General features: G+C 46.9%; 1 protein-coding gene and 1 long non-coding RNA gene across 5 annotated transcripts; both read right to left on the bottom strand.

The window, feature by feature from the left end:
• Nucleotides 1-23,033: 23,033 nt before the first annotated feature.
• SH3RF1 (SH3 domain containing ring finger 1) lies at nucleotides 23,034-177,397 on the bottom strand. 4 transcript variants are annotated; one of them, XM_043486424.1, is made up of 12 exons: nucleotides 177,269-177,397; nucleotides 175,328-175,815; nucleotides 69,600-69,875; nucleotides 68,766-68,861; nucleotides 53,901-54,203; nucleotides 52,775-52,885; nucleotides 43,199-43,347; nucleotides 42,270-42,440; nucleotides 39,627-39,886; nucleotides 38,445-38,749; nucleotides 33,223-33,515; nucleotides 23,034-24,944 (listed from the first exon to the last, which is right to left on the bottom strand). In XM_043486424.1, exons 2-12 carry the CDS (start codon nucleotides 175,718-175,720, stop codon nucleotides 24,776-24,778), a joined length of 2,526 nt encoding a protein of 841 aa, XP_043342359.1. In that variant the 5' UTR covers nucleotides 175,721-175,815; nucleotides 177,269-177,397; the 3' UTR covers nucleotides 23,034-24,775. The 4 variants fall into 4 exon arrangements, with proteins under 4 accessions (XP_043342359.1, XP_043342360.1, XP_043342361.1 ...); XM_043486425.1 differs by having other exon boundaries at nucleotides 175,328-175,810; XM_043486426.1 differs by having other exon boundaries at nucleotides 39,627-39,883; nucleotides 177,269-177,369.
• LOC122452796 lies at nucleotides 151,740-153,632 on the bottom strand. The gene is made up of 2 exons (XR_006272852.1): nucleotides 152,774-153,632; nucleotides 151,740-152,616 (listed from the first exon to the last, which is right to left on the bottom strand). It is a non-coding gene; the product is annotated as an uncharacterized LOC122452796 (long non-coding RNA).
• Nucleotides 177,398-246,904: the final 69,507 nt, after the last annotated feature.

The following is a 246,904-nucleotide window of genomic DNA, read 5'->3' as shown; positions in this document are numbered from 1 at the left end:
AGGACAGGATGCACCCACTTTGCCTCCAGTCTCAGTGTGTTGCGTCCATGGCCTCCTGCTGCCCAAGCCTCCTGGGCGGCCTGATCATGAGGACAAACCCGATTCTGGCCTGTCCCCCCATCCTCCCAGCGCTCAGCCTCCAGAGAGGCTGGCAGCAACACCTCCTGACCCCGGGGCCCCTCGTCCTGGCTCCCAGCCAGCTTCTTCTCTGCCCCAGCTCCCGCTCTGCACCATGAACAGGGGAGTCTCTCATGGGAGCAATCAAACCCTAAATCACTATTTTTATTTCTTAGAGTAAAAAGGCTGAGAAAAGTTTCTGGAATGACTGCCCTGGGGAACTGAAGTCCGTCTGGAAACATGAATCATGAGAAATTTATCCCCCCACGGAGCCCCACAAGAACAATTACAGTATCATCCTTTCCGAGGGCTCCTGCCAATTCTTTGTGGGGTCAGCAGAAAGCAATATCTTCCATGAAAAGTGCGCAGAGTTCTATAGAGAGGAGTGGACCATCGGGATAGGGGTGTGCGGACGACATGGAGGGAACAAGTGAGACCCCCACAGATGGTCTGGGTGCACACCAGGCTCCTCATCTCAGGAGGCAGGGAGAGCGCGTCATAGCCTCGTCCGGGCTTGCCAGGTGACAGCTGTATGCCAGGCGCTGTGGGCACTGAGGGGGATCCACTACCCCTTGGGAGTGGACCCTGTCCGGTGTTGGAAGGCAAGCCAAGCAGGGCTCTCTAGACGGCGGAGTCAAGGTCAACACGCGACTCTGGGTCCCTGCCGTGGCTCAGAGGTGAGAAGGGAGCATGCCTTTTGTTTCCTCACAGTTCAGAGTGAGACACACTCATGGCTGTCGTTTGAAAACCCCCGGGATAATGAGACTTGGCACTGGCGCGTACTCACATACCTTTCTCCTCTCGCTGCAGAGTTCGGCTGCGAGGCATTTGGCAGGAGGACTCGCCTGCCGAAGCGGTCGGACGGCACATGGTGCTCGGGGCCAGCCGGCTTCCCGCTCAGCCAGGCGGCTTGATGAGGTGCTGAGCGTGTGTTACATGAGTCTGCAGAGCAGCTGTAACTCACCCCATCGCGGCTAGAGACAGTCTGCCTCCGAGGGACAGCGTGAACAGCGGTCATCTTCTGCAGTGTCAGCACTTCTTAAATGTTAGTTTCTGAAGAGTCTCTTGACGAGCCTGTGACTGAGAGGTCCCAGCTTCTCCCCTCAGAATTTGGCTTGAGGAGGTCTGGGGAAGGGTCCGGGGTGCGGGTTTTACCACCGTCCCAGCGGATCCTGCGGCAGGGGGCTCTACTAACCCTGAAAAGGAGGGTTCAGACCCCCAGGTCCCTGCCCACAGATGCAGAGGGTCTTGGCAAGCATCTCCTCCTTGGAAGGGAAGACGGTTGGAACAACCTCCTTTACCGATTAAGTGCATTCCTTCCTCTCATCTCTTCAGCAAACACCCATGAGTAACCACGGTGCTACCGGTGCGCTCTCTGCACCGAGGGAGGTTGTCAGGATGAGTGTGCTCCAGCCGCTGCCCCTGGAGGTGGAGGGTCTTTTACGGACAACAGTGGACCAGACTAGGCTGAGCTTGCCTGACTCTGGCTCTCCAAACACCCATGTTTTCTTCCCTCATCGCCTTCAAGTCTTTACTGAATGGTCTTCCTGAACTGAAACCTTGCCAGGTCACTTTGCACTAAGCTCAGCCCGTCAAAGGCTGAGCCCCTCTGTCCCCCAGAGTCCTGGGGGCTTGAAAGAGCCTGGGAGCTCTGTTCTTCTAGGTACTCCAGGCAAGAAGGGTGTGCATTCACCTCTCCTGCTCCCAGTATCCGATCCATTGCAAGTCTCTCTGGTCCTGCTGAGATGTGCCCAGAACCCATGGCTTCTCCCAGCTCTCCTCCAAGCCAGTGCTGCCATCTCCCTGGCTCACTTTCCTCCCTTTCCCTCCCCATTAACCTAAGGAACAAACCACAACCTGTGTGCCTATTCCCTGGAAGCCTGCTGTGACCCCCAGGCCTGGGTCTGGGGTACCACTGCCACAGCCTGGCTGCCGACTGTCCGTTTACTCTTCTGTTTCCCCCACGAGGTTGTAAGTCTCTGCAGGCAGGTGGCATTTCACACGGCTTCCCTGGTGGCTCAGATGGTGAAGAATCCACCTGCAATGCAGGAGACCCGGGTTCGATCCCTGGGCTGGGAAGATCCCCTGGAGAAGGAAATGGCAACCCACTCCAGTGCTCTGGCCTGGGGAATTTCATGGACAGGGAAGCCTGGTGGGCTACAGTCCACGGGGTCACAAAGAGTCAGACACGACTGAGCGGCTAACACACACACACATACATTTCACATAACCCGACTGCCAGTGGGCGCCCAGCGAGGGTCGGTCAGTTTAACGGAAGAGGGAAAAGGAGACTCAGGCAGAGAAAATAATTGAAGAGGAGTCAGAGGATCAGAGAGGGCAAGCAGTGCCGTGTGTCTGGGGCCCACGAAGAGACATACGTGCAGACAGAAAAGATTAGAAGGGGGCCTTTCCCAGTGGTCCAGTGGTGAAGAATCCGCCTGCCAATGCAGGGGACACAGGTTCCATCCTTGATCTGGGAAGATCCCGCCAACTGTGGAGCAGGTCAGCCCATGCACCACAACTACTGCGCCCTCACCCTAGAGCCGGCGCGCTGCAGCCGGAGAAGCCACTGCAGTGAGAAGCCTGCGCACCGCAGCTAGAGGCATCTCTGCGCTCCACAGCGGGAGAGGACGTGAGGCAAGGAGGAGCCTGTGCGCCACATCACAGACCCGGGGCAGCCAAGAGTACACACGTTCATTAATTAGTAAAAAACGACTAGGGAAAATATAGGCGGTTCTGGGTACAAAACGGGTCCCTGGTCAGCCGTGGGAACTGCTGGATTATTTTGAGCGGGCACAAAATGCTCCTTTTAAAAATAATTTTGTGCTGAGACTGGACTAAAAGGACAATGGGCACAGGCAGACTCAACTGCAAGAGCCACCCCATGGTCAAAACGCCCCAGTCTGAGTGGCGGCAGGAGGCGTGGGGAGGAGCAGACAGGTGAGAAATGTTTTCAAGGAAGATGCTGGTGGGTGAGGATCAAGGCGCTTGAGGCCAGATCATGCGGCTGGAAGAACAGAGGTGCCTTTTGTGGAAAAATGGAGAAACTGCATAAAGGGCATCATTTGGTGGGAAAATGTAACTCTGCCGCCAAGCCTTCTGAGTGGGAGACAGCCTGAGGACGGTCTGGTGGAAATGAGTGGGTCTGGGGATTCAGGACTAGATTCTAGGAGAGCCATCTCTCCCTCTAAAGCCTGAAAACTCCAGCCTGTATCGCCAGAGAACAAACATTTATCTTTCGGACATGGACATCTAAACGGTCCTGCACATCGTTTCAAGGGCTGGTAACTTTCTGCACAAGTTTACTATCATTTCTAATTAGATGGGGGCCAGACCCTGAGCAGTTCACTTGTACTTTTTTGCACCTGGAACTTTCAGAGCCGGAGGGGTCCTGCTTTTGGTGGGGATGGGTATTAGCTCTGTGGACATTTGGCAGGCTGATGGAGAAAATCTGGAGAGTGTAAATCTGAGAAAACATGCTCAGGCACTGAGCCCATCTTTACCGGCAACCCCTCTGTTTAAGGCACATATCTGGGGCTTCCCTTCTCTGCACAGATCCACGAGGTTTCCGTTATCTGGAGGCTCAAAGAGGCTACTGTGTGTACCCAGCGACCTACTAGAACTGAACGTTTGTGCTTTTCCACTGAACAAAAATAGATATGCAGAAGATTTAATTCTAAATGCAGTTGTACAAATGTCTGATACAAATGGGACAAAATGTTAGTGCTTGCTAAAGCAGGCTGATGGACTCTTGGAACCCTATTATGTTATTTTCTGCACTCTCCTACATATTCGACACACAGTAGTTCATCATTTTAAAAAAATTTCAAAAAACACATGTAAAACTGAGCCAAAGACTGAGCTCCTGAAGGTCAGGCAAGTCTGGGAAGATGACCTACAGAAGCTAGAGAGACTCCACTTTGCAGAGTTCCTGCCCCCTCCAAGGACAAAAGGCTATGCTGGTGACCAGACTGCATGAGGTCATGGGATAGAGAGGGGTGGACTGACCCTCCCTGACAGCTGCGTGTCCACGTGTCTGTCACTGTGTGCCTGAGGTCACTGCTAGCCTGGGAAGTCACAGACCCCTAGGACACGCCCCCCCTGTGGACGGTCACATGGGACACAGCCCAGTGACGGGAACTTCCGCTTCATCCAGGCTGCCCTGTGTTCCTGACCTCGGCAGGGCCATGGCATCACCGGCTGTCATGGTGCAAACACACCCAAGCTGTGAGTCTTGGGGACAGTCATCTCCTGGATGCGTGACCAAGGAAGGGGGTGAGATGCTGCAGGGACAGTCCCTCCAAGCCCCCCCAAGCTCTCCAGCTCCCTGCTCCCTGCCTTTGGACGAACAGCTGAGAGCCCCCTCAGTGGGCTCAGGATGGCCTGTCTGATTTAGGCCTTGGGAAATTCAGCATTTCCCAAAGTCGACAGAGGGGTCCTCTGCCCCTGACTTCACGCGCTCACTGGGCAGAAAACCATCATTACCACTGGCCCTGCGGTGGGCGCAGTGTGGCCCTGGCAAGTCTCGCTGCACCGGCCTTTGAGACCGAAGGCGCCGGCGGCCCCTCTGGAAGAGCGGGGTCCTGGGGTCCACCTGTGGGCTTCAGACTTCAGCAGGGTGCGGGGGGAGAGTGGACAGTTCCTCCAGCCAGACCCCAAGAGGAAATTCTGTCAATAAAGCAGCTTTTAACAAACTGAAGCTAAGCTGAGTCTGGCTCCAAGCCCTTGAATGCAGTCGGCATGCAAACCACGGCTCATTCCCTCAGGAGCAGCTCTCCGAGAGACCCTGGGCCCACCACCGGCTCCCCTAGGGCTGCGCTGTCCGAGGGGCTCCAACCGCTCCTCCTCCACCAACGGCCGGGTGTGTGATCTCGTGGTGTCCTGCGCCAAGCAGCCAGGGTTTCCAGAACAGGCGAGACTGAACATTCAGCCCTGGGAGCACCCCAAAACCAGACCCCCTGAAATCTGCTTGTTTCTGCCAGAGCCCTGGGTCCCCAGACCCCCCCACGGGACAAGAGGGGAGCAGAGACTTTGAGTCATGCTCACGTCCCCCTCCCTCCCAGCATCTGGGGACCCCAGGCCGCAATGCCGCCCTGGGGGCTGGGCTCCATCTCCAGACCTGGCACCTGTGAACCCCACATCACCGCATTCTCCTTCAAGGACAACCTGTAACGACCCCCGGAGCCCCTTCTCTGCAGCCAGGCTGTGTCCAGCACGGCAGGCATAATGGCTATGCCCTTGGCCAGCCACCTGGGTGAGCTCCCTGGGTACAGAGCAGGTCCACACGCCCTCATGAGGGTCAAGACACAGAAGTCATCCTCTCGGCAGGGTCACCACCTCTGCTTTGCAGGCGGGTGTAGGGAGACAGCCCAGACAGAGGGGAACAGGGCCCCTCTCCTCCACGGGCTCAGGGCTCTGGAAAAAGGGAGCCAGAGGCTGCCCCCAGCAGCCCAGCTGGTCGAGAACCAAGGAAGTGCATGAGGTGTGTCCTAGCTGTCAACAGAAGCATCTGGAATGGTGGTTTTCAGGCTGAAAACACTGAATACCCTCATGAGCGTCCATTTCTTGCGCCAGACACGGTTTATACAGGCAAGGAAGGTAGGGGGAAAATGTTTTACAAAAGTACAGAGGGCTGTTAGTTAATTCAAACAATCGTTATTATGTTTCTGGATTTTGTGATTTTATTTGTTAGTTTTTTAAAATATGTAATCTGCTATGATTTCTTTATGTCATAACTAATTCTGTGCACATAATTTTGTATTCTATTTTTTTTTTTTGCCAGGAGAAGTAAGGATTTATTACTTGCAGCAAGTAAGGAGAACACCGGGGCTCTCTCCCCAGGCGGGGTCTCTGTGTTCTTTCTTAAAGAGCCCCCCACCTCCCGCGATCCTGTCAACCTCAGGCGCCACCTCTGCCCCCACATGGAGAAGCTCAGGGGAAATGCTGAAATAGCCTCAATGTCCCTCTTCCTCATTGGAATCCCGTCCTCTGCTTTTTCTCCCCTCTGCCTGCCTCCCGAGAAGCGAGCCCCAGCTGTGTCCACGCAGCTGCATCTCCCAGGCCACTGTCCATCAGGGTCCCCACCAAACGCCCGTCAACACTGATGAGATGCCACTGGCGTGGACAAGATGCAGGCCACTGGTGACAGTGGGCTAGGTGGAGTGGGAGACAGTGACCCCCAGAGGTCAGGGACCATGGGGAACGGCTGCACACAGACGGCCTGGGGCCAGAATACCCCTCAGAAATCGCTGCTGTTGAGCCTGCACCATGGTCCCCACATGGACACCTGCAGAAAGTACCGTGGAGACGACAGAAAACCGGCCCCGGCAGACTCCGAGCACAGAAGCCCAGCTTCCTCTGAAACATAAAGTCTTTACAATAAGAAGCCACAGCACAAATCATGACTACGGTGCTAACTTCAAAATGGACCCAGACTTTATGGATTAAAGCAGGAGCTCAGGTGGTCTAAGCCTCTGCTGAGTTCGAGGGAAGGCAGGGGACCCTGTGATTTTCTCTGGGAACAGGTGTGGAAACAAAGAAACCCTGACCGATGTGGTGAGTTCCTCTGACATATTTCGAGGGACCCCGGCTTCTCCTTGTTCAAGTCACACCAGGACAGAGGCAAATCAGACCCATATTGTCTCGGCTTTTACTCACGCCTCCATTTATTTGGAGACGAGGCATATGGGTTATACAAGGTTTAAAATTTGAAGCTAAGGTTCTTTTCCTTCCAGGAGCTGTTGGTTCTCTACCCATGGGTCTGATGCCGTGATGAACTCAGGAGAAGGTGCAGACAGCCTGAACACAGCAGTCAGCGAGGCGCTGAGTGGAGCCGTAATTCCCAACATCTGTAGCTGAAGACACTGGCAAGAGCTAGTGGTGTGCGTGTGTGGGGATGGGTGGGAAGAGAGAGAAGTGGCATTTGGTCCTGAATTCCCAAAGGGCTTGGCTTTAAGAAGATGGTGAAACCTTGGAGGAGGAGTGCATAGGATAGGTGTTAACCTCTAACACACAGGTCATGGTAGAAGCTCATTTCCCCATCAAGAAAAAAGCAATGAAAATATTTCCTGGACAGGACAGGCAGGGGCAGAGCCTAGACAGGAATGTGGAGAGGCCCTTCAGAAGGTGTGGGCAGTGGGGGGCTGCAACCCCGGGGCTGAGACGCCTGGGGGCTGGGGGCAGAACAGGGGGCGAGGGCAGAGGGCTGTGTCCTGCCCTGCGGCAACGTGGGGAGGGCAGGCCTGCCCTGATGGGGGTCTCAGACAGCCACCCGCCTGCGCCCCCCTGAGCTCTCTGCGAGGGACCACAGCTGCTTGGGAGCCGGGTGAAGGCGGCAGCCGCAGCCCGGCTGGTGTGGGAGGGTCAGCAGGGGGCAGGCGCCACAGTCCTCCCGAGAGAGCAGACAAGGAGGTCAGTGCTGAAGACACAGGGCCAGGGCAACACCTGAAGCAAGGTGACAAGACGCCTCCCAGGGAAGGGGACAGGCCACAGAAAGCACAACCTCACCCCCAGGGTCACAGGAGAAGGGGACGGGGGAGACCAGCCCTGAACAAGTTGAAATCCCGAACTGACCGAGGAGTTGCCCAGAAGAGGCATCGAGGCTGGAAGGGGTTCTCGTGCCCTCAAGGGCCAAGCCGAGGTTTCCACCACCTCACTAGCAAATGCAGCGCAGCTCCAGAGAAAAAAGTCCAGCTTGCACATCAGAGGTGTCACCAGTGTCAGCATGAGGGTCCCTGAAGCCCTCTGGACTCACTAGAAACCCCTGCCCCCACCACGCCCCCAAAGATCCCAGTCACAGAGCCCATCTCCTGTGCAGAGAGTGCGCCTGCATTCTGGGATGTGATCAGCAGGGCCGGGACCAGTCGGACTTTGAACTCCCAGGAATCTGCTGCTATCACGCTCCTTGGCACTCAGTTCAGTCCGGTTGCTCCATCGCGTCCGATTCTTTTTGATCCCATGGACTGCAGCATGCCAGGCCTCCCTGTCCATCACCAACTCCCAGAGTTTACTCAAACTTATGTCCATTGAGTCGTGATTCCATTCAGTCATCTCATCCTCTGCCGTCCCCTTCTCCTCCTACCTTCAATCTTTCCCAGCATCAGGGTTTTTTCAAACGAGTTCTTCGCATCAGATGGCCAAAATATTGGAGTTACAGCTTCAGCATCAGTCCTTCCGATGAATATTCAGGACAGATTTCCTTTAGGATGGACTGGTTTGATCTCCTTTCTGTCCAAGGGACTCTTCAAGAGTCTTCTGCAGCACTACAGTTTGAAGCATCAATCTTCGGGGCTCAGCCTTCTTTATGGTCCACCTCTCACATCCATATATGAGTACTGGAAAAACCATAGCTTTGATAGACGGACCTTTGTTGGAAAAGTAATGTCTCTGCTTTTTAATACACTGTCTAGGTTTGTCATAGTTTTCCTTTCAAGGAGCAAGCATCTTTTAATTTCATGGCTGCAGTCACCATCCACAGTGATTTTGGAGCCCAAGAAAATAAAATCTGTCACCATTTCCACATTTTCCCAATCTATTTTCCATGAAATGATGGGACCAGATGCCATGATCTTAGTTTTTTGAACGTTGAGATTTAAGCCAGCTTTTTCACTCTCCTCTTTCACTTTCATCATCGCTTTCTGCCATAAGGGTGGGGTCACCCCCAGGTCTGAGGTGGCGGTGTGGGGTCTGCTCTCTCTTCCCTTCTCCCCCTTTTGCCCACACCTGACCTGGCGCCCACCGTGCTGAGGGCCCCGCCCAGCTGGAGCAGCCCTCCTGAGCATCGCGACTGTCTGCTCGTCCCCTGCCTGGTTTCGCTCCTGGAATGTGGGTGAGAGGCCCGCACTGTCTCCTCCAGGAGAAGCTGACCGTGCTCATCTGCTTTCTCTGGGCTCCCTGCACTTGCTGCCCGCCCTGCATTCGGCTGCAGGCTGGCGTGACTGTCTGACTCAGCAGGAGGTGAGAGGAAAGCAGAGCTAGTCCTGCGGGCGGGCGCGGCCATCTCCCACCTCCACTCCAGTATCCAGCAGAGACCAAGTCACATCTAAAACGCTCATGGGTACATTAGAGCTGCACATGGTACCTTCCTAATGCCTCACATTTTCATAAAAAATAGAATTTTAAAATGCAAAGTTCAAAGGAAAAGGTATCAAGTGGGACTGCCTCAAACTAAATGCTTCTGCATGGCAAAACAAACAAACAAAAAACCCATCAACAAATGAAAAGGAAATTTACTAAACGGGAGGAAGTATTTGCAAACCATATGTCTGACAAGTGGCCACTCTCTAAAATATTTAAGAACTCATACAACTCAGAAGCAACAGCAAGTAATCCAATTAGAACACGGGCACGTTTTTCCAAAGAAGACACAGAGCTGACAGGCCCGTGACAAGATGCTCAGTATCGCTGATCATCGGGGAAATGCAGATTAAAGCTGCAATGCGGTATCAGCCTCACGCCTGTCAGGACGGCCATCATCAAAGAGACAACAAATGACAAATGCTGGAGAGCATGTGGAGGAAAGCAAACCCTCCTCACTGCTGGTGGGAATGTAGATTGGTGCAGCCGTGACGGAGAACAGTATAGATGCTCCTCAAAAAACTAAAAATAGAACTACCATCTGACAAAGAAATTCTACTCTTATTGGTCTGAAAAAATGAAAATATTTATTTGAAAAGATACATGTACCCAATATTCATAGCAGCACTATTTATGAAAACCAAGACACAAGCAACCTAAGTGTCCATCAGTAAATAAATTGATAATGAAGATGTGGTATATGTACATACACACACACACACACACACACACACGTATACATACAATGGAATATTACTCAGCCCTGAAAAAGAAGGAAATCCTGTCATTTGCAACAAAATGGGTGGACTTGGAGGGCATTACGCTAAGTGAAAGGAGTCAGAGAAAGACAAATACTGCTCACCAACAGTGGGGGATCAGGGGAGTCAAAGGGTATAAACTTACGGTTACAAAATAACTAAGTCCTGGGGTATAATGCATTGTAAGGTGACTACAGTTAACAATACAGCACATAACATTAAGTACAGTTCCCTGTGCTAGACCATAAGTCCTTGCTGGTTATCTGTTTTGAGTATGCACATGACCTTCCCAAACTCCCTAACTATCCCTTCCCCCCACCCTACCTCCCTGCCCTGGCAACCGTAAGTTCATTTTCTAAGTCTGTGAATCTCTTTCTGTTTTGTAAATTCATTCGTATCATTTCTTTTTAGATTCCACACGTGCCAGCCTGGATGGAAGTGGGGGTTTGGGGGAGAATAGATACATGTGTATGTATGGCTGAGTCCCTTCCTTGTTCATCTGAAACTATCACAGCATTGTTAGTTGGCTATAGTGAAAGTGAAAGTCACTCAGTTGTGTCCGACTCTTTGTGACCCCATGGACTATACAGTCCATGGAATTCTCCAGGCCAGAATACTGGAGTGGGTAGCCTTTCCCTTCTCCAGGGAATCTTCCCAACCCAGGGATCGAAGCTAGGTCTCCTGAATTGCAGGCGGATTGTGTACCAGCTGAGCCACAACCACAGCATTGTTAATTGGCTATGCTGCTGCTGCTGCCGCTAAGTCGCTTCAGTGGTGTCCGACTCTGTAGATGGCAGCCCACCAGGCTCCTCTGTCCCTGGGATTCTCCAGGCAAGAATTGTGGGGTGGGTTGTCATTTCCTTCTCCAATGCATGCATGCTTGCTAAGTTGCTTCAGTCATGTCCAACTCTGTGCGACCCTATGGACAGCAGCCCACCAGGCTCCCCTGTCCACGGGATTCTCTAGACAAGAGTGGGTTGCCATTTCCTTCTCCGGTTAATTGACTATATCCCAATACAAAATAAAAAGTTTAAAGTCTGAAAAAAAAAGACAATACTGTACTGCATATGTGAAAGCTGCTAAGAGAGTTGATCTTACAGGTTCTCATCACGAGAAAAAAAATTCTGTAACCTAGACAATGTGACGATCGTTTCACAGCACATACATATACCATATCATTATGCTGTGCCTAATATGCATGGCATATCATTAACCTGACATTGACTTGGTGTTGTGAGGCTGTCACGGCTAACGCCATGGCAGGCAGCCTAGATTAGGAGTAGGCCTGGTTTCCCAGGGTAACATAATAATCAGGCCTCCTAGAGCCAGCCAATCAACATATGCCTAGCCAGAGAAAAGGGAACCTATCAGGGGAAAGCTGAAAGCCCCACGTTGGGCCAACAAAAACTACCTTGCAACTGTGTAACCTATCAGCTTGCGCCAACTACCCACTGTGTAACCAATCCGATTGCGCCAACTACCTGCTGCTTATTTTGACCTAATAAATACCCGAGAGAACTGGGGCTCGGGGCCTTTTGTCCTCACACACCTGGTGAGGGCGGGAGGCCCTGGCTCGAGTCAGTAATAAATTCCCCTATTGCAAGTTGCATTGTTTCGAGGAGTCTTCTTTCCCGACCGGGGACTCGGACTACGGGCAGAACAGTGTTACATGTCAATGATATCTCAATATTTTTAAATAAAAATATTAAAACTAAAAAAGCTTAAAAATGAAGCTCATTTAGTCCAAGCTTAGCTGAGTGTCCCCCAACAGCACCTTGACTGCTGGCCATGGTCCCCAACCTGAACACTTTCAGGGACAGGTAGGTGTGACCCCCACTCCCGCCCCACCCCAGGCTCTTTCAGTTCAGCTGGGACAGCTTCTTCCTGTTGTTGAGGATGCCCTGTGGTTGGCTGGACTGGCCTCAGTTTCAGCCCTTGACCCCCTGTGGGCTGGATCTCACCCTTCTCCCACGCTCAGATTCTGGTGACTGGCGACCCCTCCAGTGGTCATGTATGGATGTGAGAGTTGGACTATAAAGAAAGCTGAGTGCTGAAGAATTGATGCTTTTGAACTGTGGTGTTGGAGAAGACTCTTGAGAGTCCCTTGGACTGCAAGGAGATCCAACCAGTCCAATCTAAAGGAAATCAGTCCTGGGTGTTCATTGGAAGGACTGATGCTGAAGCTGAAGCTCCAATACTTTGGCCCCTGATGTAAAGAACTGACTCATTGGAAAAGACCCCTAATGCTGGGAAAGACTGAAGGCAGGAGGAGAAGGGGACAACAGAGGGTGAGATGGTGGGATGGCATCACTGACTTGAAGGACATGGGTTTGAGTAAACTCCGGGAGTTGGTGATGGACAGGGAGGCCTGGCGTGCTGCAGTCCAGAGTTGGACACAGCTGAGCGACTGAACTAAACCCCTCTTGCTCTGCTCCCCCCAAGGCCCCTCTTCCTGTCTGGGTGCTGAGCCCACTTCCCTTCCTGAATTCCCTCTGGGCATCTGTGGCTGGCCTGCCTTCATGGCCCGCGGTGCCTGGGCCTTGGCACAGGGCTCGGCTGTGGCCCGTGAATGTGGAGCCAGACGGCTTTGTTCTGAGCACTGTGTGCCCATTTATGCAGCCTAGGGTTTAATTAGCTTTCCTGGCAACCACATTAAATGACAGCTTGTTTCTTAGCAGCGGCGACACATTTGAGTGGTTGGGTTTTGAAAACCTGAAAACAGAGCCTGCCATTTACTTACTGATAGACTGTGTCCTGTCACACGAGCTGGCTGATTCAGACTCCCAGAGATCCTTTGTGATTCTGATTTTGCCCTTGGATGTATTAGCATTCCATGCTAGTTCTATGTCACCTGCAGATAGAATAAGCCACTGATTTAAAAAAAAATTCTTGTATAGCACAAAAACACAGAGTCTTGCGGCTCTGTGTTATGCCAGTAACAGCCTTCTTTTAGATGAAAAAGGATGACTAATTAGCAACTCTGTGATCCTTCAACCATTGATAAACCTGCCCAATTACCCTCTCCCTCAACCTCTGTGAGCAGTAGCAGGACATTAGCCAATCTCTGTGGCCACCATGATCTGAGCCCCTTTTCTATTTGGGGCAATTATCTACCTTAAGAGTCTTTCTGGAGTGGAGACCAGCTCCCGGGATGAAAGGAGGAAAATGCCAGTGGCTGGCTTTCCCAGCACCCCTTGCAGCTGGGGTACGGCCGTGTGATCTGGGCTCCAATGGTGGAGGGCATCATGCTGAACTCTGACCCAGGAGCTCAAGAGAGTGGGGACAGTCCCATGCCCTTAGGGGCACCAGGGTCATGGTGTTGGTGGTGGGAACGGTGGTGTCCAGGCTACTGTTGACAAGCTTCTGTGTCCTCACAGGACCAACCCCGTGATTTTGGATGTGGTTCTGCGTGTGATGCCCAAACTCGACTCTCTAGCCCTTTCCCAGAGTCTGTAAGCAGCTCTACATCCTTGAATAAGATGCCTTCTCAGCTTTAACTAGCTAGAATCTGTCTCTGTTGATTTGATCTAAAAACAGTCAGTGAGGCCAGTCTCCTTTCTCATGCCCTCCTTCCCGGACCGTGGGCCATCAGCAACCTCACTTACACGTTTGCCATCAGATGTTTCTGCTGGGAAAGGAGGTGAGTGCACTGACACCACGTGTTCTGAGGCCGGGGCTGGCTCTTCAGAGTGGCTGATGCCTCTGTGAGAGCTTGAAAACCACCTTCTCAGACATCGTTCAAGATTCTGGCCAAGAGTCAACATCAAGCTAAGTCGTCTATACCTCAAGGACCTGCCTTCTTTCTCTTTTTGAAAATTACACTTGCCATTTCCTTATCTCTCAGGGCTCTGTAACTTCTCATGATTCCTCCGCGATTATCCCAAGGATTTCTCGACTGCATCTGACTATTGTTGGGCATCTGGGATCTCCTTTTCCCTGTTCGGGGCAGCTCTGTGCCATCCTCTCAGCTGTTCTATTTGCACTTCTTAGTTTGCAGAAGACTCTTCTTTGAGAAGACAGAGCCACAAAAGGGCTGAGGGGCAGCACGCGATTATGATCTCTGAACATCCCCACCCAGCTTCCCGAGGACTGCCCTGCCCAGCCTTGCCCCACGCTGCCCCTTCCTGCAAGGAGGGTACTGTGAGATTGGTGGCCCCTCTATTTCTAGTCAGGACAGTGGAGGAAGTGCAGGACCAAGGACTCGGTCTGTATCAGCCCAGGACAACCTTCCGCCACATCCAGGGACACCTGCCCTAGGTCCATCTGCGCATTTTGGAACATAAGAATCCATGGTCTGGACTTGCCATCTTTGCGGATCAGTGGGGTTGTCTGGCTCCCGGAATGTTTCTTTCCTTTGAGGGAGAAACAAACAATTCTGGGTTCTTCTCTCTTTCTGTCCTGTCAGGAAGGAAACACATTTTCAAGTCACCCAGTGTTCCTGATCTTGAGAAAGCACCAGCAGAGTTAGTAGACAGAACCACCAACAACATGTGTTTCTTCTCTCTCCGTGGCCACATGCCCAGAGAGGAGGGTGTAATAAAAGAAGCAGAGAAAAAGATTCGAGATGGAAAGAAATCGCGTGAAGGGAGCATCCGGCCAAGATGCGGGTCCAGACAGCAAGGGGGATGGGTGCCAGTGTTCCCGGCGGGGCACCTGCTGAAATCTGTGCCGGGCCGCGGGTTCTCTGCACACGGCTCCATGCCCAGCACAGCGGCCGGTGGGGCGGCTGACTCACAAGTGTTCTATCCTTACTGTGCACAGAACACTCGGTATAAGAAACACCCTCATGTTTAGCATCAGCTCTCAGGCTGTGCTCAGTGGGATGTCTGTGTGATTCTAAAGACATCCTCCCCGCCTGCTAACCCCCATCAGCTCTGCCGGCACAATCTCCATGTCATCACGCACATTACAGCAAGCACACAGGGGTTTTGTTTCGGCTCTGACTGGGTCTACTAGGTCTTTGCATTCTTTCCTCAAAGAGGAATAGTTTTAAATTTAAAAAAAAAAAAATTTTTTTTTTTTTTACAGAGGAGAGAAAAGGATGAGGACGGCTGCCAGGAACTTCTTGGTTTGATTCCAAAGCTTTGCGAGCAGAACCTCTCCAAGGTCAAAAGGAAGCCCCCATTTAGGGGCTCCAGGTAGACGAGATGGAAACACAACTTCTTCCTCAGCGTCTCCGTCTGCTGTCCTGGGTCCTGCTGGCATTTCCTGCTGGAAGCTGCTCTCCAGGTGGCTGGGACCTGTGACCTACGCTGACCCTCTCCTCGCCCATCACTAGAACACAGTTCCCATCCCAGGAGCCTTTCTAAACTGCAGATGGTGGTCCTGGTTCGTGCACCCCACACACCCCTCATCTTGAAGGAGCTCAAAGTCACCTGCTTGGCAATTTCTCACCGCTGCCCCACTTGAGCTTAAATGTCATGCTTTCAGCAGGAAATTTACAGTTGAAACTCCCGCCATTGTTTTGAGCTCCACGTTCCCAAAGTGGAACTTCCCATCTTGACCTGAAGTCACTCCTCCTGCCCACATGACCATTGCTCTTGAAGGCTCCGCTGTTGCCATGGCAACGGTGAGGCAGCTCTTAGATGCTCTTGCCCCCTCTCCTCCATCTCCTCTACTCTTCAGTCATGTATTCCCCTGGCTCTCTGCTCTAAGCATCTTCTCCGCTCTCTGTGTCCCCTCTGCCTCCGGAAGCTGGGGGGCAGCTCCCACCTCCTGGACCCCCAAGCTCCCAGCCCCCCATCTGATCTCACACACAGGGCCCAGGCTGGCCTCCTGTCCCCATCGCTTCTGTGTGGGGGAGCCCTCAGCAGCCCCAGGTGGGCCTCCCACTGGCCTTTCCTGGGGCGGCAGCATCTGGTCCTCCGCTCACTCCAAAGCACACGCCTTCCGTGTGAGCCCCAGGGTCTCTCTCCCCACAGACGAGCTGCCTCGTGTCCACTGCTGAGCCTCTGCGCTTGGCCCTTCCTGTGTCTCCTCCACCCTCACAGTCTGCAGAAGATGCCTCTCCATCCTCATCACCCAGGTCTTGGCACCTTTTTATCTACAATGTTCTCTCCCTTCTTCCAGCAGCTTCTGCTCTGAGCTCATGTTGGGTTTGTCGTCTCCACCTCAGAGTCACTACAGTGATGCTTTGTCTTCTAACATTTCTTACCATTTTCAATTTGCATTTTTCTCCCCATCCATGCTGTACACTCCTTGAGGGCAGGGACAGTATCCCTTCCAGTTATTGCTTCCTCTTGATATCCTACTTGTTTTCTACGATCCTACCTAATTTTTAATTTTATCATTTTTTATTGTACATGTTTTCATAAGCAATCTGCAAATTTGCAGGATAAAAAAATAATTCCTTCTGTGTCTTTCACAATGCGTATCATTGAAGTAGCCAAACACGCACTGGCTTGTAAGAATTTGCTCAATAAATATGGAGTTGGTTTTGAAATAGAGCAGGGCATGTGTGTTATTAATCTCAGGCAACTAAAAATGTATTCCAGGGGTGGGAGGGTAGGAGGGAGGTTCAAGAAGGTGGGGACATACGTATACCAATGGCTGATTAATGTTGATATGTAGCAGAAATCAACACAATATTGTGAAGCCATTATCCTCCAATTAAAATAATTTTTTAAAAAAGAAAATATATTTCAGCCCCTTAAGAATCTGAATTTAAGTAAACCATTTAATAAGCTTTCCCCCTACTCTGATTCAACTCTGCTAAGCAATTTTTCATTGTATACCAGAGCTTTGATAATGACTTGATACAACTAAAACTAAAGAGAGAAAAGGTAAAAACAAACAAACAACAATTAAAAAAACCCTAAAAGGCTCTTCAGATGGAAATTTCTGGAGGACGGTTGGTAAATCATTTCTACCGCACACCAAGCTCCAGCAGTCAACACCCATACCAAGGGGGTTCACAACACCCCCACCACCCTGAGGACTGGGTCCCAACACCCACACGAAGTGGGCAAGGGCAGGGAGAGATGCAGGCACACAGACAGGACAGAAATGATACGAAACAGGACTTTTTTAGGGAAAGAAAAAGTGCTTCTCTGGCACGAGTCGGCTCAGGATCAAAGGATAAGATTCTGACTTTTAAAGCTCTGTGTCTGATCTGTTTTGCCTACGCCGCTGGGCGCGTTCAGCTGGTGGCAGGATCATTACAGCTTTGCTGTGTGGAGCCCTGATCCGACAGCCTCATCGCGCCAGGGTGATGATAGGGGCCAGAGGATGACAGGCCAGGCCCACGCCCCTGTCCTGGCGGGCAGGCAAACCACAGGCAGGACCGTTCCAGCAGAGAGGGGAGAGATTCGAGCCCAGCTTTGATGTCCGACATGGCCACCACATCACAGCAACCCCACAATTGCCAACCCGGCGGGGCCAGCTGCCTGTGGACACGCACTGACAGGGGCCCAGGGCCGCGGGGCCAGGGCTGGAGGGCACAGCAGCCTGCCCCACCCGGGCGGAGGGAGGCTGTGTCCGTGCCCCGGGGACTCCCGGGCGCAGTGCTGCGTGGGCCCCGCTGCTCTGGCACGGATGTGCGAGCTCAGCCACTCAGTCGCGTCTGACTCTGCGACCCCGTGGACTATACAGTCCATGGGATTCTCCAGGCCAGAACACTGGAGTGGGTAGCCTTTCCCTTCTCCAGGGATCTTCCCAACCCAGGGATTGAACCCAGGTCTCCTGCATTGCAGGCGGATTCTTTACTGTCTGACCCACCAGGGAAGCCCCAGACCCTCCCTCATGAAACCAGCATCCTCCATGAGCATCAGGTCCCAGCAGAGCGCTCACCAGAACTTTCCATAGGAGGGGAAGGAGGGGGGCTCGCAGTGACCCCGGGTGTCGAAGGGGAGCTGGCAGCCAGGCCGCTGTCTTCACTTTGCAGCTGCCTTTACAAAATCTGTCGAATGTGCTCCAGTGACCTCACTGATAAGGATAGTGGTCTAACCCAAAAGGACGTGTTTGCTTTAAGTCTTGCAACATCCTTGAATGCTCAAAAACAGTGAAAAGATAATTCCACCAAGTTTTCAGTTTCCACTGGCAGAAGGAATGGCCTAGCTCTGATGGTCAAGATAGAGCTCCAGCCTGCAGGGAACTGACCTTTTGGGGGTGGGGGGGGGAGTGAGAAGCATGGCCTTGTTCCCAGGGGAGGGGACTGTTTCATGTGTAATTACAGGGCTCAAATTCTGTTTTCTCTATAAACCTCAACCCCAGTCTGCTGACAACTTTCATTAGCTCACAGAAGGCAGATCCCCTGACCATTGCCCTGACAGCCCCAGAGAGTCACGTGTTCATCCTTGTGGCCCTTTGTGAACTCAGCATCATGTGAAGACACACTTGGAAGATGCGGGGCAACCACGGAGGACTCACTGGCCTCTGTCCGCAGAGAAGCAGCATCTACTCCATACACCACAGGCTTAGGGGACCTCAATTCTCTTCCTGACTCAAATCTGTCACTCTGCCCAATTCTTAGCGATGTGTGACTATTTACATTGAAACTTAGGATGCTAAGGCTGCAGGTCCAATACTTTGGCAAAAAAGGTGACTCATTGGAAAAGACCCTGATTCTGGGAAAGATTGAGGGCAGGAGGAGAAGGGGGTGACAGAGGATGAGATGGTTGGATGGCATCACCAACTCAATGGATATGAGTTTGAGCAAACTCTGGGACATAGTGAAGGACAGGGAAGCCTGGCGTGCTGCAGTCCATGGCATCGCAAAGTCGGACATGACCGAGCTACTGAACAAGAAAATGCAATCCGATCAGAGGGATTCGGTTCCTTGGTCACGGCAGCCACAGGAGACGGGCGGTGCTCGGACTAGAAGGTGCAGGTATGAGACACCCCGTCACTCGCCAGAGCAGATAGACGGCACTGCTCTGGAGAACAAACACTGATGTGTTTATTTCTCCCCTACGCCCACCTATATTCAGAATCCCCAGCCTGAACACAGCAACTCAAATGTTCAACTGCCTTTAGATTCTTCTAGCTGTCAACTAGGTATCGAGATTTAAGGGCCGGCAGGCTGTGGCATACTGATTTCCTTTGATATTAGGTCTTTCAGGGACTCCACTTACAAAAATAATGGAACTCCTTAAAGTGTGAGCTAGAGAAGCTATGGAAAGAGCTGGAGGAAGGCCGGGGCCAGCAAAGACACTCTGAATTTTATATCCGACCTGCTCACTTTCTGCTCCATGAGGAGGGCTTGGTTTTCTATTTCTTTTTAACTGCTCCTTATCTTCTGGCCCCAGCGTCTGTGCTGAGAGGGTGTGACATGCAGGTCAAGGGACCCTTGATACTTCAAGGGCCAAAGGGAGCACGTGAGGTCCGGGAGATGGAGTCTGGCCAGCAGAGAATTCTTGCTCATCCACCTGGATGACAAGCTCGTGCGGCACACCTGCGTCTGTTTGCTGGGTGATGCAGGGCATTGCGGGGGGTTGCCAACAACTCAGCTGGAAGTGTCCACATGAACACCTGGACCGACAGCACCAGCAGAAGCCTGCTTGTCTCACACCCGTCCTCGATGAGCCCCAAGTCTGGAAGCCTGCACCGTAAGACTCTTACGGTGGTCTTTCCCCTGGCTCCAGACCAGGGCAGGGGTTTCTCAGGGTTCTGCACTTGGGAACACACACAGGGGCCCCAGAAGAACCTCACTGCTGATCTGGGTATGAGTATATTTTATCTTGGAAGGTCTTCATGGAATCCATTGTACCATGAAACAAGTCAGCTGGCTCTCAAGTTCTCAAAGTAACGGAGGAGTCAAAGCCGACCCTTTGTGGACAATCACGTCAGGCACACCCTGGGCTCTTACGGACAGTGAGCTTTCACTCACAGCAGCGGTGGACACCTGGGGCGGTGCTTCTCTTCCTCAGTGATGTCGTTTTTCTGTCTGCTCTTGACCAGTAGTGAGATGATCAATATTTCTCTCTGAAGTGGGTATCCCTTGATTTCTCAGATCTCAACTCTCTAACGCATTTCCAATGTCTGCTTATCCCTCTGACTCTGTGATCCCCACAGGCTGGGAGCCGAGGTTCTCTGTCTGTCCGAGGGGAGACCCAGGGAGGAAGCTGGCACGGGTCCCATCTTGAGTGCTGGAGACCACCGCCCCGGCAATTCCCCTTGTCTCCTGCCAGAGACAGTGCATCAAGCATGAGCTAACAGCTAACGCACGCCTTCTTCCCCACCTCCTGACTTCTCACTAAGCAGTGGAGCATTCTGCCTCATCTTTGTCCCCTACCCGCGTAGCTCGTGACGGCTGTGCAGCTTTCTCTGCAGAAACATCACCAGCGTCCTATTGCTAGACACGGGTTGTTGCCAATAGTTTGCTGTGATCGACAAGATACTGGCATTTAACACTTGACAAATAAGGGCCTCTGGAAAACAGATTCTCAGAACGGGTGAATGCATTTGCAATTTTGATATTTTCCAGACTGCTCTCCCTAGATGTTTTTTTTTTTTTTTTTTTAATCAAATCACATTTTCATCAGCAAAATACTTGCTCCTAATTTCTAATTTTTTCAGTTTCTGATTTCATAGGTGAAAGATATTTCATAATTGTTCATGCACATCTTCATGAGGTAGATCATCATTCAGTATATTTGCATTCATTTTTCGAGGAACCGCTAGGTAATACTGGCATCAGGTTGACTGTGGGTGAGAGATCAGACCACAGTCATGGGGTTTATTCTCACACAGACCATATCTGAAGATGAGTAGTTAAGGTTGGCCTGAAGGCTGGAAGGTTATAAGGATCTCAAGTGTCTTCTTTCTTTCTCTTTCTCCCCCATCATGCTAAAATGTGGCTTCCATCTTAAAGGTCACTTATGACTCAAGATAGCTGCTGGAGCACCAGCCATCACGTCTACATTGCAGGCTGCAAGAAGGAAAAACAAAACAGCCAGAGGGCGTGTGCCTCCTCCCTTTTAGAAGCCTCACAGAAGTTCCCTTTGACACTTCCGTGGCTGTATCTGAAGGAAATTGGAACCTGGGGCCTTTCAGCTGAGGGCATCACCCAGGAATCAGTCAATAAGGGGGAAGAGGACAACAGATATTGAGAGGCAATCGGCAGTTTCTGTCACACATTCTTTGTCAATTTTACTTTTGGATTTTCACTTTTATTGAGTCCCACGAGCTCTTTATATATAAAGAAATCCTTGTCTACCGTAAGACTTACAAATTTTTCCCTACTGTTTTCTGTTGACTTTAAGGTCTTTATCATGTATGTATGTTTTCTGTAGTTGAAGTTATCCCTGTTTTCTTTTTTTATGGCTTCTGGCTTTTAAGTCACACTTAGAAAGGTGTCACTTGGAAGTCTCCCCTGGTTTCTTCTAGTGCTTTTACAAAGGTCTCAGACCCAGAAAGATTCAACTCAAGGTCAAAGCCTTCTGGAACTGAATTTCTGCTCTAAGCTGTGGGCAGCTGCAGCGGCTGCTGGCTCACTGCTCACTCTGCCAGCTCTGGGCTTTAGAACATCACTCAGGTCGTCTGACCCGTAACCATGGTACAGGGTGGTGGCTCAAAGACCCCTGCCACCTGCAGGTCTCGCCATCAGGGCTCCTGGGGTCAAGACGGCTGCAGAACAAGACTTGGCATCAAGTGAGATCAAGCTGCTGTTTTAAAGATAGAAACCTAAATAGCCAAGTCAGAAAGTTAATAAAAGTTACTAGCAGGAAAGACAAGAGAAGTAAAATAAATATTCCCTTGTAAACCAGAAAGAGGGCATTTTCAGACATCCACAGTTCACACCAGCCACCTAGTAGCTCCTTCCAGTCTCTGGTGCAATTCACCACCAGGGGCAGAGCCAGGTGTTCACAGGAGTCAAGGAAAGGCAAGCCCACGCTCAGCCTGGACATGGCAACCCTTATGGGGCATCCCCTCCATTCTGGTGGGTTGGCACATTCTTCTTGGAAAGGAACAATGTGAATAGGTTGCTACCTTAATAAAAGCATCATTTTACTGGCTTGAAACCATTTTTAAAAATTTCACACAGATACACACAATGAGCTTACAACTTACTCTAATAGCTATTAAAAGCATTTCCTAAACTTGAACCCTAATATTGTAAAGAGCTCTGATTGAAATAATTAACTGAGTTTTGGAGGATGAAAACACTGCCCTGTTCTCACTAGGAACAGAAATGTACATGCACCACAGTGGGAAATATCACCTTCACTTGCTCCTTCTAAACGCAGTCAGACTCAGCCAAGGCTACAAGTGTACACTCTGGGAGAATAAAGTGAAATATTTGAAAGCGGAGGTGAAAACAATGCACATGTTAAAGTAGCACTTTTCAATACAGGGCTGTGGTTTCCTCCTCCTCACTGTAACCCAGGGAGGAGACAGGGCAGAAACAGGAGGAAACTAAGTCATCACTGTCTTGCTCGCCTGGTTACAGAGGTCACTTTTGGCAAAACTAAAGTGGCACTAGTGGTAAAGAACCCATTTGCCAATGCAGGAGATGTTAGATATATCGGTTTGATCCCTGGGTCGGGAAGATCCCCTGGAGAAGGAAACGGCAACCCACTCCAGTATTCTTGCCTGGAGAATCCCATGGACAGAGGAGCCTGGCAGACTACAGTCCACAGGGTCACAAAGAATTGGACATGACTTAGCAACTCAACAACAAAAATTAAATTAGGAAAATACATATATTTTTAACCTGGTAGACACAGTCTTTTTAAACTTAGGACTTTTTGGTTTCCAGGGGAGATTAAAGTCACAGTGAGCCTGCAGACGATGCTCCCGAGCCTTGCTGAGACCCACAGGCTGTGCCACAGACGGTTTAGGTCTGGCACTCCCGTAGCTAAGAAAGACTTGCGGAGTCACCAGATGATTCAGCCACCATGAACGGGGAAAGGGCAGCAGGCGTGTCACCCACTCCCTGGTGAGATGCCACACACTCTTTTAGGAGGACTTTATAACCAGCAAGGTTTGCGGACTGGAGGGCTAAAGTCTATCACAGCCAGCAAGCTGACTATTGTAGATGCCGTTTGTCTGAGACACAGGCAAAGAATTTTTATGAAGTAGAAATGATGTCAAACGTGTCCCTGTTTAAAAAAAAAAAAAGAAGAGAAAAAAGTAAAGGAGTCATAAAGTTTGAACATCAAATTTTAATCTTGAACCTTTTCTCCAGTCTTCAAATTATTAACATGAAAAGGAATGATAAACTGCAATTTTATCATTACCCTATCACCAAGTAACAAGCCCTTGTTACAAAGTCTCCATCTACTGTGCCCGAAAACCAACAGAAAACCCATACATTATATTATCTAAGTGATCTATTAACAGATGAAATTTAAACCAACTTCATACCAGGAATCTATTAACAGAGGTACTTCAATCACATAGCTTAAAATATGGAGAAAAGACAGGTAAAAAAGTGATCTTATCTGGTAGTAGTCTTTTTACTTCTTAAAATTTTTATAAAATACACTAATTTCCCAAAATAAAGAATATTATGACACATTGGTGTCAACTTACACAGATGAAAGCTGATGGCAGCTTTTTTTTTCTAGCTGAAGTTCATTTCACCAAAACTTTATATATTACATGAATATCCCAGTATTTTTTTTAAAAAATTCAATACACAGGAACATAATGTACAGTGTCTTATAAAAAATGGTTAATTTAGGAATGATTTCATTTCAACCACATAATATATCTCTTTAAGACCATAAAACTGCTTGCAAGAAGACTCTCAGCTCATGTTTTGACTCCCTAGTTGTAATTCTTAAAGGTAAAAAATGAGAAGGGTTTTGTTTCTGCTTTCTCACAAGAAAACTGTGGTTGCGGCCTCTGCCACTGCCAGGCCCCCTCCTTGGCTCTGCTTCGAGGGGCCCTGAGCCAGGCTGTGTGGCTGGCTGGGGTGGGGGCGGCGGGGGTCGTGGGCTCAGCCCACCCGTGTCCTGCAAGGGGCACAGCCCTGGCCTCGGCCGCCTGGGGACAGGAGCTCGGGGTGACCTGGGCAGACGAGGCGCTGCCCAGGCCAGCCGCATGGCCGAGGTGTCCCCTGCGGCCTCTGTGTGGAGTCCAGCCCCACCCGGGGGTGGGGGGCATGGGAAGCACCCCATGAACGCCTGTGGCCCTCAGGGGGCCCTTCTGCACCACACACGGAGGCCGCCTGCGGTGACAGCGCGGGGACATGCAGGGCCGTCCGCAGACAGGGCGCAACCGCGGTTCTTCGACGTCCAGCCACGGAGCCGAGCCGCTTCTGGGATGCAACTAAACCTATCTCTGAACACGAGCTCCCAAGGGTTGTGCTTTATCCCTCCTCCTAGGAAATCGGAGACCCTCACGATTAAAGTGAGGACTGGGTTCTGGGGTGACTCCAGGCCCAACCAGAAAGACAGGTTCCCACCTCGCCACCCGGGGACTCCCTCAGTGCCCTGGGTTCACTTGCGGGCCCTGACTTCCCAGAGAGACGGCCAAGCGCGACGGCCGGCATCTGTGACCCAAAGCAGGGGAGTGAGCCCGGGAGGGTGGGGCCGCCTTTACCGCAGAGCCAGCAGGGAAGCCCTGGGGCATCTTCTGCACCGAGGGGACTCTGTTGCTCCCAAGAGGGGGTCACCCAGACTCTCATCGGCTACTGTTCCATAAATTAATAACTTCTCAAAATCATAATCCGAAGAATTCATCTATTACAGGAAAAATTCAAGTTTAAAAAAGCAAATAAATTAGTTAAGCCTTGTAAACAGTTGTCCGTCTCAGCTAGGTGCCTCTGTGGAGTGAATGAGACAGCACAAGGCAGGTGGCCGGTGGCCATGGCAAGGGGCAAAGTGCCCGCGGGCCGTCAGAGGGAGGTGGAGACAGACTTGGTCCCACCCCGGCGCTCCTCAGATGTTCTCCACGAAGCTCCCAGGGAAGAGCCCGGTCTTCCCGTTCCGCTGCAGCGTGCCCTTGAACCAGCCGTCCTCCCGCTTCCTGTGCACGAACACGATGTCGCCCTCCTTGAGCTCCAGCTCTGCCTCGCTCTGCGGCGGGTAGGAGACCACCACCCGGTGTCTGCGGGGCGGAGAGGACAGAGATGAGAGACGACAGACAGTCAGGCTTCAGAGCAGAGAGAGATGGTCCATGCGGGGAGAGAGAGGACATGATAGACCGACGAGGGGATAGATGATAGATGGGGCAGAGAACAGATAGATGGTAGATAGACGGGGGAATAGATAGATGATAGATAGTTGGGTGACAGAACAGATAGAGAGATGACACATGCAGGTAGACAGAATAAATGAAAGATAGCTGGGGGAATAGATGATAGATGGCAGATAGACGGGGGAATAGATAGATGGTAGATAGCTGGGGGAACAGACAGATGGCAGATAGATGGGGGAACAGAGATGGTAGATAGATGGGAGAATAGACAGAAGATACATAGTTGGGTGACAAAGAACAGATAGAGAGATGGTACATGTGGGGACACAGAACAAATGAAAGATAGATGGGGAAATAGATGATAGATGGGTCAGAGAATAGATAGATGGTAGATAGACGGGGGAATAGATAGATGATAGATAGTTGGGTGACACAGAACAGATAGATGATACATGCGGGTAGACAGAATAAATGAAATATAGATGGGGGAATAGATAGATGGTAGATAGATGGGTGACAGAGAACAGATAGAGAGATGATACATGGTGGGGAGAGAATAAATAAAAGATAGATGGGGGAATAGATAGATGGGGGAATAGACAGATGGTAGATAGATGGGAGAGTAGATAGATGGTAGATAGATGGGTGACAGAACAGAGAGAGAGATGATACATGACAGGCAGACAGATTAAGTGAAAGACAGATGGAGGAATAGATAGATGGGGGAATAGACGGATGGTAGATAGGTGGGGGAATAGACAGATGATGAGGGGCGGGAGGAGGCAGGGAGAGGATGATAGATGATGGAGGGAGGGGAGGAGGGAGGCAGAGGCAGATGATAGAATGATGACAGGAGAAGTGGGGGAGGGAGAGGGAAGGTGGGGGCTCAGTTACAGCTGCTCAGAGTCGGGCAAAGCCAGTGTGCATGCCTCAGATGTTGACAGAGCACAAATCTGCCTACGATGTTGGTAAAACGACTCACACCGCTACCTTCCCCTGTGGAGTGGAGACCTGCTGTGACCAGCGCTTAAACGTGCATAAAGGTCCACGAGCAACCAAGGACTGAGCTGGATGAGGCTGGACTCCAGGGAAACTCTTCCTTACACACCCAGCTCTTCTCAGGGCAGCTTGTCCCAAGGTTCACACAAGGAGCGGGGACTGGGGCCACCTGCTCAATCTACCGCCAGCCAGGAGGCTGGGGCTCTGATCGCCACGGGTCAGACATATTGTCTGCTCCTCTGAGCGTTCTCAACTCAAGGGTCACTGGGAAAAGGCGTAATTATCATTTCAAGATTCCCAAAGCCTGGCTGGTGTAAGGTCATCTACCCCCTGCTTCCAGGCTTGTTTCCTTCTGCAAAATTATGCTGAAGATTCACGGAAGCCAGAGCTGTGTTTCACCCTGTGTGGTCTCTGCCTACCTGTGTGACCAACAGAAGCCTGCACAAATGATGATCTGGGGTACTGAGGCAGGGTCCTAATGGGTGTGCGGTGGCCCCCACTCTGCTGTCTCCAGGAAACCACCCACGCTGCCAGGCGACTCACCCCCCCGCCCCCCCCCCGCCCCGTGCACAGACGTGCAGGCCAGGTAACAGAGGTCTCTTTCCAAAAGTCGGCGGCAATGTGAGCAGCCACCTGGAAGGGGTCTTCTCTTCCCACTCAAGCTGTTGCAAGACTGCAGCTCAGGTGGACGTCCGGACACTAACCTCAAAAAATGCCCTAAGCTGGGACCATCCCTGTAAGTCATCTCCAAAGTCCTAACCTCCAGAACTGTGAAATGATACATGTTCACAGTTAATTTAAACCTCTGAGTTCTGGAGTAATGTGTGACACAGCAAAGGATAACTTATAAACGTGGACACACCTCTGTCACTGGCTGATGCTAATCAATGAGTATTAAGCTATACAAGTGATTGAGTTTCTATTCTCATTTGGTTCTCAAAGTCAGAAAATGAACTTTGAGCCTAAACGGTGACCCACTCCACTATTCTTGCCTGGGAACCCCGTGGACAGAGGAGCCTGGGGGTACAGTCTACAGGGCTGCCAAGAGCTGGATGCAACTTAGCAACTCAACAACCACAACAGAGCTATAAAAGCAGCTGAGTTTCTACTCTCGTTTGGTTCTCAAAGTCAGAAAACGAACTTCTAACCTCCTAGGACTCACTCTTAACAGCACATAGAGAATGTCATGGCTGAAAAAATGGTCGTCAGAACTGGTCTACAGAACTGCCCCAACCTCATGAAACCCATCGGAGCACAGTCCTTCTGGAGGGTCACTGGTTTTACCAGCCTCCAACACACAAGGACCAGAATCCATTCATGCGAGGACCTGAGCAAGAGCCTCAGGCTATGACTCGATTAATAAAGGCATCTCTACACAGGCCCAGCGGCCGCCTGGACCATTCCCGGGTGACTCTGGGCTTGGGAACCAAGTTACCGCTCAGGATGTGGAGCAGAAGCGCAGCACAGAGGCTGCCTGGCTGTTCGTGAGAGGTCCTGGGAGGCCAGACACAGGACAGGCTGCGAGCAAGCCTGCGGGTGGGTGGGGAGGCCTGGCCTCTTGTGAGAAGCGGACCTGCGGCTCATGCTCAGAGCAGCTTTTGCTTGAGGCTCAGTTTCCTCATCTTTGCACTAGGACGGCCGTGACCCACACAGGTGTTACCAGTGGGGACAACATGGGTATGATACACTCAACACGTGTCTGTCACAGAGTTCACACCCTGAGCGCCAGGTCCCACCACGACCGTGCGTCTCAGGTAAGAGCGGGCGGGCGCCTGCTGCTTCCAGGAGGTATGGCCTGGAGGACAGCAGTCTGACCATACCCCTGACCAACTTTAGAATGACAGAGTCAGGGTTGTGGAAGCCCTTCTCTGAAAGCTTGCGAAGCAGGATGAATGAGTCCATCGTGGGCTACTCTGGAGGAAGCGATCCAGATGAGAGGATGTCTCAAGTCCGACGCCAACAGGCTGAAGAGCCTGTGAAAAGCCATGTTGCCATCTGGGGCAGGTTAACATTTGAGCAAAGCTTCATAATTACAGAAAGACGCACACAAGTAACTCATCATAATCAGAGCCAATCTCTGATGAAACGTATCGCCCCTGGTCCTCCGCGAGCTGCCTTAAAGGTGAAATGGAACAAAAACTGTTCTTGAAGAAAGTGACTAGATTAACATTTGCATTTTAGAAAATGCACTAAACCAACTCTGTCAAACATTTTCTGAACTAGAACTGCTGCCAAGCTAAGACCACAATCTTCCTACTTGGTCCCCAGGGGAGAGGGTTTTCATGGCTGAGTGACAAGCCTCCTGCGCTGAGAGGAGCGAAAGCCATGACCTTGGACCATAGGGAGACCACCGGCTGCAGCAGAGACTCTGCTCAGATCCTGGCCCTGGCCTGAAGAGTGGTGTGCACACAGATTCCCAACAGGCATGCTCACGACCAATGCTGGGCACAGCGGGCCACCATCCCAGGCATGGAGCAGCTTTGCCCAGTCCACGCTCACTGACCCCAGCAACGTGAGTGCAGCCACAGAGCCCAACACCTCTTGCCCAGCCACGACCCCTCGGGTGTCCTGAGCAGGGATTCTGGGGCGTCCTGAGCCTCAGGCACCATACTTCTCTCCCACAGCGGCCACGGACCTAGGGTCCACCTTCCACGTCTGCACCCCAGGCTCACCGCTCTGCCCCCTCCCACCTGAGCAAAGAACCTGCCTGTCCTCCCAGCCTCCAATCTCCTCCCGTCCCCACTCCATTCTGCACATGATCAAAATGCTAACTTTCTTAACTACCAGCTCGATTTGCAGCTATTTCTCGCTCAACTTTCCTTACAGCTTCCCAACTCCTCGGGCAAGGTTGCTCCCCAGTCTGGCGTGTGAGGTGCTCGAGGGCCTCAGTCTCTCTGCGGCCACAGCTGATGGCTATCCCCATGCACGTGCACTCACAGCCGTGCACCTGCACGCTGCCCCGGGTGCGGCCGCTGCCCCCAGCCCCAGGCCTGGGCTCACACGGTCCCCCGGGGGCTCCCTCGGACAAACCCGAGCCCACCCACGCCCAGCAGGCTCTCAAAGCCGTGCTCCGTCTGACCCGCGACTGAAGGAGACCTCATCCCTGACCAGAGTCCAGAAGCCCTGGGCATGGTCCTTAGCACAGTACACACGGCCATCCTCCATGAGAACATCCAATGACGAAAGGAAAGGTTTAATTGTATAGCAAAGTGATTCTTCCAAATGTACAACGTTCCTCAAAAAGGAATGACATTCTGACAGAGGTTACCACATGGATGAACCTTCAAAATATTATGCTAAGTGAAATCAGTCACACACAATTCCACCTATGAGGTGTGGAGACTAGTCAGACCCAGAGAGACAGAAACTAGAAGGGGGTTTGTCAGGGGCTGGGGAGGGCAGGAATGGGAAGCTAGTGTTTAACGGGGTGATGAAAAGCTCTAGAAATGGATGGCAGTGATGGTTATACTACAATGTGAATGTACTTAATGCCACTGAACTGTATACCTGGAAAAAAAAAAAGGCAAATTTTATGGACATTTTAGCCCAACTTAAAAAAAGATAAATGAATTTAAAAATTAATGAAGGGACTTCCCTGGTGGTCCAGGGGCTAAGACTCCCCACTCCCAGTGCAGGAGCCCGGCCAGGGTTCAACCTCCGGTTAGGGAACCTCAGGCCGCAACCGAGGCCTGGTACAGCCAGACAGACAAATACTTCAAAAAATTAATGGGAGGCGGAAAGGAAGGAGAAGGGAAAGAAGGAAAGACAGGGAAGCAGGGAGGAAAGAAGGAGAAACCATCGAAAGCTACGTGGCTCCTGGCTGTTGGGAGGCACCTCCTGCTCCTTTCGGACAAAGCCGGGGGTGACGAGAGGCAGCTCACAGACCCGGCCCTGAGTGGTGGAATGCAAAAGAGAGATGCCTGCTGCGTAAAGAGGCTCCACGGACACCCCAGGGCAGTCCTTCGGCCCAGGCTCAGCTATTCTGGCTTCTGCTTAGAGGGGCGCTCCTAGTCTTTCATTAGCACAAATTTTCCACTTCCTTAATTTTTTTGGTCTTTCTCATGTCTTCTGTAGTTCACGCCTTTCTGTTTCTAATCTCTCCTGATTTAGCCCAAGTCGCGTGCCCAGGCTCTGGGGGGCAGGGTGCCCACTGTCCTGGTCTGGGTGGGTGACCTCTGCTACTAGTATGTCACCAGCAAAATGAAACTTGCTGCTTTGTAGTTTGCTTGAAGTCTGAGTGACTGACGCTCATTGCTTCCTCCAGAGGGTTCATGTCACAGCCTCAAATTAATCATTTTGTTTAAGCCCAGCTGCCTTTCTATAAATCTATCTCTGTCCAATTTGTATGTTTTTGGTATGGTTCCTGATCAAAGATCAGAGGTCCTTTTCCAATTTAGCAGATGGGCTTATCAGTTTAAATCCTAAACTTAAAAAAATATACGGAGATGACTTGCTGTGTCTCCTTTATCTGTAATTTCTTTTTGTAGGGAAAAAAACTGTCACACATACTTTATTTGCCATCCCTTCTGAAATATTTTATTTCTATGTTCTCTTTGCAATTTCCTAATTATTTTTCCTCAGTCCTTCCAAAATAGAGCCTGCAATATCTGCTTTATTATCTCTGCTGTCATCAATTTTATTCCGCCCCCAGAATACAGTATTTCTTGCTTGTTTTCCTCAGTCTCTCTCACAAACACAAAAGATTCCTTCTGGTCCTCAGAGAACAGGCTCAGCTGACCCCAGATCTGTCCACACACCTCCAGGCGCCTCCCTCCCTCCTCATAATGTAAGACGAGAGCAGAGGTGCTTTCTCCCACTTGGGATTTACGGGGCAGGGTCCCACTTCGAGAGGAAATTTTATGCCTGTTGTCACTGTCATCTGCAGGTGAATCCTATCTCATACTACACTGATATTAGACATTAAAAATATTTCTGTGGAACTCTAGAAGGAAAAATTCTACCAGAAGAGCCCCATGCTCTCGCACTTTGTGGGGGCAGGAGTCGTGACATTTAGACTGTGAATTGAGGACGCTAAGATCCTGAAATGCTTCCTAAATTAGACTGATGTGAAAGCTAACCTTCCCTGCATTTTTAGCATGAAATACTTTTTCTTACGCTGAAATTTTTAAAATCCCAAAAGAGGTAATCCCTAAAATACATCCTTGGTAGTTTTTGAATAACCAAAAAATTTCCTTCCCAGTGGATAAGATAACAGGATAATAGACTGTTTTCCTGTGCTACTTGCTTCCACGCATTTTTCCTGTTGTGTCTATAGTCAGGCAGACCTAAGAAGCTGAGTTAGACACACACCATCACCATCACCGTAGGATGGCAAAAGGCTGTGAGAAGCTGCTAAGGCTGGATATTATATTCAATATCCCACTGAGCACGTGGATTATAAAAGTATAAATGCGGGGCAGAAATTCTCTCCAAAGACCACTTTCCCACTTGTAAAAATGGAAATGCTTCCATAACATACCCAGCAGAGGATCCCTGTGTGCCCTGCCCACGTGATCAGCAGGAAACCTGCCTGCTCCTTGTCTGGCGGGGGAGCCGCCCGCGGCCCCTCCTGTTGAGATGCTCTGGACTGTGGGAGCCTTCTGCAAGCAAGACGACCCGCTGTGAGCAAGGCGCCCCTCTGTGAGCCGGGCTGGGGTGCAGAAGCTTGGAGACTAGCCTCTGGAAAGAGCCAGTGCTGGGGGCGGGGGGCGGGAGAGCCTGGTTGGGGGGTCTGGTACAGTGAAGCGGCCCCCCAGGCAGACACAGGGACACCACCAATGACAGGGGAGCGGGGAGGCTCAGCTTGCAGAGGGACTTGCACTTCAGGGTCGGGGCGCGAGGAACCGCCTCTGTGGCCCAGAGAGAGTAAACGAGTCTCTGGACTGGGTCTGGGGCACAGGCGCCCTCCCTGGAGAGCCAAGAAACACCGCAGGAAAAAGCAGGACTCTTGGGATGAAGGGTGACGTGAACTTGGGGCAAAATCTCAAAGCTTGGCTGAGAGCCCAGTGGATGAGGGGACAGACAGAATGTTTTACAGGTGAGGCAGAACACTTTTCAGGGTAATGTCTCTTTTCAAAACTGGTTTTAGAAGGGTCAGAACTACACAGAATTATTTTGTGTCCCCATAAAAGTGCACAGTGAATGGTGTACTTTGTATTTAAGGCACATAGATTGTTTGATTAATTCTTTCCTGAGTTACTTCTGGGTAATAAAGCAAGCCCCCCAAACTGTCTGAATGCAGGCCTCAGGTCTCGGTGGGTACGAGTGTTCATCTGAAATACAGCGTTCAGGTGGGTTTAAGTCATCGTAAAGTGTAACACTTGACAGTAAGATCTTGAATCACTAACAGAAAATGCTGCCCCAAAGGCGACACCTCCACAGATGAGAAACGTGCTCTGTGTGAGACGCAGGGATAGAAGGACCCGAGATGCAGAGACAGACGGCACCTCCTCCAGCAACGCTTACATACTTGTGCTTAACGTTATGGGAAAACAGTCCTCTAGTTTCAGGGTGCTTCATGCCATCTTCTCAGGCAGCACACCATGCTGCATTTTTAATTCATATCATCCGAGCAGGTTTTTGGTTTTGGTTTTTTGCTCTCGGATCGGCTTTATTTTTTTCCTAACAGGTTTCTGTCTTATTAAGTAGATATTCTCTGCTAACACGCTCCGAGAGCCCCAGTGGTGAAACAGACAGGACAGCTCCTGTCTGTAAAGGCGACTTGAGGCCACAGTCACTGCACAGGGCTCACTGTTCTGAGGGTAAGGGAACCCCGTCATTGGGTCGGCAGGGGTCGGGCCAGGAGAACTCTGCCACATTCTGGCTCAGGAAGAGCCCGAAGAGAACCCTGGGGCACGGAGCACTCCAGCAGCTTTACAACGAGCATTAGTGGTATTCATAAACCTTCGATAAAAAGGGCCAAAGACGAAACGAGGGTGGCTGGCTGGCCGCGAACGAGGAGCCAGGAGAAGGCAGGGACCAGGGCTGCCGTGACCACTGCCCCGCAGAGGAGAGCTCTGGAGACATGATGGAAAGGGGTGAGGATGCAGAGGGGACCGCAGAGATGGAGCAGGCCACCCGAGGGAGACAGGAGCCAGCGCCGGCTGTGGCCGCAGACCCCAGGAAGGAGCCTGGGACGCTGCGGGTGCCGCAGACCTGCCGGCTCCCAGCGCCCATGACGAGAACCCACCTCTCACACACGGCGGGCCGCGCCTCACTGGCCGCGGGGCCCAGAGATGAGCAGGGCTGCCGGGGGGGCGGCGCCACGGGGGCTGAGTCCAGGGAGCAGGCCCTGCGCTGGGGGCCAGGGGCCACGGCGTCCGCATCGCAGGGCCCGGGGCAGGCGCAGGGGGCGCCCGGGGGCCCGCAGGACAGCTCGGCCCCCAGCTCGGCATCCAGCGTCGGTGAGGCCGGTGGTGATCCCCGCGGCTTGCGCTTGGTGGAGGCCCCGGATAGCAGCTTCAGCAGCCCCTTTTTCTCTTTCTAAGAAAATAAAAAAAAGTGCATGGGTTGGAGACACGGTTCTGTTGGTAGAGTTTCAAGTTCAGATTTGAGCTTTCCAAGGGACCCCTGAGGCTGTCTGGGACTCTTGGTCCGGCTCCTGGGGCTGTGTGCTCAACGTCCTTCACCTCTCTGCACAACCCCCACCCACCTGCACATCTTCCCTGGTTCTGGACATTCAAGTGCTTGTCACCAACCTCCATGGAGGTGGGATGAGCAGATGAAAAGGAAGGGAAACCAAAATCCCACCAATTCACTTCCCAGGCTTGGTGAAGGCAAAGTAGACACTTTAGGACAAAATGGAAATTTCGGACGATAGCTTTAATTTCCTGAAATTCTGCCTGTTCTATCTCCAATTCTTGTGTGCTAGACTCAATTAACATAAACCCACTTCCTTTTTAGCATTTTACTCCACAGCCATAGACCTGAGGCTTATCCCTCAAAGGGGATGATGTCTTGATCAGGGTGAAGGGCTAAGTTATATTCACTCATCACCACATTGATGAAATTTAACAAACTGATAATAACAGAAGTCAAACCACATCTGTTGTGCAAATACTATTTAATTAAAAAAACAACTCTGAAGGTGTGAAGTGTTAGTTCCACAGTCGTGTCCAACTCTTTATGACCTCATGGACTATAGCCAGGCTCCTCTGTCCATGGGATTCTCCAAGCAACAATACTGGAGTGGGTTGCCATTTCCTTCTCCAGGGGATCTTCCCCACCCAGGGATCAAACCTGCATCTTCTGTATTCAGGCGGATTCTTTAACAAAAACAACTACAAAATTCAAAAAAAGCCCATCAGTATAATAGAAACATTTTATGTCTCTTTTTGCAAGCAAGTGTATAAATGAGAATTATTCCCATCAACCTCACGCCATAGAAGCCACCTCGTGGATCTTGGTGTCCTGTGGTCTTTTCCTTTTGGTCTTTGCTCTGCTAGGAAACCAGATCTAGGGCTGGCTCTCCTCTGTGCCCAGACCCCAAGTGTCAATATTCTTCTGATGCCCAAGCGCAAGTAGTAACAATCATCATTTTAAATTGCTTTACTAATGTGTCAACTGTGTCATCAAGTCCTCTGACTGAAAACATGGTCTGAAAATGCAACAGTTGAGAGAAATAACCCTTTAGAATGCTCTCTAGGCAAACTGGGACTATTAAGGTCCACTAACAGAGAAGGAGATTTGTGAGCAGCCCTCGAGGAGAGGAATTCTTCCTGAATACTGACTTAGTTCAAACTCAGTAAAATATCCCTTGGGGCGGGGGGGAAATCCATAATAACAGAGTTCAATTAGAGATAGTCTGGCAGGAGGAAATAAAGGTAGCCATTTATCAGATGATCAGTCATCCCTGGCGGTCTGCACCACTGGCCCTATTTACATAACGCGGCCCACAGCACCTGCTGAGCCACAGGGCGGGGGCTCCTCCCCACAGACGTCACGAGGGGACGGCGAGCGGGGTGCCCCGAGCCGCACACCAGACGTCACGAGGGGACGGCGAGCGGGGTGCCCCGAGCCGCACACCAGACGTCACGAGAGGGCGGCGAGCGGGGTGCCCCGAGCCGCACACCAGACGTCACGAGAGGGCGGCGAGCGGGGTGCCCCGAGCCGCACACCAGACGTCACGAGGGGACGGGGAGCGGGGTGCCCCGAGCCGCACACCAGACGTCACGAGGGGACGGGGAGCGGGGTGCCCCGAGCCGCACACCAGACGTCACGAGGGGACGGGGAGCGGGGTGCCCCGAGCCGCACACCAGACGTCACGAGAGGGAGCGGGGAGCGGGGTGCCCCGAGCCGCACACCAGGTCCGACCCGCCGTCCACCTCTGCAGTCGTGGGCACAGGCGAATCCCAGCCTGCCTCTCCCTCCCTTACCTCCTGTTCCCCATGTTTGTTTTCCACATCTGTGACTCTACTCTGCTTTGGAGATAAGTTTGTTTGTGCCCTTTTTCTTTTTATATCCCACACATACGCAATATTACATGACATTCGTCTTTGTGTGTCTGCCGTGCTTCACTCAGTATGAGTCTCCAGATCCATCCGCGTGGCTGCAAACGGCGTCATTTTGTTCTTCCGTGTGGCTGAGTGGCGGCCCACTGTATACACGTACCACACCTCCGTGACCCACTCCTGTGCTGGTCGACACTCAGGCTGTTTCCACGTCTTGGCTGCTGTAAACAGTGCTGCTGTGAACAATGGGGTGCACGTATCCTTCTGAATTATGGCTTCCTCTTGGTATATGCCCAGAAATGGGATTACTGGGTCACACAGTCACTATTTTTAGACTTTTAGGAATCCTCCACACTGCTCTCTGCACTAGTCATCACTAGGGAGCAGTGTACAAGGGTTCCCTTTTCTTCACACCCACTCCAGCCTTCTCATTTGTAGACTTTTTGATGATGGCCATTCTGACCAATGTGAGGTGATATTAATACCTCATTGTAGTTTTGATTTGTATTTCTCTAGTAATTAGTGAGAATTGATTTTAAAAGTTACAAGAAAATATATGCATGGCCTGAAATTCAGAAGGAAATCCTGAAGCTTCAAGAGCAGTGGGTGGGCTCTCCAGGAAGAGGCTCCCAGCACACACTGTAAATCACCCCAGCAGGTGAAGGTGCAGAAGTGCCCGATGATGAAGGCACTTATGTGATGCCCCAGGAAGTGACAGAAAGGCCTCCACGAAAAGATCAGGAGAAGGGCCCCCAAGAAGAACATACCACAGCCATGGCAATTCAAGATGCTGAAGGCCAGAATGAACTTAAACTTACAAAAATGCAAATGACCAAAAAAGCTGGGGGTAGGGTGTGTGCTGCTTTAAAGTTTTGTTGGGAACAGGAGAGACATGGATCTGGTGTCTGGGGTGGATGGTGGTCCTTAGACGCATGAAGAGTCACGTTCAGCCAGACAGGAAGAACAAACCTTGGTAGGAGGGAAACGGGGGAGGAACTGGGATTTGGAGATGAAACCACTTCTCCCAACAGGCTGATCTACCCCAGCGTACTGAGGAAATTAATAGCTGGAACACAGCCGATCTCTGATAGATCCTGGTGAACCTGGGACTAAGGTCAACTCAACAGGCCAAAGAAAGGCATGTGTGGTCCTCATTTTCAGAGATGACCACAAGAGCGCTTGCAGACCACCTGGGAAATGGGGTTTTAGGGGGCCACCCCTAAAACGGGGTATCTGATGAAAGGCTGACTCAGGAAAGGAAGTGAGACCGAGGAAGTCTCCTTCACGAGATGCGGGCTAACAGGTTACAGCAGAAATGGTGAGGCAACTGGGGGACTGTTTGGATGGGAGAACGAGAGACAGCTGGATCTCATCAGGCATCCGCCATGCTCTCTCTGAGTGTTCTGGCAAGACGATGGAGTGATGGGGGTGAAGTGATGTTCCTTGCAGTAATCATGGGTCATTGAGTTTATAGCCATTGGGACAATCTCTTGAATGAACTGGGAACATTCAATGAGGTGGCAGACTTAGAAAGGGAAATTAGAAATCTGTGACATGAAGAATATGGGGGAAAACCCCTCAAGAGTGAAGACTTTAGGAAAAGACGATAACCCTGAACTCCCTGCAGGGATCACGTAGAAAGGAGACCATCGTTTTCTATGCAGTCCCTCAAAACACAGTGTGAAGGTCTGAAGTCACAGGGAGACAGGTGCGTGCTGACGGAACTTTCCAGGAGTTCGAGCTGCCTGAAGACAGCGCTGATGCTCCACAGCAGGACACAGGGCCACAGGGCATCCTCGCAGAGGCCGGTGGCCCCCTGTCAGCAGGGGGGCTGAGCGGGGTAAACAGGTCACTGCTCTACGCTTCTGGTCTCTCCCTCTGGCCCTGATCTTCCTTCCTCACTTAGAAGATCCTTTTGCTTATACTGGGCTCACTCAGCTAATCCACTCGTCTTTAAACCTTTAATTGAACCACATCTGTAAGACCCCTTCTGTAACGTAAGGAAATGTATTCTCAAATTTCAGGGATCAGGACACGGACCTCCTTGGGGGCCGTTATTCTCCCTAGCACAGGCATCCTGCAGATTCTGTGAATTCTTCCTTTGGAGGCCTGGGGCTCCAGAGCCCGATTCCCTGAGACAATGGCCCTGATGCCTTGTCCTGGAACCTTCAAATCAAAACTGTAAAGTAAGTTTACTTTCTGAAGATCCTGGCAGGGTTGACCACATGAGCCGGAGTACAAGTTTAATGTAGTTAATCATAAACATTGAACAGATACCGATCTTTTGCAAAAACACTCATGTCAACTCAACAATTAAATATTAACTTTTTAGTAGGCTGTTAGGTTTATTTCCTTATAAAGCCCTGCTCACAGGCTCCCTGGTCATTTAAACAGAGCGACGTACATGACCATGGAAGCAGGTGTGATCCCACAGCTTCCCAGAGCTGGCGAGCAGTCTGGGGGGAGCACATGGGCACGGAGTGAAGTCACGCCTGCAGCATGATTACCGGAGTCTGCTGCACGCTGCTCTTTCTGTGCGTGTTCAACCACCACACACTCCTCTGTCTCCAGCCCAGCCTCAGGTCAGTCTTTCAAACATAGCTCCCCACTTACAATGTCTTTGAAATTCGGGCCCAAAGGATTTTTATAAGAAAGATCAAGTTAGAAATTAATTTCCCCCTATATCTCAAGTCAAGAGAAAAACTATTCACATCCACACATTATAATCAAATACAGTGCAAGGACAATGAATCAACAAGCAACACTTTGGATCAACAGTTTCAACTCCTTCGTATCCTAAGTGCATTTCTACAAAACAGTTAACCAGAAGCAAAGCTCACTCACCAGGAGGAGTTCAGGGCAGCGAGGGGGTAGGGCAGTGAGCGGCTAGGGGACAAGCCCCAGAGATGAATGGAACCCCACCTCCCGCACCGTGAGCGGGTCAGCAGCCGCCGGGGCTCACCTTGCCGTCTTTGTCTGGCCTGGCTGCCGAGCCGCTGTCAGGAGAGGTGGGTGTCCCTGGGAGCAGGGTTGCGGGGCGGCTGCTGGGTTCAGACTCCAGGGAGGTGGCGGGGATGCTCACTGGGGCTGTGGCACAGGCCAGGGGGCCTCCGACCCGGCCCAGGCTGCTGGCAGCCGCGTGGGCAGGGGGGCCCAGCGGGGCAGAGGGCTGCGGCGACGCCAGGGGGTGGTGGGACTGCCCCGGGGTGCTCTGAACCTGGATAGGTGTCACGGCCGCCGTGGGGCGCTCCTGGCTGTGCGCAGAGACTGGACAGGAAAGAGAGAAGGAAAGTGTGAGCTGGAGCCTCGTTGCTCACAGAGCCCTGCGCGTGTCACAGTGATGAGAAACCACGGTGGTTTAGATGCTCTGACCCTCGGGGGGCCCTGGACATCATCCCCTCCCTGATCCCAGGTCAGCGCCCCACTGTGTCCCATGACACTGTCTGCTGCCATGTCTGCCAGGTGCCCGCAGGGCGACAACACCCAGGGGTGCAGCAGGCCCCAGGCTCTGGCCGAGGCGACACCCCCACACACTTGCAGGGCAGAGCAGGCTGGCCCCAGCGTTGCTTCCTATTCTCCCTTTTCTCGGTACCTCCCTTCCTTCCTGTGGATTTTCGGACAGAACTGAACACGTTTTCTCTATCACTGTTAACCAAGACCCCTGGGACATTCCAAACACTTCAGGAAGAACAAAGCTACTTAAGGTCTGACTGTATCTGAAACAGAGCCGATGTACAGTGATGGTGCTGACGCTGTGCTGGCCCCTGCTTCAGTTATTCATTGTCTTGTTCCATCTCCCTCTGTCAGACTGTCTTTTAAAGTTTCACCTCGCTCTGTCAGACTGTCTTAAAGTTCCACCTTCCTCTCTCAGACTGTCTTAAAGTTCCACGTTCCTCTCTCAGACTGTCTTAAAGTTCCACCTTGCTCTCAGACTGTCTTAAAGTTCCACCTTCCTCTCTCAAACTTTCTTAAAGTTCCACCTTCCTTCCCCTGCCAGACTGTCTTAAAGTTCCACCTTTCTCTGCTAGACTGTCTCAAAGTTCCACCTTGCTCTCTCAGACCATCTTCACATCCTCGCAGCCTCTGGTGCACCAGGTTTGTGGCTGCTCGGGCCCCTCTCCCAGGGCCGCGGCCCAGTGCCCACCTGTCCTTGCAGCGCTCCGGGCCTGGTTGACAGTCATCTGTCCGGACACGTGCAGCAGGACCTTAGCCTGGGGGCTTGTCTGGATGTGAGCTGCCGACACCACGGCCGTGGGGACCCCGGGACCGCCAGCCACGCCGTTCCCCGGGGACTTCTGGGCAGGTCCGCCTGCGGGGGGAGGGTTGGCCGGGACCCCCCCGCGACTCGCTGGGCCAGTCGTCAACATGGGGACTTTGCCTTGGGAAGCACTGGTCACGGCCCTGCTGAGACAGAAACCCAGTCCGTCAGCAAGAGGGAGACAGGACGACTAATGCCAAAGAAAATGATGCAGAGCTTAAAGATGTAACACTTTAGGAATGCGATTATCTGACCAAAGGTGAGAAAACACATTCAAGGAACAGCGGCCCTGAGGCGGAGAAAGCTCTGGAAACATCTGAGTGGGAGAAAGATCGCACAGCACTCCGCTGGTGACGCAGCTTCTCGGCTCGGCTCCGTCTGGAGGTAACCCTCCCCACGGGCTCCAGGGCCTGCACGCTTCCTCTCTGGCCAGTCAGAGCACAGCGTCCAGGCTGGCACAGCTGGGCTCACGTACGGCTTCTCTGTACTTGCCCCGTTTACCGGCACGTGTGCGCACACACTCCTGTGATGTCCCTCTGGCTCCCTTCACCCTACCTCCCCCTCACCTGCGCTTCAGTCCTGTCCTCCCGAGAAGCCTGGCCTCAGGCCCAGGACCTCGGGACTGTCCTCTGTTTCAGGTGGATTTCCTCTGTGACCCTTGATCACAAAACATGATGTGGAGTTTTTTCAGTCAATTTCCAGTGAAATCCTCCCGACTCAGTACAAGTTCCCTGACAGCAGGGCAGCGTGCAATGGTTGTTTCCCACCCTTCCTGTATGTGGTTACAGCAGCACAGCCGGCCCTCAACAAATATTTACTGGCTGAATTTCATTAAATTAGGTTCAGTGTAGCTTTATGTAACATACTTTTTAATATTCTAAATTGATTTAAACAACAGTTCTATAGATAGTAACTTTCTACCAAGCAGAAGGCTTCATTAACTCGAACCTCGTTATTTACCATGAGGAATAACAGAGAATTTTCCATCAGGAAGCGTCTCTCCAGAGACTTTTGATAGTTTGCATTTGAGTCTTAGGAAAATGCTTTCTTCAGAAAGTCGACATGTGGTTGTTGCTTGGTTTATCTCCCTTAGTTGTTGTGGTTTTTGTTTGTTTGTTTTATCCCAGCAGGGAAGACGGAGCTACCATCTTCTGGGCTGTGAATGTAGATTTTAGCATATACCGACAAGAAGGTTTACACTGATGAAAAATCTGCAAGTCTAATTGGAGCTAATGTTCTCTTGCCATCTGCAATGACAGTGATCCTCATTGGATTAGGCTGCCAGGCAGCCTGAGGACTGAGACCGACATCTGACAGCATGTCAGTTCATTCAGCCACTTATTCAAAATCAAGGGCTTTGAGAAATGATTTAACACAATTAAGCTGGACCATTATTAAGAGACCAGTGGCCAAAACCCGGGGTTTCCTCAGCACTGACCCCATTATAGGTCATCACGGTCCTCCCAGAGCAAGCTTCCTCAGTGCCCAGAACGGGTACTAAACTTAAACAAAGTGAAGAGTATATATCAACACATCCAAAGTGCTTGCCTCCTGCTATCCTAGAACAGGTTTCTCAGCCTTGGTGACATGTGGGGCCAGACAGCTCCCTTCTGTGAAGCCTGTGCTTCACATGTGCATGTGCAGGGTGTCATATGCATCCCTGGTTTGTATACATGGGCGGCGAGTAGTACTTGCTCCCCCATCACGACGATCAGAAGCATGTCCAGACACTGCCAAAATCCCCTGGGGAGCAAAACTGCCCTCCCCTGAGAAGGGTGAGGGGCTCATGTCATGTTAAAGGAGTTTCATTTCTGATTGCATTATTAAAAGTAATTGTGAGAATTCAGATGTAATCATCAAGCTATTGGAATACACACCTGGCTTTCAGCACCTCTTCATCGGGTGACCTCAAATTGTTTAACCTCTCCACCTCAACCTGCTCACTGTTGAGTGGGGATAACAGCACATACACCAGGGAGCTGTTTGAGGCCCTGGCGTTAATGTGTGGAACACAGAAGTCTGTGCGCCAGGTGTCACGTAAGCATCACGTAAACCAGAGGATTAATAACATCACTTGTGTTTATGTCAAACAGCACTAATTTCCTAGCAGAAAAATATTGAAAACAGTGTAGCAGAGTCTTCTCACAAGTGACTTAAAGCAAATAATTTAAAACTGACACCTGTATTGGGAAAAATCTACAATTTCACATGTGAAGTGAAGTGAAGTCACTCAGTCATGTCCAACTCTTAGCGACCCCATGGACTGCAGCCTACCAGGCTCCTCCGTCCATGGGATTTTCCAGGCAAGAGTACTGGAGTGGGGTGCCATTGCCTTCTCCACATGTGAAGAGTAAGCTAAAATCTTGAGAATTAGAAGGGACTTTGCAAATACAGGCAGGGACCTCTAAAATGCTGTCTGTGTAACACGTAATTGTAACATGAGAAGGAACTGTGGATAGGCTGGAAATCATGGGAAAGGACAAAGCTTCTGCGTTCAGGGCTCAGCAAGCCGCTTGCTCAGAGCTGTACCTCGTGACGGGGGCCACGTAATTGCCAGGAAAAACCCCAATCTTGCTGGTGTGCATGGACGTCCCCTTGAACCAGCCGTCCTGGCAGCGCTCGAACACGAGAAACATCTCCCCCTTCCGCAGCTCCAGCTCGTCCTCTTTCCGGGGAGTGTAAGGATAAATGGCAACATACCTAGAAGCAGAAAAAGCATCTGACTTCAAGGTGAGTAACAGACATACCACACGATGCGCAGAACTCTTCTCTGGCACGAAGCCTTGAATGTTCTGTACAAAAGTAAATAGAAAGTAGAATCCTTTCATCCGTGGGCAGCCTCGATCACTCTCCACTGAATGGCGGCCATCCACGCTGAAAAGGCAGAAGCTGCCTGACTCCGAACCTCCCCCTGGCCCTCTCAGTGAAAGGTGCTGATCCTGCCAAACGGTACTCATGGGCGATGCCACGCCCCCGTGTGCACACCTGCAGCAGGCCATCACATGCCCACTGGGAAACTGGCCCTGCAGATGGCCCTGGTGAGACCTGGGAAGCAGCCTCGTCGAGGGCACGTGGTCCCAAGTCCCTCCGGGAAGCTCGGCACACAGCCTCCCCGCACACACTGAACCAGCAATGGGCGGCACCTGCGTCCGTGGGCTCAGTCAGGGCAGACGCTGAACTTGCGAGTCAGAGGCAAAGCAAGTCCAACCACGGACAGAGCCCAACAGCCCGGGGCCCTCCCTGTCCCCTCGTATCCTTACCTGGGGGTGAAGGCGGGGACAAAACCTGGGTAGCACTTGCAGAGGAAGGCCAAGAAGGCCCATCCTTAGGCCACTAGTTTCCTAATCACAAACACACTTGGGTAGAAGACACCAGTCTGGCACCAGCTCCCCCCAGAAAGTTGTTCTCTGCCTCTCTATTTGGGTTCGGTCCGGGGGCAGAAAGGACCCCACACTTACACGCTGGGGCGGGGCTGTGGCCGCGGGTGTGTGGTCTGGTCAGTGGGTCCAGCTGCGGGCCTGGAGCCCATCCCGGTGGCAGCAGCAACAGCACTGCCTGTGGGGGTGGCCGCCTGGAGAGGGGGCGGGGGGAGAGGAGGATTCAGAGTCTGGAGAGAGAAAGAAAAAGAAGGAACAGATGACTTATTTACATCTCTTCCAGTAAGTGGGAGGGAAAAGGAATCAGAAACCCATAAAAAAAAAGACGTCGGTGGAAGCTACACAGAGTAGCACCTGCACACGATACCCAAGCCTCCTTTTAAAAGACTCCTCTCTATTCTCCTTTAAGGCCTTAGAGCCACAGCAACCCTTCTGGCAAACAGGTAAGTAATGACAATTGGGAGGAGGGAAAGAAAAAAATGACAAGATTGCATGCAACTTCAAGATTAATGGCACTTCTAAGCACGAACTAGGATCAGGATCCAAATGCCTTCCAAGGGGCAGCTCTGACAGCACACGGCTTGCTGGGGATGAATTTGTGACTGTTTCTGCAACCCGAAACTTCAGCACAGTAGCAGACAATCCAGTGGCACCGTACACCATGCCCACAGAAGAAAGTTTCCCCGGATGTCTGGGCTTCCCAAACCACAAACAACAGTGACCCCAGTCGCGGGACCATGCTTGCTGCTGTTGTTTACTCCTTTCTTGCTAGCTCTGCCGGCTTCTTAAGCTCAGGACTATCAAGGCTGATAATCTTTAACAAGGACGCCGCAAGCAGCTGCCGGTCCCTCTACGGGCTCTGCCCATAAGAAAGACTCCACGCCTTTCCAGAATCAATGGAGCGCCTGCTACTTTCTAATTGACACAGCCCAGATCATTCTTTAGGGTCTGGATACTGAGCAAACAGGCACACACAGACTCGCCTGAACCCCTACCTCGCCCACCTGCCCCAAATCTCTGAACCACTCGGTGTAAAACTGCATCAAAGGAGAAATAAGGAGGCTGAAGAGTGCAACTTGGGCAGGGCACGTGGTGTCTCCATGTCAGAATAGCGGAAGAAAAACCCCATGGTTTCTGGACACAAAGAACACCAACTGGTCCCTGTTGTCTGGAAAAAAAATCTGACACCATCAGCAGTTACTTCATCTGCCTGTTGAGTCACACGGTTCAGAAGCACGGCAGGAGAGAAGGACCTCGAGTTTCTAGATGCACGCTGCAACTGTTGCGCACGTCATGTTCCATTTTCCTACAATGGAGAAGACTCTCCCCACGCCGCGGCCGAGGCAGGGCAAACGCACTGACAGCGCTCCCAGGGCAGGCGAGGCCAGGCAGACAGTCACACAACAGGCCGTGCTGTGACTCCAGGAGGGCACTCATGGGGCCTGGAGCCCTCACGACCCTTAACCAGGAAAAGGCCGCGCACCTGAGCTGCTGGTCTCAGGACAGGGTGAGACAAACACCCTGGCAGGAGACTTGGCGCACGTGAGCCAGGCGGGCCCGCGGGCCACCGCACACAGCAGCTCGGCAGCGCCCGAGGTCGCCACTGAGCCGCCTCCTCTGGGTCTCTCCAGGCCCCACCTCACAGCTGTGTGGCCGCGGAGGCGACGAGTGGACAAAAGGAATTCAGGCCACCCGCCCCTGGAAGGACTCAGAGTCAAGGGCGCACTTGGCTCTGAGGAGAATTCCACTGGCAAAGGGGAGAGGGAAACTGCACCTTCATGTCGGTAGAGCCTGTACTCACTGGCCCTAGAAGAAGGCAGAAAAAGAGAAGGAAATCTATAGGCCTGAAAAAAACACAGGCCACATTACGTTAACAAAATGTAAGAAAAGGTCACGAGAGTCAGACCACAAAGAAAGCTGAGTGCAGAAGAACTGATGTTTTCCAACTGTGGTGCTGAAGAAGACTCTTGAGAGTCCCTTTGACTGCAAGGAGGTCAAACCAGACAATCCTAAAGGAAATCAATCCTGAATATTCATTGGAAGGACTGATGCTGAAGCTCCAATACTTTGGCCACCAGATGTGAGGAGCTGACTCACTGGAAAAGACCCTGAGAGTGGGAAAGACTGAAGGCAGAAGAAGGTGACAGACCATGAGATGGTTGGATGGCATCATCGACTCAATGGACATGAGTTTGAGCAAGCTTCAGGAGATGGTGAAGGACAGGGAAGCCTGGTGTGCTGCAGTCCCTGGGGGTCACAAAGAGTTGGACACTACATAGTGACTGAACTGAACTGAAGAAAAGATCATCTCCTATAGTTAGTAAGTATAGAAAGGAAATGTTTGCTGTGTATGACTTTTACAAAGCCTGAGTTAGGACTCACTTGACATCTGGCATACCCCAGCACTGGGCTGCGTATCTTCGGGAAAACGTGCATGTGTGTGTGCGTGTGTTGGAGGATAAGCACACAGAGCAGACATCACAACCGGATTCCCCGACGTGGCTGTCCTGTGAGGCTGGTCAGATGCCAGGGCCCTGGCACGTCCAGGGCTGGGCCGGCCAGGAGGCCCCACGGGTGCTGGTGAACAGCCCACACTGAAAGACTCCGGGGACAAAGATGCCCGGGAGAGACCTGCTGTGAGCCGTCCCGCGGGAACCTCAGCCTCCCCCTCGCCGGGGCCTTCTGCAGCTGGCCTGCTTCCACTGAGTGGTGAGGAATGGCTGAGGCTCGGGAGGCTGTGGCCGGGCCTTCGGGATCCAACGCAGGGGACTAGCCGTGGTCTCGTGGTCGCTGAGATGAGGTTCTGCTTGTGCTTCTGCAGGTCCAGACCCTCCGCTACCGGCACTGATGTCTGGAGGCCACGAGAATGCTCCCTAAAATCAGGGCTCGGGGGTCAGCTGATGGGAAACGGTCAGGTCCGCCATATCCATCCAGACTGTGTTTCCCACCCACTGATCTTGGGACAAGGAGGCAGCACAGGGCTAGTGTCAGAAACGCCGTGTAGACTCCAGTCCCCACTCAGCCCCTGCGGGCCGCCCTCAGTTTCCCTCCAAGAACAAAGCGCCCTGTCCAGGTGGCTGGGTCCAGGCTACCGTCGGGCCATGAGACAGTGAGCAAGAGTTCAAGGCCGGGCTGTGGGCCCCTCCTCACTGGCGCCCCCCTGCCCTCTCCCCTTCCAGCAACCAGCATGGAGGTGCCCAGGCGCCGAGCTCCACGAGGTCTTAACCATGGGTGAGGGCTACAGGCCGCTGACCAGGAAAGCGCTCTGCTTGGAGCTTGGGGTTCTGACTATAAACGATCCGCCCTCTCTTTAATTAACTTTTTTATTGGAGGACAGCTGATTTACAATGTTGTATCAGTCTCTTCTTCACAGCAGTGATTCAGCCTTACACAGACACACATCCACTCTCTTCCAGGCTACATTAAGGGCCCATTTTCTTCCCGACTGTCCTTTATGTGTGCATCCCCCTCTCCTTCTGGGGTAGAAGGTGACTGCCAGCTTAAGACTGGGCATTTCTGGGTCCTCTGAGCAAATACCACTAAACATCCCCCAATTTCATCCTTCCTAAACATCTGATTCCAATGAATCCACTTTCAACCTCTGTAAAAGCTCTGCTTGTGCGGTGAACTCAGCTGCTCGGCCAATAGAGGGATGGTGGCCGGTCATCCCCTCGGGGCAGTGGTGTCACTAATTCCTGCAGCATCAACCCCTTGCACACAGCAGTGTGTGTGCAACTGAATATCTTGCCTTTTTTGAACGATGAGTAGGAAGTAGAAAAATGGAAACACTGATATCAGTGATTAAAAAAACACAGGCATCAGGATTCAGTAAAGTTAAGAAGATGGGAAGTGAGCTTTTGTCTCATCTGGATCCCTAGCAGAATCAAGCCAGTCAGTGGTAGGCACAGCTACAGAAAAAAGGAAAAAAATGAAAGTACTTAAAATGCTAGAAACAGATGCTTGGAAGATGGTGTCTGAAGGGGAGGTGTAATTAAGGATCTGGTAATTAGGAAGATTAATTAATTCTCTCTGGGAATGGACCTCCTCTCACAGCTGTGGACACATGGTTCCAGCTCTGACACACGAGGAGAGGGGTGCACGTGTGCTCCCTGACTTGCAGAAATGATGCATGTGGCCACGTGCTGTCCACGGAGCTCTCAGCAACACAGCTCTGGCACCCAGGAGTGGAGGCTCAGGGGCAGGCTCTGGTGGTCAGGATTCACGCGGCCGTGGAGCCACACCCTGCCTCACCGTCCGCGTGCTGCCAGCACCCAGCTCTGTCCACGGGAGGCGCAGGTGCTCAACGTGGTCTTCGGGAATGAGAAAACCTCCTGTCTCCCACTGCCTTCAGGACAGTCCGATCCAGATCAGCAGACCTCGGTCCCCGAGATGCTGAGCCCTTCTCTGCGGTCTCTGTGAAGTTGGTCCACATCCTGCCAATTCCAAAGGTGCCACTTCTGCCTCTCCGACTGCCAAGCGTGACGGTCCTGCCCCTACATCCAGGGCCCTGCCCTGACCCTCTGGACCCTCCACCGTGGGCGACAATGGCCAAGTACATCTTGGCTCTTCTGGGAAGCTGACATCATTTACTTTTAGGTACACACACGCCCACACACGGTTTAGTAGTACTTAACACACGGTTGGAATGCAATCTGATTTCAAGTTCGCCACTAGTTGCATGTGGCCTTCGCTGCCCTGGCTGCCCTGTGCCATCTTGTGACTAACCCTCCTGGCTGGCTCCGGGGGTCACCCCTCCCTTGTTTCACAAGTTCCCCTGCTGGGGTGCAGGGGACACAGGAGCGAGATCTGCACCCTCCTCCCCAGGGAACCGGGCGGAGGAAAACCCGCCCTGCTGTGAACAGTGCATGTCTGAATTACATGGAATACCAGTGTTGTTTCCAATGTTAGATATTTAACATTTAAACCGTTACATGTGAGACATTTAGGACAATATGCTCACAAGTTCATTCTGCGTAAGAGATTAAAAAGTTACAACTTGTGAAGAAGTGTTAGAAACGATGATCACTCCCTGGTCCAGCCGTGGCCCTCAGCACCCAAAATCCACACCAGGAAAAGGGCGGCGTCCTTCCCATTACACCACCTGCTCTTGCTGTGACTGCACTCTAGGTGTTGGGAAGATCTCACGTTTTACACAGGACACTCGCCAGGTTGATGGAAGATTCAGAGGGCACCTGTTACAGAGATTTTCCCACTTAAACCTAACACATTAAATCCAGCACTCCTGCTTGCCAACTCTGGGCTCTGAGAGCCAGGTGTCTCCTGGGACAACAGGCTGTGGGTCTGCTTATAATTAGCTTTCCATTAAGCGGAACTGGCAGAGACACACTGCTAATAAATCCTCTTGCTGAACATTCAGGCCCTCTGATATGACCCTGGGATGAAGTGACTGAGTGTAAATTAATTTTGTGGGTTCGTGCTCTCTTGGGACTGGTGCCCAGAATGCCCTAGTATGCACCCAGCTAAGAGCAACTGGCCACTCCCTTATCGTAAAATAATCAGCCCACAAGGGCTGAAGCACAGCCAACTCTACATCTTTCCACTAATTAATTCTACGATCAGAAAAATCGGCCATTTTTCCCTTAAGAAATCAAGTTAGAATTTTGCCCCACGAAGTAGCCATTTGGAAATGGAAATTCCAACAGCGTGTGAAGGTACTGGGGTGGGTAGGAAGGAAGGAAGGATGGACAGACAGGGTCTTCTCGGGCTGAGAGGGCAGGAAGACTGGGAAACCTGATTCTGGGTGAAGCACCCAGGGCCAATGGAACCTCAGGGAAACCACCTTTCCGTAAAAGTTACCTGACTCCCCCTTCTCCCCAAAGGAATCAACGCAACTTCTCCCACCCTACACAGTTGTTGTATCAAGGAAGCTGTAATTGTTGTAGAAACCTTAACAAAAAGCGGCTTGAGTGCTAACTGGAGCGTACTGACCCCTATTTAAACACAGGAGCGTGCTTACTTAACCACAGGGGGCTCTGAAAGGTCCACACTGGTCTCTAGTGTACTAGTGTCTACCAGCTGGACACCAATCCTGCATTTATTTATAGCCCGCCTCACTTCAAAGTCAGCTTCCAACTACTCATAAAATACATCAAGACATGATAAATAAGAGAAAAACGAGGCAAAAGGAAATGAGGAAGACACGGCTAGATGGAGCCAACAGCATGCAGTGAGGTCCCGGCCTGGGGTGGATGCAGGCCTGGCCTCGGTCTTCCATCTTCACAACATACAAAGTCCACAGCCTGAACACAAATCAGCCCCTGGGAAGCCTTGCCACCCCTGTGCGGAGAACAGAGAGGACCCTAACGATGAGCCAGACCCCAGGATCTGAGCAAAGCGGCAGGCACGTCACAATTGCCACGGCGCTGACAGAGGGCGATGGGCAGCTGTCACAGTCCCCCCACCAGGCCCAGGAGGTGCCACCTCCCTGGGGCAGACGGGATGCCTTTCATTTTACAGGAGGGGACACAGAGGCCCAAGGAGGCTGTGTGACCTCTCAGCCGCATCACTCATGCGCAATGGGGCTGGTTCCCTGCCCCAGGCCTGACCCCACTGCTGGTCACAGCGTCCCCGGGCAGCACAGCCAGCAGAGACTCTGTGAGGCGGGCGGAGGGCGGGGTCCCCCTGGGAGAGGGGAGTCAGGACCCCACCGCTGCTGGCCACAGCATCCCTGGGCAGCACAGCCAGCAGAGACTCTGTGAGGCGGGCGGAGGGCGGGGTCCCCCTGGGAGAGGGGCGTCAGGACCCCACCACTGGCCACAGCGTCCCTGGGCAGCACAGCCAGCGGAGACTTTCTGAGGCGGGCGGAGGGCGGGGTCCTCCTGGGAGAGGGGCGTCAGGACCCCACCACTGGCCACAGCGTCCCTGGGCAGCACAGCCAGCAGAGACTCTGTGAGGCGGGCGGAGGGCGGGGTCCCCCTGGGAGAGGGGCGTCAGGACCCCACCACTGGCCACAGCGTCCCCGGGCAGCACAGCCAGCGGAGACTTTCTGAGGCGGGCGGAGGGCGGGGTCCTCCTGGGAGAGGGGCGTCAGGACCCCACCACTGGCCACAGCGTCCCTGGGCAGCACAGCCAGCAGAGACTCTGTGAGGCGGGCGGAGGGCGGGGTCCCCCTGGGAGAGGGGAGTCAGGACCCCACCACTGGCCACAGTGTCCCCAGGCAGCACAGCCAGCAGAGACTTTCTGAGGCGGGCGGAGGGCGGGGTCCCCCTGGGAGAGGGGAGTCAGGACCCCACCACTGGCCACAGCGTCCCCGGGCAGCACAGCCAGCAGAGACTTTCTGAGGCGGGCGGAGGGCGGGGTCCCCCTGGGAGAGGGGCGTCAGGACCCACCACTGGTCACAGCGTCCCCGGGACAGCACAGCCAGCAGAGACTTTTTGAGGCGGGCGGAGGGCGGGGTCCCCCTCGGAGAGGGGCGTCAGGACCCCACCACTGGCCACAGCATCCCCGGGCAGCACAGCCAGCAGAGACTCTGTGAGGCGGGCGGAGGGCGGGGTCCCCCTGGGAGAGGGGCGTCAGGACCCCACCACTGGTCACAGCGTCCCCGGGCAGCACAGCCAGCAGAGACTTTCTGAGGCGGGCGGAGGGCGGGGTCCCCCTCGGAGAGGGGCGTCAGGACCCCACCACTGGCCACAGCGTCCCCGGGCAGCACAGCCAGCAGAGACTTTCTGAGGCGGGTGGAGGGCGGGGTCCCCCTGGGAGAGGGGAGTCAGGACCCCACCACTGGTCACAGCGTCCCCGGGCAGCACAGCCAGCAGAGACTTTCTGAGGCGGGCGGAGGGCAGGGTCCCCCTGGGAGAGGGGCGTCAGGACCCCACCACTGGCCACAGCGTCCCCGGGCAGCACAGCCAGCAGAGACTCTGTGAGGCGGGCGGAGGGCGGGGTCCCCCTGGGAGAGGGGCGTCAGGACCCCACCACTGGTCACAGCGTCCCCGGGCAGCACAGCCAGCAGAGACTCTGTGAGGCGGGCAGAGGGCGGGGTCCCCTGGAGAGGGGAGTCAGAGACCCCACTACTGAGCCACAGCGTCCCCGGGGCAGCACAGCCAGACAGAGGGCTCTGGAGGCGGGCGGAGGCGGGTCCCCCGTGGGAGAGGGGCGTTCGGAACCCCACCAACTGGCCACAGCATCCCCGGGCACAGCACATGCCAGCAGAGGACTTTCTGAGGCGGGCGGAGGGCGGGTCCCCTCGGAGAGGGGCGTCAGGACCCCACCACTGCCACAGCTCCCCGGGCAGCACAAAGCCAGCAGAGACTTTTCTGAGGCCGGGGCGGAGGGGCGGGCGGGTCCCCCTGGAGAGGGGATTCAGGACCCCACCACTGGAGTCACAGCGTCCCCCGGGCAGGCACAAGGCCAGCAGAGACCTTTCTGAGGCGGCGCGGAGGGGGGGTCCCCCTCGGAGAGGGCGTCGGACCCCCCACCACTGAGCCACAGGCATCCCGGGCAGCACAGCCAGCAGAGACTTTCTGGGGCGGGCGGAGGGCGGGGTCCCCCTGGGAGAGGGGCGTCAGGACCCCACCACTGGTCACAGCATCCCCGGGCAGCACAGCCAGCAGAGACTTTCTGAGGCGGGCGGAGGGCGGGGTCCCCCTGGGAGAGGGGCGTCAGGACCCCACCACTGGCCACAGCGTCCCCGGGCAGCACAGCCAGCAGAGACTCTGTGAGGCGGGTGGAGGGCGGGGTCCCCCTGGGAGAGGGGCGTCAGGACCCCACCACTGGTCACAGCGTCCCCGGGCAGCACAGCCAGCAGAGACTCTGTGAGGCGGGCAGAGGGCGGGGTCCCCCTGGGAGAGGGGAGTCAGGACCCCACCACTGGCCACAGCATCCCCGGGCAGCACAGCCAGCAGAGACTCTGTGAGGCGGGCGGAGGGCGGGGTCCCCCTGGGAGAGGGGCGTCAGGGACCTCGCCTCTCCTCACTCCCCTCGCACTGGAAGAAAGAGTCTGAACACGTAACAAGGTCATGGCCTGGACGCGAGACGCTCGTTCCCCACAGTTCACCTGCAAGCTCAGGAAGCACAATCCCTGGATCCTTGCTTTCTGCTTCCCAGGGTCGTGTTCCTTGTCTCTGCTCTTTCAGCTTTCTCCCCCCGGGGTTCCTCTTTGCATCAGCCTCCCACGACTGCCCTGACCCTCCTATTTGTTTTCCCCGCTAGGGTGTCCCCCCGAGTCAGATTGCATCTGCAGGCTGCGGGCTTGTGGGGAGAATCACTCATCTGAGAGCCCCCTGGCACCCTGACCACACAGACCAACAGGAGACCAGGGACCCAGAGTGGAAATGAGATCAGAGCCAAGAATCCATGCTCTGGGGACCCAGGCACCACCCAGCCCGGGGAGTCCAGCCTCCTCAGTCCCTGGATAAATCAGCCCGACCAGAAACCTGACAGAGCAAAGGGTAATACGCCTGCAGAAAACCAGGCTGAACTTTAGTGAACTTTAAAGGGCTTCTGTCGCCTCAGGCCACCCACCTCCACTGCTAAACTAGAGTGCCGGCCGCAGGCCTGAGCCTGTATAAGTTTTTGCTAAAATTAAGAGAGACAGAGGTGAAGGACAGAGACCTCCTTCACCCTCAGTAAGTGTCAGCAGGGTGGAGGGGCCAGGCCAGCAGGCAGGGGTGGGCGAGTGGACGCGGGGGTTATACTCACTGCCAGGGTGGCTGGGTAAGGGGCCTCCGCCGGGAACGTGAATGAGGGGCCGGTGGTCACGGGGCTGCTGGGGGGTGGGGTCACAATCAGGCCGGTGGTACTTATGTGAACCTGCCAAGGAAACAGGAGTCAATACAAGGAAGACACACCTAACAAAACAGACGAGACCAGCTAAACCTGGGGAAGCCAAGTCACAATGAAACATACAAACCCTGCAGTGTCTGTTACTGGGGCAAGGCAGAGTCCCGTTCAGGTTACTGAGCCCAAACGTGCGGAGGGCATCACGTGTGTCAGACGCCAAGGAGTCACTTGATAAACACGGGTCTCGACATCTCGCGTGTAGGATCCCACGGCCACTGCCTCACATGGGTGTGGCTGGGACCTGCCTAGCGCGCGATGAGCCAGCCCATCAGCACCTCCCCAAGGATCCTGTTCAGGGGGGCTCTCTGGATGCTCACCTGTCCGCCAGCACACTGAACCTACGTCACGCACATGGTTCCATCTTCAGGATCACGTCTCAGGACCTGACCTTCCCGTGGGGACCCGTAATTAAAACCTAGCTACCCAGATGTGCTGGCGGACTGCAGGCAATTGTTTACAAAACCCTTCAGGGAACAATGCCTAACCAAACGACCTGTGTCCAAAGGTGTCTTATCCACAGCACTACCTGAGACGAATTCACTAGGAAGAAGCTGAGTTATTCAGGTCCCTTCGTGCCTGTGTTCAGTTACGGGATGAATTTCACTGCTGGTGCACCCCAGTGTGACTGCAGACAGCTGGAGGAGGGTGCTTCCTGCCCAGATGGGCCGTCCTTCTTCCACGATTAAAGGTGGAAGGAGGGTGACAGCCTGTGACCTTGCTCTCCAGGAAACAGTGACACACCAAAACTGCTGCTTTGTGTAACAAGAACTTAATCCTAAACCTAGGTGCCTCAGTCCCAACAGTTAGGAAGAAGATGCTCAAGACAAAGACAGGCTCCGAATGAGTTCCCAGGGGGCCTGAAGGAACTTTCAGTTCCCCGGGACAAGGCGCTGCCAAGGTGGGTTGACCAGCACATGGCCGGTCTTCACAGCTAAGTCTGTGCTGCTAGGATTCACACCCCTCAGAGCTCCACGGCGGCCCGTACCTGAGAGGGCGCGCTGCAGGAGAGCCCGGCCAGCTCGCCGATGCGTGCCGCGGCCGCGGGGTTGCTGGAGCTGATGAGGACCGGGGGGCTGATCTCCATGGAGTGGCGCTGCTGGGCGGCCTGCGACGCCTTGCTGGCCATGCTCAGCGAGGTGAATGAGTGCCGCTTCTTGGTGTTCTTCTTGCCGTCCGGCTGCTTGGGGGCCGTGCTGCTCGGGGTGGTGGCCGGGGTGCCCTCGCCAGCCACGACCCCTGGCCCGGGGGGCTGGTCCCACTCGATCAGCTGCTTGGCTGCGGAGTTAAACTGCAAACCGACAAGAGAGACAAGGTCACACGACAGGGACTCTCGACACACTTGTGTCTAAAGCTGAGTGTCAGTCCTTCAAAGTCTCCGTGTGCAAGTACACGCTTTTCCCACGGGCGGTGTCTTGTCTCAATATGGGGACTGCACTGTTCCTACATCACAGACACATGCTAAGCCAAGAACAACCAATTCCAACCTAACACCAAGGTTGAGAACACTTTCCCCCCAAGAATCTTCAGAATATCTAATTGCTTTTTTCACTTAATGATGGTCTACTGTATCTATTTCAGGGTTCTACACATAAACATGCCTTCTATGATTGGCCTGTCTTTTTTTTTAATTTATTTTTTATTGAAGGATAATTGTTATACAGAATTTCGTTATTTTCTGTCAAAGCTCAACATGAATCAGCCACAGATATGGTAACAAAGACTTATTTCAGCCTCCAGAGGAAACACAGAGAACAGTGAGCAGCAGGGAGTGTGGTCGGCCTGGTGACAACCGGTTTCGGCTCAGCCGGGCCGCTTCCGGGCAGTGACCGTGGCCGTGAACACGTGCCACTTCCAAGTGAATTCACTTCCCGCCTCCCTGCCCTGTGCAGGGGCCTCCCAGAAACGTCACTAGAAGCTCCTAATTACCATTGTTCTGCCACATGCCCATTACTTTCCTGAGCTTACATTTTGAATTATAACAGGCTAAGACCTGAAACCCAAGTCCTGTTGGCCGGTGAACTGGCCTGTTTGAAAAGCTGTCTGAGTGCAAAGCCAGGGCAAAGCCGCCCCACGGGGCTGGGAACGCTGGCAAGAGAGGAAAAACACAGGTAGCTTTCGCTCTCTGAGGGCAGAAACAGTACTTCCAGAAAGCTCCCATGACAGCCAGCTGCACCCAGACAGTGCAGTAATGGGAAACGCTGAGTGCAATGGTATACACAAGAGTGTATAACCTCTGAGCCAACGTGCAGATGACGAGTAAACTCCTCAGATGTGAAAGTCGCTCAGTCATGTCTGACTCTTTGCGATCCCGTGGACTGTAGTCCGCCAGGCTCCTCTGTCCATGGGATTTCCCAGGCAAGAATACTGGAGTGGGTTGCCGTTCCCTTCTCCAGGGGATCTTCCCAACCCAGGGACTAAACCCTGGTCTCCTGCACTGCAGGCAGATTCTTTACCATCTGAGCCACCAGGGAAGCCCGACTACTCAGAGGGAACCCGGAAATCCCGAGGACAGTGGACACTGTCCCATTCCCGCACTCTGCAGGCACCTCCTTCCATACTTCCAGGACGGAAAGTGTCCTTCCAAATGCACTGTCACATCTTAACAGGCTAGGGCTGTCTCCCACCTGCGGTTGAGGATGTCCTCCTGGAAGGACGGGAATCCTGTCGGTGATGTTCAAAGACTCACTCTTGCTCTGGGAGCAGCAGCTTGGGAGGCGTGGTGTCTGAGCCTGAAGCCCTTGCTCCCTGGGGACCCAGTCAGAACCTGGTCTGACAGTTTTCCTAGCACGAGCTCACCCCTCCTTCAAGGCAAGGGTTCTTTCCACGTGGTAACTTTCAAGACTTGTGGGGAGTAGTGCCCGGTAATGCCCAAGTACTGGGGGGCGGGATGGATCGCAACGCCACTGTGCTGGGGATGGGGGCTGGGCTGCTAGGAAGGGGCAGCCGTATTCCAGCACCATCACGGCATGTGGCCAAGAGACCCAGGATTCACGATGGTGCCCTCTACGGCCATACCACCCGAAAACACCCGATCTCATCAAAATTCATGCTGCTGCCTCGGTCTAGCCACCCCATCTTTGGAGTGGTTCCAAAAGAATCAAGTGCCCAAGGAAGCAAGGTCTCTGTTTCCACCACAGGCGTGGCCCAGGCCTGGGCACGGAGCGGTGGGCTTTGTCAGGCAGGGCTTCTTATTCCTGCCCAGGCTGGGGACGAGGGTCTGAGATCCCATCAGACAGACCAACTCCTCCATCCTTACCCCAAACCCATCACGCAGTGAGACAGAAGACCCACTCTGCAATGCTAGAGCTCAGGGGGCCGGGCACACCTCCTTCCACGGTGAGCGAATCAGACAGGAGAGCAAGGACCCGATGCCTTTCCATGGAACGCCACGGAGTTCTGTTTCTTCAAGTACACACACACACACACACACACACACACACACACACACAGAGTGTTCAGTCGTGCTTACACACTGTTGGAATGCAATCTGATTTCAAGTTGGCCACGGGCTGTATGTGGTCTTTGCTGACCTGGCTGCCCTGTGACATCTTAGGAGCTAAAACCTCTCAGCCAGCCCCAGGGGTCAGTGATCTCCTGGAGGAAGTCTGTCTGAATTCCTGTGCAGCTTTCTCTGCACAGCCTTCTCTGGCCACAACCCATGTTCATGCACGCACTGCCCACCCTCAGAACGCCTGATCTGTGCCCTAGGACACCCTCCTCCAGCCCTGGGTGTGGACCAGCTGCCGAGGGTGGACACAGCAGCACCCTGGAGTGGACAGCACGGACGCACGGGATTTCTTGATCTGAAAACCGATAATATCCCCTTTGGGAAAACTCTGAAACAGACAAAGAATTAGTCTTACCGAGAGGAGTAAATAAACACGGGCAAAAATACTGACATAATAACAGCAGTAATAACAAGGCAATTTCAGAAATATGAAGATACTTTGTGTGTGTGTGGTTGGCCTCTTTGTCAAAGAGAATACCGTCTTTTTAAAAGACAGGACTTAACTTTTTCTAAACGAGAACAAAAAAATCTAATGACAACAAAGCTGAATAGTCACTGTTTTCCATAAAGCCCTACAGGGGACTTGGTCTCTGGATTCTGAGCCTCAGAGCATGGACACAGTAGGTCTGCATAGAGGAACCTCTTCTAATTCATAACAGAGTGTTTGCTCCTCAATGGGATGGGTTTTCAATAAAAGGCAAATAAGGACTTTAAATATAGATTATATAAGGAACATATGCTCATTATTTTAAACAGGAAATAGTGTAGATTATACCAGTGAAAGGTGCCAGGGCCCGGCCAGTTTCATCTCCTCCCCCGACCACCCCAGACCTGTTTCCCAGACCTTTCCTGTTTGACAGTTCGGAACACTCCCTTGCATGTAAATTCCATGGAGATGTTGTTAATTAAGCACCTGCCTGGTTTATTATTTTAATTTTATTATTATTATTTTTCATTTATCTATATTAGTTGGAGGCTAATTACTTTACAATATTGTAGTGGTTTTTGCCATACACTGATATGAATCAGCCATGGATTTACATGTGTTCCCCATCCTGAACCCCCCTCCCACCTCCCTCCCCATCCCATCCCTCTGGGTCTTCCTAGTGCAACGGCCCTGAGCATTTGCCTCATCCATCAAACCTGGACTGGCGATCTGGTTAATTTTAACATGAAAGAAGCTATACTCTCTCCACTCACAGCATCTCATGAGAAGCCTTTCCTGTGAACAGAGGCAGGCTGGCTGTGCGGTACCCGCCCATCTCCTTTCGTGCATCCTGCCTGTACAGCCACATCCACAAGGCAAACTCCCAAAAGTGAAGCTGTTAGGTTAAATGCAGCCTAAAGCATTTTCGAATGATACTGCCAAGTTGCACTTCCAAAAAAGTGTCCGTTCCCATCACCTATGACGAAAAAGGGAATAAAAAGTCCCTGTTTCTCATACCATTAGCAGTATCAGGCGTTACTGATGTTTTGTTAAAATTTCTAGAAGTTACAGTATTAGGCATTACCATTTTTTAAAATCTCTATCAGATGAAGAGGCAATTTGTGTTTTCTTATAATTTGTTCTTCTCTATTAATGAGATTAAGCATGTTTTTTTCTTTCCCTAGGAATTACTTATTCCCACACTATACACTTTTCGATTGAGCTGATATTTTTCTTATACATTTATGAGTTCTCTTTATATAGCATATAAATCTTTCTTTAATATATTGGAATACTATGTATGCATGTATATATATATATATACACATACAAGAGTAGATATATCCTCCTTGGAAGAAAAGCTAGGGCAAACCTAGATATTGTATTAAAAAGCAAAGACATCATTTTGCTGACAAAGGTCCGTACAGTCAAAGTTATGGTTTTTCCAAGTAGGTATGTATGGACGTGAGGGTTGGATCATAAAGAAGGCTGAGCGTAAAAGAACTGATGCCTTCAAACTGTGGTGCTAGAGAAGACTGTTGAGAGTCCCTTGGACTGCAAGGAGATCAAACCAGTCGATCCTAAAGGAAATCAACCCTGAATATTCACTGAAAGGATTGATGCTAAAACTGAAGCTCCAATCCTTTGGCCACCTGATGCAAAGAACTGACTCATTGGAAAAGACCCTGATGCTGGGAAAGATTGAAGGCAGGAGGAGAAGGGGACAACAGAGGATGAGACGGTTGGATGACATCACCAACTCAATGGACATGCACCTGAGCAAACTCTGGGAGACAGTGACAGACAGGGAAGCCTGGTGTGCTGCAGTCCATGGGGTCACAAGAATCAGACACGCGTTAGCAACTGAACAACAACATATATCCATTGAGTTAGAAATGTTGTTCCAATTTAGCTTTTAACTTGATACATATTTGTCATACATAAATATTTCCTGGATGTGCAAATTTATTCATCTTTTCCACTATGGTATCTTCAGCTAACATCATACTTTAAAAATCTTCTTTATCCACAATTATTTTTTAAAAATAAAATCACTTTTCTCCCAGTGTATTTATAGTTCCTCCCTTTGTCCGTCTGGGTATTTCAACAACGTGGACATTTTGTTCTGTATAAAGACAGAGACAGGGATGGAGCGTTCGTCCTTCCATTGCTAGTAGCCCAGCAATTTACATAACCCCATCCTTTCCTGCCAGCTCTGAAAACCCACCTTCACAAGTGAGGGTCTCGATAGAGACCTGTCTGCTGCACTGCCAGGCCAGTGCCCGTCCCCAGGGACGATGCTGTGTGGGGGAATTCACGCCTCAGCCCCTTGAAGCAGAAGTGAAAGCGTCTGCCTCACATTACAGCCCTCTGCAAAGCGCTTTCACACAGTGGCCACGGGGAGTTTGTATGTTCATCAGTCTCTCATTGTTCTCTGCAATTTGCGTAACAAGGCTTTTGTTTCTGGATGATCTAAATACAAAAGCAAGCTTAGTCTTTATTCATAAAACAAGACTCCCCCAGAGTAGAGGAATAACCAGCAGACTGAAAGACCCTTTCTCAGGAGGGTCTTTAAACGGGTCGGAAAAAGCCTTCCCCAGGTAGCAGCTCCATTTCGGCGTCTGTACAGAATAAAAACCCTGGTGTCTCAGGACCATCGGAGGGCGGGGGTGGGGAGGGCGGCCTCTAGACCAGCGCTACCCAGCGAAGCGGAACAGTAGCCGCAGGTGTGGCGTGAAATTTTCCAGTAGCCCCATTTTAAAGAATAAAAAGCAGCAGGTAAAATTAATAATGCATTTTATTTAATATACCCCAGACATCACCACAATGGCATGTAATCAATATGGAAGTTTCTGAGATAGGCACATTCTTTCTTTGTACGAGTTTGCCACCCAGTGTGCGCCGGACACCTGCCCCACATCCCAACCGAGATGGCCACAGTGTGAGTGGGCCCCCAAGATGCATGGGGGGCCCAGGGGGCACCTCCTAAGGCTCACTGAACACAAGGAGCGTGTGGGACAGGAAGGACCTCAACGGTCCCCGCCCCACGCGGCAGCTCTGGCGTCCTGAGCTGGCACAGCTGGTGGGGCGTGCGGCACCCCAGCCCCCGTGCCACAGGACCGGGAAGGGCTCTCTGGGACTCGCCCCACGTCCAGTCGGGAGGGAGCCCCAGCCCCAAGCTCTGAGTGCATGTTAGCTGTCCTCCCCTCTGGTGGGCCTGGCTGTCAGAAAATAAATACTGGAAGGTTCTGGAATGCTCTTTTTCAGGTTTCTGATTTTGAGATGTAAGGGATGAAGGGGGGGAGCACGCCATCAGAAGCCTGAAAGAATTTTCGTTCAGGAAGCTGAGGAAAGTACTCTCCAGAAAGCCACGCTCCAAGCCTGGAGGTGAAAGGCCCAGGGGGACTCGGGTCTCTGCCTCCCAAGCTGAGTAGTCCTGGGGGACGCTCAAATGTCCCGGTTTCTGTTTCCTCATGAAGCAGGATGGGGACCTCCGTCCTGCGTGCCCAGGGGCAGGGGAACACGCATCGCCACCGTGACGCGACACAGACACACCCTGCTCTCACCGTGAAGACCCGGTCTGCCTGTCATTTGTCGTCACCACATGTGTCTCCTGTTTTTCAGATATCATACACGGCTACACTTGACGAGCTAGGAAGTTTCAAGTACATACGATGTACAAATGCCTTTTCTCAACCCGGAACACAAAGACCCCTTCAGGACACACAGAGGCCGGGACCTCAGGCCTACAACGACTGCAATCAGACCTGGAGGGGACATGCCCCTGCCCCTACGTTCTCTGAGCGACTGTCACAAGCTTAGCAAGCTACACACGTAAGCTTCTGTAAAATACCCTGATTTTTCCATCTGAACAACAATCAAAACAAAAGCAGTCTGCAGCAGTCTTAGGAGACTCAAGTTCGATTCCTAGGTCGGGAAGATCCCCTGGAGGAGGAAATGGAAACCCACTCCAGTATTCTGGCCTGGAGAATTCCACGGACAGAGGAGCCTGGTGGGCAACAGTTCATAGGGTTAGAAAGAATCAGACATGACCGAAGTGCCTTAGCACACACGCAACGCACTCTGCAAGCCAAGCGTGGAAGCCCTGCAGGTGTTGCTAGCTGGGGTCTCTGCAGGGCCAGGAACTCGGAGAACACACAGGGCCAGGAGGGTACCCAGAACCACAGGTGAGAAGACCCCCAGCCTCTGCCCTGCAGCCCACAGAGGCAGCAGCTGGGGGCAGTGGTCGTGATGGTAACCCTTACAAGGAAAGGAAGGGGGAGCAGCATGGCAGGAGTCGCCAGCACTGGGGGAGCAGAGGGGACACAGCTAGCCGGCAGTCGGGAGGGTGATGACCACAGGGACTGCGGAGCCAGCCCTGGGAATCCCGGCAGGAAAGGAAGGACGGAGTGGCGTGCAGACAGGGGAACAGCCTGCAGGAGGCGAGAGGCTGCCCCCTCCCAGGACGGGAGCCCAGCAGTCAACACCTGAGGCGGAAAGCAGGCACACAGGTGTGGCCCCGCCCAGGTGAGCAGGGGCTCGGGGAGAGCCTCCACCAGGACGCCGCACCAGGAGGGCCAGCGCGGGCCCAGCGCTGCGCGGGGTGGGACTCCCCTTCCTCCCGCCTGCAGAGAAACGTCTGTTCAACAGCCGTGAGGCAGGGAACCCGCCATGTCGCTGCCATCAGGGCGGCTGCGCCACACCTCCTGACCCTCACCACTGGGGCCTGCCCCCGGGGGCTTCACAATTAAGATGAAACAGGCCACACACACGTGCAGAACAGGGCACACTCTCATTCTGCCTCTCCCAGGACACAGGACAGGCCTCAACCCTTGCTTAATGAAAAGCCTCAGTCACTACCAAATTTAGTATGTACATAACAGTGTAATAAGAATTTCAAATGACAAAATTTAAGGCCTTAAAATATGGTGGTTTTGATTAAGGTATGATTTCTCTCTTAAAAAAGGCAACCTCAGTAATCTGACATTGTTGAATATTTCATCACTTCTGAAAATCAACCTTCTGGGTGTTCAAACTTGAAAAGCTGTCATTATTCTTGATAAAATATCAAAATGTCCTCAACACTTCTCAAGTGAAGCTTGACGATCACAGTGACTCTGCCAGGCTTAGGAAGACTAGCTCTCAGCACATGAGTTCGGAGGCAACAGCAAGGCAGGGGTCTCGGGCAGGCCCAGCTGCTGAAGGAAGACCACAAATCACCTCTCAGTTACTGGGTGGGTGTCCCCAAACAAGACGCTTATTTTAAAAATGGAAAAATAACTACAGTGTAGCTCCCAGAATTCTTATCTCACAGTCACAAAAACTGATGGAGAGCGGCACTACAATTGTGTAGGAAAGGCAGGATCAGACACGTGCTGCCGTTAAAGCACACAGGAGGAGGAAAGGATATTTACCAAAATGACATGCGATGCGCCTAAGAGTTACTTCTCCCCAACTCCTCTGCAACACGATTATATCAGAGAAGTAAAATGAGTAACAGTATTCTTCACGTACGACGAGGCTCCCAGGAAAACACGGAATCCTGCACACACATCACTACCCTCTAGGCACAAGTCAGGCTGTGAGAACGGACAAGCTGCAACCGGGGAAGTCTGACGCAAGGACTTCGTGTTTTGTTTCCACAGAGGAGAATCAGGAAAGAACAGCTTCCTGAGAAAGGACCGTTTCCATCAGGACCCCGAAGAGAGGTGAGTTTCCACAGACACATGGACAAAAAAACATCCCTGATGAGCTGTAAAGACAGGAATTCCAAGGGACCAGCTTAGCGAGGGCCAAGGGGGATGCGGCCAGGCTAAAGAGCTGGTGGACTCTGGTGGAAAGCACTGCATACGTTAGACACCAGTTGGTCATTCACTTGGCCTCTGCTCCAGGCTCGACAGGACGCGAGCGTGTTTGTGTTCTATGGAACTGCCCGCTCATGCAGTGAGAAATAAAGAAACATTAACCCATCTTTAGAATCTCAGCTCTCGGGGGTTTTCCTCATGGAAAACAAAAGGAAACTCTTAAATGGGAAAGAGGCTGCTGCGTAATAGATGGAGTGTAAACTGCCGAGTAAAGCCTGGCCTAATTTCCTTTTTTTCTGAGTAGGTCTGGGCAGGTTGCCTCCAGCTGTCCAGAGTAAGCAGGGCTTTTCCTGGCGTCAGAGCCGACCTGCCCTGAGAACTTCAGAGTCCTGGCTCTCACTTCCGTCACTGTGGTAAAACGAAATGCCACTATCAGTTACACCAAGCTGGGAACACTCAGAAGACCTAAAAAGCCTCAGCTCAGGGCAGAGCCCACAGGGCTGAAGACACTACTCAACACAGGGCTGGGGACTCGGCCCGCTCGACCTGCAGGTGAATGAACGTACGACGCTGGGCATGCAGTAAGTCTCCCTCGCTGAATCCTAAACAGTATCTCTGAATTGCATTTATAAAAATTAATTTACCTCAAAACTGAAGGAGAAAGTATGACAACCGACTGTCTTCCTGACTTTCCAACAACTTTACAAAAATTACCTCAGAATTGAAGGGGTATTGGGGAAGCCAAGCAATATAGTAATTCTCTTTACAACTTCTCCCCAATTTTCCTACACTTTTTGTTTTAAAAAAAAAAAGATTTCAATGAATTGAACATTTCACTTTTGCATCTGAAAGTAAAAGAATACACCCTTCAATATGAATGACAGAATATCCTTTTACATTGTTCAGTCTGCTTTCTCTGACTGAGAGATCAAAGCCAGTGGCTCTGATCCTTGGCTCTCATTCTCTAGGGCAAAGACTCGAGGTGAAGGAGTAAAGTGAACCATGCCCTTAGCTCCTCTGAGGGGCACCCTGGCAAATTCAAACTCTGCACCTAAACCTCCACATGTAACTCCCTGGAACACGGACGACATTTCCCAAGCCCCTACGTCCACGGCTCTCACTCCCCTGAAAGCTGCACCTATGCTCCTGGAGATACACGTGTGGTTTTCCATAAACGGGGCTGATGACACACTTCTGTTCTCTGGCCACAGGAATATCTCCCAAGATTTGTCTACAAGCTGATTCTGAAAGTTCAGAACAACAAACACCACTTAATCATTACACCGTCAACATGCACGGTTTGCTGTGTGTCACTGATAACTCCAAAAAGTTACTTTAGAAAAATGAGGATTCTTAACAATTAGGCCACCTGACTTCTGCTCAAAGTGGGCCAAAGGAACAGTACCAAGCAGGTGAGAATTCATCTCACAAACAATGAGGGAGACCACCTGGAGAGGCTCCAGGGTCTAATCCATAGATGTCAACACTGCTACCCTCGTCTGGAAAAGTCTAAACCAGGCCTAACCAAGCACTCATCCAGCTTCATTAAAACACAAACAAAAAAACCAGAGAACTTCCAGAATCACTGGAGAGACTCTGTGCTTTGAGGATGGTGGTGTCCGCATGTAACACCAAGGTAAGCTGGTGACAGAACGTCAGTTCTCGCTGAAAGAGGTGAACGTCAGCAACGTCCAAGTCCAGTTCGTTGCGGGTGTCGGCTCACCAGGTCCTCAGGCTGCCCGCTCAACCAGCGTTCAGTGAGGTGACCAGGAGGAGCGCCGTGCGCGGGAGCCCAGGTGAGCCAGAGGGAAAGACGCTGGGCCCAGGAGCTCAAGTCCCACCAAGGGGGGCCCGGGGCAGAGGGCAACGCCCTCAGAGGAGACACAGACAGGGGACGCCGCGCGGCGCAGAAACTACAAGCGCAGCGCTGACGGCTGCCGTCGCCCCGCAGCACCGCACCGCTCACAGGGGCGGGCACCGCCCAGCGCTGCCAGCCCAGCTCACCCCGCGGCTCCGTGCTACAGATGAGGACACGGTCACTCCACAACCGCTGGTCCAGCCAGGACTGGGATCCCGGCCTCTGGGCTCAGAGTCCAGTTCTTCCAGGACCACAGTGTCCTGTGTGTGAGCCGGGGCAGCTGCAGAGGAAGAATCACTGCACGAGGCGCTGAGGGCAGGTGTGCCCGCAGAGGGGTCACCGGGCAGAGATCTGAGGGATCCGGCCCCCCCACCCCCCGACGCCACCCCGCCCCCGCCAGCACCAACCACAGAACAAGACTGCAGTCCACAGGCCACGCCCAATTCAGGCCACCTCCACTTTTATATTCCAGCTGCAGCAGAGCTGCTAAATTTTTTTTGTTGGAAAAACTGGATGATAGTTTACATGAATGACTAGATTTAATAAAAATGTGGGCTCATAAGCCCACAATACACAACAATGTTTGAGTATCATCCAAAATGCCATATTTAGCACTTACTTCATCCCAACTTTTGGCATGCCAAGAGTCATGTCATCTTTGTCCAAATGACCCTGAAATGTGAGTGAGTCAGCTCTGAATTAATGAGGGTGTTAAAATCTTCCATGCGGTTTTGGAGGAGCCTAGTATTTCTGAACAAAGAAAGTAGCAAGCTACTGGTTTCTTCTGAAACCACATTCAGTCCTTGACAAACACAGCCTTTTACACATATCCTGATGTGGTTTCTCCAAGAGTCCCCTGGGTTTCCCCAGGGAACGTCTATCGTCCTTCCTTCCTAGTTTCCCACGTCCAGGAAGATCCATCCAACAACAGAATCCACAGCTTCGAGGCTCCAATGGGCAAGTCTCCAGGGGGGTATGATGTGATCAAGGCAAAGACCCCTCCTCTTCACAGAGAGCTGAGGGGCAGAATTCAAGGACATTCACATGGCCATTCTCTTCCTGCTCACCTCTCACCAGCCTCTCCTCTGTTCAAACCCTGAAGATTCTGGTACTTTAATCAGAGGTCTTTTCTCACCCCCTGTGATACAGGTCAGGAGCAGGATACCCAGTCCTGGTGCTGGAGCGGGGTGGGATTGAGACAGGAGACGGAGGAAGGGGTGGGGGGATAACAGGAGGGGAAGCACCCCGGCAGCGCCTCTAACGCCCTGGGTTTCCCACGCAGCTCTCTCCTCACCCACTGCTGATGCTGAGCTTCCGACTCGGGCCCAAGATCCTGCTGCAGGCCCGCCCCCCACCCCGGCCATCCTGGTCAGAGCTGCTGCCACGGGCAAGCCCCACCCATGGGCATCTCTGCAGACCAGCCGCCCAACAGGACTTGGGCTTTCAGCCCTGCTGGTGAGGCTGTGACAGCCCGGCTGCTGCTCTGGGGACTTGGCCCTGAGCTGACTTCCTCAGGGGATGGGACACTGGGGCCCTTAAGGACTGTGCGGCTGTCCTCTGGGTCATGTCTGGCCTGAGCTCTGGACCGCGGTGCACAGGTCACAGCGGGGTCAGGCCCCTGAGACACATCATCACACGTACCTGCTCGATCCTCAGGGGTAAGTCTGGGGCAGCACCGTGCAAAAATCAGAGGCACCTAACATGGTGGAGAGCTAAATGTGTGTCTACAAGATATAAGAAAATAATTTACAACTGGGTTTCTGTAACACCGTCTGCTTTTATAGCGGCGACAGTCTGAGCCCTGAAGGGGTTTATGGAGCAAGAGAAAGACATTACTCAGGAGAGAGCCTAGTCTGTGATTCCCAACACTAGCTGGCTTCACTCCATGCGAAGCTGCCCTGTTCAGCCACCTGTGCTTTACTTGAACAGTTGAATTTTGTAGGTTGCTACTGAAATCTACCCACCTCCTCCCCTAAAGGCTGAACCCCATGCCAATCTCCAGGTGCCAGCAATGTCCATCCAACGGCCAGACATCAACGACAAGCTCCCAGTCCCCACCCTCCCCACAAGAGAGACGATCTGTTCGCTCGTCTCAACTGGCAAAACTGTGGTTCAAATGAGGAAACTACTCTTGTGAAATCAAGAGGCAGGAGAATGCAAGTACTTTCCACCTGGGCAGACGTTTATCTTCCCAACTGAAGTCAGAGTAAATAATCCCCATGTCTCAAATGACTCTCTGACTCTGGGTTTGCTGTGGGTGGATCATTCATGCCCATCACGCAATTCTACACCCACCTGGTAACAAAAGCACGGCAGTCCTCTTGCACACCTGCCTGGAATGGAGGCCAGCACATGCACGCCAAGTGCTGGCTTGTAGCTCAGCTCATACAGGTGAAGACAGGCTCATTACTAAGCTCGTGTGCCCACGCTCCCGAGAGTAACCATCCACACACCCGGAAATGCATGTAACTTTCCCCAACCACAGTTAGAATACGTAAACAATGTACTGGAAGGGTTACCTGGGAGCTGAGGGTTTCCTCTGTTCTTTACTTCCAAAGAAGGAAAAAAAATAAACAGGAACATTTGAAGGACACGGATAAAACTCAAGGCGTGTACACAATCTGAATTACCTTTCCATGGGTATATGGTAGTCACAGTAATTTTTTATGGAAACGAGGGCCATCTCACTGTCTATGGGGGAGACTGAACGCTGGCTCTAATGACACAATTTGTCATTTTTGTTCTCAGGATCGTGTCAAAACAAATGCCTCAGGTGAAAAGGCAGGAACAAAAGTGACGTGGTTTTACTTTGTTACATGCTTAAGATACATGCGTTGACATCTCAAAAACAGAATTACCTTCAGTTTCCCAAACAGCCTATGCGCCTCTTACTTTCTGGCCTGTGCACTCGCTGGTCATCCCGTGTGAGTGTCCTTTCTGCTGTAAAAAGGCATCTTTTCCATTTTCTTGGTGAAGCGCTATCTACCCACCACAGAGACGTCGCTGAGAACTCGCTTCTTCCCAGAAGCCTTCTGGGATCTCAGCTAACCTTGCAGGGTTGTCTGGGCCAGTGTTTTAGTCTCTGAAACGTCTTCAACTTTGTTTTTGGCACTAAATTATTTTTTTTTTAATTTTGTTTATTTTTTAATTGATGGAAAATTGCTTACAATTTTGTGTTGGTTTCTGCCATACAACAATGCAAATCAGTCATAACTATATATAAATACCCCTTTGTTTTTTGTATAAAATTCTTATGACTAAAGGACATGAAACTTTATTATATATGATGTTATAAAGTGAAAGTGAAGTCATTCAGTCGTGTCTGACTCTTTGCGACCCCATGGACTGTAGCATGCCAGGTTCCTCTCTGTTCATGGGATTCACCAGGCAAGAATACTGGAGTGGGTTGCCGTTTCCTTCTCCAGGGGATTGTCCCAGCCCAGGGACTGAACCTGGGTCTCCCGCACTGCAGGCAGACTCTTTACCATCTGAGCCAGCAGGGAAGACCATGATGTTATAAGGCCTACTGTAAATTATAACTTCCTAGTTCATTTTTAATTTAGTTCGTTTATTCCTTAATACAACATATTGCTTTATACATACTCCTAAAGAGACTTTGCTGAGGATTGGCTGTATGTTTCTGAATAAAGCTGATTAAAGTGGGGAGGGTGGCTAACTGGCTGCTGGGATTAAGTGTGGGCAGTTTATCGCTTCTTTAATGCTGACTGGAGGCTACACTGCAAATCAGTGTTTGAGTTCTGAGGGGTGGCACATAAACACACAGATAGACGCATCTCCCACCTTAATCAGGACCTCACCAGCCTCTGACCCCAAAACTGCAAATGGAACACAGAGGCTGCAGGCAGCTCAGGATCCCACTGACAGACACGCCAATGCTCTCAGCAGGGGACAAAGTACAGAGCTCAAACATCTCACAGTCCCCTGGTCCTCAGGAACTGTGGGGCAGGATGGAGGAATTCCATCCCACAATCCAGAACAAGGGCATTCCTGGGGCTTTCTGCTATGAGGGCTTTTTTTCCCTTAAGTGGACTAGGTTTTTGTCTTTCTTTGTTCCCTAGTTTTATCCAAGAAAGGGACATGCAACACTGCATCACTTAAGGTGTGCGACAGGGAGGCAATGTGTGTGTACACTGAGACATGGTCATGAGGACTTCTGGATGCTCACCCTGCACACTTAAGACTGGTCTGCTAAGCAGAATACTAACGCGAGATGCTTCCACACACCGACTCACCTCAACATATGAAATTGGGAATATTCCTATTTTGTCTGCCAGCATGCCTTCAGCCCAGTTTTCATCCACTCTGCGGATCACAGTTAGAACGTCGTCCTAAAGAGACATCAACGGACATTACTCCACCTGACCCTAGGAAGCACGCCACCTGATTTTCTCTTTAACAGGAGACTCAAGTTGTAAGAGCGCATGAAGTAAGATGCCATGTCTTTAGGATGTGACCACAGGAGGTGATGAACCGAACGGCACCAGGCCAGGTAAATGAGCAGCCTGCTGGCACCTGCCATCCCACCCAGGCCCTGAACTCCTGTTCGAGGTGGCCTCTCAGGTTCTGTTCACCTTCTCTCCGATAAACACCAAAAGCCCATTTAAATGTACATCCTACAGTTTTTCTTTACCGAAAAAACACAACATTCTGGTCAAAATCCCAAAGCATTTTATCAATTCAATAGATACAGTCTGGTATGCTTTTCAGCAAAGAAATTTACATATAAAATAAGGAAGTAAAGATGCTTCCTTTTGTTATTCATAATTCAGGGAATTAAAATCCCCAAGTGGCATGCACCCACCCAAAAACATAGCTTAGAATTACATTTAGGCCCAAAATATGAAAATGATACCATACAGAGCATCAACCAAAATTATCTTTCATAGAGAACACTCTGTGCACAAAATTACTGTCTTTCTGATCTGAGAAGTCTGCTTCCAGATATTTTTAGAAGCACAGAGAGAGAGTTCACATAAAACTATTGTATGTTTTTGCACAGGCCAGAGTTCAGACATGCAGGTACACAGAAGAGCTGGCAAAAAGAAGGCAATGTGTTCTAACTTTACCTTTGCAAATGGAAGGCAATCTTTGTCAGCTTCCTTGTCTTTAACTTCAAAGTCATAAAGTGCTTTGCACTGGGGCGGGGGCTGAGGTAACGGTTTGATGATCTGCACGAAGTTGGTGGGGAAGAAGCCGTGGACCCCGCCAACCTCTCCGTGGTACCAGTTCTCATCCACCTGTCGCCGCAGGACAATGATGTCGCCTTTGCTGAACTTAAGGTCCCCGGGCTCTTTGCCTTCGTAGTTGTATAATGCTTTGGCACATGGTAACTGAGGTATTCCCTGAAGGAAAGAGGGGAGTTTTAATGAAAGAACTGTCCCAAAATGTCTGAAAATTCAACTGTTTCACTGTGGTTGTTAGTAAGTCCAGATCAAATACACACTTTGTCTTAGGAAGACAATCCCACATAAAAAACTGCGTGTGTGTGTGTGTCACCAAGAGCAAACAAAATCATGTCACACGAGGAAAGAACAGCAGACCACTCCCGGCCCCGAGACGGCGTTCTGTTCCTAAGGCTAGTTTAGTCAGACTTTCACCCTATTCACGGTTTTTAAGGACGTGGAAGTACCGCTAAGTCTGGCTTGCTGGCGTAAAATTTAAAAACTCATTAAAAACTTAAATTCTGATATTAACTGCACCAAAGAGAAGGCTGAGTGCCAAAGGCTGCAAGGAGGTCAATCCTAAAGGAAATCAACCCTGAATATTTGTTGGAAGGACTGATGCTGAAGTTTAAGCTCCAAACCTTCGGCCAACTGATGTGAAGAGCCGACTCAAGAGAAAAGACCCCGATGCTGGGAAAGACTGAGGGCGGGAGAAGGGGATGACAGAGGACGAGATGGTTGGACGGCATCACTGATTCAACGGACATGCGTTTGAGCAAGCTCCAGGAGATGGTGAAGGACACAGAAGCCTGGCGTGCTGCAGTCCATGGGGTTGAAAAGAGTCGGACACGACTGAGCGACTGAACAACAAAGATCACCCAATACTCTCAATACAGTGAGTGGCAGGAGTAAACTTCAGGCAACAGCCTGGTTATAGCCTGGTGCCTGCAACCGGAAACACACTGCCTTGCATGTTGGGTTCTCTCAGAGACCAGGAACCCCGGAGGAGGCAGCCAGGGGTCGACGACACTCTAACCCACCAGCAGACGTTGGGTCCCGGCCCTGTCCTGCTCCGCTAGGCTGATTCAATTAAATTCCAAGAGACTGAAAAGTCAGTTTGGGTCAGACTTCCCCAAAGAAAACTTCCTGTACTAAATAAAATGATTCTCACCCTGACTTCAAACCCAGCAAAGTTCACTGATCTTTAAGAGGCTGATCCTCACAGAGACTGCAGACAATGAAGTATAAAGAGTAAAGCGATTGAAAAGCAAGCAAGACTGCATTTTCCTTGTGCAAAAACCATCCCGAGAGCTGGGAGCCACAGGGGCCTCTCAGGCACCTCCTGGAAAGGCTGGGGGTCGCAGCCTTGCCTGGCCCCCAGACCTTCGGCTGCCTTCCCAAACTGCTTCCTGGGCAAGGCCTCCGGCATCCACAGAGTTTACATTTCACTTGGCTACATATGAAAGGGAGGCTCAGGAGCAGAGGGAGCCAGAGGCGGCCAAGCGCGCTCTGCAGCTGCCCTCAGGCCTCGGCAAAGAGCTGGGCAGTGCAGGCAACATGAGCTTTGACAACAGTTCTTAACCCAAAAATACACTTCAGTAAACAGTGACTGCTTTGCTCCTATAAAAAAAGAGTAACTATGACGAGGGCCTGTTTTACTTTTCTAATGTTTTTGCTTCTCCATTCCATACACAGGTATTTTATAGGACATTAAAATCCTCAGGTGAGTGGCACACAAACACTTCTGACTCACTGCTTTCTGGCCCATTTCTGCCCCATGGGTGTACTCCAGTATATCTAGCAAAGGGCTGCATGGTGATCTAGCTGAGGTCCTCACATGCAAATAAAACCTTCACTGCCAATTGATTTTATAGACTCTAAATGCCAGTGCCCAAATACACATGCACAACAACCCCTCTAAATTCAAATTCCTTCATGCATTTCTTACTGCTCCATAAAGTAAGAAAGATTCAATGGCCTACTAAAAAGAACATTTAGAAGATACTCCTGTCATAGGAACAGCAATAAAATGTGTAAAGTTTAATGACTGAGTTGTATCTCAATTGGTATAAACTGTGGCTGATTGCAACTTGACTTCCAAAAACTTCCAGAAAGAACTGAGCCCCGCTATGTGGACACCGTCCTGCCACGTTCACCTGTTCAGCAGGTGAACCAGTCTGCTCTCACACTCCAGTCTCCGAGGTGCCTCGCCTCCACGCTGCTGTCTGAATGTCTGTGTGCCCCTGTGGTCCGGATGTTGAAACCCACCCCTCAAAGGCGATGCTGAGCAGGCGGGTGCTCATGGCAGGAGGTGGGGCCCTCCACAGTGGAGCTGGTACCCACAGAAACCCCACGTCCCTTCTGCCCAGGGAGGGCGCAGCGAGGGGCACGAGCAGTGGACAGGGGGACTCCTCCAGATAGCTGATCTGGACTTGCCGGATGCTACGGTGCTGAGAAATCGGGCTTGTCATTTACAAGCTGCCCCATCTGGGGTGTTTCATGAGGCAGCCTGGACGGACTGACAGTCTTCCACTGGAGCTCACCAAAGGCACCCGGCCCCCACCATGTTCCTACCTGGAGGGTCCCCAGTATGTCCCCAGAGGGACACGTCCTGAGGTGACAAGGAGGCCAGCTTTTCCCCGCTTACAGTTTCCTGTCTGTCTGGGACGAATGCTTCTGTTGTTTGGAATCACCCATAAATAAGACCAACTTTGGGGTGGGTGAAGGTCCCCAGGATGGTCCGTTTGCACATGTACTGGCCACGCCTGCTTCAGGACCAGACTGGATGCTGCCGCCAGGGGGAGGGGCTGCTCGTCCTGAGCCCGCTGCACACGGCCCTCACCTCACCCAGCCTGGTCCCCACGAGACCAGGGTACCTGGGCACCGCGGCTGCGGGCCCCACCTCTCCTCACGAGCACCCACCTGGGTGGCCCGTGATCACAGTCCTGCTGGATGAACCTCATCGCTGGTGGGCTGAGCACTGAACTGTGATGGCTCTATGGCAAACACCACATCTACAGGGTCAGCTGCTTCAGAGACGGTTCTACGGTGGGTCAGGCTCACCAGCTACGGACACACTGACCGCACACCCCCACACCTGGGAGCCGTGCTCCGTGGGGATGCATGGCTGCACACCGTGTGGCCTGTCCCCAGCACCTCCTCCGGGCACAGCGCGTGGCGGACACGCACGGTGGACAGAGGAAGGGCAGGGGGAGGAGGGAGGCATGTCACCCCCCAGCCCTGGGGCTGCCGGGGAGCTGGCACCCGTGCGCAAGGAACACCTGCAGAAGCAAGAGCCGCTGCGGCTGACTGGCGTCCACCTCGGCGTGTGCTGGAGACAGCGCCGAGAACAGGACACGCTCTGGAAGAGGGCAGCTGAGGGCTCTGCGCTGACTGCACTGTTGGCGTCCGAAACACACGAAGCCAAGCCTGCCGCAAACCACAGCAAACAAACATCTTACAGACTCCTCTGGCGGTTAGGAGGAAGCAGTCACACAACTGATACATTCTATTTTTTCTTGAATGACCTTAAAAATGGAGTACCCAACTGACAAACCATTGCACAAAACAAATCTTACAGATGTTTCTAAGGGGAGAGAGCTCCTGAGAACGCAGCCACTGAAATAAAACGAAGGAACGCATGCCACTCGTCACCCTGTTAGCTTTCTGTTTCATCACTTTTAATAGTTATAATAGCAGTTCACAGAGAGCAGCACATTTATTGGGAAAATTAGCGACAGTAACTTGATCTGCTGTCTTGAGGATTCATGACAGAATGAGGGCTATTTCCTGGTAAAGCATCAACTTTCTATCTATTTGGGAAACACCTGGGTCCCCGGCAAGGGCCCTGCCCCAAGCCTGCCTTTCCTCCCCTCTGCCCCGGGGCCCTGCCAGGCCCCCATCCAACCCTCACAGAAAGCCGGGAGCAGGGGTGAGCCAGGGGCACCGGGGAGGGGCGTGTGGGGGCAGGCTTTAACACTGAACAGGACGGTCAGGCAAGGTCTCCAGTTCAACTGCCTGGGTTATATTTTCCTTTTTTTTTGTCCAGTGTTTTCATTAATGTAGTGGACAGAGATGCTCATATAATTTAAACATGACATTAACTGTGAAAGACAGCTCACATTTTCAGAATTAAAACAGCACTGGAGGAGACTGCACACGTATGAACAACCAAGTAAACGTGTCAAGGCAATTCAACTGGGGAAAAGAAAGTCTTTTCAGCAATGGATGTGGAACTCTTAGAAGTCCATGGGAGAGACCCCTACCTCACACCACATATAAAAATAACCTGAGATGGATCTCAGAATCGAATGTAAAATATAAACCTGTAAGATTTCCAGGAAAACACACAGAATAATATCTTAATGATGAGGGAAGTCTGCTTTGCCTCCCCCCCGGCATTCTTAACTAAACATTAAAATTTACGAGTTGAACTTTATCAAAACTGAAAAATTCTGTTCATTGAAAGAGACAATAAAAAAATAAAAATTCATGCTACATATAGGGGAAAACATTTGCAATACCTGTATCTGACAATGGACTTAAATTCAGAAATATAAAGAACTGCAAATAAATAACAACCCACCAACCCGGCTGAAAACCAGGCAAAAGATCTGAACACACACTTCAAAAAGGAACTGTAGACGTGCTCAACATCCCTAGTCATCAGGGAAATATAAACTAAAACCACAATGAGTTATTACTTCATACCCATTAGGATGATTAAAATTTTAACGGCTGACAACAGAAAATGTTAATGATACAGAGCCAACAACTCACGCATGCTGTGAGTGGGCATTTTAAGTGGTGTAACCACTCTGGAAAACTACTCAACAGTTTCTTATAAAGTTACAAACACAGCTACTCATGGCCCCACAGTTCCAGTTCTGGGTGTTAATCCAAGAAATGAAGGTGTGTGCACATAAAGATCTGCACAGAAAGGCTCCCTGCAGAACTATTCACAACGTGAACACTGAAAACCCAGGCGGTCCATCTGCCGAAGACCAACGCTGGACTCCTCAGCTATTTTAACACAGAGAAAAGGACACCTTACTGATACTTATGAATGGAAAGTCAGAATAAACATATAAGAGAATAAACATGTATCAGAATTGTTCAGTCACTAAGTCCTGCCCAACTCCTTGCGACCCCATGGACTGAAGCATGCCAGGCTCCTCTGTCCTTCACTATCTCCTGGAGTTTGCTCAAATTCATGTCCATTGACTTGGTGACGCTATCTAACCATCTCATCCTCTGTCACCTCCTTCTCCCTTAGCCTTCAATCTTTCCCAGCATCAGGGTCTTTTCCAATGAGCTGGTTCTTTGCATCAGGTGGCCAAAGGATTGGAGTTTCAGCATCAGTCCTTTCAATGAATATTCAGGGTTGATTTCCTTTAGGATCGACTGGTTTGATCTCCTTGTTGTCCAAGGGACTCAAGAGTTTTCTCCAGCACTACAATTAGAAAGCATCAATTCTTTGGTGCTCAGCCTTCTTTATGGTCCAACTCTCACATCCATACATGACTACTGGAAAAACCATAGCTTTGACTATATGGTCCATTGTTGGCAAAGTGATGTCTCTGCTTTTTTATTACACTGTTTAGGTTTGTCATAACTTTCCTTCCAAGAAGCAAGTGTCTTTTAATTTCATGACTGCAGTCACCATCTGCAGCAATTTTGGAGCCCAAGAAAATAAAATCTGTCACTGTTTCCACTCTTTTCCCTTCTGTTCTCCATGAAGTAATGGGACCGATGTCATGATCTTAGTTTATTTAATGTAGAGTTTCAAGCCAGCTTTTTCACTCTCTCTTTCATCCTCATCAAGAGGCTCTTTAGTTCCTCTTCACTTTCTGCCTAATGTCGTATCAGAATACATATATACAAATTACATTTACATGACTTTGAGAATAGGTAAAGTCAAACTACTGTAAAGAAATCCTCACAAGGCATGAGAAAATAGATGTATTTTATATCTTGGCTGGGATGGTTAGTCAGCTGTAGACATGTGTCAAAACTCAGTATAATTCCACACTTGAGGATTTTCATGCTGTAATTCACTTAATGTAAGTTTTACTTCAATATTAAAATGCTTTAAAAATAAACCAGTGGCAGCACAGTGAAAAAAACTTAGAAATGACCCCATATGCCAGATCTGTAACTATGTACGCACGTGGGGGAAAGATACACAAGTATCTCAGTCAGTAGCAAGCCTAACTGGGCAAACGAGAGACCCGCAGTGCAGAAGCAGAGACCGGTGCCCAGCAGGAAGGAAGCCCACCACCGAGGCAGAGAGCTGGATTCTGCGGCCGTCTGACCCCCCAGCAGTGCCGGGGCCACTCCCTGGAAGGCCTGGACGCAGGCTGAAATCCACACACAGGAGGAGCACACAGCTGCAGGGCTCTGGGTGGGGAGAGGGAGGCAGATGACTTCACCTACATCTCTCCTATTCTCTCTACATAATATTTGAAGATACCATGAAAGACAAGCTGCAGAAGCGGAGATGTATTTGTGGGGCAGTCAGTCTTCAAATACAACAGAGAAGTCTCATGCAGGGAGAGTAAGTCAGCTGCATATTTGCTGACGGAAAAACACAGGCTGAAATGGATGCATGCATTATTTAAGTGGGATGAAAGGATTTCCTGACAGCAGGGGCTGTTCAGTACCGCAGTGAATTATGACACCTCTGTCACTGGAGGCTTGGAAGAATCCAACTTCTCACCAGATGAGTTCTGCCCAAAGGCACAGGCAGACAGGGCACCCTGCGATCTCGATGACTCCTGTGGCTCCCAGGCCATCTGAGAGGGTGCTTTCATTCCTGCTGGCTCCATCTCTGTTCCCTCTTTAGGGGTGGGCTCTCCAGCACACGGAGGGGATGAGGTGTGGGCAGGCTCCCTGAGGGCACATTTGGGAAGAAGACACCTGGGGTATGAAGGAGCTGCAGGGCCTAAATGCAGCCTCAAGGCCCCAGGGTCCAGGCTACAGGAGAGCCGAGGCAGCTCGGCTGCGGGCCACACGCTCGGCCCTTCCTCTCACCGCGAATGCCTTCCATGCAGAGGGATACACAATGTGCCGTCACCGTCACTGCTTTTGGAGGGACGCTCTGCTGGCGGAGCCAGTGTGCAGACGGCACATGATCGCAGGGGTGGGACACTCTCACTGTGGAACAATCTACTCTAAGGGTGGAAGGTCAACCCTGTGAACCCAGACGGGGCTATCAACATCTTCAATGAGGAAACAAACGCTTTGGGATTGGGGCTTTCAAAAAGCATTCAAGGTACAATCTTCTGACCTTTTCAACTAAGCTCTTTCACCTTTGACTTTGTCTTAAAAGGATGCTTATGATACTTGAAAATATTCTGTGGGTGAGATGAGTGTTACTGAAAAACACTGTCTTTATGCCTTAATTTCTCCAAATATATGATGATATAAGAGGAAAAGAAATACCCATGTGCAGTAAATAATTTTTATCAATAGCAGATTATTTTGAAACAAGCGATTTTATTGAAGCACTCACAAAAAAAAAAAAAAAAAAACCCAAAAAACCAGTATTCCAATTCAAGTATAATGATTTCCAAAAATAAGAAATAAGAGAAACTTGAAAGATTTACTAAGATACTTCTGATAAGCCCAAATCTAACTCTTCTATCTTTCTCTAAATGACCAAAGAACAGGATATGAATTAAAGGTATTTTCAACCAAAATGAGGGGCTTCCCTGGTGGCTCAGATGGTAAAGAATCTGCTTGCAATTCGGAGAACACAGGTTTGATCCCTGGGTAGAGAAGATCCCCTGGAGAAGGGAACAGGTACCCACTCCAGGATTCTTGCCTGGAGAATCCCACAGACAGAGGAGTCTGGCAAGCTACAGTCCAGGGAGTCACAAAGAGTCAGATACGACTAAGCAACTAACACTAACACTCAACCAAGATAAATCATAAAGAGATAAATTGTTTTTTATATTTCTAGATGATTAAACATATAGCAGCGAGTATAAGTTAAGCAAGACTACTTGTAATAAACATCCAATATATATGGCATTTTTTTTCATACTGTTCCTGGGGTTCTCAAGGCAAGAATACTGGAGTGGCTTGCCAGTCCCTCCTCCAGTGGACCACATTTTGTCATTGGAAAAGACCCTGATGCTGGGAAAGATTGAGGGCAGGAAGAGAAGAGGAAGACAGAGGATGAGATGGTTGGATGACATCACCGACTCAATGGACATGAATTTAAGCAAACTGCAGGAGACAGTGAAGGACAGGGAAGCCTGGTGTGCTGCAGTTCATAGGGTTGCAACAATTCGGATACAACTTAGCGACTGAACAACAATGATGACATATGGCATAAGAAGATAACTGATCATTCTAGCTGCATTCATAATAAAATTTGAGATGAGAAATTAGATCATTTGAGATGGCCACAGGAATGGATTCAATTATAGCTAAAAATCTACTACATATCTATGTTTTTAAAAATGTGTTATAATTGAACGTTTCTTTGGGTAAAGAAGCTAGGTTGTCCTGTCCGCAGGCTGTGAGCACTGAGAGACCAGGGCCAGGTCTCCCATTTGCATCCTGATAGCCCAGTGGGCAGACCAGAATCAACTCACTGGATTTCATGCCAAGAGATCTACCACACACATCTTGTTAAATCTATCATTTTTATCAGATCAGGCTTTTCCCAATTCCCTTCCAGCAAACTCGGTTCAAACTCTTCTCCTGAAACTTAAGATCCCAAACAATTTTCTCAAATACCTCATCCTCCTTTCTCAGTAGGTATCCAATATTCTAACTCCCTAGTTCCTAACACAGTCTCTCTTCCCCCACCCCTGGGACATTTCTCCGACACTCTCTCCATGTGAAGAGACCTCTTCCCCAGACCCCATGTCCACGTGTCAGAAGCCCATTTACCCTACAAGACACAACTCAAATACAACAGTGTCCAACCCCTTTCTTATTCCTTAATAGAGATGTACATCTCCTTCTGGATCCCAGATGGTTGTCTATGGTTCCCTGTTGGCTTAACTGCACCTTTTAAACATATACTTGCATTCTTAACTAGTAACAGTATGAGACATAAAACACTCTGAGGGCTGGGATAGTCTCTGACACGGTCCTGAGTCCCCTGCAGGATCCAGCTCTGGGCCTTACACACAGTAAGTGTATTTACTGAAAGACGAGGTCCCTCCTCCCCACACCCTTTCACAGCAACCTCACAATGCTAAGCGATGAGAGGCGTTTCTGCCTCCTCCCCCCACCACCCACCTCATACCCTCTGGCCTAGTTGCCAGGGTGTGTCTGGTGTCCTACGACCAGGAACTCTGCGTAAGAAGTTAGCGGGGTGGCCTATGCAATGTCCGCTGATACGCAACAACCCAACAGAAGGTCAGGGCACTGAGATGGGCATCTGCTTATACTTTGGTTGTTTTATCTGATCTAGGCAAGGAAATCAAGGGAAGAGATGCAAATCAAGGCAGTGTGCAGTCACGGCTAAACACAGGTGTTTACTTGCCTGAGTTCCCTGGTGGTTCAGATGGTAAAGAATCTGCCTGCGATGTAGGAGACCCAGATCCAGTCCTTGGGTCCAGAGGATCCCTGGAGGAGGACACAGTAACCCACTCCAGTATTCCTGCCTCAGAAATCCCATGGACAGAGAATTCTGGTGGGCTACAACCCATGGGGTCGCAAAGAGTCGGACATGACTGAGCGACTAACACATAGCAGTTCTAGAAAAAGAGGGAAAACATGCATTTAGTTTAGTTCGGTCGCTCAGTCATGTCTGACTCAGTCCATGTGACCCCATGGACTGCAGCACGCCAGGCTTCCCTGTCCATCACCAATTCCCGGAGCTTGCTCAAACTCCTATCCATCAAGTCAGTGATGCCATCCAACCATCTCATCCTCTGTCGGCCCATGCTCCTCTTGCCTTTAATCTTTCCCAGCATCAGGATCTTTCCTAATGAGTCAGTTCTTCCCATCAGGCAGCCGAAGTATTGGAGCTTCAGCATCAGTCCTCCCAATGAATATTCACGACAGACTTCCTTTAGGATTGACCGATTTGATCTCCTTGAAGTCCAAGGGACTCCTAACAGTCTTCTCCAATACCACAGTTCAAAACCATCAATTCTTTGGTGCTCAACTTTATGGTCCAACCCTCACATCTATAGATGACTACTGGAAAAACCAGAGCTTTAACCATACGGGCCTTTGTTGGCAAAGTGATGTCACTGCTTTTTAATGTGCAGTCTAGATTTGTCATAGCTTTCCTTCCAAGGAAGCAAGCGTCTTCCAAGCAGCCGTTTCATGGCTGCACTCACTGTCCACAGTGACTTTGGAGCCTGAGAAAAAGTCTGCCACTGTTTCCACTGTTTCCCCATCTATTTGCCATGAAGTGACAGGACCAGATGCCCTGATTTTAATTTTCTGAATGCTGAGTTTTAAGCCTTAAAACTTAATGCTAAGTTTTAAGAGTTTTTTCACTCTCCTCTTTGACCTTCATCAAGAGACTCTTTAGTTCCTCTTTGCTTTCTGCCATAAAGGTGGTGTCATCTGCATATCTGAGGTTATTGATATTTCTCCCCGCAGTCTTGATTCCAGCCTGTGCTTCATGCAGCCCAGCATTTCGCATGATATGCTCTGCATGTAAGTTAAATAAGCAGGGTGACAATATACAGCCTTGATGTACTCCTTTCCCAATTCGGAACCAGACTGTTTTTCCATGTCCAGTTCTAACTGTTGCTTCTTGACAGGCATATAGATATCTCAGGAGGCAGGTAAGGTGGTCTGGTATTCCCATCTCTTGAAAAATTTTCCACAGTTTGCTGTGATCCACATAGTCAAAGTCAGTGAGACAGAAGTAGATATTTTTCTGAAATTCTCTTGCTTTTTCTATGATCCAATGGATGTTGGCAAGTTGATCTCTGGTTCCTCTGCCTTTTCTAAATCCAGATTGAACATCTAAAAGTTCATGGTTCACACACTGTTGAAGCCTGGCTTAGAGAATTTTGAGCATTACTTTGCTAGTTGTGTGAAATGAGTACAATTGTGCAGGAGTTTGAACATTCTTTGGCATTGTCTTTCTCTGGGATTGGAATGAAAACTGACCTTTTCCAGCAAACATGTATTAGCATACCAGAAATTTTTAAGAACTTAGAGAAGAAGACTTGAGAGCAAGTGAAATCAGGAAAATTTCAGTGGCTGTAAATGGGTGAATTTTATTAGTATGTGAACTATATCTCAAACCTAAAATTTTTAGTTGATATCTAAAAAAGTAAAAAACAGACCAAAAAGCCTTTGGTGTGAGTAGTCAAATTATATTTACTTCTAAGATAGTCAAATTCTTTTATCAAAAATTATAAATACACTAAAACTTATAAAACACTAAAAGCATTTCAATGGCTGGATAGAAAAATATATAAGGCAGGGCCAAAGATCAAGATGGCGAGTGTCCCACTCCCCCAAAGTAACAGGGGTAAAAGCAAAGATAAACACATGAAACCAACCTACATGTATAAACTTCTGTGAAGCAAAGGAAACCATCGACAAAATAAAAAGACAACCAACAGCAAACGATGCAGCCGAAAAGGGCTTAGTTTCCCAAATACACAAACAGCTCATATTCAAAAACTGAACAACCCAACAAAAAATGGGCAGATCTAAACAGACATTTCTCCAAAGAAGACATGAAGATGGCTAATGGGTACATGATTAGATGCTCAACATTGCTAATTATTAGAGAAACGCAGATCAGAAGAACAATGAGGCACCAGCTCATGCAGGTCAGAGTGGCTGTTATCAGATACTCTACAAATAAGAGATGCTGCAGAGGGTGTGGAGAAGGGGAAACCGCAGTGCACTGCTGGTGGGGGTGTAAACTCATGCAGCCACTATGGAGAACAGTGTGAAGGCCCCTTAAAAACCAAGAGCAGGATTACCGTATAGTCTAGCAGTCCTACTCCTGGGCATGTATCTGGAGAAAACCACAGGTTGAAAAGTTACATGCACCCAAGTGTTCACAGTGGCACTATTTACAACAGTCAAGATGTGAAAGGAACCTAACTAAATGTCCATCAACAGATGAATGGAAAAGAAATGTGGAATATATATATATAGACACATATATATACATATATTCATATATATATGAATATTACTCAGCCACTAAAGAGAATGAAATAATGCCATTTGCAGCAACATGGATGGGCCTAGAGATCATACTGAGTGAAGGAAGATAGACAAAGACAAATATCATATATTACTTATACACGTGATCTTAAAAAGATGATATGAATGAACTTATTTATAAAACAGAAACAGACTAACAGACATAGAAAACAAACTTATGGTTACCAATGGGGCAAGGCAGAGAGGGATCAACTGCAAGTATGAGATTAGGAGAAACAAACTACTATATATAATATAGATGAACAATAAGGACAGGGAACTATATTCATATCTTATAATAAACATCATAAAATCTTAGCCAGCTAACCTGTTCCTTATGTGCATGGACAAAACAAAGATATCTTTGAACACACAAAATCTCAGGAGATTTATGCCCTGTGCATTTCAGATGAAAAAAAAAATTTTTTCAAGGAGGCAACGCCTATGCAAAACCCACACCCACTCACTAGAGAGATGACACCTGATGCAAGAAATGTGACTCCCATATGATTGGGGAGCCATGAGGAAAAGGAAAGAAATGTAAAGAGGACCCACCAGACACAGGAGCTGGACCCATCCCACTTGCAGTGGGGCAGGACCCCCGACACAGGTTATGTGTCCTTCTTCAGGGACCCGGATCCACTGCAGTGCTAATGGGTACATAATCCCAACACTGCAAGTGCTGTTTGTATGCGGTTTCAATTTTTAGGGTTAATCTCCACACACAGCAAAGAAGCCTTAATTAGAGCCACAGAAGGGAATATTATCATCTCTAATCATGCAAAAAAAAATCATATGCTGGACAAAAACCAGCTGTTCTGGAAGAGGAGGTGGGAGAAGACATTTAAATTTTACAACAGGATATCTGAAATTGATACTGTCTAAGGCTCAGCAATCAAGAAATGGAAGCACCTTCTGGTTGTACAGGTAACCAGCAGAAGAACTACAGAAAACAGAGCAAGCACCTACCTCTGGAGTTTAGGACTAGCTAGGAAAGGACAGATACTTGTGTTTTTCACTGTAGACTCTGCTGTGTGGTTGCATATTTTCTATCATGAATAGGTACAACTTCAAAGATAAAATGCATAAGAAAAAGGAAGGCAGTGTGTAAAGTTCAAAGGTACTCACTATAAATTGTAATAGATTATCTTGTTTTTTAACATTCAAAGATGATGAATAAGACAGAAGATAACCCTATACGGACAACCTCACTTTAGAAATCAAGCACTGTAAATAGCAGCTGAAGCCTCCTACATTTTTCTTCACCAACCATACAGTAGCCTTTAAAAGAAAATGAAGTGAAAAAAAAAAAAGAAAATGAAGTGAAGCTGGTGAACCCTAAACACTCGACCTCACTGCCAGCTCCAGGCCCTCCCCTCACTGATGAGGATATTCAGGTGCACAAATCATCGACTCTCGCACATTAATGCAGTGTCAGCAGAATGCCAGCAACATCCTCACCTCACCCGCTTGTCACTCAGGCTCCGTCTCTCACAATAAATACACAGGTTTTAGTTTGCTGTGCTAGTAAGTTCCCTTACTTACTAGCATATATAAAAGGAGCATATGTATACAATAAGTTCAGCTGTTTAAAAATTGGGGGGGGGGGGCGCTAAGCTGTGTCCATGATCACGCTCCTCACTTCCCTGCAAGAACTTCTGGCGCTCCCATCAGCATGACTTCACAGTAAGAGTTGACCTCTAGTTGCTGCAGACCACAAGAAGCGGCAGAATGAACAGTCTAGCTTTGAAGAAAATAAAAATGTACACACCTTCCCTCCGCTCAAAAAGGGCTATTAGTTCACTAACTGCTGAGAAGCGTGGCGGTCACTTGGCGTGTGAACTTCAGAATCCAATGTGTACTCGTGAGGACCCAGTATCTACTCACTGACAAGCTCCTGTAAACAGGTGGATGGAGAGGTGAAACAAGAATTCTTAAAACCACAGTCACAAAGACTTGATTCATCAGAAAGAGGAGATTTTCAGATGTTTGAAACAAAGCCATTATTTTTCTCATGAAGTCTTGCAGAAACGTGAGAGCAGGCCCACCACACCACCATCTCTGACCTGACTTGCCAGGACGCAGCGTCACACCTCAACATTCATCTCTCCTGAAGCTCAGGGTGGAATCACAGGTGAGGGCATCACAGGCTCTTGTACAGAAGTGAGGGGTGTGAGTGTGGTGACCACGTGGGTCCCCTTTTTCTTAAACAACTGGACTGTGGCTTCCACGTCCACCTTGTTCCTTCTCTGTATCCCAGCTTAAGACGAGTATTAGTAACATGGCCTCTAAACACACAGCGAATGGTCTAGAACCGTGTTAGAAGGCCTGAAAAGGGGACTTCCCTGGTGGGACAGTGGGTGAGAATCCGCCTGTCAATGCAGGGGACACGGGTTTGGTCCGTGGCCTGGGGAGGTCTTCACATGCTGAAGGGCAGCTAAGCCCGTGCTCCACACGAGAAGCCTGTGCACCGCGAGGAGAGGGAGGCTGGCAGCAGGGGAGAGGCAGCCCAGCCAGACACACCCGAGCCGCTGAAAGCAGCGCTCCAAAGGCCTGGGAGGAGAGGGCTGGAAAGGGACGGCAGCCACAGGACTAGCTGAGCACTGACAGCGCGCTCCACGCTCACGACAGGCGGCAGGTCAGCAGTCACACTGCTCCCACTGAAGGGCCACAGAAAGCAACGCTTCACCTCTGCTGACCCCAGAGCTCACACTCGCCTCAGGATGGAGCCTTGACAAGCCTGACAGGGTGACGCTAAAGGCCAGCGTTACACTTATTCTTTACGCGCAGCTCCTGGGCCTAAAGCTAAAGGGACGTCCCGACAGGCCAAGGTCACTGCTGGTAGAAGGGAGGGTTTCCCCGACAGCGGCTCCAGGCCGACCGCGAGGACTCGGGAGGGGCTGGCGGCCCCGCCCGTCGCATCCAGCCCCCGCTGCACACCGGCCCCCCTCGGCTGTGCTCCTCAATGAGACATGCCTCCTTTTCACCCAAACACCTACTCCAAACCCGCAGCCAAGGGCACTGCTGACATCCGCCACTCTTCACAGGGGCGGCAGCCTGTTACACTGGACAGGACGATGAGCCTGTTCAGGGCAGTGTGTCTGCGTCGTTCCGTCATCCTGAGGCTAGGGATGTCAGGCATCCTGTACCAGCTCCCACCGGCTGCCTGCTGGACACAAACGGACTGAGGAGAAGTCTCTGCTCAACTTTGTATCCTCCAATGTTAAATTCTTTTGAAAAACAGATATTTAATTAAAGATTTCCTCAGCTTGTACCCTACAGATCTTTATAAAAAGCCATTTGGACCAAGGAGATATTTTTCGTTCTCTATTTAAATAAGAAGATAAAAACTAAAAAAATGACAGCATTTGCAAGAACAGAAAAAAAGTTATAAAATCAAGCACTGAAAGATCTCCAAGCTGATCTTAACACAATAAACTTGTAAATGCAAGGAAAGTTTATTTAAACACAAAAGAACATTCACAACCCATTGTATACGTCCACATCACTAAGAGGATTACTCTAATATAAGCTATTTTATATATTTTACTTAGTCGGGAAGATCCCTTGCAGAAGGAAATGGCAACCTACTCCTGTATTCTTGCCTGAAGAATTCCATGGACAGAGAAGCCTGGTGGACTATAGTCCATGGGGTTGCAAAGAGTCGAACATGACTGAGCAACTTTCACTCAAGCCATTTTACAAGTTAATAATTTTATAATGAGGCACATTTCATAGAAAAACATCTGTTTCTGTATCACTGACAATGCTAAAGCCTTTGACTGTGTAGACCACAAAAAACTGAAAAATTCTGAAAGAGATGGGAATACCAGACCACCTTACCTGCCTCCTGAGAAACCTATATGCAGGTAAAGAAGCAACAGTTAGAACCGGACATGGAACAACGGACTGGTTCCAAATTGGGAAAGGAGTACATCAAGGCTGTATATTGTCACCCTGCTTATTTAACTTAAATGCAGAGTATATCATGAGAAATGCTGGACTGGATGAAGCACAAGCTTGGAATCAAGAATGCCGGGAGAAATATCAACAACCTCAGATATGCAGATGACAACACCCTCATGGCAGAAAGTGAAGAGGAACTAAAGAGCCTTTTGATGAAGGTGAAAGAGGAGAGTGAAAAAACTGGCTTGAAGCTCAACATTCAGAAAACTAAGATTATGGCATCCGGTCCCATCACTTCATGGGAAATGGTGTTCAATCGCTAAGTCATGTCCGATTCTTTGAGACCCCATGGACTCCAGCATGTCATGGCAAATAGATGGGGGAACAATGGAAACAGTGACAAACTTTCTTTTCTTGGGCTCCAAAATCACTGAGAATGGTAACTGCAGCCATGAAATTAAAAGACACTTTCTCCTTAGAAGAAAAGCTATGACAAATCTAGATGTTGTATTAAAAAGCAGAGACATCACTTTGCCAACAAAGGTCCATAGAGTCAAAGCTACAGTTTTTCAAGTAGTCATGTATGGATGTGAAAGTTGGACCATAAAGAAGGCTGAGTGCCAAAGTATTGATGCTTTCAAACTGTGGTGCTAGAGAAGACTTTTGAGAGCCCCTTGGACTGCAAGGTGATCCAACCAGTCAATCCTAAGGGAGATCAGTCCTGGATGTTCACTGGAAGGACTGATGCTGAACCTGAAGCTCCAATACTTTGGCCACCTGATGCGAAGAGCTGACTCATTGGAAAAGAACCTGATGCTGGGATAGATTGAAGGCAAGAGGAGCAGAGGCTGACAGAGGATGGGATGATGGTAAATGGCATTACTAACTCAATGGATATGAGTTTGAGCAAGCTCTGGGAGACTGTGATGGACAGGGAAGCCTGGTGTTATGCAGTCCATGGGGTTGCAGAGAGTTGGAATAACCTAGCAACTGAACAACAACATCATTTTGACTTCATGTTAACTGTGTAATCTACTATTTTAAAAGTAAACTAAGTGTTAACATGTTTTAAAATAAATCTTATTTTCAAGTTGCTTACATACATGGAGACCAGTTTCCATGGAATTAAGGGGTAAGAAAACAGACAAAAGATTCTAAACATATTTTCATTGATCCAGTTCCCTGAGTGACTGAATAGCAAATAGCATAAGTGTGCATGGGCTGAACACATACACAGACACTCACAAAGCTGATGGTAAAGGCATTAAAGCCTTGGTTCTCACAGACAGGGTCCATGAGAGTTAAATTTTAGAAACAATGAACCTGATCCCTCTTCAGAGGCACAGATTCACAGGGTGCTGTTGCTGGAAGGAACCTGCACGATTATTTAGCCCAACTCCAGCACACCGGGGCAAAAAGGCAAATCTAAGGCCAACATCACACAGCTGGTCAGTGCCAAAGCCAGGACCCTAAACCCTGAGATGTTGCTTTAGTGGGCCAGTGAAACTCAGCAAAGGTGCAGTTCAGAGCCCTCAGCTGGGGTGCTTGTCCTGGACTGAGTGGGCCACGGGGATCACAGGATAATCAGAAACACTCCCACAGAGCTGGGAGGCAGAGGCAGCAGTGATGGGGGCATGCTGCTGGCGATGGACGTGATACACTGGCTGCGCCTGACGAGGCGGGAAGGTGGAGGAGGACCCCGGCCCAGGGCCACATGGCCTGCAGACCGAGGAAAAGGCAGGAAACATTCTTGGAGGTTCCCGGAAGCGCTCGGGCGCACCTCCGCCGTGGGGTCAGCCCAGGGAGACTCTGACCTACCAAGCTGTAAGGAAGTAAATTTGCATTGTTTCAGCCGAAGTTTCTGGTGATTCAGTGCAGGAGCAAGAAAGCCAACACCGCGTGTGAACCCAGAGCCAACACTTGCTCCCCCGGCCAGTCCAAGGAGGTACAAGGCCACAGGACAGGCGCGGCCCCCATCTCATCCGGCTGTGGGGACTCCGCACACTGCCCGGGTCACATGAGGACAGCAGGCAGCGCTGCGGGGCTCACGGCCAGGGGAGACGGCTGCTGGGGGCCGAGCCCAGAGGCGGCCCCACGCAACACCAGGCCAGGCCACCCGCTGTTTACCTTAGCTCATTCTTGGAACTGTGTTTGCTTCCAAGTGAAATACGATTTACTTTGAATATATTTTACAGTGTTCTACTTCAAAGAGTTGGTTGGACCTTCCAAACAGCATCTTATCAGAACTCTGTATTTTTTTTTTCCTAAAACTTATTCCTTCCACTAAGCTGCAGCAGAAGGCTTGGTGGTGACGCCAGATCACCGTGTGGACACAGAGCCCTCCGACTGCCGTCTGCTGTCAGCGTCCTAGAGGATGGCAAGGCGGCATCGGACCCCTTGCCTGCATGCAGAGCAGCCCCTAACCCGCCCCCCAGCCTCAGCCCCTGCATGGATTGCCGGGCTCAACTACAGGAAACCTCGCAGCTCCGAGCCCAGGGGCCAACACACCGCGTGGATCACAGCGAGGGACAAGGGGGCAGATGCAGCCCAGGCAGCCAGAGTGGCTCCTCCCCTCAGCATCCGACGTGCTGCGCGGCCTGGGACGGGGCTGTCCCCGAAGGAAACAGCAGTGAGGGTCAAACGCGCACCTGCTGAGGAGAAGCGTGTGTCAGCCAGGCTCTCCCGAGTCCCACTCAGACAAACACTGACCCACCTCCCGACTCCAGCCGTCACCCGACTAGCCCACTACAGTGGGAACAGGTCACTCTGCGCCCTGCACCAGCAGGGACACTAACAACCGCTGCCCAGGCCGGAGCTTAAAAGCATCGCCAGAGAGCAAGGTGGGCGCCCCGTGCACCGTGACCCACGGGGTCTCATCCCAGTCCTTCCCCAGCCTGACTTGTTTTTGTTTTCCTTTCCTTGGTTTAGGCTTTGGTTGCCGCTCTCGTCTACCCAAGTAAATAAGACTCAGTAGAAGCACCTCAAATACACTGTAGGACAGTGAAAAATACGAATTTACACCAGAGTCCTATGCACATGAAGCAAACTCAGACACTTTTACTCTTTGTCTCAATAAATTTTAACATCTGTCCCCTCTGGCTTCTCAGGTGGCGCAGTGGTAAATAATCTGCCTACACTGTACCAGGTGCAGGAGATATGGTTCGATCCCTGGGTTGGGAAGATCTCCGGAGGAGGAAATGGCAACCCACTCCAGTACTCCTGCCTGGAGAACCCCGTGGACGGGGGAGCCTGGCGGGCCTCGTTCTTTCCTCCCTGACGTGGCTGGCACCCATCTGCTCCCCGCTCCACACCTGTGTCCCAGTCCAAAATTCTCTGCGCAAACGTTCACTTTGGAAAAACCTTTTAATAGGGGACTCCTGAAGATTAATAAGTTCTTTTAGGTAGAAGGAAAGTAAACTCATGGCGAACTTTGAGGCACCCTGATGATACATGAACGTGTAGAAAATGGTTACATTTTCTTTATCCATTCATCTTCTGAGGGACACTTAGGCTGTTTCCACGTCTTAGCTATTGTGAATAAGCGCTGCTGTGAACACTGGGGTGCATGTATCTTTTCAAATTAGAATTTTCTCCACATATATGCCCAGGAGTAGGGTTGCTGGATCATATGGTAACTCTATTTTTAGTTTTCTGAGGAAGCTTCATGCTATTCTCCATAGTGATGCACCAATTTACATTCCCTCCAACAGTGTAGGAGGGTTCCCTTTCTCCACACCCTCCTCAGCATTCATTATTTGTAGACTTTTTAAAAGGGCCATTCTGAGCAGTGGAGGTGGTGCCTCACTGCAGTTTTGGTTTGCATTTCTCAAACAATTAGCAAAGTTGAGCATCTCTTCATGTGCCTGTTGGCCATCTGTATGTCCTCTCTGGAGAAGTGTCTGCCTAGGGCTTCTGCCCATTTTTTTTTTTTTTTTTTTAAGCTTTAGAAAGTTTGCAATTTAATAACAATAGAAAAAATATTACAGTCAGGATAAGAGATATAGGAAGCAAAGTCCTTACTATAAGGAACTGGAAAACAGCTAACAGAAGCAGGACTTCTAAGAGACAACATTCTGGACTGGGACCAGAACAGAGCTTATGAGAATGAGCTGGATGTTTTCAGATATTTAAGTCTGTATTAAATACCTAAGGCATTTCCCTGGTGTGTTACAGTTCTTAACCAGGTATTGACCGGCCACAGAGGTGAACATGCGGGTAGCCCTGGGGCTCCAGGTGAGAACTCCCGGGAGAGGTGGTCACTTGGCCCTCTTATTGGAGGCCTGGCGGCGTGACCTCCTGGCGGCGGTGCAGTCGTCGCTTCTGGACGGAGACGTCACGTTCCACTGGGAAGTTTGTGGGGGCGGCATGTCGTGCAGTGACAGACACAGAACGTTGTCCCCCTGGCCGGCGGCTCTCGAGCCCCGCCGGCTTCCTGGGGTGCGCCTCCTGTTCCTGCTCTGGAGGGGAAGCGACTGGCCCGGTGACACGATGTAGCTGATTTCCGAGCCAAAAGTGACATTTGGGATGGTCTGCTCAGGGGTGCTGATCCCTCGCTTTGTTTCGAGTAAGTTTTTTTCTGTTGTTGTTGTTGTTGAGCTGCATAAACTGTTGGTATACTTTAGAGACTAATCCCTTGATGGTCACATCACTTGCAAACATTTTCTCCCATTCGGTGAGTCATCTTTTCATTCTGTTTATGGTTTCCTACAGAGACAAAAGACCTGTACTCCAAAAACTATAAATCACTGATGGGAAAAACTGAAGGCCACACAAACAGATGTAAAGATATACTGTGTCCTTGGATTAGAAGAATCAATATTGCCAAAAATCACTATCCTACCCGAGGCAATCTATAGATTCAATGTAATTGCTATCAAATCACCAATGGCATTTTTTACAGAATTAGAACAAATAACTTTATAATGGAAATAAAAAAGACCCTGAATAGCAAAAACGATACTGAGCAAGAACAGAGCGGAGGAATCACTTTCTGACTCCAGACTACACTCCAAAGCTACAGCAATGAAGACAGTGTGGTACCGGGGCAAAGACATAAAGGCAGATCAAAAGGAAAGCGTAGAAAGCTCAGAGAGAAACCCACACACCTACTGACAATTAATCTACAAAAAAAGAGTTAACAACACTTTATGGAGAAAAGATAAGCCTGCTCAATAAGTGGTGCTGGGAAAATGTAAATGTAAATGAATGAGATTAGAACATTTCCTAACACCATCTATAAAAATAAACTCCAAATGTCCTGTTGTTGTTCAGTCACTAAGTCATGTCCAACTCTTTGTGACCCTATGGACTGCACTATGCCAGGCTTGTCTGTCCTTCACTATCTCTCAGAGTTTGCTCAAACCCATGTCCATTGAGTTGGTGATGCCATCCAATCATCTGTTACAGACCTAAAAATACAAGACTTGATATTACAAAACTCCTAGAGTGAAACATAGGCAGAACACTCTTTGATATAAATCAAAGCAGTATTTTTTAAAATCTGTCTCCTACAGTAATGAAAACAAAAGCAAAAATAAATGGGACCTAATTAAACTTAAAAGCTTTTGCACAGCAAGGGAAACCATATATACTACATATCCTTGACTGAATGCAATCAAGTTAATAATTTTAATTATTTGCGTCTTACTCTATAAATTAAAAGAAACACATTGTTACCACTGATTTGCTAAATAGAGTAGATTTTCATATTCAAATCAGGTAAGACATAATCATTTACAAAAGAGGCTGACGGAAAAAATCATTCCCAAGCCAAGTGCTTGGACACGAGGACCTGTGAAGCAGGACCCCAGTGTTTCAACACATGCATGATTAAGATGCCAAAACATCCTCTCTTCCAAAGTATTCTTAATTTCCTACCTAACATCACCTTGAAATTTCAAAACTCCTCACAAATATGATGATGGAGATGTTGAGAGAATGGAAACTAACATAACATAAAAACTAGCCTTCACAATTTCCAATCAAGGAGAAGCTTTATCCGTCCCAGTTACAGACTCGTGTGGGGTCTTCGGGTACAGTCTTGCTCTCCCGTGACTTAAAGGGCTGATGGGAAAAGTGTCCCCTGTACACAAGTGGCTGGTTTGGGTCCCTGTTAATGACTACACTCCTTTCCTGCTGAAGAAGGACAGAAAGGAGGCAGGTCTAGACCTCAGACAGCCCCTCCACCTCCCCAAAGACCTACGGCATAGGTCAGTAGGCAAGGAACAGCTTTTTTCTGCCACAAAAAGAAAGGACAAAGGTGGCTTTTAGTAGTGTTTTCCAAGACTTTTTAATAACTGCTCAAAGAAATTTTTTATGTCAACAAGAAACAAATCAGTTTGGACATGACTGCTTGTTGGAAGCCTTCGCCAAGAGAAGTATGTGGAAAAGGGATGGTTCATTTCTATAACATCACAAAGTTTATGAGCGTACAAAGCTCGAGCTGACAGGTTTTGTCCATTAGCAGGGCTCAAAGGAAGGTTTGTTTGTTTTTAAAAGCAATAAAAGCTCATGTCATTACTCTGCCCGAATCTGTGACTGGCGGTGGGGGAGAGGCACCAAGAGGCTGAGCACGGCTGTTGGTGACACGCAGACCTTCACGCGTGGAGGCACCAGACGCGAGCATCCCGTGGGCAGGCTGACCGTGACCCCACCGTGCCTCCAACGTCCACGCGCTGGAGCAGGAGCTCTCCCGGGGAGCACCTGCGTCTTCCCAAACTGACTACTGACGGCATCACCCCGACGCTCTGGAGGCAGCCCTAAATACTGGCATGCTTCCAGCTTCACCTGCAATGCAGGGCACCTCACACAGGCACACGCCCGACCCTGCAGCTGGAAGATCCCAGAAAACCAGACGGTGAGGTCCCGCAGGGGAACCAATGCGGGCTGTCAGGTAGGGACTGCGAGGGCCGGGGGGTGCCAGACCTGGGCTTCACCCCATCACAACTTCTTTGCTTCCAGAGCCTTGCCTGAGGTGAGCTGCTCTTCTCCTTTCCAGACATTCATTCAAACTGAATAACATGATGGCATCCTGCATTCAGTGAAGCCTCAGGACCTTCACCTCAGTCCACAGCCATCACTAATGATCCAGGAGCCACTCAGGAGGAGATGCCTATCTCTGGATGACGAGGCTGGTCCAGAAAAGATCCCTGACTTCGCTATCAGCTGGGGTAAAAGGTACTGCTATTTTTTTGCACACTGGCTCAACAAGGAATATGCCAAGACAGATGCTGTGCCCCAGGGTGTAGTCTAAATTACCGCTCGGAGAGCACCACCTCCAGTGAAACCAGTGGGAAACAGCAACGGACAAGATTACACATGTAAGGGATTATCTGCGAGAGAAGGCTTTCACTTCCTGACTCAAATTTTTGGTGGCTCCTCCCAGTTTTCAAGTGGTCCTAGTTACAGGACCACCAAGGTGAAGCCTTCTCATTCCACATTTTTGCAAGTATGCTGTCTGTGTCATCTGCTTCCTACAATGATATTTCACCTGAAAGGGACAAGTTTGGGTCATCACTACAAACAAAGCATCACTATGAACAAAGCTAGTGGAGGTGACGGAATTCCAGTTGAGCTATTTCAAACCCTTAAAAGATGATGCTGTGAAAGTGCTGCACTCAATATGCCAGCAAATTTGGAAAACTCAGCAATGGCCACAGGACTGGAGAAGGTCAGTTTTCATTCCAATCCCTAAGAAAGGCAATGCCAAAGAATGCTCAACCTATTGCACAATTGTACTCATCTCACACACTAGTAAAGAAATGCTCAAAATTCTCCAAGCCAGGCTTCAACAATATGTGAACCTTGAAGTTCCAGATGTTCAAGCTGGTTTTAGAAAAGGCAGAGGAACCAGAGGTCAAATTGGCAACATCTGCTGGATCATCAAAAAAGCAAGAGAGTTCCAGAAAAACATCTACTGCTTATTAACTGTGCCAAAGCCTTTGACTGTGTGGATCACAACAAACTGCGGAAAATTCTGTAAGAGATGGGAATACCAGACCACCTGACCTGCCTCTTGAGAAACCTGTATGCAGGTCAGGAAGCAACAGTTAGAACTGGACATAAACAACAGATTGGTTCCAAATAGGAAAAGGAGTACGTCAAGGTTGTATATTGTTACCCTGCTTATTTAACTTAAATGCAGAGTACATCATGAGAAACGCTGGGCTGGATGAAGCACAAACTGGAATCAAGACTGCCAGGAGAAATATTAATAACCTCAGATATGCAGATGACACCACCCTTATGGCAGAAAGCAAAGAACTAAAGAACCTCTTGATGAAAGTGAACGAGGAGAGTGAAAAAGTTGGCTTAAAACTCAACATTCAGAAAACTAAAATCATGGCATCTGGTCCCATCACTTCATGGCAAATAGATGGGGAAACAATGGAAACAGCAGCTGACTTTATTTGGCGGGGGCTCCAAAGTCACTGCAGATGGTGACTGCAGCCATGAAACTAAAAGGCGCTTCCTCCTTGGCAGGAAAGTTATGACCAACCTAGACAGTATATTGAAAAGCAGAGACATTACTTTGCCGACAAACTCGCATCTAGTCAAGGCTATGGTTTTTCCAGTAGTCATGTATGGATGTGAGAGTTGGACTATAGAGAAAGCTGAGTGCCAAAAGAATTGATGCTTTTGAACTGTGGTGTTGGAGAAGACTCTTGAGAGTCCCTTGGACTGCAAGGAGATCCAGCCAGTCCATCCTAAAGGAGATCAGTCCTGGGTGTTCATTGGAAGGACTGATACTGAAGCTGAAACTCCAGTACTTTGGCTACCTCATGTGAAGAGCTGACTCATTTGAAAAGACTCTGATGCTGGGAAAGATTGAAGGTGGGAAAAGAAGGGGACGACAGAGGATGAGATGGTTGGATGGCATCACCGACTCAATGGACATGAGTTTGGGTAAACTCTGGAAACTGGTGATGGACAGGGAGGCCTGGCGTGCTGCAGTCCATGGGGTCGCAAAGAGTCGGACATGACTGAGCAACTGAACTGAACTGAGCGGATCAAGGTTTCCTTCCATACATACAAAGAGGCTATTCTTTACAGTTCTCACACCCTACAAGTATTCACCAGGTACACATCAGGCACGAAGCTCTGCACTGGACTCTGCAGGTAAAATGATGCATGAGGAAGACACGGCCTGTACAGGTGGGGAGCCCGGAGCTGGGCAGGAACAAATCCCAGGACAGAAGGGCCAGAAGGAAATGGTATCTTTTGACCCCAGAGCATCTCAATCGAAATATCCTGTGTACAACAGAGAGAGAATTCTAAAAATTTAAGAGTGAATTGTAGTCTCAGCTGCACAGTTTAGCTGCACAGAAAAGAACTATGACTCTTCGGGAGCATCATTCTTTCATTTCAGGAAAATATTTTAATTGAAAGGTGAACACTACTCACTGACCCTCACTCTCCAAATTGGTGTGGACAGGAAAGGAGAGGGAGGAAGAAGAGCTGTGTCCACAGGATGGCAGAGGAGGAGGCAGGCTGCATGTGGAAACAGGGTCTGCAGGTGTGATCTGTCCGCATGGTGTCAGCCGGGGGGGCTGGGCCCCTGTGTGAGCAGCGGTGCCCCGACACGCAGCCATGTGCAGACAGAGGGGCCGTGCTGAGGGACAGGGGCTGCAGAGCGATGGAGGCACCTTCAGAGAACACCGGGCGAGGGAGGCTGGCAGTGAGTCCCCCAGGGCTGGGAAGGCAGGTAACGACCCCTCCCCAGAGACTCCCAAGAGACGGGCCCTGTCTCGCCTCGTCCCAGCCTCTTCTCTCCAGGCTTGTGGCTGGGAATTGACAACAGCAGGCCTCAGAAACGAACATGACATCCCTGACTCCAAGGCATGAGTGGAGGAAAACAGCCTTCCCAGGACCCGTTCACTCTTCGCGTGAAATCCAACACAATAAAGACGCCTCACACTGGTGCACATCCTTGAGCCTTCCCCTCCCATCACTGCTTTGCCCAGAGACCATGGGTCCCTCCCCCACCAGGCAGCCCCATGCACCCCACCCTGCAGCAGGGGAGAGGCCCATGGCACTGCGGAGACTTTGGGGTGGACCAAAGCCGGAACTTCAGGAACAGGAATACCGGGGAGCCACACACCTGTCTCCTCCATCACTTCTGGACCCCTTCCCTCATGCACAGTACAGAAAAGGATGAAAACGTAGTTGTAATCATTATAATTCACTGAACAGCTAACAGGAAGAAAGCCCACATCCCCAAACATCGACATACCCAAAATCTTTAAAGCTTTTCTGGCTTACTTAATAATTTCAACCTGCCTGCCACAGTTCAGTAAATTCTAAATGAAGAGCTTTGTGCAGAAGTGGGCAGAAGTGGCCAGATAATTTCTTCCATACTCCCCGTATCAGTTTTGCGTTGTGTGCGTCAAGCTTTCAGCAAGGAGTGTGAAACACATGCTCTTTTCTGCTCCAATATTTTGGCGGCTGCGTCACTAGGGAATTAATTTATCAATGGATCACTTGTAACTGACTTTTTCAATGGAATTATGTAGCTGCCTTGACATCTTCAACAAGTTATGTCTCGTGGAAAAGAAAAAAAAATCTATAAACACACACAAATGAAAATTTCTGGGACTACATTTAAATTCTCTCATTCTGGTAAAGACAGCTTTGGCTTTAAAAGTTATTCTGAAGAGACTCTTCCTGGTTCAAATAGAAGCTTTGCCAAATGTCTAAGCTGAAGCACTCTGTGCTTCTCACAATTCTATTTCCACTGATGCAACACTCAAGTGCCTTCAGAATAAAGTGACCACTGATCACAACAATGAACACAATGCCTGCCCCAAACCACTTCAATCAACTCAGGAAGGGCTCCCTGCAGTCAGACACATGGCCTCAACACCCAGCACCGACACTCTGCTGGCATTTCAGTTCCTTTACAGAGCTGGTCCCCACGTGGGGCAGAGCAGGCACAGCCAGGAGAGTAGCAGGCGCTCCATGCCCATCACACTCTGGCTGAGACGCCAGACAGGCGGAGTCCCGGCGGGGGAGGACCCGGGCACAGCACACGCACCAAGGCACGCCTGCTGGCCTCTCCTCTGCAGATGTTTCAAGTCAAAAATTCTCTGTTTCGAGGGCCATTGGCGCAGAATCCCAACTTAAAAATAAACCACGTATCTCCTGTGTCATCAGAAAAAGGGGGGTCCTTAGGGAAAAAATGAGTCGTGGACTCTCTCTCCACCATGCTGAGTTTGCTGCATGCTCTCAGGCAGACTGTTCACCCTTCCCAAGTTTCTTCACAATCATGTTTCGGGCTGAAGTAAGGATGAGCAGGCAGAGTATCTGAGGCTATGGAGGGCCGCAGGGCACCCCCGGCCACGCTTGGATTGAAGTGTCAGCAGGAGCCCAGGGTCAGCTTCCAGCAGGCAAAGCCTGAGGACCTCATACCCACAGTTATTTCAGGAGTCCTTTTCCTTTCATATAAGCAAGTGCCTGTGGCTATTCCAGGGATATTACATTCCACTTCAGTATACAGAGATATTAAGTCTGCAAGTTAAAGCTAGTGTTCAGAACTGCTCCCTCTGGGACAGACAGACTTGGCCCCGCTACTAAGGATGCTACAAAGGACCTGAAGCTGAAGCTCCAATACTTTGGCCACCTGATGCAAAGAGCCAACTCATTGAAAAAGACCCTGGCATGGCGAAAGACTGAGGACAGAAGAAAAGGGCAACAGAGGATGAAATGGTTGGATGGCATCACCAACTCAATGGACATGAGGTTGAGCAAGCTCTGAGAAATGGAGGAGGACAGGGAGGCCTGGTGTGCTGCAGTCCATGGGGTCACAAAGAGTCAACACGACTGAAGGGCTGAATAACAAAGGATGCTCAGTTTGCTGAGTGCCTGAGTGATCATTATGGCGTGGCTCCATCCTCAAGCACATCCCACCATCCATGTATGGGAGCAGTGAGGTCTCCGCACGGACTGCCTGTCACATGAAGAGAAGGTCCCTGGGTCTGGGGACTGGACCGAGGACAAGGTCTCTATTTAGAACGTAACAGACACTCGCTGGGTGATGGAAGAAGACAGCCCACGAACCTCGGGACTAAATCAGCTGCTGCTGAACTAGAAACCTGAAACAAAGAATCTTGTCCAGGTTTATGTTCCATTGATGTCACTAGGCTTTTCTCCTGCCCTTTCCCCCCTGGATATTTGGTAAAATATTTTAAAATATCTTTATCTGCTGTACTAAGGCAACATAAATGATGGGGATTTTCTTCGTATTTGGGCCAGAGTTACAAAGGGAAACAAGGGACTAGCTGACTCCCAGCAGTGAGCATGGGAGCTGTTGAGAACTTGTCCCGAGAGAACCTCCAAGAGATTAAAAGAGAGACAGACGGGAGGGGGGATCGGGATTGGGAATACATGTAAATCCATGGCTGATTCATATCAATGTATGACAAACCCACTGGAAAAAAAAAATAATAATAAAAATAAATAAATAAATAAAAGAGAGACAGACACACACACATACTCAGAGAATATGAAGTCAAGACAGTTCTCCATCTCAGGACTTTCCACACAGTTCAAACAGGACTGAGTGTGTGTTTTAACCTCCTTTTAGTGAAGCAAATCATCCACAGAAACACACACAAACAAGAGATGCAGTTCACAGACCTGCCACACCAAGAAACACGTAACCACCACCAGTCAGGAGACGGACCCCGGCAGAGCAGGCTGCCTCCACCTGGTCCTGGTAGCAAGCAGCCCCTGCCTTTCCTAAAGGCATCTGCCATCCTGCCTCTTACCTAAGTCCGCAGTCTTAGACACGATGGCGCTACAGTCCTTTAAAAGATGTTACTTCAGTGAACCATGCAGTGTGTATGTGTCAAGCCGCTTCTGCTCCATGCTACATTTGTGAAATTTATCCGTGTGGTTATGTGTACTTGTCAGCTTACTCCTTCACATCAATGCATAATCCATTGTATGCATATACAATCTGTCCATCTAATCTAGGTGGACATGTGCGCTCTCTCCAGGCTTGAGTTACTATAAATATGCTGTCATGAACATTCTTGAATGTGTCTTCTGTATGAACCTCTGTTATTAATAAGTGTACATTGGGAGTGAAAGCACTGGATCTCGGTATATGCCTATCCAAACAGTTTGCACTCACACCAAATTCCTAACGTGGTTACAGCAAGTCCGTTCCTCCCTAGGAGAGCCAGGAGGTGCCAGCTGCTCCTCCCCCTCACCACACGTGGAGGAGTGTCACAGCATCTCACAGCAATTGGACCTCCCATTTCCCCATTGTCAAAAGCCCATGTGGCATGTGTTTTAAGTCTCCATGTATTTTAATCCAACAAGACATTGTTACTATTTTATACAGTGAGTTACTAGATTTCTCTTCATAGCCATGTTTATAGTTGCATTTCTGACCAGCTGGGATAATTTTTCTCCTACCTAAATAGCCCCTCCTAATATATCCTTAGTTTAAAATCTGTTAGCAACAGAACCATTCAATTTCTGTTTGTCTGAAATGTCTTTATTTCACCCACACACTTGAAGGATATTTTTGTTGGGCAGAGAACTCTAGGTTGGCAGGTATTTTCTTTCCACAGTTTAAAGATACCACCCCATCGCCTTCTGGCTTCTGCTGTTTATGCTAAGGAGTCAGCTGTTGACTTAAGTGCAGCTTGGAAAGTAACTTGTCTTTTTTTCCCTCCGGTTGCTTCTAACGTCTTCTCTCTGTTTTTGCTTTCATGAGTATTACAACAATATGACTTGGTAGGAGGTGTTTTTTATTTATCCTTCTTAGAGTTCACAGGATTTCGTGAGTTTGTAGATAGAAGCTATCATTGAAGTTCTGAGTCACTTCCTGTTCAAATATCATTGTGTTTCACATTAGCGCACATCTCCTTTCAAGATTCTGTTTATAAGCACATTAAAACCTCTCACCACATCCTGTCACCTCTCGCCTGTGTTTTTCATCCTTCTGCTCTTTGTGTTTAACTTTGAGTATTTCTTTTACCTATTTTTCAGGTTGCTAAATCTGTCTTTGGTTATACCTAATCTGCTGGTTGTTTTAATTTGCAGTTCTAGAATTTTCATTTGGTTCTTATTTATACTTTCCAGTTCTCTTGAATTCCTGCCTTTCCTTAAAAATAGTAAACAATTTGGAAGTCTATTCCTCTTAATACCAATCTATGAAGCGTCTGTATTTTTCCACTGCTATTGTTTTTCAAGGTTTTGCTAATGTTGTCCTTCCTTCTCCAGTGTTTATTTTTGATTGTCAGATGTTGTTTTTGGAAAACTGTTAGTAGAAATGATTTGAGGGCTAGGATAACATTATATTCTTCCAAGGGGATTTAAGCTTGTTTCTGCCAGACGCCTAAGGGACTAGTCCTCTGGGCTCACCCTGATGTCATTTCAGAGAAAGAGGTGATGTGAAGTTGGGCCTCCATCCTCCCTGATCCCGGCCCCATAATCCTTCACTATCTTATAACCTCCCCAAGGCCTCTAAGTAGAATATTCCTAAATTTAAAGACAATTTTTTAAAGAGAAGTTTTAGGTTCACATCAGAATTGAGAGGAAGGTACAGAGAATTCCCAAATGCCCTCGACCCATTCACATGTATATAGCCTCTCCCATTAACAATATTTCCCACCAGAAAGGTACATTTGTTATAACTCAAGAACCTATGTAAACACATCATAATCATACAAGGTACACAGTCTACATCAAGCTTCAGTCCTGGTGCTGCATGTTCTATGAGTTTGGACAAATGTACAATGATATGTATCCACCATTGTACTATCATACAGAGAGAGTATTTTCACTGCTAGAAAACTCTATGTTCCACCTATTCTTTCCCCATCTTACTCTCTGACAAGCACCGATCTCCACACTCTGTCCATACTTAAATGTTTTCTAAAATATCACAGAGTTGGAATCATACAGGAAGTAGCTTTATCAAATGGGCTTCTTTCATGTAGCACTATGTCTTTAAGACTCCACTCTGCCTTTGCATGGCCTAATAGCCTGCGTCTTCCTAGCACTGAACAATATTCTAACACCTGGATGTGTCGGTTTATTTTTCCATGCATTTATTGCAAGACGCCTTATGGCTCCAAGAACACTTTTTTTACATTTTAACCTGCTTTCCTGCTATTCTTTGGCAAGAGGGTTAACCATCTTATTGAGTCCCCCACAAGGGCTCTGCATTCTATTTTAACAAGCTGATCATCTACTCTATCTCCTCAAAGTCAACCCATATATTAACAAGTGAATTTGTCTACTCTTGCTTTAGTTTCATCCAACAGGATATTTATTTTCAACTTTGGTTTTATCCAACAAGACTTGTTATTATCAACTATTTAAAATTGTTAAAACAGTTTTGACTATTTTACTTTAAAAATAATGAAAAAGAAACAAAGTAAACAAAGGTCCCATAAAAGACACAGAGGGGAGGCCGAGTGACGGCCGTGACAGACGGTCTCTGCAAGCCACGGAGACAGGCCTCAGAGGAGACCAACTCTGCCCGCACTCTGACCCGCCATTTCTAGTCTGCAGACAGCAGGGGAGGAAACTGTTCTTGCTGAAAGCATTAAAAACAATCATCTATAATTCTACAATTTTTACTTTTAATTACATACAGGCTGACCATAGAATAACTGTGCTTAAATTATGTTTTATAACAGTGAGTCTGGAATGGCATAATAATTCTTTAAATATGAATAAAATTACTGATATTTTATATTAAAATCATAAACAGACTTAGCACTTGTTCCACAAATAAATAATGAAACTTTTCTAGCACTGTATGGTTAGAATAGCACTATCAGTTCACTTCAGATCAGTCACTCAGTCATGTCAAACTCTTTTTGATACCATGAACTGCAGCACGCCAGGCCTCCCTGTTTATCACCAACTCCTAGAGCTTGCTAAAACTCATGTCCATCCAGTTGGTGATGCCATCCAACCATTCATCCTCTGTAGTCCCCTTCTCCTCCTGCCTTCAATCCTTCCCAGCATCAGGGGCTTTCCCAATAAGCCAGTTCTTTGCATCAAGTGGCCAAAGTATTGGAGTTTCAGCTTAAACATCGGCCCTTCCAATGAATATCCAGGACTTTCGGATTGACTGGTTTCACCTCCTGGCACTCCAAGGGACTCTCAAGAGTCTTCTCCAACACCACACTTCAAAAGCATCAATTCTTCAACACTCAGCTTTCTTTATAGTCCAACTCTCACATCCATACATGACTACTGGAAAAACCATAGCTTTGACGAAATGGAACTTTGTCAGCAAAGTAATGCCTCTGCTTTTTAATATGCTGTCTAGGTTGGTCACAGCTTTTCTTCCAAGGAGCAAGTGTCTTTTAATTTCATGGCTGCAGTCACCACCTGTAGTGATTTTGGAGCCCCTCAAAATAAAATCTGTCACTGTTTCCATTGTTTCCTCATCTGTTTGCCATGAAGTGGTGGGACTGGATGCCATGATCTTAGTTTTTTGTATGTTGAGTTTTCAGCCAACTTTTTCATTCTCCTTTTTCACTTTCAACAAGAGGTTCTTCAGTTCCTCTTCGTTCCATAAGGGGGTAGTCATCTGCACATCTGAGGTTATTGATATTTCTCCTGGCAGTCTTGATTCTAGCTTGTGCTTCATCCAGCCCGGCATGTCTCATGATGTACTCTGCATATAAGTTAAATAAGCAGGGTGACAATATACAGCCTTGACGTACTCCTTTTCCTATTTGGAACCAGTCTGTTGTTCCAGTTCTAACTGTTGCTTCCTGAGCTGCATACAGGTTTCTCAGGAGGCAGGTCAGGTGGTCTGGTATTCCCATCGCTTTAAGAATCTTCCATAGTTTGTTGTGATCCACACAGTCAAAGGCTTTGGCATAGTCAGTACAGAAGAAGTAAATGTTTTCCTGGAATTTTCTTGTTTTTTCCTATGATCCAATGGATGCTGGCAATTTGATTTCTGGCTCCTCTGCCTTTTGTCAATCCAGCTTGAAGCTCTGGAAGTTCTCGGTTCACATACTGTTGAAACCTGGCTTGGAGAATTTTGAGTATTACTTTACTATCGTGTGAGATGAGTGCAACTATGCGGTAGTTTGAGCATTCTTTGGCATTGCCTTTCTTTGGGACTGGAATGAAAACTGACCTTTTCCAGGCCTGTGGCCACTTCTGAGTTTTCCAAATTTGTTGGCATATTGAGTGCAGCACTTTAACAGCATCATCTTTTAGGACTTCAAATAGGTCAGTTGGAATTCCATCACCTACACTATCTTTGTTCTCAGTGATGCTTCTTAAGGCCCACTTGACTTCACACTCCAGGATGTCTGGCTCTAGGTGAGTGATCACACCATTGTGGTTATCTGGGTCATTAGGATCTTTTTTGTATAGTTGTTTTGTGTATTCTTGCTGGTGTGTTTCTAGTATTTTTCTGTATATATAGTATTATTTCTGGTGTATTTTTAGTATCTTCTGCTTAGATCCATACCGTATCTGTTCTTTGTTGTGCCCATCTTTGCATGAAATGTCCCCCTGGTATCTCTAATTTTCTTGAAGAGATTGCTAGTCTTTCCCATTCTATTGTTTTCCTCTATTTCTTTGCATTGATCAGTTAAGAAGTCCAGAGAACCTTCTTCTCTCTCCTTGCTATTCTTTGGAACTCTGCATTCAGATGGGTACATCTTTCCTTGTTTCCTTTGCCTTTAGCTTCTCTTCCTTTCTCAGCTATTTTTAAGGCCTCCTCAGACAACCATTTTGCCTCTCTTAGGATGGTCTTGATCACCGCTTCTTGTACAATGTCATGAACTTCCATTCATAGTTCTTCAGGCACTCTATCAGATCTAATCCCTTGAATCTGTTTGTCACTTCCACTGTATAATCGTAAGGAATTTGATTTAGGTCATACTTGAATGGTCTACTGGTTTTCCCTACTTTCTTCAATTTAAGTCTGAATTTGGCAATAAGAAGCTCATGATCTGAGCCACAGTCAGGTCCCAGTCTTGTTTTAGCAGACTGTATAGAGCTTCTCCATCTTCAGCTGCAAAGAATATAATCAATATGATTTTGATGTGGACATTTGTTGGACATCTCGTGATGTCCACACGTAGAGTCTTCTCTTGTGTTGTTGGAAGACAGTGTTTGCTATGACCAATGTGTTCTCTTGGCAAAATTCTATTAGCCTTTGCCCTGCTTCATTTTGTACTTACTCCAAGGCCAAACTTGCCTGTTACTCCAGGTATCTCTTAACCTCCTACTTTTGCAGTCCAGTTCCCTATGATGAGAAGGACATCACTTTTTGGTGTTAGATCTAGAAGGTCTTGTAGGTCCTCATAGAACCATTCAACTTCAGCTTCTTTGGCATTAGTGGTTGGGGCATAGACTTGGATCACTGTGGTACTGAGTGGTTTGCCTTGGAAAAGAACAGAGATCATTCTGTCATTTTTGAGACTGCACCCAAGTACTGCATTTTGAGCTCTTGTTGACTTATGACGGCTACTCCAATTTCTTCTGAGAGATTCTTGCCCACAGTAGTAGATATAACGGTCATCCAAATTAAATTTGCCCATTCCAGTCCATGTTAGTTCACTGATTCCTAAAATGTCGATGTTCACTCTTGCCATCTCCTGTTTCACCACTTCCAATTTACCTTGATTCACGGACCTAACATTCCAGGTTCCTATGCAATATTGTTCTTATAGCATCAGATTTTACTTCAATCGTCCATCACACCCACGACTGGGTGTTGTTTTCACTTTGGCTCATTCTCTTCATTCTTTCTGGAGGTATTTCTCTGCTCTTCTCCAGTAGCATATGGGGCACCTACCGACCTGCAGAGTTCATCTTTCAGTGTCATACCTTTTTGCCTTTTCATACTGTTCATGGGGTTCTCAAGGCAAGAATACTGAAGTGGTTTGCCATTCCCTTCTCCAGTGGACCATGTTTTGTTAAACCTGCATGTATACATATATATATACACACTATATATATACATATATACTGCATGAATACACACACACACATACACACACACACACACAGAGTCCATGTAATTCTCCAGGCCAGAATTCTGGAGAATTCTTATACTTTCCCTTCTCCAGGGGATCTTCCCAACCCAGGGATCAAACCCAGGTCTCCCGCATTGCAGGCAGATTCTTTACCAGCTGAGTCACAAGGGAAGCCTAAATAGTACTATATCCTTTTAAAAAATGAAGAAAAGTTAACCCTTGACTATAGGGCACTGAGGAAGAGAAGACAGGAAAAGTCCCAACGGTTGTTTTTTTTGTTTGCTGTATAAGAAACCTATAGTTGATTTACTTGCTGGAACTGCTAAACAGTGACACCTCATAATGAGAAAGCTCTCCTTGGAAGGGAAAATAATGTTTCGTAACAGTCGTTTAGAAAAATCATACGGCCCAAAGTTACTGCATCAAATAAGATTTTCCACCCTTTCTGGCATTACTTTTGAGCCAGAGAATAAATTAAATTACCTAATGAAAAGGTTAAAAACAAAGTCCTCTGAACCCACCTTTCATGTGTTTTCTACAAGCAGAAATTGTCAAACTACTGTGGAATTTTCATCACTTTAAACCACAAATGAAAGGCCTCATTTTTAGACTACCAGCAAATGAATGAATATATATAAAAAACACCTTAAATACATTATTATTATTGTTCTTCTTCTGCAATGTATATCCATCTACACACAATAGAGTGTCAAAAATCCAAGTTCTTCACTCTTTTATATGCTATAATTTCCATAGGTCTGGTCAATATAAATGTGTATTTAAAATTATATACTTTTGTCCATGTCCCAAAAACCCACAATTTGTTTTTGCTCCAACTTCTAATATTATATTCTATATGGATTCAACACATGGATCCTGATTTATATATTTAGAAAGAAATTTGTGTTATAAGAAATAATGCATTTCCTATAGAAATAAATTTTTAATTCACCTTTTTAAAATCATCCAATTTGTAAGAAACTTTAAAAGTATATAAATGAATACATTAAGCAAATGAGTATTAAAGAGGATAAGAAATATTGGAAGAATTACTACTGTTAAAATGTCTATACTACCAACAGCCACCTATAGATTCAATGCAATCTTTAACAAGATTCCAATGCCATTTTTTTACAGGAGAAAAAAAATTCTAAAATTTATATGAAATCACAAAAAAAGAAAAAACCAGGAGGCCTCACAGTTCCTGACTTCAAGTTATACTATAAAGCCAGTCATCAAACCAATATGCTCAACATCACTAATCATCAGGAAAATGCAAATCAAAACCACAGTGAGGTACTACCTCACATGTGTCAGAATGGCCATCGTCAAAAGGAAAACAAGTGTTGGAGAGGATGTGCATCAAAGGGAAGCCTCCTGCACTGTTGGTGGGAATGTAAGCTGCATGTAAAATGGAGTCTGAAATGAGAATGTAAAAGCCACTATGGACAACAGTATGGAGGTTCCTCAAAAAATACAAAACAGAACTACCATATGACCCAGCAATTTTATTTCTAGGCATGTATCTTAAAAAAATCATTAATTTGAAAAGATACATGCACCCCAATGTTCATAGCAGTATTATTTACAATAGCCAAGATATGGAAGCCCCCTGTGTTCATCAACAGGGGAATGGATAAAAGAGATGTGGAATATGTTACTCAGCCATAAAAAAACTGAAATGATGCCATCTGCAAAAACATGGATGGACCTATTGTAAGTGAAGTAAGCCAGCAAAGGACAAACACTGTGTGACCTCACTTACATGTAAAGTCTAAAACACAAAACAAATGAGCTCACATACAAAAGAGAAACAGATTCAAGGATACAGAGAACAAGCTGGGGCTTGTCATATGGGGTGAGTGGGGGGAGAGGAGTGAAACAGGTGAGGAAGACTAAGAGGTAGAAAGTCAACTATAAAATAAGTTATGGCTGCGATGTACAGCGTAGGGAATATAGTCAGTAATACTGTCCTAGTTTTGTACGGTGACAGAAGGTTATTAATCATGGCGATCACTTCACAACGTATAAAAACATCAAATCACTATGTTGTACACCAGAAACTAATACAATATTGTAAGTCAATCACACTTCAATAAAAAAAGGGCCTCTTATATAATGACAAAAAATTAACAGGAAGTTATAACAAATCTATATCTCATATATTTATTAAAATTGCTTCAACCATGTGCAGATAAAATTCAACAAAAATACAGGATAAACTAATAAACCCATCATTTGTTAGGAGATCCCAAAGTGTGTTCAGTGCAGTAGAGGTAGAACACCTATGAGATTTCACATTGTTTTCACACACATGTTGAAAACCTTTGTATGTGCTAAGTCACAGAACAACTCTCAATGGATTTTCAAGGTCAGTTATCATACAGACCACATCTCCTAGTCACAAAGCAATTAAAAATCAATAATGCATGGATAAACTTGAAACTTTTCCACATGGAAAAAAATTTTTTAACATTTCTAAGTAACCCTTAATTCAAAGTAAAGATTGAAAAGGAAATTTATACATTAGTAAGAATGAGCCACAGGTCACAACAAAAAACATTATGACAAGTATATTTCCATTTTTTCAAAAATATTTGTATACATTTGCTAAAGCTCACAGCTTTATCTCTCCAAGACAAGTGAATGATAAACACAGCTTGGTAGACGAATAGAGCGGTGAAGCACACACGTGACCTCCTGGTGCTGGTCTTGCTCTGACGCAAAGCTGGGAGGCCCATCATACGTGTGAGCTTCACGGCATACATGCCTCCCAGCCCCTCCTGGGCATCACAGGCCAGCATCACCTGACAGCCCGCACATACACAGCTGGGACCCAGTCAACTCTCCGTGCTCCTCTCGGCGCTTGAAATCCCCTTTTACTAAAAAGACAGCTCTGCCTCTGTTACTCTTCTCTTCCTGATCGCAGATTAGCAAGATATTTCAGAGCCCAGAAGAGACTAGGGAGAAAGACGCTTCTGCACCCACAGGAATTTGTGGGGCTAAGGCACTGAGTCAGCTGACAAGCTTCTAGGGCTTCAGGGCAGAGCCACGGGGAGGCGCCTGTCTGGGGTCCTCAGTCCTTTCAGTCAGAGAACGGCAGGAGGAGAAGGGACATCTCAGAGGGCCCTGGAGCCAGGCAGACACGGGGCCTACCAGAGCACCCCAGATACACGGAGAGCAGGGGGTGACTATCGCCACCCCCACTTACCGGGGATCTAAAGAATTTCCTATGACAAGGTTTAAGACATATTACCAATGTTTTTGAAATAAGCATTTTTGGGAAAGGATTGTATTTACTTAACAGCGACAGGAACAACATAATTTAGAATTTAAGTTTCTACTGGGAAAATAATGTTTTTTTGTTGTTGTTTTTTTAACTTTACTCCCTCCATCTGGCTGCCAGAATCAGCTTTATCAATCAGCAAATACCAGTGCTAACTCACTCCACAGGGAATCTGTTGATGCAAAACCCAGGAAACACTTTATCTCCACTGGGAATATCTTCAAGAAGGGATTAGAGGGGGCTGGAAAGGCAGGATCCGGTGGGGGGTGGGGTGGAAAAAAACAGTAAATGCTGAACTGAAAATACATACACACACATGGGAATTATTTTACTTTCAACAAGTTCTGAAACACTAGGGAGAGGAAAAAGTAATTTCACACGGATGTTTCGCGAAGGCTGAGAGTGGCAGGCACTGAGCCCACACACTGGGCTAGTGGTAAAGAACCTGCCTGCCAATGCAGGAGACAGGAGAGATGTGGGTTGGATGCCTGGGTGGGGAAGATCCTCCGGAGAAGGACATGGCAACACACTCCAGTATTCTTGCTTGGAAAATCCCACGGACAGAAGAGCCTGGTAAGCTATGATCCATAGGGTCGCAAAGAGTCGGATATGACTGAAAAGACTTAGCGTGCTGCTGAATTTGTCTGCTATTTCTCAGCCTCTGTCTCCTCAGGTTGCTGATTTCCCGCTCCAGGTTATAATTCTGCATTCATAACACCGTTACTGTTTCCATGGTAACTTTCTGTCACGTCACACAGAAAGCATTGCCGAGTTCCCCCACAGCCTCGGTTTCCCAGTCAAATCATATGTGGATTTTAATTTTTCCAACGGAAATAAGAGGTTTACTATTAAAAGTTCTGGGGAGAAGGTCTCAACACTGAAACTCCATCTACCACCCCTGCTGAGACGAGAAGAACCCTGACAGCCCAGGACCCTGGTGAAGCCAAAAGGAGCAGAGTCCATCTCCTGGATTTGCACCGGGCACCCCCAGTTCTGAGACACGCGCCTTGGGCACAGTATCTAACGCTCTCCAGCTTCCGTTTATCCAGCTGTAAAAGGGCCAAGTGCCTCAGGGCCATCAGAATGGTCCTGGGGGCCAGGTCCCCAGGCCCGTTCAGCGGTCACGGCTGAGGGAGCCGGGCACCTAGGACCCAGCTGGCCTCAGGCTCCTCAGGATGCCCAGACGTGGGGGCAGGTGCCATGCAGATGGGTGACGCCATCAGATCACAGAGGCAGGCATGGGGAGAGGGTCGCTGCCACCCGGAGGCCTGGGCTTGGCCAGCAGCGGCCTTGGTGAAGCTCCGGAGCCTGCAGGACAGAGCCCCCAGACTGCTCCTGGGCCCCTAGCACACCCGCTGGCCTGAGACTGGGTGAGAAGACAGACCCGCCTCTTATCTCACTGCTCAGCCTGACGACCACCGCTCCCCCGACGGCTGGCTGAGTGGGCCACTAAGGGCTGCTCATGTGGACGCGGCACTGCAGCCCTGACCAATTGGCTGAGCAGGACTGCTCATGGTCCTGGTAACTGTTGCCTGGTAACAGGGTGGCTGTGAGAACCTGAAGAACACCAAGGCCACTGTGCCCAGGCCACTCTCTATTACATTACCACAACGCCGGGCAAATGACCACTTGAGGCCGAGGTCACCTTGAGCTCCCCAGAACTCTCAGTGACCTCTGACCTCCAGATACAGAATTAAAGAGGAAGCCACAGTTGAGTTACTCAGTAAAGATCTGTTGAGGGGCGTGATCTGCACCACCCAGTTCCTGGGGGCCAGGAAGGCGGAGGGTGGCGCATGTGCCCTGGCCCCGACAAAGGCTGCTGCTCCCCCACCTCCTCAGCTTCACGCCCACCTCCTCGGCAGGGGCTGGCTCCTGGGACGAGATCAACCTTGGTTCTGGGCCCTGTTTTCTCCTGTGCCCACACATCCAGGCAAATAGAACACACGTTGAAAGCTCAAACAGTGAACCTCTGTGCTCAAGAAACGGAGTCCAGGGCAGGCAGGGCTATTTCAATTTACCATCTCCTCCAAAGGAGGGGATGTGGTTCTTTACAGAGGGTAATTTAAAACGGACGAAAGTCTTCAGCTTGTAGACGGCTTATAATTATTATTTGGGTTTGAGGCACTGTGACAATTGTCTGAACCTCTGAAAACACAATGGAAGTAAATACCTACCTTCAGAAACCAAAGTATCAGTTAATTCAAGGCCTGCAGAAGTGCCTATTTCTAAAGAAGTAACATAATAATTTTATCTAGCAACTTTGTAACAAGAAGAGAATCAGTTTAAGCTTCCTTAGATACATTGTTGTCATCAGATATTTAATCAGGGCACCTAAAGTAACATTTAATAAATTTATCATTAGAAACACTGACAAAGACAAATATCATATGATATTACTTATGTGTTATCCAGAAAATTGATAAAAATTAACTTATTTACATACAGAAATAGACTCACAGATGTAGAAAACAAATCTATGGTTACCAAGAGGTAAAGGTGGGGGTATAAATTGGGATACTGGAATTGAAGAATACACACTACTATATATAAAATAGACAACTAACAAGGACCTACTGTATAGTACAGGGAACTCTACTCAATACTCTGTAATGGCCAATGTGGGAAAATAAGCTAAAAAAGAGTGGACATGTGGACATGTATAACAATCACTTTGCTGCATAACCGAAACTAATGCAACACTGTAAATCAACTATACTTCAATATTTTAAAAAAGAAATGCTAAGGTGTTTTTCAATAAAAAGAACTTTGAAAGACACAATTATGTGCTTTCTGAGTAGGGAAAAGGAAAAAAAAAAAAAACTACAGGAGGGAAATACAGCATTCTGTACCTAGATAGCAGTGCGAGTTCTCCTCAACACTGTCTGGGCTAGAAGCTCTTAGGAAAAAAAGTTTGTGATCAACCCAGCTTGGAAATCCTGCATGAGACTGACATAAGCATATTAATGGTTTGGGAAGATTCCTTGGAGAAGGAAATAGCAACCCATTCCAGTCCAGGATTCTTGCCATGGACACAGGAGCCTGGCAGGCTACAGTCCATGGGGTCTCAAAGAGTCGGGCACGACTTAGTGAGTAAACGACAAGAAGAAGTTCTGCAGAAAAGAAACTGTTTCTGGCATGCAGGAGTTCATGGGGTCACAAAGAGTTGGACATGACTTAGCAACTGAACAATGAAACAGAGACATCCTAAGGCTGTTCTCTAATTGTTCAGCAACCCCCATCACAAATAAGAATGATCGTCTACAACTGTGTAAAGTGTATGAAAGTGTTAGTCACTCAGTCATGTCCAACTCTTTGCAATCCCATGAACTGTGGCCATCCAGGCTCCTCTGTCTATGAGATTCTCCAGGCAAGAATACTGGAGTGGATTACCATGTCCTCCTCCAGGGGATCTTCCCGACCCAGGGATTGAACTCAGGTCTCCTGCATTGCAGGCAGATTCTTTACTGTCTGAGCTACCAGGGAAGCCCATAAATGTGTTAAGTCATAGCTAAATAAAAGAAAGGAAGCCTGTTTGGTTGAGGACACACCTAGAATATACATATACAAATATACATATATCTGTATATCTGGCATATACAAATATGTGTTGAATGAATGACTGAATAATCCTCTTTCTTTTTCTCCATTCTAATCAGGAGACAGCTGCTCTGATATACCCTCCAGACTCCCTAAAAGGAATGGGGGGACTAGGAGAACATGACAGAAGAAGGAAAACAGGCCTTGTGTGAGACAGACAGGGCTGTGTGATCTTGAGCACTTTTTGCAAAACAGGAATTAAAACATTTTCATCCCATAAGACCTCTGTGAACAAAGTACCTGGCATGAATGAGCTTGGCACAGAGAAGGATTCAAAAAATACTACTCCCCTCTCCCTCATTCTGACTGTTCCCTCATTTAAATCCTGAGGAAATAACAACTCACAGGACAAGTAACAGGTCATGGGGAACTGCTGAGTAAGATGAAGTAATAGGCCAAAACAAATCCTCCATCGAATGTGACACAAGAAGGAATTTGCTTCTAAAGCCTGTAACACTAGCCCCATTCACATTCCTAGAGGTCTTGAGTGCTAGAGTGAGTTTTAACCTTGAGGTGTTCATCTTTAATCACACTAATTCAACAAAACTCCCAGCAGATAATTTCATTAAGTCTCCCTATTCTGTCAAAGCAGTTGCATCTTCAAAATCAAAACAGTCTATTAGTACAATTAAATTTTGTCTCTTTCCTCCAACAACCCTAAAACAGAAAAACGTCCCCAAATAAGCCAAGTTTAATGCTCCAAATATGCTGGCAACAGCTTCCCTGGTAGCTCTGGGGTAAGGAATCTGCTTGCAATGAAGAAGCCATAGGAGACGTGGGTTTGATCCCTGAGGCAGGAAGATCCCTGGAGGAGGAACTGGCAACCCACTCCGGTATTCTTGACTGGAGAATCCCATGGACAGAGGAGCCTGGTGGGCTGCAGTCCAAGGGGTTGCAAAAAGTTGGATGACTGAAGCGACTCAGCAGCAGTATGTTGGCAACAAGTATGAAGATGATTATTGAACACACACCTAATTTACACAAATAAGACTACATCTTGGCTCGCTGCCTCTCTTTGACGAGGCTGGGCTCCTGCGTATGTTGTTTCTGAAATCTGAAGTAATCTGACATACTGAGAAGTTGATTTGCTGAAGAGAAGGCTTTGTAGAAGGGTGGGCTTTCCATCCCCCATGTCAGTCAACCATCAGAGAACGAAGGAGAGACAGAGAACGAAGGAGAGACACACATTAAGATGAAAACTTGTGGCACTGCCTGACACGCTGACAGAATAAGCAGGGAGTCAGGAGGAGCTGCAGGACTAAACACACTCTTTACGTTCCAGTAAATCCTGCATTTTAAAATGTTGACATTTGTTTTGAAACTAGATTCAAATTTAGTACACAGTATTTCTTTGTTGGCAAGAGCTGCAAGTGAGTGAAGGTTGGTCTAGCTGTTTTATACACACTCTGTATGGAGGGTATCAGAGGCCCTATGAATCAGGTCAAAAATTAACACCACATGGACGGTCTTGGAGGAAAAGAAATGACTTGTCACATTCCTATCACAAGAAGGAGCTTGTATTTTTGTAATCCCACTGATAAGGCAGTACTAAGCATGGCAAACTGCCCCATGTGCATTAATGTAATCTCTTTTACATTAAGAACTCCGATTTTGCAAAAACAAGATAAAATCACCCCAGAATGGAGGCCAATTTACAGCCCTGTCAAATACACAGCCCTAATCGGAGCGGTACAGCGTGGCCCAGAGCACATCCTTTGGGCGTTATTTTTAAAGCGTCTGATCTCGTTAACGGCTGACTCACACTCACCTGTCAGAAAAGTCCCCTGCCATAGTTTCTCAGTAACACAGCCAGGCACTCGTCGAGGAGCTCAATGACATTCTTAACAGGACTAATAAATTCTGTTCTTTCCCTTTCTTGAAATTTGCCAACACACCACACTGACACTCAGTGAAAGTTTTCTGACTCAAGGAAAGGAAAGATAACACCAGGAATATGTGAAGAATTTCTTAACAAAACACACACACACACGGGAAAAACCCAAATCCTGACTTGGGAAAACAAGCAAACCATATCCACAGGAGTTCTCAAATCCACTTTGGCGGCAAAAAAAAAAAAAACCCTGAAAGAGCAATTCCAGCCCCCTGGGGCCTTTTACAATTGGGTCTTGCCCTCACCACCAACAGAAGAACAATAAATACATTTTTAATTCACATTTCTAAGTGGAATAAACAGTGCCAGGATCTGGAGGGCGGCCAGTGCAGCAGCCAGGGAGGCCCCTCGCCTGAACTCTCTCAGATCAGTCCTTTCGGGAGATCGAAGAGTGGAACTAAAGAGCACCCTTGAAGAGGGTGCAGAGTAAACGTGAACAGACACGGGAACTGCCAGCTGATGTGGATGACACCCCACTCCCAGTGACCTGAAAATGATGCCGCTGTGCGTCACACGTGATTCCAGACATCGGGGATGCTGGCAGGCCCCCAGCCTCATGCAATAACTGTGTGACCTCACCCAGGGTCCTGCCAACACTGCCCTGGAGTCTAGTGTCCAAGAAGACTTCACATAGGATTTAATCAACTGAAATACATGAAGCAAAAAATGTCTAAGTCAACCACTTGACCTGTGCCATGAAGGCAAGTTATACTGAGCAACCCCACCCCAAGCTCTCAGGAGACAAGGTATCTGGTGGGACATACAGTAAGCCTTGACAAACCAGGGAAACTACAGTCAGGACCGTGGTCATTTTACAGAAACAGGGCAGGGACAAAGCGGACGGGGCCGCAGTCCGAAAAGACACGGGATCTGCTGGCTTCTGAACATCCCACCAAGACTCCTACATTCTAAAACAAGTCATCACAAACATGTAAAACACTTGGCTCAGGCTGCCAAGTGTTAGCAGTTGCTGCCCAGAGTTGAAATGACCTTTGCCCTCCTACCCACCCCGGTTTCTCTGGGATTACATCCGTCCTCCGTTGCCTACAGAGCCCACTGGGCCCTCTCTCTGCTCCCTCTGACTGTGTTTCTAAAGGAACTCGCCATCGACCAAAGACGCAGTTTATCACTGTGCTGTGCTGAGTCGTGTCTGACTCTTTGGGACCCCATGGACTGCAGCCCGCCAGCCTCCTCTGTCCATGGGATTCTCCAGGCAAGAATACTGGAGTGGGTTGCCATGCCGTCTTCCAGGGCATCTTCCCAACCCAGGGATCGAACCTGGGTCTCCCACACTGCATGCAGATTCTTTGTGTCTGAGCCACCAGGGAAGCCCACAGTTATCACTGGGCAGGAGAGAAAGACGAGAGATCAACCTTAAAGACACACTTCTTTCTAGGAAGACAAACACAAAGCTTTCTAAAAAACACATGTGCACGCACACACACACGCATACATGCACACACACACACACATGCACACACACACACACAATGTATTTTAATATTAGCTTTAACAAAGTTTTAACAAAACTTGAAAAATGTTGCTATTAAGTCAAATACGTGTTAGTCACTCAGTTGTATCCGACTCTGTGACCCCACAGACTGTATCCCACGAGGCTCCTCTGTCTGTGGGATTCTCCAGGCAAGAATACTGGAGTGGGTTGCCAGTTCCTCCTCCAGGGGAACTTCCTGACCCAGCAATCAAACCCGGGTCTCCTGCAGGCAAATTCTTTACAATCTGAGCCATGAGGGAAACCCATTAGGTCAAATGTTCCCTTCCGAATGATTGAGTAAACAAATATTTTTCATTCTTATTAAATCAAATACACATAACCTAAAAGGCCAGTAAATGACAGGCATTTTAGCTACACGAAGTTCATTACCACATGCTGACACCCAAGGACAAAGTGAGATGACAGTAAGGCTTGAATCCATGTCAAGTGTGGGGTCTGCAGCTGCCCGGACTTGCCTCCTGCTCCATCCTGCACCAACCCAGCTCCTAGAGAGCCCCCAAAGCCGAGAAGAAGGCTCAGAGTCCCCACTGCACGCCACCCCCCAGTAACGAATAATGGCATCAGAACTTCCTTGAGACTCTGGGTTCTAAGGCCAGAAAATAAAAACAAGTTGAAAAAAAAAAAAGCAATGGAGGAAAAAGATGAAACACACACTAAACAAAATAAAAATCAGACAGCTTGCCTCAGGAGAGGACAGCGGTCTTTGCCTTTGTCCTTCAGTTCTCAAACGAGGACCCACCTCCTCCACAAAGTCTTCCCTGATGCCAGGTCTGTCTAAGGTTCTCCCACGCATTCCCATCGACAGCACGCATCCCCTGCAGGCCACTGTGGAGCCCTGGGAGCCATCTTCCCCACTGGGACCCACGCTGAGGGAGGAGAGAGACTATATGGAGCCTGTAATTGTACTATTTTCAACATCAAGCTTGGCCCATGATGAGAGTCACTATTACTAGAAAAGTGAAATCATATGTGTTCAAACCCTGTTTCTACCATTAACTCACACTGTGACATAAAATGCAAAATGGAGACAGTAAAGGCAGATATGCAGCCATGAAATTAAGATGCTTGCTCCTTGGAAGCAAAGCTATGACAAACCTAGACAGCGTGTTAAAAAGCAGAGAGGTTACTTTGCCAACAAAGCATAGTCGGTCTGCATAGTCAAAGCTCTGGTTCTTCCAGTAGTCATGTATGGATGTGAGAGTTGGACCATAAAGAAGGCTGAGAGTCGAAGAATTGATGCTTTCACACTGTGGTGCTGCAGAAGACTCCTGAGAGTCCCCTGGACTGTAAGGAGATCAAACCAGTCAATCCTAAAGGAAACTGGTCCTGAAAGTTCATTGGAAGGACTGATGCTGAAGCTGAAACTCCAATACTTTGGCCACCTGATGGGAAGAACTGACTCATCTGAAAAGATCCTGATGCTGGGAGAGACTGAGGGCAGGAGAAGGGGGTAACAGAAGGTGAGATGGTTGGATGGCATCACTGACTCAATGGACATGAGTTTGAGTAGACTCCATGACAGGACAGGAAGGCCTGGCGTGCTGCAGTCTACGGGGTTGCAAAGAGCCAAACACAACTGAATGACTCAACAACAAAAAAGGCAGCTAAGATTATACATGACACCCCAGGCAGGCTGGCACAATGCATGGCCTCAGTGAGTATTCCAGGCTTTCCTTTCTCCCATCCCCCTTCCTTACTCACCCGCAGCCCCAAGAGCCTTTCTGCCTTCTCACCCTTCTCCTCCCTGCTCTTCTCCTTCCTGTTCCTCCTCCTGTGTTTGCCTTCCTGCTTATTTCCACCTTCTTACCAAAAGGATCATTTGCATCTGAAACTGCAAACTTCATCTTCTAATCCACACTAAGACAAAACATTTTGTGTGACAGCTTGGCTCATTCTCTAGATATGGTTAAACTTATGATTATGGATAATATGAGGCCAATAATGAAGCAATGCTAAGTTCATAAATGACAATGAAACATTATGCAGACTTCAATTCATTATTTCCAAAAAAGATGCAAGCCTAATGGGGTATTTAAATTTTTTTTAAAAACCTATTGAAACAGAATCTCATTTACCTAAGTGGTTTATGAAAAATATTTCTTTTCATAATAATATGCATAACTTTGCATAATTATTTCATTATTTTGATGCTACTCAAAAACAACTTGTTCATCAAAACAGAATTATTTTCACAAGACAATGCAAATAAGAACAAGAGACCAAAAACATTTACACCTTTAAATCCAAAGTCCCATACAAAGTCCACTAATCTAAAAAATACAACAAACTAGTGAATATAACAAAAAAGAAGCAGACTCACAGATACAGAGAACAAACTAGTGGTTACCAGTGGGGAGAGGGGTGGGAGAAGGGGCAACATAGAGGTCAGGATAAGAGGTACAAACTGTTAGGCATAAAATAAGCTACAGGGATATATCATACAACACGGAGAACACAGTCAATATTTTATAATAACTATAAATGGAGTTACAACCTTTAAAAACTGTGAATCACTGTGCTGTACACCTGTAACTTATATAATATTGAACAGCAGCTATACTTCGGTTTAAAAAATAATAAAAAAATTTTTAAGGAAAATATTAAAAATCAATACACTGCTTTTTTAAAAAAATATTGGTGTTGGAAAAGACTCTTGAGAGTCCCTTAGACTGCAAGGAGTTCCAACCAGTCAATCCTAAAGGAAATCAGTCTTGAAAATTCATTGGATGGACTGATGCTGAAGCTGAAACTCCAACACTCTGGCCACCAGATGCAAAAAACTGACTCTTTGGAAAAGAGTGACTGAACTGAACTGATACACTACTTAAAAAAACAAGTCTCCACTGTTGTCCATAACTGAGCAGGTTTGGAATTTCAATCCATTCTCTATGGTCCTAAATCCCAGATCACCGTGCTGCCATCGTTCACTGGAGAATTCAGAAAAGGCTAGGTACCACGTCAGCCAGATCTATGGTAGGTGAGGTACTAGGTCAAATCCTTCTTTCATTTCAGTTCAGCCACTCAGTCATGTCCAACTCTTTGCAACCGCATGGACTGCAGCACACCAGGCTTCCCTGTCCATCACCAACTCCCAGAGCTTACTCAAACTCAACTCTATCACATCAGTGATGCCATTGAACCATCTCACCCTCTGTTGTCCCGTTCTCCTCCTGCCCTCAATCTTTCCCAGCATCAGGGTCTTTTCCAATGAGTCGGTTCTTCACATCAGGTGGCTAAAGTATTGGAGCTTCAGCTTCAGCATCAGTCCTTCCAATGAATATTCAGGACTGATCTCCTTTAGGATGGACTGGTTGTACCTCCTTGCAATCCAAGGGACTCTCAAGAGTCTTCTCCAATACCACAGTTCAAAGCATCAATTTTTCAGCACTCAGCTTTCTTTATGGTCCAGCTCTCATATCCATACATGACTACTGGAAAAACCACAGCTTTGACTAAATGGACCTTTGTTGGCAAAGTAATGTCTCTGTTTCTTAATATGCTGTTTAGGTTGGTCATAGCTTTTCTTCCAAGGAGCAAACATGTTTTAATTTCATGGCTACAGTCACCATCTGCAGTGATTTTGGAGCCCAAGAAAATAAAGTCTCTCACTATTTCCATTGTTTTTCCCCATCTACTTGCCACGAAGTGATGGGATCAGTTGCCATGATCTTAGTTTTCTGAATGTTGAGTTTTAAAGCCAATTTTTTCACTTTCCTCTTTCACTTTCATTAAGAGGCTCTTTACTTCTTCTTCACTTTCTGCCATAAGGGTGGTGCCATCTGAGTATCTGAGGTTATTGATATTTCTCCCAGCATTCTTGATCTAGCTTGTACTTCATCCAGCCTGACATTTCTCATGATGTACTGTGCATATAAGTTAAATAAGCAGGGAGACAATATACAGCCTTGATAAACTCCTTTCCTGATTTGGAACCAGACTGTTGTTCCATGTCCAGTTCTAACTGTTGCTTCCTGACCTGCATACAGATTTCTCAGGAGGCAGGTCAGGGTCTGGTATTTCCATCTCTTTCACATTTTCCACAGTTTGTTGTGAGCCACACAGTCAAAGGCTTTGGCATAGTCAATAAAGCAGAAGTAGATGTTTTTCTGGAACTCTCTTGCTTTTTTGATGCTCCAGCAGATGTTGGAAATTTGATTTCTGGTTCCTCTGCCTTTTCTAAATCCAGCCTGAACATCTGGAAGTTCACGATCTTTCTTAGACAGCCAATTACCTCAACTTGAATGAAGTCCTGTGTGTGTCCACAGCATGTTTCATAGTGGACAGTTACAGGCTAGACCATGCATATACAAATGTTATGTGTGTGGCTGGCAGACAAAAGCATTGAGAAGTTTTATTTCCATTTATATTGGGCAATCTGTCAGGAATCCAGCACAAAACTGTGCTGACCCCACCCAAAGACACTATATCTGGATGGTCACCCCTTTGACCCACACTCACAAGTGGGGCTTTGCACAATGGTATTAGCTTAGATTTTACATCCTAATGCCAACAATGCAAGAAAAATTACAAATCCAGTTTCAGATACTTCTTTCTAAATGTAGCTTATCTCTCATCTTTCATACCATGACTTAGTGTTTTGTTAATAGTGTTGAAGAGAAATAAATGCTTCTGGGATATCTTCATTATCTCATTTCTAAAAGAGTCTCTGAAAGATATAATCATTACAAAAGAAAAAGTAAAAATTTCTAGTCTGAAGCAATAGAATGACACAATAAATCAGTACTCCTTTCAATATTTATATTAAATATATTTTCATCATTTCTATTTTTCTTTTTAGGGCAGTTTTAGGTTCCTAGAAAAAAAGTAAGCCACAGTATGAGCGTTCCCATATACCCCTGCCCCCTCACAGTCGCCACCATCAGTAACCCCACTAGAGAGGTACACTTACTATAATCCATGAACTGACACTAACACATCTTGCTCACCTGAAGTCCAAAGTTCATGTTGGAACTCAGGTTTGAAGTTGTTGGGCATTCTGTGGGTCTGACACATGTGTAACGGCACTCACCGGTCATTACAGTATCAGGCAGAGGGTGGAGTCACTGCTCCAAAACCCTTCCACCTGTCCCCTGTAACTCCTGGCAACCACTGATCCTGTTACTGTCACCACAGTTTTGCCTTTTCCAGAATGTCATATGGTTGAAATATAAAACATGCAGCTTTTCCAGATTGGCTTCTTTCCCTTGGTAAAATGCATTTTATGACTCCTGCATATCTTTTCACAGCTTGATAGCTTATTCTTTTTAGTGCTGAATAATATTCCATTGTCTGGATGTACCACAATTTATCCATTCACTGACTGAAGGATATCCAATTGCTTTCACGTGTTGGCAATTATGAACAAAGCTGCTCTAAACATCTGTGTAAACATACATTTTGACTCACTTGGAGTGCAAGTGCTGGACCACCTGCTAAGAGCATAAGTAGCTTTACAAGCAACTGCTACACTGCCTTCCAAAGTGGCTGCACCATTCTGCACTCCCCTCAGCCATGAACGTGGGTTCCTGTTGCTCCACATTTTCAGTAAGATACGGTGTCATCAGCATTCCAGATTTTGGCCATTCTTATTTTGGAGGGGTGAGGGGGGCTGTGCCATGCAGACTGTGGGAGAGTGGCCACTCTAACAGGTGTGTAGTAATATCTCACGGTTGTTTTAAATTGCATTTTTCTGATGACATATAATGTGGAGCATTTTTCATATGCTTATTTGCTACCTATTTACTTTCTTGGGTGAGATGTCTGTTCAGGTGTTTTGCCCAGTTTCAATAGAGTTGTTTTTCTTTTCTGAAATTTTATTGAAGCATCATTGCCTTATAATACTATATAAATTCATATACATTATATTTCAACTTCTCTGTACACTATAGCATGCTCACTATATTAAAAGTTTGGTTTCCATTCATCACGATACAGTTAACCCTTTACCCCTAGTTGTTTGCTTTCTTACTGTTGAGTTTTAAGAGTTTTTGCAAGTTTTGGGTAACAGTCCTTCATCAGATATGTCTTTTGCAAATATTAGCTTCCAGTCTGTAGCTTTTCTTCTTATTCTCCAGACAATGTATTTTGCAGAAAAAAATTTAGACTTTAATAAGGTCCAGCTTATCCATGTTTCCATGGATCATGCCTTTAGTGTTGTATTTAAAAAGACATCATCAGATCCAAGGTCACCTGTATTTTCTCCTGTGTTATCTTCTAGGGAGTCTTCTAGTTTTACTTTATATGCCATTTTGAGCTAATTTATTAAGAGCACAAGGTGTGTGCCGAGGTTCGTTTCACTGCCTGCTGATGTCCAGGTGCTCTGCTAGAGTTTGCTGAAAAGACTATCTTTTCTCCTCCATATTGTATGTGCTCTCATGTCAAAACTCAGTTGACTGTATCCATGTGGGTCTATTTCTGAGCTTTATATTCTGTTCCACTGGTCAACCTGTCAGTTCTTTTGACAATTCTTTTGCCAATACCACCCAATTGTGGCTACTGTAGCTTTATATTAAGTCAAAGTCAGGTAGCATCGATTCTCCAACTTTTTTGTTTTTCTATATTGTGTTGCCTATTCTAGTTTCTTTTGCCTTTCATGCACATTTTGGAATCAGTTTGTTGATATTCACAAAGTAACCTGCTGGGATTTTGAATGGGATTGCACTGAATTTAAAGATCAAGTTTGGAAGACCTGATATCTTGACGATAATGAGTTTTCCTATCCATGGAAATGGACTATCTCTCCATTCATTAAGTTCTTTGATTTCTTTCATCAGAGTTTTGCAGTTTTCTTCATATAGATCTTGTACATATTTTGTTAGATTTATACATACTTCATATTTGGAGATTATACTGTAAATAGTATTGTGTTTTTAATTTCAAATCCCACTTCTCTGTTGCTAGTATGTAGGAAGGCAACTGATTTTTATTAACTAATTTTGTTATTTGCAACTTTACCACAATTGCTTATTAGCTCTAGGCATTTTTCCATCAATTCTTTAGAATTTTCTACATAGACAATCATGTCATGTCAACTGTGAACAAAGACAATAGTTTGTTTGTTTTAAAGAATGAAGAAATATAAGCAGAACTGACCAAGAATGAATGGGGGGAACAAAGAGTTTTATAGCTTCCTTCCCAATCTGCGTACCTTTTACTTCTGCATTGGCAAGGACTTCCAGTATGATGTGGAAAACAACTGGTGAGAGGGCGCATCCTTGCCTTGTACCTGATCTTTGTTGGATGGGTCTGAGTTTCTCACCATGAATGGAAAAGAAGATGTGATAAGACACACACACACACACACACACACACATACACACACACACACAGAGGAACACTACTTAGCCATAAGAAGGAAATAATGCCATTAGCAGCATCATGGATGGATTTAGAGATTACTATACTAAGTGAAGTGAATCAGACAGAGAAAGACAAATACCATATGAAATCACTTATATGTGAAATCTAAACTATGACACAAATGAACTTGTCTATGAGACAGAAACAGACATACAGAACAGACTAGACTGCCAAGGAAGAGGAGGTTGGGGAAGGGATGGAGTGGAGGCCGGGGTTAGCAGATGTAAACTATTATATACGGAATGGGGTAAGCAAGTCCTCCTATTATAGCACAGGGAACTATATTCCATATCCTATGATAGCACCGCAATGGAAAAGAATATTTTAAAATGTGTATAATTATAAATGAATCACTTTGCCACACAGAGTAGAAATTAACATAACATTGTAAATCAACTATATGTCAATTAAAACACACACACACACAAATAGAAAAGGAGCCCAAACATGGAGGGCATGCAGCCAGGCACTAACCAGGGCCTCTGGACGAATGAAGAGCCCCAAAGGCTGGACTGGATGAGGTCAGATGTGTCTGACAATGAGGAATAAAAGACTGTCCTGGCCTTGGGGTGGGGAGCGGAGAGAAAGTGTTTAGTAGGGAAGGTGGATACACAACACCATGAAATGGACTTAATGTCCGAGAACCATACACTTGAAATGGTAAATTTTATGTTATACATATTTAGTGAAATAAATAAAATAAGAAATAAATGAAATAAAAAGATATAAATAAAAAGATATGCTTTAAAAATGAGGGGGAAAATGCTATCATTACTGTTCAAAAATACTAGGTCTCTTCAATTACCCTGGGAAACATGCCACAATTCCCCAAATCACTTCAGTGCAAGAACAGTCTACAGACTGAATTTTCAAGAAGAAATCAAATATGAACACTTTCATCCCTATGGAGAATAAGCAGTAGCCAGGATTTGCATCAAGATCAAATCTGATGCAGCTTCCCCGGTGTCTAGTGGTAAAGAAACCACCGGCAATGCAGGAGGTCACCTGCAATGCAAGAGACAGGGGTTCAATCCCTGGGTCAAGAAGACCTCCTGGAGAAGGAAACGGCAACTTGCTCTAGTATCCTTGCCTGTGAAATCCCATGGACAGAGGATCCTGGTGGGCTAGAGTCCATGGGGTCTCAGAGAGTCAGACACAACTTAGCACCTAAACCACAAACCACCACCACAGAAAGTACAGGTAATCTAGAAGTAGATTTTGCTCATGCTAATTAGGGGTTAACTGCTTTCATGGCATCTTAAAAAGTACAGCATTTAGAAATCAGACTTTGGACATATCCACCCCCTAACACACAGCCCTGGGCACAGAAGTCTGAGTCCTCCACCCAAAGACCCAAATACCTTCATAATCTTCCTTACATAAAAGAGAACTCACAGCAAACCCAGGTACCTGATTTCTCAAGGCATAAAAAATTAAAAGGCATGTCTGATAGGTGTAAGGAGAATAATATGGAAGAAGTGACAGAGTCGGGAAAGACAGTGACTTCGGATGGAGTCACGCCGAGCACAGGGCCTGGGTGCCAAGCCGTCTGGGGGGTCGTCTGCTCTGTGTGGTCTTAAAGCAAGTGATGCATTTAAGAAAAGACACTGATGTCAAGTAAAGGAGCCGATGCTTGAGTTTCAAGATTTCCTTCCTAAAAGAAGCTATTTTCAGGCTATTAAACACTGCCTGCTAAAAACGAACACACTCTCCTTTGATACCCTCACCAAGTACTTGAGGGACGTGCACAAGGGCAGCTTGCATTTGCTCTCCTGTGGCCACCGAGGGCAGGGCGGGGGCACAGCTGCCCTCCCCACCCACAGCGGGGCCCCTGAACTCCTGCTGCGGAAACCAGGAGCTTGTTAGTGTGGAAGGCAGGAGTATTTCTTCCTGTGAGCTCCTCTGCCTTCTCTCATCAAGCCAGCAACCACCAGAAATCAATTATTTACTTGTCACCTTGTGTAAAATCATTGTGTTCACTTAAATGTCATGCTTTTTATTCTGAGGTTTTTATCTTGCCTCAGTGACAAAAATGATACTTGGATAGACAGGGTTTTGTTTTTTTCTAATAGTTTACACCCGTGAAATCAATTCAAATTAGCTTGTGGTAATCTAAATTAGGGGGAAAACAGAAGGGAGGCAAGGGGGAGAAAAATGCAACTTTTCATTAATACTTTAAAGACACACTAAACTTACTTCAACTCAAAGTGAATCACCTGTCTGCCAGGATGCCTCCGCCTCACTGGCCGTCTACAACTAGAGAAAACTAAGACAGGAAATAGCTTGTGTCCCAAGCTGTGCATAATTCTGACTGTTTTAACAGTGAAATTGAAACTGACAAAATTCTCTGTCTTCACGATGAACTTCTTGTAACTGGAAGAAAAACGTCAAGAGCTGGCTGCCTCTTCACAGGAAGACTGATGAAGAATCCCTCTCATTCTGAATGCATGTCATTTCATGAGTTCCAGCATTAAACATTTACACTTAGCTTTCCTCAGTCAGCAATGAATGAGCCAAGTGAACTTCTGGGTGATCCTCTCTCCTGCAAAATAAACTCCTGTCTTCTAGCACTTCTCAAGTGCCCATTTTGGAGACAGTGGCTGGAGGAGGGGGAGACCCCTGTTCCGCTACGAGAGCAGCCATGGTCCGGCCTTTGGACGTTTCAGCAACTCGCGGGCCGGCCCACGTCCAGCACCTCGGCACCCAGCTCTGGGGAAAGTCATTTCCACCACACTGGAGTCCTCAGCTGGACAGCTGACTGCCTGGCTCCCAGCTCGCTCTGGAACATGACTTTCCATGAAAACGTGACTTCAGGAAGAGTACCATCCATACCCTTCATGAGGTAAGGACCATCATTTTCAAGAACACAGTCAAAGCAGAGGTCTCAAGTGTCATGGAAATGAATGAGATCAAAGGTCTGGCATAGGTAAAATGTGCCTTCAAGGGCGGACAAACAATTCTGCTACAAGGCTAACATTAAAATTCTGTTAAAAGTTCAGTTAAATTTGGACGTCACGTGTCAAAATGGTTTAAACACAACTAAGCTTTGCCACTGAAAGGCCCTGAGTGGCTCATCAGAAGTGGGAGGCACATGCCGCCTGCGATGTGCCGGGCAACTTGCTGACACCACCCATTCCATGCTTTCGGGGGACGGCGAGTAATCCCAGAGGCATGGGGCTGAGACACGTGGCCCCGAACCACGGCGAGTCCCGGCGAGGTTTACTCCTTTTGTCCTTCTTCTTTCAAGTGGAAGATTCCTGACACTCTCTGCTCCTGACAATGTTTATAAACAGAATTCAAAGAAGCCTTCAAACACACACACACAAATTGGTCTTTCCAACCGAGTGCCCTGGACAGTGAAACAGCTGCATCCTTATCCGGCAGACTCGAACCTGGATGCCCTTTTAAGATCTAGTTTCCAAAAACCAAAACTCAAAAACTGCCCAAATTGCCGGTTTTGGTCTCCATCAAAGACAACTCTTGCATAAGTTAAGCTTTACCATGATCCGTTATACTAACAAGTTTGTTCTGGGAAAATTTAGAAAATGTTGACATTGGAAAAGAAAGTTTGGTGAAATACGCAGTAGGCTAAAACCTCCACACCAGCCTTTCATTACAACCTATAAAGACCATACTCTTAGTAATATACCTCATGATCCACAACGCTGCCTTATAGTAAGAGAACACAGCTGTTTGTGACCACTTTGAAATACAGAGAAATACTGGATCACTATACTGTATACCTGGGACTAGCACAGGCTTATACAGGTCAGTTATACCTCAAAAACATACAGACAAACTCAGAAGAAGAGACCAGATTTCTTAGCAGAGGTGGGGTGGGGGGAGTTGGATGAAGGTGGTCAAAGGTACAAAACTTCAGTTATGAGAAAAAGAAGTACTAGGGGTGTCATGTACACAAAACAAATAGTTAACACTGCTCCAGGTCATGTATGAGAGTTGTTGAGAGTGTAAATCCTAAGAGTCCTTATCACAAGGACAACGTTTTTTTCTATTTTATTTAATCTACGAGATGGGTGTTCACTAAACTTACTGTGATAATCATCTCATGATGTATGTAAGGCAGATCATTATGGTGTACCCTTAACCATACACAGAGCTGTGCGCCAATTACCTCTCGATGAAGCTGGAGTGGATGACACATAGGTACTCTTAAAAAGGACACAGCTGTTAAATCCAAGATGACAAAACGTGTCATACTTTCCTCCCTGAAATTTGTCATGAATTTCTTACTTCACCATTGACACAGTATCTGCATTCTACAATTCTAACACCTTTGTATAGCACATACACCAAACTGCTAAGCTAAAACATAACCTCGGTGCTTAATGGATACACAGACTTCCAATATAATCAACTGTACAATTCGCCCTTCTAAAACTTAAGCCTCCTTCCCCTCCCCCATCCAAAGAACCCCACTAACTCCTCCAAGTCACACTGTGAAGTCTGACGTGTACTGTGTAATCATAACATATATCCAATCCATGTGCTTGGTTTGTGAGGCTGACTTATTTTACTCCCAGGCAAAACACTCTGCAACAGGAAGTCAGCAACGTGGCGATCATTATTATCTGCATATAAGGTGTTAGTTGTTCTGTATATTTTGACAACTCCCTAACAGGAATTTAAGGTAACAGAGTTTAACTCCAAGTTAACAACATTTTTGGATAAATACCGGAACAAAATAAAAACAAAGTTCACTCTAATAAAAGTGGAACTCATAACCTGAGGATAAAATTCAGACAGTTTATTGTTTCCGTGTTAATCTTTCACCTTCTAAACTGCACTTTACAACTAAAAGTAAGAGAGAATGGAGGTTAACAACTCTCTGCTCTGTGACACTTTAACTTTTATGGGGATCCGTCCTGCTCCCGATTGCACCCCTAAGTCACCAGATCTCCTGAGAAAAGGCGGTCTGGATGCTGTCTGACCAGGACCCCGCAGGGTGCGACAGAGCCTCTGGATATCTGCAGGGTGGACGGAGCCCCAGGACGCTCACAGTGTGGACGGCATCCCTGGATGTCTGCAGTGTGGACAGCGCCCCTGGATGTCTGCAGTGTGGATGGAGCCCCAGGACACAAAGTGTGGACAGTGGCCTGGATGTCTTCAGTGTGGACGGAGCCCCAGGACGCTCACAGTGTGGACAGCACCCCTGGATGTCTGCAGGGTGGATGGAGCCCCAGGACGCTCACAGTGTGGATGGCGCCCCTGGATGTCTGCAGGGTGGACGGAGCCCCAGGACGCTCACAGTGTGGACAGCACCCCTGGATGTCTGCAGTGTGGACGGAGCCCCAGGACACAAAGTGTGGACAGTGCCCTGGATGTCTGCAGTGTGGACGGAGCCCCAGGACGCACGCAGTGTGGACAGCGCCCCTGGATGTCTGCAGTGTGGATGGAGCCCCAGGACACACATGGTGTGGATGGTGTCCCTGGATGTGAGCGGGGTGGACAGCGACCCTGGATATAAGCAGGGTGGACGGCACCCCCAGCGCATGAGGGTTATGAGGAGCTACACCCCGTCACAGCCCCTGCCTGCACAGCTGCAGCCCCTATGGGGGAGGCACACACGAGGTCACCTCCAATGCCCCTACAGGTGACAAGGGTCCCCCTGCACGTGCACACTCCCCAGGCCTCCCATAGGACCCTGAAGCCCACACCTCAGGGGGCCCCTCTCTGAGGAAGTCACCGAAGGTCACCTACTCAACTCATGGGGGAGGAGACGCAGATCAAGGCCAGGAGCACTCTGGGGGCTGGCCATGTCAGCCTTGGTACAGCTGCAGGCCCCAGGGATGGTGGGAAATGGAAGTGCGGGTGGACAGAGAACAGTCTCAGCAGGCTGGGGGAGAGGGGCCAGCCTGGCGGGGGGCGAGGGCAGCATAGATCAGACCGAGATCAGACCTTGCTCCCTGCCCCCCACAATGTCACCTCCAGAAGCCACTCCTCAGGGAAGGGCACGTGCGCTGAGCAGTGACAGCAGGTTTGGGGGGCTGTGCTCTGTGAATAGGGCAGGCCGGCACTCCACTCACTCACAAGCTTGTTCTCCAGAGCAGGAGAAGGACTGACAGACCCACAAACACAGGCCAAGCTCACATCAGGCTGCATCAGGTACAGAGACAAAAAACAAAGCAGAGGAAAGGCGCAGTGGCCTGGAGGGACATCGGCAGGAGGACCGAGGAGCAGGACTCATGGACAGAGACCTGAACAAGTGAAAAAGGAAGTGACTCAGGCAAAGGAATGGGGAAAGCCAAGCAAAGGCCCTGAGCAGGATGGTGGCAGAAGCAGCTGCAGAGGCAAGGAGAGGTGGGCATCCTGTCCCACCCTGCTCTCCATCATGGCCCCTGAGGCACCGAAAGCCATCAGGACCTTTCCTATAACCAGCAAAGAACCCCCAGCCATTCCAAACAGCCCGCAGGGATGGGAAGACGCACATCCACCCCTGAGATCCACCGGCCATGTCCCGTGTGGCTCTGCTGTCATAAACAGTCGCTGTGACTGTGCTCCAGGTGTCCCCAGGAAACAGTCACTGTGTGTTCCAGGTGTCCCCAGGAAACAGTCACTGTGTGTTCCAGGTGTCCCCAGGAAACAGTCACTGTGTGTTCCAGGTGTCATCAGGAACCAGTCGCTGTGTGTTTCAGGTGTCCCCGGGAAACAGTCGCTGTGACTGTGTTCCAAGTGTCCCCAGGAAACAGTCGCTGTGTGTTCTAAGTGTCCCTGGGAAACAGTCGCTGTGTGTTCCAGGTGTCCCCAGGAAACAGTCACTGTGTGTTCCAGGTGTCCTCAGGAACCAGTCGCTGTGTGTTTCAGGTGTCCCCGGGAAACAGTCACTGTGACTGTGTTCCAGGTGTCCCCAGGAAACAGTCGCTGTGTGTTCTAGGTGTCATCAGGAACCAGTCGCTGTGTGTTTCAGGTGTCCCCGGGAAACAGTCGCTGTGTCTGTGTTCCAAGTGTCCCCAGGAAACAGTCGCTGTGTGTTCCATGTGTCACCGGGAAACAGTCGCTGTGTGTTCCAGGTGTCATCAGGAACCAGTCGCTGTGTGTTTCAGGTGTCCCCAGGAAATAGTCGCTGTGACTGTGTTCCAGGTGTCCCCAGGAAACAGTCACTGTGTGTTCCAGGTGTCATCAGGAACCAGTCGCTGTGTGTTTCAGGTGTTCCCGGGAAACAGTCGCTGTGACTGTGTTTCAAGTGTCCCCAGGAAACAGTCGCTGTGTGTTCCATGTGTCACCGGGAAACAGTCGCTGTGTGTTCCAGGTGTCATCAGGAACCAGTTGCTGTGTGCTTCAGGTGTCCCCAGGAAACAGTCGCTGTGACTGTGTTCCAGGTGTCCCCAGGAAACAGTCACTGTGTGTTTCAGGTGTCCCCAGGAAACAGTCGCTGTGTGTTCCAGGTGTCATCAGGAACCAGTTGCTGTGTGTTTCAGGTGTCCCCGGGAAACAGTCGCTGTGACTGTGTTCCAGGTGTCCCCAGGAAACAGTCACTGTGTGTTTCAGGTGTCCCCGGGAAACAGTCACTGTGACTGTGTTCCAGGTGTCCCCAGGAAACAGTCGCTGTGTGTTCCAGGTGTCATCAGGAACCAGTCGCTGTGTGTTTCAGGTGTCCCCGGGAAACAGTCGCTCTGACTGTGTTCCAGGTGTCCCCAGGAAACAGTCACTGTGTGTTTCAGGTGTCCCCGGGAAACAGTCGCTGTGACTGTGTTCCAGGTGTCCCCAGGAAACAGTCGCTGTGTGTTCCAGGTGTCATCAGGAACCAGTCGCTGTGTGTTTCAGGTGTCCCTGGGAAACAGTCGCTGTGACTGTGTTCCAAGTGTCCCCAGGAAACAGTCGCTGTGTGTTCCATGTGTCACCGGGAAACAGTCGCTGTGTGTTCCAGGTGTCCCCGGGAAACAGTCTCTGTGACTGTGTTCCACGTGTCACTGGGAGGCCCCCAGTGCTGGGAGCAGAGGAGAGGGCTCAGAGTCCATCCCACAGAGCTGCGAGGGGAATAGGACCTCGAGGATGTCTGTCTGTGGCTTGGGAAACAGCCCAGGAGGGAAAGCAGCTGGTGTGATGGGGCAGCCACGGAGGTCCCAACAGCCCTGGTGGGGTGGGGACAGCAGGGGTGCTGGACGGCAGGCAGATGCTGGCTCTGGTGCAGACAGGCAGCATGACTGAAGGCTGAAGAGCAGACGTCAGCAAGCAGGCTGACGGGGACTGAGCCTGGAGGCCCTCGGGGCCGGCCGGGGCACACAGTGGCCTTCCACAGGGGCTGGGGGCTGGGGTGGATCACCCCTTCAGCAGAGACCCCCACGCTGCGCACGCGCTGCCTGGGGTAAGGACAGACCGCAGAGGGAGCCCAGGCACGTCAGTCCTGGGGCAGGGACAGGACATCGCCACGGGCCCTGTGGCGGGGCTGGGCGCACAAGCTGACAGGCCCTGAACACGCGACGGCGGACACGGCGGGGCTGAGAGACAGCCTGTCCGCGGCACCAAGGCACTCGGCGGGCGCCCCCCTGGCAGGAGTCTGCCAGCGGGGAGGTCAGGGCCCAGGGCGAGGACGGCGTCAGCACAGGGCCATCGGCAAGGTGGCCCCGCTGCAGTGCAGACTGACGTCACACCTGGGGGCTGGCAGAGAAAACGCTGGGAGGAAGGCTGGCACGGGAGGGGGAGGAGACATGGAACCAGGACATGGGGTAAGCTCAGTCACTCAGGTGCCAGGGGCAGGGCACAGTGAGGGCACCTGGAGGGGGCAGTGAGGGACAGTGAGGGGACAGTGAGGGGGCAGTGAGGGGGCAGTGAGGGGGCAGTGAGGGCACCTGGAGGGGCAGTGAGGGCACAGTGAGGGGGCAGTGAGGGGACAGTGAGGGGGCAGTGAGGGGGCAGTGAGGGGGCAGTGAGGGCACCGGGAGGGCAGTGAGGGCACAGTGAGGGGCAGTGAGGGCACGTGAGGGGGCAGGAGGGGGAGGGCAGGGGCACAGTGAGGACAGTGAGGGGGCAGTGGGGGCACAGTGAGGGCACCTGGAGGGGGCAGTGAGGGCACAGTGAGGGCAGTGAGGGACAGTGAGGGGGCAGTGAGGGGCAGTGAGGGCACCTGGAGGGGTGAGGGACAGGGGGCAGTGAGGGACAGTGAGGGGACAGTGAGGGGGCAGTGAGGGGGCTGTGAGGGGCACAGTGAGGGCACCTGGAGGGGCAGTGAGGGCACAGTGAGGGGGCAGTGAGGGCACAGTGAGGGGGCAGTGAGGGGACAGTGAGGGGGCAGTGAGGGGGCAGTGAGGGCACCTGGAGGGGACAGTGAGGGCACCTGGAGGGCACAGAGGGGACAGTGAGGGCACAGTGAGGGGACAGTGAGGGCACCTGGAGGGGACAGTGAAGGACAGTGAGGGGACAGTGAGGGACAGTGAGGGGCACAGTGAGGGACAGTGAGGGGGCAGTGAGGGGGCAGTGAGGGACAGTGAGGGGACAGTGAGGGGGCAGTGAGGGCACAGTGAGGGCACCTGGAGGGGACAGTGAAGGACAGTGAGGGGACAGTGAGGGACAGTGAGGGGACAGTCAGGGGGCAGTAAGGGGACAGTGAGGGGACAGTGAGGGACAGTGAGGGTACCTGGAGGGGACAGTGAGGGCACAGTGAGGGGACAGTGAGGGCACCTGGAGGGCACAGAGGGGACAGTGAGGGCACAGTGAGAGGACAGTGAGGGACAGTGAGGGGACAGTCAGGGGGCAGTGAGGGACAGTGAGGGCACCTGGAGGGGACAGTGAGGGACAGTGAGGGCACAGTGAGGGACAGTGAGGGGACAGTGAGGGCACAGTGAGGGCACCTGGAGGGGACAGTGAGGGCACCTGGAGGGCGCAGTGAGGGCACCTGGAGGGGACAGTGAGGGACAGTGAGGGCACAGTGAGGGACAGTGAGGGGACAGTGAGGGCACCTGGAGGGGACAGTGAGGGCACCTGGAGGGCGCAGTGAGGGCACAGTGAGGGGACAGTGAGGGACAGTGAGGGCACAGTGAGGGCACAGTGAGGGGACAGTGAGGGGACAGTGAGGGACAGTGAGGGACAGTGAGGGCACCTGGAGGGGAGAGTGAGGGTACAGTGAAGGCACCTAGAGGGACAGTGAGGGCACCTGGAGGGGACAGTGAAGAGCAGCACTTCTCAAAGCTGCCTCTAAAGCATGGGGACGAGTGGTGAAGCGGCCTGAGGGAGGGACACGCGGAAGAAGAGGTGTGGGAACATGCGGTCCTGAAGCTGAGAGGATACCCCAGCCTGCGAGGAGAGGCTGCGACCCCGGTGGTGCACCTCAGGGACAGGATGCCACAGGCCAGCCAGCATCGTGCTCTAACCACCCCCGAAGGGAGGGACGGCACCCACTGCCGCTGCCAGGACCATCTGACCGCAGAGCAGCCCAGGCGGGGACTCACGCTCCGCTCCTGCTGCATGCATTTAACGTGAATGAAAGAGGTAGGCGGTTAAGTACCTTTGGTAAGTGAATGAAGAAGCAGCTTCCAAACAAGGCAAAACATGCTGTACATAAAAGAGTGTACTTTGCTTCTGAAATTAAGTTCAACTGCTACTGGGTTTGTTTTTCGCAATCATCTGACATTTACAATTCAACTTTGAATTCATAAACCAAAATGGGTCTGCCTTCCACCACAGCTGTTGTGTCTCTCTATCAAGTTTTTCCTGGTCACCGAAACACTACCATTCCATGACAGTGAAAAGCAAAATACATAAGATGCTATCAGGAGGAAAATTTTCATGTTTGATTTAAAAGAGTTGGGGACAGGAGAGAAAAGAATACTTAGATGAATTAAGTAATTAATGACACAATCACAGCTCAAGCCAACTTCCTTTAACTACCCTCCGTCCCCAGAGGGAGGAACAGAAACAGCACAAAGCGGCAGCTGATATCTTCAGGTTAGAAACTTCCTGAACAAGTGGCCGTGATGCGCCACCAACTTCACAGGAAACCACTGTGGACAGTGAGAGCACATCTCTAGAGCTCTCTTCAGTGCACCGGAACTGCCACGCAGGTCAAAAGTCACTGTTATAAAACTGTGACTGGATGATAGATGAATAAGTAAAAATAGTATTAGCTATCCTTCAGTTCAGTTCAGTCACTCAGTCGTGTCCGACTCTTTGCGACCCCACGGACCACAGCACGCCAGGCCTCCCTGTCCATCACCAACTCCCGGAGATTACTCAAACTCATGTCCATTCAGTTGGTGATGCCATCCAACCATCTCATCCTCTGTCGTCCCCTTCTCCTCCCACCTTCAATCTTTCCCAGCATCACGGTCTTTTCAAATGAGTCAGCTCTTCGCATTAGGTGGCCAAAGTACTGGAGTTTCAGCTTCAGCATCAGTCCTTCCAATGAACACCCAGGACGGATCTCCTTTAGGATAGACTAGTTGGATCTCCTTGCAGTCCAATTAGTTACCCTTAATTCTAAATATAAGTTGTACACACCTCAATTACCAAACTGGTTTTAAAAACACATAACAAAGAATTTAAATAGTTCAATTAACTCCAATTACAAAATGCTAAACAGGAATAGGAGATTTAAAAAATCTCTAGGTTATAATACCAATCCATAATCTATTTTCAGAATACTCAATTCAGATCGACTCAACTCTAAATAGATTAGAGATGGCAAATGAGAAACAAAGAACTGCTCCCTATTTCACATATTTTAAAAATGTTCCTCTTGAATATACTGCATCTATCACCAAATATTCCATCTTTCACTGATAGGTACACAGTAAAATAATTCATGGAGACCATCAATGGTGACAAAAGTCAGGGATTTTCTTAACAGGTGTGTCAAGTTGGGATTTATGCTTTACAATCTGTACTGGAGCCCCCAGCAACATGACGTTTCTTTTATAAAAGCCCACGAGCATTATTCACTCTGTGACAACACTTGGCAGGGGTAGCTGGAGGTCCCTGAGCATGCATGACTCATCTCACTGTATCACGTGTTGATCGTAAGTCCCCTCCACCAGCGGGCTGGAAACACACCTTGAGAGCGGAGAGCTAGCAGCCCCAGGCAGCGGGGCAGTGCCATCAAGATAACCTGGACACTTCCAGAGGAATGTCAAGAGGCAGGAGTGTCAAACAGCAGTGGTGTGAACAGCTGCAGTGGAATTTCCCAGAGGGAAACATAACATCCTGGATTATCAAGCAGAATCTTCTATACCGCAAATGCTTCAATTCAGGACATTCATGAGGAAAACCTTTTTTTAAAAAAAGCATGTCACAAGAGTGAATGGAGGCAACTCCATAGACCCTGGAGTCATGAAGTAACTGAATTCAAATGCCTGGTCTGAATTTTGTAAAGGGTCTTATTTCCTATGAAAGTAATTGAATGCATTTACAATCCTTATTTTTCTTCAACAAGTTGTTCCACTGTTGTCACTTTTTAACTGCTTCCAGGAGCATTAAGCAGATTACCACTGGATCCATATGCTAAATGCATATCTTCTATAAGAACTAAAAATCTGCACAAGAAAATACTGGGGGATCTTCAAACACGAGGAGCTGACCTGAACAGCTCACAGTTGACATCTGTATCAGTCTGCTGTGTCCACTGTATCAAATTACAACAAACTTCATAGGTTTGAACAACCGAAATTTATCATCTTACAGTTCTGAGGTCAGAAGTTCAAAGTGGATCTCGATGGGCTCATTTAAGTCAAGTGTAGACAAGACTGCAGTCCTCTCTGAAGGCTCCAGGTAAGACCCACCCTCTGACCTTTACCCCCTTACATACGGAGGTCACTGGTTTATGGGTCTTTCATCCAACTCAGAGGAGGAGAAGAGGCTGGAGTGCTTCTTATGTGGCCTCACTCTGACCTTCTCTGCTGCTCTCCTCGTTCTAAAGGCCCCTGGGCTCCACTGAACCCATCTGGGCACTCCTGGGTCATGTCCTCAGCTCAGGAACAGCTGATTAGCAAGCTTAATCCCACCTGTGGTCCTAATTCCTCTTTGCCACGTGACAACATATTCACCAGTTCCAGGATTAGGAGGGGGTCAGTGCTCTGCCTCCAACAGTGTGTAATCATCTGTTAGTACATAAGGGCTTCCCAGGTGGCAGGTGGTAAAGAGTCCACCTGCCAACGCAGAGACACAGGACACTCGGGTTCGGGTTGGGAAGATCCCCTGGAGAAGGAAATGGCAACCCACTCCAGTATTCTTGCCTGGAGAATCCCATGGACAGAGGAGCCTGGAGGGCTACAGTCCATGGGGTCCCAAAGAGTCCATGACTGAGCAACTGAGCACTTAAGTACACATACTATTTTATTTTTACATATAAATACATAGACATAGAGCAGAGTCTCTCTCTCCCTCCCTCCCTCTCTCACACACACAAACAAATTCTTTGGATTTCCTGCTTCAATTCATGAGTTCTAGACTAACTCTCTGAATAATTCCACAAATATCTCTAGAGTTTTGTAGTGCTAAAATTTTATCTTTTTTCTTGAAAGAAATTTCAGATGGTTCCAAGTGTACAATCTAGAAGATACCTTCACTTTGAGTTAAAAAAATAATAATAATAAAAGTATGATAGCCCCCATGAAAGAGCTCTTTCATCACAAAGTGTTTTATACCTGCTACACACACATTTCAGGACATATTCCACAGAAGATTCTAAGGCTCCTGTAGAAGGCAGGTTAACCCATGGTTACACTTGCATTAAGTTAATTTTACTTTACCTCAAAAGAGTGAGTTTCTCCAGAAACCCTCAAGGCCTCCTTTCAGTTAACCAAAGAGGTCTGAGCGTTCGCTCACCTGTCACTGCTTTCCAACAAAAATAAATCACAATTTAATTCTAATCTCAATTGCAGGAAAATGGACTCGCCTTCTTTTGTTTATTTTTTTAATCAAAGGAAATGGATTCATATTTGCAATTCTCCCTCTTTTATTAAATGAATAGACTTGCACAGAATAATTAAAATATGTGAATTGAGTTAAGAATAGGTTTGTCAAACTCAGTTCAATTCTCTAATACTTCTGTTGGTCACTTTCTTTAAATAAGCATCAGAGGAGCAGCTTCTGAGTCTTCTAAAGAGCAATTTTAATAATAATTTACTCTAAAATAATGACTTTTTTGTTTCCCAAATTGACTGTGTTTCTTGGAACACTTGGAAATAAAAACTGGTATATCTCAGAAAAAAAAAAATCCTAAAGGAAATCAATCCTGAATATTCATTGGAAGGACTGATGCTGAAGCTGAAGCTCTAATACTTGGGCCACCTGATGCGAAGAGCTGCTTCACTGGAAGATTAAAGGCAGGAGAAGGGTGTGACAGAGGATGAGATGGTTGGATAGCGTCATCAACTCAATGGACATGAGTCTGAACAAAGTCTGGGAGATGCTGAAGGACAGGGAAGCCTAGAGTGCTGCAGTCCATGAGGTCACAAAGAGTCAGACACAACTGAGGAACTGAACTGAACTGATGTTTGGGAAAGGATGTATATATTATTCTCTTTTAGAGGGTCGCCAATACACATTAACTGTTTAAAATTTACACATCCCAAAGCACTGACAGCTCTAAGAGCTCAACCTCACTGCTCTCAGAAATGTTTTCCTAACACCCTTGTGACTAACCAGGGCCGAGACAGGAGAATGAGAACATCATAGGGCATCACTCACCACGCGCCCAGAGCAGACTCATCACACGTGGAAACAAACCAGCCCCAGCTCAGCCCATGAGAGTTTATGGGATCTATTTGTAAATATCAAGTGTATAATCAATACCAAGTTGAAGCTAGGATTAAGATTAACTTGAAACAACACAGCTATGAAAATGTACTGTAGCCTCTAATTGTATTTATATGGATAGGTCATTTAAAATCAACAATGTTCAACTCAAGATGGCTTTAAATGATCCACGTCTAAACAAACCATACCATGTTTATAAATAGTCAAAATACATCTTACTCAAAATGCTGGCCTTCAAACAGAGCCATGGAGGTTCTATCCACTGTGTATAAGCAACAGATTCATAAAAGGCATTCCACAGGCTATTTTTTTCCTGCATCTACTGAGTTAAAAAGAATATTCAATGAAAATAAACTGAAGTTAATTTATAAGAGATGTGGAATTGCTTTTAAATGTTTCTCAGCCTGTTTTTCAATAAAAGTCTAGAAATATTTCCATCTAAACTAAAAATCTCACCTTTAATCACCTGATGGCTCAGAAGGTAAAGAACCTATCTGCAATGTAGAAAACCCACGTTCAATCCCTGGGTAGGAAAGATCCCCTGGAGAAGGAAATGGCTACCCACTCCAGTATTCTTGCCTGGAGAATCCCATGGACAGAGGAGCCTGTCGAGCTACAGTCCATGGGATCACAAAGACACAACTGAGTGACTAACACTTTCACTTTCAATCTTAAGATAGTAACTGTTCAAATATCAGTGACTCTCATTAAAAAAAAATTCTATACATGAGATCTACTTCTTGAAGTTTACAGTCATTAAGTAGAAACAATATACTAGGCTCAACAGGTTAAAAACACAGTCTTTGGTCAATGAGCCACCTGCTACGAGAGATGCTGAGACAGAGTGTGAAGACCACAAGCTTGGAGCCTGGGTGGATGAGCCGCTTGCCCTGGGCTTGCTCATCTTCCCAGCACCCACATCTCTTCATTAACAAACGGGAGAGGCAAGGATATAGGGATAACGTGGACGCACTGAGAACAGCCCCACACAGGGCTTGCAGCAAATGTATGCTGTCTCTACATTCCTGCTGTCCTCATGACACTGCAGTCATGCTTGCTGCACCAAATTTGAGAAAATAAACCCCTAATCCGCTCAAGATTCTTACCTGCCCAGGTTAGCTTTTCCCCAAAGCTATGACAGGATACTCACTCCTCCTCCAGTGACCCGTAAGTGCCAACTACCACTTCCGTTCCCATCAGAGTCCTGAACAACTGACATCTTTTTCTACTTCTGCCTGGACCATCTCTCTTCAATTATTGCTTCTTTCAACTATATTCATCAATTACTCATTACCTCTCAGGCACCGTTTGACTTCAGAAATATAAAGATATATAAGCATCAGGTCCTTTCTTTAAAAACCTGTTAGTGTAGAAGGAGAAAAAGTGGGGGGAAAAATGTTTTTCAATAGTTTTTAAAAATTCCAGAATGGAAATATATCCAAAACATAGTACATATATTATTGACAAAAGAGAGGGCTGGCTTCCTTGCTGACGGGCGGGGGCACGAGGCCAGGGAGACGGACAGGTGGACAGGAGAAGGGAGGCTGTGGGAGGCAGCTTGAACAAAGGCAGAGGTGCAGGCACGCCTCAACCATCTACTCTCAGTGCGAGCTGGAGGAAGGGCATGGCGGGGGTCAGCGACGGGAGGGCTAAGCGGATGGCAGCCCCCCAGCCTGTGGACAGCGCCAGTTCATGGGGCTCTCTGCTCCAGACAGTGGGGGGCTATGAGAGATGCAAGCAGGGGTGTTAGTGCCCAGATCCACATTTGGAAAAGATCACTGTGCCCAACATGAGGAATAAAATAAAGGAAGCAAGAACCAGAAAAAAAAAAACATAGATGAAATCATGGCACGTCATCGTTTCCACCAAGCCTCAGAATTAGATCTCGCCTCCGACAGCAGGGGGCGGACAGGGCGCCCTCACCCCTCCGATGGTGGACACAGAGCCTCAACAGGACCGCATGACAGAGCTGGAACGATGGCGGAGACGGCCCAGGACCCAGGTGTCCTCCTGCCACTGCCCTCTCCTCTCCAGCCCTCGGAGTTAAGATCAAACGGCAGCTGTGCTTCACACTACGTCCCTGGAGTGGCTGGGGCATATGAACTCACCTGGGCCAGATACCTTTCAGCTGAAACAGCACCACACGACATCACAGTGATGCCCAGTGACGCTGCTGGACGAGCGTGGGAACCCTGTGCTTCAGTCCTGAAAGTTGGCTGCGCCAAGGCATGTTCACATTCATTGCTGATCTGCTCCGACACCCAGTAAGATTCATGCCCATCAAATAATCACACAGCACTGCAACTCTGAGTATGACAGAACCTAAGAGTCTGCTGATCAATGGTGGAGACTGCCTGCATGTAAATATTAAGCCCTAACACAGAGCGTGCGTGCATGCTAAATCTCTTCAGTCGTGTCTGACTCTCTGTTATCCCATGAACTGCAGCCCACCAGGCTCCTCTGTCCATGGGATTTCCCAGGCAAGAATACTGGAGAGGGTTACCATTTCCTCCCCCAGGCCATCTTCCTAACTTAGAGATCGAACCCAAGTCTCCTGAGGCTTGGGCATTGCAGACGGATTCTTCACCACTGAGCCACCAATACAGAGCAGATTACAGCAACACTGGATGCTCTGAGTAAACGGGATGATCTGCCTAATTTAATATTCTGGTCATCTGGAAGGTAATTAAGTCTGTGCATTACACCGTTTCTAAAGAATCAGAATAAAATAACTTAAATGGCCCATCAGCAGATGAATGGATAAGGAAGCTGTGGTACATTTACACCATGGAATATTACTCAGCCGTTAAAAAGAATTCATTTGAACCAGTCCTAATGAGATGGATGAAACTGGAGCCCCTTATACAGAGTGAAGTAAGCCAGAAAGATAAAGAACATTACAGCATACTAACGCATATATATGGAATTTAGAAAGATGGTAATGATAACTCTATATGCAAAACAGAAAAAGAGACACAGAAATACAGAACAGACTATTGAACTATGTGGGAGAAAGTGAGGGTGGGATATTTCAAAAGAACAGCATGTATACTATCTATGGTGAAACAGATCCCCAGCCCAGGTGGGATGCATGAGACAAGTGCTCGGGCCTGGTGCACTGGGAAGACCCAGAGGAATCGGGTGGAGAGGGAGGTGGGAGGGGGGATCGGGATGGGGAATACGTGTAAATCTATGGCTGATTCATATCAATGTATGACAAAACCCACCGAAATGTTGTAAAGTAATTAGCCTCCAACTAATAAAAAATTAAAAAAAAAAAAAAAAACTTAAATGTTAAACCATACTCAATATGATTGTTCATGGTCTTCATTCTCACCGCTAATGGTAACTGGAGCTTAGTGAAAGCTAACCACAGGCCAGGTGCTCTTATAAGTGTTGATCTGCTACGCTCTTCACCTCTTTCACTTGCTGATAAACAAGAAATGTCATTTTAAATCATGAAAAACATATCTGGTTACTTTAGTTTTGTGTGTGTGTGTGTGTGTGTGTGATTTGGCTTCTGGAAAAATGAAAGTTCTGTATTTCACCACAATAATTCATGGTCTGATTTTCCTCATAGCCTCCAGATAATCAGCAGCTTAATCAGCAATCTACCTCCGTCTGCCCCACTATCTCACAGGACCACTCCTCTTTCATACTTGTCGGCTCTGCCCTTCCAAGCTGACATTTCATTAAGGAACATAATTACAAATCTAGCTTTCAGGTAAGCCCAAGGGTTTTCACTCTCCTCCATTTCTCTATCTTCACCCTTGCCCAGAACCACTCTAAAACGTCTCCAGTCCCTGTTGAGTAACCCATCTGCTCACCCATCCTGTGCTCTGAGACCATCTCTGCCACCCTGATCCTAAGTCACCCTAACACTGAGAAGCAAGCCTGCTCGTTGTGCTCTGAGACCCCCTCCGCCACCCCGATCCTAAGTCACCCTAGCACTGGGGAGTAAGCCTGCTTGCTCTGCTGTGAGACCCCCTCCGCCACCCTGATCCTAAGTCACCCTAGCACTGGGGAGTAAGCCTTCTTGCTCTGCTCTGAGACCCCCTCTGCCACGCCGATCCTAAGTCACCCTGGCACTGGGGAGTAAGCCTGCTTGCTCTGCTCTGAGACACCCTCCACCACCCCGATCCTAAGTCACCCTAGCACTAGGGAGTAAGCCTTCTTGCTCTGCTCTGAGACCCCCTCCGCCACCCCGATCCTAACCCTGGGGAGTAAGCCTGTTTGTTGCTGCTGCTGTTTTCCCATGCTTACCTCACTCTGCCAGACCCGAGCAGTCAGTCCACCTAAAGACCCTGGAAACGCAGAGTCCTCACCCAAACCACTCCAGAGTAAAACTCGCAAGGCCGAAGGTTTTACTGTCCCTCCTCTACTCACGAGACGCCAGTAGTACCATGTTCCTCTGTCAAGGATGTAAAGGTCCAGACGCTGCTGGACATCTGTCCCTGGGGACAAGACCGCTCCCTGGACCACCGCTGCTCCAGAGCTTACACGCCAGACCGCTCACTTGGGTTTCCACACTTGCATTCTCACTCACTGATTTCCTGGTTGCATATCTGATAATTAAATCAAGTTCTTTCACGTTCTATTCTTAACACATTATTGACCCAGAGATTTTTGCAGAAATTAATGCCTGTGGCCAGAGACTTGTCATGTAAGTGAATATTGAAACATCTCTGGTCAATAACCTTTGGGCTGAGGTATTAATTAATATGTTTCTGGTCAATGAGTTGTTAAGATAGGACTCCACCTCTAACCCTACCGTGGGAAACAGGACTCAGAGCAACACTTCCCTAATTCTTGATGAACACAAAGGAAATTTATGAGCACAAAATTATAAACACTGACAAGCATCCATGCATCAGTATAACCTGGCTTCAATGGCACACAGATGCCCTCACAGGCCAACCTGGCCATTAGACTTTTCCTTATAGTTTTAGAGATGTCATCTACTCTGTGGCACAACGAAGTTCATAACAAAAAATAGCAGCTAAGAGTTACTCAACATGCACTCTGAGTGCCACACTGGCTATTCTAACAGCAGTACAGACACACAGCTTTAAATGACACAGTGACTCTGTACGATAGGTGCTACTGCTAATCCCATTGAAATAGGAGACGATTAAAGCACAGAGTGCTTAAGTAACTTACCCGAGACCACACAGGAAATCTGCAGCAATCCAAGCAGCCTAACTCCAGAGTCCATGTTCCTACCACCCCTGCTTCTCCACCTCTTGTAGAGAAGCACATCATATCAATAATTACAACTCATATGGTAGGGGGAGTTTACTTAATTTCTTCCAAGGACACGTCCTCTGTGTCTTAAGTGACAAAACCGTCATGGACACCGTCAGGCCACCCGCTGTACACTCCGCACGGTTGTGGGCACTGTGTGGTCACTATGCTGGGGCAGAGGCTGGATCCCCACCTGCTAGTTGCCAGGCTGCTCACAGACTCCTCTGCCCCACCCTCTGGGGCTGTGCCCCCCACGCCTTCAAGCGGGGCAGGGCCCAGCAGAGGTTCGGACCACAGACTGTAAGCACGAGTGAAATGTGTCACTTTCAGGGGGAGGTGGGATGAGGGGGGATTTTGCAAGGCAGAGCCTGGCTGGCGTCCCCGCCTAGAAGCAGGAGCTCAGACGGAGCCTCTGTGGTCCTAGGGCTCTGGGGGACCCCAGGCACAGGCCCCGCCCCCAGCCCCCCACTGGGCCCATGGCACGAGTGAGCAGTGAGTGTGGTCATGAGGCGCCCTCAGACAGCTGTCACCAGACAATGAGTTGTCTGTCACCAGTCATGGCTGAGCCTGCCCTCAGTGACACCCTCGCTCACCAGCTAAGGGGCCCTCACCTGATCACTCTGCTCATGGGATTAGAGATTCAGCATGCAAACACCTGGTGATTCACCCTCTATTTCCTCCCACACGCCGGCCACCTTGCCACCAGGGCCGAGGGGATTCACAACACGGCGAAGAGATGTGCAAACATGTACCCCATACCTTGCCACTCTAAAAATAAAATGTTAAATACACAGACTCAAAAGGTAACACATAATTGACCACATGGAGGTTTCTCAAAAAATTAAACATAAAGTAGCCATATGATCCTGCAATTCCACTCCTGGGTATGTGTCCAAAAAAGACAAAAATGCTAATTCAAAAAAACACACGTGCCCCAGTGTTCACAGCAGCGCTATTTACAGTAGTTAAAACTTGGCAGCAACCTTGGCTTCCATCAGCAGATGAAGGGATAAAGCAGCTGTGGTGCATGCATACAATGGAGTATTACTTGGCCATAAATAAGAGTGGAGCAACGCCACTTACAGCAACGTGGAGGGACCTAAAGAGTGCCATTACTAAGAGGAGTCAGTCAGAGAAAGACACATACTGTGTGGTACCACTTACATACGGAATCAAGAAACTACAACAAACTAGTGAATAAAACAAAAAAGAACCAGACTCGCTGTTCTTTTCTTCACAGAGAAGAAACTAATGGTTACCAGTAGGGAAAGGGAAGGCGGGAGGAGCGATTTGGGGTGGGGAATTAAGAGGCACAAATTTAGTTATAAAATAATTTGCAAGGCTACACTGTACAATGTGGAAACAGTCAATATTTAATAATAACTATAAATGGATTATAACCTTTTAAAAATGTGAATGACTGTATTGTACACAGGCTTCCTTTGTGACTCAGCTGGTAAAGAATCCACCTGCAATGCGGGAGACCTGGGTTTGATCCCTGGGTTGGGAAGATCCCCTGGAGAATGGAAAGGCTACCCACGCCAGTATTCTGGCCTGGAGAATTCCATGGACTGTATAGTCCATGGGGTCGCGAAGAGTCAGACACGACTGAGTGACTTTCACTTGCGGGTTGTACACCTGTAACATTCTGGCAACCCCATGGGCTGTAGCCTGCCAGGCCCCTCTGTCCATGGGATTCTCCAGGCAAGAATACTGGAGTGGGTTGCCATTTCCTCCTCCAGGGGATCTTCCCAACTCGGGATCAGACCTGCATCTCTTGCCTTGGCAGACAGATTCTTTACCACTGAGCCACCAGGGAAGCCCTGTAATGTATAATATTGTACATTAATTATACTTTAACTTTTTTAAAAGAAAATAAATAGAATACATAAAAAAGAAAAGAAAACTGAGTAAACACCCATGATTTCCTCTGGTACATAGTGAGGTGGAAAAAAAAGAAAATGGAAGAGAGATGGTTGTATTTAACCAGTCCAACTCTGCTCCTGCCTTATCCTCTGCCAGTAACACGCATATAAACAAACACAAATACACACACATCCCCTTCTCAATGAGCACACAATCTGCCAGCCAACTAGAGAGTCAACAGAAGGAGCCAAATGTGTGGTGCCAACTGGCTGTGTGCAGCGCACAGTGATTAACGTCTCCTGATGGCGAGAAGCGGGGACAGCATCGGCAGACGGAGGAGGAACGCTGCGACGGGAAGCCAGCCTGGAAGAGGCTCCCGCTGGACACACAGGACGCGTGGCGGGGCCGCATGAGGGCCGCACTTACGAGCATGGAACCTTTCACAGAGCATCATCGTCCAAAGGAGATTCTCATTTACTTAGAAGAAAAGGAGAACCTATTTCCAGAGTGAAAAAGGCTGCCATGCTCATAGGAGTACCCACAACAACCAGCCTGCCACAAACGCAAAGTTCTGAAATGCTTATGAGACACAATTTTGCTAAAGAAAACATAGGGAGACTTTTTTTAAAGGAAGAGAGAAGAACCACGTTTTTAGTATGTATACTAAAAAATACCTTACACTACTGAAAAATAACCTAGTCAGGGGCTAGTGTGATAAAATGTGTATGGAGCTTTACATTTAAGAACAATTTTACTGAGTGTAACCGATTAGCAGTGCTATTGGTTCCAGGTGTACAGCAAAGCAAATCAGGTACACGCACATGTACATCCTCTCCTTTTTAGGCTTTTCCCACATAGGCCATTAGAGTATTGAGTAGAGTTCCCTGTGCTCCCTCCTCTCCGGGGAGAGGGCATCCAAGCTGCAGAAGAGGCTGGACCCCTGGGCCATTGCCCATCTGGGCTAAAGGACTTTCTCAGGTCAGATATGACAGCAGCAAGGCCAGGGATCAGCCCTGGACTCCCTTCACGAGGCACCACTCGCCACCTCGGCTGCCCAGGTTATGGTCCTGGATCTCAGGACTAAATCAAAACTTCCCACTGCAGGGACCCTCAGGTCCACGCGGAACCACCTTGGCTGTGTGAACACTCGGCCAGAGAACCCTGGTCCTGACCATGCTTCCCTCCACCTCACTTTTGCCCCATCAGAGCCTCACTAGCCTCTCGCTTCCTACGTGATTTTCAGGCTATTTAACCATTTCAGGAATAAAGACGGACAGGTTAAGAATCCCCAAGCTGACTCTCTTCTTCTCTACCGTGATGATCCCCTCGCAGCTGTGAAATACCACAGTCTTTCAAGCACCTTCGAAGCTGAGGGCTGTACCCACTGCTGTGCTCGGTCAGGTCTTTATTATTATTACTGTTGGAAACATTTAATTTTGATGACTAGCCCATTAAAACAAAAAGTCTGTCCTGATCACAAACATCTACAGACCAAGCCTGACCCGAGCCAGTTCTTAAACGCTAGACCACACCAGATACACCTGGCTCATCTCAGGAACGCATCAATGATCTTTTTCCTATTCACCTCCATCTTTCAGTGGGATTTTTGCCTTTACAAACCATACCTGGGTTACTGCTTTGGCCATGATTACACCAATAAGGAAGGTTACCAATCGACCTGCTTTGTATAAAGGGCTGTTTCTATGATGTCACACATTTCTGGTAAACCATGAGGGACATCCTGCACCCAGGTGTGCAAGCCACTCTCAGAAAGAAGCTGATGCCCGTGAGGCCAGGCTCAGGGGCTGGAGAGTGGCTGGCGGGTGAGCTCAGAGTCACAAGGGCTGCTCTGAATGCAAAACAGACAGCTGCCAGGAGAACCTTGGAGCCAGTCAACAGGCAAACATGCTTTTTCACTAAATAGCCCTTCACAGACTTTTCCAAAGAAATCAAAAGGCGTCATCCAAGGTTTAAAGCTTCCAACCATTTTAGCAATGTCTGCCTCCATTATCAAACATTTCTATCTCAATGAAATGAGTACAGTCTTTTAAAATACCCTCAGGGAACTGCAAATAATTAACTGCACATTACAACACAAGATCCATCAATGAAAATCTTCTCTTTAAAAATATATAATGAACTCCAACAAGTAAGGCTCACAGAGCACAGACAATTACTCCTGGAATCATAGGATGGTCAACTTTCTGAAGGTCAATTAAAACCTCTCAATGAGTTTTACAATGAACTGAGTTTCACTTGATTATTTAAGGAGGTGGTTTGAGAAACTGCAACTTGGGCCGCCAGCTTGCACGATTCCTCTCCCGCCTACACAGCTGGTGTTCAGCTCTAGCTGGGTGACCAGCTGAGGCCTCACTGAGACAGCATCCCGCTCACTGCAGGGGCCTTGGAAGGGAGTGGGGCCTTCTTCGTAAACATTTCCTTGGAGCTAGAAAATTTTACTGGGGGCTAAAAAAATCCATCTACTCAAAGCTATGGTTTTTCCAATAGTAACGTACAGATGGGAGAGTTAGACCATAAAGAAGGCTGAGCACCAAAGAATTGATGCTTTTGAACTGTGGTGTTGGAGAAGACTCTTGAAAGTAACTTGGACAGCAAGGAATCAAGCCAGACAATCCTAAAGGAGATCAGTCCTGAATATTCATTGGAAGGACTGATGCTGAAGCTGAAACTCCAATACTTTGGCCATCGGATGCAAAGAGCTGACTCACTGGAAAAGATCCTGATGCTGGGAAAGATTGAGGGCAGGAGGAGAAGGGGGTGACAGAGGATGAGATGGTTGGATGGCATCACTGCCTCAATGGACATGGGTTTGAGCAAGCTCCAGGAGTTGGTGATGGACAGGGAGGCCCGGCGTGCTGCAGTCCATGAGGTCACAAAGAGTCGGACATGACTGAGTGACTAAACAACAACAACAAATTTAACGCTATGCCAATGGATCAAGTCTATGTGAAATGGACCCAAGTTTAAACCCTCAAATTAATACAGGAAATGCAGGCTGGATAACACGTAGGAGGAGCTTACATAGATTTTATTCAACAAACACACTACTGAGCACAGGCTGTGAACTTTAGCCCCACTTCTAGCTAGGACTGTCTGGCCTCATCTTGTGGGGGTGCTGTCTGTGCTGTAAGTCACCATCCCCGTGCTAAAGGAGGCGCAGGAGGGCGGGAAGAACCTGAGCACAGGCCTCTGCTAACACGGGCCCCTGAGCTCCACGCACAACACGGAGCAGGCCGGACACGCCGGGCTGGGCCCAGGTCAGCCAGCGGTTCCAGAAACACACCCAAACTGAAAGGAGAACTTGGCTTCTTTCTAAGAGGAAAACTCAAAAGCTGGGGCCGAGAGCCCACAGCAAAGTCACTCAAGTACCTGGGCTGGGGCCGGGAGGCCAGCTCGCTCCACAGCTCTCCGTGCCCACAAAGCCAACCTGTTCTTTGCCCTTAAGGCCAGTCCCTAAATTTGCAACTGGGAAGTTAAAACAGCAGAAAGTGTAACATCAAAAGTTGCTTTTGCAAAATAAGAGATGAAGCTTCAGTTCAATCACATTTCCAATAAAACCTAAAGATATCACATATGAACAATAATATTTATTGTTGTTGTTTAGTCACTAAGTCATGTCTAACTCTTTGTCACCCCATGGACTATATATAGCCTGCCAGGCTCTTCTGTCCATGGGATTCTCCAGACAAGAATACTAGAGTGGGTTCCCATGCCCTCATCAAGGGGATCGAACCCGAGTATCTTGCATTGGCAGGTGGATTCTTTACCACTGAGCCACCAGGGAAGCCTGATAATAATATTTACAGGCTCCAAATATTATAAATACGGTCCCCTTTGGTGGCAAAGGAGGAATGGGATCAAATGTTTTTCTAGTTGAATTAGAAAACTTTTTCTAACAAAGGAGTAAAAATTATGGTAAGTGACTGTTACTCTCTCCAAAAGGGAAATACTCTGCCTAAAGCCATTTTGATCATTAAACCGAGGGATAATTTGATCACAAACATGCAAACGCTTTCTATGAAAACTTTTCTCCTCACACAGACACCTCGCTTGTGCAGTGGCCCAAGTTCTAGTATCTGCATAATCATTTCTATCAAGCAGTAATTTTGGGGTGAAATACCACTTCCAAAATTTTCCTTGTTTCCAAAGTTAAGACAGATTTGAAACCTTCAATCACTGTGTCTTATGAGCAAAGATCTGCATTTATATTTTGGAAGTGTTTTTCCTTACACACTAGCCTAAGAACTTGTTCAAAATACAGATTTCGGAGTGCCAGCCCCAGGAAACCAAAACCAGTGGGTCTGGGGGGGAGGAGGGAGGGAGCAGAAACCTGCGTTTTTAATAAGTACCCTGGCGTTTCTGATCCAGGTGGTCTAGAAAAACAACACCGCAGGGAAGAGTATTCATTTCCGTCAGAGCCCTCTGTCCAGGCTTCAACTCCACTCGTTATTTGATACTTTTTGAACAATCCCTAGTTGAATTAGTGTGTTTCAAGGAGAATCTCTGAGATGTCATTTTCAATGCAACTTCAGAACAACACCAGAAGGCAAAACACAGCAGACAGAGCAAGCGAAAGGGCGAAAGCTCACGTGTTCTCAGTAATCATTTCAAGTTAGAGCTGCATGGGACTGTGGTCATTCTAGGCTGATTCTCTCATTTCAGTCTCTAAGCAATATCTCCAGCACTCCCCTGACTATTGATCTTGTTATCTACATTCTCCAGTTACCTCGTTCAGCTGCAAACTGAGAGGAGGCCTGACATTCAAATCAGCCTTGACAGCCCAGCCCCAGGGATTTCAGAAAATTGCTTTCATGTCCTGAGCTTTTCCTGTTTGAACTTTTTAGAATCAGAATTTATTTCTGATCTTTTATGTCATTGTTTTCCAAAAGATGACTGCAAAAGTCTAGAAGTTCCCACCCAACCACAAATGTAATGCACTGTACGGACTATGGTCAACCCTCATTTTCAAATCGTACATTCAGGTTTTCACTCAAATCACTGAGCTATCCTGGAGATGCCAGGGTCAGTATGCGAAGTCTGTCTCTAGGGTAACCGACTGAAGAGCAGTAAGTGAGGTTCTGAGCTGCATTCCCGCCCACTTCTGATTTAGTAACAGGCTTCCACAGGCTCAACTTATGCTGGGGCCAGCGCTATGTCTCATCTCGAAATTACATGGAATGACGTTTCAGTGGTTGTCCTATTGTTTTTTCAGGCCACTCTATTTGGATTCTTCTTGCTGCTTTCACGCATGACACTTTTTTTTGTCTAATGTTCGCTATTGAGTCATTACATGCAGAGCCCTGCGCGTGCGCATGCACGCACACACACACACACACACACACACACACACACACACACACACTGGGCAGTAGCCTCACTGCCACTTTCAAATTTTTCCATGTGAACTGAGGACTGTAAGTACCCAGTGGCTTAACTGGAAACCTGCAAACCCGCCACACAATGGCCTAGTGCTGACTCAGTAAGAACTTCCTGCTGCTTTTGTAAAAGCTCTTCCCAGTTTTGTTTCGTTTTTTTAAAGCCACTATACAGGCGATCTCTTTCTACCCAATTCTGGAGTTTCACAATACATTGTATTTTTTTTTTTTTTGCCTGTGGACTCAAGAATTCACTATAGTCCCAATGGTAGGATGTCAATCAATCTAAATTCTCCCCACCACAAGTTAATAATTTAAATTCATCTAACAATAAGCAGAATTACTTGAAGGCGAAAGACTAACAACACCTCATGCCCTAACTAAACTAAAAAGCAAATGGGAGTATTTAAGACAGAATAGGGGAAAGCTGTCTAATAAAATAAGACACAGGACAAAATGATGATTTTGTTTATGTTGCACATACTTGACCAAGACATAATGGCCACCCCAGTGCTAAACTTTTCTAAAGTTAATCATTGGTTTTCAGTTCTGCTGTTCAGTTCAGTTCAGTCGCTCAGTCGTGTCTGACTTTGCGACCACATGGACTGCAGCACGCCAGGCCTCCCTGTCCATCACCAACTCCTGGAGTTTACTCAAACCCATGTCCATTGTGTCAGTGATGCTATCCAACTAGCTCATCCTCTGTCGTCCCCTTCCCCTCCTGTCCTCAATCCCTCCCAGCATCAGGGTCTTTTCCAATGAGTCAGCTCTTTGTATCAGGTGGCCAAAGTATTGGAGTTTCAGCTTCAATATCAGTCTTTCCAATGAACACCCAGGACTGATTTCCTTTAGGATGGACTGGTTTGATCTCCTTGCAGTCCAAGGAACTCTCAAGAGTCTTCTCCAGCACCACAGTTCAAAAGCATCAATTCTTTGGCACTCAGCTTTCTTTATAGTCCAACTCTCACATCCATACATGACTACTGGAAAAACCATAGCCTCGACTAGACGGAACTTTGTTGGCCATAACCTGTTAATTCCTTTAATGTCTTTAAATAGTACTATTAATCGGGATGGGGAACACATGTAAATCCATGTCTGACTCATGTCAATGTATGGCAAAAACCACTACAATACTGTAATTAGCCTCCAACTAATAAAAATAAATGAAAAAAATTAAAAAAATAAATAGTACTATTATTGAACAGTCTATTAATAAGAAACAAAAAGGACAGTAAATAAGGCTCTGTGCTAAAATGGTACTGAAATTATAACAAAGCAAAAATGTGTGTTTCCTGGTTTTTAGTAAAGGTGATGCAAAATGCAGGTTCCACATATGAAAAGATGATCAACACACAAGAGGTGAACACAATACTATAAACACAAACATCTATTTAAAAGAATACATTAAACTTTTGCTTTTTTACAAACCAAATTCCTAGACTGCACTAGATGTTAAAAGAATTCCTTATGTTTACCATAACAAGAAGAGTGGTTTTGTTTCCAAGATTAAAGAATAAACTTCTCAAACTCCAACTGTTCAGCAGAGTAACCTCCGAGAAGGGAGGAAGCCGAAACTGTCACCTCTGAACAGACCTGCTCTGTTAAGCCTGTGTCTGTGGATGAGGCATGATCAGAGGCCCCAGTGCTGGTGCACAAGCCTCACTGCCCAGGAAGTGACGTGTTCAAATGTCCGTGTTAACTATCTCTGTCAAAATGTGTGTACTGCTCAGTCCATCCTAAAGGAAATCATTCCTGAATATTCATTGGAAGGACTGATGCTGAAGCTGAAGCGCCAATACTTTGGCCACCTGATGCAAAGAGCCAACTCATTGGAAAAGACTCTGATGAAGGAAAGACTAAAGGCAGGAGGAGAAGGGGGCGACAGAGCACAAGATGGTTGGACGGCATCACTGACTCAGTGGACATGAGTTTGAGCAAGCTCCGGCAGACAGTGAAGGACAGGGAAGCTTGGCGTGCTGCAGTCCATGGGGTTGCAAAGAACGGTTGGACATGACTGAGCAACTGAACAAACACCTACATCCACTGTATTGACACCAATATAATAAGCTTGTGTTCTGAAGAGCAGGAAGAGCAAAGCAGTTAGAAAACAAAGGTCCAACCGGCCTAACGCCACCAGTTAGGCCTCAACATGCCACTCTTGTGGGAGAAAGCCTGCAAGGAGCAAACCACACGGTCCAGCTATCAATACGGCAATGGTAGTCAGCCTCAGTTTCTGCTACAAATAATGTGGTCAGAAACACAGCAAATGCGGCTGAAATAAAAAGCAAAATCGCTGTGGTAGGTCAGTAATAAAGACTGCCATTTTGTAATGGCAGGATATCCTATAAAACAAAAATGTAATTCATAAATCACTTTTAATGCCACCAGAAACCAAAGGGAGGGCAGTAGGGGAGTATTTGCAGAAGACCACCTAGCACAGTTCTTCCCATAAAATCCAATGTATGGAAGAGAAAAGTGGACTGTTAGTTTTTAATGAAAAGGCAGAAAATGTCTTTGGTTCCTTCTCCTGTGCAAACACCAAGTGCTTACATCGAAAAGAAAGAAAAACACAGTTTTGTCAGGGGTGTCAGACCCACCGCAATTGCGGCAGTTGAAGACGTGGTGGGTATAAAAGGCCTTCAGAAGTCCAGGTGGCCCCAGCCTCTCCCCCTGGCCAGCAACCGAGTCCTTCATGCCAAGAGAACGTTGTCAGACAAGGGTCTACTTCCTCAAGTTTTGCTCTGAAACTCAAATCAGCTCATAATGTGCAGAACAGGACTCACTTCTGGGTGGTTTAGTCACTCAGTCGTGTCTGACTCTTCATGACCCCATGGACTGTAGCCCGCCAGGCTCCTCTGTCCATGGAATTGTCCAGCAAGAATACTGGAGTGGGTTGCCACTTCCATCTTCAGGGGACCTTCCCAAACCAGGGATCAAACCCGGGTCTTCTGCACTGCAGGCAGATTCTCTACCGATTGAGCTACCAGGGACGATCCGGACTCACTTTTAGATTACTCCAAACTGGAGCATGAGAAAAATATTTCAGAGAGAGCTTAGCTTTTCAAAAATAAGATTTGGGTGGGGCAGCGGGGGGAGGGGTGTGTGGGTTGGGGGATACGGGAGGGAGGTAAGTAGTTAGAAAACAAAAATGGTCCCCAGCACACCTCAATCATCCTACCTGGGTGTGCTGGGCACTCGTGATCACAGAGCAGGAGGGAACGAGCCCTTCTCCTCTGCAGCCTGTCACTCTTCTGCTCCACAGAGTCTGACCAGGTCATGCTTAATGGCCAAAAAGTCCACTGATTGCCTAAAAGAGAAATCAGAGAAAGATAGGCCCACGGGGGTGAGGGTCTGTTGAGGCATGCAACTGTATTTTAAATATAATTAGACTAATTGCCTCCCCATCTCCACAGATGCCTCTGCACACACAATTAATTAGAACTGATTTTAAAAGCCCTGTTTGGAATCCTTTGTTCCCCACTTCCTACAAATCAAATTACCAAGGAACAAATTCAATTTTTCAACTTTCATTTTCAGAGAGGCACACACGTGCATTAACTGGGCCTGATCCACTAATGCAAGTCACTTACCCAGCAATCACTTAACTCCGAAACTACAGGCCAACTGAAGTATTTTCATCTATAAAATAATTCCCTGCGAATAATAATTCCCATCTTGCAAGACTGCTGGTGAAAAATGTGAAAAATCTCATGGCTCTCCATCCAGAAAGGAAGGTGGGAGAAGACAATGTTCCATTTCACAGAAAAATTAGAGAAAGTATTGAGCAAGCCATCTCTTACCACATGCTCTATGCTCCACTGGTTTTTCTATCCCAAATCAAACATGGTTAACGTTAAAAAAGACACTGAGGAAAACAGAACAAAGTAGTGACTATAACGGAAAAGCAGCAGGCTGACAGATTTAGAGAACAAACTTGTGGTTACCAGTGAGGATGCTGTTGTCGTTTTAGTCACTCAATTGTGTCTCTTTCGTTATCTCATGGACTGCAGCCCTCCAGGCTCCTCTGTCCATGGGATTTCCCAGGCAAGAATACTGGAGTGGGTTGCCATTTCCTCCTCCAGGGGATCTTCCCGACTCCGGGATCAACCCTGTGTCTCCTGCATTGGCAGGCAGCTTCTCTATCACGTAGCCACCTGGAAAGCCCACCAGTGAGGATGGGGAAGGGCTACGGAGGTGGGGAGAAGTACTGGGTGTAAGACACCTTCAAGGATGTATTGTGCTACAGGGGGAATTTAGTCAATACTCTGTGATTATACAAACTGAAAGCAACTTTTAAAAACTGTATATTTTTTTTTTTTTACATTTTAAAAGAAAAAAGGACATTAACAGCTATTTAACAGGGTAAGGCGCAATGGGTTGATTGGGGAAAATGGGAAAAGGTGATGTCTGAGGACAAAGGTCAGATACTGGAATCGGACACGGGCCGGGAGGGGCAGGAAGAGGAAACAAGAAGTGAGAAGGTGGAAAGAGAAAGGCAAGCTTGAGGGTCTGCAGCCGGGAGGTGGACAGGAGAGGTGGTGGGACCAGCTGGCAGATTTCCTCCTAACTCACTGTCTATGGAAGGAGCTAATGGATGTCCAGAGCAGTGCCGGAGGTGAGCCCAGCTGGGACAGCGACCAGCAGTGACCAGTCTCACAGGGCAGGCCTGAAGCTGGAAGGTGGACCCAGCTTCCCTGATCTGTGCTGGGGTCCAAGCTCCTGAGGACAGCTGCGACCCACAGGGGTGGAGAGGCCCCATGACAAACAGGGGCACAGAGAATAGGCTCACTGCTCTGAGACTACGGAGGGGCTGCTGACCAGGGGACTGGAGTCTGAGGAGGTGGCACGTCCCTCCTGCAGCACCGCAAACCCCGGAGCTGAGCACGGGAGCGGAAAGGGGAGAGCGAGCCAGCCATGCAGTGTCACCAGAGCAGGGCTGGGGCGGGGGGGCTGTGACACCCCCAGATGGGACCGAGGGTCCCTCCAGCATGACCTGCATGACACTCACAGGGACCTCAGAGAACCACTCAGAGCCGTTTCTGGTGACTCTCCAGCAGCAGCAGAAGGGACAGCCTCTAAATCTACATAGAAACGGACCGAGTGCCAGTAAGAGGGAAGCACAGAATTTTCCGGGAGTGAGAAACACAAAGACGCCCTGCCGGACACACGCAAGTGGCCACTCCCCAGGGGAAGCACATGCAGTGTGGTGTGGTCCCTGGTGACACACAAGGGCCCCCGAGGGATGCTCCGGTGAGTCCTGCGTGTAACGAACACAGCCGCAACCAGACTTGGAAAAGGAAAGTTGCTTCTGACATGAACCAACAAGAACCAACCCACCCTTCGGCTGAGCTAAAAACACAGGATCTCTTAGGGTTGATTTGCATCCCCACAAACCTCAGCAGGAATATTCAGGACTCACGACACAGCAGAGATGACACGGCATCGCCACCCCCTCCTCCAGCACCCGTGGGCACACAAAACAACATCCCTCCTCCTCCAGCAGCGCGTGAAGCGCGGTGTCTGCAGAAACACATGAGAAGCACCACGCTCCTCTCTGTGGTCTCTTTATCCTGGTAGCCTCAACAGAAGGAGGCCTGACAAAGCGCTCCACCACTCATAGAGGGCGGGTATCATTTCCGAAAGTTAGAAACAGAGGTGCCGATACAGCCCCAAGTCACGTCGCTCATCTCCTGGTTTGAACAAAAGGGCTCACAGCAAGATAATTTTTAAACTGTTCTACATTTATCCCCATAAAACAAAATAATACCAAATGAATGGCCAAACAAGCAAATATGACACTTGAATGTGCTCAACTACAAAAGTTCTCTGTTCCAACTGAAACATCTGAATGATTCACGATCATTTTCCCATTTGCCACATGTTTTTCAGCATGAGGTGTGCAGAGTCCTGGAGCCCAATGTACCTCAAGTAAAACTCATTCACTGATTTGTTCAATTAACAAATTCTTTACTGAGGGTCTGCTCCAGTTGCTGGGATGACAGGAAAAAAGTGTAAGTCCTGGCCTTCAAAGAGCTGACCATCTATTTAAAGGAAAGAACAAACAAGTCAGGAGTCCCCGATACGCAGATGACGCCAGCCTAATGGCAGAAAGCAAACAGGAACTAAAGAGCCTCTTGATGAAGGTAAATGAGGAAAGTGAAAAGGCTGGCTTAAAATTCAGCATTCAGAAACTAAGATCATGGCATCCAGTCCCATCACTTCATGGCAAACAGATGGAAACAGAGACAGACTTTATTTTCTTGGGCTCCAAAATCACTGAGGACATTGACTGCAACCGAGAAATTAAAAGACACTTCGAGTTTTTCTTCTCCTTGGAAGAAAAGCTATGACAGACCTAGATAGCAGATTAAAAAGCATCATCTTGCCAACAAAAGTCCAGATAGTCAAAGCTATGGTTTTTCCAGCAATTATGTACAGATATGAGAGTTGAACCTTAAAGAAGCCTTAAAGCCGAAAAACTGATGCTTTTGAACTGTGGTGGTGAAGAAGACTCTTGGGAGGTCAAACAAGTTAATCCTAAAGGAAACCAACCCTGAATATTCAATGGAAGGACTGATGCTGAAGCTGAAACTCCAATACTTTGGCCACCTGATGCGAAGAACTGACTCACTGGAAAAGACCCTGATGCTAGGAAAGATTGAAGGCAGGAGGAGAAGGAGACGACAGAGGATGAGATGCTTGGATGGCATCACCGACTCGATGGACATGAGTCTGAGTAAGCTCCAAGAGTTGGTGATGGACAGGGAGGCCTGGGGTGCTGTAGTCCATGGGTTCACAGAGTCGGACATGACTGAGTGACTTAACTCCAGGAACAAAGCGCCACGAAGAAGAAGGAGCAGGACAAGGCCAGGGCGGGGACAGAGGGAGACGAGGTGCTTTTTCGGATACGGTGGTCAGAGAGGACCTTCCAAGGAAGACAGCAAGTTGGAGCAGGGGAGTGAGCCATGTTGAGATGTGTGTAAGAGCAGCCCTTCCCGCCAGGCAGGGCAAAGAGCAGGTGCCAAGGCCCCAGGCCTTGGTGATTTAATAAATGACAAGATCTGTGCGACAGGAGTCAACAACGCAGGCGTCAAAGATAAGGTGGAGGAAAGGGCAGGGCTCAGGCACTCTGCCTGTGCACCTTTGGACAAGAGGCATCACGTCACACTGATGGGAACTCCAGGGACCCCGAGACACATGGCAGGGGCAAGGGGACAAGTCAAGGGATGAGTCAGGAGACGGGTCAGGGGACGGGTCAGGAGACGACTGCAACAGTTAGAGTTTCACCCGACTCTAAATGCTTTCATCTTGCACCTGCAGGGGGTGGGGACCTACGTCTTAAATTCACCTCTTCCTAAAGGAACGAGACGTAAGAAGACATAGCAGCACATCCCTCGGTGACTTCATCAGTCTGAATAACTGAAAACCATTGCTTGCAAAGATCTCAGTTGAGCAGCCTTAAGATCAAGCACAAAACGACGACGACCGTCCTTCCCTCCTTCATTGTAGCTACATGAAAGTCACACAGGAGTGAATAGCTCCTTTGTTCTTCAACAGGCTATCTGAGAAACAGAAGCACTCTGTCTTTTATTGTCCATTCACGGTTCACAATGCCCCTGGGGTTGGCTTTTGTCCTTCAGAAGCCTTTCATGGACAGGTACACGTAAGCCTGGCTCCAAGGACTGGAAGCTGAGAGGCGCAGGGAGCAGCCGTGGCCGCTATCAGCTACACGGGTGACCTCACCTGTCAGGTATGCCGCAGGGCCACGAAACAAAGGTGGCTCCCTTCCTCTGCAAGGAAACCACAAAGCTGTCCAGAAAACTGCTGCCTTACTCTTGAATGACTTTAGCGCTGCAGAGTTCACGAGAAACAGTTCCTGTCTTTAACCTTTGTTTTTATTAAACAAAACTCCGTGCTACTGTGGGTGCTATCCTTCTTTGGTCAAACCTTAAAGAAAAGCCCAGCATATTCACTCATCAAACCTATATATTGTTCAGGTCACCTTTGATCATGTCTGTTTGTGCCAAATAAGTGTATTTATCAATCGGAAGCAGTAATCGAAAGATTGTAGGTCTACAGGGTTAGGACTCTAGTGTCCGGTCTGTGTGAGATGTAACAGGAAGGCAAGCAGCCTGATGCTTGGGGCTGTTGCTTGGAATATACAAGCAGCACTGCATGCTCACACTTCAGGGCACATTGAGTTTTCCAGCTTATGAAGTGCACCACTGCGTTGTTTTTCAGACAGCGGGATCAATGCAAAACAGCACTGTAGACATTGTTTCACAGCTTGCCTGCAGGCAACCAAGAGAACACAAAGTTACTAAAATATGACTTCACTCTCTCAAGATCACAAAACATCTTGCTACAAACTTTTCCCCAAGGTCAGGTAGTCAAGAATTTACCTTCCTGAATCCCAAAGACCAGCTCTGAACATCATTCCCACCATTTACAATGCGTGTGCTGTCATCAAAACTGCCGCTGTTTTCTTTCTAAAGCTGCCGATAGACAGTTGTGATCTAATCCCTCTCCAGTCTGGTGGAGTGCTTATCCAGGACGTGACTGCTACAATTACTGGCAACTCTACACACTTGTCAGATTACACCCAACTGACTAAGAAAATTGATATGAGGTATCAAATTTAAAATCAATCTTGGCCTTGCTCTAGCTTTAACTTACCTATTCTATTCTTTGATTTAAGTTACCAGTGTGTCTGGTAACTTCCAAGAAATGGTGACCTTTCAATCCAGTCACAGAGGAAAAACTGTGTACTGAAGGAGCAAAATACAACCTGTTTTCATACCTTCTAAATTTCAACATTTACCACTGAAACATGTGTGCTCAGTCGCTACAGTCAGGTCCGACTCTGTGACCCTATGGACTGTAACCCGCCAGGCTCCTCTGTCCATGAGATTCTTCAGGGCAACCTGGAGTGTGCTGCCATGCCCTCCTCCAGGGGATCATCCCAACCCAGGGATCGAACCCAGGCCTCCTGTGTCTCCTGCACTGCCGGCGGATTCTTGATCACTGAGCCACCTGAACATGAGGTATGTTGAGTAAATCCCACCAGGGCCAACACCCCGCAGTCACGGGAGGGATGGGTGGGTGGCGGCAGGACTGCAGCCGCACAGACATCAGACACCAACCAGCGGTCAGTGCGTGGGCTCCCTGCCCAGACCGTGACCTGACGCTTCTACTAGAAGGAGAACAAAGTCGCTAGCGGGGCCTGAGAAATTTATGTATCACATCAACATGAAAAATAAACTTGCCTCTCAGTCCAGGAAGTAAAGAAAGCTGGGATCACAAAGAGAAACTTAAATAAACCTAGCAACACACGCGAATCTGCATAATAAACATTCACGGGACATCCCGCTCCTCTGACAGAGAGCTATGCTCACAGCAAGCCCAGAAACCCAGCATGAGGCGATGCTAAGGCTCCCAAGCCTTGCTGATGGGCTCTTCCTCAGGACGGACCCCTCCCTCATCCGCCAAGAAACACTGGGTCGAGCTAGTGCTTCTTATCTGTGGACATCTCACGGCTCAGCCTCCTGAGGTCATGATGGCTCAAAGTGCTTCCACACATCCCAGTTAAATACCTGACATACTAACACCCACAGGGACTCAGTCTTCCAGGGATCTTCACCAGAGAAACCAGGATCATGTTTGCACCACAGCTGGCTCAGGATTCGAGAACTGCAGAGTCCCTTGGAGCTCATTTTTTCTTCTAACTGCCCCCTTTCTGCTTCATTATCAGGAATTTCAATTTAATTCTGACCCTGTGTATTGCCTCTTGCAGGATTTAGGGTGTGGAGGTGCCGTCACTGCTAGCCACATCATCACCTGTGCTTCTTGCCAACCCCAGGGACTGCTCAACATCTCTATCATCTACACCAAAATCAAGCCTTATTACAGGTCACGTTTTCACCCCTAAAGCAGAGGCGCAGGCAGAGCACCAGAGAGGTTCAGTACTTCAGCTCATGCTGTCAGCCACATGTCAACCGACAAAGTCAGAACACATCCCCACACCACACATGGAAATAAGCTCAAGATGGCTTACAGACTTGGATGCAAGACAAGACACCACAGAACTCTTAGAAGGGAACAGAGACTAAACGTTTCCTGACATAAATCGTACCAATGTTTTCTTAGGTCAGTCTCCCAAGGCAACAGAAATAAAAGCAAAAATAAACAAACAGGATGTAATCAAATGTACAAGCTTTTATACAGCAAAGGAGACCATCAACTAAATGGAAAGACAGTTTGTGGACTGGGAGAAAATATTTGCAAATGACGCAACTGACTAGGGCTTAATTTTAAAAATATACAAACAGCTTATACAATTCAATAACAAAAGAAAACAACAACAACAACAAGACAATCGAAAAATGTGCATAAGAACTAAACAGACATTTCTTCCAAGAAGACACTGATGGCCAACAGGCAAGAAAAGATGCTCCGCATCGCGGATCATTAGAGAAAGGCAGGTTAAAACTACCATGAAACATCACCACACGCCAGTAAGAATGGCCATCCTTAAAGAGTCTAGAATGAATGCTGGAGAGGGTGTGGAGAAACGGAAGCCGTCCTACACTATACCTGAGAATGTAAACTGGTACAGTCACTATGGAGAACAGTGTGAAGGTTCTCCAAAAAACAAAAACAGCGTGGCCACATGATCCAGCAATCCTACTCATGGGCACATATCCAGAAAAAAACTGTAATTCGAAAAGATACATGTACCGCTATGTTCACAACAGCACTGTTTACCACAGCCAAGACATGGCAACAACGCAAATATCGATCAACAGAGGATTGGATAAAGAAGACATGGTGCATATATCTACAACGAAACATTACTTGGTCACAAAAAGAACGAAACAATGCCATCTGCAGCAACACGACGGACCCAGAGATCAGCACGCTCAGCGAAGGATTATAAGTCAGAAGAAGAAAGACAAATACCATATGACATCATCTATAAGTGGAACCTTAAATACAACAGAAACGTACTTATCCACAAAAGAGAAACAGACACACAGAATAGATTTGACAATGTAAACAGGACAGTCACTATGGAGAACAGTGGAAGGAGGGACAGACTGGGAGTTTGCAAAAAACAAAAACAGCGAGATGCCCATGATCCAGCAATCCTATGGATGACAACAACATATCCTAGAAAAAAACTGTAACATCCTATAGACAAAGCATGGGACCGCAGTTCACAACACATATATGTTTACTACAGCCAAGACATGGCAACAACGCAAATATCGATCAACAGAGGATTGGATAAAGAAGACATGGTGCATATATCTACAACAAAACATTACTTGGTCACAAAAAGAACGAAACAATGCCATCTGCAGCAACACGACGGACCCAGAGATCAGCACGCTCAGCGAAGGATTGTAAGTCAGAAGAAGAAAGACAAATACCACGTGACATCATCTATAAGTGGAACCTTAAATACAACACAAACGTACTTATCCACAAAAGAGAAACAGACACACAGAATAGATTTGCAGGTGCCCAGGGGGAGAGGGGCTGGGGAGGGACAGACTGGGAGTTTGGGGTTAGGAGATGCAAGCCCGTATACTTAGGATGGATAGACAACAACGTCCTACTGCACATCCTATAACAAAGCACATGGGAAAGAACACACACATATAACCGAACCCCTCACTGCACAGCGGGCACTAACACAGCGGACACTAACACGGCGGACACTGACACGGCGGACGCTGACACGGCGGGCGCTGACACGGCCGGACACTGACACAGTGGACACTAACACAGCAGTGCAAACCAACTTCGTGCAGTGAGAGGAAAGCCGCTCACCCGTGTCTGCCTCTCTGGGACCCCGTGGTCTATACAGCCCATGGGATTCTCCAGGCCAGAGTGCTGGCATGGGTAGCCTTTGCCTTCTCCAACGGATCTTCCAGACCCAGGAACTGAACTGGGGTCTCTTGCATTGCAGGTGGATTCTTTAGCAACTGAGCTAAAAAAATCAACTATACTTCAATAAAATTTCTCAAAATTAAGCAAGTATTTAGTAAAGATCAAAGTCATCCTTGGGAGCTAGCTCCTATTGAATCCACTTTATCTTCCTTGTGTCAGAGTGACAATCTGCATGGGGGGATAGGAAATAACAGATCACCTACTTTAACAAGACTTCTGGTTCAATTCAGCAGAACATTCTTTCTAATAAACTAGGAAAACATGACTACCAGACCACTGTGGTGGGGGTCACACAGATGTTTTGAGGGCCACCCCCCAGAGAGGGTCTGATGGCAGTTAAGTTTCCATAGCCTCTGGTAATACTGTCGTAGCTGACTCAGACTGTGGAGAACAAATACAGTTACAGGTGTCAAAAGCACATGTGTGGGAAGAAGATAAAAGAGTCCAAGTGGATGTGGGGTTCTGGGATATGAACTTTCAAGCCCATCAAGATTTAGTTCCTGAAGCAAACACCCACTACCTTTTCAGCAGTAAAAGTCAGAAGAGAGACATAAAACACAAGATTCCTGCTCCCAAGTAACATATAACTTGGTACAGGAGACAACTGAAACACCATTAATTAGAAAATAGTCAAATACCAAATAAACCCTGAATAGTCATTGGAAGGACTGATGCTGAAGCTGAAGCTCCAATACTTTGGCCACTTGACACAAAGAGAAAAGTCCCTGCTGCTGAGAAAGATTGAGGGTAGGAGAAGGGGACAACAGAGGATGATATGGTTGGGTGGCATCACCAACTCAATGGACATGAGTCTGAGCAAACTCTGGGAGATAGTGAAGGACAGGGAAGCCTGGCATGCTGCAGTTCAAGGGGTCGAAAAGAGCTGGACACAACTGAGCAACTGAGCAACAAAAAATACCAAATGGAGGTAATTAGTAAAGATTTGAACTTTCAAGGCTTCTGGTCCAATACAATAAATACAATACTCTACATAAATATGATAACAAACTAAGTATGTTTTTAAGATCACGGGTCCACATGTGACAGTTACTATTACAGAAGCAGCATTTGGACAGAGGGTTATCAGCTCCCATGGAGAGCTACTGACCACTGCGAGGATGACAGAGACAGGAGGTGGTTTAATCAGGAAGTAAAAACTAAGGGCTCAAATAAATAAGAGATGGGAGAAAACCAAACTTAAAAGAAGAGAAAATCTGAGTGTCTATGCAAGCATGAGTCAGCCACACAGGCAGTTATTTTTAAAGAGACAGAAGGAGCGTTGCACTCGGGAGGGTCACGTGACGGCCCTTCCCCAGGGCAAGGCTCTCTTCTTTCCAGAACTTCATGAGCAGGCTCAGGGCGCCCCTGGACGGGAACCCAAGCAAGGGGAGAAGCTGGCGGGCTTCCAAAGCAGAGCAACTAAAATGACTAAAATGTCAGGAAATGGGTCCTCGGGGGACACATAAAGGAAGTGCAGTGCTTAGGCCAGATAAGGGATGGCCCGGGAGGCGGCCGGGTAGGTACAAGGGAGAGCTTCTTTCCCATGAGGGACAAGACGAGAGGAATGTGATGAACCTGCAAGGACTTGGAGCTGGATGCGCTATAACAACAAGACAAACAAGAACTCCCTGGCTCTGATTCCTGTGAGGCTCTGGAATAAGTTACCAACAAGCTTCTGAAATGTCCTTTCCAAAAGACATTTTACAATGCAGTAGATGACCATCTTCCTAAAATGTCCATCAGTGTCCTTTCCTACCCTACAAACACAGGAAGTGAATATTTTAACTATAAATAAAAGCTCCGTTAAAAAAAAAAAAAACTTACTAAAAGTTGAAGCACAGCAAAGCTCTTCACTGTTGCTTCATTTTCAAAATGCATCAGAAAGTTATCAACTCCATAAATGCACTTATTTAGTCAGAGATGGGTCCCAGTCAGTCAGTCAAGTCACTCAGTCGTGTCCGACTCTTTTCAACCCGAATGGACTGCAGCACACCAGGTTTCCCTGTCCATCACCAACCCCCAGAGCTTGCTCAAACTCCCAGAGCTTGCTCATCATCTATCAAGTCGGTGATGCCATCCAACCATCGCATCCTCTGTCGTCCCCTTCTCCTCCTGCCCTCAATCTCTCCCAGCATCAGGGTCTTTTCAGTGAGTCAGCCCTTCTCATCAGGTGGCCAAAGTATTGGAGTTTCAGCTTCAGCATCAGTCCTTCCAATGAATATTCAGGATTGATTTCCTTTAAGATTGACTGCTTTGATCTCCTTGCAGTCCAAGGACTCTCAAGAGTCTTCTCCAACACCACAGTTCCAAAGCATCAATTCTTTGACACTCAGCTTTCTTTATAGTCCAGCTCTCACATCCATGCTTCCCTGGTGGCTCAGAGGGTAAAGCCTCTGCCTACAAAGCCTGAGACTCAGGTTCGATCCCTGGGTCAGGAAGATCCTCTGGAGAAGGAAATGGCAACCCACTCCAGTACCCTTGCCTGGAAAATCCCATGGATGGAAGAGCCTGGTAGGCTACAGTCCATGGGGTCGCAAAGAGTCGGACACGACTGAGTGGCTTCACTTTCACTTTCACTTTTCTCACATCCATACGTGACCACTGGAAAAACCATAGCTTTGACTAGATGGACCTTTGCTGGAAAAGTAATGTCTCTGCTTTTTAATATGCTGTCTAAGTTGGTCATAACTTTTCTTCCAAGGAGCAAACGTCTTTTAATTAAAAGAGATGGGCCTAGTCACATTTTAAAAAGGCATCAGCTACTCTGGATAGGAGAGAAAAAATGATCAGAACACAGATAAACTGAGTAGAGCATCTGTCTAAAAACATGGTGTGGGCTCTCGAAGGAGGGGTGGGAGAGGGTGAGTGGGGTGAACAAAAATCAGCCTCAAGGAATAAAGCACACATTCTACATGCAGCATCCATGAAGGGACCCAGGTAGGGACATCATAATCTTTCCTAACACTAATTCTTAAAAATCAGAACCCAGCTACAAAGCTCATCTAGTCTCCCTGACACACGTTTAGGAATCTAAGACTTTCCAAAACTCTGCCAAAGAACAAGATTAAAAGACGAGCATTTTAAATTATTTCAGCTATATTTCCCCCATGTCATCAAAAATCGGAGAAGGCAATGGCACCCCACTCCAGTACTCTTGCACCCCACTCCAGTACTCTTGCCTGGAAAATCCCATGGATGGAGGAGCCTGGTAGGCTGCAGTCCATGGGGTCGCTAAGAGTCGGACACGACTGAGCGACTTCACTTTCATTTTTCACTTTTATGCATTGGAGAAGGAAATGGCAACCCACTCCAGTGTTCTTGCCTGGAGAATCCCAGGGATGGCGGAGCTTGGTGGGCTGACGTCTATGGGGTCGCACAGAGTCGGACACGACTGAAGCGACGTAGCAGCAGCATCAAAAAGAGAGAGAGAAATAGGGAGGCAGGGAGAGAAGAGGAGGAAACCAGTCACGGATGGTCAACACATCAGGAATTCCACAGCCGCTAAGGCCCCAGGAGGAGGAGGGAGAGACACAAGGCCCCCATGCTCCTCTCCCAGCCCAGGGTCAGCCCAAGCAGGTGGCAGAACCAGGGCAAAATGAGAGGTGACAACATTTGCAGTCACTAATTCACAAACAGCTTGGAAACCTCAAGTTTCAGCTGCCTGCTTAAAACAGAACAAAATGTCTGATGACATGAACATGACAAATGTCGATTAAGGAAATCAGCAGACTACATACACCCGCATGCACTAGGGCGTGTACATACACACACACAGCTTACTTCGCAACACAGTGACACGCGATGAAAAATCTCACTAGCATGGGACCAGAAACACAGCTCACTCATTCTAGGAGGACCAGAAGGCACTCACGGTGCTGAGCGTTCACAAGCTCCCCGGGCACTGAATAGCAGACCCTCGTGATCCCAAAAAGGGAGATGGCAGGTTGAGGAAATGAGAGGCAGAGAGGGGGTCTGCCAGGGGCCAAATCCCCCGCAGTCCACACCACCACATCCTCCCAGGACACAGAAAGCAGCAGCGCCCACGGCCCCCTGAACCGTCTGAAACAGCCTCATTTCTCTGGCACCTCCCCTGCCCTGAATGAAGCCCGTCCACCCGGCGGCTCCCACTTTTCTCAGCCCACATGGCCTCCCGATGCCCCCTGACCACTCCTCCAAATGACCCAGTGCCTCCCTCCTCATGTCCTAAGCCAAGTGTGCCCACGAGGAGGAGCAAGTCCACAGCTGCCCTCGCTGCCCTCCCAGGCTCGTCTGACCCCAGAGAAGCTCAGCCACTGCCCCCGCCCCCGCCCCCAACTGTCAGCATCAACAGGCTGCCGCGACAGCCGGTCAGGTGAGAAGGACAGATGCGGGGCACCCAGGCCCCTGCAGGGCAGCACAGCTGGCCGGGGCACGCTCCGGTCTCAGCCCTGGGGACGGCAGCACAGAGGCAGCCCGGCCAGCACCCCGGCCCCCCGCCGGGCTCCCCAGCCCCCCGCCTTCCTGCACCCCCTGCTCAAGGCCCAGCCCGCCTGCCACCCATCTGAAGACACAGACACGCCTCCGGGGACACTGAGGAGCTCCGGGCCCGGGGTGACGCGGAGGCACATCTCCTGTCATCTCACCCAGACGACATCCAGACACTAGCCTCAGTCCGTCCTGGACGCTCACTATCGAAGCTGGTCTTGGTGTGGGCAATTAGGTCAAAATTCTCAGGGCTGCATAGGAACTCAGATACAAAAACCCCGAGTTTTAGAAAACAGGAAACCCTGGCCTGTGGAAGAGAAGTCACTGTGGCGAGTCACCAAGCCAGGACTGATGCCACGGCCCCATCACTTGGCACCACATGGATGGTCCTCACGTCCCACCTCCTGACATCCTCGCAGTGTGAGCAGCAAGACTAGAATGCCCCATGCCACAGCTGGACTTTCCTGGACTCTGTAAACATTCCACATTGTCTCCTACTGAGGACCTTCACCTAGCATTTCACTTTCAGCAAAATCACTACCCTTGTACAAGACAGTCTGGGCTTTCAAGATCTTCTAATACTTTGGACTTGTCCTAAAAATAGGTAGAAAATAGGAAAACAAAAGTACTAATAGTATCACATACAATGAAATACATGATTCTGAACTTAAGTAATTAGACTGACCAAAAATGGCAAACACATTTAGAGTCAAAAACTTAAGCTCTTCAACTGTTGCTCAATGGTGGGGGAGAAAAAGTAAAAATATATGAAATGCTGGAAATAATATATCAGTGTGTTTAAAAGACAAACTCAACCATGAGAAACAAAAAAACAAAAAAATTGACACATTTGGTAACTAAATACCCCTTTGAATGAGCTGAGCAAATAAAAATTTAAGGTCTGAGGTTTAACTTATTCCTGACATTGTTTCATCTATGTGTTCAATGTGTTAAAGAATTTTTAAAGTTCTATAAAAATACATGTTTAAGAACTAAGCAGTTATTTAATCAGCAGTGTCAGAAGATTTTCAGCTCTAAGGAAATATAATCTCCTCCTAAGAAATCTAACATTCAGCTTTCAGCCTTAGTGTCCAAACACCTTCCAGGAACCTTCTATCAATACCAGGCTGCTGGATCCCACAATGACCTTCTGCCCTGTTGCTGTTGCATTATTTGTGGAGGCGGAGAAGCTTCCTTCATATGAATTACAACCAGGTAGGGAGCACTTTGGGGCATTCCAGGTGGCACAGTGGTAAAGAACCCACCTGCTAATGCAGGAGACCCAGGTTCAATTCCTGGGTCGGGAAGATCCTCTGGAGAAGGGAATGGCAACCCACTCCAGTATTCTTGCCCAGAGAATTTCACGGACAGAGAAGCCTGGCGGGCTACAGTCCGTGGGGTCGGACATGACGTAGGGACTCAGCATGCAGCATGCATGGAACCCCTCCAGCCAACTCGCATTTCATCGTGGCAGTTCTCTGCTGTCCAGGAACACTCACTACATTTTAAACACACTAGTGAAAAGTCACCCCTGTTCATCCATTGCTGAGTTACATAAACAGTGAACATACAGTGTTCTAAATTTTTGTCCTTGTTGAAAAATACTTGGGGAAATTTTTAATTCCTTAGTTGAAGGGAAGAAAGTTGAAACAACAGAGCAAGCCTTTCGGCACTCTACTAAATGCAACTTAACAGTTCATGCGCACACTCTGCTTACTGCTGCCTTTTTGCACGTTTCACAACTCAAATAACCTACTACTCAACTGCCGCTGGTGCCTTCCTCCCCATCCTGCTGTCCCAGGAGCCCACTGGCAGGCTGTCTGTGTCTGCAGTGACAGGCCCGCCAGCCTTCCGGAGGCCAGCGCCCATGCTCTGGATGGGGTACGGGCACAGAGACGGCCAGGGCAAGGACGGCCCCACACACATGGCGCATGGAAGTCGCGAGTTCTCTTTTTATAGTCACGACTCTCAGAAGTGTTTGAAATTGAGAAAAAAAAAAGTGAGGGGGTATACACAGTATGAGGGCTTCCCGGGTGGCACAGTGGTAAAGAATCCACCTGTCAATGCATGAGACAAAGGTCTGCCCTTGGGTCAGGAAGATCCCCTGGAGAAGGGCATGGCAACCCACTCAGTACTCTTGCCCGGAGAATCCCATGGACAGAGGAACCTGGGGGGCTACAGTCCATGGGGTCGCAAAGAGTCGGACACGACTCAGCGACTAAACAACAACAATGCACACGATGACAGAAGCTTCGGGAGGACGAGGGCTGGGATCCGCAGTGAAGGAGCCCACAGTCGGCACCGCGCGGCTGCGGAGAGGCTGGCTGCCTCACACCGAGGGCTGCCCGGGCCCTTGCACCTCGCACAGGCGTGCAGCGTCTCCACCGTGGCCGGGCGGGACCCTGGAGGCCCGCCAGGCTGCGGGAGGGAGACCAGGTCACAGACACGCGGGGCACCAGGCCCCGTGCGGAGGGACGGGGATGGCAGGCGTGTGTGCACCAGGCGACCACAGCAGGCTCTGCTGTGAGACCCCGGGGCTGGGAGAGGCTGCGGGTTCGGGGCAAGTAGGACAGCCGGGGGTCAGACCGGGCCCCGGGACGGCATCGGTGCTCCAGCACCCGAGGGCTCGGCGGCACAGGCTCACAGCGGCCGCGGGAAGTGAACACGGGGCCGGCCCGCCGTCGTGCAGGCATCCACCGGCCCTCTCATACCAGGACGGAGCACGGGCCAGGGACAGAGAGCCGGACAGAGCCCGCTGGCTGCAGCACTGACAGGACCAGGGCGGTCAGCAAGGCGCCTGGGGAGGCAGCCGGGGCCCTGCACAAGCTCCTGGGCCCCTCCAGCCACCCTCCCAGGCCACAAGATGCGGCTTTCTTCCCACGCAGCAGCCAGAGCAGGGACAGCTCTGAGTGACGCCACACTGCAGAAAACTGCACACGGCTGACAGCATGTGTAACAGGATCCTGTCTCTACTCAGTTTTCTCCTTAGGGAAGAAAACACACCAAAAAACCCTCACAGTGGTCACCTCTGGAGATTAGGATCAGAGACAGTAGAAGCCTTCATATCCCCTGTACATCCTCCTCTACCACAAATTTCTTAGGATGAGTACTTATTATCTTTAATTTCTTAAACGGAGAGAAAAGCAGCACGTGGTCATTTAAAAAGAATGAAGTGTGTTAATTTAGTGCCTCGCATGCTCACAATCCATGCACTCTTCTGTGTGTATGAAGTGAAGTGAAGTGACGTGGCTCAGTCATGTCTGACTTTTTGCGACCCCACAGACTATAGCCTACCAGGCTCCTCTGTCTGTGGGATTTTCCAGGCAAGAATACTGGAGTGGGTTTCTGTGTGTATAGTACAACTCAATAAAAAAAGGTGTCTTCTTTTTAAGAAGGTAGATGTATACGTGCTGAGACAAGATTTCCCAGACATATTCTAGTCATCAGATACACAGAGTATGGAATTCCACTTATGTAAAGAACCAAAACAACCAGATGCATACACATACAAACATATACAAAGAGATAAAGAAAGACACACATTATACTTTCAAAGTGATGAATTTTTTTGACAGCCAGGATGTTTTCAGGAACTCATTTTGAAATTTGCATTTTAAAAATAACAATATTGTTCAAATAAAAATAGTCCTTAACTGCAAAGGGTTGGTTGAGATTTACATGGTAAGATCATGATCCATTTGTGGTAGAAAACAAGAGTCATTTGGCGTTTCTCTGCTGGGCGCAGGCTCCCTGCCCAGCCCAGCCCCGAGCCTCACTGCCCTCCTGACTCAGGAACAAGGTAGCGGCCAGGCTGGGGTGGACACAAGGACAGAACAGGGGTCAAGGGTGAGATAAATCAATAAATAAGGAGACGTCAAGAATGTCTGCGACAGGGCTTGGCAAAAATGAGCAACACCTTTGTCTATTTTGACTCATCCACTGGGAAACATCAAAACCTCCCCACCTCACCATCCCCTGTCCAAACCGCCACCTGAACACCCAAGTCTGTCCAGGAGGGATGCTCCCCTGTACCCAGTGACCCAGCTGCCAGGGGAGCTGGTCCTGCCTGCCCACTTTCACCCACCTCCTGCCCCCGACCAGATGCTCACTCCGGGGTCACCGCCCTCGGTCACGGGGATGCCCCTGTATCTCACCCTGCGCTCTGCGGCCTCCCCACCTGCTGCCTCCCTGTGTGCATGCTCAGTCAGATCTGCCTCTGTGACCCCGGGGCCTGGAGCCCTCCAGGCTGCTCTGTCCATCAGATTCTCCAGGCAAGCATACTAGAGTGGGTTGCCATTTCTCCACCAGGGGATCTTGCCAACCCAGGGAATCCAACTCATGTCTCCTGCATTGCAGGCAGGTTCTTCTCAGTACCCCCTGGGAAGTCCCAGGAAGAAGGGAACAGGACTTCAACTTCTAGGTCTGGGAGGGCACAACTCAGCCCCTCATAGTCAGCTTCATGGAAAGAGGGAAATGTAACCAGGGAGAAATGAAAACAGGGGAAGGGGATTCACCTATGCCCCGGTTTCTAGAACTCCTCACCTTCCCCATCTCCTGGTCCCCGGACACCACACTCCAACCTTTTCTGCCTGAGCCTGACGGTTGTCTCAGGCCCAGAGGCCCTTCCTTCTGGCTCCGAGCAGAGCCCGGACCAGTGTGGCCGCATGGTGCGTGGCTCCCAGTGCCCAACGCAGTGTGGCCCCAGGGGCTCGTCTCAGGTCACGGCCTGCCCCTCGCTTTTCTCTCCCTCTGTCCCCGCTCGTTTGCAGGCGCCTGGCCGCATTCCATGTGGGTCAGGCCCCTGGAACACTCTGCCCCTTCTCCTGCCCAGCCCCTCCCAACTAATTAACACCATTCACCCTGAAGACCCCAACTCAAATGCCTTGGCCTCAAGAAGCTTGTGAATACACACACACATACACACACACACGCACATCCCTCACCCTAAACCAGGCCCCTGCCCATCCTCTCTCCAGCTCTCTCTCTCTCTCTCTCTCTCACATACACCCTCATGCTAAACCTGCCCCTCATCCATCCTCTACCCAGCTCCCTGCCTAACACTGAGCCCCTGGGATGACCTAGCTGCACTGTTCACACACTATCAAAGGTGTGTCTCCCCACCAGATTGACACGCAAGTTCCTAAGCAGAATCTGCATCTGGTTTGCCCAGTTCTATCTATTCAGCAGCTAGGGCAGTGCTTGGCACCTAGTTAAGTGCTTGATCAATATTTGCCAGATAAAGGAAAGACTACATGAAATACAAATTAGTGCCAACCAGGGGTCGTGTGATCAATGTTGCTGAATATGCTCACGTTGAGGGAGCAGCAGTGTGAAGCTGTTATGTAACAACACCTAGACAGACGGACACAGGCACAGGTGTCAGCTATGGAACCAGCGGGGCCACAGTCGGAAAGCAGAAATCTATTCCATTAGTCATAACTCTACAGGAACCACTCAAACACGCTGTCCATGTCTAACCGTGCATATACTTATATATGCAAAACCCATCTTCAGTAGGTATTTTTCAGTCCATGGAAACAGTTATCTACAGTCACCCCCGCCCTGCACCTCATTTCCCTGGTCACCTTTGGCTCTTGGATCAAAGGAATTCTTTGCATGAAGTAAAGAGCTGCCAGCTCCCTGTGGTGACATCGACCCAACACTTTTCCATTTGATCGTTCATATGAGACAAAGGTCCATCTAGCCAAAACTATGATTTTTCCAATAGTCATGTATGGATGTGAGAGTTGGACCATAAAGAAAAGCTGAATGCCAAAGAATTGATGCTTTTGAGCTACAGTGTTGGAGAAGACTCTTGAGAGTTCCTTGGACTGCAGGGAGATCCAACCAGTCAATCCTAAAGGAAATCAGCCCTGGATATTCATTGGAAGGACAAATGCTGAACTGAAGCTCCAATACTTGGCCACCTGAGGTGAAGAGCCAACTCACTGGAAAAGATCATGATGCTGGGAAAGACTGAAGGCAGGAGGAGAAGGGGCAACAACGGATGAGGTGGTTGGATTAGAGAGCATCACCGACTCAATGGAATGAGTTTGAGCAAACTCCGGGAGACAGTGAAGGACAGGGAAGCCTGGTGTGCTGCAGTCCATCAGGTCACAAAGAGCTGGACACAACTCAGTGACTGAATGACAACAAAATGTGGCAAGAAGGGCTTCCCAGGTGGCACAGTGGGTAAAGAACCTGCCTGCCAATGCAGGAGAAACAGGAGACTTGGGTTCAATCCCTGGTCAGGAAGACCTCCTGGAGGAGGGCACAGCAACCTACTCCAGTATTCTTGCCTGGAGAATTCCATGGACAAAGGAGCCTGGCAGGTCGCAAAGAGTTGGACACAACTGAAGCGACAGCACGCACACACATGAGGCACTAAACACTAAAATTCCAGGAACAGGATGTGTGTCATATGTCAGAAATGTTCGTATCTGCTGATAACAGCCAGTCTCCCTGAGACACTAGCATGCGAAAGCCACATGGCCACGATCTCACGGAACGAGGAGCAGATTTGCTCTTGTTCAGTCCCTCAGTCTCGTTCGACTTTTTGCAACTCCGTGGACCGCAGCAAGCCAGGCTTCCCTGAAGACTTCCTTCACCATCTCCTGGAGTCTGCTCAAACCCATGTCCATCAAGTCAGTGATGCCATCCAACCGTCTCATCCTCTGTTGCCCCCTTCTCTTCCCGCCCTCAATCTTTCCCAGCACCAGGGTCTTTTCCAATGAGCCAGTTCTTCACAGGATCATAACCAATAACCAAACAGCGTAACAGGTGCTATCAGCACCAGCTTCCGCCACGGTGGGTCTAGGCTCTCACATCCCCTGGCTGGTGTCGGAACAGCTAAGGATCTGGGATTCTCTCACCTCAGGGGACACCCCAGGGGCTGGTGGACAACTCCAAGGCTCTCACTTTTAAAAGCAGCATTTCCTAGTTTGGGGTTAGCAGATGCAAACTAGTCTATACAGGATGGATAAACACTAGGTCCTACTGAAGAGCAGGGAAATATAGTCAAGAAGCTGGGATAAACCATCATGGAAAAGATTAGGAAAAGAAGGTATGTATAACTGAATCACTTTGTTTAAATAAATTTTTTAAGAGAAATAAGAAATAAAGGAACATTTTCTGAAATGTATTTATCTTTTAGGTGCTGGTGCTGTTTCCGTATACCCGGTTATTTTGAATATTTCAAAGTAAAAGGTACCAGTAACTGCCAGTGAGAAATTATTTTAGACTAGGTGGAGGAAAAGTTCTTTATATAAGAACTGCAGCATCTGCAGCCACCCACATTACCGAACAACTTCGTTTGTTTGTTATTTTGTCCTCCACTCTCAGTGCCATGTCCCCTCCTCCCCCGCCAAGTAGCAGACATCACCTTCTATTTTTAATGGCCTCAACTACCTTATCCGAGTTATAAGGCTCAAGCTCAGTTGAGCTTCTTGGCGAGTAATTTTTCTTATGCTAAAGAAGAAACACAAAGTAAGTTAGGAAAACCATAATCAGTCAGAATAATAATACTGACGTCATCAAAACCTCAAAATAACATATCTAAGAAGAGTGTTGGTTAATTTTGGGAGATTAACAGCTCAAATAAATGAACATTCCAGCATCACGCTGTCAGTTTCTATGTAAGAAAAAAACAAAACCTTAGAATTCAAAGGACACCAAGTTGAATGCTGAGCCCTTGTCTTAAATTTCTTTTTATCAGTAATCAAACATTCACCACATTCCTCACAACAGGTAAGGCAACCTGTCAACTGATGAGACGCTTCTATTCACAGCCAGAAGCTATGACTCTCCAGCATAATTAACAAGGAAACAAAATCCTTCCAAGAAGCAAATCCAGTCCCTAGTTAAGAGAAGCAGACCTGGGTCAGGTGTCTCAGAAACGACCAACTTGATCAGAGGTTCTGAGCTTGAAATATTCATGAGTCCGTGAATGCTAATCGTGTAAACTCCTTTTAAAAAAAAAACCAAAATCTAAGAAAACCCTATAAGCAATTTCATAACTAGGGGGCTTCAGATATGCAAAGAAAACCTCCAAACCACAAAGTTCTCACTGTCTTAAAAAAAATGGTAAATGTGACTTAAAAGAAATCTGACAGCCTGAGGATAAAACTGTTTTCCAGCGATTAACACACTTTCTGTACTTACCACCTAGTGATGCAAACACACAATTAGTAAGAGACGGGCTTGAGAAGGAAGGAGAGGAATGGTAGAAAGGCAGTCTGTCTGTTACAGCTCCCATGGAGCCACACCTGTGAGTTGACACTATTTAACAACATCCCAAAGGTCACTCCTACATTACATAAAAAAGTCAGTTCTGTGTATTTACTATGAGTATGTGACAAAAATATTCTCATCCAGATTGTAACTGTTCTTTAAAACTGCATTTTCTCAATTTGGCCAATCATTAAAATCATTTCTTCCAGGATAAAAAAAAAAACAAAAAACAGATTTGCTTTAAATGTCCAGAACTACTTTTGAGGTTTACAAAAATGAGAAAAGCATGTTTCATTAGGATGTCGTCACCTGCAACATAATTCAGATTTCTTCAAAATATCTTACCTTCTAGAAATTTCTGTTGTAACTGTCGAGATACTTAGCTACACTTGAAATTATTTCAGCCCAAACCCAAAACCCCAGAAAAATCTTTCTTATGGAAACATTTTGTTTCAATCCCTACAAAAGTCAACATAAAGCTAGATTCTCTGCTGTCTTAGCATGGCTCTCAATGACAATCTGTTGCTACAGCAACAAAACTCTGCTACCTGTGGCCATGATTTGTTAAAAATTCCTCCAACCAGAAAATTCTGTGCTGTGCATTCATAAAACCCATAGAATGGCTCCAAGCCACATAAAAATTGAAGCTCAATTTCCCACTTATGACCTACCCACACACCTATTTATAATATGCAAACACATATGCATACATACATGCATAATTATGACTCTTCCAATGCCATCAAAAAGGTAAAACCACAACAAATTTCCACTTTACATTCGGCATAAAAAACTGCTGTGTTTTAGATTTCATTGAATAATTCCTACTGTTTCTCAAAATTTATCTTAAAAGGCCATAGAGGCCCACCAACCAGGAGAGAATTCTAAAAACAAAACCATTTATTATTTATATCCAATCTCATTCCAAAAAAGAAAAAAACAATTCCTGACACATAATTTCCTATCTGCTCCAATGATGTGGCTCCTTCAGCAATGAGTTGATGTAGAAAACACCCAAAGAATAAAGAAGACATGCGAACATATGCTCGGAACAACCACCGCACTGCCTCCGCAGGCTACTCACCCTCACCGGGGGGCTCCAGGCTTGCGCCCGCGGCTGGGGTCCACCCTGTGAGCTCGGGCCATCTTTGGGGCTGCAGGTGGCCACAGCACTGCTCTGAGCCCTCAAGGCGCTGGTGCAGTTGGTGCCACTGCCCCCCACAGGGCCGGGCTTCCACGGCCGCTGCTTGATGCCGTCCAGAAGTCTGACCAGCAGGATGTTGCTCGGAAGCTGCTCCACACCCGAGCCAACCAGAGTCCGGCACTCGGGACATCTGAGTTCATTCCGGGAACCGACGATGCCCAGCAAACAGCGTTTACAGAACGTGTGCTGGCAAGGTAAGACCTTGGCAGAGGCATCCAGCCGCTCCAGGCACACAGGGCACTCCAGCAGATCCAGCAGGGCCGACTCATCCATCTTCCTCTAGTTCACCCAGGGAAACGCAGCAGTGACACGCATACTTGTGTGCAGCTCGCAAAGTGGCTCATGTAACATCCATGTCAGACGCTGCTCTGGGGCCCCCAGGGAAGAGGAGGGAAAGACAGAGAAAGAGCACCATCACTGGGGGGTAAAGGCACAAAGAAGAGCCAGGAACCCAACAGCACACAGAAGTGCTTCCTGAGAGAACCAAGCTTCGCTTTGGAATACATGGTGCCTGAACTCCAGAGTCAACAACTGGAAACAAAATAGGCTTTTAAAGCAGTTCACAATAAATCCGTGAAGACATCTAGTTCACTGTGCAGGAACAGCTATCAAGTACCACAGGGGATTCTTACCATAAACAGGATTTATGAAATGCAATAGAAACATAATTTCTCTGGCTCTCAAAATGAAACCTGAGGCCTTAACTAAGTCCTTAACTTATCTAAGAAGGTGAAAGTGGCAAATGACCTGTTTCCTCCACCTGAAATTCCTTTTAAATCCAACCAAGTTCCCCAGCATTCAAGCCACTTTGGTGGTTAAGGAACCACTCCTTGAGTGGTTCGCTTGTGGCAAATGATCCCAGTATTAAATACATATGTTTCTTCGCTGGTCTTAAAAATAGAATTGTTTAATCTTGCCCAAGGAAAACGAGATGAAGGCTGACAATTCTAAAGGACACACCGAAGATGGGCCTGAAAGCAGCTCAGATATAAACGTACCGCCCTTCAGGGCAGCGGCTGACAAACTCGGAAGCGATTTCTGAACGGCCTGTGCTAATCCCATTCAGAAAATCTGGCAAAATTATCACCCAAAGAATTTGAGAATGGAATGCTGGACTGGGAACCGCGAGCAGAATATGAAAATAGGGCCATTCAGGAAAAAGCATTCAGAAAACAGCCTGCACACTCTCCTCGACCCCTGGTTCAGTGTAGGCGTGCCCAGGAGAGCCAGGTGACGGTGTGGATGCGGGCGGGGGCCTGGCCGTCGCTCCGGTGGCCGCAGGTACTGCGGGCCCGCGTGGACGCCGGGCCAGGTGCCCGCGCCGCCAGTGTAGACGCTCCCGCGACCAGAGGCAGGGGGCCGCCCTTGCAGACGCCGCGGCCAGGTGCCCAGGGCGGCCCTCGTCGACGCCCGGGGCCAGGTACTAGGGCCGCCCGCGTAGACGCGCTCCGGGGCTGCTGCTAGGGCCGCCCGCGTAGGCATCCCGGGGCCAAGAGCCGGGAGCCGCCCGTGTAGACGCGCCCCGGGGCTGCTGCAGGGGGCCGCCCGCTCAGACCTCGCGCCCCCGGCCGGCGGCCGGGAAGGCTGGGCCGGGCCGGGTGGGTCCACCCGCCGCCTGGCCGCCGCCCCGGGCCTGGCCGGACAGGAGCCCCGCGCCCTCGGGAAGTTTCGGGTCTCAGGAGCGCCCGCAGCACCGCGTCGCTAGGTCCGCCCGCTGGGCGTCCGGGCGCCCGTCGCCGCAGTGCCCGGGGCCGGCCGGCCGACCCTCTCCAACCCGGCCCGGGGGGCTCGGGGCTGGGGGCTCGGGGCGGGGGGTCCTACCTCAGCGCGGCGCCCTCTTTGTCCGCACTCCCCGCGCTCTCCCGCTCGCCCGCCTCGGACGCCCGGCAGCTCCGGGCTCCGCTCGTCGCCCGCGCGCTCCCGCCGCCGCCGCCTGCCTGGCCCGGGGAGGGGGAGGGGAGGGGGCGGGGCCGGGCGGGAGGGGGAGGAGCGCTGGAGAGGAGGGGCGGGGCCGGACGGAGGAGGCGGGAGATGGGCGGGGCCTGGAGGGCGGGGCTGGGCGGGAAGGGGAGGTGCGCGGGATGGGGGCGGGGCCGGGAAGGAGGAGGGGGGAGGGGAGGGGAGGGGCGGGGAAGGAGGAGGGAGAGGGAGGAGGGACAGGGACGGAGGGAGAAGGGGCAGGGACGGAGGGAGGAGGGGCAGGGACGGAGGGAGGAGGGGCAAGGAGCGCCGCCTGCCCTCCTCCGGCGTCCGGGCCCTGCCGGGGGCCGGGGGCCGGGGGCCGGGGCGGGTCCCGGGAAGGGCCGGGGAGGGCACCCGAGCGGCCGCCGCAGAGGCTGGGAGAGAGGTCTAGGGGGGGACGCGCTGGCCGCAGAGGAGGCGCGGGCGCCGCTGGGTTCCTGGACACAGACCCTACCGCGAGCACTGGGACCGGGCGAGGACCCGGAAAGCGGGACGGGCGGGAAGCCCAGCCCCGGACCCGGGGTCAGCCTGGCCGGAACCAGCCCCGAGGCCTCTGCCTACCTTCGTTCCCCCCAACCCCGCACACACCTGTAACGCCAGACACACACCTGTTAGCCGAAAGGTCCTTTGAAAAAACGTCGTCCACAGGCGTGGGGGGGTTGTTTCTCATACTCAGTTTAGAGGGAAGATAAGTTAAAATTTTGTCATTGATCTCAAAATTGTCATTTTATTTGCATTACCGTCCACTCAACAAACGTTTTTCCCAACTACCCTTCCTCAAAGGTATTCAGAATATAAGGAGAAGTGGGGACACATACTCCTTTGCGAGAAACCGCTGCCTGCCCTTCACCCAGCCCAACCCTCTGAAGGGAGTGGATGGTCCTTTAAGGTCTGGCTGGGGCCACGGCAAAATCACTGCAGGCAAATGAGAACCACCGGAGTAAGGACACCCTGTGACCCTGCAGTCACCGCTCTCTCACTGACTGCGGTCACTGCTCGGCGTTTGAGATGTGGTCAAGTCCTCACTGCTGCCCTGTCCATTCCCTCCGCGTGTGTGTTAGTCGCTTAGTCGTGTCTGCCTCTGTGATCCCGGGGACTGTGGCCCACCAGGCTCCTCTGTCCATAGGATTTTCCAGGCAAGAATACTGGAGCGGGTAGCCATGGATGGCACCCACTTCTCCTACAGCGCAGGCAGGTTGTTTTACCATCTGAGCCACCGGGGAAGCCCGCTGTCTCATTAGCTTTGCGCTAATGGTTGAATATGCGGACAGTCTACTGCATGAATGCCAGGAAGGACAGGCCACTTGCCCTCCATTAGAAGGGAGTGAATACACACACAGAAGATGGATAAACAAGGCCCTGCGGTACAGCAGAGGGAACTGAGTTTGGTATTCTGCGATAAACCACCATGGAAAAGACAACTTAAAAAGGATGTCTGTGTGTGTGTAATAGAATCACTTTGCTGTATGCAGGAATTAACACACCACTGTAAATCACCCATACTTAAGTTTTAAACTATTGATTAAAACAAGAAGTGAGCAACGTCAAAGGTGATGAAAGATGCGCAGAGAGGCAAAATCAAGCAGCAGGATGAGGGAGCTATGGAAATGATTTGGTTTTGAGCATTGCTGATTCAAAGCAAAGTAAGTTATTTCAAGTTGTTCATAACACACTGAATTGTAAAATGTAGATACTATTTGAAAATGTTTCATTTTTAGCTCCTAGAATGTGTATTTATCTGACAAATAAATGTAAACCTTAATAAGAAAAAAATAACTACCAAGTTTGGAACAGTAAAAACATCTGCATTAATAAAAAATGAAGTGAACAAATATATACCTGCATTTGAGTTGAGAAAGACAAGGGGGGACATGATCAGAACAGACCAGTTTTAAACCACTAATCCACCAAGTCACCCTGAAAGTGACTACTTAGTCTATCAACTTCTGCATCTGCAACAAGGTGGGTGAAGGGAAGGCTGATCGGACAGTTACAGTCAGTAAGTAGGTAAATATTATATGTCATGTATGGTTATTAAAACCAAAACTCAAACAGGTTCACTCACCACAACCAGCCACTTTGGACTGAGACTCAACCTCATGTCTGGATTCCAAGTCCAGTTTCTTCCTGCTGTCCCCAGGATGTCTCTCGAAGGTCACCTCAGGCACACCTGAGCATGCTGTGTGACCTACAAGGGAAAGCTGACACTTAACCAGGTAATGACTCTGGAGACCAAAGGACAATTATGTTTTATTTTATTCTTATTTTAGTTACTTGTTTGTATTTAGAGAACAGTACACAAGGTCTGGGAGGAGGGCATGGCAACCCACTCCAGTGTTCTTGCCTGGAGAATCCCATGGACAGAGGAGCCTGATGGGCTACAGTCCATGGAGTCGCACAGAGTCGGACAGGACTGAAGTGACTTAGCATGCATGCATGCACGCACACAAGGCCCTGAGTGGAATGGTCCAGCTTTTGAAACTCTAGACCAGAAAATGCCTAGCTGCACCCCTTATCAAGGGCTTCCCTGGTGGCTCAGTGGTAAAGAACCTGCCTGTCAGTGCAGAAGACTCCAGTTCAATCCATGGGTGGGGAAAATCCCCTGGAGGAGGAAATGGCAACCCACTCCAGTATTCCTGCCTGGGAAACCCCATGGACAGAGGAGCCTGGCAGGCTACAGTCCATGGGGTCGCAAAGAGGTGGACAGGACTTAGTGACTGAAAAACAGCAACCCATTATGAAAGACCTGGAGATTGTCTGGGATACAGGGATGAAAGATGTTCACACAATTCCCAAAGTGTCACCTGGGACATGGCTCAGTTCTTTCAATATCCCTTCTGCTCATTCACTCTGTTTTTTAGAACACAATTCTTTCATTAGTTTGAATTATTCCAACATGTACAGTGAAGTTTTAGGTCAATTATTTGAACTTCTTAAGCCACCGTCCCTCTGTCAAATGGTGGGGGGAAAAATCATACCTTTCCTAGACTGTTGTTGAGCATTCTGTGAGGCAGAGCCCTGGTTCTTTATAACTTGTACATCTCTTTTATAGTAAGGTATCATCATTATCTTTATAATTGCCTTGGAAAGTTATACTGGGCAAAATCCTTTCTTCCGAGGGTCTTTAAGAAGTCTGCAGCAACATTAATAACTGTAAAATTCTGTCAAGAGAATAATATAGGTGAAACGAGGGTTAGGGAAAGAAAAACATGTTCATCTGACCATTTCTGGGAACTGAACCTGAAGGAGAGGATGTACACGTGATATATGCATGGCCCCTGTGACTCTGAGCAGATACATGAGAAATAAACACGCCCTGACATGATAATGATAGCTTGGATTCATACAGTTCTCATCCAACCAAGACTTCAAAGTGCTATCCCAAACACTATCTCATTCGTCTTCTCAGCATCCCTCTGAAGTGGTGAAGACAGATATAATCATTCCCCAGTTGCAGACGGGAAAAGATGAGGTGCCGAGAAGCTCCTGCTGGCAGTGATGATGCTTTGACACAAGTCAGACTCTTCCATTCCCCGTCCAGCATGCTCTTTGTTGAGCTCTGGTACACATGCTTACACATATAGAAACATGTGTGTCTGCTCACCAAGTTCCTTCAAAACCAATCCCTCCTCCGACCCTCCTACACCGTCAGCGGGAATGTAAAATGGTGTGGCCACTGTGAGAAGCAATGTGGAGGTTTCTCAAAACACTAAAAATAGAAGTACCACAAGACCCAGCAATGCCACTCCCGGGTATTTATCGGAAAAAAATGAAAAACCCTGATTAGAAAAGATACACGCACCCCAGTGTTCACAGCTGCACTGTTTACAATAGCCAAGATATGGAGCAGCATAAGTGTCCATTGACAGATGAATGGATAAAGCCATGAAAAGAATGAAATTTTGTCACTCACAAAACATGGATGGACTTGGAGGTGAAATAAGTCAGAGAAGGACAAATACTGTGTGATATCACTTATATATAGAATCTAAAATATACACAAACTACTGAAGATAACATAAAAAAAAGGAACAGATTCACAGATACAGAGAACAAACTAGTGGCTATCAGTTGGGCAAGAGAAGGGGGAAGAGGCAATATAGGTGGAGAAGATTAAGAGGTACAAACTATTCACTATGAAATAAACTATAGGGATATATTGTACAACACAGGGACTATAGCAGAATCTTATAATAGCTATAAATAGAATGTTAGTTGCTTAGCCGTGTCCAGCTTCTTGTGACCCCATGGACTGTAGCCTGCAAGGCTCCTCTGTCCATGGGATTCTCCAGGCAGGAATACCGAAGTGGGTTGCCGTTCCTTTCTCTAGGGGACCTTCCCAACCCAGGGCTCAAACTCAGGTCTGCCTCATTGCAGGCAGATTCTTTACTGTCTGAGCCACCAGGGAAGCCCTTTATAAAATTATGAATCACCATATTGTATACCTGTGACATATAATATTGTATATCAGCTATATACTTTATATACTATAAAAATATTGAAGCCTCATGTGACCAGACTTATTTAAAATTGAAATGAATCAAAATTCAGTGATGTCTGATGGGAAACACTGTAAAGACAGAAACTAATTCTCCCAACATAAATATATTAAAAAAGCAAGTTGTTGTGCACCATTAGTTACCACCTCAGAAAGTTAAAGTTACAGCATATTAATACTTCAGTCATTCCACAAGAATATAATAACCAAGGAGATACTTTGGAAATGATCCAGGTGAGGCAAAGCTGTACTTGACATATTTATTATTACTGTGTTAACAGTTCTTATCTATGTTTATTGACATTTAATGACAAATTGAAAACCTACATAACTTTTTCAACCACAAATGTTTGTGCAATTTCCTAGAAATTTCCCATTTGATTTTTAAGTTTTGTGGTTAAACAAAAAGCTTGTGAGATATATTTGCTAAAAGCAACTACCTTTGACTCATAATAAATATTTATTACAGGAAAAAAAAAAACTAATTACTCCTCCAGTTGTCATGGTATTGGTAAATACCAGCATGATGTATCCAGTGTTTAAACTAGGAACCCATGGGTCATAGTGATTTTTCCCGTTTCTTCTCCATCAACAAGTCTGCCAGCTACCCGCCCCCAAATATATTTCAGTTTCTACCTACTTGCCTTTGCCTTCTTTGCACCTTTACTTCAACCGTCATGGGTCTTGGCCTCTGGCCCTTCTCGTCAGCCTCCCGGCCTCTGCTCTTGTCTCCACAGACTGCCCTGGATGTAGTAGTGACATTCTGAGCAAGTGGCAACAAATGTATGTGTGCAAGTTTACTTAGTTGCTCAGTCATGTCCAGCTCTCTGTGATTGCAGGGACTGTAGCCTGCCAGGCTTCTCAGTCCATGAGATTCTCCAGGCAGGAATATGGAGTGGGTTGCCTTCCTCCAGATCTTCCCGACCCAGGAATTGAATCTGTCTCCTGCTTTGGCAGGTGGACTCTTTACCAACTGCACCACCTGGGAAGCCCCAATTAAATATTTGTCCTCCAACCTAACTGCATAAAGGACATCTAAGGGTGATGGAATTACCATGTAGAAAGACAGGGGTCCTGGGGCACCACATTTGTCAGGAAACAGGGCTCTTAGCAGCTCAGAGAAGGCAAACCCAGAGGGGCTATTTTGGTTTCAGGAGTGGGAAGATGCTGCAAACTCCACTGTCTGGCAAAAAAATTCAAGCAGATGGAGTATTCACAGGCCCCTCCCCGGGACGTCAGCTCAATCAGGATGGATGCTGGGGAGTGAGGCCGAGGAGTGGGTGGGGAATGGCACCTTCCTCCAGCCTCCCTGAGACATCTGAGGAGCTGCCTGACTGGGGAGTAGCTGGGGCTCTATAAGTGCCTCTAATCCTGACCCAGGCTTCGGGGATGGGTCCTGAGTTTCAGTGCAGCCAGAATCACCAGCAGAGCTCCTTCAAAATGCAGGCTTCCAGCCCATCCCTAGGGATGCTCTCCTACCAGGACCAGCACGGGTTTGGGAATCACACAGTTATAACAAACTGACACTAGGCCCGCAGTTAAGGAAGGACCGATCTAGTCACCCAGAGCTGAGCAGGGAAGCTAGGCCCTCAAGGGCCCTCTGGGCTTTGGTTAATAAAGCCAAGGAAGCATACAGGAGCTCCAGCCAGTGCCAGTTTGCCGCAGTAACAGGAAGGACCCGCGTGTTGCAACCTACCTTCATTCTGGTCTCCTTTCTGCCTACCCACCCCACTGTCCAGGGCTTGGCCTCTCCTTTTAATAAAAGCTGCACAGATTTTTATACAAAGGATATCAGTTAATAAGGGAGCCAAATATTAGTTCTCCCAGAGAAAAACGCATGGCTGCCCTGAGTTAACTCAGGACCCAGATGTGGTCCAGGGTCATCCACATTAAGCCTCAGAAGGTCTGGCAGCTTATACTGTGAAACGTCACTGTAGGCATGTCAGAGAGACTGCTGACCCAAGTTCAAACATAAATGTAACTTATCTGAAGAAAATGTACTAGGATGTCTTTCTTTCTGTGAAAAATACTTTCTCTTGTCAAACTCCATTTTCACTTAGAAACTTTAAACCTTGAAGTGATCTTTTTGCTTCTAAAGCAGTCTTCCTGACTATCCATCACTTTATCTAACCATCTTCAGGAAATGAAATTCCATCATCTTTCTTGGTAACCCATCTATAGCCCGCCAGGCTCCTCTGTCCATGGAATTCTCCAGGCAAGAATACTGGAGTGGGTGGCCAGTTTCTTCTCCAGGGGATCTTCCTGACCCAGGGATCAAACCTGGGTCTCTCGTATTGCAGGCAGATTCTTTACAGTCTGAACCTTATATACTTGAGGTTGAAATATAAGGGGAGTGCCTTATATCTTTGAGGTTGTTGTTTATCAAATTTTAGACTTCTCTTTCTCTGTTCAAATTAAATATAAAGGTTGACTTTTCTAATGGCATTTAAATTGGCCAGTTTAAACACATACTCACACTCATGGGACACTCATAATGTAAGACCCAGGTTTCTGTTTTCATTATAATATTGGGTCAAAGATGTGGGCCTTTCTTCATTTACTCTCTCTGATTCATATGTACACTCAGACACAAGCCTATATTCCATGATCTCAAAATGAGCTGAAATGATCCCATCATAACATTTTCTTTTGTCTACAGCTAACAGGTCACCTTTGCTCCTTCTTGCTCCCAAATAAACATGTTTATTCATGCTCTTAAAAGCACAGTTATCATCACACTAGATGCTGATGGTGTTACACTCCAAACCTGTTCTTCAAACACTTGCCTGAATTCAGGATGTGATTGTCCTCCTTTTATTGAAATCAGATTGCTCACTAATTTTCTGTCCTTCAGTCCCCTCAACCTACAATGCCAGAATTTTCACTCCAACATTCACACTCTTTCTTAGAATTCCTGTCCTCATAGCTTCTTTGGCCTCAGAGCTTCTTATTTTCTTTTTTTGTAAATTTTGGGTAATGTGTAAATCAGACAAGCATATAAAGTTTAAAGGTACAATGTGAAAATCTTGCTTTAAAGTGACAAGCATAATATTTAAAATTAAATTTCCGTCATCTTTTAATTTCACATAAATTAATCTGATGAAATAGCTAGCAAATTTACTATAAAGCACTCCCCTATGTAAATTCCATAATGTATGATAAAAGTACTGAATAACTCATCAAAACAATGTATCAATGCCTTATATTAATGACTTAGACCTAAGCATGGCAAAATAGAAGATGTTCTTAACCATTCCACTCAATTTAATCTCTTTTCCTTGTGATTTAAAATGAGTGGACCCAATAAATAGGTAAAAATAAATAAGAAAAATGAGTGGCTACAGAGCTTTTTAAAAAATAGGACACCAGGAGGGTATCAGTCCACTTGATATTCTCTCTCTTAGACAAGATTGTGGAAGACTACAGATTAAGATAATTTGCCTGTTTTCCATGATGCTTTTGTGCAAAAATGACAATTTGCATAATTTCTTTTCAGTGTCAATGGAATTTCTGAAGCTTTTTTCAAGCAAACTTCCACATGTCTCCAGCGTACACCATCTGTCTCATCTCTTTTTCTCTTTTTTTAAAAGTATTACAATTATCTTGTAACTGGAGCTGTCAAATCTTTATTCCCCAAGGATTCTTTCCTTTGATAAAGGAAAAGGAACTGTATACACTGTTATGTGTGGTTGTACAATGGTGCTGGGGGTTCAGGAAAGGTTAAATATTCAAAGAAGTTATGGCTGCGTTGACATATTGGAGGAAATGTGATCAGGTAAGCTGACTAGACATTTTAAATCAGATTTACTCCAGGAAGATGAAGGAATGTTTAGTCAAAAGATGGAGAGATCTTAAAGCAAAAGGAATTTGAAAATAGTCTTTCTAAGAGTTCTATGGTCCAAGCTCCAAGCATTAGAAAAAAATACGAGAAAAAGATGATGACCGTATAGACTACAAATTGCTTATAAAGCCTGCTGGCATTTGCAAATGGTTGATGCTTATACTGGGGAGTCAAGTTTTACGTTCACATAGTAAGTGTATACGCAGCAGGAACTTCCAGGAAATCTCATGGATTGCCAAGAAAAGTACATATTGAAGTATTACACTGAAAAAAAATTCTGCCAAAAACATTTTAAAACCTTTTTAAAATTGATGTTTGCAAAGAAATGGCAATAGATAGAATTTATGTAGCACTCAGAATTTATAACCACTATATTTTATAGCATTTCATAAAAATTTTACTTGCAACTCAATTGCAAGCAATTTGTAGAACTTTAATTACTGAAATTTAGTAAGAAGCTGCAAAGTACAGTTAAAGCTTCAGCTATCCAGAATTCTTGAAATATGGGTCACTGTGGAAAACCAATTTTTATCTGGATGAAAGTATCAGAGAGATAGTATACCTTTCCCTGATTTTTTGAAATCAAAAACACAAGAGATTAACATTTACAGATGACTCCAGGCCATAATTGCAAATATCAATTATTGTACAAACAGGATAAATAGGACTGTGGACTCAGACAGATTTGAATAGAAGGGCTTTAGAAAGGTTTACTCACGTGACTTTAAGACAGTTATTTAACCTCTGTCAGCCTTAGTTTCATCATCTGGAAAATGGAGACAATGTACGGCCCTCACAGGTTGTGGTGAAGCTTAAAAGAGAGAAGACATTTGAAGCACTTGGTGTATCTATATGGCACTGAGTAAGAGCTTAGTAAAACTTCACTAGTCTTAGTAGCAGTAAGAGTATGATTATTTTATTTACATATTTCATTATTTTATTATTGAAGTACAGTAGATTTACAATGTTGTTAGTTTCTGGTGTGCAGCAAGGTAATTTAGATTTATACACACACACACACAGATATATATATAGGCTCCTCCAGTGGCCCAGGGGTAAAGAATCTGCCTGCAATGCCGGAGTCCAGGATAGGCAGGTCTGATCTTTCGGTTGGGAAGATCCCCTGGAGAAGGGCATGCCTACCCACTCCAGCATTCTTGCCTGGAGAATGCCATGGAGAGAGGAGCCTGGAGGGCTACAGCCCATGGGGTCACAAAGACTTGGACATGACTGAAGTGACTTAGCACATACCATATAAATATATACATGTGTGTATACATACATATGTGTGTATACATACACACAGATACATATTGTGTGTATAGTGAAAGTCTCTCAGTCATGTCCAGCTCTTTGTGATCCCATGGGCTATACAGTCCATGGAACTCTCTAGGCCAGAATACTTAGTGGGTAGCCTTTCCCTTCTCCAGCAGATCTTCCTGACCCAGGGGTAGAACTGGGGTTTCCTGCATTACAGGTGGATTCTTTACCAACTAAGTTATGAGGGAAGCCCCAAGCCCCTTAAAGTGTGTGTGTGTGTGTGTGTGTGTGTGTATGTATATATATATATATATATATGCTTTTTCTGATGTATATAGTGTGTATATATACATGCCTTTTCAGATTATTTTCTATTACAATTTATTACAAAGTATTGAAGATAGTTCTTGCCCTTGGTGTTAATCTGTTTTATATCCAGTAGTGTGTATATGTTAATCCTAAACTCCTAATTTATCCCTCCCCACCCTTTCCCTTTGGTAACCACAGTTTTGTTTTTTAGAGACTACTTCTGTTTTGTAATTAGGTTCCTTTGTATCATTTTTTTTTTAGATTTCACATACATAATATCATATGGTATTTGTCTGTCTCTGTCTGACTTCCTTCACTCAGTATGATCATATCCACGTCCATCCATGTTGCTGCAAATGGCATTACTTCTTTCTTTTTCTTCCCAGGTGGTGCTAGAGGTAAAGAACCTACCTGCCAATTCAGGAAACGTAAGAGACTGAAGTTTGATCCCAGCGTCAGGAAGATCCCCTGGAGAAGGGAATGACATCTCACTCCAGTATTCTTGCCCGGAGCATCCCATGGACAGAGGAGCCTGGCAGGCTACAGTCCATGGTGTCACAAGAATCACTTACACAGCTGAAGCAACTTAGCACACACACACAATATTCCACTGTATATACGTATCGCATCTTCTTTATCCATTCCTCTGTTGATGGGTACTTAGGTTGCTTCCATGTCCTGGCTATTGTAAACAACACTGCAATGAACACTGAGAGGCATGTATCCTTTCAGATTATGTTTTTATCCAGATATTTGACCAGGAATGGGATTGTTGGATCATATGGTAGCTCTGTTTTTAGTTTTGACATGATTGTTTTACACTGAGATATATAGGATAAGACTCTTTTTTTAAATTTTTATTTATTTATTTTAATTGGAGGCGCTACTCCACGTTCATGGTCAGGAGGGGCGGCCATGAGGAGATACCCCTCATCCAAGGTAAGGAGCAGCAGCTGCGCTTTGCTGGGGCAGCCGTGAAGAGATACCACACGTCCAAGGTAGGAGAAACCCAAGTAAGATGGTAGGTGTTGTGAGAGGGCATCAGAGGGCAGACACACTGAAACCATAATCACAGGAAACTAGCCAATCTGATCACAGGACCACAGTCTGTCTAACTCAATGAAACTAAGCCATGCCGTGTGGGGCCAGCCAAGACAGACCGGTCATGGTGGAGAGGTCTGACAGAATGTGGTCCACTGGAGAAGGGAATGGCAAACCACTTCAGTATTCTTGCCTTGAGAACCCCATGAACAGTATGAAAAGGCAAAATGATAGGACACTGAAAGAGGAACTCCCCAGGTCGGTAGGTGCCCAATATGCTACTGGAGATCAGTGGAGAAATAACTCCAGAAAGAATGAAGGGATGGAGCCAAAGCAAAATCGATAGCCAGTTGTTGATGTGACTGGTGATAGAAGCAAGGTCTGATGCTGTAAAGAGCAATATTGCATACGAACGTGGAATGTTAGGTCCATGAAGCAAGGCAAATTGGAAGTGGTCAAACAGGAGATGGCAAGAGTGAATGTCAACATTCTAGGAATCAGAGAACTAAAATGGACTGGAATGGGTGAATTTAACTCAGGTGACCATTACATCTACTACTGTGGGCAGGAATCCCTTAGAAGAAATGGAGTAGCCATCATGGTCAACAAAAGAGTCTAAAATGCAGTACTTGGATGCAATTTCAAAAATGACAGAATGATCTCTGTTCATTTCCAAGGCAAACCATTCAATATCATGATAATCCAAGCCTATGTCCCAACCAGTAACACTGAAGAACCTGAAGTTGAATGGTTCTATGAAGACTTACAAGACCTTTGAGAACTAACATCCAAAAAAGATGTCCTTTTCATTATAGGGGACTGGAATGCAAAAGTAGGAAGTCAAGAAACACCTGGAGTAACAGGCAAATTTGTCCTTGGAGTATGGAATGAAGCAGAGCAAAGGCTAGAGTTTTGCCAAAAGAACGCACTGGTCATAGCAAACACCCTCTTCCAACAACACAAGAGACGACTCTATACATGGACATCACCAGATGGTCAACACCGAAATCAGATTGATTACATTCTTTGCAGCCAAAGATGGAGAAGCTCTATGCAGTCAGCAAAAACAAGACCGGGAACTGACTGTGGCTCAGATCATGAACTCCTTATTGCCAAATTCAGACTTAAATTGAAGAAAGTAGGGAAAACCACTAGACCATTCAGGTATGACCTAAATCAAATCCCTTATGATTATACAGTGGAAGTGAGAAATAGCTTTAAGGGACTAGAACTGATAGAGTGTCTGGTGAACTATAGAAGGAGGTTCTTGACATTGTACAGGAGACAGGGATCAAGACCATCCCCATGGAAAAGAAATGCACAATGGCAAAATGGTTGTCTGAGAAGACCTTACAAATAGCTGTGAAAAGAAGAGAAGTGAAAAGCAAGGAGAAAAGGAAAGATATTCCCATTTGAATGCAGAGTTCCAAAGAATAGCTAGGAGAGATAAGAAAGCCTTCCTCAGTGATCAATGCAAAGAAATAGAGGAAAACAATAGAATGGGAAAGACTAGAGATCTCTTCAAGAAAATTAGAGATACCAAGGGAACATTTCACGCAAAGATGGGTTTGATAAAGGACAGAAATGGTATGGACCTAACAGAAGCAGAAGATATTAAGAAGACGTGGCAAGCAATACACAGAAGAACTGTACAAAAAAGATTCATGACCCAGATAATCACGATGGTGTGATCAGTCACCTAGAGTCAGACATCCTGGAATGTGAAGTCAAGTGGGCCTTAGGAAGCATCACTACGAACAAAGCTAGTGGAGGTGATGGAATTCCAGTTGAGCTATTTCAAATCCTGAAAGATGATGCAGTGAAAGTGCTGCACTCAATATGCCAGCAAATTTGGAAAACTCAGCAGTGGCCACAGGACTGGAAAAGGTCAGTTTTCATTCAATCCCAAAGAAAGGCAATGCCAAAGAATGCTCAAACTACCCGCACAATTGCACTCATCTCACACGCTAGGAAAGTAATGCTCAAAATTCTCCAAGTCAGGCTCAGCAACACTGAACTGACTTCCAGATGTGGAAGCTGGATTTAGAAAAGGCAGAGGAACCAGAGATTAAATTGCCAACATCTGCTGGATCATCAAAAAGCAAGAGAGTTCCAGAAAAACATCTATTTCTGCTTTATTGACTATGCCAAAGCCTTTGACTGTGTGGATCACAATAAACTGTGGAAAATTCGGAAAGAGATGGGAATACCAGACCACCTGACCTGCCTCTTGAGAAACCTGTATGCAGATCAGGAAGCAACAGTTAGAACTGGACATGGAACAACAGACTGGTTCCAAATAGGAAAAGGAGGGCATCAAGGCTGTATATTGCCACCCTGCTTTTAACTTCTATGCAGAGTACATCATGGCGAAATGCTGGGCTGGAGGAAGCACAGCTGGAATCAAGATTGCTGGGAGAAATATCAATAACCTCAGATATGCAGATGACACCACCCTTATGGCAGAAAGTGAAGAGGAACTAAAAAGCCTCTTGATGAAAGTGAAAGAGGAGAGTGAAAAAGTTGGCTTAAAGCTCAACATTCAGAAAACTAAGATCATGGCATCTGGTTCCATCACTTCATGGGAAATAGATGGGGAAACAGTGGAAACAGTGTCAGACTTTATTTTTTTGGGCTCCAAAATCACTGCAGAAGGTGATTGCAGCCATGAAATTAAAAGATGCTTACTCCTTGGAAGGGAAGTTATGACCAACCTAGACAGCATATTAAAAAGCAGAAACATTACTTTGCCAACAAAGGTCCATCTAGTCAAGGCCGTGGTTTTTCCAGTGGTCATGTATGGATGTGAGAGTTGGACTGTAAAGAAAGCTGAGCACTGAAGAATTGATGTTTTTGAACTGTGGTGTTGGAGAAGACTCTTGAGAGTCCCTTGGACTGCAAGGAGATCCAACCAGTCCATCCTAAAGGAAATCAGTCCTGGATGTTCTTTGGAAGGATTGATGCTGAAGCTGAAATTCCAATACTTTGGCCACCTCATGCAAAGAGTTGACTCATTGGAAAAGACCCTGATGCTGGGAAAGATTGAGGAGAAGGGGACGACAGAGGATGAGATGGCTGGATGGCATCACTGATTCGATGGACATGAGTTTGAGTAAACTCCGGGAGTTGGTGATGGACAGGGAGGCCTGGCGTGCTGCAATTCATGGGGTCACATAGAGTCGGACACAACTGAGCGACTGAACTTAACTTAATTACTTTAGAATATTGTGGTGGTTTTTGCCATACATTGACAAGAATCAGCCACACGTGTACATGTGTCCCCCATCCCAACCCCCCCCCACCTCATTCCCCATACCATCCCTCTGGGTTGTCCCAGTGCATTGGCTTTGAGTGCCCTGTTTCATGCATCAAACTTGAACTGGTGATCTATTTCACATATAATATACATGTTTCAGTGCTATTCTCTCAAATCATCCCACCCTCATCTTCTCCCACACAGTCCAAAAGTCTGTTCTTTACATATGTGTCTCTTTTGGGGTCTTGCATATAGGATCATCTTTACCATCTTTCTAAATTCCATATACATGCATTAATACACTGTATTGGTGTTTTTCTTTCTGACTTACTTCACTCTGTATAATAGGCCTCAGTTTCATCTACCTCATTAGAACTGATTCAAATGCATTCTTTTTAATAGCTGAGTAATATTCCATTGTGTATATGTACCACAACTTTCTTTTGAATAAGAGTCTTGAGAGTCCCTTGAACTGAAAGAAGACCAAACAAGTCAATCCTAAAGGAAATCAACCCTGAATATTCATTGGAAGGACTGATGCTGAAACTCCAATACTTTGCCCACCTGATGTGAAGAGTGAACTAACTGGAAAAGACCCCAATGCTGGGAAAGACTGAAGGTAAAAGGATGAGATGGTTAGATAGCATCACCAACACAATGGACATGAATTTGAGCAAACACAGAAATAGTGGCGGACAGAGAAGCCTGGCATGCTACAGTCCATGGGGTCCCAAGAGTTGGACACCACTTAGATGTAGCAACTAAGCAACAACAAAATTAAGGAGCTTTTTTTTTCTTAAAAATATAAAAATGTTAGGTTTGCAAATCTTGGGCTTAGTCTTTTGTTTTTGTATTTCTCCCCTTCCTCCTGACGCCAGAAGCTGCGCAAATGTCTAATGGTGAGGGCTGGAAAAGCTGCAGGGTGGGAGGATGGAGAGAGGAGGACACCCCACAGCCCTGCTCTGTCCACACCCTTCCTGCCCTGAGCTCCAGACCCACCTCCCACAAGGTGATTCTCTCCTGAGCGCCACCGCTGAGTCCATGTGTCCTTGGCCTCTGACGCTCACCCCTGGTGCTCACTTTCTTCCTCCCCTGCTTACCAGCCCCTCACTCACCTTTGGTGAATAAAATAAGCATCAGTTGTGAATCTTCTCTTAAACCTCCCTGGGACCTCTGTCTTCACAGATTTTTTCCTGAGCCTGTTCGTCACTCATTCTGCCTCCAGCCTCCTCTGCTGGGCAGTGGATCTGCAGACTGTTACTTGTCACTGTCTCATGGTAGCCATCTTTCTCTATTAATTCATCCAAACTGCTGGTGTCTCAGCCATCAGTTAATCCAGATTGTAAGGACTGTTTGTAGAGCAATAGAAATTAGTCAAAATGGAGTGATACCATCAAAATCCATCTTCTCCTTCTTATCTGTGTCCACTCCTCATCCCAAACCAATGTATGGTGCAGTAACCATGAGAGTGAGCATTCTGTGACCTGCTCCTGCAACCAAACATAAAATAAATGGTTTATATGCATTGGGAAGTTAACTGTGCTGAAAAATAGGAATGTACCTTATGTATTTCTCTGCATCTTGCCTTTCTCCCTTGCTACAAATACATTGTAGGAAGCCCTTTTAGTCAATTGGCAAACAGCTTTCCTTATTTATCATGGGTGCTAAGTTCTCCATGGGGTGTTTGTATCCCAGTCATTTCCCTACTAATAGTCATTTACTGTTCTGCTTTTTGTTACTAAGAGCAAAGCTACAGGGGACAGGATACACTGGGAGATCAGGACTGACATGCACGTGCCACTGTATATAAATAGGTGGGTAGTGAGAATCTACTATATAGCACAGGCAGCTCTACTGAGCACTCTGCAATGACCCACATGGGACAAATCTAAGGAGACGTGAGTCCCACACGTATGCAGATAGCTGATCCACTTTGTTCTACAGCAGAAAGTAACACGTTGTAAATCAACTACATTTCAATACAATTTTTAAAAATAAAATAAAAACAAAATCTCAATGAACATTCTTGTCTCTGCAGAATAGGCTTTCCAGGATGGAATTTCTGCATCGAGGGAAATGCATTAAAGAATTTTTAAAATCGAGATATATCTGACATATAGCACTGTGTGAGTGTGAGGCATACAGCAAGTTGGCTCAATACATGTGAGCATCACAAGATGATTCCACCTTGGCATTAGCTAACACTTTTATTATGTCACCCAATGAGCATTTCTGTTTTGTGTTGAGAACAATTAAGATCTAGTCTCAGTATCTTTGAGTTTATAATACAGTAACTAGGGTTGACTAGTATCACTGTTTGTGTATCCAATCTCCAGAACTTCTCTTTCTACTAGTTGTGATGGAATATCCATTTTTAACAGATCCAGGTAGATTTCACTCCACAAAAACTAAACAATTTACATTTCTACCATTCATAGGATGAAAATACTCACTCCACATCCCAAGTCACCCTTTCTGGCTGCCACTCTTTAAAAGTCTTATCAGTTTGACAGGTACCTTATGTTAGGTGGCTAATATTTTAATTGCTCATCCCTGACAACAATGAGGTAATCTCTGTTTATCGTTCCCTTGCCATGTGGGTTTTGTCTTATTTTCTCTTTATCTTAATCAGTGCCCCTCATATGTTAAAATATTAGTGCTTCTGTGATATAGACATTGCTCAGAGTTTTCCCAGTAGTTAGTCTTTTCACTTTCTATTCATAAACTTTTAAATTTTGTTTAATTTTGAAACAAAAGTCATGAGTACAAGATGAGGAACTTCCATTCTCCTGAACCATCTGACAGTGAGCTGCCAACATGATGTCACGTCACCTCCACAGACTTTCTCCTACAAACCTTGGCACCACCACTGGCCTTCAGACATCACCACCAGGGAGTCTGATCAACAGTGAATAATAATAACGAGAACAGGGAGGAGGAGGAGGAGTCGCTGCAGCCATGTCCTTTGGAGCAAAAATTCATTCAGTTCATAACAATACCTCGCACGCAGCTAGCACACCCCTTTCTTCACCTTGGAAAACTTTGTTCATTCTTGGATTTTCTTGAAAGTTGTAGGCCAGATACTTTGAAAAACTTGGGTTTGAAATGATTCCTCATTATTTGGGTTATGCCCCTTCAGAAGCAATGCTGTCTTCCTGTCCTGGCGTCCACCAGGGGCACATGATGTGGACTTGGTGATGGGCAGTTAGATAGCTTGTTTCAGATGGTATCTCCGGTGCAGTTATGTTTTTCTCTTTCAAGTATTTTCTTAGAAAGTATCTTGGGAAAAAAAAAAAGAAAGTATTTTGAGACAAAAATATGCTCTTACTTCTCAAACTGTCAGTGTACCTATACACATATATACATGTGCATGCAGTCTCATGGGTTTCAGCTGTGTCCAGAGGGCTCGGTGTTTCTCTCATTAGTCCTCTGAGGCTTGATTTGCCCCTGATCTGTGGGCATCCTTCTTCCTGGCTTCCAGTGCAAACCCCTCATTGAGACACTTTTCCCGCTCATCTCTGACAGTCACACCTGCTCCCACCATCCATCCCCATGGACACCTGCTCTGCCCTGGGCTCCCCTAACCCCCACTGCAGCCCCACAACTCCTTCAGCTGAGAAAGGAGAGAACTAGGCTTCCAACATGAGGCTAGAGAGAGTTGGCCTAGGGCTGCCAGGCCAGGTGGGAGTGTGGGGTGTGCTGGGTCCCCCCACTGCCCCAGCAAACGGGGTGAAGTGAGCTTCAATAACTACACTCGCCCACGTGGACGAGTGATTGAGAAGGATCCTGTCATTCTCTCCTGGCTGTGGGACCGGGCAAGCATCCTGAAGCTCAAGGGTCAGCTGTGAATACAGCATGAGCCCGGGTCTCCCCCTCCGGAGTCTGCAGGGGGCGGGTGGGCTGGAGCAGACCTTCCACGGCCAGCAAGACAGGCTGGTGGCAGAGTGAGGAGCATTTCCAGCATCTGACAGCTTCTGTTCCTCTCATAGCACTGTTAGGTAGCAGGGTGTGGGTCATCTTGAAATTATTCCTTGAGAGAGGGCTACCTGTCAGGTGACCTGAATTCTAAAAAAGAAAACAAACACACGAACAAAACCCCACGTACAAACGGCAGCGGGCAGGGAGTATGGTGGCCAGAGCATCTCAGAGGCTGGCGAATGCATCCGCTGCTCCAGGGAAAGGCGCGGTGTGGTGGCCTCCACGGGCACGTCCCAGGACAGACGCTGACATCAAGAGAAGCAGAAGGTCAAAGCACAGCAGGAGAGACCACCGGAGGTTCTGGGGAGCCTGGGGGTGGGGGCGCCGGTGCAGTGGGCAGTCCAGCCCCTTCCTCAGTGCTGGCCTTGAGGGGCAGTGAAGGGCCTGTGCTGGGAAGGGAGGAAGCACGGACCACATTTCATCTAAATGTGATCAAGCCACAGGGTCCCTAAAAATGGGACTGTTGTTAGAACCAAGGGGCTTCACTGGTGGCTCAGATGGTAAAGAATCTGCCTGCAATGCAGGAGACCAGGTTTGATCCCTGGGAAGATCCTTGGGAAGATGCCCTGGAAAAGGGAAGGGCTACCCACTCTAGTATTCTTGCCTGGAGGATCCCAAGGACAGAGGAGCCTGGAGGGCTATAGACCATGCGGTCACAAAGAGTTGGACAGGACTGAGCAACTATTAGAACCAAAGTGGGTGAAAAGCCATGGGTTCTACCGGAAATGTCACCAAGAGCAAGGAAATGTTTCTGACAAAAATGGCAGAAGGCAGTGGTGGGACAGAGTGAAGCACCCCCTGACTGTGCCTACTGGGTCAGCTACTTGCACTGGCTTTCATAACTTCCCTCTCATTTCCCTCCTCAGGCCAGGAGCTCGTCTACTCACAGGGTCTTTCTCAAGAAATCAGCTTTAAGATGGACTTATCTGGTGGCTCAGTGGGTAAAGAATCTGCCAGCAATGCAGGAGACACAGGAGACCCAGGTTCAATCCTTGGGTCGGGAAGATCCCCTGGAGAAGGGAATGGCTACCCACTCCAGTATTCTTGCCTGGGAGATCCCAGGGCCAGAGGAGCCTGGTGGGCCTCAGTCCATGGGGTCACAAAGAGTCAGACATGACTGAAGTGATGCAGCATGCGTCCTCTCAACTACTGTTGCTTTCTGTTCTTTCATTTCTATCTTTATTCACTTTTTAAACTTTTCTTTTGGTTCATCTTGCTGTTCTGATTCCTCAGATTGAGCTCTAAATTTATTTTTCTATTTTTTATATAATAATAAAGCATTTAAGGCTATAAATTCCCAGCTGGAATAGTTTGAACTGTGTCATGTATGTTTGGGTATGAAGCTTCCTCCATCATTGCTTTGTAGGTGGTTTATAATTTCAGTTTTATTTACATTTTGACAGAAGTTTATTTAGGATATTGGATCTGAAGTTCTAATAACTGGAGGGTTTTGGAGTGGACAGGAGTTCCCTTTTTAAAAAAAATAACAATCAGGGAATGCAGGTTATAAAATCTCTACTTTTGTGAATCAGTTCAGATATCTTAGATATTATTTGGGAGCAAAGATGAAATTAACTTTTATTGATGTTCCATTAAAATACAAAAGAGAGGCAAAGTAGGAAGAAGTAAGGAGGCAAAGTAGGAAGACCTTGAGCTCACCTCATCCCACAGATGCACCAAAACTACAACTATGTATGAAACAGCTCTCTCTGAGAACGACATAACGATGGGCAGAACAGTTCCCCTACAACCAAGGAGGTGAAGGAAAAAACCACGTGAGGAGAGGTGGCAGGGTGGAGACATGATCCAGTCAGGACCCGCACCCTCCACAGGGCACCCAAAGCAGAAGGGGATATCACAAACTCGGAGGTCCCCAAGGAATGAGGGTGCAGGCTGCACATTGGGCACCCTAGCCCTGGCGACCGGCGCTGGGAAGGCAAGCCCACTTAAAGGGTTTTGAAAACCAGAGGAGCTTACAACTGGGAGAACCAGAGGGCTGTAAGAAACGAAGATTCAGCTCTTAAACAGTGTGCATGCTAACCCCCTCTGAGTCCCAGGACAGAGGCAGCACATAGAGGCATCTGTGCTCCAGCTAACCTGCCAGTTTCACCTTCATGCACCTTGGGAAACAATACAGGTCAAGGTGAGAACCTGGATAAGGAATTAGAAAATAGGAAAGGAGAATCAGTCAGCTCTGAAGAATAAGCTAACTGAAATGAAGACTATACTAGGGGAAACAACAGCAGATGAGATGATACAGAAGAACGCTTAAGTGACCTGGAAGACAGGATAGTGGGAACCACCCAATCAGAACAGCAAAAACAAAAACAAATTTTAAAAAATGAAGACAGTTTATGGGACCTTTGAGACAACATTATATGCACAACATTCACATTATAGGGGTCCCAAAAGGAGAAGAGAGAGAAGAGTACACAAAATGTATTTGATAAAATAATGACAGAAAATTTCCCTAACCTGGGGAAGGAAACAGATATCAAGGTCCAGAAAGCAGAGTCTCAAAGAAGAGGGACCAAAGAGGGCCACACAAAGATATGTTACAATTAAAATGGAAAAAGTCAAAGAGAGAATTTTAAAGGCACCAAGAGAAAAGCAAAGAGTCACCTATAGAATCCCCCGTAAGTCCATCAGCTGATTTTTCAGCAGTAACTTAGCAGGCCAGAAGGGATTGGCATGATATATTTAAATTGCTGAAAGGGAAAAAACCTACAATCAAGGATACTTTACTTGGCAAGGTTATCATTCAGAATTGAAGGAGATAGAGTTTCCCAGAAAACCAAAAACTAAAATAGTTTATCACCACTGAACCAGCCTTCAAAGAAATGTTAAAGGATCATGTTCAAGCAAAGGCCATAATAAGAAATAAGAAAATATATGAAGGAAAAAATCTCACTGGGAAAGGCAAACATAAATGCAGCTGATCAACCACTTAAAAAACCATAATCAAAGGTTGTAAAATCAACTATAATAAGTAATAAAAGGATACACAAGAAGATGTAAAATATGTTGTTAAAAGATAAAATGCTGGGGGAGAATTAAAAACATTCAGCTTTTAAATGACTATCAGCCTAAAACAAATATAATAATCCTAAAATTTATATGGAACCACAAAAGATCCCAAATAGCCAAAGCAAGCTTAAGAGAGAAAAACAGAGCTGGAGGAATCAGAATCCCTGAATTCAGACTACACTACAAAGCTACAATGATCAAAACAGTATGCTACTGGCACACAACCAGAAACACACTTCAGTTCGGTTCAGTTCAGTTCAGTTGCCCAGTCATGTCCGACTCTTTATGACCCCATGAATCACAGCACACCAGGCCTCCCTGTCCATCACCAACTCCTGGAGTCTACTCAAACTCATGTCCATCGAGTCAGTGATGCCATCCAACCATCTCATCCTCTGTCATCCCCTTCTCCTCTTGCCCTCAATCTTTCCCAGCATCAGGGTCTTTTCGAATGAGTCAGCTCTTCACATGAGGTGGCCAAAGTATTGGAGTTTCAGCCTCAACATCAGTCCTCCCAATGAATATTCAGGACTGATCTCCTTTAGGATGGACTGGTTTGATCTCCTTGCAGTCCAAGGGACTCTCAAGAGTCTTCTCCAACACCATAGTTCAAAAGCATCAATTCTTTTGCGCTCAGCTTTCTTTATGGTCCAACTCTCACATCCATACATGACTACTGGAAAAACCATGGCCTTGACTAGATGGAACTTTGTTGGCAAAGTAATGTCTCTGCTTTTTAATATGCTGTCTAGGTTGGTCATAACTTTCCTTCCAAGGAGTAAGCCTCTTTCAATTTCATGGCTTCAGTGGAGCCAAAAAGAGAGCCCAGAAATATACCCACACACTGATGGTCAGTTAATCAACAAAAAAGGTGACAAGAATATACAACAGAGAAAAGACAGTCTTTTTAATAAATGGTGCAGGGAAAACTAGACAGCTACATGTAAAAGAATGAAATTAAAACACTCCCTAACACAACGTACAAAATAAACTCAAAATGGTTTCAAGACCTAACTGTAAGATCTGGAAACACAAAACACAAAACAAGAAAAAAACATTGACATTGGTGGTAGCAATATTTTTTTTCAGATCTGTCTCCTCAGGTGAGGGAAACCAAAGCAAAAAGCTCTCATCCAACAAAGGAAACCATCAACAAAACAATAAGGCAACTACTGAATGGGAGGAAACTGGTGACTCAGATAGTAAAGAATCTGCCTGCAATGCAGGAGACTCAGATTTGATCCCTGGGTCAGGAAGATCCCCTGGAGGAGGGCATGGCACCCCACTCCAGTATTCTTGCCTGGAGAATTCCATGGACAGAGGAGCCTGGTGGGCTACATTCCACAGGGTCACAAAGAGATGGACATGACTGAGTGACCAACACAATAAGGGTAAATACTCTAAATATATGAAGAACTCATATAATCCAAAAGCGAAAACAAACAAGCAAATAAACCAGCTTAAAAAATGGACAAAAAAAAAAAAAACAAAAACAAAAACAAAAAAAACAAAAAACAAAAAAAATGGACAGAGAATCCGAATAGATATTTTTCTGAAGAAGACATGCTGATGGCCACAGACACATGAAAAGATGCTCTGCATCACTAATCATCAATGAAATGTAAGTCAAAACCATAATAAGCTATCACCTCACAGCTGTCAGAATAGCTATCCTCAGAAAGACAAGAAATAAAAAGTGTTGTCAGGGGTGGAGAGAGAAGGGGGCCCAGGTGCACTGCTGGTGGGAATGTATATTGGTGCAGCCAGTGTGGAAATCAGTAAAGTGGCTCCTCAAAATATTAAAATTAGAACTACCATATGATCTAGCAATTCATTTTCTGGTTTTTATCTGAAGGAAAGGAAAATATTAATTAAAAAAGATATATGTTCCCCTATGTTCACTGTAGCATTATTCACAGTAGCCAAGATATGGAAGCATCCTAAGTGTCCACCAACAGATGAACAGATAAAGAAGTGGTCTATGAATATACAGTGGTACTACTTAGCCACAAAAAAGAATAAGATCTTGTCATGTGTGACAACATGCTTGGACCTAGAGCATATCATGCTTGGAAAAATAAATCAGACAGCAAAAGACAAATACAAGTTGAAACCTGAATAACACAGAGGTTAAGGGTACCAACCCTCTGGCAATAGAAAACTCACATATCAATTTTGATGCTTCAAAACCTTAATTACAAGTAGCCTACTGTTGACCAGAAGCCTCACCAATAACATAAATGGACAATTAATACATTCTTGTATGTTATATGTCTTAGACATTGTATTCTTGCAATAAAGTAAGCTAGAAAAAAGGAAATGTTATTAAGGAAATCATAAGGGAGAGAAAATCCATTTACATCACTGGTTCTGTGTTTGTCAAAACTGTTAAGTTCATGCTGCCTGTCTGCATGATGAATCATCTGTCTTTCACTTCCAGTATCAACATGGTCTGATACAATATGACACTGTAGATGTTATTTGTACAACTAACACTAAACATCAAAAATGGAAAGATACGGTGAAAAAGAAATATGTAGTAATGTTTTTATGGTAGCCTAACTATACACTAATGAATCAATTGTTATAGTAATTTTATGACATGCAGTCATATTTATAATATAGTATTAGAAATATTGTTTTATAGCTTTTAAAAAACCACTCACCTAAGATGATAGGCTTATATGCAGTTTCTTCTGTTATGAGAGAGACAGAGACATACTTTACAGTAAGGTAATTCTTTGAAAACAAAGTTACAAAACAGTAAGAAAACTAATACATTTTTAATTTTATATTAAATAAAACCTATGCCTGAGTAAGGATAGACTAGTATCTACATATACTTTAAGCATTCATGAAATATATTTTTCTTAATTCTTTTGATATTTCTAGTCTACTTGGTTCATCCATGTGTTTTTTTCCAATTGTATAAATCTCCAGAATTTTTTCCAATATTTTATTGGAAAATCCTTAAAAAAAAGAAAAAAGAACAAAATCCTCATATAAGTGGACTAAGTTCAGTTCAAGCCCATCAAGCCCATGATTTCTAAGGGTCAACTATACTATATGTTTTCACTGTACAATATGATTCCACACAAAAATGTGGAATCTAAAAAACAAAACAAAGAATAGACTTCACAGAACTGAAACAGACACCTAGATGCAGAAAACAAATGGTGGTTGCCAGAGGACAGAAGGTAGGGGATGAATAAAGTATGTGAAAGGGACCAAGAGTAGCAAGTTCTGTTTTCAAACAAGTAAGTCACAGAAGAGTCAATAATACTGTAATAACCTTGCATGATGCATAACCTACAAAAATATCATATCACTATGTTGTACACCTAAAACTATCTTAATATTATAGAAAAAGTGAAAGTCGCTGTCATGTCCAACTCTTTGCCACCCCATGGACTTCTCCAGGCCAGAATACTGGAGTGGGTAGCCTTTCCCTTCTCTAGGGGATCTTCCCAACCCAGGGATCGAACCCAGGTCTCCCACATTGCAGGTGGATTCTTTACCAGCTGAGCCACCAGGGAAACTCAAGAATACTGGAGTGGGTAGCCTGTCTCTTCTCCAGCGGATCTTCCCGACTCAGGAATCAAACCAGGGTCTCCTGCATTGCAGGAGGATTCTTTGCTGACTGAGCTATCAGGGAAGCCCATATTATAAATAAACTCTGCAAAGTTCCATACATCTTGCAAGTCAAATTTGTTTGTCCTTTCATTCTATTCCTCTTTTTCTTAATTTTTGTCTAGATTTGTCTGACCCTGAAAAATATGTACTAAAATCCTCTATTATAATTGCATGTTTACTACATTGTGTTAATAGTTTTTGCTTTGTATATTTAACTACTATATTGACTGGTGAGCATGGTTTATGGTTGTTACACCTATTTTATAAATTTGCCTTTTACCATTACATAATATCGATCCTGCTTGTTCCCATATTAAAGGCCAGAATTGGCTTCTTTTAGTTTATATTTATCTAATGGCCTCTCTTACATCCTCTGAATTTCAACCTCTCTCATTTTGTTTAAAGTGGGTTTCTTAAGTAACATGCGGTTGGGTTTTGTTTTCTACCCATGCTGACAGTTATCAGCAGATACTATCCTGCTGACCTCTGATTTCAGAGTTGCAGATAGAAATCTACAGCCAGCCTGACTCTCTTTCTGTGTCAATGACTTGTTTTTCCTGTCTGGGAGACTGTGAAACTTTATCATTATCCTTGGAATGACGACATTTTACAGGAATCTGTCTTGTGCGTTCTTTTTTTTTTTGATGCTCCTTCCTTGGAACGCAAATAATCCTTTCTGTCTGAAGACTCAAGTATTTTTTTTAGCTTTGTTAAGATTTTCTTCACCTATTTGCTTAAATATCGGCTCTCCTCCCTTGATTGCTTTCTCTCTTTCTCAAATGCCTGCTTCTGTGTACATTACAACTTCTGCATTTACCTCCGGTCCCCTTATATTTGCTCTGTGGTTTCTGTCCTTGCATTTCTACTGCTTCGAGAGATTTTTCTCCACTTGTTTTCTCAGGCCTCTCTTTACTTCTCATCAGTGGCCGTACTCTTTTGCGGCACTCTTCTGTGCTCTTTAAGATGAAGCTCTTGTTCCTGAGTCTGGGCGAGGGCAGCCCAGCCCTCCGTGGAACCCGGCACCCTCCTCCAGCCTGTGTTTTGCCAGTGGCTGCCTGCCCCCGCCCTCCACAAGACACACAGCTTGCTCGGCTCATCCTTCCCTACCTGCAGCACTGATCCACCTCTTGCTACTGCTACTGCTAAGTCACTTCAGTCGTGTCCGACTCTGTGCGACCCCATCCCTGGGATTCTCCAGGCAAGAACACTGGAGTGGGTTGCCATTTCCTTCAATGCATAAAAGTGAAAAGTGAAAGTGAAGTCACTCAGTCATGTCTGACTCTTCGCGACCCCATGGACTGCAGTCTACCAGGCTCCTCCGTCCATGGGATTTTCCAGGCAAGAGTACTGGAGTGGGGTGCCATTGCCCTCTCTGATCACCTCTTAAGCAACACCAATTCCATGAGCTATAGGAGGCCCTGTAGAAAGACAAGGTATCAGTTGGCAAATTCTCAATTTCTCATCCCAGCTGCTCTGCCCTGCCCCCTCAAGCCCCACCCAAGTTCCTCAGCTAGGAAGGTTTGTTTTCTCACAGCCTTGAAGATAATATAGGCTTCAGCTCAACTGTTAATTCCCTGCCACCCTGTGAGGGCCAGATGGGTGTGTGTATTTTATCTGTAGGGTCACCAGATAAAATAGACTCCATGGGACACATTTACACTAAAATAATTATTCATTATTTATCTGAAATTCAAATTTAACTGGATAGCCTGTATTTCTCTCTCTGGCTAAATCTGGCCTTCCTAGTCACCTAGGTGGGTCTCCCCTAGTCCTTCCCCTTATCTCTGGATTCTGTGTGCCATGCTGTCTCCAACTTGGAGGCCCTGACCCTTGCCCTCCACACCCCTTTCTGAGGCTCCAGCTCTGTGGCTTGGTATAGGCGCTGTCCACCCTGGACCCCACCACACTGAAGGCCCTATGCTCTCTCTCACAGAATACCTGTGGAAGGCTCTTCTCCTTGAGATCTGTGGTCAGCCAGTCTATCAATAACGCAGGACATGTGCAAACTATTTTCAGACCCACAAACACTCAGCAAGCCTATGCCTCACGAATTTTTCAGAAGACGTTGTGTGAGGGCGTGCTCAAGCAAACAAGGAATTAAAACAGGAGAGAAGGAACTACGGGATCTGAAAAAGAGCAGATGCAGGAAGGGAAGTTCTGGAGTGCTGGCCGAGCAGTGGGCCTGGAGTGGAACCTCGCTGAAAGCAGGCAGAACCAGGACTGCGGAAGGGATGTCAGGGCAGGTAACAGTGTGGAGGTGGCAGAGAGCGTGTAATGGGAGGTAGACGACTCACGTGCCCCCAGCCAACTTTGATGTGAGATGTGATTAGATCATTCCGCACTGTTCTCTCAGAGTTGATCCTACAGATTCCCACCTGCAGGGGCCAGTTGCAATCCAACCAGGATCTGAAGGATGAGATAGGATGCTTGTTCACAGCCAGTCAATGCAATCGATCCTGCTCAAAATCAGATTTCTGAGATTTCAAAATAATTCATTTCAAATTTTGAGTTCCCACTGTTTGTCCTGCCTCCAACCACTTTAGCTAAAGAAAAACAGACTGAAAAAGCACTTTTTGGTTCTGGTCTGGCATGTTAGGGGCTGGAAGTTGCCACTCCATGCTAACAGGGTAAAAAGCTGAGCACACTTGAGAACTATATTGTTGCTGCCATATCAACAAAGGATGCTGCAGCCGTATAGCGCTTACATTACAGCCAAAAGGATGGTGAGCACTGAGGGGCCTCAGGATTCAGATACACCGGCTGTTCACTGCCAAGCCCATCTAGCAGTCAGCCACTGTGTTTTCATATATAAACAGGTGATGTGTGCTAATGTATAAATGGACTGAGTTCAGTTCAGTTCAGTTGCTCAGTCATGTCAGACTCTGCGACCCCATGGACTGCAGCATGCCAGGCCTCCCTGTCCATCACCAGTTTCCAGAGTTTACCCAAACTCATGTCCATTGAGTCGGTGATGCCATCCAACCATCTCATCCTTTGTCATCCCCTTCTCCTCCCACCTTCAATCTTCCCTAGCATCAGGGCCTTTTCAAATGTCAGTTCCTTACATCAGGGGGCCAGAGTATTAGAGTTTCAGCTTCAGCATCAGTCCTTCCAATGAACACTCAGGACTGATTTCCTTTAGGATGGACTGGTTGGATCTCCTTGCAGTCCAAGGGACTCTCAAGAATCTTCTCCAACACCACAGTTCAAAAGCATCAATTCTTCGGCACTCAGCTTTCTTTAGAGTCCAACTCTCACATCCATACATAACCACTGGAAAACCATAGCCTTGACTAGAAGGATTTTGTTGGTAAAATAATGTCTCTGCTTTTTAATATGCTGTCTAGGGTGGTCATAACTTTTCTTTCAAGGAGCAAGCGTCTTTTAATTTCATGGCTGCAGTCATCATCTGCAGTGATTTTGGAGCCCCCTCCAAAATAAAGTCTGTCACTGTTTCCATTATTTTCCTATCTATTTGCTATGAAGTGATGGGACTGGATGCCATGATCTTAGTTTTCTGAATGTTGAGCTTTAAACCAACTTTTTCACTCTCCTCTTTCACTTTCATCAAGAGGCTCTTTAGTTCTTCTTCACTTTCTGCCATAAGGGTGGTGTCACCTGCATATCTGAGGTTACTGATATTTCTCCTATCAGTCTTGATTCCAGCTTGTGCTTCATCCAGCCTGGCATTTCTCATGACGTACTCTGCTTATAAGTTAAATAAGCAGGTGACAATATACAGCCTTGTGGTACTCCTTTCCCGATTTGGAACCAGTCTGTTGTTCCATGTCCAGTTCTATCTGTTGCTTCCTGACCTGCATACAGGTTTCTCAGGAGGAAGGTCAGGTGGTCTGGTATTCCCAACTCTTTAAGAATTTTCCACAGTTTGTTGTGATCCATACAAAGGCTTTGGCGTAGTCAGTAAAGCAGAAGCAAATGTTTTTCTGGAACTCTCGTGCTTTTTCAATGATCCAACGGCTGTTGGTGATTTGATCTCTGTCTCTTCTGCCTTTTCTAAATCCAGCTTGAACACCTGGAACTGAATGACAGCAATAATAGTTGCTCAGACCTGTCCTACTCTCGGTGACCCCATGGACTGCAGCCCGCCAGGCTCCTCTGTCCATGGAATTCTCCAGGCAAGAATTCTGGAGTGGGTTGCCATTTCCTTCTCCAGAGGGTCTTCCCGACCCAGGGATCAAACCCATTATCTCCTGCATTGGTAGGCGGATTCTTTACCACTAAACCACCTGGGAAGCATTACTTCTAGGGCAACCACCAAAAAAGAAAGCAGCAGCATACCTGATGTGCTGAGAAGGGGGCGAAAATAGGAGTGCACGTGTGCTTAGTCATGTCCGACTCTGCGACCCCACAGACAGAGGAACCTGGCGGGCTGAAATTTCTTCTTTAATCCATGTGTTATTTAGGAGTTTGTTGTTCCACATCCAGTATTTGGGAATTTTCCACCTATCTTTCATTTTTTGATTTCTAGCTTATTTCCGTTGTGTTCTGGGAACAGACATTATATGCTTTCTTCTCTTTTAAATTTGTGAAGGTGTGTTTTATGATTGAGAATGTGGTCTTTCTTAGTAAATGTTCCCGGTGAGCTTGGGAGTTTGCTTGGTAGTTCAGTGGTTAGGACTTGGTACTTTCGTTGCCAAAGGTCTGGGTTCAATCCCAGGTTAGGGAACAAAGATCCCACAAGATACATAGCATGACCAAAAATTTAAAAATAAAAAAATTTTAGGTGAGCTTGAAAAGAATGTGTACCTGGCTGTGGCTGGATGAAACAGTACATGTGTCCAGTATATCTAGATGATTGATGTTCTTGATTTCAACTACGTCCTTACTGACTTTCTGCCTGCTAGAGCTGTACATTTCTGATAGAAATGAAGTCTCCAACTATAATACTAGATACATCTAGTAAGTTTTTGCCTCATATTTTGAAGTGGTTGTTAAGTGCATACACATTATGGGCTGTTATGCGATTTAGAGAACTGATCCCTTTATCATCACGTAATGCCCTTTTTAAATTCCTGATAACTTTCTTTAGTCTGAAGTCTACTCAGTCTGAAATTAACAGTTATTCCTGATTGCTTTTTGTTCCTGTTTGCATGGTATATCTTCCTCCATCCTTTTACTTCTAATCACATGTCTTTATATTTAAAGTTGGTTTCTTGTAGACAACATATAGTTGGGTCTCGTTTGATCTACTTTGACAGTCTCTGTCTTTTGTTTGGTGTATTTTGGCCCACTGACATTCAAGATGCTTATTGATATGGTTGAATTAATGTGTATCATAGATGTTACTATTTTCTACTTATATCCTTGTTCTATGTCCCTTTTCTTGTCTTCTAGTCTTTTTTCTTTTTTTTTTTTTGCCGTTTGTGATTTTAATTGAGTGTTTCATATGATCCTATTTTCTTCTCAACTTCCAAGGTGGTGCTAGTGGTAAAGAATCCGCCTGCCAATGCAGGAGATGCAAAAGATGCAGGTTCGATCCCTCGGTCAGGAAGACCCCCCCTGGAGAAGGAAATGGCCACCCACTCCAGTTTTCTTGCCTGGGAAACCCCATGGAAAGAGGAACCTGGCGGGCTCACTGGTGAATTCTTCCAAATATTTAAGAAAGAAATATTAATTCTCTACACTCTCCTTCAGAGGATGGAAGCAGAGTGAATATTTCCTAACTCATTCTATGAAATCAGCATTACCTTAATTAAAATAAAATTTTTTTAAGAAATAACAATTATTAAGACATTAAAAAAATGCCAGACCAATATATATCTTAAACATATATGCAAAATCCTCAACAAGGATAGCTAACAAATTCAACAATGTATAAAGATAATTCTATGCCATGACTAAGTGGGACTTATCCCAGGGATGCAAGTCTATTTCAACATTTATGTTCCACCACATCAACAAGCTAAAGAAAAAAAAAAAATCAAATAATTGTATCAATAGGTTCAGGAAAAGCATGTGACAAAATTCAACACCCATTCATGATAAAAGCTCTCAAGAAACCATTAGTAGAGGGAAACTTCCTCAACTTCCTAAATAACATATACAAAACTCTACAGTTAACATCATAGTTAGTGCTCAGAAAGTTGAAGACTTCTTGCTAAGATTAGGTAAAGGGAAGGATGCACTCTCTCACCACCCATTTTCACCATCGTACTAGAAGTCCTAGCTAATGTAAAAAGAAAAGCAAAAAACAATAAAAGGAAATAGAAGGCATATAGACTGAGAAGGAAGAAATAAAACTGTCTTTGTTTGCAACTAACCTGATTGTCTATGTAGAAAATCTAAAAGAATTCACAAGAAAACTCCTGAAACTAATCAGTTATTATAATAAGGTTGCAAGATACATGGTTAATATGCAAAAACCAATTGCTTTCCTATATACTAGCAATAAACAAGGATACTTTGAAATTAAAAACACAATATAATTGATATCAGCAATCCATAATATGGAATACTTGAATATAAATCTACAAAACATATGTCCCAGGTCTATATGAGGATTACTTCAAAACTCTGATGAAAGAAATCAAGAAGAACTAAAGAAATGAATAGATATTCCATGTTCATAGATAGTAAGACTCAACATGGTAAAGATGTCAGTTATTTCCAACCTGACCTGTAGATTTAATGCAATCCCAATTAAATTTCCAGCAAGTTTTCTGTGGATATTGACAAACTGATTCTAAAGTTTACATGCAGAGGCAAAAGACCCAGAACAACAAATAAAATATGGAGGAAAAGATATTATTTAACTTCAAAACTTATGGTACAGCTATAGTAATTAAGACAGTGAGGTATTGGTAGAAGAATGGAAAAATAAATCAATGGAATAGAAGAGAGTCAACTGATGTTTGACAAAGGAGCAAAGACAGTGCAATAGAGCAAAGATAATCTCTTCAACAAACGATGTTAGGAAAACTGAACATTCACCAGCAAAGAAGTTATCTAGACATAGGCTTTACATTTTTCACAGTGGTAACTGAAAATGATAAAAATAAAAACAAAAATAAACAAATGGGATCTAATTAAATTTATTATTTTTTAAATTAATTTATTTTAATTGGAGGCTAATTACTTTACAGTATTGTAGTGGTTTTTGCCATACATTGACATGAATCAGCTGTGGATGTACATGTGTTCCGCATCCTGAACCCCCCTCCCACCTCCCTCCCCATCCCATCCCTCTGGGTCATCCCAGTGCACCAGCCCTGAGCACCCTGTCTCATACATCGAACCTGGACTGGCGATCTATTTCACATGTGGTAATATGCAGGTCAGGAAGCAACAGTTAGAACTGGACATGGACCAACAGACTGGTTCCAAATAGGAAAAGGAGTACGTCAAGGCTGTATATTGTCACCCTGCTTATTTAACTTCTATGCAGAGTACATCATAAGAAACGCTGGGGAAGCACAAGCTGGAATCAAGATTGCCAGGAGAAATATCAATAACCTCAGATATGCAGATGACACCACTCTTATGGCAGAAAGTGAAGAGGAACTAAAAAGCCTCTTGATGAAAGTGAAAGAGGAGAGTGAAAAAGTTGGCTTAAAGCTCAACATTCAGAAAACTAAGATCATGGCATCTGGTTCCATCACTTCATGGGAAATATATGGGAAAACAGTGGAAAAAGTGTCAGACTTTATTTTTTGGGCTCCAAAATCACTGCAGAAGGTGATTGCAGCCATGAAATTAAAAGATGCTTACTTCTTGGAAGGAAAGTTATGACCAACCTAGATAGCATATTAAAAAGCAGAGACATTACTTTGCCAACAAAGGTCTGTCTAGTCAAGGCTATGGATTTTCCAGTGGTCTTGTATGGATGTGAGAGTTGGACTGTGAAGAAAGCTGAGTGCCGAAGAATTGATGCTTTTGAACTGTGGTGTTGGAGAAGACTCTTGAGAGTCCCTTGGACTGCAAGGAGATCCAACCAGTCCATCCTAAAGGAGATCAGTCCTGAGTATTCATTGGAAGGACTGATGCTGAAGCTGAAACTCCAATACTTTGGCCACCTGATGTGCAGAGCTGACTCATTGGAAAAGACCCCGAAGCTGGGAAAGATTGAGGGCAGGAGGAGAAGGGGACAACAGAGGATGAGATGGTTGAATGGCATCACCGACTCAATGGACATGAGTTTGGGTAGACTCCAGGAGTTGGTGATGGACAGGGAAGCCTGGCGTGTTGCAGTTCATGGGGTTGCAAAGAGTCAGACACAACTGAATGACTGAACTGAACTGAACTGAGTAGGACTGCTGAGTCACAGGGTGACTCTATATTTAACCTTTCCAGGAAATGCTGTGCTGTTTTCCAAAGTCGCTGCACCACGTTACACTTCCATCAGCAGTGTCTGAGGGTACCAATTTACCCACATCCTTTCTGACACGTGTTATTATCTGTCTTGTAATCACAGCCATCCTCATGGATGTGAAGTGCATCTCACTGTGATTTTGGCTTGCATATTCCTGATGGTGAGTGAAGTTGAGCATCTTTTCATGAGCTTATTGATGTCTTCTTTGGAGAAATGTCTATTCAGATCTCTTTCCCATTAAAAAAAAAAAACATTTATTTATTTGGCTGCACTGGGTCTTAGCTGTGGCATGTGGGATCTAGTTCTCAGATGAGGGATCAAAACCATTGCCATGGCCCCTGAATTGGAAGCACAGAATCTTTAGCCACTGGATCACCAAGAAAGTACCATCTCTTGCCCATTTTTAAAAACTGGATTGTCTTTGTTGCTGAGTTGTGGGAGTTCTTTACATATGCTAGATAAGTGGGATGTCTTTTGCTTATTGAATTTTGTATTTTGTATATTTTATAGTGTTCAGCTTCCCAGATGATGCTAGTAGAGCTAGTGGTAAAGAATCTGCCTGCCAATGCAGGAGACGAAAGAGATGTGGGTTTGATCTCTGGGTAAGGAAGATCCTCTGAATTAGGAAATGGCAACCCACCCCAGTATTCTTGCCTGGGAAATCCTTTGGACAGAGGAGCCTGGCAGGCTACAGTCCATGGGGTCACAAAGAGTCAGACACACCTAAGCACGCACACACCTTGTTCAGCTATTCCTCGCTACTGAGAACAGGATGGGGAGCTTGTGTGTCTCCTGTGCATCGCTGGTGTTCAGAAAGGATCACGTGGTTTTCATTTTCTGCTTCACAAACAGGCTGGAATAACATCTTCCAGAGCTGTTGGGTCACAGTCTTTACTGACTGTCCACCAGTACTGTCAGCAGGTGACCCTCACAGCAACCTAAGGAAATTCCATGTCATTATTCCCAAAAAATAGGTGAGCCCAAGCAAATCACTTCCCAGACATCACACAGTTGATTAGCAGTAGAGCTGCTTCTGTGTCTAAAGCCTGTGCTTTTTAAACATCCTGCCCCTTTGTACATCAAGGCAGAAGGACCCTCCCCTGGGGCCTCTGACACACACACAGGTCACCTCCAGACTTCACATCTCACCCAAGAGGTATAAACAGCTTACACGGCATTCATGCTCATAAATGCACTAAGCCTGGGCAGACGCTTCTCTTGTGGTGAAGCACAGGAACATTCGTATTGTGCCAACTCTTCTGTTAAAGACTGAAGCCCAAGATGGGAATAAGTAGAAATTCGCTGAGTAGGAGAAGATGGAGGCTGAGTTTCTGGAGTCTGAGCCGGCAGCATGGGAGTCCTGCAGGGCTCCCTCACAGACCCACCTGGAACCTCTGCAACACTCCTGGCGGAGGGGTCCAAAGTGCACAGGGCTCCAACAGCTCAGGGTTCTGGCTCCAGGCCAGCGACGCGCCCCCGGGACCTGCAGGCAAAGGCCTCGGGCTCTGCCGAGTGTGTGACCTGTGTGTTCCTGCCACGGAGTCCCTGCCTGGAGCCCTGCCGACACTCAGTTCTCAGGGATCCAATTTCATTTCTACAGACAAGTGTCTTCACCCTTCTAGACCTAAAAATAGAGGTGAGATGAAAAATAGGAGTGATAGTTTGGAGGGTCTTAAAAGCTTTCTACAAAGTCCCCCAAACATCTCAAATCCTGAGATTCATCTCCAGGAAACAGTACATCTGATTATCTTAATTTATAGCCTATTCTGGAAATTTCTCTTTGGGGAAAAAAGCCATCTGCAAACCATTTTTGTTTGTAAGTGAATTATTTTCTTAAATGTCAAAGGAAGACATCAGAAAGTAGGAAAGTAATTAAAAGTGGAATGTTGTCTTGAAATTACCCAGATTATGGGTGAGACAACTCACAGATCTCAAGAAAAATGAGAATGAGATTAGTACAGCCAGGCCAGTAGTTTGCCTTATTTTCACGGGGCTGCCCAAGCAGAGTGAGAGAAAGGAATCATTTTGCCACGAGATGAGGCTAAGTTATCCCTGGGAGAGGATCCCCAGAAAGAAGGCTGCTTCACAGGAAAGACCACGCCACTGGGGTTTCCTCGCATGGCTGGTGCACGTGTGTGGTTCTGCCCTGTGTGGAACATGTAGGCAGGCCAGTGAGTGCCCTCATGAAGTGCCCGAATTCTAGAGAAAATGTTACAATGGTATATTACCTCTCTGGTCTCAGAAAAGGGCAAAGAAATGTCAGCTTATCCCAAAGGCCAGTTGAAAGATGAAGTCCAGCCTGGCTCTTCCCCCTGCGCTCCTGGTCCCTGTCCCCCTCCTAGGCTGGGCATCGCTGGGCCTCAGAAGCAACTGACGGCTGTTATTGGTGATGCTTTTTTATCTCAAGGGGAGAAGTGGCTTCTGCAGGTTCTGAGACCCCACTCACAGTCTATATATTTGAAAGCGTGAAACCTTCCCTATGGACTGCAGCACACTGGGCTTCCCTGTCCTTCACTGTCTTCTGGAGTTTGCTCAAATTCATGTCCATTGAGTCTGTGACGATAGCCAAGCATTTTATCCTCTGTCACCCCCTTTTCCTTTTGCCTTCAATCTTTCCCAGCATCAGGGTCTTTTCCATTGGGTCAGTTCTTTGCATCAGGTGGCCAAAGTATTGGAGTTTCAGCTTCAGCATCAGTCCTTCCAATGAACACCCAGGACTGATCTCCTTTAGGATGGACTGGTTTGATCTCCTTGCTGTCCAAGGGACTCTCAAGAGTCTTCTTCAGCATCACAGTTCAAAAGCATCAATTCTTTGGGGCTCAGCCTTCTTTATGGTCCAACTCTCACATTCATATATGACCACTGGAAAACTATGGCTTCACCTATATGGACCTTTGGCAAAGTGATGTCTCTGCTTTTTAATACGCTGTCTAGGTTTTCATAGCTTTTCTTCCAAGGAGCAAGTGTCTTTTAATTTCATGGGTGCAGTCACCATCTGCAATGATTTTGAAACCCAAGAAAACAAAAATCTGTCACTATTTCCATTTTTTCCCCATTTATTTGCCATGAAGTCATGGAACCAGATGCCATGATCTTAGTTTTTTGAATGTTGAGCTTTAAAAAAAAAATTTATTTATTTGACTGCTCCAGGTCTTAGTGAGATCTAGTTCCTTGACCAGGGATTGAACCTGTATTGGGAGCTCCCAGGAGCTCCCAGTCTTAACCACTGTACCACCAGGGAAGTTCTGAATGTTGAGTTTTAAGCCAGATTTTTTACTCTCCTCTTTTACCTTCATCAGGAGGCTCTTTAGTTCCTCTTTGCTTTCTGCCGTTAGAGTGGTATCATCTGCATATCTGAGGTTGTTGATAATTTCTCCTGGCAATCTTGATTCCAGCTAGTGATTCATCCAGGCTGGCATTTTGTGTGATGTACTCTGTGTATAAGTTAAATAAGCAGGGTAACAATATACAGCCTTGATGCACTCCTTTCCCAGTTTTGAACCAGTCCATTGTTCCATGTCTGGTTCTGTTGTTTCTTAGCCTGCATACAGTTTTCGCGGGAGGCAGTTAAGGTGGTCTATAGTCCCATCTTTTTAAGGATTGTCCACAGTTTGTTGTGGTCCACATAGTCTAAGGATTTAGCATAGTCAATGAAGCAGAAGTAGATGTTTTTTTCTGGAATTCTGTTGCTTTTTCTATTATCCAACAGATGTTGGCAATTTGATCTCTGGTTTCTGTGCATTTTCTAAATACAGCTTGTACATCTCGAAGTTTCTGGTTCACATACTATTGAAGTGTAGCTTGAAGGATTTTGAGCATTACCTCGGTAGCATGTGAAATGAGCACAATTGTACAGTAGTATGAACATTTTTTAGTATTGCCCTTCTTTGGGATTGGGATGAAAACTGACCTTTACCAGTCCTGGGGCCACTGCTGAGTTTTCCAGGTTTGCTGGCATACTGAGTGCAGCACTTTAACAGCATCAGTTTTTATGATTTGAAATAGCTCAGCTGGAATTCTGTCACCTCCACTAGCTTTGTTCATAGTGATGCTTTCTAAGGCCCACTTGACTTCACACTCCAGGATATCTGACTCTAGGTGAGTGATCACACCATCATGATTATCCAGGCAATTAAGATCTTTTTTGTATAGTTCTTCTGTGTATTCATGCCACCTCTTCTTAATATCTTCTGCTTCTGTTAGGTCCATACCATTTCTGTCCTTTATTGTGCCCATCTTTGCATGAAATGTTCCCTTAGTATCTCTAATTTTCTTGAAGAGATCTCTAGTATTTACCATTCTATTGTTTTCCTCTATTTCTTTGCATTGATCACTGAGGAAGGCTTTCTTATCTCTCCTTGCTATTCTTTGGAACTCTGTATTCAGTTGGGTATATCTTTTCCTATCTCCTTTGCCCTTCTTTTCTCAGCTATTTGTAAGGCCTCGTCAGACAACCATTTTTTCTTGCTATATTTCTTTTTCTTGGGGATGGTTTAGATCTCCACCTCCTATACAATGTCACGAATCTCCGTCCATAGTTCTTCAGGCACTCTGTCTATCAGATCTAACCCCTTGAATGTATTTGTCACTTCCAATGTACAATCGTAAGGGATTTGGCCTTTTACTTTGGTTAAATCCTGTGAATTTCTGCACTGAATACCCCCTTCAGCTGCAGCATAGGGCTGTGGGTCTCTGGGTGGCCAGGTTCCGCAGGTTCGGAGGATGTGGCAGGGAGGGGGGTCCCGAAGTGGAAGCGGTGTGCGGCTCTGGCTCTGCCCCCAGCCCCAAAGCTGACTGAGGTGGTGGGCAGGGAGAATCGTGTGTGGAGCTGCCTCTGGTCCACACTGCCTGCAGCCAGCCCTCATCAATAACCCCATCCTCCTCATCCTTCCACCTGCTCGGAGCTGTGACGATAGCGTGGCTGACAGGATGCGCTGAGGACGTTTAACCACAGAGGGCACCACTATTCATGTCATAATGTTCAACACATGCCAATATGACTCCTTATCTCAGCTCTCCAGGCTGGCGGGGAACCAGGGGAGGAATGTATGTCTCTTGTCTGCAGAAGAGCTGTTGACAAATCAGCTCCTCGTCTCATTTGAGGGGACAAGAAGGGGTGATTTGTTCTCACGAGAGCACTCTTGACTCCACGGGACTTTGCAAAGATAACAACACGTGTTCATGTTCCTACCTGCCTCGTCTCCATTCCCACACTCAGCAGATTTTTAAAAGCAAAAACTTCTCTCTTCTCTACTCCCCATTCTTCACGGGCACAAATACAAAATGTTATAATAAATTAATCTGTTTACAACTGTTCTGCCTCTGTGACAAGTGATGTTCACGTATTTTAGAGAGTCTGAAATGAGGGGAGGGAATTGCGTTAGGCATCTGCAGAGGGAGGCGGCAGAGCTGGAGAGGTAGTCACAGCCTGATTACAGAAGACTTAAGAGAGGAGTCTGTTAGTAACTGGGAGGAGGCTGAGATTTAACCCACAGTCAAAACAACAACCGTATCCAAGGTTGTCCCTCAAAAAGAAAATTTGGGACAAAGGGCAGTCACTGCCTTCTTTTTAAGACACAGAAGAATGAGGTACTCACCATGGAAGCAATCTGAATGTCCATTGACAGATGAATGGATAAAGATGGGGTACATATATATACAGTGGAATATGACTCAGCCATAAAAAAGAACAAAATAATGCCATAAGCAGCAACATGGATGGACCTAGAGATTATCTTACTGACTGAAGTAAGTCAGATAAAGACAAATATCAGATGGTATTGCTTATATATAGAATTTAAAAAAAGATAAAAATGAACTAATTTACAAAACAAATAGAGTCACACATATAGAAAACAGACATGATTAGCAAAGAGAAGTTTGGGATTAGCAGATGCAAACTATTATATATAGAATGGATGAATAGTTAAGGTCCTAATGTACAGCACAGGGAATTATATTCACATCTTACAATGAACCATAATGGAAAAGAATACATATATATATATATATACACATAATCATTTTGCTGTACTCCTGAAACTATTACAACTATAAATCAACTATATTTCACTTAAAAAATGAGACACTCATGGAAAATTTTCTCCCACCAATAACTAAACTTCATCTCAACATGGTTGTATTCATGTCCTGAAACCCCCAGTAAATGACCGTAAATTAGGTGCCTCAAAACAGCATAACTTACTCTTACACAGAGTCGTGGAGTCTGGAATCAAGCTGATGGCCCAGGCTTGTCCCCTCCAAAGGCTCCGAGCCTCCTCCCATTCACCTCCGGCGGCTCCAGGGCGGTGTGCCTGAGCTGTGTCACTTCAGCTCCTGCCTGCTTCCGTCCTCCTCTGTCTCTCCTCGGTTTGTCCCTTACAAGCACTTGTCACTGGAATGAGGGCCCATCTGGATAAGCTGGGACTTCATCTCAAGATTCTTAACTTAGTTCCTCTGAGACCTTTTTCTAGATGAGGTCACATTTGAGACTTACCTGGTGACGCAGTGTCTAAGATCCTGAGCTCTGCAAGCAGGGGGCCCAGGTTTGATGTCTCCTCAGGGAACTAGAGCCCGCATGCCCCAGTAAAGATTCCACATGCACAAATAAGACCTGGAGCAGCCAGATAAACTAAAACAAATATTGAATACAGTCACATTCACAGGTTCCGGGTATCTTTGTGGGGGGCAGGGGGCTGGAAGGGGGCCACCATCCAACCCAACCATCTCAGCTTCTGGTACATTTCTCCATGAACTTGTCCTTCATCAGCCAAGCTGATTGATCTGACAGCTGCTAAGACCAAATCTACTCAAACTCTCCCAGACAGACTCTCTCTAGAGTTACTACCCACAGGACTCCAAGCACTAGGATAAGGCCAAACCACACAGGGAACCCTGACCATGCCCCCAGAGGCCCCACTCCAAGTTGAAGAAATGCTATGAACCATGAGAGTCTACCGCAGAAATCCTCCTGGCTGGTGGCCTTGCTCCACATACAGCAGGGTGACTAGCAGTTGCATGAGGCAGAAGTCATGGGCCATTCTACTTTCCAGAACAGTCTTGGGAGGGGTGAAGTTACCCGGACAGCTTGCAGGACGGAGGTGTGCTCCCACAAACACTTGCAGATCTTGAAGACGACTCCTAACGTGCACGTCACTACGTCTCCAGGAGGAAGGTGAGTGAACACAGGGCACCTATGAAAAAGGCACAGTCTCCGGGAAGCACCTGAAAAGACAGCGCTGTTTACAAGCATTGGTGCCACATCCGTTGGGAGCCATAGCTGGCAGAGCCTCAGACACCGTCCCCAGCTGACGGCAAGCCCTGGGTCTGCCAGCGCAGCAGAAGAGCTGGGTTGAAACTGTTTTCAGTGGGACTGTCTGATGGTCGACAGCCCAGCCTGTCCTTTCGTCCAGGCCACCAGCAGACCCCAGAGTTGTTACAGGAACTGCAGTCATGTTGGGTTAAGGGGGATGGTGATCAGATCCTGGGTGGAGTTGTCTGGAAGGGGCTGGAGACCCAGGACCAGGTAAGAGCAAGGCACTTAATGCCCCTGTGCACTTCCATTCCTGCGGAGGGTGTCAGGGCGATTTGGAAAGATGGAGAGGGTCAGGGTTTTCCCTCCCTCAAACCTGTACTTCCCGGGGCCTGGCTATCCCCTTCCCTTGTTCTAGCACCACAAGATCATGGCCCATCTCAGCAGTTATTTTTCTAATAATTTCCTACTTGCATGCAGACCTCTTGTCTGGACAGGTTAGATGCAAGGGAGATGAGGGTATTTTTTATGAGACCTAGAGAGGCCCGCTAGGAGAAGGCAATGGCACCCCACTCCAGTACTCTTGCCTGGAAAATCCCATGGACAGAGGAGCCTGGTGGGCTGCAGTCCATGGGGTCGCTAAGAGTCAGACACAACTGAGCGACTTCACTTTCACTTCTCACTTTCATGCATTGGAGAAGGAAATGGCAACCCACTCCAGAGTTCTTGCCTGGAGAATCCCAGGGACGGGGGAGCCTGGTGGGCTGCCATCTGTGGGGTCACCCAGAGTTGGACACGACTGAAGTGACTTAGCAGCAGCAGCAGCAGCAGAGAGGCCCGCTACACCCCCATATCAGCTCCTGGGGTCACAGCAGGAAGGCTGGGTGAGGCGTGCACTCGCCACATGGCCACTGTGCTCACGACCCAGGATAGCTCCTCCGCCAGACAGGCCCCACATCAGAACCAGAACTCAACCTGGTTCCTCAGGCCCTATTCTGGACAGGCTGCTTTCCAGACTGAACAAACCGGGCCAGACTGGGGTTGCTCTCAGGGGAAAGAAAGACACCCTGCCCAGGCCTGTCAGGACAGAATCCTGAATGTACAAAAGAGAGCTCCTCACCACTTCTGTGCAGGTATTACCTAGGGGGCAGTTGAGAGGCGCTGACGGCTCTCTGGGGAAGCCGACTCCGCGGCCACACTGCCTTGGACTTTCATGAGTTGGTGTTGAGGAGATCTTTCAAATGCTCAGCAGTATCAGGGGCCTGTGGGTGCCGAGGGTGGGGCAGGTCTACTGCATGCCTTGACCTTCACAGCACCATGGCGGATAGCTCCTGTGACAAAAGTGCACCATCCTCAGACGAACCATCCGGAAAGAAAAAAGCCTGCCACGGAGAAGTCCCCAGGGCCACGGGGCCGCGGGCGGTCCCAGCTGCTCAGACCACAGCAGCCACACTGCAACCAAGGAAAGTGTCAACAATGATGGGGCATCCCCAACAGCCTCTAGAAGGATCCAAGCTTTGATGAATTCAATCCGCCAGGTCCTCACAGAGGTAATACCCCAGGCACGGTGGCCTCTCCCCCACACAACCAATGGGCAGCTCACGGCAGGAATCCCAGGTTCGGCTGCAGCCATGGTCTCAGCAGCAGACCCAAGAATCCTCTGCTTGGTGCAGAATCCCTGATGGGGATGTGCGGCCATGTTTAGCAGGAGGATGGATCCAGCTGGGCTCATTTGAGATCTGCACCTTGGGACGGGCGTCTGCAGGAGGGACCCAGATGGAGCCACCAGCAGCCTTGCTTTGTCCCCGCAGTTCACTTCCTCAGGGTTCATCAGCTTCACCCGCTGGCAGGGTCTCATCCCACTGGTCACCTCCACCAGCTTTTTAAACCCAAACCAGTGCAGTGAGAGCCCCAGAACTAGTCAGTGCCTCACTGATGGGTTCCTCTGAGAACCTTCCAGAACAGTCAGAATTTTTCTCCAGCAGCCAGGGCCCTATGCAAATATTCTCTCATCTCCAAATGAGGGGCTGTGAGGGGCTGAGCCACAAGGCACATGGCTGTGGCCAGTCTTTCTTAGTAAAGCTGCTTCATCTCCCACACAAGCCAGCCCTGTTCTGATGACCCACCTGGTTTCTGCCTGCTGCAGCCACGAGTTTCCTTCCTTTCATACACTGTGTAGGTGCAGCTCTCAGTAACTTTTATTTGAAGGGGAGACTCTTCTGCCTACCCAGGGCAAATCTAGGTGTTGGTTGTTACAATGGGTGGACCTGCCAGATTGGAAGGAATTCCTCCATGTGAGCACAGGGAGCAACCACCAAGGAACCTTTGGTGCAGCTCTCTTTAAACATACCCCCATCTGCAAACTTCTTCCCAATTCTCCTCCTTAAAAGCAAATGAAGGGAAAGACCACGTATTACTTTGTTGACTACAAAATTTCATCAGCATGCCTCCTGTCAGTTCCCATGGACTTTCCTCAAATCCCATTAGCTAGACCACAAGGCCCGCATCCTTCCTATCCCAGAGGTCACATCTCTATCAGCACCCCAGCCTAATCACCAGAACTGTCAGGCACTCTCAAGGATCTGAGTTTACCCCACATGCAGCCTAAGTCAGCCCAGTCCTGTCTCACGGGTGCTGGTAGAAGATGGGAGACCCTTGGGTCAGAGACAAAGGACCATGCGGAGCTTATAGCAGTGTAGTCGCTTGAGGACCAGCAGGTTTTCCACGTTGTCACTGACTCCCTGAACCCCAGCTCCTTCAGATGACTAAAAGAGACCAGATGAGACCTCCACACATAGTGGGATGTGTTACAGATGGGACCCTGAGCCCAGGGAACCCACACACTTTTTAATGGGCAATACACACGCCTGTCCTTTGCTTTGAATGAAGGCATTATTTTCCAAGGCTGTTCACAAAACACACCTCCCTGAAGGATCATTCAGAGCAGAGAAACACAGGAGATCTGAGGAGAGTTGATCCTCAACAGTACATGTTCTTATTTGACAGAATACCCTTCCACTTGGTCATGGATATTTGGATATGTAGTTCTGTGGCCTCAAGTATTAAAAGACAAGGCAACAAAATTTTTATCATCAACGTCATGAGGAGAGAATATTAAATATCTTCCTCCAGAATCACCCCAAGATGGACAATAACAGTGGAGACTTTCGGCCTTTAATGTACCTAAGAAATAGCAGAGTGGTACCTTTTAGAGGCTTTTTAAAAACTGAATTTTTTATTTTGAGATAATTGTACATTCACATGTAGTTGTAAGAAATAATACAGAGAGATCCTTTATACCCTTTCCTCAATTTTTCTCAATGATAACATCTTGTAAAACCAAAGGACAATATCACAGCTAGGATGCTGACACCAACACAGTCAAGACACAATATTCCATCATCACCAGGACCATAGAGTTGACTTTTATAGCCAGCAGTATACTTTCTTAGCTAACACAAGCCATTTTATCTCTAAAGAAATAGAGTTTTAAATAACCCAAGTATTGTATTAAGTCGCTACAGTCGTGTTCAACTCTTTGTGACCGTATGGACTGTAGCCCACCAGACTCCTCTGTCCATGGGATCTTCCAGGCTAGAATACTGGAGTGGGTTGCCATGCCCTCCCCCAGGGGGTCTTCCAGGTCCAGGCATCGAACCAGCGTCTCTTCTATCTCCTGCATTGGCAGACAGGTTCTTTACCACTAGTGCCACCTGAGAAGCCCTTAAATAATCCATCTTCTTGGTTTTAAGTTAAATCAGTGCCTAAGCTAATTGTTTGCCACAGAGCAAAGAGATAAGATGATTCACACTTGATAGAAAACTATTTTATATGTGTCTTTGTAGATGTAAATAAAGTGGATCATTATAGAACATTAGAAAGTAGGAAAAGCCAACTATTTCTTAGAGACAATGACTGTTTCCCAACTTGGTATGTTTTCTTTCAATCATTTTTCTTTCCTCAGAGAGGGAGACGCATACACAGATGCAGAGAGAAAAAGACTCTTCCTATCTACATATCTATGAGCAAACACATTGTTATGTTCTGGAAATCAATATCAGTGAAAAAGACAGACAATCCTTACACCCTTTCCTCTCTCCTTTGGTATAAAGACTAAGGATGGGGTGTCAGATCTCTAGGACCCCAACCCACCACCCCTACCCTCCACATGGTCAGAGGTCCGGGGCCTTCTGGAGGGGCTATGAGGGAGCCAAGCCCACTCGTCTCTGGGTTTGACCAAGAGCTTTCCAGGTGATAAAGAATCTGCCTGCCAATGCAGGAGACACAAGAGGTGTGGGTTCAATCCCCCAATTGGGAAGATCCCCTGGAGAAGGAACTGGCAACCCACTCCAGTATTCTTGCCTGGGAAATTCCATGGACAGAGGAGCCTGGGGTGCTGCAGTCCACGGGGTCACAAGAGTCAGACACGACTGAGCAACTAAAGTATCACCACCCTACGAGCTACCTTCTCAAAACTTGAAAGCTTCTTTCTCCCTTTTCCACAGTATTTTATATAGGGTGGGTTATTGATAGTGGAACTTAAGTAGAGTATAGAACTATTGGAACCAAGTTGTGCCAAACCAGAGGAGGAGGAAGCTCCTCGCAGTAACTTACATGGGTTGTATACCATTGGGAAGAGAATGAGATAGAAATGTGTGGGGTTTTTTTTTTTTTTTTGGTTGCTGTTGCATATTTTGGTTAGATAATATCCTTTTTTAAAAAATGTAGGTATGGGGGGAAAAGCACTTGTGGGCTGTAAGGCAGGCAAATGGGGGTGCTGGAGTTGACAGTTGTCATTTTGCTAAGGTATGAACGTTCTTATTCTGGGGCCTTTCTCTATTTGGTGAGTGTGGAAAGACACAGAACCCTCTTTTCACTGTAAAGGTTAAAAAGATCATATCAGGAAGAAGGTGCTTAAAAACCAGAACTCATTTCCCAGGTGGCTTTGCAGCTAGACAAGGATCATGTGATGAGCCTCAGCCAGTGAGCAGCTCCACCCAGGACTTTGAATCAGGAGCAGCTATGCTGGGGAAAGAAGGCTAGGTGCAGGCAGGGGTCACAGAGCAGCCGTGTGACGGAGGGGACAGGGCAGGCAGGGGCCACAGCTCGGAACCACAGCTCCCCACGCGCACCAGTTTGACTGCCTGCGCACCGTGACCCCATGAGCCTGGTGATTTCTTAGGCATGGTTCTCCAGCACTCCTGGTGACCTACCCTATACCCTTGAAATCAATCACTTTTCTATTTGTAATAATAATTAAAAAAAAACAAGACAGTAAGTCTAAATAAGTTTTGATGAGCATGCTTTTGAGGGGAAAATAGCACAGAGAACAGGGAAATCCTCCATTATTAGGTTTGTCAAAGGAAATGAACAAGGTGCTTTGGTCTTCTGTTTTTACTTCCCCTTTCCAACTGATGTTTGTTGCCATGGAAGATGACAAATCATACATATTTCTCTGTGTCTCCTATATGCTTCTCAGGATTACAGACAGCTTATAAGATACATATCAAGATCACAGTAATTACATGTCAGTAAAAACATGTTGTAACATGAAAAAATTGATAGACAAAATAGAACTAGCAATGAAGCTAACAAAAGGATATATTTTTCTAAAGATTAAGCGACAAATTTGATTCTAAGTTTTCTACTAGCCAATGGAAAGAGACAAATGAGATCAATTACACACTTTATAGTTCAAAAAACAACAACAACAATAAACTAGTTGCCTGTGTTACCGAATCAGGTTCATTTTGCCCAAAGCAGAGCCGAGATTTGAAGCAGAGAGTTTATTTGAGAAGCAGCCAAGGGAGGACATGAAATACCAGACCTCAAATCTGCCCCCTGAAGGCAAGAGGCTCATGATATTTATAGAATAACAAATAAAGAAGCCAGGCAGTCTGAGGCCTGGAGAGTGTGGGAAAGGGGGTTGGAAACAGGCGCATAATCAACATTCAGGGAAGTATACCTGGTCTACAGGCCTCTGCACAGTCTAGAGGTCACCAGCTGGACACTGGTGCAGACACAGCTGTAGGGTCTGGGGTCCCATCCAGTCTCAACCAGCTCAGCTTGAACGAGACACAGCTGACTCCATGCTGCTGGAAAACAATTCAGTCAAACAACTTATTGTTTAGGCTCCATGCTCGGAGGAACTGAAAGACTTCAAATGGCCTTGATTACCGATGGTAGATAAAATAGATTTGGCTAATAATTACACATGGTTTCACTTGTGAGAAATGTATCTACTTCTAATATTAAGCCTGGACGGGGCTTCCCTGGTGGAGCAGGGGTTAAAAATCTGCCTGCCAAAACAGGGGACATGGATTCAAGCCTCAATCTGGGAAGGTTCCACATGCCGCAGAGCAACTAAGCCTATGCCACATCGACTGAACCTGTGCTCTGGAGGCCAGGAGCTGCAACAAGAGAAGCCACCACAGTAAGAAGCTGGCACACCGCAATGAAGGGGAGCCCCACTCGCCATAACTAGAGAAAGCCCAAGCACAGCAACAAAGACCCAGCACAGCCAAAAATAAAACTTATTTTAAAAAATGTTAAGCCCAGATCATAAATTTGCCCAAGGGTCTTTAACTAATCGGGTATAATGTAACTAAATGAGCACAAATCTCAGCAAAAAGGGGCTGTAGGAAATTTTTAGGGCAGTGCTGGATGAGGAAAATCCTTCCATCTGTTCTGTTTTTTTCATGCATCTGCAGCCACATCACACTGACTTTGGAACTGTTCAAGACAGAACGTGAAAGAAAAAAAAGGATGCCTGCATGTGTTTATTGTGTGCTCACTGAGGGCCAGACACGTGTTACATGTTGTCTCACTCAACAAGGCCTTTTATATGATATTTCACTCAGCAGGACTTTGAGGCAGCCCTGTTTGACAGATGCACAGGCTTAAGTGACCTGACCAAGGTCCCCAGGCTAGAAATCACTTCTTTCTGGAGCAAATTCCATCAGTTCAAGTGACTTCCTCAGAGTAGATTACTGTTTCATGTCTGTGACCTAAAGAAGCCTCTCATTTGTATTAACTGCCCCAAGTATATTCATAAAACATCCATTCAATGAATTCCTGAACTTCTATTCTGGACACCCCAGGGAAGCCAAGGAGAACTAAATAGAGTCACTTTCCCAACTATGGAGCTCACAACTATGGAACAACCAAGCGAGTTGTTCCTGGTGACACACTCTGATTAGGTGAATACATACATCAAAGAAACGTGAAAATTTTGTACAAATTTCTATGGCCAAAAGTGAAGGTTTTCAACTTAAACATGATACTGTATTTTGTAATGGACTTTGGCTAAAATCATGGATTAGTTGACTGAAAATTTTAAGTCCTCAAAGTTAAAGACTTATGTTGGAATTTCCCAGAAAGAAGAGTGGAGAAGGCAACAAGAACTAAAACAATTGCACTACAATTCAGGGAACCCCTTCAGAACACATCTTCCCTCTACTGTGACCCACCTCCCTGCCTTTCCAGTCCCCCGTGGGGCAGAAAATCCACACAGAGCATTTTTAACTTAAGAAGACTTAATAAAGAGTGACCACTAATAGATTTACATAGATACAAGTGACAAATTCCAAATTCCCTTGGAAAATGCAAGAATGGTCTTTGCAAGTAGAGACAGGACTCACAGAACCTCTGTAGGGTGGGGTGGCGGCTCTAGAGGGCAGGAGCTCGAGAAAAGCTGTTGCCTATTTAGAGAAAAACAATCTGAAGACAGATTCTCAGAGAAGATACAATGGACAGAATGGCTGATGTATTGCTGGGAAAGAGGAATTGAAGAGACAGAAACTAAAATCTGAGAAACAGAAATTTTTTTCCCCCATGTCTAATCTGAAGATAAAGTCAAAAGTATTCATCCCAACCCAGAAATTTTTTTTTCTGCTCTTCGGAATATCTACAGGTCACCTTTCATCAGGTACATTCCATCCCAACTATCCAAAGTTTCAGTGTTCTGAGAAGCATATTTGTGTCATCAAGAAAAAAAAAAAGGCTCATTTTGTTGAAGTCCTTGTGATTTCACCAGACGCCCCCCTTGGAGCTCGGAAGCAATAATGGTGAACAGCTAATTAGCTGGTAATCTCTTCCAGAGTGACGTCAGGGAAGGGCCTGACCCTCTGCAAACACGGTCTGTGGCGGAGCAGGCGTCCATGACTACCAAAGGTGCTATCTGTTGAAGCGTGAGACCAAACCAGGGCGGAATGAAAGGAGCTTAGTTCTTATAAAAACAGTATTGTTTTTCGTTAATGAGCTCTTTTTAAACAAGTGCTCTCCATCAGGAATGCTTTATTCAACTGAAGTCTTGAATTTCCATTTTCAGTAAGAAGCTTTCTGAGCCAAACATCAGAGTTATCTGATGTGCCTCAATCACTTTTATTGGCCAGCTACAGGGAGTTTGTCATTTTCATTGCTTTTGTCTAATCAATACAAGACTCAAACTTGATACTGAAGATAAAATTTATTTTCTAGAATTTCCACAGGCTGTAAAGGATTTCTGTAATTCATTCATTCAACGAACATTTATTGAATCCCTAGCTTAAGCCAGCCACGGGGCCAGATGTCAGAAATGCAAAGATGAGTAGGACAGTCACTGCTATAAGAGCCTTGTGAAGCCCTTTGGGAAGGAAAACTCAAGCAATAATTTTTCTGCAATGTAGGAGGCGCAGAGCTTTGTGGTATGAGCGGTGTTGAAGTGTTCATAGAGGAAGAGGAATCAGCAATGTCTGGGACAGTAGAACTCCAAAGAAGACCGCAGAGGCCACCGGCAGATGTCTCCTTGGCTCCTGGTGGAGACTGAGAACAGGCACCGGACCTGCATGGCCCCTTCAACAATCTTCATGCCAACCTCGTCGCTTTCACCTGGAGTGTCACATACGCCATGCTCTCTTAAGTGACTCACTCTGAAGTTTCAAAGTCTGGGTGTGCTCTGACATTTCTCTGTGTGTGTAGTGCCTGGGTTGACCTTGGTTACCACCCACCACCTTGTGGGTCACAAGGCCTCATGTGCTTCTGCCCCCGACAGCCACCACCCGGGACTTTTCTTGACCAGCTGCCCTCAGGTCACTGGCACCCAGGAGCTTCTTTTATCTATTCAATATGCATTTAAACTGTGCTTCTCTTAGACAGGCATAGACTTGGCTGTTATTTTTGTTTCATCCAAACTGACAACTGCTGCTTTTCAATTGGGATGTTTAAGCCATTGACACATATTGTGATTATTGATATGGATACGGTTGGGTTTAAATCTGACGTCTCCTTATTTGTTCTTGACTTGTCCCATTTCTCATATATTTCCCTTATTCTCTTTTTTTGTTGTTAATTGAATAATCATTATAATTCCATTTTATCTCTTGTTGGTTTAGGTTTATTATACATAGCATAGCTCTTTCTGTCTTTCAGTGGATGTTTTAGAGTTTATAGTATACATCTTTGCTATATAACTATAGAAAATTTATACTATAAATTTTTACTGTCTAATAAACGTAAAAATGGAGAACTACTGAAAAATTTCTCCTCCATAAAAGCAATGATAGAATTAGCATAAGCGCTCGAGTTTAACTTCTTCAGAGCTCTGGAAATTAAACAGAGGCTTTTAGCAATCTGGGAAGCACTTATTTTTTAAAAAATGACAATCTCAGCAAGAGCAGTGAGATGGGTGGTATTTTAACTTGCCTTACTCTCATCTCCTCTCAGGTTCTGCAGTAGCTTGGAGAACCAGCAGCTCATAATCCCAAAGAAAAACAGCAGCCTAGCACCCACTAGAGGGGGCAAATCCAGATTGCAACGCCTTCAAAGCTTCATTCCCAGAGAAGTGTGATTATATAACTGGTTTGGGGTTCCCTGGAAGACCCCACTGGCAGGGCTGCCCTATTTAACCTGACTTAGAGCTCACTAGGTGCAAAGGTCTTTTCTCCAAAAGCCGTCTGTGGAAAGAACCAGAGGCACTTGTTGAATATCGTGTCTGCCTCAGGCAGTGGCCAACAGCTGGGGACAGAAGGTAGCACTAGTGGCGAAGAACCCGCCTGCCAATGCAGGAGACAGAAGAGACACAGGTTTGAGCCCTGGGTTGGGAAGATCCCCTGGAGAATGCCATGGACAGAGGAGCCTGGCAGGCTACAGTCCATGGGGTCCCAGAGTCGGACATGACAAAAGCAGTCTAGCTTTTGTCAAAAGCCTTTTGAGGCTTACCTTCAAGTTGATCCAGTTAGAGTCAGAACAGTCTTAGGTCTAGGAAGAATTCTGCATTGCTACTGAGGTGGTGTATGGTTGTTAGAGTTGGGCCATAAAGCAGGCTGAGTGCCAAAGAATTGATGCTTTCAAACTGTGGTGCTGGAGAAGACTCTTCAGAATCCCTTGGACTGCAAGGAGATTAAACCAGTCAGTCCTAAAGGAGATCAACCCTGAATACTCACTGGAAGGACTGATGCTGAAGCTGAAGTTCCAACACTTTGGCCACCTGATGTGAAGAGCTGACTCACTGGAAAAGACCCTGTGCTGGGAAGCGGGAGGCAGAGGCTGAGATGATTGGATGGCATCACTGACTCAATGGACATGAGATTGAGCAAACTCCAGGAAGATGGTGCAGGACAAGGAAGTCTGACCCGCTGCGGTCCACGGGCTCACAAAGAGCTGGACATGACAGCAACCGAACAAGCGAGGCGATGTTTTTCTGAGCCGTTTACCCAACGCCCCATGGACTGCCAGGTTTTTCCACTCCAGAAGGCGGGGACACAAATGCTTCCTGGCCATCTCTGCTCCAAAGATTGTGCCACCTGTTCCATTCCAGTAGGACCTTCCCCGGAGTTTACACGCACACACAGAGACACACACAAATCAGGACTAAGGTGGGAACTTGAGGGAAGACTTCCGTTCATTTCAGCTCCTCACATGCAGCTCTTTCCCATCCAGGGCTTTATTCTGCAAGTTTCAGCCCCCTTGGTGTCCTCAAACTGTGCGCTCCGTCTCCCCATCCAAGAGAGAATGACACAGTCTGTCTGACTGCCTCCCTGCGCTGCATCCTCACGGCTTCTCCCAGGCAGTGAGCTGGGCAATGACAAGGTTCCTGTCCTCTGTTGCCTTTCACTCAGAGATCATAGTTCTGTAGGGTTTTGTGTCCAATGTCTGAACACTGTACTTCATCTGTTTTTGAAGTCATTTAAGGAAGGAGGGTGTGAAGGTTAATTTTATGTTTTTACTTGAAGAGTGCTTCTGTGTGAGATTGACGTTAAAATCGGTGGACACTGAGTGTAGCATAGTGCCCTCCATGAATGTGCTGGGCCTCATCCAGTCGGCTGGAGGCCTGAAGAGAACAGAGACTGGCCCCACCAACCATGAGGAAACTCCTCCAGCAGACAGTCTTGAGATTCCACCTGCACCACCAGCTCTTCTGGGTGTCCGCCTACCAGGCTTTGCACCATCGCCTCTCCCCAGTCTCCAGGCTAATGGCCTTAGAACTAGGCCTGCACCACTGCCTTGCCTGAATCTTGAGCCTGGGCCTCACTGCAGGTTTTGTATCTGCCTCCATAATCACGTGAGCCAATTTCTTATAATAAACATGTTTCCTATCTCTTCTGATTCTCTGGAGTGCCCTGAAATTTACAGAGGGCAAATCTGCTCCTTGTTATTCCATCATGACTTGAACAGATGCTCATGATACATTCTAAAGCTATGATAATTAAGACAGTTTGGCATTTATGCTTTGCAAAGAAATAATGGACATGCCTGTAATCTTGTTGAGTCCTGACTCTGCTGAGTAGCACACAGAACCAATATTTTCATATTAATTCTCTAGAATGTTTTCTGTTGAATAATTTACAAAATGGCTATAATTGTCATAAAATGCAGTCTTCTTATGCTTGATTTCCTTTCTAATCTTTGGGGACACTGATTTAAGTATAATTAAATAATTATAACTTAGTGTTTTTAACAATAAACGCACATTTTAAAATCTTGATAAATATTAGGTATATATTTTTAAAAAACTGTCTTGCATTACCTTTATTTTTGCCATGTAAATTGCTGTTGTTCAGTCACTAAGTCTGTCTGACTCTTTGCGACCCCATGGACTGCAGCATGCAGGCTTCCCTATCCTTCACTATCTCCCTGAGTTTGCTCAAATTCATGTTCATTGAGTCGGTGATGCCTTCCAACCATCTCATTCTCTGCTGCCCACTTCTCCTCCTGCCCTCAATCTTTCCCAGCATCAGGGGCTTTTCCAATGAGTCGGCTCTTCACCATTGGGTGGCAAAGTATTGGAGCTTCAGCTTCAGCATTAGTCCTTCCAATGAATATTCAGGATTGATTTCCTTTAGGATTGACTGGTTTGATCTCCCTGTAGTCCAAGGGACTCTCAAGAGTCTTCTCCAACACCACAGTTCAAAAGCATCAATTCTTCAGTGCTCACAACAAAGGAAACTATAAGCAAGGTGAAAAGACAGCCTTCAGAATGGGAGAACATAATAGCAAATGAAGCAACAGACAAAGAATTCATCTCAAAAATATACAAGCAACTCCTACAGCTCAATTCCAGAATAATAAATGACCCAATCAAAAAATGGGCCAAAGAAAGACATTTCTCCAAAGAAGACATACAGATGGCTAACAAACACATGAAAAGATGCTTAATATCACTCATTATCAGAGAAATGCAAATCAAAACCACAATGAGGTACCATTTCATGCCAGTCAGAATGGCTGCTATCCAAAAGTCTACAAGCAATAAATGCTGGAGAGGGTGTGGAGAAAAGGGAACCCTCTTACACTGTTGGTGGGAATGCAGACTAGTACAGCCGCTATGGAGAACAGTGTGGAGATTCCTTAAAAAACTGGAAATATAACTGCCATATGACCCAGCAATCCCACTCCTGGGCATACACACCGAGGAAGCCAGATCTGAAAGAGACACGTGCACCCCAATGTTCATCACAGCACTGTTTATAATAGCCAGGACATGGAAGCAACCTAGATGCCCATCAGCAGATGAATGGATAAGGAAGCTGTGGTACATATACACCATGGAATATTACTCAGCCATTAAAAAGAATTCATTTGAATCTGTTCTAATGAGGTGGATGAAACTGGAGCCCATTATACAGAGTGAAGTAAGCCAGAAAGATAAACACAAATACAGTATACTAATGCATATATATGGAATTTAGAAAGATGGTAACGATAACCCTATCTGCAAAACAGAAAAAGAAACACAGATGTACAGAACAGACTTTTGGACTCTGTGGGAGAAGGCGAGGGTGGGATGATCTGAGAGAATAGCATTGAAACATGTATATTATCAATTGTGGAACAGAGCACCAGTCCAGGTTTGATGCATGAGACAAGTGATCAGGGCTGGTGCACTAGGATGACCCAGAGGGATGGGACGGGGAGGGAGGTGGGAGGTGGGATCAGGATGGGGAACACATGTAAATCCATGGCTGATTCATATCAATGTATGGCAAAAACCACTACAATATTGTAAAGTAATTAGCCTTCAACTAATATAAATAAATGAAAATATATATATATATATAATAAAAAGTTTTTATTGAAATAAAAAAAAATTTTTTCAGTGCTCAGCCTTCTTTATGGTCCAACTATCACATCTGTATATGACTATTGGAAAAACTGTAGCTTTGACCATACAGACTTTGTATACATACATCACAGCAAAGTGATGTCTCTGCTTTTTAATATGCTGTCAGGTTTGTCTTAGCTTCCAAGGAGAAAGTGTCTTAATGAGGCTGCAGTCACTGTCCATAGTGATTTTGGAGCCCAAGAAAATAAAATCTGTCACTGCTTCTACTTTTCCCCCTTTTACTTGCCACAAAATGATGGGACCAGATGCCATGATCTTAGTTTTTAGAATGTTGAGTTTGAAGCCAGCTTTTTCACTCTCCTCTTTCACCTTCATCAAGAGGCTCTTTAATTCCTCTTTACTTTCTGCCATTAGAGATATCTGCATATCTGAGGTTGTTGATATTTCTCCCCGCAGTCTTGATTCCAACTTGTGATTCATCCATCCTGGCATTTCACATGATATACTCTGTTTATAAGTAAAATAAGCACGGTGACAATATACAGACTTGTTGTACTCCTTTTCCCAATTTTGAACCTATTTATGATGTTAATAGGGCTTCCCTGGCAGCTCAGCTGGTAAGGAATCCCCATTGCAGGAGACCCTGGTACGATTCCTGGTGGGAATGAGGATCTCCCAGTCAGGAAGGTCCCCTGGAGAAGAGACAGGCTACCCACTCCAGTATTCCTGAGCTTCCCCGCTGGCTAAGATGGTGAAGAGTCCACCTACAATGGGAGAAACCTGGGTTTGATCCCTGGCTTGGGAAGGTCCCCCGGAGAAGAGATAGGCTGCTGACTCCAGTATTCTTGAGCTTCCCTGCTGGCTCAGATGGTGAAGGATCCACCTACAATGGGGGAGACCTGGGTTTGATCCCTGGGTAGGGAAGATCTCCTGGAAGAGGGCATGGCTACCCACTCCAGTATTCTTGCCTGGAGAATCCCATGAACAGAGGAGTCTGGCAGGCTACAGTCCATGGGGTCACAAAGAGTCAGACATGACTGAGTGACTAAGTGCACACACACACACCATGTTAATAGAACCTATAATTCCCTCCAAGAGAAGGAATTCTTCTATTCTTACAACTCAGTAAACAATTACAAAAGTGCAGTTAATGCTCCAAGGAGTCTGTCTCAGTGTGGGACACCAACTCTTAGTAGAACATTTCTAGAGACATCATTCCTCATGGTTCCTGCTGAGAGTACTGTGTTTCACTATACCCTCAAAATTTCAGTTTTACACCTTGAAAACAAATTCAAATGAGAACATGGCAAAGGTCTTTAGCAAATTTTTAACAATTTTGAAAGAGGGATGAATTCGCTAACATTTTCAGTGAGCTACAGTTTATGAAACATTCCTGCAGAGAATTTCTCCTTTGGTGAAACCACTCACTTTGCAGTTGAGACCTCAGGATCCAGAGCACTGGTCTCCTCAGGGAGACCTCAGGTCAATCGGCAGGTAAATAACAGCCTTAGGTCAACTGAGTTAATCAGGCAGCTAACCAAACCTGGGAATCGGGTCTTCTCACTACATGCCCAACAAGAAAATTGAATATGCATTTGCAGGCACTCATTTTGTATTTTGGCATGTTACAATCATGGAGATAAATATGTATCCCAAGTCACTTGTCTAGAATGGTTGGTCCTGTGTCTAACTGCAATCCCTTCTCCCTTTTATGATAATTTATTTCCTTGTTTTTTTCTATAATTTTACCCTCTTTGATTGTTTCCCTAAGCCAATTTCTTTGAGGCTTTGAACAAGTGGAATCCTGTTGGATATGTTCTTTGTTATCTTGATTAATTCACTCAAAATTTTTTTAAGGTTCATTCATGTTTTTGAATGTGGTAGAATATTCCTTCATACAAACATAGTATAGTTTAGCTATAACTTTTTTTTCATGTTGATGGACATTTGGGATTCTTCCAGGTTGGAGCTGCTAAAAATGATGTTGCATTGAGCATTTTTGGCATGAATCTTCATGAACACGCGCACACATTTCTGTTGGTTATATACCCAGGACTGGAGTACTAATCATCAGGTCTGTGTATCTTCAACCTTCTACAAGACAATATCAAGTTGTTTCCAAAATAATTGTACCAATTAATACTCCCATCACAACATATGAGTGCATTTTGCTCTACAAAATTACCAAGTATTGGATTCATCTAATTCTTGCTAATCTAATGAAGGTGTAATGCCTTTGTGTTGTGGTTAAGTTGTATTTCCTTATGTATCAATGAGATCAATCATCTTTTAAACTCTATTTACCATAAAGGCTTTTTATATACTCTAAATACTGGTCAAAATTTTTACTTTGTGGCTTCTCTTTTCCGTTCTGGTGTCTCTTGAGGAATGGAAGTCTGCTATTTTTCTTTTCTTTTATGGTTTATTACAGGATATCAAATACACTTCCTTGTGCTATACAATATGATCTCCTTTTTTAGGGATCTTAAATATAATAATTTGAACCTCCTGGACCCAAGAGTCTGTTTCCCCAGTCCTGTGTAAGTTCTGGCGGCTCTATGGTGGGGTTAATGTCGACCTCCTCCAAGAGGGCTTACGCCACACCCAGGTCTACCGCACCCAGAGCCCCTTCCCCTGCAGCAGGCCACTGCTGACCCATACCCCACAGGAGACATGCAGACACAGTTCTGGCTCAGTCTCTGTGGGGTCTCTGGGTCCTGGTGCACACAAGGTTTTGTTTGAGCCCTCCAAGTGTGTCTGGCGGATAGGGGGTTGATTCTAAACGCGATTTTGCCCCTCCTACCATCTTGCTGGGGCTTCTCCTTTGCCCTTGGATGTGGGGTATCTTTTTTTGGTGGAATCCAACATTCTCCTGTTAACTCCTATCAGAACCTAAATAGGCCCCAAAGATGAAAGTTGGATAAGACAAGGTTCCTGTTCTTACTGAGCACACAGTCACCTTTCACTAGATTATCAGAAACCAAATTTGGAAAATAACTGGGAACGCTGGTGTAGGTTAAAGAACCCCGGGCAAAATACTTGATTCAAAACAACAAACTATCCATGGTGAAATTCATCTCATAACAGTAGGTTATAAAAATGAAAATTAAAGGTATAATAAAAAACTTAAATTCAAAAAAATTTAATAGTGATAATAGTCAAAACATATCTAGGAATCTCTCCGGAGCTGTTGTGGGTGATGTGGGGTCAGTTCAGTTGCAGAGAGTTCCTCCTTCCAGCTTGTGCTTGTTCTCTATAGGCCCCTCCAGTGCTTAGCCAGTGCTAACTACACGGTTTTAATCTGGTGCTCCTGTCACTTCCAGAGCGGTTCCCTCTTCTTAATTTTGGCTTCCTCTGTTTGCAAGTCTCTTCATTGTCTAATTTCTGCCCTGACACAGGAGGCAAAGGTGGTGACTTATTTAGGCTCACTTGTTCAGTTGTGTTGTGGCGAGGGAGGGACATTGCCAACAAACATCACCGGCGTGTGTGGGGAGTGCTCGCAGTGCATGCACCACTGGGTTTGTCCCTGCTCACGGCAGTGTGTGCCTTCCGGGTCTACACTGCTCAGGCTCCAGGGTGACCCAGATAAAGATCTTAATGACCTGGATAACCATGATGGTGTGATCACTCACCTAGAGTCAGACATCCTGGAATGCGAAGTCAAGTGGGCCTTAGGAGGCATCACTATGAACAAAGCTAGTGGAGGTGATGGAATTCCACTTGAGCTATTTCAAATCCTAAAAGATGATGCTGTGACAGTGCTGCACTCAATATGCCAGCAAATGTGGAAAACTCAACAGTGGCCACAGGACTGGAAAAGGTCAGTTCTCATTCCAATCCCTAAGAAAGGCAATGCCAAAGAATATTCAAACTACCGTGCAATTGCACTCATCTCACATGCTAGAAAAGTAATCCTCAAAATTCTCCAAGTCTGGCTTTAACAATATGTGAACTTCCGAATGTTCAAGTTGGATTTAGAAAAGGCAGAGGAACCAGAGATCAAATTGTCAACATCCGTTGGATCACTGAAAAAGCAAGCAGGTTCCAGAAAAACATCTAATTCTGGTTTACTGACTACGCCAAAGCCTTTGACTGCGTGGATCACAACAAACTGGAAAATTCTTCAAGAGATGGGAATACCAGACCACCTGACCTGCCTCCTGAGAAATCTGTATGCAGGTCAGGAAGCAACAGTTAGAATTGGACATGGAACAATAGACTGGTTCCTAATCAGGAAAGGAGTATATCAAGGCCGTATATTGTCACCCTGCTTAATTAACTTATATGCAGAGTACATCATGAGAAACGCTGGAGTGGATGAAGCACAAGCTGGAATCAAGATTGCTGGGAGAAATATCAATAACCTCAGATAATGCAGATGACACCACCCTTATGGCAGAAAGTGAAAAAGAACTAAAGAGCCTCTTGATGAAAGTGAAAGAGGAGAGTGAAAAGGTAGGCTTAATGCTCAACATTCAGAAAACTAAGGTCATGGCATCTGGTCCCATCACTTCATGGCAAATAGAAACAATGGAAACAGTGACAGACTTGATTTTCTTGGGCTCCAAAATCACTGCAGATGGTGACTGCAGCCATGAAATTAAAAGATGCTTGCTCCTAGGAAGAAAAGCTATGACCAATCTAGACAGCATATTAAAAAGCAGAGACATTACTTTGCCAACAAAGGTCCATCTAGTCAAAGATATGGTTTTTCCAGTGGTCATATACGGATGTGAGAGTTGGACTATAAAGAAAGCTGAGCACAGAAGAATTGATGCTTTTGAACTGTGGTGTTGAAGAAGACTCTTGAGAGTCCCTTGGACTGCAAGGAGATCCAACCAGTCCATCCTAAAGGAAATCAGTTCTGAATGTTCATTGGAAGGACAGAGGCTGAAGCTGAAATTCCAATACCTTGGCCACCCGATGTGAAGAACTGACTCATTTGAAAAGACCCTGATGTTGGGAAAGATTGAAGGCAGGAGGAGAAGGGGATGACAGAGGATAAAATGGTTGTATGGCATCACTGACTCGATGTACATGAGTTTGAGCAAGCTCTGGGAGTTGCTGATGGACAAGGAAGTCTGGCGTCCTGCAGTCCGTGGGGTTGCAAAGAGTCAGACACGACTGAGCAACTGAACTGAACTGGACCCAATCTCCCAATCCAGTCCTCCAGCACCACCCCATCCACCCCATGGCAATCACAGGTTGGTTCTCTATGTCGGTAAGAATGTTTCTGTTTCAAAGATAGGTTTATTTGTGTCATATTTTAGATTGCACTTATAAGTGTCTTTCTCTGACTTCACTTAATATGATAAATCTAGGTCCATCCATGTTGCTGCAAATCATTCTTTCATTTTTATGGCTGAATATAAATATGCAAAGAATTGACTCACTGGAAAAGACCCTGATGCTGGGAAAGACTGAAGGCAGAAGGAGAAGGGGATGACAGAGGATGAGATGGTTGGATGGCATCACCGACTCTATGGACATGAGTTTGAGCAAACTCCGGGAGTTGGTGATGGACAGGGAGGACTGGCGTGCTGCAATCCATGGGGTTGCAAAGAGTCAGACACGACTGAGTGACTGAACTGAACTGAACTGATACACAAACACACAAACATACACACTGCGTCTTCTTTATCCATTCATCTGTTGATGGACATTTCAGTTTTCCTATGTCTTGGGTATTGTGAATAGTACTGCTATGAACATTGAGGTGAACTGTATCCTCTTGAATTACAGATCTGTCTGGATATATGCCCAGGAGTGGGATTGCAGGATCATGTGGTAGCTATATTTTTAGTTTTTTTGAGAAACTTCCATACTGTTCTCCCTCTTGATTGTACCAATTTACATTCCCACTAACAGTGTAGGAGGCTTCCTTTTCTTCCACACCCTCATGAACACATATTATTTGTAGACTTTTTAATAGCCACTCTCACTGGTCTGAGGTGTTATCTCATTGCAGTTTTGATTTCCATTTCTCTGATAATTAATCATGATAAGCATCTTTTCATGGGCTTCTTGGCCATCTGTCTGTGTTCTTTGGAGAAATGTCTACTTAGGTCTTCTGTTCATTTTTCCATTGGGTTGTTTTTGTTGCTGTTATTGAATGCATGAGCTGTTTGTGTTTTGAAAATTAAGCTCTTGTGGTTGCACTGTTTGAAAATATTTTGTCCCATTTTGTAGACTTTTTCATTTTGTTTATGGTTTCCTTTGCTGTATAAAAGCTTGTAAATTTGATTAGGTCCCATTTACTTTTGCTTTTATTTCTATTGCCTTGGGAGACTAACCTGAAAACATTGGTGCAATTTATGCCAGAGAGTGTTTTGCCTATGTTCTGTTCTAGGAGTTTTATGGTATCATGTCTTATAAGTCTTTAAGCCATTTTGAGTCTTATTTGTTCTAGTTCTGTGGAATATGTCATAGATAATTTGATAGGAATCACATTAAATTTGTAAATTGTTGTGGTTAGTTTGGCCATTTTAACAATATTAATTCTTCCAATTCAAGAGTATGGGCTATCTTTCCATTTCTTTGAATCATCTTCAGTCCTTTATCATTGTTTTATAGTTCTCAGCATGTGCCTTTTACCTCCTTGGTCCTGTTTATTCTTAAGTATTAACTTTTTAAATGTGATTTTAAAAGGATTTTTAAAAAACTTTCTGATATCTCATTGTCAGTGTAAAGAAATGCAGCCAATTTCTGCATGTTAATTATATCCTGCTACCTTGCTGCCTGCTACCCTACTGAATTCATTTATCAGTCCTATTAGTTTTTGTGTGGAGTTTTTAGGGTTTTCTACATACAGCATCATGCCTTCTGCATATAATGACAGTTTACCTTTTCCCTTTCAATCTGGAGACCTTTCATTTCTTTTTCTTATGATTGCTCTGACGAGGACTTGAGTAATGGAAAATCTTAACTTTGATGTACTTGAATTTATTTATCTTTCATTTATAATTAGACTCTAAGAGTTGCTTAACAATTCTTCCCTACCGTGAGTTTGCTTCTGAAAACTTTAGTTTTATTTTTCACATTAATATTTGCCTGGAATTGATCTTTACATGGAGTAAATCAGGGTCCAATGTCCTTCCTCCCTCCATCTCGCTCTTATTTCCTTCCCTCCCTCCCTTTCACTCCTTCCTCTCTTCTTTCCTGTATTAGATATGCTGTCCCAGCACCATTTATTTAAGAGACTCTTCTCTACAACTCAGAAGTGACACTTCTATGAATTTCAAATATCCATACACAGATGAATCTGTTTCTGGGATATCTATCCTGTTCCATTGGCTTACTGATTTTTCTCTCACTATAACCTCATATTTTAGTCACTATAATTTTATAATAAGTCTTGACATCTGTAACAACTAGACTCTTTTTATTTCTAAAAGTCTCTTCACTATATCTGGCCTTTTCTATTTTTATATAAATTCAACAATGACCTTATCAAATTCAGACTTAGATTGTGATTGCACTAAATCAATAGATATATCAATTAGGTAGGAACTGACATTTTTATCCTGTTGAGTCTTCTAATTCATGAATATGGTATTCTATTACTTTCATTTTTCTGACTCTTGATAATATTTTACAATTTCCCCCTTGGAGGATTACATATCCTTTGTTGCTTAATATTTTTAATGCTATTATAAATAGAGCCTTTTATTTTCTTTATTTTTCTTAATGATACACAGAAATATAACTTACTTTTATATTTTTTTATCTAGGAGTCTGACTAAGATCATTTATTCTAAATGATCAGTTGTGGGAGGTTTCCTATGCACATAAGGGTTCTATCTATGAAAAATGATTTTCCTTCTTTTCAAAACTTCCAATTTTCTTATATTATTGCACCAAGACCCCCCAGCCAGTAAAACTCTGAAGTGAAACGAGAATAGTTGGCATCCAGTTTAACTCTCCATTTATTTATGTCTTTTAAAATTTCTCTGTGATATTTTGTACTTCTCAGGGTATAAAGCTGTTTACATACTTTGTCAGATGTATCTCTAAAGTATTTAAAATAATTTATGCAATTAAAATGAGCAATTTAAAAATTCAATTTCTGACTGTTGCTAGCATATTGGAAACCAGTCAATTTTGGTTTATTGAGCTCAGATCCTGCATTCTTTCTAAATTCATGTATTAGGTTTAGCAACTACTTTGTAGATCCAACCATGTTTTCTACATGGAGAATCTTGCTACTTGTTAAAAAAAAGTTATACTTCTTCCTTGTAATCTGGATTATTTCTATTTTCTCTAGTGTCTTATTGTACTAACTGAAACTTGCAGTACACTGTCAAATGGAAACAAACATTACAATTTTCATCACATACCATGTTAGCTGTGGCCTTTTTCATAGATTTCCTTTATCGAGTTAAGAAAATTCCCTTGTATTTCTAAATGCTTAGATTTCTTATTAAGAATAGGTGGTGTGTTTCCTCAAACACTTTTTCTGAGACTATTCAGATAATCATTCAATGTATTTTTAAAATTTTGTGTCTTTATGTGTTCCATGGTGTATTTTCTTCATGGTTCTTGTGCATGAGGTTTGTTGAGTTATTTGAATCTCTCTCTCTACAGTCTTAAGCAAACTTGGAAAATTTTTCAGCCCTTTCTTCAAGTGTTTTTAGTATCTCCTCCTTTTTTCTTCTCCAGAGATTCCAACTAGACATAATCAGGCCACTTGGGTTTGTTCCAAAGCCCCCTGCTGCTCTTATCATTGCTACTATTACTTTCTCGGCTTTATTACGAGAAATCTGGTTTCTGTTGCCATGTTTTCAGCACCTTCCTTTGCAATGTCTAACCTGCATTTATTCTCTTTAGGGTATTCTTCATGTGACAAGTGGTAGGTTTCATCTTTAAGGTTTTCACTGGGTCTTTTATTTCTTCCAGATCTATTTTTTGAACATATGTAATATAGTCATAACAACTATTTTCTTTTTTAAAATTTTTATTTGACTTTTGGCTGTGGTGCTCTTTATCGCTGTACATAGGCTATCTCAAGCTGCAACATGTGGGGCTGCTCTCTAGTTGTGGTCTGCAGGTTTCAGCTGCAGCGGCTTCTCTTGTGGAGCATAGGCTCTAGGGTGCACCGGCTCCAGCAGCTGCGGCTGGCAGGCTCCAGAGTGTGGGCTCAGGAGCTGCGTCGCACAGTCCCAGGTGCCCGTCTTCCAAGACTAGGGATTGAACCCATGTCCCCTACATTGGCAGGTGGACATCCAACCATCGGACCACCAGGGAAGCCCAGTAACTATGTTCTGATTGAAATCTCTGAGGTAACTATAGTTTACATGCAGTTTAAAGAAATAGAGATCCTAAATACATTTTATTCAGTTACACCAGATGTTAGCATTTTGCAAAACTATGGTACATCAATATCACAACCAGGAATACTGGCATTGACATAATCCATCTCTTTTTCAAATTTCCCCAAGTTCTCATCTACCAACTACGCATATCTGTGGATGTAGTTCTCCAATTTCATCAAATATATGTTCATGTATTCATCACCAGAGTCAAAATAAAGAACAGTCCCATCACCACAGCATCCACCAACTTGCCTTTTTGTAAACACACTCATCTCTACTCCCTGACAAATACTGATGATCTTCTCTAAGTTTTTGTTACTTTGGAAATATTATGCAAATAGAATCATATACTAATTAACATTTTGAAATTGGCTTTTTAAAAAAATTGACATAAATCTCTGAAGAGTCATTCAAGTTGTTCTGTGTATCAGTAGAGTTCCTATCATTGCTGAGCAGTATTCCATGATGTAGATGTTTTATTTAACCATTCACCTGCTGAAGAAACTCTGGGTTGTTTACAGATTTTGGCTATAGCAAATAAATCTGCTATGAGCAGTTCTGTACATGTTTTTGAGAAAATGTATGTTTTAATGGTTCCTTAGATAAACGCCTGATCTATCTGGGTCAGTTGCATAGTAGGTAGATGTAGCTTCATAACAAACTGCCAAATTTACATTCCCTTCAACAGGATATCCACAATCTGGCTTCTGTGCACCCTCATCAGCATTTGCTGGTGTCTCTATTTTTTACTTCATTGCTTCTGATAGGTGTGTGGTGATATCTCATTGTAATTCAATTTGCATTTCCAACAGCTAAGGATTTTGAGCCCCTTTTCATGTACATATTTGATATCTGTATATTCTCTCTGGTGAAATATCTATCATGTCTTCCACCTATTTCTAATTAGACTGATTTTACTGTTGAGTTTTGAGAGTTCTTTACATAGTCTAGATAGTAGTCCTCCGTTGGACTGTAGTTTTCTTGCAGTGTCTTTGTCTGGTTTTAGTATCAGGATAATGGTAACTTTGTAAATTAATCTGGGAGCATCTTCAACTTTTTGGAATAGTTCAAGAAGCCAGGCATTAGATTTCCTTTAGATGTTTGCTACAATTCTCTGTGAAGCCACATGGTTCTCTATTTGTTTCCTGGCAGTTCTTAAAGTTACGCATTCAGTTTTACTACTAGTGATCTCTCTTCTGTTGTCTTTTTTCTTGATTTGTTGTTGATTGGTTGTTTTTCTTTAGAAATTAGTCCACTTCTTCTAGGTTGTCCAACTTTTTGGCATATAACTGCTTACAAGCAGTCCCTCATGGTTTTTTGTGTCTCTGTGGTATCAGTTACTACTTCTCTTTCACTTCTTTTTTGGGTCCTCTCTTCTCCTTGGTGAGTTTAGCCAGAGGTTAATTCTATTCTTTCAAAAAACAAACAAACAAACAACAACCCAGCTCTTGGTTTTATTGAATTCTTCTGTTATTTCTTTAATTTGTATTATTTACTCTCTGATCTTTATTATTTCCTTCCTTCTGATGATGTTAAGTTTTGTTATTCTTTTTCTAATTCTTTTAGGTTGTAGGTTAGGTTGTTTACTTGGGATTTTTCTTACTTTTTGATGAAGGCCTCTGTTGATATGGACTTCCCTCTTAAGATTGCTTTTGTTTCATCCCAAAGATATTTATATGGCTATCCCTGTCTCAAGGTGTTTTTAAGTTTCCCAATTTCATTATTCAACCATTGGGTTTTTTATTAACATGTTGGTTATTCTTCATGTCATCATTTTTTCTTGTTTCTCTTTCTGTGGTTTCTGTTCTTGTGCTGTTGTGGTCAGAAAAGCTTATTGAAATGACTTCTATCCTCTTTAATTTGTTCAGGCTTCTTTTATGCCCTAGTATGATGTCTATCAGAGAGGGCAATGGCAACCCACTCCAGTACTCTTGCCTGTAAAATCCCATGGATGGAGGAGCCTGGCAGGCTGCAGTCCATGGGGTCGCTAAGAGTCGGGCAAGACTTCACTTTCACTTTTATGCATTGGAGAAGGAAATGGCAACCCACTCCAGTGTTCTTGCCTGGAGAATCCCAGGGACGGGGGAGCCTGGTGGGCTGCCGTCTGTGGGGGTCGCACAGAGGCAGACACTGAAGCGACTTAGCAGCAGCAGCAGCAGCATGTTGTCTATCCTAGACAACTGTTCCATGTACACTTGAAAAAACATGTGTTCTGTTGCTTGTGGATGTAATCTCCTTTAAAGTCTAACTGTGCTATTGTTTCATTTAGGATCTCTGTTGTTTTATTTTCTGCCTGGAAGTTCTGTCTGTTGAAATGTCAGTAGAGTTTTAACATCACCTACTGTTGTTGTGACTTCTCTGGTGGCTCAGACAGTAAAGCGTCTGCCTATAATGCGGGAGACCTGGGTTCAATCCCTGGGTCAGGAAGATCTCCTGGAGAAGGAAATGGCAACCCACTCCAGTATTCTTGCCTGGAAAATCCTATGGACGGAGGAACCCGGTAGGCTACAGTCAATGGGGTCGCAAAGAGTCGGACACGACTGAGTGACTTCACTTCATTGTTATTGCAGTCTTTTGTCAATTTTTCCCTGTAAGTCATTGATATTGGTTTTATGTACTTAGGCTCTCCTATGGGGGGCCATGTATGTTAAACAATATCTTCCTCTTGTATTTATTAGTTTATTATGCAGTGTCCTTTATCTTTATGACCTTTAAATTCTGTTTTGTCTGACATGATTATTGCTACCCTCACTTTAACGTCATTTCCATTTGCATCAGACATCATTTCCATCCCATGATTATATCTGACTCAGCTTGCTGTACACCAGAAACACAATATTGTAAATCAACAACATTTAAATTTTAAAGAACAGAAGTGTTTACCTTCCAAATATTTGGGGATTTCACTGCTTCTCTGTGTGACTCTCTCCATTCTGGAACTCTATTGCAATTTCTGGCTGCTTCCCTCTCTAAACTCTAACTTCTACACTTTCAATTTAGGGAGATTGCTGAGCTGTTTTTACAAGTCCCCTTTAATGAGTTATTTGTATGACCTCCACCCTATTTTTATACAGTAACCTTGGGCAATCACAGGGTTTAATCATTTGTTTCCTTTTGTTGTCTGTTACCCACTGTCTGAGAAGCACTGCTTCACGTCTTTTGTCCAGTGTTTGAGTTATTAAAGGTGGCAAGATAAATCTGTCTTTTACTTATGGCCATCAGTGGAAGTCAAAATTAATTTTTATCCACTCATCAGACATCCTTATTATTTACATAATTTGGAACGACAATTATTTTCTTTTAGCCCACTGAAGGTACCATTTCATCGTTTCACTGCTACTGCTGAAAAGCCAAGTCAGTCTTTAACATTCCTTTGATGCGTAGTGTGTCTTTTTATTTTCACCTTCTTTTATGATTCTTTGTCTTCTGTTTTACACGTTTACTTTGAAGACACCAGGCATGCATCTCTTAGTCTATCTTCCTTGGAATTCACCATTCATCTGCAATCTGTGGATCAGAGTTTTCCAATAGTTCAGAAGAATGCTCAGCCTTTATCTCTCTGAATAACTTTACCCCTTTCTTTTTTCTAGGACTCTAATCAGACATTAAACATTCTCACTGAATTTCTTTCCTTCTCTTGTATACATTCCGTCTTTTTCTGTGTGTGCTTTATTACAGATAATTGCTTCCAGTTTGTTAATTCTCTTTCCTGCCATATATACTGTGCTAAGCATGTTCACTCACTTTCAAAACTTTGATTATTGTTATTTCATTTGGAATTCCATTTGGTTCTTCAAATCTACATCACTTTTTAAACACAGTAAGTATAGTTGTTTTAAACACATCTCTGATAATTCCAAATCTAAAGTCTGTGCATATCCTGCTCCTGTAATTTCCCACTTACATTGCCTTAAATGCTTCTGTACCATTATATCCTTAACTCTGTATTCACTGCTCTTACATTTTTGTTTTACAAGACACAAAATAAATATGCCTTCCTTCAGAGAGCTGCTGGAATGGCTTGTTAGGTTCAAGGACCACTACCAGTCGGGAACCACCTCAACTATGCTTGAGTCTAAATTCCCCAATGCACCCAAATTTTGGTGCTCAAGATATAAAAGCAATCGAGGGCTAGTCTGTGGCTACAACTTTGAGGGGACCTCTGGTCCTTTTCTCTTCTCTTCTGACAGTCCCTGAGTTTGGGGGTCTCCTTGAGCTTTCTGGAGCCTCAACTTAACATGGAATTTCCTACAGGATCCTCCAATATGATGGATACTTGGCCTTACTTTTGCCCCTTTAATCTATGAGTCTGATCTACCCAAGAGTGAGGCACTGGACATATACTCCAGTCAAAAGTGCCCACTTTCTCTTAAATATTGTACTCATCTCTGGGTTTGAGGCTTTCTCCAAAGCACTGGCCTTTCAATTCATCATCTTACCTCACCTGTTTTCAAGTGTATATGAAACACACACATACATAAGCAGTCTTGAAAGATCCATCAATAGTTATAAAGGGTAAAGTACATGCTAATTTATGGATAAAGAGCCAACTTTATTTAGCATTTAAAAGTTTTTTGAATCAGTTCAGTTGCTTAGCTGTGTCTGACTCTTTGCGACCCCATGGACTGCAGCACGCCAGGCTTCCCTGTCTGTCACCAACTCCCAGAGTTTGCTCAAACTCGTGTCCATTGAGTCGGTGATGCCATCCAACCATCTCGCCCTCTGTCGTCCCCTTCTCCTCCCACCTTCAGTCTTTCCCAGCAACAGGGTCTTTTTCAATGAGTCAGCTCTTTGCATCAGGCAGGCAAAGTACTGCAGCTTCAGCTTCACCATCAGTCCTTCCAATGAGTATTCAGGACTGATTTCCTTCGGGACGGACTGGTTGGATCTCCTTGTAGTCCAAGGGACTGTCAAGAGATTTCGCCAACACACAGTTCAAAAGCATCAATTCTTTGGCACTCAGTTTTCTTTATGGTACAACTCTCACATCTGTACAGGACTACTGGAAAAACCATGGTTTTGACTATACAGACCTTTGCTGTCTAGGTTGGTCATAGCTTTTCTTCCAAGGAGCAAACATCTTTTCATTTCATGGCTGCAGTCACCATCTGCAGTGATTTTGAAGCCCAAGAAAATAAAGTTTATCACTGTTTCCATTGTTTTCCCATCTATTTGCCATGAAGTGATGGGACCGGATGCTATGATTTTCGTTTTCTGAATGTTGAGTTTTAAGCCAACTTTTTCACTTTCCTCTTTCACTTTCCTTAAGAGGCTCTTTAATTTCTCTTCACTTTATGCCATAAGGGTGGTGTCATCTGCATATCTGAGGTTATTGATTACTTTTCCCGGCAATCTTGATTCCAGCTTCTGCTTTATCCACCCTGGCACTTCGCATGAGGTATTCTGCATTTAAGTTACATAAGCAAGGTGACAATATACAGCCTTGAAGTACTCCTTTCCCAATTTGGAACCAGTCCTTTGTTCCATGTCCAGTTCTAACCATTGCTTCTTGACCTGAATACAGGTTTCGCAGGAGGCAGGTACGGTAGTCTGAATTCCCATCTCTTTAAAAACTTTCCAGTTTGTTGTGATCCACAAGTCAAAGGCTTTAGCATAGTGAATGAAGCAGTAGTAGATGTTTTTCTGGCATTCTCTTGCATTTTCTATGATCCAATAGATGTTGGCATTTTGATCTGTGGTTCCTCTGCCTTTTCTAAATCCAGCTTGAACATCTGGAAGTTCTCGGCTCACATACTGTTGAAGCCTGGCTTGGAGAATTTTGAGCATTATTTTGCTATCATGTGAGATGCTAGCATGTGATTCTTTTAAACAGAGAGGTAAATTAGAATAGTGTGCTATTCCCAGAAACAGGACATTTCTATAGAGTTCTTTTATGTATTAATGCTAAGTATACTGCTTCCTATTGAATCTATTTCTTTTCACTCTTTAGAGGAAATAAATTTTTAAAGAATGTGTAACTAACAGCACAGGGTAAAGACAGGAACTGATCTGACTGTAGCCATCTATATAAGTGAATTTATTCATGTGACAATGCAGTGCCCTTGGATGTGAAATGCAGGTAACAGTAAATTATTCTGATAGCTATTGCTTGCTCTATCATTCTATGAATCTACAAATGCTTCAACACTTCTATAACACCTATAGCAGACCATACTTAACAATAAAACCCCTCTTTCTCACTGGTACAGATATTTCTGTA

The sequence above is a fragment of the Cervus canadensis genome, chromosome 14 (assembly GCF_019320065.1).
Source record: "Cervus canadensis isolate Bull #8, Minnesota chromosome 14, ASM1932006v1, whole genome shotgun sequence".
Lineage (NCBI taxonomy): Eukaryota > Metazoa > Chordata > Mammalia > Artiodactyla > Cervidae > Cervus > Cervus canadensis.
The sequence above is the reverse complement of the archived record's forward strand: the minus strand, read 5'-3'. Positions and strand labels throughout refer to the sequence as shown.

What these genes read in the sequence shown, in the direction of transcription:
- SH3RF1 (XM_043486424.1), bottom strand. Translation starts at nt 175,720, where the DNA reads ATGGATGAGTCGGCCCTGCTGGATCTGCTGGAGTGCCCTGTGTGCCTG. An exon ending in CCTGGAGCCCCCCGGTGAGG is followed by an intron (nt 69,876 to 175,327) that starts GTGAGTAGCCTG and finishes TCTTTCCTTCAG; the next exon opens with GGAATACCTCAGTTACCATG. An exon ending in CGGCCCGCCGTGTGTGAGAG is followed by an intron (nt 24,945 to 33,222) that starts GTGGGTTCTCGT and finishes TCCGCCCCGCAG; the next exon opens with ACACCGGGTGGTGGTCTCCT.